Source organism: Chlorocebus sabaeus, chromosome 12 (genome assembly GCF_047675955.1).
Source record: "Chlorocebus sabaeus isolate Y175 chromosome 12, mChlSab1.0.hap1, whole genome shotgun sequence".
NCBI lineage: Eukaryota > Metazoa > Chordata > Mammalia > Primates > Cercopithecidae > Chlorocebus > Chlorocebus sabaeus.
This window is the reverse complement of record NC_132915.1, coordinates 113,933,461-114,177,253: the sequence shown is the minus strand read 5'-3', so window position 1 is coordinate 114,177,253 and position 243,793 is coordinate 113,933,461. Positions and strand designations below refer to the sequence as shown.

Sequence of the window (243,793 nt, the reverse complement as noted above, 5' to 3'; positions counted from 1 at the left end):
CAGAACAGGTGAACACTCAAGCCACAAAAATTGATTACAGTCATCTGCCAGCTACGGGCTGTCCCAGGGGAAGGGGCTGTACCGGCTGCTCCCCGGGCAGGGGCGCTCCCCCTGCAGGGCTGGTGGAGCCAGCAGAGCCTTAGGTTCAGGCTCCAGTGGCCCCTCAGTCACCTCCTGCCACGGCCTCTGGGATGAGGTGACCTGCGGCTCCTCCACGCTCCTGAGCCCAGGCTTGGCAAGAACGCAGCCCGTTCCACACAGCCCCTCCTCAGACGCAGAGGTGAAAGGCCGTAGGCGGTCTGGGTTCCTGGAGGAACGTGGCCTCCCCTGCGGCCCTGTGCAGAGGGGTCACAGATGGGCCACATCCATCCTGGGTCCACCTGCCCAGTCCTTCATGCAGTTGCGCCATGTCTGGTGACAGGCACTCGTACCTCAGGCTGGACGACCACGCACCCTGACTTGGGCCGTCTATTCACAAAGTGCAGGGCAGTTGTTATCGTGCTAGGTAAGCATCTAAAATGCCTGAGTGAATTCTGTGTATTAAACCACGGAGTGTCTGAGCGTGTTACTGAGGTTACAATACACTAAAAGCCCTCCTGTAGTGAGTGAGGCCGGTCAGCAAGGAGAACACAGCAGGCTGGAGGCTTTGGGTCTAGGGGTCCCCACAGAGGGGTGGGGGTCATGGCTGGCAGGAAGTAGGATGGGCTCTGGCTCTGCCTTCTCCAGCCTCACTGTTCACGTACAGCTTTGCCTCTGGCTGTGACACTCACCTGACGAGCCCTGTCGGCTTCCAGAACGATGCCCAGACCTGGGCACCCAGCACTAGACGCAGACATGCAGACACGCACAGACACAAAACATACCAGTGTGCCCACACTCGCACATGTATTCACACACACATGCACGATGCGTTCGCGGACACACACAGACTCATTCAACACATGCAGGAATGCACAGGCTTCCCTGACCTCTGCCTGGAATGTCCCCCCTTCGGGGACAAATCTGGGGGGAAAAGGAAGCTGTACTTCCTTGGACAGGGGACAGAGAGCTGGGCCGGGTCCAGGGGAGACCCGCAAGTTCTGCAGAGACCAGCTGAAATATGGTGTCATAATAAAAACCCCATTTAAAGTACTTCTTTTTTTTTTTTATTGATTTCATTGAAAACAGAACAAGAAATGGTCAGAGCCAAAAGACTGCTCTTAAAACTGTCAAAAACATTTTAACAGAAAAAAATAAACACGACTGCCTTATGAATGTTTAGAAGAGTTGCACAAAAAAAATCCCACTGTTACTGCACTAATTACAGTATTTAAAAAGGTATATGCCAAAAAAAAGTATATGACCTGCCAGGCCACCACACAAAAGGTGATGGCAAATTTATTCACACTACAAGACTAACATTTTTAAAAAAGTTTTTCCTGCATTTTATTCTAAAATCACTTTGTTCTCTTTATACAGTTGATAGTTTATTTCACGTGGTGAGTAGAAACCACACCAGAATCAGCACCGTTGTCTGTGTTTTGTTTTTTATTTTTTGTTTGTCCTAATGTTCAGTAATGGTAGAAAATAAATCAGTTTATTCATCATAGCATGTGGCTTAAAAAATCAACAGAAGGTGCCAGCGTCAACGGAACCGGCGGGGGCTGCACCCACCAAACCACTTCCTCGAAAAGAAACGTCAGTTAGAGGTTTGATATATAGGACTAGATATAGGATTCCTTTAAAAAGCAAACCCACATTTTCTCCAAAGTTAGTGGTGGGGTCGGTCTCCTGACTCTCGGAGACTGGCAGCAGACAGTGTCCTCCGTGCAGCCCCTGGGACCCGGCACCAGCCACGCAGGCCGCGGGCAGGGCGAACGGAGCAGCTCGCGCTAACGGTGGCCTCGGCGGCGCCACACAGAACAGTCTGGGCCGGGCAGGAGAACAAACAATCCCGTGGTGCAGCGGGGACCTCGGAGGTCAGAGGAAGAAACGAGAAACTTCGCAACGACAAATCAGCATCAGAAACTCAGAAGGTGATGCCAGTGCGGACTCCCAGCGTCTTTGGGACGCGGGCCAAAGTGTGCGCTCCAGCCTGGGCACTGGGCAGGTGGCTGGGAGGCGTCCGCACCCGCCCGCAGGGGCTGCAGCCTCACCTCCGACCCCTCCAGGAAGCCGGCGGCGCAGCCCCGCAGGAGGACCCTTCAGTCCCGTGCGGAAACTCTCCTCCTCCTCCTCTAAACGGCGACGCGGCGGACCCTGGCTCCCGAGCGCCCCGCTGGCCGGCGGCGTCTCATAGCGGGTCGGCGGCAGCCGCGGAGCTGGTGTCGGGCAGGCCGTCCTCCTGGGCCTCCTGGGCCGCGCTGGCCTGACGCTGGGCCAGGGCCGCGCTCGAGTGCCGGCACTTGGGGGAGCCGCAGCGGCAGCTGAAGAGCTTGCCTTTGATGTCCCAGAAGCGCTCTCCATAGTCAAACCTGGGGAGGGAACAGAACCAAGGCTCCCAGTCGAATCCCACCGGCACCTCCCACAAGCCAGATAAAGGAAGGCAAGGCCAGAGCTTCCTCACCCCGACGTGCCGTGCCGCATCCCAGGCCGTAGTTTTTAGAACTACAGGAAAACCCTGAGGATAAACCCGGGACAAGCCCAGGAAAGCAACGCAAGCCCCGTTCCTAAAACCGTCCCACTGGCAGCGGAGATGGCCAGGGGCTGGGACGGTGCGTACCCGAGCTGTTCGCCAGCCTCGATCAGGCGGGTGCTGAAGAAGGCGATCCGGGGGAACCGCAGGTCCTGGTGGGCCATGAACACGCGCACGGGCACCAGGTTGGGCTCGCAGTGGTGGTTGATGAACCGGCTGACGTTCCCGTAGAACCGCGCGTCGATGCAGTAAACCTCCCCGTCCTGCAGGGCGAGAGAAGCCGGCACGCGCTGCAGCGAGCAGGGCCCCGCAAGCTGGCCTCGCCGGGTACGGCAGCCCCAGAGCCTGGGGTTGGGCGCAAGCCCGCCACGCAGGAGGGGCCTTCTCCAGTGATCCCTGGCGGTGGTGCGGAACCTCCGCTGGCCTTCCCGCTGTGTGGCCGCCTGCCCCGCACCCTGCCCTCCCTCCTGGGCCGCCGTCTGCGGTGCGGTGGGGGTGGTGCAGGCCATTCCCTTGACGGCGTCCCCATGGGACGGAACACGGACAGCACCGTCCCACCCAGTACCCATGGGGCTGTCTGGCACCAATAGGGGAACGGAGGCCGGGGCTGCAAGAGCCCCGTGAGGCAGTAGCGGGGGCTGAGGGGGTCGGGTGGGATGGAGCTGGCGTCCGGGACGCACTGTCTCGGTGACGAGGAGGCGGAACAGTCCCCGGAGGGTCTGGGGAGACTCAGTGGCGAATGACACCTGGGAGGACCCTCAGGCGGAGGCTGCCCACAGAAAACGACTTCTGCTGCAGCCCTTCCGGGAGCTGGTGTGGTTGTGGAACACGAGGCCGAAGAGACTGAGGCGTCCTCCTCACCCTGGTGCCTTGGAGAGAAGCCCAAGATTGCAGGTGGCCGCATGGCCCTGGCCCCTGGCACTGGCCTGCGATGATGGATTTTGAATTGACTGGAGAGAGGGGAATGAGGTGGGTGGGCCTGACCTAACCACGCAACCCTTTTAAAAGCAGCTCTCTCTGGAGACCCAGGGCGTGGAGCTGCTGTCGCCTGCATGGAGGGACTGCGTGGGAGGAAGGTGGGTGGTCCCGGCCAGCAGCTAGCAAGGAACCTGGACGCTGCCCACGCGACCACAGGGACCTGGGCTCAGCAGCACCCCGCCTGTGCAGCCCAAGGCCCGGCACGCTCAACCCCTGCTGCGCACACTGGGCCGAGTGGGCGGGCGCTGTGGCGAGCTGCGGGTGGGTGGCGTGGTTTGTTACCCAGCGACGGGAAGAGGCAACACCACAGACGACAGCCAGGCAGACGGGGAAGGAGGTACCTGGGGCTTCCCAGGACCAAGTTCCGAGAGGGAGGAGCCTGCAGGCAGAGACACCTGGTCCACAACCCGCCCCAAAATGAGTATCAACCAGAGAATCAGAGACGCTTAGAGATCAAGAGGTTAAAACCCAAACCAGCAAGCGGGTGAAGGCGTGGACGAGGGCAGATCTCCAGTAACCTTCGCGGCGCGGGCACAAGACGGTAAACCAGGCGAGCACGGCCGCGGGACGGGACCAGCCACAGCCCCCAAAGCCAAAGGCATGGGAAGCCGCCTCCTGGTTTACCCCAAAGAAACAGAGCTCAGAGTGGCTCACGTGGCGTGGACTTTGGCCTCTGCCTCAGGGTCTGATGGACTAAGAATCTATAGGCGACCCCTCCCTGTGCAAAAAGCACCTCTGAAACTAGTAGCAGCGCACACATGAAAGTCCTGGACAGTAGCAAGATGGTAACTGAGGGGCTCCGGACTGGAGAGGCCAGGCCTGGCTCTGCCCAGGCTTTCACCAGGGGTGGCCCGTCTGGCAGAGCACACAGCGCTGCCCCGTGGCGAAGAACCTGCAGGTGCTTCGGAGGCGGGTGGGGTTTCAAAGTCTGTGTACACAAATCTCTGCCCAACCAGGTAGCAACCCCAGCAAAGACTCACGACTGGAGTAACGCAGACAGGCCATGTGGGAAGCGGGGCCTGCGGAGGGAGCCCAGCCAATCCTAGGACTGGAGGGAAGGCACAGAGGCCACGTGGAGGGGGGGACTGGGCCGGAAGAGGGAGCCCAGCCAATCCTAGGACTGGAGCGAGGTGCAGCGGCCACGTGGGAGGTGGGGCCGGAGGAGGGAGCCCAGGCAATTCTAGGACTGGAGGGAAGGCACAGAAGCCACGTGGAGGGAGGGACGGGGCCTGAGGAAGGGGCCCAGCCAATCCTAGGACTGGAGCGAGGAGCAGAGGCCACGTGGGAGGCAGGGCCTGAGGGAGCCCAGCCAATCCTAGGACTGGAGAGAGGTGCAGCGGCCACGTGGGAGGTGGGGCCTGCGGAGGGAGCCCAGCCAATCCTAGGACTGGAGAGAAGGCACAGGGACCACCAGAGAGGCGGGGCCTGCGGAAGGGGCACAGCCAATTGCACTGGGGAAACAAGACCCACACAGGAGAGAAACCAGAGTCCTCCCCACATGTTAACAGAAACAACTGAAGTGACCTGACCCTTGAAACACGGAGGAAATGAACACGTCTGAAAGAGAACACTCAACTGAGCCCAGCCTTGAGATGAACCAAATGCTGGGCCAACAGACACGTATTTTCAAGGCAGCTCCTAAGGCTATCCTCAATGAAGAACAAAAAGCAAGATTTCATGGCATGAAAATCTCAGAGAAATGAGAAGTCTCAGCAGAGAAACAGAAAAAGAATCCAACGGAAATTCTAAATCGAAATTAACTGGCTGCTGAAGCCATCACCGGGTGGATGAACAGAATCTCAGATTTGCCTGACAGGTAAAGTCAAACAATTGACTTGTACGTAACATTATCTGAGATAAATAGCAAGGGCTGAAATCAACCTGAATACCCCAAAAAAGGAGGAGAAAGATTTCCACGTACGGACAATATGATGACTCTTTCCAAATCCTGTCAGGAGAAAGGTAAGGGCTGGTGCAGTATCTACACTCTACCACTTTTTGTGTTAAGGAAAGAGAAGGAATAAGAAATTTACCTGAGTATTTTTTCTCGATTTCTGCTGATGGTTGCTGCAGGTACTATGGTTGGAATGTGTGTGTCCCCCCACCGGACTCACAGGCTGAGACCCCTAGGTTACAGTGGGGGCTTCGGGAAGGCGATTAACTCATGGGAGTGGAGGGAATTGTGCCCTCATAAAAGGGACCCCAGAGAGCTGCTGCACCCCCCCCACCACGTGAGGACACAGTGAGAAGGCCCTGGCCCTCCCCAGACACCAGATGTACCAGCACCTTCATCTTGGGACTTCCAGCCTCCAGAGCAGTGAGAAACATTCCTGTTATTTCTAAGCCTCACGGTTTACAGTGTTTTGCTATCAAAGTCCGAATGGACTGAGACAGCAAGAAACAGAATACAGAGAACATGGAGAGAAGCAAGGCTTTTCTGGGTGTGAACTTCCCAAGCACGCAAAAATTTTACACAATCAAATAACAAAAAATTAAATTGTAACATTTAAAATGAACTAAAATTAATGTAACTGCCTATCAAGTTGGTGACACAATCACACAAGCAACATTTCCAGTGCTGCGAAACACAGGACTGGGTCCAACTTCCATGGAACATGCTCTAAGGAGTGAGACGCTGCAAAGAAACGCAGATGCCATCCCGCAGTTGTACTGGTGCTTACTGTTATCAGTAATATCTGGGCTGGTAGCGGTGGCTCACACCTGTAATCCCTGCACTTTGGGAGGCCGAGGCGGGCGGATCACGAGGTCAGGAGATCGAGACCATCCTGGCTAACACAGTGAAACCCCATCTCTACTAAAAATACAAAATATTAGCCGGGCGTGGTGGCGGCGCCTGTAGTCTCAGCTACTCGGGAGGCTGAGGCAGGAGAATGGCGTGAACCCGGGAGGCAGAGCTTGCAGTGAGCTGAGATCCAGCCACTGCACTCCAGCCTGGGCGACAGAGTGAGACTCTGTCTCAAAAAAAAAAAAAAAAAATCTGTTTACTTCATAGCTCTGTCCTCTGAAGAGTGAGTTGAGAACCCATGGCACCCTGACGGCAGTGGGCACCCCAGAGTCTCGTTTCGGTTTCCAAAAATCTTTCTCTTCCAAAAGTACAAAGACATCCTGGAGAAATGGCTGATTCCAAGTGTGGGGCCAGGAACATAAGGGAGGCCTGGGTGTCACATGGTACCGAAGAGCAGTGTCACCAAAGGAAAAGGAGACGGGCTGGCCTGCAGGGGCTCCCCATGGCCAAAGATGGGGCGGTTTGACCATTAAATAAGAATGGCTATAATTGATCAAAACACACATGTAAAAAATGTGTTTTTTACATGTAAAAATGTAAAAACAAACAAAAGTAAAAATCCATAAGCCCACATTAACACTCAAAACAGAGAAAAGAAAAAAAAGACCAAAATTTACTTGCTGCCAGTAATTTTTATGCCACTTCCTCACTCTGAAACTTGGTAACTAAATGGTAAGAATAAAGCATTGATCTTACCTTTCTCTGAGGAGTAACCACAAAGCCCAGGTTTAAGGTTTATTTATTAAAACAGAAGAATGTCTGTTAATAAACAGGGAAGGCATGGATGCTCGGGGTGAGCAGTTGAGGCGGCCACAAAAGCTCCCTGCGGGACACAGCAGCCCCAGTGTGTTGCCAAACCTCAGCCCTTCCTCCCAGCTGGCCGCAAACACGGGATAAGAGAACAAGTGAGGGGACACCACGGGGGGGCACACAGAAATACGGACCACGGGATTTATCAGGCTGTCGGCCAGTCTCCTCTGCAGGCCACTGTGTGGGCTGCTGGTAGGAAGAACCTTCTGGGATGTGCCAAGTATCATACAAGAAACAGCCCCGCCTGATTCCAGAGGGGCGAACCAGGGAAAGACACCGGGGAAACTAGGAGAGTGTGTAGATGAACATCACGTGGGGCGCAATCTCGTCAGGCAGCAGTACTCACAGGCACACTCTGACACGTCACTGGGGGTAAAATGTCACATGTGTAACTAACTTTACAGTATATCAGCAAAAAAGGATGAAACAAATAAAGCAAGATACTAACAACCATCAAGTCCAGGTGGGGGAATAAGAGCCTCCACTCTCCTGATTCTCTCTGCTTTCTGGTATGTTTGAAAATTTTCACAATGTGTAGTCAAAAAGGAATTGCAAAGGCAAGAAAAATGAATCTCTGAAGGAAGTGGCAGAGAAGTAAAGTATTTTTCTTCTATTTTTTAACTAAAGAAGAGACCTGAATGTCTTTAAAATCAGGGAAGAGGCATCAGAGAACCTGTGTGGAGAAGGTGCCGCCGCAGGTGAGAAGGTTCAGGTGGCAGGCAGGTGGTGGGAGTGGGCGCAGGGCAGGAGCTCGAGTGGCAACATCTGTGAGACCAGGGCAGGGGCCTCCCCATGGTGTCTGGATGCCCCACCCTGCTGAGTGGAGACAACATCACAGTCGGCTCTGTACAGACGCCCGGGCCTGGTGCTTGGAGTGGACCTCACTACAGGCGCTCATACACTTTGCCAGAGGCAAAAGAGGCCGTCTGGGAGGGCCGGGCCCATCTGGGCTCTTCCCAGGACACCTAGCAGGCTCCACAAGCCCCACGTAGCAAGCAGGAGAGAGGCACAGAGGCGGCAGCTCTCCAAGGCCCTGAACTGGCACTGCTCAGAGCCACTAAGGACTCATTGCAGACGTGAGGCCCCACGGCTGGGGCCTCGCTGTTCCTGGTCTTCTCATGTTTGTGGTTTTTCTGTCCAGAGCCACCGGCCTCAGAGATGCTCTGGTTCAGTGCGTTAAAAATAACCCTCCTGGGCCGGGCGCGGTGGCTCACGCCTGTAATCCCAGCCCTTTGGGAGGCCGAGACGGGCAGATCACGAGGTCAAGAGATCAAGACTATCCTGGCTAACATGGTGAAACCCCGTCTCTACTAAAAATACAAAAAACTAGCCGGGTGTGGTGGCGGGCACTTGTAGTCCCAGCTACTTGGGAGGCTGAGGCAGGAGAATGGCGTGAACCTGGGAGGTGGAGCTTGCAGTGAGCCGAGATCACGCCATTGCACTCCAGCCTGGGAGACACAGCGAGACTCCGTCTCAAAAAAAAAATAAAACAAAACAAAAAAAAATAACCCTCCTCCCACCCTGAGAACCTCCAGCTCTGCACCAGGCATCGCTCGGGCCCTGAGTGTGGGACCTGTGGCTGCCCGGGAGACGTGGCACCTCCCCCACCCGCACCCGCAGGAGCACACTTTGTGGCTTCTCAGGACGAGCTCCTTTCTCAGTCTGACCCCCAGGCGCCTCCGCGTGACCCTAGAGGTCATGAGGTCTCGAGACCCTGTGCTCTGCTTGGCCTAACTGCCCAGACCGGGGGGGCCTAGAGTCAGGGTGTGGCCTTGGCAACAGTCGTGCCTGATGACCCAGCCCAGACTCCCTGAGGCCACACACACATGTGGCAGCCTGGCATGCACTGCTCCCCCCACCCCAGGGCATGTCCAGGGCTTCCCTGGGGACAGGGTGTGGGTTCCATGCACCCTGAAGAGTGCAGAGGGGCTCCTCCTGGGCACTCCCCTCTGACCCCTGCTGATGCCCCTTGTCACCTGGACTTCCCTGATGCCCACCAGCACCCCCCTGGGGCCTGTGGATGGTCACGGCACAGGCTGCAGCCCAAAGAAACAAAGGGGCTGCCCCCATGGGCCATCAACCCTGCCCATGGCCTCCCACTGTGTGCCTTTTGTCCACGTCCCTCCCACGATGGCAGCCAGGCCAACAAACCTGTTGGTTGGCACAAGGAGCCCCCTTGGTACAGGAGCACGGCCTCTCCCAGCCGTTCCTACGGTTCAGAGGTTTCAGATCCCAGAATCCTCATAGCAACACATACCGCTGAGGGCTTTACTTCCAAGGTTTCTCTGATAAGAAACCTTCCACCTAGGTTTCAGGCAAGCATACCATGGAGAGGCCTCCCTGGGGTGCCTCGCTGATGGGAGATTTCAACAAAGGCCTAAAGAAGGTAAGGACCGGGAGGGCAGATGGGCAGGATCCCAGAGGGCATGTCCAATAGGCTCCAGAACAGTGTGAGGGGGTGCGAGCAGTTGTGAGAGCAGTGGAGGGGCAGTCAGTGGGGAACAGGGTGTGCAAGGTTTGAGCCAACAGCAGAGGGCTTGGGGTCACTGTAGCCCCAGGCTGAGAACAGATGGCAACAGCAGGGCTGGGGCTGACCCAGGGGCGGGTGCCCACTGCAATGGTCCAAGAAATATTTTGAAGGCAGAATCAGAAAGTTTCCTGGTACCCAGAGATTTTGGCGCTCAGGTGGACAGGGTCTGGGGTCTGGGATCTGGGGCTGGGTCAGAGCTGCAGCAGACACCTGGGAGGCTTTGTTGTGTTCGTGCTCTCTACGTCCCTAAAATGAACAACCGTACCTGGGCCTGTGTGCCCAAGGCTGAGAAGTGAGAGGATGCCAGGAGGATTACCGCCCCTGGGCCTGTGTGTCCACGGCTGAGAAGTGAGAGGATGCCAGGAGGAGCAGGACTAGACGCTGCTGCCTCGGGTGGGTGGGGACCGAAGTCTGCCCTGGACTTAGGGACACTCATGGGAGGCGAGGCCTGGCTGCATCTGGTTGCAGACAGACTGGAAGGCAAGGAATCTGGAGGGTGTGGCAGCTCTGGGGCATGAGGGAGTGTGGAGAGTGCTGACAGGATGTCCCTGAGGAGGTGAGGGCGGGCGTGGCTCCGGACAGGAGAAGGAGGCACAGAAAGTCCATGCCAGGGAACAGGTGTGAAGGCAGAGCACAGACATGTGGTGGAGGAGGCCGGGACCCCCTGGCCACCACCACAAGCGAGTCAAGGAACCGAGAGCCTCCAGCAGCATCTGATGGAGCAGTATCGTGCCTGTTGAATATGACCACTTAAAAGCAGCCTAGGAAGTTGCAGTCCTTATTTTACAGAAGGACTGGCCCACAGTGGACTGGGAATATGGAAATGGCCCTTCCACACAGATGGCTTGGGAGGTGCGACCCTAGGGGAGCAGGAGGAACTTGGCCAGTGAAGGCCACAGCCACATCAGCAGGGAGACAGGCCTGTGTGCACAATGCTGCCATTAGGAGGTGGTTGTGGACCCCCTGCAAAGCTCTCCCATCTCTTCTGGGCTGCGGCTCCACCCACCTGTCTTGGTCTCACTGGTTCTCACACAGTGAGAAGGCACGGTCCTTCCATGAGCCAGGCGGCCGGGTCCTCCCCAGAACCAAACCGGTAGGTGCCTTGACCTTGGACTTCCGGCCTCCAGCACTGTGAGAAACCAGTGTCTGTTGGGCAGGCTGTGCAGTCTGTGGTGTTCTGTTACAGAGGCCTCAATGGACTGAGACAGGCCCCAGGAACCAGGGCCACCTGGGAGCAAAAATCAGCTGCAGTGACAGAGGCCATGGCCTGCAGCTCAGCCTGAGGCCTCTTGGTGCCTGGAAGTGGACTGGGGTGACCCAGTGCATTTTCTTCAAGCAGGTTTGAAAATACAGTGTCTGGCACCCAAACAAAACTAACCAGAAACATGAGGAGACCGGGAAAGAAGGAGGACAAGCAGCAAAACAGACACTAGGAACAGACCTACAGAGATGCCAGATGCTAGAGGGAGAGACCAGGGTAGGAGACATGGCAGCAAGGAGACGGCACAGAAACAGGAACACGCCACCCCACCCCCAGCACCCCCCCCGCAAGACCCGGACTGACCACACAACACAGCACCTGATGCCGCATGGCTAAAATACACATAAATTAAATTTCCAGTAACAACAGCATATAAATCAGCTATTCACATTAACAGAACAAGGAGAAAAATCATAGGATTATTTCAATAGATTTTTTTAAATGTTCAACAAAATTCAACATCAATTCATGAAATTCTTCGGGACAGAAAAGAAAACTTTGTTATTTTGATAAAGGCATCCCAACACCTGCACACGAGCATCACAGGAAACAGTCCTGAAAGGCTCCAGGCCTCCTCCCTGACACTGGGCGGCCTCCCTGGCGTAGACGACAAGAATGAAAAGTGAAGCCATGGGGACCGGGGGCAGCCTGTGTGGTGATGACACGGGCACACGCACAGAAAACAACGGACTCACACGTATCATTACACTTAACAGGTGGCTTTAGGCCTCAGGTTAAAGAGTTAATTTTAAAAACCTATTCTATTTCTATATGTCAAGCAACAACTGTGGAAAAATATGCCTCCTTCAAATACAAAAGGAGTTTGTTTTAGGTTTCTGAGACACTAAGGACTCCTGCTTCTGACTGTGATGGGTCAGCTGGTGCTGCACTTACCCTCCCGTCCAAGATGGATTGCCCAGCCAAATCCACGGGACACAAACAGGCCATGACTCGGCGGCACCTCTGGGCAGTTTCTCGTACAGCTGAAGGTCACTCACACATGACCCAGCCAGGAAATGACAAAGGCCACATGCTGTGTGATTCCACTTACATGATATTCTGGAAAAGGCAGGACTGCAGGAAGCAAGTCAGCGTGACCGTGGCTTGGAGTGGGGAAGGCAGGTGCCCGTGAGAAGAGGGAGTTGGCCCACACACGTGTAGAATTCTAAGGCAGCCCCAAGAGTCTCTCTTGTATCAACCCAACCCCTTGAGCGTGACTTGCTTCTGGCCACAGGATGTGAGAAGGCAGAGCCCCGACATTCTCCTGCTGGCCTTCAAGAAGAGCTGCCTCTAGGAGCTCAGAGCACCCCCGGCTGCCAGCCAGCAAGGAAGCAGGGGCCTCATCCTACAGTCAAGGAAATGAATTCTGACAACCCAGGGAGCATTTATACAAGGCCTGAAGCTAACATCAGACAGGGTAAGGACACCGCTTCCCCCAGTGCCAGGAAGAGAACAAGCATTATGCCCAGCCTTCCAGGAAACAAAGCTGCACAGGTCAGAACGCAAGAAGAAAAACTGTCTTTACTTACACATGACACGACCACACGTGCAGACAAGCCAAATAGTCCAAAGAGTTACTAGAATTTACAAATACATTTAACAAGGTCAATGTACAAGAAAATCAAGTATTTCCACATTATTTCCAGCAAACAATTGGAAAATGAAATTTAAAAACAATACTGTTTATAACATATGAAAAGTATGACGTGCTTAGGAATACATTTAACAAAACAGTGTAAGACCTACATACTAAAAGCTACAAGGCTCTGCTGAGAGAAACTCAAGATCCAACTGAAAGAGAGCTGGGCCACCTGCAGACACAGGGTCAGAAGGCTCGACGCGCTAATGGCAGCAGATTGAGTGCAGTCTCAGCAAAAATTCCAGCAGCCTTGGCCTGTACTGACGCCCGGGCTCTCAACTGTCTATGGAAATGCAAAGGACACGGAGGAGCGAAACAGTCTGAAAAGAACCGAGTATGAGGAGTATGAGGACCTAACACTGCCTGGCTCCCAGTTTTACTATCGATCAAGAGAATGTGGCATTGGTGTGAGGATCAGCAAATAGATCAAAGGAAGAAACATGGTCCAGACATAGATCTGCGTCAGCTGGGGTAGGCACAACTAGTGGTGCTGGATTAACTGTCCACGGACACAAGTGAGCCTCAATCCTTACTTCAAACCCACGTTTCTGAGAGACAGGCCAGGCTGGAGTGCAGTGGCTCGATCACGGCTCACTGCAGCTTCAAACTCCATCTCGGCCTCCCGAAGTGCTGGGATTACAGGAGCGTGCCAGTGTGTCCGGCCTTGCATTTTTATATGACTTCTAAAAAAAGGAGAAAATCTCCACAATCCTGGGGTAGACATGGAATTCTTAGGATATGGGAAGTCAGAGAATTTTAAAATTCTGCTTCCTGAAAGACACTGTTAAGAAAGTGAGGAGGCAAGGCACAGACTAAGAAAATATTCACATCACACACATATTTATATGTATATCAGACAGACTCAGAGGATGGAAAGAGCTCCTACAACTCAAGAAGGCAAGCAGCCAATTAAAAAACAGGCAAATAGTCCGGGCGCAGTGGCTCACGCCTGTAATCCCAGCACTTTGGGAGGCCAAGACGGGTGGATCACAAGGTCAGGAGATTGAGACCATTCTGGCTGACACAGTGAAACCCCGTCTCTACCAAAAATACAAAAAATTTGCCGGGCGTGGCGGCGGGCATCTGTAGTCCCAGCTACTCAGGAGTCTGAGGCAGGAGAATGGTGTGAACCCGGGAGATGGAGCTTGCAGTGAGTGGAGATCAAGCCACTGCACTCCAGCCTGGGCAACAGAGCGAGACTCCACCTCAAAAAAAAAAAAAAAAGTTAGCCAGGCATGGTGGCCATGGGAGACTATAGTCCCAGCTACTCAGGAGGCTGAGGCAGGAGACTCACTTGAACCCGGGAGGCAGAGGTTGCAGTGAGCCGAGATTGTGCCACTGCATTCCACCCTGGGCGACAAGAGTGAAATTCCATCTCAATAAATAAACAAACAAACAAACAACAAGAAAAATAGGCATTTTTTTTTTTTTTTTTTAAAGACAGAGTTTTGCTCTTGTTGCCCAGGCTAGAGGGTAATGGCATGATCTTGGCTCACTGCAACCTCCACCTCCCACGTTCAAGCGAGTCTCCTTCCTCAGCCTCCCGAGTAACTGGGATTACAGGCGTGCGCCACCATGCCCAGCTAATTTTTGTATTTTACGTAGAGACGGGGTTTCACTGTGTTAGCCAGGATGGTCTTGAACTACTGACCTCGTAATTCGTCCGCCTCCGCCTCCCAAAGTGCTGGGATTACAGGTGTGAGCCACTGCGCCTGGCCTAAACAGGCAAATTTTAAAAATTACTTCACAAAAGAAGTATAAGGATGGCAACACACATGAAAAGAGCCTCATCATCGAGCATCAGGAAAGCAAATCTAAGCCACAGTGTTTGGAGCTCGCACTCACTGTGGTGGGAACGCAAGTGCTAGAACCACTTTGGAAACTAGCGACTTCTTTCAAAGTTAAAGGTTCCCCATGTGAGCCAGTAACTCCACCCCCATTTACTCAAGAGAAATAAAAATTCACGTCCATTAAAAACAAGTCTGTGGGAGTCACAGCAGGTTTACTTTTGACAGCAGAACTGGAAAGGACGGAGGCCCACGCACAGGTGAGAAGCAGGGAGGCCGGGTGGGTCACTGTTCAACAACGGAAAGGAACAAACCACTGACACGTGTAGCCATGTGGGCAAATCACAAAACATGCAAAGCCAGAACAGGATTCCATTTATAGAAAATTCGAATGCAGGTGAAACTCACCCACCAGGATAGGCAGGGGAGAAGGAGGGGCTGAGGGCTCACAGACTTGGGGGCGGCAGAAATGCTCCATATCTTGACTGTGGCATTGATTACACTGGGATGTACATTTGTAAAAACTAAAACCATATACTTTAGTTTGTTTTACTGTATTTAAATTAATTGCAGGCTGGGCACGGTCTATAATCCCAGCCTATAATCCCAGCACTTTGGGAGGCCGAGATGGGCGGATCACGAGGTCAGGAGATCGAGACCATGCTGGCGAACATGGTGAAACCCCGTCTCTACTAAAAAATACAAAAAACTAGCCGGGCACAGTAGCGGGCGCCTGTAGTCCCAGCTACTCGGGAGGCTGAGGCAGGAGAATGGCGGGAACCCGGGAGGCGGAGCTTGCAGTGAGCTGAGATCCGGCCACTGCACTCCAGCCTGGGCGACAGAGCCAGACTCTGTCTCAAAAAAAAAAAAAAAAAAAAAATCCAACAAAACATATACAAGACCACACCACAGAAAGCCATAGAATATTACTGGGGGTAATTAAGAAAGACCTAACAAATGAAGAGATATACCATGTTCATAAGCTAGTAAACAAGGTAGTAAATACATTTTTCCCTAACCTGATTGATTGGTCTAATACAATCCCAGTCAAATCCCGACAGGAGCTTCTGTAGAACTGGTTAAGCTGACTTCAAAACTTACATGAATTGGGAGGCCAAGACAGGCGGATCACGAGGTCAGGAGATCGAGACCATCCTGGCTAACATGGTGAAACCCCGTCTCTACTGAAAAATACAAAAAAACTAGCCAGGCGAGGTGGCAGGCGCCTGTAGTCCCAGCTACTCAGGAGGCTGAGGCAGGAGAATGGTGTGAACCCGGGAGGCGGAGCTTGCAGTGAGCCGAGATCGCACCATTGCACTCCAGCCAGGGGGACGGAGCGAGACTCTATCTCAAAAAATAAAATAAAAATAAAATAAAATAAAATAAAATAAAATAAAATAAAATAATTAACCGGGCATTGCGGTGCACACTTGTAGTCCTACCTACTTGGGAGGTCAAGGCAGGAAGATCACTTGAGCCCAGGAGTTCAAGGCTGCAGCAAGCTATGATTGTGCCACTGCACTCCAGCCTGGGCAATGGAGCAAGACCTGGTCACTTAAAAAAAAAAAAAAAAAAAAAAAAAGGCCAGGTGCAGTAGCTCACGCCTGTAATCCCAGCACTTTGGGAGGCTGAGGCGGGCGGATCATGAGGTCAGAAGATCGAGACCATCCTGGCCAAGATGGTGAAACCCCATCTCTACTAAAACTACAAAAATTAGCCGGGCGTGGCTGCTCACGCCTGTAATCCCAGCACTTTGGGAGCCTGAGGCGGGAGGTTCATGAAAGTCAGGAGATCGAGACCATCTTGGCTAACACGGTGAAACCCCGTCTCTACTAAAGATACAAAAAGTTAGCGGGGCGTGGTGGCGGGCGCCTGCAGTCCCAGCTACTGGGGAGGCTGAGGCAGGAGAATGGCATGAACCTGGGAGGCGGAGCTTGCAGTGAGCCGAGATCGTGCCACTGCACTCCAGCCTGGGCGACAGAGCAAGACTCTGCCTCAAACAAAACAAAACAAAACAAAACAAAAAAAACCTCTAAGGTGAGAAGATGTAAATCACAGTAATTAAAGTAATTAAGGTAACACAGCCCAGGCCACGAACAGTCAGCAGACTGACTGATAGGACGAGGACACTGAGCTATGACAAGAGCCACTGCTGACTGGGGAAAAGACAGTCTTCTCCACAAATGGTGCTGAGTCAGTCAGGTAACAAGATGGGGAAAAAATAAACCTCGACTCTGATCCTACACCACACACAGAACGGCTGTCAACCTACACACAGAACCCACGTGAAAGCAAACAGGACCGTTTCTGGGAAATATTCAAGTTTTCAAAAAATATCACTAGGACATTACAAAAACCCAGTATTTAGAAAAAGACTGATAAATGGAACTAGAATAAAAACAAGAACTTCTGTTCACTCCAAGACATCATTAGGAAGTGAAAAAGTCACAGAGGGAAGGCGACATCAGTGGCGCACACAAGTGACAACAGAGCCTTTGTGAGAATATGTGTTACCAGCCCACAGAAGGCAAGTCATTCCACAGCAAGGCTGGAATAGGCAGTTGGCAGCAGAAAAGCCCCACAACTCTGCACACGAGCATGCACACACGGAGGCTGCCGTCCCTCGAGGGCTCGGCCCCACTGCACGGGGAGAGATGCCTGAACACTGTGACCTTCCAGAGCCCGGCTTCTCTTCCATCAAACACAAGTCATTTCACCAACGGTTACTTCTTAGAAGGTGGCTGTAGGGACAGAGTCTGGGGTTGGGGCTGGCAGTCCATAGGGGCCGGCCACTGCTATGAAGACAGCTGCCTGGTGCCCTATTCTCCAGGCGTAAGATTTATTCTGTGGTCTGGTGGCTGCTGTTTGAGATGAGAAAACCTTTATTTCCCCACTGGCCTGGAGCGACTGCAGGTTTCAAGAGGTTTTAAAATAGACAATGGATGAATTCCAGAGCAATGATGGGAACTAGGCTATAGTAAAGGGAGCATGAGGCCAGGCTGGGATGGGTCAATCACCCCTGCCCCAGCCTCAGAAACCTCCCGAAACCAGGTTCCTGGAGTGGCCCCTGCTCTCTCCCACGGGCAGTGGGGATTGGGTGGGCTGGGGACACAAGCGACGGGTCTGCTGGCATTTCTGCGCACACGACGGGAGGCTCACTGCTGCTTCACTCAGTCACTGTGAACACACGGCATCCCTCCTTAGCCTCTCTGCAGTCTCAGGGGTTGCCAAGCCCCAACCCGAGATTCTCGGTTGGGGTCTGGAGGATTGGAGTGGTGGGTCTCAGGCCCCACTCTCACAAGAAGGGGGCAGTCAGCTGCAGAGGCTCAGGGACCTCCCAAGTCAGAGGGCCCTCCATCCATGCTGGGCACAGAACCAGGGCCAGCTCCGAAGGTGGCACTCAGCAGGTCTATAGCAAGCCCACTCTCGTCAACAGTAAGAGCTCTCATCTGAATCCAGGCCCTACTGGGACAAACACATTCAGGTTTCAAGCTCTACACGGCCGCAACCCCACAAAGCACATTACCTTATTGTCGAGATCAAAGAGGTAAGAATCTTCCTCCCGAACATCGGCTTCTGAGTCCGAAATCAGCTCCCCAACATACCTGCAGAGGGAGAAGCGGTGCAGGTGAGGCCCTGGAAGGCAGCGAGCACTGCCCACAGACAAGCACAGCCTGGTCTCCGCGCCCACAGGGAAAGAGCGGGGCACACCAGAAGAACATGCGGGGAACATGTTTGGAGACGTGTGCCCGGGTTGAACTGGGGTTTCAGCTGAGGTTCCCGAGGATGATGATGATGACGACACTGAAAGCTCTGCATCTGCGGTCTGGCACCTGAGAACCCAGAATGGTCCTCCCCCAGAGAGGACTGCCCATGCTGGACCACGCCTTCCTTCCTAACTGGACCACGCCTTCCTAAATGCACTCATGAGCTGTTTAAGGGCAGCAGCGAGAGCACTGAGGACAGCACGAGCTTGGTTCTCGAGGCCAGGGTCTCCACGGCCCACCCCACGCTGCTGTAGGCCAGGGGATGTGCCTGCGTCTCTGAAATGACACGTGCCACCGGCAGGCTTGGGGTGACCCAGGGACTCACTCACTCGCAGACAAAGGTGCCTAGTGGGATGTCCTGCAGGGACCGCACGCCCCAGCCCATGTCCCTCGTCCGGTAGAGCTGCAGCCTTGCCCTGGAAAATAGAGAGTAGTGGTGGACCCAGGCCACAGCCTCAGCCTCTTGCCACAATGGTCAGCAAAAGCCAGCTGGTGCCACGTCACTGAAACGAGGAAGAAAACTAGTTCTGTATCCAAAGCGTTAGATGCTGCAGGCACCACACAGATGTAGCGTCTTGCACTCTCAGGAAGCCAAGAACCCGGGAATCAGCCAGGAATACCCCAGCCCGTGACCTCGGCAAGTCACTGGTCCTGGCCGTGGCTCAGTGTCCCCATCTGTAACATGGGGACAGAGTTGGGCCTGGGCCACTAGGCACTGTGGGCGGCAGAGGTGCTAATACTAGAGAAGCCTATAGCTGGACCAGGCAGTGGTGATACCTGCAGCCGAACCTGCTCCTGACAAGGAGCCCACAGACCCCTCAGGGCTGGGGAGGGTGGCGGGGGGAGGTGGCAGGGGGCGGTTTCTCAGGGCTAGGGGAAGGTGGTTGGGCAGGCCTGGGGGAGGGCGGCTGGGCAGGCCTGGCAAGTGGGCCTCCGTGGAGCCCTCAGAACCACGTGCCTCGCGCCTGCCTGTCTGGCATGGGTCCCGTGTGTCTGCTTCACGTCTGCCTGTCTGGTGTGGGTTCTCACCCCCAGGCCTTTCTACCACACCAAGGACAGAGACTGCCCTCCAGTATGGACCAAGTTTACTGAGATCACAAAAGAGTCAATACTACAAAAATTAGCGTTCAGCTAAATTTAAGAGTTCGTAACTTTCCCTTATGACTCAGAGGGGCTTTGAGTTTTCCAATCCCAGAAGCATTTCCTTTGAGGAAATGCTCAAGACCAGAACCCGGGGAAAGGAGAGGCTGCTGCTGGGTGGTCAGGGGACCAAGCCCAGCTGGTGAAGGGCGCTGGGCAAGCCTTACTCCACAAGCGCCCTGAGCAGGAGTCCAAGCGCCAGGAACAAGGAGTCCACGCGCCTGAGAAGTGTTAGGACATCACCTCACTGTTAGAGAAGCCCAGAGAAGAAAGAACATTTAGAAAATGACTGGAGTGTTAAAATAGAACGACAGCCCTGATCTGTTGAAGAATGTTCGCGTGAACTTGGTAACAAAGGTAATTCTTAGGCCAAGTCCGTTCCTCTGCTTTTAGCTCAACTGACCCAACCATCTGCTCCTTCTCTCAGGCCTGTGTCTGAGCTGGTGGAAGCATGACTCGTGATTTACGGCACCAGTGACATTTCCAGAGGATAAAGGGCTCAGAGGTAACCTGTCGGCTCTATCTGCAAACACAACGCGGGTGCATCCAAACACGTTAAGTTCTTGTCTGTCGGGGTAACCTCCGTGCTCATGCACACATGAGCAGAATACGAGGCTCTGGCAGGAAGCTGCCTCTCACCTGAGACCATTCTGCACAACACGATTTCGGCAGTTCCTCCAGCAGGAGCACGCGTGGTTGCATTCGAAGATTAAGGGAGGCTCCGCCATGTTGAACTCTGGCAGGAGCCGGCCGTCCTGTGGACAGACGAGCAGCAAGGGCCCAGCAGAGGTCACTCACTCTTTAACTGAGCTGACATCAACTCATTTCTACTAAGTGCCCACCCAGTGTGGCTCAAACTGGCATAAAAACAGTGGTTTCTGGCCAAACTTGAACACCCACCTAAGGAAAAACTCCATGTGTATGGTTTGGATGGGAAGCCCCCACCCAGATGCCCACACAGGTTGTGGAGACCTCCTGGAGCACTTCCCAGACCCAGCCTGGGCCAGTTTCTGTCCACCCAGGGCCTTCCCAGCCCCCAGTCTGGGCTTCTCCACATCACTGAGGCTGCCGGCTCGTGGGCTGCTCTGCCTCCTTCGGCTGGTCGGGGCCTCCTGCACCCTCCTGCACTCCTGGCCTCCTTGCCTTGCAAATCCTCAACCGTGGAGGGACCCAGCCCTCTGCTCCCCTTCCTACCCCCCAAAGCCAGGCCAGGTGCAGCAGCACTGGGCGCAGGTACTCCCCCAGGGCTGTGTGAGCTGAGATGCGGGGCCCAGGGCTACCCAGGCACACTCTGGCTTGCTGGCTTCAGGGGATGCCCTGAACAATTAGGGTGCTCCCCAGAACATTCCTTCCTGCGCCCCTTCAGCAGGACTGTCCACCCCAAAAGACACCACTTGGACATGAGCCTGGCGGCTTTCTGAGCCTGCCACCTCCATGGCCCTCACTGGCATGAATCCTTCTCCCACTGGGGCCTCTCATTCAGATGGGTAAACACTCCGGCCACCCTCCACGGCCACCCTCCTCCAAAGTCCACTTCCGGAGGGGACGCCTGCTGCCTCTCCCTGCTTGCATCTCTTCACCCAGGCCATGCTGGCTTCTGTCCCCACCGTGACCTCTGAACTCGGGAGACCAGGAACCCTCCGCCTCTGCTTAGACATCCCTCCCCTGAATTGCACCCCAGCTAGCCAGGGCCAGTCCCCACTCCCATCTCCTCCTCAGCGGCCACCATCTCGGGCCCCTCTGAGGACCAGCACCCACCAGAAACTTCCAATCCTGTGTCTCCTCAAGCCCCACACCCACACCGATGCTCCCTGTACCCAGCCCAGCAGCACCCTCCCTCTTCACACCCCTCACACTCAGCAAGCACAAGGCAGAGCTCACCAGATACACACAACACAAGCAGCACCTCCTCCTGGGGCCAAGCCAGGCTGCCTGGCTGCCCGCCTCCACTACCATCCAGGTGGCCACAAAGGATACAGACCCCAGCCCCAGGGACTCTGCAGCCATGTCCTCGGCTCACAACCCTGACTTGGGTGCCGGCGCCCACTGTGCCGTCCCTGCCTGTGACACCCAGCTCACCTCCAACTCCTTCCCAACGCTGCCACAACAGCGCTGGGGTCACGGATGCCTGCACTGTTTCTGCAGACCCGGACCAGTGGCACTTACCACCTGAGCCCATGCACACGAGGCCGCCCTCACCTTGTCGTACCAGCAGCGCATGCTGAGCTGGCCGCACATGCAGTTGCTGGAGGAACAGTCGTCGATGCACACACAGTACTGAGGAGAGAGGCGCCGGGGCTGTCAGATGGGCAGGCACAGGCCTTCTGTTTCCCTCCCAGTCACAACTACGTTTCACACGTCTCAGTTACCCCGATCCTGCTAAATGCTTCTCAAAGACACCACGAGTGTGTGGCCTCTTAGGGTGAAGGGTGTGCGGGTCGAGTGCCCGCTGGAGGGGCTCTCTGGCTGAGGACCCTGACAGAGGGACGGGGCAGGCAGGGCAGCGACGCGGCAGCGGGTGACGTGGGGTGGGTGAAGGGCTGGGCAGCGGCTGCATTTGTGGCCAGATGCTCGACGGGAAAGGCAAGAATGCAGAGCCTGGCACACCCTGAGTGGGGGGCCCTGGGCAGTGCCCGGCCTGGGAAGAGGAGGGAGCTGCCTACAGGCAGAGCCACAAAGAAAGTGCTCAAGAAGGTACAGGCGGTGAGGGCACCAGGCTCTGTGCACTCAGGCTGGGAAAACTGGCATGTGCTGGACCCATCTCTCCGGGGGCTGGGAGATGCAGGGACCAGGTCTCGCAGGGGCTCCTCTCGCCTGTGCCACCAGCACGAGGCCACACAGGGGCCCGAGTATGAGGCTAAAAACAGGCACAAAGATGCTTGCCGTTGCTTTGGGGCCAGTAAGAAGCCTCCGAAGAGCAGTGAGAGGCCCAGGGCTGGGCCTGACAGAACCTTTATCTGCCTTCCAGCTCTTTCACGGGAGGCAGCTGCAAAGAGAACGAGGTCTTCCTGGGAAGCCCCCCATGAGCCCTCCTGCCCTGAGTGGTGAGAAGAACCCAGGACCCCAGGTTCCAGAAGCTTCTGCCCGCCCCACGTCCTGGCCTGAGCCCGCCCTTCGTCCGTGTCACTCACCTGCAGGTGAGTGATGTTTCTGTCGATGTTCATGGGGGACGTCACGCAGTTCTGAGAGACGTACTTGTAGTTGCTGGGGCACGGCTCGCCATCCACGGCGTTGACGCAGGGGATGGGGATACGCTCGTAGCCTCGAGCGATGTCCCTGCCACGGAAAGGGCAGGTGTCACCTGGAGGCTGACGTACTCTGCCCAGGGGGTGGCACGGCGTGCAGTGGGTGGCTGGCAAACACCTGGCCCTGAGAGTTTGAACTCCAGCCTGGGGATGTTTCAGCTTCGGGAGCGGCTTTCACCGCAAACTCCCAAAGCCCTGCTGGCCGCCGATTTGCCGCAGAGCCGTCCCGGAACCGGGCTCACCTGCTCACTATCCTCTCCACGGGGCTGGGCCTGTCGGGGGCCGAGTCCTGCAGAGCCTTGCTCATCTGCAGAGCGCTCCACACCTGAGAGTTGAGGCTCGCACACTGCAGGGGCGTCTCCCCTTCTTTGTTCTTTAAGGTGACATCTGAATCCCGAGAAAGAAAGAGGCTAAAAGGGAAAATGTAAGGCCACAAAACATTTAAAGCTGACTTGAAAAGATGACACAGATGAGATTTATAAAATGACCATCATCACTAACAGTAAAGGGAACACACTATTTGCTGTGAGATAACTTGAAGTCTGCTCACCAATGACTCTGCAAAGACGGGCTTTAGCTCACCCAGGAACAGGGACTCTCTTACTCCTCTCCCATATTCACTGTCAAAGTCAGCAGGCTGTTTTCTTAGCAGGAAGAGTATGTAAAAAACCAGGATGGCATTTGATTTTTCTTGGATTTTTCATTTAAATGTACCCTCAAGGATAAGAAGGGAAGCAAGGAGGGAGAGAGGCCACGCTTGGGCCATGCACAGCATGAGCAGTCCTCAGTTCCACTCCTGCCCACTGCGTCCAGACCGCAGTCACCATACATGGAGCTGGGCTTCGCACAACCAGATGACCAACCTGGGTGAGCCACCGTGAGATCCAAATGTGGGAGGGCACAGCTCCACGTGTAGGGGCTGGGGAGTCACTGGAGGCTGGTGCGTGGAGCACCCACAGCTCCCTGTCCTTCCGCAGCAGCCAAACAAATACTCCATCCCAGGCCACCAACAACAACCTAAGTGTGTATGACTTAAGGGATCAAGGTCTCAAGTTTTTTTGTTTTTGGGGTTTTTTTTTTTTTTCTTAAGACAGAATCTCGCTCTGTCGCCCAGGCTGGAGTGTAGTGTCGCAATCTCCGCTCACTGCAATCTTTGCATCCCAGGTCCAAGCGATTCTCCTGCCTCAGCCTTGGGAGTAGCTGGGGTTACAGGCACGTGCCACCATGGCCGGCTAATTTTTGTATTTTTAGTAGAGATGGGGTTTCACCATATTGGCCAGGCTAGTCTCAAACTCCTGACCTCAGGTGATCCTCCTGCCTCAGCCTCCCAAAGTGCTGGGATTACAGGTGTGAGCCACCGCCACCCAGCTGAAGGTCTCAAGTTTTAAAAGGGCCCTGAGCGGTGAGCGCCACAGCCCCCAGCATTTCCAGCTCTGGCTGTGGGTGGCACTGCTCCCAGAAGGCACTCTGAGCCTCTCGGCGCCTCTGAGCTGGCAGGTCCCTGCTGGGAGCAGGGCTGTTCCCACGCTGCCCCTCAGCCATGTCAGGAAGCATCAGGTCTGAGACTCAACTCAAGGTCTGACCTAACAACTTGGGAATTTTGCATGACAATCCTCCTAACCCAGAAATAAACCACAGCTGATCTCAAACGTGGACTGGGAAAGTCACTTCTCTGTACGTGGAACACCAAGGACGGACTTCCACAGGAGGGAACAGAGGGCCTGTGTCCACTCGAGCCCAAGTATGAACACACGACCATCGAGCGGTCTCTCCGGGCGCCCAGGTCAGGTCAGCGCCAGCCCGAGCCAGGGGAAGCACCACACTCACACGACACAGTCGTAGCGGTTCTCCCGGGCAGCAATGTGCAGCGGCGAGTCTCCGTGGATGTTCACGGCATGGAGGTCGCACTTGGCAGCCAGCAAGATCTCGGCGATGTCCACGCAGCCAGAGAACGCCGCCCAGTGCAGGCAAATGTTCTCCTCCTGAACAGACACAAGCCAGAGCTCAGTGCAGGCTTCCTGCTGGCTCACAGTGCTGGGGCCCGGCCACAGCAGCTGCAGCCCGGGTGCCTGGGGAGAGGTTCTGGAGTGCGCGTGGCTGTTCTCAGCAACGGCCAGGTGGAAAGGGCGCCACAGGTCACCAGATGGGAACCTAGTGCCCATCTCAACTCTAGAAGGCACATCCTTTCGTGTTTTGTTTTTTTCATTGTAAAAATAACATAATTATAAAAGTAGCATAATCACAGTAAAGAATATTGTAAAAATAGGGAAAAGGTCATCCAGAATTATATCAACCTAATCTCAACACATTAACACTTGCAGGCACTTTTCTTTCATCTATTTTTAAAAATTATATTCATTTCCAAACAGGGGTATAGTCATAGGATAGGATAATGCTTTTGAAAGATTTGAAAAAAGACATGCAAATTTGATTAAATTAAAATTTTGAGCCGGGTGTGGTGGCTCACGCCTGTCATCCCAGCGTTTGGGGAGGCAGAGGCAGGTAGATCACTTGAAGTCAGGAGTTCGAGACCAGCCTGGCCAACATGGTAAAACCCTGTCTCTATTAAAAATACAAAAAATGAGCCGGGCGTGGTAGTGGGCGTCTGTAATCCCAGCTACTCGCAAGGCTGAGGCAGGAGAATCGCTTGAACCCAGGAAGCAGAGGTTGCAGTGAGCCGAGATCGTGCCACTGCACTCCAGCCTGGGCAACAAGAGCAAAACTCTGTCTCAAAAAAACCCAGTAAGTTTTACTTTTAAAAAGGCCTCTTTTAAATAAAACAAATAAAATGTGGAGAAATACTTGTGCCACGTGTAAAATATAGATGATTTATAATCACACAGTAAACTGGAACACTGTAATTCTGAAAAAATATGTGCAAAGGAGAAGAAAATAAAGACGGTAGGTAAGAAAAAGATGAACGGTAAACATAAGACAATGTTCAACTCTGCCAGGCAGCCACAAATATAAATCAGAACAATGAAGTATCCCTAACTCGATCGCCCCAGAGATAAAACAGCGATAGGTAGAATGAGGAACAGGCCCGTGCCCCTTTCCTACGCCTGATGCCCGTCTGTCCCTGACCCTCCGTCATCACCAGAGGCTCCCAGGTGCTGAGGCCTCCTCCAGTTGGCACCACGCGAGGAGCGCCTTCCACGCGGGGCAGCATCGGAACCGCCTCCGGACCCATCAGGAGGGTCCACGCGGGGCAGCATCGGAACCGCCTCCGGACCCATCAGGAGGGTCCACGCGGGGCGGCGTCGGAACCGCCTCCGGACCCATCACGACGGTCCACGCGGGGCGGCGTCGGAACCGCCTCCGGACCCATCACGACGGTCCACGCGGGGCGGCGTCGGAACCGCCTCCGGACCCATCACGACGGTCCACGCGGGGCGGCGTCGGAACCGCCTCCGGACCCATCACGACGGTCCACGCGGGGCGGCGTCGGAACCGCCTCCGGACCCATCACGACGGTCCACGCGGGGCGGCGTCGGAACCGCCTCCGGACCCATCACGACGGTCCACGCGGGGCGGTGTCGGAACCGCCTCCGGACCCATCACGACGGTCCATGCGGGGCGGCGTCGGAACCGCCTCCGGACCCATCGCCGACAGTCACTCAGCTTCCGGACCTTTCCTGTACTGAACACTTGGTTTGTTTCTGTGGGTATATTTCTGGAATACATTGCCAGCAAATATTCCAGTGCTTTTTATTTTCTACATTATTTCTCAAGGATGCTTCCTCAGAGGCAGGATTGTTGGATTAAAGCACGTGAGCGTTTCACGCTCCTTAAGTGGGTTCTGTTCTGCGCGTGTCTGGGAGGGCCGGCTGCACCTCCTTCCCCTCGGGAATGTCAGCGATCTTCCCAGAGCCATCAACCAAGCCCCGCCTGACTGTCCGCTTTGCTGCGGGGGCTGAGGCGGCTCCGGGCCAAGGCAGAGCCCTGCAGGGGTGCGGTCTCCTCCCCGCAGGCTCTGCTTCCATTTGAGCTCGGCCCCGCCTCCCATCCAGGGCCGCTGCCACATCCCAGGGACTGGCTCTGCAGGTCGGCAGAGTCTCACCCCCAAGAGAGAAGGACACCGGCTCTTCTGAGACACCCGGTGCTCTCCTGCAGTCCCCTCCCAACTCCACGCTGCGGCATCAACGCTTTCCAGCTCAGTGAGCGTGAAGATAAAAGCAGAACAGAAATCTAGTGGCCTTGTCTCCAGTATCTTCATCCACAAACCCGGCTAGCCCCAGGCATGGGCTTCACTGTGTCGTGACTTCTAAAAGAGACAACTAAAAGCAGACTCCGTGTGTCCGCCTCAGTGGATTTCCTGAAGAGCCTTGGCTGCTGTGGGGCTTTTCCATCCCTCCGCTCTTTGTTTCTGCTTTCCCTCCTCCACACATTTGAGGGCTCCTTGAACAAAATGCTGCTTGCTTAGGGGCCTCTTTTCTTTTTCCTTTATCGGAAGGATTTATGATTTTATAACCAGAATTATGTTTTATTTGTTTTCGAGGCGGAGTCTCACTCCATCTCCCAGGCTGGAGTGCAGCTGGCACAATCTTGGTTCACAGCAACCTCTGCCTCTGGGGTTCAAGCGATTCTCGTGCCCCAGCTTCCCCAGTAGCTGGGATAACAGGTGTGTGCTACCAGGCCCAGCTAATTATTTTGTATTTTTAGTAGAGTCGGGGTTTCACCATGTTGCCCGGGCTGCTGTCAAACTCCTGACCTCAGGTGATCCGCCACCACGCCCCACCCCAGAATTACATTTTTGAGAGCTTCCAGTTCACCTAAGATCCTTCCACCCTGGGACTGTTCAAACGCCCAGCCTTTCTGAAGTCTGCTGAGTTACGACAAGCCTGGCCTACACCTGGTGAGCAACCGCACTCCTGAAACGATGGGGTGATACAGATCAGAACAGATTTACCTTCCCACCTAAAAGAACCAGAAGAGTAAAACAAGACAGTCAAAACCCGTGACCATGGCTGTCAAGACACCAGGCACCAGGCAGGGAAGGACCGTGCCCTGAGAGGCGGAGCCTGTGAGGGAGCCTGTGGCTGCCCAGCCTCACTGCCACCAGAGCTCCAACCACGGCGCGGGAGGGAGCCAGGCAGGGCCTCCGGATGCTCAGACAGAAAACAGAGCTCCAAGAGAGGGTCCAGAGATCTGTGCATTTCCACCTGGGTCATCTGGCAGGACACCAGCAGCCACAAGCCTGTGGAGAACGTGCACTCAAAGCCAGGGCCTTTCCCCACAGCCAGACAGGCCACACTCTCTGTTCACAGGCTGTGGGCTGGAGGACAGTGGAGGGACCTGCCTCAGTGGCTCCAGACCCACCTAACAAACCTGAAAAGCAAAATCCAATATGATCTGACGGGTTTCAAGTGACTTGGCTGAGTTCCAGAACAAAGTTCAAGAACATTTACAGGAAGAAGAGTCCCTAGCACTATACAAGTTTTGTAAAACCCACCCACATCCTGGCATTGGCTACAGGTTACCAGACATGCAAAGGAGCAGGAAACATGACCCACAGTGGGGAGGAAAAACCCAGTCAATCAAAAAATCCGGCTTTTGCTCAGATGCTGGATTAGCAAACAAGGTCATTAAAGCCATTGGTGGGCCAGATGTGGTGGCTCACACCTGTAATCCCAGCATTTTGGGAGGCAGAGGCAGGTAGATCACCTGAGGTCAGAAGTTTGAGACCAGACTGGGCAACATGGTGAAACCCCGTCTCTACTAAAACTACAAAACTTAGCCAGGCGTGGTGGTGTGTGCCTGTAATCCCAGCTACTCGGGAGGCTGAGGCAGGAGAATCGCTTGAACACGGGAGGCAAAGGTTACAGTGAGCCAAGATTGCGCCACTGCACTCCAGCCTGGGAAAAAGAGACTCTGTCTTAAATAAATAAATAAGTAAGTAAGTAAGTAAATAAAGCCATTGGTATAACTGTATTCTATAGGTTCGAAAATTAAGTAGAAACATGTTAGGAAATGTTTGAAAGACTCCAACAGAACATTTAGAGCTGAAAACGACAATGCCTGGAATGTAAGCACACAAACTGGATGAGCTCAACAGCATCACGTGCAGAAGAAAAGATGAGTGAACTGGAAGACAAACCAACAAAAACCCGCTCAACTGAAACACAGCGTGAAAAAACAATAATTTTTAAAAATTGAAGAGAGCACCAGTGAGCTGTGGAACCACTCTGAGAACTCCTACATACACAGCTGGAATACTGGAAAGCACGGTGGGCAGAAAACATTATTTGAAGAAATAATGACTGAAAAATTTCCAAATTTGTCAAAAACCCTAAATCCACAAATCCAAGAAGCTCAATGAACCCTAAGTGCACACACACAAAATAACACCAAGGCACACCAGTAATCAAATTGCTTTACAGACAAACTAAGGCTTAGAGGAAAATCCAATTGCTAAAACCAAGAGATACAGAAAAAAAATTCTAAAAGCAGCCATATAAAAAAGACACGTTATACACAGAGAAATAACCATGTGCTGGCAGTGGATTTCTCACTGGGAACACTGCGGGTGAGGACCCAGGGAAACCGTCATTTAAAGCATTGGAAGAAATAACTATGCATCCAGAATTGTAAGAATGTCTTTCAAAAATGAAAGCAAAATAAGGACTTTCCAGGCATTAAAGAGCTGCAAGAGGGCTGGGCGCAGTGGCTTACACCTGTAATCCCAGCACTTTGGGAGTCCGAGGCCAGCAGATCACGAGGTCAGGAGTTTGAGACCAACCTGGCCAACATGGTGAAACCCATCTCCACTAAAAACACAAAAATTTCCCAGGCATTGTGGCCAGTGCCTGTAATCCCAGCTACTCAGGAGGCTGAGGGAGGAAAATCACTTGAAACTGGAAGAAGGTGGTTGCAGTGAGCCGAGATTGCACCACTGCACTCCAGCCTGGGCAAAAAAGTGAAACTCTGTCTCAAAAAAAAAAAAAAAAAAAAAAAGCTGCAAGAGCTCACCACAAGCAGACCAACACCACAGGAAAGGTAAAGGGATTGAGGCTGGCGGAAAGGAACCAACATCAGGAGCACAAGCCCACCAAGGTGGAGAAGCTTGGCGGGAGAGACCACTCGGCTGGACGCGCTGCCTCACATCTGCAATCCCAGCACTGTGGGAGGTCAAAGCGGGCAGATCACCTAAGGTCGGGAGGTTGAAACCAGCCTGGCCAACATGGTGAAATCTCTGTCTCTAATAAAAATATAAAAATTAGCCAGGCGTGGTGCCATGTGCCTGTAATCCCAGCTACTTGGGAGGCTGAGGCAGGAAAATCGATTGAACCAGAGAGGTGGAGGCTGCAGTGAGCTATTGCATCACTGCACTCCAGGCTGGGTGACAGGGTGAGAGGCTCTGTCTCCAAAAAAAAAAAAAAAAAAAAAAAAAAAAAAAAAAAAAAAAAGACCAGGCCAGGTGCAGTGGCTCACACCTGTAATCCCAGCACTATGGGAGGCCAAGATGAGTGGATCATGAGGTCAGGAGTTCGAGACCAGCCTGACCAACATGGTGAAACCCCATCTCTACTAAAAATACAAAAATTAGCCAGGCGTGGTGGCGGGCGCCTGTAATCCCAGCTACTCAGGAGGCCAAGGCATGAGAATTGCTCGAACCCGGGACACGGAGGTTACAGTGAGCCGAGATTGTGCCACTGTACTCCAGCCTGGGCAACAGAGTGAGACTCCATTAAAAAAAAAAAAAACAAACTAATGGCTGTTTAAACAGAATAACCATATGGCTATTATGGTGTTCAGAACATATAGATATTTTATATATATATATATATGTATGTATGTAAAATGTAGAAGAATAGCAGTATCAAGTTTGGGAGAAGAAAAATGATTTCGCAAGACCTACTGTAAAACTACATCAGTCAAGCAAGGACAGTACTTGCCTAAAGGCAAATATGCAGATCAATGCATCAAAAGAGAGGGTCCTGGAGCTGACACACACATGTGGATGACTGACTTTACACACATGTGGACCACTGACTCTGACATGTGGATGACTGGCTCACACATACAGACGACTGATACACATGCGGACGACTGACATGGATGACCAACTCACACATGTGGATGACAGACTCACACACATGCAGATGACTGACTCATACATGCAGATGACTGACCCTCACATGTAGACAAATGGCACACATGTGGACACATGTGGATGACTGACAGACACGCAGATAACTGACTCACTCGTGGATGACTGACACATGGATGACTCACACATGCAGACGACTGACACATGCAGATGATGGACTCACACATGCGGATGACAGGCTCACACACACACAGCTGACTCACACATGCAGACTGACTCTCACATGTGGATGACAGACAGACATGGGGACTGACACATGTGGACGACTGACAGACATACAGATGGCTGACTCACACATGGACAACTGACACAAGTGGACTCACACATGCAGATGACTGACTCACACATGGATGACTGACACATGCAAACGACTGACACACGTGGACTGACACATGGATGACTGACTCACACGTGCAGATGACTGGCCTTTGGCAATGGTACAGTCAATTCTATGTAGAAAGAATGGTTTTCTCAACAAATGGCACTGAACTAGGCATCCACAAGCGAAAAAAAAAAAAAAGGTTCAATCTATACCTCACACCATATACAAAAGTCAACTATAACAAAACGTAGACCTAAATGGAAACCCCCAAACCATAAAACTCGTATAAGGAAATGTGGGAGAATATCTTTGGGTTCTCAGATTAGGCAATGATTTCTTAAACAGAATGCCAAAACAGGATCCAGTTAAAAAAAAAAAAAAAGAAAAACGCTGATAAACCAAACTTTATAAAAACTTTTAAAATTCTACACTTCCAAAGACAGATCTGTAAACCATATATCTGATAAAGGACTTATATCCAGAACATAAACTCTTAAACCTCCAGAATTAAAAAAAATACCTGATAATAAGCAAGAAAAAGATTTGAACAGACCCTTCATTAAAGAAGATATATGGATCGTAAATAAGCCCATAAAAAGATGCTTAACGTCAACTGTCATTAGAGAAATGAAAATGAAATGACTGAAAACTAAAACCACAACAACAGATCACTAACACACCTACCAAAATGGATAAAATTTAAAGACTGACCATGCTACGTGTTGGGAAGGATGCGGAGGAACCAGGACTCTCTGATATGGGTTGGCCTTGTGTCCCCACCCAAATCTCGTCTTGAATTGTAATCCCCATGTGTCAAGGGAGGGACCTGACTGGATTATGGGCGTGGGTCCCCATGCTGTTCTCATGTGAGTTCTCATAACAGCTGGTTTTAAAGTGTGGTACAAGGCTCCTCAATCTCTCTCTTGCCACCACGGAAGACGTGCTTTACTTCTCCTTGCCTTCTGCCATGATTGTTAAGTTTCCCGAGACCACCCCGCGCCAGCCATGCTGAACTGTGAGTCAATTAAACCTCTTTTGTTTATAAATTCCACAGTCTTAGGTAGAACCCTGATAGCAGTGTGAGAATGGAGGAATGCACCGTCACACACTAGAGATGGTACCATCACTTGGAAAGCAGTCTGGCAGGCTTTGTTTTTTTGGAGACAGGCTAGGCAGTGGTGCGATCTCAGCTCACTGCAGCCTTGACCTCCTGGGCTCAAGCGATCCTCCCCTCTTAGCCTCCCGAGTAGCTGGACCACAGGTGTGTGTCACCATGCCCGGCTACTGGCAGTCTCTGCAAATGTTAAACATACACACCTATCCTATGATCTAACCATTCTACTCCCAGGGATTTAATCAAGAGAAATTAAGGCATGAGTATCCACAGCACCTCTCTTAGTAACAACCAAAAATCAGAAACAACCTAAATGCCCACTGACAGGTGAAGGGTAAACAGACACATTCACATAACGGGCACTTCAGGCAACGAAAATGGGGATCTTGGCTTAAAGATGCAAGGGAAAGGCGCCCATGGTGAGAGCCCTTTTCTATAAAACTGAGACACGCAGATAGCAGAAAACCCAGCAATGGGTGGCAGGGGTGGGCTGGGCACGGCTGTGAAGTGCGGAGGAATCACCTGAAGCTAGATCATCAGGGCATGAGGGAGGACCGGGCTCGCTCTTCCGACAGCAGTGATGGCTTCTGGGTGAAAATCCACCCGAGTGTGTACTTTGAGTATATGCAGCCTACCTATTATACAGCAATACAGTAGTTACATTAATGAAGTGTTTCATTCTATAAATAACAAACTTGAAATTTAATCAATGCTTCCATTCCGGGGAAACAGCCACCAGCATCAGGGAGCTAACAGCTCTGACACCTGGACAGGCTGCAAGCTGCCCAGGCACGCAGGTCAACCAGCCACACTAGGGTTGCCTTGCCTGCCACACAGTCTCTGGGGGTGGTAGGTGAGGCGGCCCCACCTGGGGGTGGCCTCTGCCTTGTCCTCTGCCTTTGCTTCCCTCCTCTCTTCCTCCAAGGTACCCGCCACAGCCTTCCGCTGGCTCAGGGCTCCTCTGCCTCTGCTTCCCTCTTCTCTTCCTTCTGCCGGCTCAGGGCTCCTCTCACCATCGTGCTGCTGTCCTAACCCCCAGCAGGAAAGAACTCCGGTGGAATGAGGTAGAAACCCCCCAGACACAGTCACGGAAGCCTGCAGCCCACGGAGGAGGCACCGCGGCTCAGGACCAGTCACTCCGGAGAGGCCTGTGTGCCTGCAGGGAGGCGGAGGGTGCTCACAGCCAGTGGACCACAGCGGGGTCTGCTCACATGCAGGGAGGGTTCCAAATGCAGACCCCCCCGTGCCAACAATGAATGGCAAGTGCCCGTGCCCACGCTGTTCTCAGGCTCTGAGAGGCAGTGTCAACCCTTCCTCCTCAGACGCCAGGCTTCAGCACACTGGAGATTTAATAGTGTGCTTTTAGAAATCTTTCTCTGTGTCAAATCTTCTTTCTTATGATCAACTTAATGAGTTTATTTGTGGCTGGACTTCCCATTTATGGCTTCTGGAGCCCGTCTGTGAAGGTGGACACAGCTCTGTGGGCTGCAGCATGTCTATGCCCGTCGTGGGAGGTGACCAGAGGACTCCCCTCGTCCCTCGCTGTCGTGCCCATTGCCATGCCCAGCCCCCTGGCAGCCCCACTGGTTCTGTGGGTCCCTGAAGACCTTCTAGTGAACAACCTTTTGAGTTAATCAGTCACCTGCTGCCACTCTCAGGCTGAAGGAGCCACCCCAGAACTGGGGAGTCCTCTTATCTCAGCTCCAAACTCTATTTTCTGAGCAAACAAAAGGGCCTTACAAAACTGTCACTGAAGCATCTTAAATCACACCCTAGAAAACCGTGGTGCGATAAACGATTCACTTCTCTTTCCTCTGTTTCAAAGAGAGAGCCAGGGGCCGGGCGCGGTGGCTCATGCCTGTAATCCTGTGGGAGGATGAGGTGGGTGGATCACCTGAGGTCAGGAGTTCAAAACCAGCCTGGCCAACATGGCTAAACCCTGTCTCTACTAAAACTACAAAAATTGGCCAGATGTGGTGGCTCACACCTGTAGTCCCAGCACTATGGGAGGCTGAGACAGGTGGATCACCTGAGGTCAGGAGTTTGAGACCAGTCTGGCCAACACAGCAAAACTCCGCCTCTACTAAAAATACAAAAATTAGCCAGGCATGGTGGTGGGCACCTATAATCCCAACTACTCCGGAGGCTGAGGCAGGAGAACTGCTTGAACCCAGGAGGCAGAGGTTGCAGTGAGCTCAGATCGCGCCACTGCACTCCAGCCTGGGTGACAGAGAGAGACTCCGTCTCAAAAACAAACAAATAAAAAATACAAAAATTAGCCAAGCACAGTGGCACACACCTGTAGTCCCAGCTACAGGGGAGGCGGAGGCATGAGAATCACTTGAACCCAGGAGGCAGAGCTTGCAGTGAGCCGAGACTGCGCCACTGCACTCTAGCCTGGGTGACAAAGCGAGACTGCATCCAAAAAAAAAAACAAAAAACAAAAAACAGAGAGAGAGCCAGAGGTGTTGTGGCACCCACACAAGGTCAGCAGCCTCAGGCCCAAGCACGGCACCATGAGGCAGCAGGAGGCACAGCAGGGCAGGCAGCGCCCTCTGAACCCGCAGGTCCCTCGAGGGTGGCCTCTGCTGGGACCTCACACCCCCTATCTGCCTCCGGCACAGGACAGCCACAGCTAAGCGCCGGGCCGATGCTGCCACAGGAAGAGGTCAAAGCCGCCACCAGGTGCCAGGGTTCTGCTTTTGAGAAAAGAACCTTCTGGAGGAGGAGGTCCCCACCCCTCCAAGACACTGCTCCCGGGGAGGGTGTGATGAACTTACGTTGTCCCGGATGTTGATGTCGGAGCCCTTGGACAGCAGCAGCTTCACGAGGTCCACGTGCTTGTACTCCGTGGCCCAGATCATGGGCGTCCAGCCTCCGTCATCCTGCCAGGGAAGAGAACAAAGCGGTCATCGATCCAGAGACCGGCAACCGCCAGAGCGATGAGAACTCCCACAGCCGAGGTCTCCGCACCTCCCAGGTACCATACCCCTTGTGCAGGCATCTCACTCAGGACCTGAATGCAACCCTGAGAGGCCTCAGTTCTTCCCCAGAGCACAGCCCTAGGTAGCTCCACCAGTGCAGGACAAAGGCAGAACCAGGATTGGGCCAGGCCCAACCACCCTGCCCGACACAGCTGTCCTGTCAGGGCACCACTCACTGGGGATGCACCAACACAGCTGTGTGCACCGTGTCTAATGGCACACACAAGGGAGCTGAAACCTCGTACGCCCAGGCCAGACCCGGAGCGCACCAGCAGCCTCGGCTGGCGGGAAGCCTGGGCTGCAGCAGGCTCTGCTCCTCCTTCAGCCTCCAATGGTGGCTGCATGCAGGAGAGCCAGGGACCCTATCAGAGCAGCAGCTGGGAACTGTGGGCAGGAGATGGATAGGCAGACGGAGGCTGACCCCCTGCTTCCTCCTGGGCAGGGAGCAGAAAGCCCACCAGGCTGACTTGCTCTCTGGCTCCCGTCACTCCTGAGTCCAGTCAGGGGGCCTGGGCAATTTTCTTTAAGCCAGAAAAAGGCAACTTTACTGAAAATGAGGGTCCTGTGGCCAATTCCCACTCTGAAGGCAGAAGACTCGGCCTCTTCCCCAGCACCCCTCAAAGGACCTGCACATCCCACTGTCACAAACACAGCAGTCTCCACGATTAAAGCTACATCTCCCCTGCAGTTGTCAGCCTGTACATCCTGCTGTCATAGACACAGCAGCCTCCAGGATTAAAGCTACATCTCCCCTGCGGTCGACGGTCAGCACCACCACAGGCACTGGGAACACAGCAGGGACGCAGAGCACAGCCTCCCGGAGCCCAGCCCCGTGCTCAATGGATGAGGGTACAACGTCAGAGAGAAGAGGTCAGGGGATGCTTCAGATGCAGTGAACAGGCAGGGGCTCTGGCCTCTGGATGCTCAGGGCAAAGGCAAGAGTAAGAGGCGCTGCTGCTTCTGGCCCATGGGGACGTTGCCATGGCCAAGAGGGCACAGAAGATGGCTGTCAACAACTGGGTGGGCAACCACTGGGCTAAAAAGACTTGGACCAAGCCTCCTGAAGAAAGGAGTGAGAGACAGTGCGAGGATGGCACTTATCCCAGAGCTGCGAGTCCATGCAGGAGGGACCCCCAGTGTGTGCTGAGCAGCCTCAAAGCCTGCCCTCCTTTGGTCTCCCCAGTCATTCACTCGTGAGGCAGGTGCCCACTGTGTGTGAGGCACTGCTGATCAGCACACATGCACGGCAAACCCTGCCCCGTGGCGCCGGCTGTGGGATAGAGATGGACAGTGAGCACGGCAAACCCTGCCCCATGGCGCTGGCTGTGGGATAGAGATGGACAGTGAGCACGGCAAACCCTGCCCCGTGGCGCTGGCTGTGGGGGAGAGACAGACAGTGAGTAGGAAGGAAGATGGGTGCCGTGGAGGAAGGCCAGTGACACCTCCCTCAAATGGTGACATCTAGACACAGCTGATGGAGAGCAAGGGAGGAGCCTCCAGCCAGACACAGTGCAGAGGCTGCCCTGGTGTGTGGGCATCTGGTGTGGCTGCCCATAGCAGGCCAGGGCAGAAGAGGACAGGGAGGGGACAAGACGTTCCAGGGCCCAAGGGCTTGAGCTAGCCCTGTGCGTGGAAAGGGACGCCGTGGAGGGTCCCAGCTGGCTGTGTGTGTGGAAGAGGAAGCTGTGAAGGGTCCGAGCTGGCCCGGTGTGTGGAAGAGGATGCTGGAAGGCCTGAGCTGGCTCTCTGCATGGGAGGGGACGCCGTGGAGAACGGGGATGGGACCAGGAGCTGCAGAACAGTGACTTTCCCTGGCCAGTCCGCACGGTGTGCTGCTAAGGGGAGGGGGTGGCTGTACCTGACAGTTGACGTCCATCTGTCCATTTGAAAGCAGGTACTGGACCACTTCGTAGTGGCCTTTCTTGGCAGCCAGGTGCAAACACGTAGAGCCCTCTGCGTCCTGCAACAGAAACGCTGCTTAGTCAGGAATCCACACCTGTGATCCTGGTGTGCCAGCCCTGAGCATGGGATCCAGGAGAACCTGGTGCCCACCATGGGGGTGGGGTCCTGTCCTGCTCAAATGACAAGGAGACCCAGGCTGAGGCCACGGGGCCATTTCCCAAGGAAACAGCCGAGGTCCGAGCGCTGTGTGCGGCCCCCTGTGGCCCCGTGAGTGGCCGGTCGCCTGGCACAGTGAAGACAGTGTGAATGATTCAGTGATAGTTGTCCATGTACCACAGAACTTAAAATAATAGATGGCAAAAAGTAGGACACAAAGAGGACCAGGCCCACCCCGTGGCCCCAGAAACGCCATAGGCTCTGCCCCTCCTCTTGCTTCCTTTACTTCTGGGCATGACTTTTTTTTTTTCTTTTTCTCCTTTTTGAGACAGGGTCTTGCTGTATTGCCCAGGCTGGAGTGCAGTGGTGCGATCACAGCTCACTGCAGCCTCTGACTCCCATGCCCAAGTGATCCTCCTGCCTCAGCCTCCCACGTAGCTGGGACTACAGGTGTGCACCGCCATGCCTGGCTAATGTATTTTTTTTCTTTTCTAGAGACAGGGTCTTGCTATACTGCCTAGGCTATTTCTGAACTCCCGGCTCCAAGCGATCCTCCCACCTTGGTCGGGGAGTCACAGGCATCATAACTGGGATTACAGGCGTGAGCCACCATGCCCAGCTTGGGAACACCTTCTCATTTCCTTTCAGCTCTGTTTCCCCGAGGAGACAAAATAGATCACACTGATCAAACCATCTCAAAGGAAAAAAAAGACATGCAAGGTTGGAGGTCAGACCCAGGAAGCTCCAGAAGAGGCGGGGGAGCCGGTGCCACCGCACCCAGCGCCATCCACGCGCCTTACACGGGCTCCTCGCACAGGCCCGCGGACGTGCCCCACCACCTTCTCCCTTAGGAGTGTGCTTTGCTTTACTCCCCTGTTCCTGTCTCCGTGTAACCACGTTCCTTCATTACCTTTCTCCCCTTATCTCGGTGGAGTCAGTGCAGCAGTCCTAGAGTTTCACAGGCACCACTGCACACACTGCTCACCCAGCTGGTGCTAAATCAGCATGCTCACCTTCCTCAAGGAAAGCCAGCACACCCGATTCCCACACGGCTGGTGTTCAAAACTGTAATTTTATCATGAATACAAAACAGTGCATGGTTGTTAAAAGGTCTGCCTTCATTTTCAAGTGTCTTTAATCGCTGGAATAGTGCAGCTGACAATCCCCTAACTGCTGGAAGACTGCCACAGCGTTCAGGACAGAAGCAGGTGCACCTGGCAGAGACCCTGGGCAAGCATTTCCGAATCAGGCAGGTAAGAGACACCAGCAAAGGGAGCTTAGTGAAGGAGGCCAGCTGTCACGAGAGCGAGACACTGGGCAGGGCTGGGAGCAGCAGAGTGGGGGTTGACAGGATTGAGAGTCAGCCAAGGGAACCCCGTGGGAACAGACATGAAGGTGGCAAGGAGCGGGGCTGCCGATAAGGAAAGGTTTCTGTTGGGTTCAGTGACAGTGGCTAGCTGTGAGGTCTGCAGGCACACAAACAGAAGCTCAAGACACTGGAACCCACCCCCACCCAAGGGACACCCCACACAGCGCCGGTCTGGTTTCTTCTCCTGCCTCCTCCCCAGAGGTCATCACTATCCTGAAATCGTTACTCATCGTGCCCATGGATCTCGATACCTTTACTATGTATATCCACAAATGATGTTTTTACACCCTTTTAAATTCTCTAGATCACAGTGTATATCATCTGCAGACACATCACAGACCCTACCGATGTGAGGCCCTGCTCACCGGGCAGCCTGCAGTCCCCGCACCTCAAAGGTAAGGACCCTGCCTGCTGCTCTATGTCCTGCCCCTGCCAGTCTTTTCTACGCGTTACGTTTGTATGGAATTCAGTGACTGTTTAAGGTGGCCCCTCAGTCCTGTGTTTTCACCTGCTTGTTGGTCATATGCATGTATTTCCTCTTCTGGGAACTGCACACTTATGTTCTTTGCCCATTTTTCTGTGTGGTTTAATTTCATTTGTAGTTCTTTATTTTTTTATTTTTATTTTTTTTTTGAGACAGAGTCTCGCTCTGTCGCCCAGGCTGGAGTGCAGTGGCATGATCTCAGCTCACTGCAAAATCTGCCTCCGGGGCTCAGGCCATTCTCCTGCCTCAGCCTCCCTAGTAGCTGGGGCTACAGGTGCCCGCCACCATGCCCAGCTAATTTTTTGCATTTCTAGTAGAGACGGGGCTTCACCATGTTAGCCAGGGTGGTCTCCATCTCCCGACCTCGTGATTCACTCACCTCAGCCTCCCAAAGTGCTGGGATTACAGGCGTGAGCCACCGCGCCTGGCCTCATTTGTAGTTCTTTATATTTTTGGATATTAATCTTTGGCCAGTGCATTGCAAAATCTTCCCCCAGTGTTTAGACTGTCTGTTCATGTCCTTTGTGGCATCTTTTTGAAGAGAAATTCTTAAATTTTAATGCACTTAACTTTGTCATTTTTGTGCTTTTTGTGTCTTAGAAGACGCTTCCCTGTGCTGGAATCACAAAGACGGCCTCTGTGGTCTTCCAGGCTTCGTAATTTGCCGCGCCTGGGAGTCACCGGCTTGCCACGCGCATGTGCACTTCTCCAGTCTCTCCAGCCTGGCTGGGGTCTTTGCGTTGGAAGCAGGAGCACTGCAGGAAGGCACGGCTGGTTCTAGCTTTCTATGTCATCAGACAAACCTCTGCCTTTTAAGACGACAGTGAGTCTGCAGCGTAACTACTGACAGGGTGAGGCTGGAGTCCATCACTCTGCTATTTGTTTTCTATTTGTCCCATACGGTTTTATTCCTGCATTTTAGTTGCACAATTTTTCAGTATTACATTTTATTTCCTCTACTAGTTTTTTTTCCTGAAAAGCTATATTTGTTTTATTTTCTTGGTACTTTCTCCGGGGATTACAATATTCGTCTTTATTGGTCTTCTTAAATTAATATTGTACCACCTCCCACAATAAAATACCTTCACAACAGTGGGATTCCACTTTCACACTGCCCTCCTTTGGGTACTTACTATCCTGTATTTCACAGCAGGTCTTCAATAGTATCGTTTCACTCAGCATTGTTTTGTTATAACATTGATGAGGTTAAAAGTAAACAAACAAACAAAAACCATTCCCAGCCGGGCCACTGTCTGTGGAGTTTGCAGCTCCTCCCCGTGTCTGTGTGGGTTTCCTCTGGCCCAGGCTGCTTCCCGCCAGGTGACCTGAGTTGCCAGGACAGGCTCTGTCCACTCACAACCCTGACCTGGAATAACTGGATAAACATTTATCTTGTCTGTATTAATCTTTCTTAAATGTCTGTACAGCTCACATGTATTTCAGTGTTTAATGTTAGAAATACCTTGGTCTTGATTTAGAAGCTTGCTAATGTTTTTGTGACCAGGAATATGGCACAAGAACTTTGCTCTTGTTTAGATCAGTCTGTGGTAAATTGGTGTCAACGCTTGAAGAAGTCACATGTTCTAAGGACCTGTCAACAGTGTTGAGTGAAGACTTACTGTGCTTCCAAACGTGTATAAACTCCACCTTATGACATTATTGGAGTTTAAATGACCTCTCACATTTAGGAAATTCAAATATGAAAAATGTCTTCATATCCACCATCCAGGGTTCCTCATTCATTCCCAAAGGGCTAAGTTTTCCTCCTGGAAGCTTCAGGATTCCAAGCAAGCTTATCTGCCTTTTGCTGTTTTTACCCGAACATGTTTGATTTCACCACCATTCTCCGAAGGACACTTTTACTGGAGGTAGGATTCTGGGGTCACATTTTTTTGGCTTTGCTTCTTTCAGCACAATAAAAACTGCCTCCATGGTTTCAGATAAGAAGTCAGCGATATTTCATGACGTTGTCTGTCTAGATGTCATGTGCTGTTTTTCTCTAGCTTTTTTTTCTTAGAGATGGGGTTTCACTCTGGCACCCAGGCTAGAGTGCAGTGGCGCTAATCCAGCTCACTGTAGCCTCAAACTCCTGGGCTCAAGCGATGCTCCTGCCTCAGCCTCCCAAGGCGCTATGACTACAGGCACATGCCACCACGCCCAGCTAATTTTTCATTTCTTATCAAGATGGGGTCTCACCTGTGTTGTCCAGGCTGATCTCAAACTCCTCACCTCAAGCCATCCTTCTGCCTCAGCCTCCCAAAGCACTAGCATTACAGAAGCAAGCCACTGAACCTGCCCAATTGTTTACCTATTTTGATCTAGCAATTCTACTGCCAGAAATCTGTCCTAAAGAAGCCAAATGTGCAAATATTTAACTACAAAAATGTTTCCTGAAGCACTGTTTATAATAAAAATTGAAAATAAGATAAATATTAAATATTCAAATTTGACTAATGATAAAATTGTATCATAAATGGATAGTCATTTAGGTAATGTTTCACAGAATAATATTTAATAACAGAAAACAAAGTTTAATGTGCTATGAGGCAGGAGTTGAACTACTATGAGGAGTGTGATCACTTTTTTGGTGGAAAAAATGTGTATTAGTATGAAAGACTAAGAATTTAAATGTGGTTATAATATATAACAAAATTTGCCATTTTAAACATTTTGTGCAGTTTTGTGGCATTAAACACATTCACAATCACCACTATTTCCAAAGCTTTTTTATTACCCCAAAACAAAGCTCTACAATCATGAGGCAAAACACCATTCCCCAGCCCCATGGAATCGCCAGTCTACTTTCTGTCTCCATGAATCCCGCTACTCTAGATGACTTCTATCTATCGGTCACGTCGTACAGGATTTGTCCTTGGGTCTGGCTTCTTTCCTGCAGCAGAATGTCCTCAAGGTCCATCTGTGCTGTTCATATGTCAGAATTTCATTCTATGACTGAGTAACATCCCATCGTGTGGATGGACCAAACGCGCTGACGCAGGCATCTGCTGAGACATCTGGGTTGTTTCTGTCCTTCAGCTACTGTGAACAATGCGGCAGGAACCATGTTGTATGAAGATCTGTCTGTGGTCCTGGTTTTCATGTCGGGGGCACGCTCTCAGGAGTGGAGTTGCTGCAGACCAGAGGGTCATCCTATGCTTAGCAACCTGAGGAACCACCACTGGCTTCCACAATGGCTGCAGCGTTTACATCCCCACCAGCAATGCGTGGGAGTCCCGACACTGCCACATCCTCTGAGGTGCGTCTCACCATAGCTCTGAGTTGGCTTCCCTGGTGGCTGGTGATGCTGGACACCTTTTCATGTGGGAACTGGCCCTTGGGGGCTTTCCTTAGAGAGACGGCTATTTAAGCCCTTTCTTTGCCCATTTCTGAACTGGTTGTTTAATTTTCTGTTGTTGAGATGTACAACCTCTTTATATATTCTGCATAAAAATCTCTTATCAGAGAATTTGCAAATACATTTCCTCATTCTGTAGGTGGTATTTTCACTCCGTTGGTAGTAATCTTTGATGTACAAAAGTTTATTTTTCTCCACTTTAAAATCTTTTATTATCTTTATAAACCCTTGTGTCGGGGGCTGACTTTCAACAGATCGCAGTGAGGGAGCTGCTCTGCCACACATGAAACCCCAACACAGACGCAGGTCACCTACAGACGGTTTAGTGCCAGGTTCCCTGCAAACGTGCGCTGCGTGATGGGCGAGGGGGTGGCTGCCTTTCCGGCTGCACATCATTTCCCAGAGCCAAATGTTTTTAATTTTAATCACGTTTATCTATTTCTTTGATTATGCTTTTGTATAGTATCCAAGAAATCGTCATCAAATCCAATGTCATAAAGCTTTCCCCTCATGTCTTTTTTCAAGAGTGTTCTGGTTTTAGCTCTTAAGTACGGGCCTTTCATCCATATCCATTTTCCATTTTCTTTTTTAAACAGAGTTTCAATCTTGTCACCCAGGTTGGAGTGCAGGGGCGTGATCTCGGCTCACTGCAACCTCCGCCTCCGCGTTCAATCGATTCTCCTACCTCAGCCTCCTAGGTAGCTGGGATTATAGGCACCCGTTACCACACCCGACTAATTTTTGTATTTTTAGTAGACGGGGTTTCACAGTGTTGGACAGACTGGTCTTGAGTTCCTGACCTCAGGTGATCCACCTGCCTCGGCCTCCCAATGTGCTGGGATTACAGGCGTGAGCCACCACGCCCAGCTGCATTTTCCATTAATTTTTGAAGAGAGTGTTAGGTGAGGATCCAAACTCACGCTTCTGGATGTGGACATCCAGCTGTCTCAGCACCATCTGTTGAAAAGAGAATCTTTTCCCCATTGAATGGTCTTTGTAACTTTGCCAAAAATCAGTGACCATATATGCAATGGTTTATTTCTGGGCTTTTTATTTTATTCCATTGGTCTCTATTTCTGCTTTTATGCCAGTCCCACACTGTTTTCACTACTGTGGCCGTATATAGTAAGTTTTGAAATCAGCAAGTGTGAGCTCTCCAACGTTTTCAAAATTGTTTGGCTTCTCTGGGTCTCTTGAGACTCTGTAGAAACTTTAGAGTTTTTTTGTATCTGTAAAAAAAAAAAGCTGTTAGCGCCGGGCACGGTGGCTCACACTCATAATCCCACCACCATGGGAGGCCGAGGCGGGCGGATCACTCAAGGTCAGGAGTTTGAGACCAGCCAGGCCAACATGGTGAAACCCCGTCTCTACTAAAAATACCAAAAATTAGCCAGGCATGGTGGCGCGTGCCTGTAATCCCAGCTACTAGCGAGGCTGAGGCAGGAGAATTGCTTGAACCTGGGAAGTGGAGGATGCAGTGGGCCGAGATCACACCACTGTACTCCAACCTGGGTGACAGAGCAAGACTGTCTCAAAAAAACAAAAAAGCTGTTAGGATTTTAGTAAGGACTCCACGGACACTACAGCCATTTTAACCACATTCAGTCTTCTCATCTGTGAACATGGGATGTCCTTCTATTTATTCAGGTCTTCTTTAATTTCTTTCAGCAACGTTTGTTAGTTTTCAACTAACAATTACGAGTCTTTTGTCTTCTTGGTTAAACTTACTCCTAAGTATTTTATTCTTTTTGATGTTACTGTAAATGAAACTTTTCTTAATTTCTTTTTTGAATACTTCATTTGAAGGATATAGAAATGCAATTGATTTTTCTTGTTAATTTTTTATCCTATTTTGCTGAATTGGTTTTATTAGCTAACAATATTTTTGTATATTCTTTAGGGCTTTCTACATATAAGAACATGTCATCTGTGAACAGAGGCAGTTTTACTTCTTCCTTTCCAATGTGAACGCCTTTGATTTCTTTTTCTTGCCTAATTGCTCTGGGCTGAAGACACAGTGAGACGATGTACTGTAAGGCAAACACCTTCCGCACAGCAAACCCCTCATTAGCACCCCTGTCTGTTATCACGCTCTATAGAGCGTGAGCGCTCACTAGTGGTTTTTAATAATAAACCGGGTAACCAAAGTGAGATGAAGGAACTATTTCTGGACAACTGGGTCAGTGTGTGAAGGCCTCAAGTCCTGGAGATGTAAGGATGTCCCTTGCTCAGCTTTCTGAGAAACGTCTACACACACACTAGGAGGGTGATTCTGACAGATGAACATACCTTGGGATCCACCAGGGCCCCGGCCTTGATGAGGTACTTCACTGCTTCCAGATGGTTGTTTTCGGCTGCTTCCATCAACGGGGTTCTCTGGTCTTCTGAGCAGGTGTCAATATTAGCGCCCGCCTAGTGAAACAACAGTTCAGGTGTATGGGAGGGCTGTGACGGTAACCACCGCCTGGGGAGAAGTGACTGACAAGCTTCTACACTCAAAAAAAGAGAGCTGTACTGTTTCGGTGACCAACAATGTCTGAGTTTTCTAAACATGTATTCAAAGACATAATTATTCTATTAGTATCAAACCTTTAAGCAGAATATTTCTGCTAGATTTCATTCCACTTCTAAGGTAATTTGATAGAAAATGTTTATAGCACAGGAGTGTGACAACACCTTTAGAAATGAGGAGGATGGTGACAACCTTCTGAAGCAGACAAAGAAGGGGAGGGAGGGGCCCCTAAGCAGAGAGGAGGCAGGAGGGAGGTGCCGGTTCACCCCGCCAGGACACACAGCACCCTCTCACTGATTTAGTACTCGCCAAAATAAATGGAAAATCCTGATTTCCAGTAGCATGCATTCCAGAACAGTTTCCATTTTTCCGAATAAACAGAGAAACGGGAAAGACCAATTAACTGGCAGGTATACATAGGGTGAAAGACCAATTAACTGGCAGGTATACATAGACTGAAAGACCAATTAATGGCAGGTATACATAGACTGAAAGACCAATTAACGGCAGGTATACACAGGTAAATTTTTCTTGGTGTGAAACTTAAGAAGCCCCCAACTTTAAAATTGGTTGTGTGCTAAAAGCAAATCAGCTGTTGGGCTGTTGAAACCTCTTCTCCATGAGGAAAACCTTCTTAGATGACAAAAACCTAGTATTTCATTTATAAAATAAACATTTATTATGAAAAAAGGTTGAAAATAGTATTATTTTTACTATTAGTAATTAAAAATCAAAAGTAGCACAATTCAATAAGGAATGTTTAAACAGCCCTAGAATGGTCTATATGGAAAATGAGGCTAATTCGTAAAGGCTAAGAGGACCAGAGGCCAGGCGCGGCGGCTCATGCCTGTCATCCCAGCACTTTGGGAGGCCAAGGCAAGTGGATCACCTGAGGTCAGGCGTTTGAGAGCAGCCTGGCCAACATGGTGAAAGCCCGTCTCTACTAAAGATACAAAAATTAGCCGGGCATGTGGCGGGCGCCTGTAATCCCAGCTACCTGACAGGCTGAGGCAGGAGAGTTGCTTGAACCCGGGAGGCAGAGGTTGCAGTGAGCCAAGATCGCACCACTGCACTCCAGCCTGAGCAACATGAGTGAACTCTGTTTTAAAAAAACACACAAAACAGAGGGGCAGTGAGAGGCCCAGGGGACTCTGACTGGAACGGGCTGGGCTTCACCGAAGAGAATACAGGGTCCACAGAGCAAGGGTCAGAGGTCAAAGGGCTGCGGCCTAGAGGCGCACAGCGGGGGCAGTGATGCAAGGCTGACCTCAAACACCAAAGCTCAAAGCCAAGGTCCGGCTGCCAGACCTGAAGGTAAAGTAGCGCCAGAAGTCTACAGCAGCTAATTTTTAACAAGCAGTAAGCTTGAAAAAACACAAAACAAGGTAGAGAGCGAGGCCTGTGCTGTGCAGAGGAGCTGTGGCTCTGCCTCCCTCAGCACACAGAGGCTGCTCCTCCAGCTCCCAAAAAATCCTGGTGAAAGAAGAAAAGGTGCGCCCTCAAGGGAGAGGCTGGCACCGAAAGCCCCTGCACCAGCACCAGGCCGGCAGCGCAGGCGGCAGCGCAGACAGACCGGAGTCTGCAAGGGCAGGAGGGGCTGACGGCTTCGGGCGGAGCGTAGGGGAGGATGGGGGTCCTTTCCCAGGAAGGAGGGCTTGGCTACGGCGGCCCATAGGATACGGGAGCCTGCCAGCTCCCCAGCGCTGAGCCTTCACAGACCCGCACCGCACCCAGGACCCGGGTAAGCAGAAGGAAATGACCCCGCCCATGAAAACACGGGACACTGAGACAAAGTCCAAGAAAGCTCTAAGAGTGGAGAGAAGCAGCGGAGAAAAGGAAGAGTCAAAGCGAGACCCCCGCGGTGGCCAACGGTGTCCAGACAGACCTGCCAGTGCCAAGAAACAGGTCCCGCCCCACATCCAGCTCCATTCTGGACCCCACACAGACGCGGAGCAGGACCTGCCTCCCACGCGCTCCCCAAACCCTCACTGCAAGCGGAGCGGCTGGCACTGACCAAGTCCCACACAGTCTGGGGCTCCAAGGCCGAAAGGGCCGCTCACCCTCCGCGAGGCTCTGACGGACGGCGCCCTTCCCAGGCTCGCGCGCACGCCCCCCCAACGGCTACCCATCGTGGTCCGCCTCCCAGGCATTGGGCCCGCAGCAACTCCCGCCTGCAGCCCAGGAGGCGCAGTGGCTCTCCCAGTCCCCGAGGGGGGAAGAGACACCTGCAGTGCGGCAATCCCCTACACCTGCAAGGCCCCCTACACTTGCAACTTCCCCACACCTGCAACCTCCCCACACCCGCAACCTCCCCACACCCGCAACCTCCCCACACCCGCAACCTCCCCACACCCGCAACCTCCCTACACCCGCAACCTCCCTACACCCGCAACCTCCCTAAACCCGCAACCTCCCTACACCTGCAACCTCCCTACACCTGCAACCTCCCTAAACCCGCAACCTCCCTACACCCGCAACCTCCCTACACCCGCAACCTCCCTACACCCGCAACCTCCCTTCACCTACAAGACCCCTACATCTGCAACCTCCCTACACCTGCATGAGCCTCATCCCGGCTGAGGCACTGGCAGAAGCGGGTGCAGGTGGAGCCTTCGCCAATGCCCTGGGCCCCCCTGCGTGTTGCATGGCCGGCTCTACCAGTCGCTCAGTCATCTGCCACCACCCAGCAATTGCTTCAGCATCCAGTCCCTGCTAGGGGACTGTGGGAAGGGGCATCCCGGCCAGGGCTGGTGCCACAGAGCAGTCCAGCTTCTGCAGGCAGGCATGGGGTTCAGTGGGGAGAAGGCAGTGCCCACCCCACCCCCGCCCTTCTCTGAGAGGCCTCTGTGGCCCCTCTGCCCCCTTCCTGGCCCGAGAGTGGAAGGGAGACTGTGCAGGGGGAGACATCGGGCCCTCGACCCTCTCCCCAGAGCCTAGGGCCTGGCCTCTCCACCTACTGCAGGGCACCTCAGTTCCTGGGGGGCTGTCCAGCGGGGGACACAGGGCCTCCCTCTGTGGGCAGCTGTCCACCTGCTACTTGCCTATCTACACTCCCAATGTGGTAATGACCCTGGCACCCCCACCCACCTCCTATCCCCAATGGCCACCGTCAACCAGCCCTGCCTACTGGGGGGTGGCCCCTGAAACCCAAGGGCCCCCAGTGCTGCTCTGGGATCTAGACGCCCTCTTCCAGGGGGTGCCACCCAACGAAAGCATCTATGATGTTTGGGTCAGTCACCCTCGGGACCTGGAGGCCCCTGGCCCAGGCTGGCTGCTCTCCTGTGAGGCTCCTAGGACAGGGGCTGCTCCTCCCTCCCGCGCCCACCCCCAGCTTGTTGACAGGGAGCCAAGGCCAGGCGGGTGTCTGCGACCCCAGCAGCCTCGAAACACCAGGCAGCAGCCTTGCTGGGAGTCCACAGTGTTTACTGGACTACCCCACGTGTGGTGTGGCTGTGGCCCAGTTGGCACAAGCCTGGTCCTGGTGAGTCACCAAGGCTGTGGGGGGCAGGGCTGAGCCTGGAATAGCCCTTCCCAGTCCCCTCTTCTCAGCCCACCACCCATCCATCCATCACCAGCTGTCACCGAGTGGTAGATGCAGCCTGGGAAGGAGGTAGCGCCTTTTCAGGAAAAGGGGTCAGGGAATCAAGACTGGACCCTACATGGTCTTGGTAGGGGCGTGGGGGAGATAACAGTAAAGGAGCTTACAACATTTTTTTTTAATGAGAGATGACGGAAGAGCAGACAGATGAAAACATGAGTGTCTGTGGTGACTTCGGGCGGGAGCATGTGGTGCCTCGCTCAGCACTCTCCAGAAACCGCACACACAGCATGAGACCCGACAGCACGAGGGACCGGGACACCAAAGGCAGCAGATGCGAGGGCAGCAGCCCCCGGAGCCGCAGCAGATGGAGGCACAGCTCCGGCCTCCACAGGCTCGAAAACATAGATCAAGTCAGTGGGGAAAAGGCCCCGGGGCGCTGGAGGCAGCTCGGACACCTAGGAGGCTCCGTGACTGACCCTCAGAGCCCCTCCCCAGTCTGGGAGCCAGAACACGGACGCCCCCAGCACGGGCAAAAGGCTGGGGTGGACTCCAGGTCGGCTGCCAGGGAAGCGCTTTCTGCACGATGGATTTCTCTTGTCTGCGCTCAAGGCAGCGGCCCCTGGCGACACGGCTACTGAGCCCTCCAAGCACAGCTCATGTGACTGAGGGTGTATCTTCACTTTTTTTTTTTTTTTTTTTGAGACAGAGTCTCGCTCCGTTGCCCAGGCTATATTGCAATGGCGCGATCTGAGCACTCTGCAAGCTGCGCCTTCTGGGTTCATGCCATTCTCCTGCCTCAGCCTCCCGAGTAGCTGGGACTACAGGCACTGCCACCGCACCCAGCTAATTTTTTGTATCTTTACTAGAGACGAGGTTTCACCGTGTTAGCCAGGATGGTCTTGATCTCCTGACCTCGTGATCCGCCCGCCTCAGCCTCCCAAAGTGCAGGGATTACAGGCATGAGCCACCGCGCCCGGCCGCATCTTCACTTTTAACACACAGCCACACATGGCCGAGTGACTGTGCTGCAGTGGGGGCAGGGAGCCCTGGGGAGACTCAAGCCAAGTGGGACCTCTGGTTCTAGGGGACCTTTTGAAGGGATGGGTGAGCATGAACCCCTCTGGTTCCAGGGGACTCTCTCGCAGGGTGAACACAAACCCCTCTCTTGTGCTGCTGCAGGAGACCTGGCTCAAAGACGTGACTGAGACCAGAGCCCAGGAGAGATGACACCATCCGGCCAAGACCAGAGCCTGAGGGAGATGACGCCACGCGGCCAAGACCGGAGCCTGAGGGAGATGACACCACATGGCCAAGACCGGAGCCTGAGGGAGATGACACCACGTGGCCAAGACCGGAGCCTGAGGGAGATGACGCCACACGGCCAAGACCGGAGCCTGAGGGAGATGACGCCACGTGGCCAAGACCGGAGCCTGAGGGAGACGACACCACGTGGCCAAGACCGGAGCCTGAGGGAGACGACACCACGTGGCCAAGACCGGAGCCTGAGGGAGAGGACGCCACGCGGCCAAGACCGGAGCCTGAGGGAGAGGACGCCACAGGCCCTCACTGGTGTGGCCAGAGCCTGCCCAAAGAGTGGGTGTGAGATGTGAGACACCCCTGCAAATGCTGAACCCCTGGGAAACAGCACCCTTGGATTCAGGGCAAACTAGAGATAAAGCCAATCGCTCTCTCCGTGGAGAATATCAGGAAAACCGCTTAGATTCTAAGGGGAAGAAAAAATAGAAATCCCTCTAAGATCAGCAACAGTAAGTTGTGCAGGGCGGGTCATCAAATTAAACATCAGGCTAGGAATTTAATCTGAAGTGGTTCCAGGCTGGTCAGACCCCGGGCACTGGATGAACAGCAGCACCAAGGGATATAACGATTCGATTTCCTCCCAATACATCATTTTATTTCACAGCACTAAACTCACAAGAAACTATAAAACAGAACGAAGAGCTCTGTGCTCCTCACGCAGCCTCCCCAAAGGTGAGTTTCAGGCAAGCACAGAGCACAGGCAGTCAGCAGGGAGCCCCGGCAGGGCTAGGCCACTCAGCCCCACGGTCATGTCCTGTTTCTACACTCCCCTGTTTTCCTGACTGACGGAAGCAGATAAAAAAGGAACTCACGCTAGACAACTCAGCATAAAGGTTAAACGCAAACAAACAGAACCCTACTGCGCGAGGCACGTGCGGGGCGGTGAGACCAAAACAGCTGCTGTTCCGGGGAGGGCACTCAGGTGTCCACCGGCTGTCCAGGGAGCCAGCAACACTGTGTCTCACGGGGGCAGGAATGCCAGGGCCATAGGAGAATGATTTGTTAACCATATGTTTACATTTTAAGGACTTTTCTGTATGCATGATGCAACCATATATATATTTTTAATTTTTTAATGTTTAAAAAAGAAAGTCAAAGAGAACACCAGTGTCTTTTAAAGGAGTGAGAAGCTAATTTCTCAAGAGGAAGACAGTGGCATCATTCCTTACATGACCTGAGGAAAACCACCAGCAACCTGGAATTCCAGGCACAGGAGGAATGTCTTCAAGAAGCCTCCACAGCCAGCGGTGGGCATGGTGAACAGGCTCAGCACGCCCCACCCTCACGGGCCCAGCACGGCCCACATTCATGGCCTCGCCCAGCTCCTGGGGCCATCGGGGCAGCGCTCATAGAGCCCTTGTTCCCGTGGGCCCGTTCCCCCACATAGCTCTGCACACTTGTCCCCATTCAGGTCCATCCGCAACAGAACAGAATCACGCCACACCCCTCACAAGGCCTCCCAGGAGAGGAGCGGGCCTCCCAGCCGAATGCCTGGCCCTCCACCGGCATCTGCTCTCGAGCCCCACACCACCAGCTCCTGCCTCTTCCAGACCATGCTCTCTTCCTCTTTCTCAGAGCCCCAACTATGAATGTCCTGGCATCACTCCTGCCCTGAACAGCCCACCCCTCGTTCCAGCTCTGCCTGTGTCCAGAAGACCACCCCCCACTCCCTGTCCCCGGCTGCCCCAGACCTCACCCCCCCCATAAGCCTGTTCCCACCAGGTCAGCCACTTCCCTCATGGTCTCACCATGAAACACGGCCCACGTGACTCGTCTCGAGGCCACCCCAGTGCCTCTGAATCCTTTCCTGCTTCTCCCTGACATACCGAGCAACCTCCGCAGCTCCTCCTGCACGGAGCTGGCCCCAGTGCCTACCTCAGCTCAGCCCATCTCACAACACACTTTCCTCTCAGCCTCCAGGAGCCCCCCACCAACCGCTGGCTTACTGGACCCCAGTTCACCTCAGCTGCTCCCTCCCTCACCCCCTGCTGAGGCTTGGCTCCCCCATCTCCATCTCATTCAGTCCTGACCTTGGTAGGTCAAGTCTGCAAGTGAGACTGAGAGGAACTACTGGGGCAAAAAGTGGAAAGTTTGTAACTTCCAGACTAACAGAGAGAAGAGAAATGGCACAATCAAAATAAAAATCAATTCAAAAGACAGCAAGAAGAACGACCAAAAAGTACTGGCTTCAAAAGGCTGGCACTCTGGTCTGAAGGCGATTTATTTATTGAGGTTGGGGGCCCCAATGAGGTTGGGAGGCCAGGCCTTTAAGAGGCGATGAGGCTGCGAAGATGGAACCACGCCTTTCTGAAAGGCAGGGTCAGCCCCCAGGAATGGACCTGCTCCCGTGTGGGCAGCCTGGTCCGCAGCAAGGCTGTGCTGGAGCGTCTCCCTCTTGGCGGGTTCCTGGCTGTGTTCAGGCACAGCTCAAGGGCCTCACCAGAAGTCACCAGAGGCAGCCCCTCGACCTTGGGCTTCCCAGCCTACAGAACTGTGAGAAATAAATTTATTTTCTTTTTTTTTTTTTTTTTTTTTTTTTTGAGACGGAGTCTTGCTCTGTATCCCGGGCTGGACTGCAGTGGCCGGATCTCAGCTCACTGCAAGCTCCGCCTCCCGGGTTTACGCCATTCTCCTGCCTCAGCCTCCCGAGTAGCTGGGACTACAGGCGCCCGCCACCTCGCCCGGCTAGTTTTTTGTATTTTTAGTAGAGACGGGGTTTCACCGTGTTAGCCAGGATGGTCTTGATCTCCTGACCTCGTGATCCGCCCGTCTCGGCCTCCCAAAGTGCTGGGATTACAGGCTTGAGCCACCGCGCCCGGCCAAATTTATTTTCTTTACAAATGACTCGGTCTCAAGTATTCTGTTACAGCAAGAGAAAATGGACTGAGACAGCTAGAAATTAAAACTACAATATAAGACATTACGTATAAAGGACTAAAAGTTCCTATTAAAATACCAACATGGTTAGACTAAATTTATAAAAATCAAGTTCTATGTTTAAAACACATATATCCAAAAACGAGGGGAAAAGGTCAGAAAAAAAGGAGGGAAAAATCATTCCAGATAAATAGTAACAAAACACCATCAGTTACGACTCCGGAAACGGGGGACAGACTGAGGCAGCTGCACAGCAGGTGGGTGTGAGCACAGCAGACGGCGCGCCCCGTCACTCTCTCCTTCCTGGCCCTAAGAAAGGCAGAGACAGGTGCGGTCTGAGGGGACAGGTCCATCCCAGACAGTGGGGCCCAGGGGCCCCAACAAAACAGCCAGGCCTGCAGATCACCCTGCAGCTGACAGCCCTCGGCAAGCAAGAGCTACCACCGGCTTTTTAGTAGTTTACTTTAAATATAAACAGGAATCACTGGGCATTTGAGGAAAACCTTTAGATAAAAAAACTAAAACAGAGCAGCATAAAACTTATAACCATAATATCAACAGAGAACTAAGGGAAGAACAAGAGCCTACTGAAAGAGGAACTATCCGAGAGCAGAAAGGAATTCTTGGGATTTGAAAATGTGACCACACACGTTAAAAATCCCCCAGGAGCTCGAAGCTAAAGGTGAGAATGCTGCCTAGAAGGCAGAACCAAAAGACAAGAAAACAGACCACGGCATAAAATTGGTCCAGAAGGTTCCACGCCTGAGTTACGAGAGCCCCAGGACAGAGCTGAGACAGGTAGAGGACCCGGGCACAGAAGTCACACAGGAAATCCTCCTGGAACTGACAGGTGTGGATTTCTGCACTGAAAGGGCACAGCACATGCACCAAATGCCCCAGTGGATCTAAAAAGACCCATGTTACAACAAGGTGCAACTTCAGACCAGTGGGGTTCAAGGAAAGTTCCTCAAGTTTCCAAATAATAGGTCACATGCAAAGGATCAGAAGTCAGACCGCACCAGACTCAAACCTGGCATCTGAGAAACAGGAGACCCAGCACGGGCATCAGGGAAGGGACGTCACAGGGGGACAAACTGAGTTGTGTGTCTGAACCCAGAGAAAGCAGGCAGTGTTCAGATGGTTCAGAATAAATTAGCAGGAGGCAGAGTCAACTCAACCAACAGAAACACAAGCCACTGATTAACGACAGACACAACATGCCTGTAGATGACACGGTTCAGCTTGAAAATGCACACATGATCTGATCTAAACAAAATGGGAGCCAGTCAACGGGGCTGAGGAAGGGCGTCTGTGCCTCTCCGAGTGCCTGGTTCCCCCAGGGGGAAGTCATGAGTGTGAAGAACCAAAACCAAAACCAAAGAAAGCAAATCAAGAAACAGCCAAACAGCAGCATGCTCTTCTCAAAGGCCGCGGTAAATGCCGGAAGAAACAGTGGGAAGCACTGATCCACCTGCAGGACTCGGGCAGAAAAGCTGATTCTGTGTCCGCTTCACAGTTCTATGGAAGAACCACAGTTCTATGGAAGAATACAGTTCTATGGAAGAACCAAAAACGTGGTATGATTTTGCTTTGATAAAAATAAAGGAGAGCAGGTGAAGAGCCCTAGGAGGGCGCCGTGCCACCGAACCTGAACCAGCATGTGGCAGATGTCCACGTGTCCAGCCTCCGCCGCAGCGTGCAATGGGGAGCGCTTATTCTGGTGCTCCATTTTGAAGTTGGGGTCAATTCCGTCCACTGTGAACAAACACAGTTTTATTAATGATTTCAGATGTAGCCACAGACTCCAGCTCAGGACTGTCACGATGGCTGGCAAGCACTCACAAACGACCAGCTTCCACACAAACAGCCACCTCGAGCCACGCCACAACCCGCCCACAGCACCATCCTCTGGACTTGAGAATTGAGTGTGCTAGTCTCCTGTGGAATCGCACAGGCAGGTCCCTCTGTCAGAACTAACTCGGCAAGGCACGCTCTTCCCTTTACCGCCCTGCTCAAACTCTGAGGTTCCTTCTATATTTCCATGCGTACTGGCCACGGCCGCCCCAGGCCCTATGAGGCAGCTGACCAGGGCAGACATACCCTAGGGGAGCAAGCAAGGCCGGGGACAGAGGCCTGAGCATCGGTCAGTTCCCAGGAGGTCTGAGGGGACAGTGAGCAATGGAGCAGTGAGGTGACCTTATTGTCATGTGAAGTCTGTGACGAAAACGATTAAAAAACTGCTGGTCAACATAAATAAACCTTTTTTTAAGAGCAAATGGTTTCGCTTCTTTTTACTTGACGTACTGTCCAGTAAAGGGCTTCTTAATCATCCTTTTCAACCCAGAGACGTTGAACGTCAGAGAAATCAAGCCTAGAGCTGTGAGCTCAGAGACCAGATGATCACTGGGAAGGCTCTATCTACTCTATCTAACAAGCACGCTTTTGGGTATTAGAAATCTAATGCAATCGGTTTGCCTGTTATAAAATACCTATAGCCGAAGCCTACTTTGTCCACACCACAGCTGCTGTGATCAGCACAGGTGAGACATCAGCTGCCGTCATCACCACACATCTCAGCAGGGCCCCAACTCCCTAGTTTTGCTTTTCCTTAATCTACGTTTCTGCTTGATTTAATAATCGCATTCCTAATTCCTTTTTAAAGATTAGAACTTCGTAAAGAATAGTTCTACCATCCTGCATAACGGAATATGAATACCATAAAAAGCCTCAACACCAGTGGGCAACCTCTTCGCACTCATCAGAGAACTCAGAGACACAGAAACAGAAAAACAAAATGAGACCAGCCTTCTGAGGAAGGGGTAACAACGGCTCTCGGCTTCTTTCAGTGCCACAAGGCTGGTCGCGTGTGCCCGGGTGGCAGGAAGGCACTTACCCAGCATGAGGAGCACCTTCTGAAGCTCCCCTTGCCTGGCGGAGAAGTACAGCTGCTTTGGGTGGAAGCGAAGCTTCTTGGGTCTGTGGGAAGCACAGGACAACAGTTGGGTCAGCATAGGGCTCCGCGTCCCACACGTGAAGCTGAAGGCTGGAAGGCCCAGGGGATGTCTACCCACCAGCCCCACAAGCTCAAGTGCAAACCCACCAGTCTTGAGATATCTCATGGTAAAAGCTGTAGAACAAGAAACTGCCTTCCCAGTCACTGCAGGAGAACGCTATACACTGTGAGGACTTTACACAACACGACAACAGAACCAGCGCAGGATGCAGGGGAACAGGGTCACGGAGGGCCCCAAGGACCTCATCTATGCTCAGCACAGCCAAGACCAGCCCCAGCCAGGATGAGCCCACACAGCGTGGTCATGAGTGAGGGCACAGCTCGCACTACAGAAGATGCCCGGGGCAGTGAGAGCTGTCAACACTGGCACTTTTGCTTTGAAACCTTAACTCGATGACTAAGCTGATAACTGATACGGTTTAGACCTGTGTCCCTCCCACACCTCATGTTGAAATGTGACCTCCAGTGTTGGAGGTGAGACCTGGAAGGAGGTGACTGGATCCTGGAGGCAGATCTCTCATTAATGGCTTCGCGTCATCCCTCCCCCTGGTGATGAGTGAGTTCCTGCTCAGTCAGTTCCCACAAGATCTGGTCACTTAAGAGTCTGGGAGCCTCCCCTTCTCTGTCTCTTGCTACTGCTCCTGCTTTGCCTTCCACCATGACTGTAGCTTCCTGAGGCCTCCCAAGGAGCAGATGCCAGCACCATGCCTCCTGTACAGTCTGGAGAACCATGAGCCAATTAAGCCTCTTTTCTTTATAAATTATCCAGCCCTGGGCATTTCTTTATATTGACACAAAAGCAGACTAACGCAATCACCAAGGGATGGGGGAGAAAGTGGGGGTTGGGAACAGTCTGGGGTCTGGTCAGTGAGCAGGGTCTGTGGGCATCGGCAGACGGCACCGTCACTTCAGGAACAGGCTCAGAGGTGAGGCTGGAGGCAGACAGAGGGGAGCTCCAGGGAGGAGGCCAACACAAGCCTCAGTGCCACAGTCTGGTCTGCCTCCCTGGGGGGGCAATGCTGAGAGAAGGATGAGGAGGGCTGGTCTGCCTCCCGGTGGGGGGGCAATGCTGAGAGAAGGATGAGGAGGGCTGGTCTGCCTCCCGGTGGGGGGGCAATGCTGAGAGAAGGATGAGGAGGGCTGGTCTGCCTCCCTGGGGGGGCAATGCTGAGATGAGGATGAGGAGGGCTGGTCTGCCTCTCAGTGGGGGGGCAATGCTGAGATGAGGATAAGGAGGGCTGGTCTGCCTCTCGGTGGGGGGGCAATGCTGAGATGAGGATGAGGAGGGCTGGTCTGCCTCCCTGGGGGGGCAATGCTGAGATGAGGATGAGGAGGGCTGGTCTGCCTCCCGGTGGGGGGGCAATGCTGAGAGAAGGATGAGGAGGGCTGGTCTGCCTCTCGGTGGGGGGGCAATGCTGAGATGAGGATGAGGAGGGCTGGTCTGCCTCTCGGTGGGGGGGCAATGCGGAGATGAGGATGAGGACGGCTGGTCTGCCTCCCTGGGGGGGCAATGCTGAGATGAGGATGAGGAGGGCTGGTCTGCTTCCCTGGGGGGGCAATGCTGAGATGAGGATGAGGAGGGCTGGTCTGCCTCCCTGGGGGGGCAATGCTGAGATGAGGATGAGGAGGGCTGGTCTGCCTCCCGGTGGGGGGGCAATGCTGAGATGAGGATGAGGAGGGCTGGTCTGCCTCTCGGTGGTGGGGCAATGCTGAGAGGAGGATGAGGAGGGCTGGTCTGTCTCTCGGTGGTGGGGCAATGCTGAGAGGAGGATGAGGAGGGCTGGTCTGCCTCCCGGTGGGGGGGCAATGCTGAGATGAGGATGAGGAGGGCTGGTCTGCCTCCCGGTGGGGGGGCAATGCTGAGAGGAGGATGAGGAGGGCTGGTCTGCCTCCCGGTGGGGGGGCAATGCTGAGAGGAGGATGAGGAGGGCTGGTCTGCCTCCCGGTGGGGGGGCAATGCTGAGAGGAGGATGAGGAGGGCTGGTCTGCCTCTCGGTGGGGGGGCAATGCTGAGAGGAGGATGAGGGGGGCTGGTCTGCCTCCCGGTGGGGGGGCAATGCTGAGAGGAGGATGAGGAGGCCTGGTCTGCCTCCCGGTGGGGGGGCAATGCTGAGAGGAGGATGAGGAGGGCTGGTCTGCCTCTCGGTGGGGGGGCAATGCTGAGATGAGGATGAGGAGGGCTGGTCTGCCTCTCGGTGGGGGGGCAATGCGGAGATGAGGATGAGGACGGCTGGTCTGCCTCCCTGGGGGGGCAATGCTGAGATGAGGATGAGGAGGGCTGGTCTGCTTCCCTGGGGGGGCAATGCTGAGATGAGGATGAGGAGGGCTGGTCTGCCTCCCTGGGGGGGCAATGCTGAGATGAGGATGAGGAGGGCTGGTCTGCCTCCCGGTGGGGGGGCAATGCTGAGATGAGGATGAGGAGGGCTGGTCTGCCTCTCGGTGGTGGGGCAATGCTGAGAGGAGGATGAGGAGGGCTGGTCTGTCTCTCGGTGGTGGGGCAATGCTGAGAGGAGGATGAGGAGGGCTGGTCTGCCTCCCGGTGGGGGGGCAATGCTGAGATGAGGATGAGGAGGGCTGGTCTGCCTCCCGGTGGGGGGGCAATGCTGAGAGGAGGATGAGGAGGGCTGGTCTGCCTCCCGGTGGGGGGGCAATGCTGAGAGGAGGATGAGGAGGGCTGGTCTGCCTCCCGGTGGGGGGGCAATGCTGAGAGGAGGATGAGGAGGGCTGGTCTGCCTCTCGGTGGGGGGGCAATGCTGAGAGGAGGATGAGGGGGGCTGGTCTGCCTCCCGGTGGGGGGGCAATGCTGAGAGGAGGATGAGGAGGCCTGGTCTGCCTCCCGGTGGGGGGGCAATGCTGAGAGGAGGATGAGGAGGGCTGGTCTGCCTCCCGGTGGGGGGGCAATGCTGAGAGGAGGATGAGGAGGGCTGGTCTGCCTCTCGGTGGGGGGGCAATGCTGAGATGAGGATGAGGAGGGGCTGGTCTGCCTCCCGGTGGGGGGGCAATGCTGAGAGGAGGATGAGGGCGGTTGGGTTTTTGCGAGCTGTCAGGAAAGCCTGGAGGGCCCCTTGGCCCGACCCTTGCATTGCACAGATGTGGTGGGGCCTGGGAGGAAAATGGTGCCAAGGCAGCAGAAGTAGTGTCTGCTCTCATGACCTAAGGGCAGTTCAGGGTCAACAGCAACCAGGAAATGTCTGTCAAAGCTCACCAAGACTACCTCCTCACTTAGGACTTCAAAGGTGTCACATGTTGCTCTTAATATAATGCAGAGAATAGTAATTTGCAATGATTTCCCAAAATAGTGTGAAAATATACAAATTATTCTAATAAACAGCATTGATCAAAAAGCTGAAAAGTGCTAAAATGACGCCATGGGGAAAAACACGGGGTGCAGATTAAAACAGGCCCCGAGACATCTCTGCAGTCACACATCAGGTCTTACTTTTCCGAGTCGAGGGCGATGAGGGCACTCTCCAAGGTTTCCTTCCCTGGTCCCTGGGAAAGGCCAGGGGTTGGCCTCCCGAGCCCAGCAGGTCCCGTTGGATCAAAGCCGTCGGGCATGTGGGAGGCTGTACCCTGCAGCTTGTCGTCCTCCGAGAGTGGTGGCCCAGCAGCACTTCAGTGGGAGGAAATCGGGGAAACGTTTATGAAAACATGAAACATGGCCTATTCCGACTCTGACCGCCCCAGTGCGCTGTTTTCTAAGTGAGAGTTGCGGATTTGCTTACTGTCCACTGAGTCCCTGGATGCAATGGTTCAGGATTCAGAACCAAATTTCCTGAGAATACTAGAGTAGCTTTTCCTAGACTTCCAGGCAGCGGGTTCAAAATCACTCTCATGAATGAGCTTCAAGCTGAATCTATCAAGTCCACTGCCCACCCCAAGAAAAGGAAATCCCACTGGAATTTTGATTCAAAGTGCATTAAATGTACAGGTTAATAGGAAGGAATCACCTTAACATGTCCACAATTTGAGTCTCTTTTAAAAATCTTCAAGGAAGTTTTCGTTTTGTTTATATTAGTGTCACATTTAAGTTCTTTTGTTCTGCTGGGTAGTAACAGATTTTGTTGCTGTTTTGAAAGGATCTCTTTCGTAATTTTATTCTCAGGTAGGAAACTTCTGGTAAGGAAGAAGGCAAGTGGCTTCTACCTCTTCTTATCAGATCCTCTTACTGACTCTTGAGCTCTAAAAACTTTTCAGCTGTTTCTACTGGACTCTTTCGGAAGCCAATTATATCTGTCTAATATGAATACTTCTAATTCTTTGATACTTTTTTTGTCTTCAGCTAAGGCCTTCAAACCTCAATGCCACAGAACTCAGTCACAGACTGCAGCGGCTACCACTCCTCTATCGCCTGTGTACCAACAGGACTGTGCCGGCAACAGAAACACCACAGGGCTACATCAATGGGGGTGCTGTGAAAACCAGTTCAAAACAGGCAAATGGATCTACATAACCAAACTGAAAGAGAGTGACGTATGTACAAATGGCAATAAATGACTTTCAGTGTCTTAATGTCAGAAATCACCATGAGCATCAGTATCAGCTCAGAGACTTCTGGAAAAAACAGCAGAAAGCAATAATGTTAAAATAACAACTGAAACCTTTTCAGGTGAACGACTGGAGAGCCCAGCCAGAGCCTGTGCCAGGTACCTGCCCGTTGTGGTGTCGGCCCTGCCCTCCAGGGCTGAGCCCTTCTCCTGCCCGGGGACTGGTGTCACGGTAGAGGTGGTGTCTGCTTTAGCTATCGTCACCTCTTTGGCCTTGGAGCTCTCCTCCCCACAGTGGGGACAATAGCTGGCGTTATTGACTCGAGAGGCACAGTCTTTGTGGAAACGGTGAGAGATGCTGCTCTCGGGCTGACACTCCATAAAATTACCCTAAAAACGGGAGGACAACAAAAATTTTTTGTTTTAATTGGGGTTAGTATTTGGAAAAATAAAGTACTACTAAACTGGCACCGCATCCCACATTGGGCGGTCTGCAGAGTGAGCCATGGGTCGGGGTGGGGTCCAGTCTTGGCCCCAGGCATCGTTAAGAAGGAGGAACGATGCTTCCCGTGGTGCTCTCGCCCCACAGAGAGGACACTGAAGCCAGACAGAGGTCACTTGGCTGCCTCCGACCCACCCAGGCCCAGGAAAGCTGAGGCTGCCCACAAAGAGAAGGCCTAAAGAAGGACCCAGAAGGCCCCTATTCTGAAGGGCAGATAGGGACAGGGCCAGACAACAGAACCTCAGGGCACAGCATCAGGCAGCTGGAGCTGCCCCCGTGCCCGGCAGTGCAGCAGATGTGGTTTGGCAACCCAGGTGAGCCTCGGGGAGGGGCACACAGCCATAAGAACAGCATTTTCTTGCAGAAAGTCAGAGATAAACAGATGTAGCAGAAGCAGAAAAACGATGTTTGAAGATGGGGACGACATGCAAGGTGTGAAGTCCAAAGAAAAGCCCTTAAAAGTGGAAGCTCTTGGCCCAGGTTCACAAAGGGGCAGCAGGGCATCTCTGGGTGCCTGAAGCTCACACCCAAACATACACACACACACAGACACACACAGACAGACGCTGACAGGCAGAGGCTCACATAGGTGTGCACACGCGCACACACACACACACTCACACCCTACATGCACAAGGATGCCCACACAAGGGAGCTCCGTAGGGAAGCAGCCCATTCTCAGGGGGCCCTGGGCCCGGCTGAGCACAGATGTTTGACAGTGAAGTCGCTGATGACCCAAGATGCCAGCAGAAACAGCCCAGGGCACAGCAGGGTGGTGCTGCCTCTGCCGGGAGCTGCGTGCTCTGTACACCCTCGTCATGGGGGGTGAACATCCTCAGTACAGCTTCCACCTGGAGTCTTCAGTGCGTCACAAGCCCCTCACCACTGCTCTCGAGCCCCAGGGCCTTAGACACCTTCACCCCCCTCCAGCCTGGAAGTCCAGGTCACACCGTCCTAGTCATCTCCAAAAGCGGCTTGCAGGCGGGAGGAGAGAAATGGGAGTTGGGGGTGAAAGTGTCTAAGGCACTGGGGCTCGAGAGCGGTGGTGAGGGCCTTATGACACACTGGAGACCTCCAGACAGGCACCAGACCTGGGCCAAGCTGCTGGACGACCCGACAGCAGATGGACACAGGACAGGAACCAGCACCAGCAAGCAGACAGCAAGCCTGTGGAGGACACAGAGGCCGCCCGACTGGGCTCTTACCGCTGTGCAGAAGTAGCCACAGCCGGGACAGCACTGGTGCTTCACCATGCGGCCCCGGTGGTCTTCACACAGCACAAGGAGCGGGGCCTTGTTGGATGGGCGCATCAGCTCATACTTGACCACGCTGTTTGTGCACCGGCCCAACTGCAATCAGACAAGACTGGTGGTCAGTGTCAGAGTCACGAGAGGCCAGCGTTCCCTCCATCAGGCGCTGGGCAGTGCAGGCACAGAGGAGCTGCTCAGCAGGTGTGAGCGGACTGAGCCAAGCGCTGCAAGGCCAGCTTGGCTTTGTGGGTACCTGCTATACGTCTGCCAGCACCGGGGACACACAGGGAGCCCAGAGACGGAGAAGCCCACCATCTGCACAACCAGCAGATCCAGGTGGCCAGGCGCGCCCACTCCCACCAGATCCAGGGGGCCGGGCGCGCCCACTCCCACCAGATCCGGGGGGCTGGGCGTGCCCACTCCCACCAGATCCGGGGGGCCGGGCGCGACTACTCCCACCAGATCCGGGGGCCAGGCATGACCACATCCACTCATATGTGCCTATCAGAGGGCCAGCTGCTCAACTCTGGCAGAAGTCAAGGAAGATTCTGAGGTGAGAGGGGCTCTGGGCTGGTATCAAGGAAACATGGACATACACCTGGCAGGAGAGTCCAGGCCATCACAGGCCAGCAGTGGGCAACGGCATAATGAATCTATGGGAGCCCCAAGGATTCCGGGGCAGCCAGAGGAACCTGCACACAGGGCAAGGGGCAGAACACAGAGTCCGGGGCCTGCCTGGGGGACATGGTCAGTGGAGGGCTCTGAGAGGACCAGGACTTGAAGGCGCCTGTGAAGGTGAAAGCACTAAGGGCACCCAGGATGACAGGCACCCTGGAGCGCACCAGACAAAGCCTTACTGGTTTGCTATGGAGAGTTCTCTGACAGCCAGTAAGAAAACAAGAAGTAGGCCCCCAAAAAATAAGCAAAGAATTGAGTGACAATTCACAAAAGAAGAACTACAAATGCCCCCAAAGGAAATTACACAAAGAAATTCAACGTAAAAAGCCTCTGACATTCTTCCCATTTGGTCATTTGGTCTGGCACACTGCAAAGCTGGTGTCTGTGGGGTCTGCAGAGACGACATACCATCACTGTGAGTTCTGTCCCAACTTCATGGCAAGCAACTCGGAGACATGAATCAAAAAGCTTGCAAATACATCATCTTTTTTTAAGACTCCACTTGAAGACATAATTAAGTGCACAAACATGTATCTAGAAGGACCTAGCTTTTGCAGCAACAGAAAAGTAGGAGCAACCAACCTGTCTACCTGCAAAAGAGTGGCTGCAGGGCACGCCCGGGTGGCATAAATCATCTACCCTGAAGCCAGCAAGAGACTTCCCAATGCCCAAATGAGGCTGTATTAGAATCATCTGGGAGATTTTTTAAAAGACAGTCTGCACACCACCCCATACCTATGGAACAGGACCTGAAAGGCGTAGAACCAGGGCACGTACGTCCTGAAAAAGTGCCCCCTCCACACCACCACCACCAAGTGCGTCTGCGTGAATCCCTGGTTCAGGACCAGCGGCTGCAGAGCACTTGTAGCTACTGACTTTGAAAAATGTTTACATTAAAGGAAAAACAAGTTATTTTCAAAAATTCAATGTGGTTATACACACAGAAGTCTGGGAGGACATACAAAAATACTAAGAATGATTCCCTCAGTTTTGGAATAACAAGTGATTTGTACTTTCTTCTTCATGCATGTATGTAGTATCTGGATTATTTTACAATCAGCATGCATTATTTATACGATCATAAAAATCGATAACGCTATATGTTTCTGGCTCTGTGCTGTGTAACAAGGAAACAGAGAAGGGAGTTGTGGGGTCGGGGGTCCAGGTAGAATGGCAGGAGAATGTAAGGAAGGAGATGTTCTGGGAAGGATATGTCAAATAAATGACAATGGGATACAGTTAGGGTTGAGAAAAAAGAGATAAAACAAATAATCCTTTAACAAGGTGGGAAAAACACAGAGGCATTAGGGGTAGTCAACCGCCATGGGTGGGAGGGGCGCCCCAGGTATGCCAGGGCAGGGCACAGATTCACCGGCTGCTGACCGGACCCTGAAGGAGGGACCAGAACAAGAAAGGAGCCCACTGAGGGGAGGAGCTGTGCTTTCAGGACAGAAAGCAGCTGAAATAGGCACTGACTTGGCAAAGCAGAGATAACCCAAACCTGCTTGCCTGCAGGTGGGTCCCCACCAGCAGAACCCTGGAAAGGCTAAAGAATCGGGGCCAGCTCCGGAGGCAGGGGCTGAGCTGCTGCAAACACAGAGCAGGCGAGGCGGAGCCTCAGACAAGGCCCACACAGCCAGCCGCCCCACCTGGCACAGGTGAGGGGTCACCCTCTGCAGAGGTGGCCACAGAGCTCACTCTCCACACAAGCCCACCGCTACAAAAGGGTTTCCTGCTTTTTCTTTTCTTTCTTTTTTTTTTTTTTTAGTGTCTCACTGTTTTATTATTCTGTTAAGAAAACTTTCAAAAATAGAGACAAAAGTGAAATGTATCCCCATGTGCCCGTGCCTTATTTCAAAAATTACCAGTATTTTCCCTTCTCGTTCAAGCCATCCCCTAAATCTTTTGTGCTTGGAGGGGTGTGCTGGAATATATAACAAAGTACCTAGGGGTAAAATGATGCCATTTTAGCCATAAATAACTCCATATGCATTGCTAACAAATCATACTCCATATAACCTTAGAACCATTATACCGCGGAACACAGGTACCACTTTCTCAGAGCCATTTAATACCCAGTGCCCACAGGCTCTGCAGGGTGGGCTTATTAGGACACAGCGGGGTGTGCAGCTGTCCTGGGCTGGCCTTTCATTGGCTGTGGGAATGCCCTCCCTTCCTTCCTCTTCCTTGGATCTGGTTTAAACCAGACATGTCAGGGTCACCTGTGACTCATCCCAGCTGTTCTGCAGTGCAGTTCGGGTCTGCAGATGGGGACCCTCCCTTCCTGCCCAGCGGCACCCTCTCTGCCCCTCGCTGCCCAAGCAAACATGAACAAAGTCCAAAGGTGGGAACAGCATTGCTGCAGCCAAAGCACCCCAGCACCCCCGTTTCCTTGGTAAGACCATGTCGTCCAGCAGGTGCTTGTGTGTGGTGAGCTAAGACAAAAACAGGGACTAAAGCCAACCAGCCAAGACCAGGACTCTGAGGAGCACCGAGATGTGCAGACAGAGAAGAGTTCTCAGGAGACACTAGCACGATTATGCTCAAAGACATGGGAGATAAACAGGTACAATGACTCACAGCTGTAAACCCGAGGTGGGAAGATCACCCGAGGTCAGGAGTTTGAGACCAGCCTGGCCAACATAGGGAAATTCCGTCTCTACTAAAATGCAAGAAAACTAGCCGGGCGTGGTGGTGAGCACCTGTAATCCCAGCTACTCAGGAGGGTGAGGCACCAGAACCACGTGAACCCGGGAGGTGGAGGCTGCAGTGAGCAGAGATTGCACCACGGCACTCCCGCCTGGGCGAAAGAATGAGTCTCCATCTCAAAAAAAAAAAAAAAAGACATGGAAGATGGAGACAGCCTGAGGGGAGAACTGGAAGGCCACAGTGTCCGTGACATGAGAGAGACCATTTCAGAATTCAAAGGCTCAAAACAGTTATCTTCTGAGCAACGTGTCTTAAGAACTAAAGGTTATGTACCACCAAGATAAGAGTAAAGCGAAGATACGTGATCCACCAATTGGTGTCTGAGGATACAAACGTGCAATTCCATCAGCTTGGGAATGGGTTTATAACAAGTACACAGAAACCAAAAAATAAATAGGGAGGCAATGATTAGCTCTAAGGAAAACAAAGAAAACAAAGTCACTCAAGAACGGAAAGGCAATCCAGGCAGCCGTGAGTGCCTCCCCCAGCAGGACACAGCCTGGAGGCTGCAGCCCCCGGGAGTGAGCCCCGCTGCTCGCTCTTCTCCTTGGTTGGCTCCTGGTGCTCACAGGAGGCAGGGAAGGTGGAGACCAGGGGAAGCCTCCTCGGTGTGAGGCCTACATGGATCCTTGTCTTGCTGAACAAGGGGGCTGGCTGGGAGGGAAAGTGCACCCTATGGCCGGGAGCACAGGTGACAGAGTTATGGCGGTCACAGATGGGGGAGGTACCTAGTGTCCAACAGAATGCTGCTCAGCACCAAACAATGAGCAGGGCAGCCCCTTCTTCGAACCCCAAAGAATTACTTGGCCCAACACATTAAAAATACTGAGGTTGAAAAGTCTTGCACTAGAGAAATCTGAATCCCCAGTCAAGAGAGAAAAACATCAACAGAAGCACACTCAGAGATGACTGAAATGTTGTACTACAGACCAGGAATTTCAAGAACGTCAGCATAAAACACCAGAAACCAACAGTACCAGAGAGAAATACCTTTGACTGGCTCATAAGTATACTCAACAAGGAAGAACTGGTGCATAATTTTAAAGGCCAAGATAAATTATCTAAAACTAAAATGGAAAGAGAAAAAAAGAGGAGGGCATTGAAGAGCTGTGGGACAACGTCAAACAATCTAACGTTGTGTACAAGGAATCCCAGAAAGAAAAAAAAAAAAAAACCAAGGCTGAAGAAATAAAGTGGGCCGGGCACAGTGACTCACACCTGTAATCCCAGCACTCTGGGAGGCCAAGACGGGCAGATCGCCTGAGCTCAGGAGTTCAACACCAGCCTGGGCAAGATGACAAAACCTTGTCTCTACTAAAAATACAAAAATTAGCCAGGTGTGGTGGCGCAAGTGTGTAGACGCAGCTATTTGTGGGGCCGAGGCAGGAGAATTGCTTGAGCCCAGGAGGTTAAGGCTGCACTGTGTCGTGTTCATGCCACTGAACTCCAGCCTGGGTGACAAAGTAAGACCCTGCCTCAAAAAAAGAAAAAAGGAAGAGAAGAGAAGAGAGAAGAGGCGAGGCGAGGCGAGGCGAGGCGAGGCGAGGCGAGGCGAGGCGAGGCGAGGAGAGGCGAGGCGAGGAGAGGAGAGGCGAGGAGAGGAGAGCTGGCTAAGAACTTCTTAAACATAAAAAGAGGTCAAACCAAAGATCCAAGAAGCTCAGCGAAACAGCGAAACCTAAACAAAATAAACACCAAAAAAGCAAAACAAAACAACAAAACCCATCACACTTAGGCACATCATTTTCAAACTGCTGAAAACCGAAGAAACTACTGGTGGCAGACACAGAAAGAGACATACTGTACGCAAAGGAGCAGAGGCAGGAAGTTCCGCCAGCATCTCATCACACACCATGCAGGCCGCACTGGAGTAGCCTCTCTAAGGGCTGGGGGTGGGGAGCTGCCAACCCAGAATTCTACATTCCTGGAAGTAAGTCTCTTTGAAAAATTAAGGCAAAAGAAGAACTTTTTCAAACAAACAAAAGCTGAGAAAATGTATTTTCAACAGCCTTGTGCCACCAAAAAAAAAGTTATTGGAAAGACTTTAGATACAATATAATAATACCACGAAGACAGAAATTTGGATACAAAGGAATAAAGATCTCTGGATATGTTTAAGATGAAGGTTAAACTATTCTTATGTTTAATCAAACTAAAAAAATACTTAAAGCAAAAATAATAGCCAATATACTGTAGGGTTTTAGCATACGTAAAATTAAAATGCAGAAACAAGATACAAGACAGGATTGGACCACACTGTTGTAAGATTCTTACACTGTATGTTAGTGTGGTATAATGAATTGTTGGAGGGAGACTGATAAATGAAAACGTGCAAATAATAAAGCCAATATTAAAATAAATTGGAATCACAAAAAATTTAAATTCAAAAGAATGCAGAAAAGGGCTGGGCGTGGCACCTCACGCCTGTAATCTCAGCACTTTGGGAGGCCAAGGTGGGCAGATCACCTGAGCTCAGGAGTTCGAGATCAGCCTGGCCAACATGGGAAAACCCTGTCTCTACTAAAAATCCAAAAAATTAGCCAGGCATGGTGGTGGGCACCTGTAATCCCAGTTACTTGGGAGGCTGAGGCAAGAGAATCACTTGAACCTGGGAGACAGAGATTGCAGTGAGCTGAGATCCCGCCACTGTACTCCAACCTGGGAAACAAGAACGAAACTCTGTCTCAAAAAAAAACAAAAAACAAAAAACAAAACAGAAAATGAAGAAAAAAGGAGCAACAGATGGTATAAGTGGAAGAACTATTAAGATGTTAGCCTGCAATCCAGCTATATTAATAATTACATTAAATGGAGATAATCGAAATATATCAACTTAACAAAGGGACTATGATGCAGTCATGTCTCACAAAACATCACAGTGTGTTGTGGGAAACATGTCACTGGGTGATTGCTGTGTTTGAACATCACGGGCTGTACATGCACGAGCCTAAATGGTGTCGCCCACTCCACACTCAGGTTACGGTACCCAACGTTGCTCCTGGCCTACAAACTTGTACAAACACAACTATACTGAATACTGCAGGCAGCTGTAGCACAACAGGAAGTATATGTACATCTAAACATATATGATCACAAAAACTGTGCACTAAAAATACAGAACAGGTTGAACATCCCAAATCCAAACATCTGAAATCCAAAATGTTCCAAAATCCAAAATTTTCTGAGGGCCAATATGACGTTCAACAGAAATGTTCATTGAGGCATTTTGGATATCAACTTTTTTTTTTTTTTTTGAGATGGAGTCTTGCTCTGTCGCCCAGGCTGGAGTGCAGTGGTGAGATCTTGGCCCACTGCAGTCTCCATCTCCCGGGTTCAAGCAATTCTCTTGTCTCAGCCTCCCAAGTAGCTGGGATTACAAGCTCCCGCCACCACACCCCGCTAATTTTTGTATTTTTGGTAGAGACGGGATTTCCCAATGCTGGCCAGGCTGGTTTTGAACTCCTGACCTCAAGCGATCCACCCACCTTAGCCTCCCAAAGTGCTGGGATCACAGGCATGAACCACCAGGCCCAGCTATCAGATTTTTGAATTTGGATGCACAACTGTTAAGTATAATGCAAATATTCCAAAATCCAAAACACTTTTGGTCCCAAGCATTTTGAGTAAGTGATACTCAACCTGTACTGTAACCTTATCAGACCACCTTCAAAGATACAGTCCATTGTTGGCTGAACACTGTTACGCAGTACATGACTATATTAGATAAAAGAGCAAAACCACCAGGCATGGTGGTATCTCCAATCCCAGCTACTCAAGAGGCTGAGGCAGGAGGATCGCTTGAGTGCAGGCATGTGAATCTGCACTGAGCTCTGGCTGCACCTGCACCACTGCACTCCAGCCTGGGCAACAGGGTGGGACACTGTCTCTAGAAAATAAAAGTAGGCTGGGCATGGTGGCTCACACTCACAATCCCAGCATTGTGGGAGGCCAAGGCAGGTGGATAGCTTGAACCCAGGCGTTTGAGACCAGCCTGTGGAACACAGTGAGACACCATCTCAACAAAATAAAAATACAAAAAATTAGCTGGGTGTGGTGTTGCATGCCTGTAGTCCCAGCCACTCGGGAGGCTCAGCTGGGAGAATCACCTGAGTCCCAAAGGTGGAGGCTGCAATGACAGTCACTGCATTCCAGCCTGGGTGTCCAAGTGAGACCCGGTCTTGAAAATTAAAGTAAAATTTTTCTTTATTAAAAGAGTAAATCCAACTACATGCTGTCTACAAGAAAACCACTTTAAATTTAAAGACAGAGACAGACTAAAAGAAAGAGGGCAGAAAATGATGTACCATGCAAACATTAATCAAAAGAAAGCTGAGTAGCGATGTTAATTGTCAGACAGCACAGCCTTTGAAACAAAACAAGTAGTTTCTGTTTTTTTTTGTTTTTGTGACAGGGTCTCCGTCTGTCGCCCAGGTTGGAGAACAGTGGCACGACTGAGGCTCAGTGCAGCTGTCGCCTCCCAGGCTCAAGCAATTCTCCTGCCTCAGCCTCCCAAGTAGCAGGGACTATAGGCGCCACTACCACAAGTGGCTAATTTTTCTATTTTCAGTAGAGATGCTGTTTCCCCATGTTGGCCACAATGGTCTCAAACTCCTGAGCTCAAGCGATTGGCCCGCTTCGGCCTCCCCAACTGCTGACATGACAGGCATAAGCCACCGTGCCTGGCCTGAGACGTGTCTCTCTATAAAACCATTCCAGTGAACAATGAATAATAAATGATAAAATCAGCACCATTTTGAAACCTCCAATGAATAAACAACAAATGCAGGTGTTAAGCATCAGCTGCTGCCAACGTCAGAGAAAGTGAGACAGCCAGGCAGCATGGCTCTTCATTTTGAGCTAAACCCACCCCACACTCCATCTTACAAAGGGGCCAAACTTGTAAGACTGTTTAATTTTTTTTAAGAGATGGGGTTTCGTCATGTTGCCCAGGCTGGTCTTGAACTCCTGGGCTCAAGCAATCCTTCTGCCTCAACCTCCCATTTTACAGACATGAGTCACTGCACCCGGCTTTGGCAGGTTTTGCAAGAAACACAGAGGAACCTGCTGAATTGCAGCCTATGTGTGGGATTCACAGAAACCAAATGATGGGAGCCTCGAAGCTTCCAACGGCCTGGGTTGTTCAACAGATAATATTGCAAGAAAAAAAAGGGGAACAATACAGAAATTGAAGGACAGATGGGCAGTGGTGCTGCAGGTGAAGCTACAAACCGAAAGGGTGAACCTGCCCCCAGAAGTGGGCGCTGTGGGAATCGGGACAGAGGCCACTGGGCGGGGCTGCCGGGGAAGAACCCTAGCAGGGGCAGGCCGGGGGAGGGGTGGAGGGGGAAGGGGTAGAGGGGGAAGGGGTAGAGGGGGGAAGGGGGAGGGGCGGAGGGGGGCGGGGGGGCCAGGGTCAGACTCCCTTCTCCACCTTGGCAGTGTTTACCAGAGCTCAGCTGAAGTAGGTTTGTTCAGCCCAATGTGTGTTTTGTATGGTCTTCAGGATCTACGCTTAATTTAATTTAATTTAATTATTTTGAGTTTTCTATCCAAAAAATAAGTCAGAGCCCAAGGGATCTGTTTAATTTTAAACCAAAAAAAAAAAGCTTACTGCACACTGAATACAGGGAAGACCATGAGTTCTTAAGAACGCTAAGGGAGAAAGGGAGGTGGAGAGGGGCAGAGAGAAGCAAAATCAAGCCCTCTGGATACCACCAGAGGCTGTGAGAGTGCCCATTCATTACTCTGCAAAGACGAGGAGCTATTGATTCTGCCAATCCTGGCTGAAGCTTGTTTCAGACATACCAACCAGCCCTAGCAGATGTGGGGAAGTTCTTCCGTACCAAAGAATTCCAGCCTGCACTTGCAGGAGGAATGACAGAACAGCAAAATCACCATTTTGCAACTTTGAATGAAACAATGGATGCAGGCAGTGGTCACCAAGGACGGTGCAGCCTTCCAGCGGACAGGCAGCCGCCTCAGACACCCAGAGCCTTCTCAGCACCACTCCCAGCACACGAACTTCCACAGCATTCTCGCCAGAATTAAGTCATAAAATAAAAATCTTAGGTGCTTGAATGTAAACCAGTTCTTTGGATCTAACTTTCAGGCTATAGGAACTAAGGCAAATGACTTAAACAATACAAGAAGGTTATGAGGTAAGTCCAGAATCTGGAATCCAGATTCTTTCAGCCGACAGCGTGGCAAATGGGAAGAAGTTGGGGAACAGAGAGAATGTTCTGGGTAAAAGAAACACAAAAGACTTAAGAGACATTGCAGCAGATTGATTTAATGAGTGGAACCAGTTTGGATCCAATTAGAAAGAGAAAAAAAAAGTAACAGGCATTTTGTCAACAGACCTTTGACCGTGGACTAGGCACTAAATAATAACAGGAAACTGTTATTTTTGTCACATGTGAAAAAGCCCTGCTGTTACGTGAGAACAATGGTCCCTTTCTGATGTCAATAAAAACATACTGCGCTATTCAGTAGTAAAATGGGGTTTGCTTTAAAATAGTAAGTAGTTCAAATCCAAGACAGGAGGGTGGAGGGGAGAACGCTGGTGACAGAGGAGGCTGACTTGAGGATTCCGAGCTAACTGCACCCTCACTTCTCACTATGGAAAGTTCTTTTAAAACAAGCGAGGGGCTCTGCGGAGGGGCCGAGTGTGGCGGGACATGCAGCGAGTGACATGAACACTCAGAGCTGGGAAAAGCTGTCGCATGGGGAGCCCGCTGGGCACACGTGCCACAGACGAGAGGTGCTGAAGCAGATGGCGCCTAGCCAGGCTGGGGTGAGACAGAAGCAACACCAGTGTCGAAGTCTGAGTAAACACACGTGCACTGGAAATGTGGAGATACAGACAGTGAAGCCACAGGGAAGCACGTGTCAAACGGGGCCTGCCTCCACTGCACCCTGCCTAACACCTATGGAGAAGAGGAGGAGGAGACCCAGTGGTTCTCAAAGTGTGGTCCCTGGACCAGAAGCATCAGGAAAAATGGGGAACGCTTTAGAAAAGCAAAATCCCAGCCAGGCCAGACCTGCTGAATCAGAAACCCCGGCTACGCAAATAGGCACCAGGGTAAGGGCCGTGAGCGAAACTGACTGGCCTGTTCCAGGGCTTGGCCCGCTCCCCCCGGGTGCTCCCTGACACAGCGGTCGGGCCTGACCTTTGGAAGGAGGCTCCCATTCCTGCCTTCCCCACAGCAGGCCGCTGAGTCTGGAGCCACCACTTGGCCTCTCTCACAGGCCGCACCTGTACCACCTGGGCGATGGCCGATGCTGCACAGGCTGCCGTAAGACCTGGAGGAGCTCCCTACGCAAAAGGCTAGGAATAATGCCCAGCATTACTATGTGAATGGTTGTCCTGTTCATAGCTCACTTATTTCTACAACGTGCAGCTACGACTCAACAGTCGAGTTGAAGATGGATCCGCTGGCCAGTAAGACCAGGAAACTCACTGAAGCGACAGCCTGACACACCCCTCAGGAAGCAGACAACACTAATGGCCACGTGCTGACTTCGGCCACAACAAATGCAAACCCGGGGCAGCTAGACACCCGAGCAGTGTCACTGCATGTGGTGCCTCTCGGCCTGGTGCCAACAAGCCTCCTGCTTGGACCCTCACCATGGCCAGCCATGGTCACGAGGCTCTAAGGGCTGAAAGAAATCTTGTTAAAAAGAACTGGAGAAATTCTCAGAAAACATTAATTCCGTCTGTGCTCTGCCCGTTCCCCCTCTCCTGTCCCACAGGTAGCAGAGATGGGGCGTGTTGAACCCTCTGAGTCTGTGATCCCCGGTGAAAGGAGAGAGGTGGCCGAGGCCCAGCCCTTGTGGGGCCTACCCTGCAGGGAACCACAGTTCTGGGCAGTTCCAGGCCCCCCTTGGTGTGACTCTCCTGCCTCAATCTACTCACTTTGTTTATAGCAAGGTAGGAGAAACCTTGTCAAAATCATGATCATAAAAGACAAACACAACAGGCCATTTTCATTCAAAGAACTTGTCTACACAATCCTCCTTTTTAAGACCTGTGTTTCATCATCTGCCGCGATTTCACTGTTGGGATCTGCTCGATTGGTTTTGTGCAGAACCCACTCAGGCTCCCTCCCTGGCCGTGCAGCACAACTCCCTCGGGGGGCTGTCGGGGGCCACTGCTGGGCCGGGCTTTCTCACTCACTTCTCGTAGCTGCTTTAAACGAAAACAAACATGCTTACTTCGTGGTCCACGCTCTCGGTAGCCATGCACTGGTTGTTGGCCAGAGTGGAGATCTCTCGGCTCCTCGGTGTTTCCATCCGGCAGCTGCAGAGAGGCACTTCCTGGAGGCCGTCTGTCTCCAGCACATCTGGACCGTTGGCCAACCCTAACGTCACACAGACACATGTCAGCTCATGCAATCCTGACCTCAAAAGAATCACCTAGAAAGTGATCGGTTATGGAGTCTCAACAGTGATCTCACACACCAGGAAATGAAAGCAATGCGGTTAATTACCGAGGCACAAACAGCCCTGCACGGGGCGGGGATGGCCACCACCTGGGCACCATGAAGGAGTGGCCTGTGCCTCCCCAGCTAACAAACCCCCTGCCAGGGTCTCAAGAGGCACCTATTAACCTGTGTTCTCAGGTTCTCAGGACCCAGGACACAAGTTCCAAAGCCAGAGGCTGGTACCTCTGGCAGTAGCTCCTAAATCTTTTGTTTTTCAAACAAAAGAGCATTCACTGCCCTTTAAGACCTTGTTTTCCTACTTGGTTTTAGAATGGCAACCACACACACACACAAAATCAGTTTGGAAGGTTTTAATAACGGTTTGTCTATCATCTAGAATTCCACTCACCTACTACAATAGTCCAAAGAGCCCATTTATTAGCCTGAAAGAGGAAAGCACCAGGGAAAACAAGGGAAGAAACTAGAGGAGAATTAGAGCTCAACATGTGGCTGACAATGACGGCATCGTCCACAGGGAAGGCTGCAGAAGAGCTGTGGTCAGGCAGGCGGCCTTGGGCCCATCCCAACACAGCCAGGGCTGGTGCCACCCACACCCTGCCCCCAGCCCAGGGTGGGAGAGACCAGCACGGCCAAGGCTGTTGAGCGGCAGGGGCAGGGGTGGAGGGCAGCCGCCAGGAAGACCCTCAAGCTTGGCAAGTAGCTACAGTGGGTGCTGCTCCCAAAGAAAGCAAGATTGCGTTTCACATTTTCTTTCTTGTTAAACAGTCAAAGCAGAAATAGAAGGTGAATCAGTGTCTCAAATACTCACTATTGCCTCTCTTAATTAAAAATAATTAACTCTTGGCTGGGTGCAGTGGCTCACACCTGTAATCCCAGCACTTTGGGAGGCCAAGGCAGGCGGATCACGAGGTCAGGAGATGGAGACCCTCCGGACAACATGGTGAAACCCCGTCTCTACTAAAAAAAAAAAAAAAAAAACTAGCTGGGCGTGGGGCACGTGCCTGTAATCCCTGCTACTTGGGAGGCTGAGGTAGGAGAATCACTTGAACCAGGGAGTCAGAGGTTGCAGTGAGCCGAGATCCTGCCACTGCACTCCAGCCTGGTGACAGAGGGAGGATCTGTCTCAAAAAATAAAAATAAAATTTAAAAAAAACTCTTGTTTTCACATCTAAAAATATAGTGTTAAAGTCAATTAAAATGGAGACCAGGACTAAAGAATCCTTGAACAGACAAAACCAGTTGAGCCAAGGAGGCCATCTTGGCCTTGCTTGATTTGAAAACAAAGGATCTTGTGGGCTACTTCTTGCAAATGCCTACAGTAAAGAAAAAGAAAACTTAAGCTCCACCATCCAGAAGCAGCCAACGAATCTCCAGAACTAGGGACTTTCCAGCAGGGACAGAACAAACGAGGAAACTGTGTCATGAACCAGTTGGGTGTTTTCCTGGCTTTACTTCCATGTTCACCTGAAAAATCCTTCCCCTTGTGTTTCCTCAGTGCAGCTCCCAACGTGCTTCTGGTTTGGAGCTGCCCGGTTCATGAATCGCTGCTCAAGGAAACCCTTTAAGAGCTGCACTGCGCCTTAGTGCATCTTTTGACAACACCCACGCTGAGTCACCCACAGTCGCTTCTGTTTGTCTCCAGCCCATTTGGAATCTGATACTGGTCATGGCCAGGAGAGAATCCAAATCTCTGCAAAGAGCCAATAAGCATGTGAACAGCCCATGCTGCCATCAAGGACTCTCTGTGCAGGAGGCACCGACTCCGGCACAGAGGTGCTTCCTAATCATGTGCTGCCCGAGATCCCAGCCTCGCCTCCGGATCACCCGTACCCCTACAGACCGGGAAAACGATGAGGTGAAACTTGAAATAGAATCACTACAAGTTTAAAGCTGGGCGGGCCTCTGAGATGATCCTGCTTAGCAACTAGGTTTTTAAAAGGAGAAAACGGACACAAACCTCACAAAGCTCTGAGATAACTGTCCTACCACAGTGCCAGCCGACAGCTGCCTAGAGGCTGCAGTGAGACAGGTGAGAACCCAGGGCCCACATGCTTGGATAACGATGCTGTGGCCCAGACAACTCCATGCAGGTGGAGTGTTTCGGTCCCTCAAGCAATCAACCTCCACCAAGCTCTGGCTCTCCTGCCCGAGGCCATGTTGCCATGGTTACCGGCTCCTGGCCTCTCCCAGGCTCAGACCCTCTGCCTCCTGTCGCTGCTGGGTGACATAGCCATTCAGCCTCAACAAGGCAGGCCCAAGAGCAAGGCAACAGGGAGAGAGACAAATGCATATGGAGAGGACTTCTGCTCTTCACATTCTCCTTGGCCCAAGGCTCAAGCCTAGACCCCCTGAACCACAACCAGAGGCATCAACTGCCCCCACTTACCCACTCAGCACACTCCACAGGCCGATCGCGCCTATCCCATCTGAGACGCACACCACCCAGGTCTCCCAGAGCCCCAGATCCTGTCCAGCACCCCTTGATCAGCGCCTCCCTCTGGGGTCCCGGGCCACACGGCCAGCATCAGCACAGTGGGCACCACTGCCTGTCTCTTCTACGCACTGATAGTCTACATCGAAAGCACGACTGAACAGGCCAATCGCTGACTAACCAATCGGTGCTGATAAAACAGGCAAATCAATTTTGGGAGGTCAGTTTATAAAACGTCACACAAGCCGAGGAGCCCCTACTTGTTGCCGTTTCTCCTCTGGCTCCGCGTTGGCTCTCGCCCTTCTGGACCTGATGCTCGGCACCATCCTTCCTTTATAGCTATCTTCCCGCGACCTTACCGGAGACAGCAGGTGTACACTGACAGCTGGAAGAGCCCTCATGTACCAGCTCCCTGTCTCCTGCCACTCAGCAGGCCCAAGGCCACCATAGCAGGAGGCGATTTGATAAAATAAAATACTATTTACTACTTAAAACCAAGTAACTTCCTGAGACCCCCGAATCTAAAAGCAAGTTTAGAGCTGGGACACTCAGCGTCACACTGTCGAGAAAGCAAGCGTGGGACGACCATGCGAAGGACTTGGTGATACTTGAGGGGGGTTTCTGCTCCATTTGGCACAAAGAAGAGGAAAAAATACCATCGTCTCCATGACGGACAAGCCTAAGATTTCTACCTTAAGCTAAAGATGGGATTTTCTAGGTGAGTTACATAGGTGACTCAAACCACCCTCAGTGTTCAAAACCCTAAAAAGCTAGTTATCTGTCATTTTTAAATGGCCCATTAAACCCCTCACAGTAGTCTGCAATGCCACACCAGCAAGATCTGTGTGGAATGTAAATAATATAAGATTTCCATTTCCTCCACATCATGCTTCAAATAAATCTTCCCAGATAATCAAATAGCTATTAGCTACTTTTCACTCATATAAGGTTTCTAAGTGGCTTAAAAAGAGAAAACAACTGATAGAAAGTGTGAGAACTGACAACTTCTGGCACAACAACTCCTAACAGAAGCCGTTGATTCACCTGTGATTTCGAGGTACAAAAATACGCTAAATACAAATATTCTATGACAGAATATGTGTCAGAGCTCTCAGCTCAACACTGACCAAGGACATATTTCAGCCAATCAGAGACACCTTATTCAACAGTACATCCTTGTGTGTCCTGAGAGGCCACCGGGGAGGAAAGGTGTCTGGCCATGGGCAATCCTCCACGGAGCACGCCTGACCTGTGGAGGGAGACGACCACCACGCTGGGCCTTGCTTGGGCTTTGCCAGTTTACTCTTAGAGGGTTTCCGTAATTTCTGGTTTTTCACTTGCACACTGGGACACAGCAGACGCACCCCGTCCTGTCTACACCTCAACTGGAAGTGATGCCGTTAACCCGATCTTCTACTAGTGTCCACCAGGGGGCATCGTGCTAATACAGAGGAAGGAGCCCCGAAGATAAAGGACCAAGATGGTGCCCGGTCTCAGTTACACCACCACATTCACCTTCTGCTTGTGAAGACAGAATTCCTTTGACGCGGAGATCCAGGGAGTCCAGAGAAACTTCCATGTACCCTGTGCTGTCTCCTGGTGCTGTCTGCTCACCGCTTCCTGAAGATGACTTATACGACTCAGCACCTAGGTATGAAAAGCACACACATCAGACACCATGCACCCAGGCGGCCGCACCCACCCACGCACAGGGCAGCAAGGCTGGGGCCCCAGGAAATGGACTACTTCTAATTAATCCATTCAAAACCACAAGCTGAAACCCACTATTGTTTAGGCCATTCCAGTTTCACTATCATTTTCTCTCTTGCATATTATTGTGTTGATTCCCCCTTTTAGACATAATATTCATGGGGGAGGAGAGAAGCTGTATAGACAAAAACAAAGGCACCAACATGTCGGTACATCTTTCTCTGTAACTATCCCAACTACATAAAAGCTATCGAATGATCAAAGAAACAGATAAAACATGGCAGTCACATGTTGTGGATTATTTTTACATAAAACAGAAACACCTAACTTGCAGATTTGAAAGATCAGAGGTAAAGTAGCTAAAGAGATGGCCCAAGGTGCCATGTTGCAGGCAAATCTGTGTCCAAGAGAAAGCACTGCCCACCCAGGTGTCCTGGCTGACGTGCAGGGAGGCCCCCGGAAAGGATCAGTGTCGACCCCAGTAGACACGGGAGGCTCATGACACCCACAGAAGGTGCCAGGGAGCAGGGTACTGTGAGAGGGACCAGTGCCCCTAGGCTGGCAGCGAGGGCAGTGGGGAGTGCAAACACTTCCGTGGGCTCCCCTGCCCTCAAGGACACACGAGTGGTGGCCAGGCCAGTCTGTCCACACTTTCCAAGAGGGCCGGAGAAAGATACACAAAATTGGGTGTTTGCAATCACAAGGGCATTTCACTGAGGAGGCCTGTGAAAGTGTATACCTATACCAGGTAATATCCAACTCCGACCAAGGGCAGATGGTCACATTTCGCGGCCAAGCTCCTAGGGAATAGTCACCAATCTTATTTCATTGACTGGAAATAAATGAACACTAGTACAGAGAGGTATGGTAACCAGTCTTTTTTTTTTTTTTTTTTTGAGACAGAGTCTCGCTCTGTTGCCCAGGCTGGAGTGCAGTGGCCGGATCTCAGCTCACTGCAAGCTCCGCCTCCCAAGTTTACGCCATTCTCCTGCCTCAGCCTCCCGAGTAGCTGGGACTACAGGCGCCCGCCACCTCGCCCGGCTAGTTTTTTGTAATTTTTAGTAGAGACGGGGTTTCACCGGGTTAGCCAGGATGGTCTCAATCTCCTGACCTTGTGATCCGCCCATCTTGGCCTCCCAAAGTGCTGGGATTACAGGCTTGAGCCACCGCGCCCGGCCGGTAACCAGTCTTTTCATTCAAGCCACATGCTCCACCTAGATCTTAGACAGACAGGAAAAGTCAACCGCCTTTGAGAAATCACCATCATCAACTTGAAGAACAGGAGGACACTTTGTATGGTTTTAAACGAAAAGAAAATTTTTTAAAAACTCATAAAGAAATAAAATTCAAACTCCTCTGTGAATATTTAAAAGCACACACTTTGCACATTACAGCCAAGATGACAAAGATGAAATCTCTAACCCAAAACAACTTTCAGCCTTGGCTCTAAAATGCTTTTGTTGGCCAACAGTAAAAGCCACATCTGGTGTTATGATCTGAATCAATAAACTGAGGTGAAGAGAAACGTAACTGAAGGACCACACGCAGCTCCCAGGGGGCTCACACGTCCTCCACCCTCAAACGCCAGGAGCCTCCACGGTGACTGCCTCATGCCCCAGGCCTCCCACAACCTTCTCCGTTTCAGGGGACGACTGCCTCCCCAACATCCAGTTAACAGACCTATTCTACGCTGGGGAATCCAGATTAGCCAAAATCACTGTGAAGAACAACAAAGTGCTGCCACTCGGTGACACTGGTATAAGGATCAACAAATAAACAAATGAAACAGACTGGAACGTCCAGGAACAGCCCACACACTGAATGTCAACAGCGGGAGAAAAGTCAACTCGAGCAGCAGTGCCTATGGCAACCGCACATCCACTGCCAAGAAGGGGCCTGCACCACAGCTCACTCAAACATTAGTGCAAAATGAACTTGTCAGATGCCGAGAAGAAAACATGGGACAAAACCTCTGTGACCTGGGTCTGTCAAAGATTTCTTAGAGCACAAAAGTATGAATCACAATGTAAAATAACTCATAATTTGGACTTCAAGAAAATCTTAACAACTTTTGCTCTTCTAAATATAGCATTAAGAAAATGAAAAGGCAGGTCACAGACTAGGTACAAATACACACAAAGCATCCACCTGATAGAAGACTTGTGTCCAGAATATTTAAAAAGCTCTTTTAACCCAATGAGAAGAAAAACAACCAGATTTTAAAAGTGAGCAAAAGATGTGAACAGACACGTTTCGAACAAAATAAATGAAGGCTAAAATGTACAATCTCATTACTCATTAGATAACAGCATTGAAACTACAGTAAAACACCAATGCACACCTATAGATCCACTGAAATTAAAAAGACTAACCCTAACAAGTGCTGGTGCAGACAGAGGGGAACTGGAATGCTTGTGTGTTATGGGGACCTAAAACAGGACGAGTGCTTGGAAAACAGCCTGGCAGCTTCCTGAAGAGCTGAACACACACCACTCTACTCAGCCATTCCACTCCCAGGTATCTAACCAAGATCTAGGAAAGCACCTGTTCAAAAAGACTTGCACACAAATGTTCACAGCTGCTCAATTTCTAGCAGCTCAAGGCTGGAAAGAGCCCAAAGCCCATGGACAGATGAATGGACAGATAGACTGTGGGGCAGCCACACAATGGGACACTTCTCAGCAATGGACAGGAACAAACTCCTGGCCATTCGACAGCCCGGCAACTCAAAACAATTATACTCAGAGAAGCCAGATGAAAAACAGCTGCACAGCACCATCTACATAAAATTCTACAAGACACTAACCAATAAGCAGAAGCAGAGCAGACCAGGGGCTGCCTGGGGGCAGGGAAGGGGCCAGGTTTTCAAGGGGCAGGAGGGACCCGGGGTGACAGAGGCGCTCATGGCACTGATCGTCTAACTGTGGTGACGGATTCAAGGTCATAAACGCATTAAAACTTGTCAAATTATGTAATTTACTTCTGTACATTTTATTGTATGCCAAGTGTACCTCGGTTAAGCTGAAAACAAAAACGGCCCTTGGCACCCTAAGCCTCCTGCATCCCTCTGGGTTTGAGGGGATTTCCTTCCCACATTCACGCTGTGATTCACAAAGTCCCTCTGGAACAGGAGACTGACGGAGGCACAGGTGCCTCACCAAGGGGCCGCTTCCTGCACACAGCGTGGGAGCTAACCGTGCAGACCACAGGCTCTAGTCACCCATGCAGGCAGCAAAGGATTCACCTCTGTTCAACATTCAACAGTGAAGTCAGGGTCGGGCGTGATGGCTCACGCCTGTAATCCCAGCACTTCGGGAGGCCAAAACGGGCAGATCGCTTGAGCTCAGGAGTTCGAGACCAGCCTGGCCAACATAGCAAAACCCCATCTCTACCAAAAAAACACAAAAAAATAAGCTAGGCATGAAGGCACATGCCTATAGTCCCGGCTTCCTGGGGAGATGAGGTAGGAGGATTGCCTGAGCCCAGAAGATGGAAGCTATAGTGAGCTGAGATCAAGCCACTGCACTCCAGCCTGGGTAACAAAACCAGATCCTGTCTCAAAAAAAAAAAAAAAAAAAAAAAAAAAAATTTAAAAACAACAGTGGGTCGGGCGCGGTGGTTGACGCCTGTAATCCCAGCACTTTAGGAGGCCGAGGTGGGCGGATCACGAGGTCAGGAGATCGAGACCATCCTGGCTAACACAGTGAAACCCCATCTCTACCAAAAATACAAAAAGTTAGCCAGGCATGGTGGCAGGCACCTGTAGTCCCAGCTACTCGGGAGCCTGAGGCAGGAGAATGGTGTGAACACGGGAGGCAGAGCTTGCAGTGAGCCGAAATCAGGCCATTGCACTCCAGGCTGGGCGACAGAGCGAGACTCTGTCTCAAAAAAAAAAAAAAAAAAAAAAACCAGTGAAGTCAACATCCACTACACTGGCCAGAAGGAAACTACTTTAGAGTTCCTCTTGAGTTTAAAAGTTTTTCTTAAAGTTTCTCTTGAAACTTTAGAGTTTCACTTGAGCTTCTCTAACAAAGTCATTGCGAACATTTTTTTAAAAAACAGTGAAGCCTTCTCTTCTAATGAAATCCTATGCACCCCAACCCCAGGTGGGCCTCCTGGCCTCATCCCCCTCCCAGGCAGTCCCCAAGATGGCCCACACCCCTACGGCATTTACCGAGGGCACCGCTGGGCTTCTTTCTACTTCTCCGCCTCCTTTTCCTGGCTGGCTTGATCCAGGGACTGTCGGTCTTTCCTTTCCTCTTGAGAAATTTCTTCTTGAGGCTGGATTCCGAACTCTGGAGAACCAAAGGGGCAGGCATATAAACCACTGAGCATAGGCAGCTACGGAAGGCAAGAGCACTACAAGTGTTTTCTTGCAAAACAGAACACTGGCTATGTCTTGATCTTCAATTAAATAGTGAACTTAACTTGTAGACATTTTCCTGGGTCACACGCTGAAAGGCACTCTGTGCTTTTTCCTAACTATCTCTCTAAGCTCAGTCCCTTTAGAAGCAAAACAAAAACAAAAATAAAAAGTGAAATTTATAAGTCTTATTTGAGTTTGGCACAAAAGAAAAGAATAAGTAAATTGGAAAGTTCTACTCAGGAACTAAATAAATAAGCTCAGGAAAAGGATCCATGGCTGCTCATCAGGGTCCATTCATCTCACTCACAGGAAAAGAACAATCAAGGCTCAGTTCGCTTCAGAATCTATACCCACATCAATCACCTACACAGAGAACAAGGACAGAGGCTGTAATTAACTTGTAATATTTCAAGATGTGTTTTAAGCATCTGCTTCTAAAATCCGGATGCAGCAAGGGCATCCGTGGCACAGGCCACACAGGGGTGCACAGCAGGCGCCCCCGCCCCTCCACAGGAGGACACGTGAAGGCCACAGTGGGCAGAGGGACATTTAAGGTAGGCACTGCGGCAGCACGCGGGCCTCGCCGACCAACTGAACGTGCCGCTGCACAAGGCCTGTTGCTGGGCAGCCTTCTGTCCTGAGTCGGGTCCCACGTGAGGACGGACCGGGAGCCCTGTCTACAGCACACACAGCCCAGCTCCCCGGTGCTCCCCGCACAGCAAAACTTTTGGGAAGAAGTTGTGCAAGCGCCGCACCCAAAGTTGCTGCTGCTAGAAATCTAGTTGCCCCTCTGCCACCCAAAGACAGACCCCTTCATCACCAAACACCACGGCCCCCGTGTCCTCCTCCCACTCGCTGGTGTGATGAGCCCACACCGTGGGCCACTTCTCCTGTTGCAGAGCATTTCCCCATTCATATGACCCAAATTTGCTGAGTTTTCTCCCCATGGCACAGAGAGCCCCTCCTCAGACGCAGGAGCCAACTTCTCCTCCCCTATGGAGCCCTCACAGGCTGGGGGCTCCCTGAGGCTCCATCCTGGGGACTCGCTGCTCTTCCCCATTTCCAACCCCCAATTCCCGCAGACCAGGGTGCACAACTCCGACCTGAACCCTCCTCCACGAATAACAGGCTTCAGTAGGGATGGAGCAGAACCCCTCTTCCCTCCTGTCCTCACCACCAGAAAGTTCTGTCCATTCTACCTGGAAACACCTCAAATCCAGCCCTTCCTTCTCGCACATCAGCCAATGCAGCGGAATCCCCAACAGCTGTCCTTGCTGCTGCTCCCACCACACCCTCTCCCTCTGAGAGCCTCCAAAGGCCCCTCAGCTCCCCCCGACCCCGCACGCAGCCGGCGCAGCCCTGTGCCAGGCCCAGTCCTGTGCTGCAGCTCTGCACGGTGTCTTTCTCATGAGGCTTTGCCAGGGACAGGACCCATCTGTGGCCATCGTCATGACCAGCTCCAAGCACATGTGTGAGTGCTCAGGCAACAAAGGTTGGGTAATGGACTGAAGGACGCTGGTGTCTCTGCATCTCCTCTACTTCAGCACAGACGCAGAAGGAGGCGCTGGGGATTACCAGGTCAGACTCGTCACCGCCTTCCTCCTCCTCCCCGGTGTCCACGGACTCCTGCTCCTCCTCAGACTCCCCGTCCATCTGATCAGCCACACAGTCGAAGCGGGAACCCAAACAGAAAACAGAAACCAATTACATCCTTTAGTGGCAGATGACGGATCCAAAACAAACCTCGAAACGTGCCCTGGCCGTACACACCGGAGATGCTCGCAGGGTGGGGGCACCGCCAGCCTGCTCCAGCCCTGGCTGGTGTGTGGGGTGACCAAGTGCTGGTCCAGGCAGGCCCAGAGGCACACTCTGAGCTTCCACTCTGCTCCCCGGTCCTGTCTCCACATCAGGACCAGAGAGTGGCCGCCCTGGTGTGGATGCAGGCAAGGCTCACCCACTGGGTGCTGTATTAGTGAGGGCTCAAGTACTCCATGGATCTTACGAATGGGAGAATTCAATAAACAGGTCACAAAACACACAGAACAATCATAAAACGATGTTCAGAGGCCACAAAACAAGACACAGTGTGAGACCTACCCCCACACACCCATGATCCCAGTCCCATCCTCAGAGCCACCACAGCTAAGCTGCCCACGCCTCCTTCCAGTGAACGTCCAGGCAGACGCGGGCCCACAGACGACAGTGCATTTCTAGTCTGCTCAGATGGAAGGACACTCGCCAGTTCTGTGAATATTGTTTTCTTCTAATTAAAAATATGTTCTGGAATTCTTTCCACACCAGAACAGACACACCCTATTTTTTCTATGGTATTTATCTTTTCTATAAGCACAGGCAATACACAAATAGACGTTCAGTGCAAAAGACACTGAAACATCCGTGAGTCTCCGTCTGCCCTGTGCCTGGTGCTCCCTGAGGCGGCGTGGGCTGCTCTGGCTGTGCTATTCCGCTATTCTCTGCATTTCCCAGTGGACAGGCACCCATGCGACTTCAAGGGTGTGTTCTATGGGCTCGACGGCTCACGCTTGTAACCCCAACACTCTGGGAGGCCGAGGTGAGTGGACTGCTTGAGGCCAGAAGTTCAAGATCAGCCCAGGCAACACAGCGAGACCCCTGTTTTTCCTATAAAGTTTTTAAAGCTCCGTTTCTGATATCTCTTATTCCATAACACTTTTGAATTTTATCTGAACAACTCAAAGGTGTCCATCTTTTCCTTCATGGCTTCTGGGTTTCTGTCTTACACTAGAAGAACTTCCTCATTTGAGACTGGAAAAAACATTTCCCAATATTTTTACCAATAGTTCAATATCTTGTGTTGACACTTTAAGTCTTCTGGAATTTGTTTTTTAAAATAAAAGCCACAGTAAGATATATTTCACCTACCCTAAGACTGACCCTGCAAAGTGTACAGTTCAGTGGTTTTTACTATGTTCTGAGCCGTGCAGCCGGCACCACGGTCTGACTCCAGAATGGAGCCCACAGTTGTTACCTACCCTGACACAAGTGAGGGCTGCCTGCTCCCAAAATATTAGTCAACGGCCCAATCATAGTTATTAAAAAGTTCATGACCCCTTGTCCACTGACTTAAAACCCCAGTCTTACCATCGACCTTTATACACATGTCACAGGCTCCCCGTCCCCTCACTAACCGCCTCAGCACTCCTCAGTAAGCATTCCCTCCGGCAGCCACGTCCCGTGCTCGGGTGTCCCCCACCGTGCACAGTCCCCCCACTACTCTAGAGGGTCTCCGCCTCCACCCTCACTTCAGAACCAGCAGTTCACACAAAAGTCCGGCTAGGGTCTCGATGGGAGCTGTTCTGAATTTAGAGGCAAACATGGAGAAAATAAAACAGTGGATCTTCTCACTCAGACAAACAAACGACGAGTCTCTCCAGGAACTTAATTTTTAACCTCTTCCATCAGTTTCCTAGTTTTCCTCCACATTAACAAGGAGCACTCGGTTCTTAAGTTTATTTCTGGGTACTCTGGTGATATTAAGAAATTATAACTAACTTTTTAGGTCTGATATTATGGTTTGTCTTTCACAGAGTCCTTATCTTTTAAAGATCCTACTGAAATATCCACTCCAAGACAGCCCACATGTGGAGAACGAGGCCAAATGCTGGAGGCTCCTCACCGTCCTCCGTGTGTTTGCGGAGCTTGAATTTTTCTACATAGAAAATCTTTTAAAATATCCCTAGACAATTATTGATTTTACTGATAATGCTGACACCACATTTTCTAATTGGTTATTGCAGCTATACAAGAAAATAACTGGTTTTTATGTCTTGATCACATGTAAGGTCAGCTTAGTAGCTGTAACAGTTTTTGAGCTGATTTTGCTGGATGTTTCAGGTGGATGAGTATATTTCCCAGCAAACTCTTCTCTCCTGTCTTTTAAAATATTAACGTTTTGGCCAGGCGCAGTGGCTCACGCCTGTAATCCCAGCACTTTGGGAGGCCGAGGCGGGCGGATCACAAGGTCAGGAGATCGAGACCATCCTGGCTAACACGGTGAAACCCTGTCTCTACTAAATATACAAAAAAAAAAATTAGCTGGGCGTGGTGGTGGGCGCCTGTAGTCCCAGCTGCTCAGGAGGCTGAGGCAGGAGAATGGCGTGAACCCAGGAGGCGGAGCTTGCAGTGAGCCCAGATCACGCCACCGCACTCCAGCCTGGGCGACAGAGCAAGACTCTGTCTCAAAAAATAAATAAATAAAATAAATAAAATATTAATGTTTCTTTCTGGTTCGTCCCTTACAGAATCAGCAGGAACGGTCAATGCTGCTGTATTCATGTCATAGGTGAAAGCAGCAGCCCCTCCTCCCTGGTTTCATGACTGACCATCGAAATGTTCAAACCCTTTTGTAAGCATTCCGACGCCTTCACTCAGGTTTCACAGGAGTTTTCATTTCATTGGATAGTTTTCTTATTTTAAAAATAAGACAGGGCAATGAAACCACCAATTAAAAGCGGACTAACAACACAGTTAACTCCACTTCCTTCCAAAACTCTGGCAAAGCGACTTTTAAGGAAGGAACAAGAGCTTCTTTATGAGAGGCTGCTTGATCGCTGTGCATACGACAGCTGTAAGGAATCAGGCGGAAGCTGAAAACCCAAGGAGAAAGGGAAGGGGTAACCGCTGACATCAGAATTTAAAAGCGGCTGGACGCCATGGCTCACACGGAGAATCCGGCACTTTGGGAAGCCACGGCAGGTTATCACGTGAGCCCAGAAGTTCAAGATTAACCTGGGCAACACAGCAAGAGGCTGTCGATTGAGAGGACCTCGTCTCTACAAAAAAATTAATTTAAAAAAATATTAGCTGGGCATGGTGGCGCACGCCTGTGGTCCCAGCAACCTTGGAGGCTGAGGTGGGAGGATCATTTGAGCCCAGGAGGTGAAGACTACAATAAACTATGATTTGCCACTGCACTCACTCCAGCCTGCACAACAGAGCAAGACCCTTCTCAAAAAAAATAAAATAAACAGAGAACTTGGACTCTGAAGCAGGTGAACTGAGAAGGCAGACACCCACGTGAAACAGGAAAAGAACAAGCCAGGGGCAGGCCAGGCTGCTTCCCGCATCTGTCCTGGGGGGGGTGGGGGGGGGGGGCAGCAGGCCAGACCAAAAGCTGCCTGTCCCCCGCCCAGCAGGACACAACTCTGGACATGAGGCTCACTTAGGGGTTCAAGCTAAGAGGGGAGAGGGTCCAGCTCTCCCTTCACCAGCACCCAGAGTGGCTGCCGCACCCAGCTGTCAGGCAACAGGTCCCTGCAAGCGGCTTCCGAGCAGAGTGGCTACACCGGGACACCAGCTGTTTCAGTCAAAAGGCAGGTCACACGCAGAAGAAGGTACCACGTCGACTACACAACAAGGGCTTGTTTCCAGGCCAAAGAACCCCCTACAAAACACGTTTCAAAAAGGACAAACCGCCCAGTAAATGGTTGGGATGTGAACAGGTACTTCACAAAAGGCATCCAAATGGCAAAATAAGTATGTGAAAAAGTATTCAGCTGTCTTGTAAATCATGAAAATGCAATTTAAAGTGAAAACGTAATGCCACTATCTGCTCGCTGGAGTGGCAGCACCGAATGTGGCCGGCACAGCAGAGGGGACACTCCGAGGTGGTGGCGAAGGCGGCAACCTCAGCAGCCACCATGGGGAGCCACACAGCAGGGTCCACGGAGGCCAGCACAAGGCATGGCGGTTCCATTTCCAGTGGGTACCCAGGGCAACACCTGTATGAGGGTGCTGGCGGCAACCTCCTCTGGAACGGCCCCACTGGAACCACCCACGGGCCATCCACAGTGGGACGGACACAGACACAGAGCAGCCATACAGAGGAACCAGTATGGTCAACCCCCTGGCCTCAGGCCCCGCACACTCTGAAATAGCACCAAGAACCATAAAGAGCATTTGTTAATACAAGTATCTATTAACATGTACTGCAGTAGAAACTTAAAATGAGACATGTTCAAACTACAAGGACAGTGTCAGCCACTGCAGCAAAGCTGCCATCACATGTAATTCCATGAATGAGAGTGAAAAAGGCACCCAACATCTAGCATTACTATGACAACAGTTTTGATCTGCAGACTCTCTGAACAGGTCTCAGAATGCCCCCACCCAGACCACTTTGAAAACTACTATTCCATAACAATGAAAATTAACTAATAATGTAAATAAATCCCACAAACACAATGTGAAGTGAAATAAGCCACACTCAAAGAAAAAAAAGAAAGAATGCATATTATATAAGGAACGAAATCAAACACGACAATCCTGTAGGGTAAGCACTCAGGAGAGGGGTTACTTTTGGGGATGGGAGGTCAGTGGGCTTCCGCAGTGCTGCCAAAATTCAAAGCTTTGATCTGGGTGGTGGCCACACAGGTGCATCATTCTTCCATCATTACTGAACTGTACCACTGTCGTACATGCAATTAGAATGTAGTCCCCCAAATTCAGAAAACAGAAAGCTGCCTGAACTTCATTTACTCTGTTAACCTGGTAAATCCTGGTCTTTAAATCATCTGTTTCTATAATGAGTCACTCTCATCATGGGGCAAGCCCCACTTCCCTACGATCATTATTTTAATACGTCATTGCATTTGATCAGTATTTTATTTAGGAGGCCGGGTGTGGTGGCTCACGCCTGTAATCCCAGCACTTTGGGAGGCCGAGGCAGGTAGATCACTTGAGGTCAGGAGTTCAAGACCAGCCTGGCCAACATGGTGAAACCCCGTCTCTACTAAAAATACAAAAATTAGCCTGGGTGTGGTGGCTCACAACTGTAATCCCAGCTACTTGGGAGGCTGAGGCAGGAGAATTGCTTGAACCTGGGAGGCAGAGGTTGCAGTGAGCCGAGATTGCACCACTGCACTCCAGCCTGGGTGACAGCGCCTGACTCCGTCTCAAAAAAAAAAAAAAAAAAAAATTTATTTGGGACTTCTGTATTTAGGATTGAGGTGAGTTGAGCCTACATTTTACCTCAGAATGGGCTAGCGTACTTTTCCTGTCCTCCTCTGTTCTCTGGAGCCACTTATGTAACAAAACGATCACGTCGATTATCAGTGCCCATCTAGTTAAGGCTGCTCCTGCCATCTTGTTCTGTTTTACACTGACCACATTTTCTTCTTGGCTTTGCTTTTGTTTCTTGATTCTTTTCTTGCCTTGACAGTCATTTAATGTTTTACTTTATAACAAATACCTAGTTATTCAGCGTCCAGTTCCTCTAGAAGATGAGAACCTCAATAGAAAGAGAGAATCTAGAAATAGACTCAAATTAATATGCCATGTGGTACATGATAAACATGGTGTTGTAAATGAGAAGGGAAGAAATGTCGGTAGTAAGTGAAGCTGAAACCTAAGCATTTTGAGGGAAGCCCTGGGACCCTTACCTCACATTTTCCTTTAGAAGATTTATTGAGATATAATTAATATGTCATAAACTTCACCCATTCTGAACAGTTCTACCTGATATTTTAATTCTATATGAATCAACTATTTATATACAAGAATGAAATAAAAGAAGTATTTGAAGATAGCATACATCAATTTATTCAAAATCACCAATGAGAAAGGTTTATCGTAATTAGAACCCAGAAACCAGAAATCATAAAGAAATTGGCTAGTACCTGGGAGTTCTGACACTATAGACAAGGTCAAAAGATAAAATCAGCTGGGTGTGGTGGCTCACGCCTGTAATCCCAACACTTTTGCAAGCTGAGGTGGAAGGTTCACTTAGGCCCAGGAGTTCAACCAGCCTGGGCAACACAGTGGGATCCTGTCTCTACAAAAAATAAAAAAACATCAGCTGGACATGGTGGCAGGTGCCTGTAGCCCCAGCTACTCAGGAAGCTGAGGCAGGAAGATCCCCTCAGCCCAGGAGTTCAAGGTGCACTGTGCTGTGATCACGCCACTGCACTCCAACCTGGGCAACACAGTCAGACCCTGTCCCCAAAAAACAAAAAATAAAACAAAAAACCCAAAATCCACCTGGGGAAAAAGCCTCAGCTCATACTGGAGCCAACAGATCAACTCTTCCTTGACAAAAAGATCATCAGACTACATTCAAAAGATGCACAACCCAGGAGAAAAATGAGCAGGGGCTACTGAGCAAGCGGCTTACAGAGGAACAAACACGGTGGCTGCTCAGCCCCAGGCCTGACTCAGCAGTGAAGAGCTGCTGGACTCCAAGCAGGCAGCCCTGCTGGGAAAGATGAGGAAACCAGCCCGCTCAGGTCTCTGCAGGCGGGAGGGCACACTCAGAGCTGGCCTGGTGACAGCAAAGTGCTACACTGTGAATGCAGACAGCACTTACCAGCCAGAAGCACACTCAGCAAAACTGCGACACTGAACACCCCTGAAGCACCGCTTGTAACTTGATAGAAAAGAGCGTCACACAGCTGAACAGACGCGCACTGGAGCGACAGACACGTGTGTGCAGAGCCCGCGGCAGCTGCTGGGGCAGGAGCTTAATGGGAGTCGCCGCTGCTCCCCCCGGTGCAGCCAGGGCTGCGCGTCCTCTGGGGAGGGCTAGGCTGTGCTGGGCACGTCTAAGGAAGTTACTGTAGTGACTGTTTCAAAGAGTGCCAGAGCCACCAGGACCATGGAGTGATGATGCTGTTTATTTTCTTCCTTATGCTTCCTCATATAAAATGAGAAAAAACTAATAATTACCTTAAAATAAAAAATGTTTAAATCCTCTTTAAATATCTAATGGTAACATTTCCCACTAATTTTTAAATAATCAAGCTAAGAGCTGGGAGCAACATTTAAAAATTTGCCCTAAAACCTGCTAAAAATGTACAACAGACTTTGAAACTGAAGCAAAAGGAAGAAAGCACATCCCCAAAACTCGGACAAATGACAGAAAATGCTTTGTATACATTCAAGGGTACACTCATAGCACACAAAGCTGACTGAAAGTGGATAAAGCTAACCACTATAATTATGCATGTTCAAATAAGTCAGTATTTGGATGAATTCACCTGGACTGCTATTCCTACTATTAGTTTTACAGTAACTTATTAGATACAAGATTGCGTCTAAATGAAGATGGCTGGACACACCTGAACAATAAAACCACTGATACGTACATCAGCTTGACTCTCAATTTCCCACTGTTCACTCTTATGAAATGCGTCACTCCTAACTGACCCCCTCAGAACTGAAAAAGCATGAATTTAACTCCGAAACTATGTCTAAGACCTTCCTCGGTTTCCCTGAGACAATGGCCCAGGTGCCCATGCCTGGCCAGGCGATGGCTGCGACGAGGTTGGGGGCTCGGCCTGTGCTGGTGCTTGTCCTTGGGTGGACACGGGATGAGGCTGTCTGTGAAGAGAGCACGCCGGGCCCGTGTGTGGCGTCCACAGTGCCAGGTGGCAGGCCACGCAGAGTCAACCACAAACGAGCACACAGCAAGCCGCCAATCAGCGCTTCAAACCGTCAGCATTATCATTCCTGTCGATCTAGAGCCCAGAACAAGTTCAAGAGGCCGGGCGCTGTGGCTCATGGCTGTATTCCCAACACTGGGAGACTGAGACGTGAGGATCACTTGAGCAAAGGAGTTCAAGACCAGCCTGGGCAGCAAAGCGAGTCCCTCTCTCCACAAAAAATTTAAAGATTAGCCAGGCATGGTGGCATGAGCCTGTCGTCCTGGCTGCTCGGGAGGCTGGGTTGGGAGGATCACTTGAGCCCAGCAGGTTGAGCGCAGTGAGCTATGATCATGCCACTGCACTGCAGCCTGGGTGAAAGCAAGACCCTATCTCAGAAAAAAAGAAAGAAAGAAAACACAGGAAAAAAAAAAAAAAAAAAGAGGTTTACTTCAATGAATGATATACACAAACACTTCTTGAATGAAAATAATCTAATACACCAAGAAAAATAAAATACAAAAATCTAAGCCAATTGCAAATAGGGGATTTTATTAGGGTCTAGAAGTGACCAGACCACTAATTCTCAGAACCACGGTCAACTTTGTGATAATCCTCCCTCATGCTGTCTCCCGAGACAGCAACACCTACCTTCTGGGCGCGGTCAGCCTCCGACATGCTCTCCTTGGAAGTCCTGCTGTCCTCCGTGGGGAATGCAGCCGCCTGCTCTGCGCCATGGCCGTCGTCCTCCTCGAGCTCCTCTGAGTCGTCCTCGTCTGAGTCCATCTCCAAGCTCTCCCCATTCACGTGCAGGCTGCTGGCGCCCAGGTCCTTCTCCCCCTAGAACACGGGCAGGTGTACACCCCAAGGCAGGAGCAGTGCGCATCATGAACAAACTCGCTTTCACTGAGGGGTCTTGGGTGACTGGGAGGTGCAAGGGCCTGTGGGGAGGCGGGGACACATGAGGAGGTGCCCCTGCCACCTGGAGAAGAGCCCGGCAGACCGGCGGGCTGTGGTGAGGAGGGCAGGGAGGACAGGGTGGAGTCCCCCACAACAATCTTGGACACGAACACTCTGCCCCTATGGCAGAGGAGCTTCATGGCACTGGCCCCTTCCCAGGGACTGAGGTCACCTAATGACTGATAACCAGGCCCCGAACACAGAAACGCATTTCCACGCACACGTGGCACTCACTCAAATGTGTCTCTTACCTTGGAACCCACAGTGGAATGAGTTATGCTCTTAAACATCTCAATCACTGTCCTCTGTTTTAATACTTTGGTCTTTTTCTTAGGAACCAGGCTATAGGTTCCCATTCTTCGTTTTTTCTTCCGAGATACTGCAGCTGCTAAAACAAAAGGCAAGCAAGCTAAAAAAAAAAAAGTCAAAAGGGGACAAGAAAGGAAAAGAAACACCATTCAAATGTTTTTCAAAGGTAGGAGACAGTTTACAAAACTTGATCACCAAAATCACCAGCAAACCCCATCACAACAGGCACATTGCCCGCCGGCCATCAGCACAGTGACAGGCATCCTTCGCTCGCGATCAATTCACAGAGAATCAGAAACACGTCCTAGATCATCTGTTCATCTGTTCCCCTCACAACAAAACACGGAGCAAACTTGACCACCCCACCTCGGAGGCAGGAAAGCCACAAACCGTCAGTAGCAGGCTCTGAAGTGACTCCTCCTCCCAGTCCCCTTGGCTTTGAACATGGAGTGACTACCCTTGAGAAGTCCTCTCACTTCGCAAAACAGACCATCGTGAACAGCATGTGCAGCAGTAGGACGCGGCGCAGAGCAGGCAGAGCCCGGCCTCCCTCCCCAGCACAGGGGCCAGGACAGGCCACTCTTCCTAGGACACAAGCTCTGCACCAGGTCCACCCCTGTGACTCTGCAGCCCAACACCCCAACACCATCCTCCTCGCGCTGCAGTCCAGTGACTGAGGGGAAAGACAGTCCCTGGAGCCACTGTCCAGCTCTCTATTAAAAGACAAGAGGGTGAGAGAGGCGAGCAAATGTCCGGGGGCTGGAGCAGTGGTTTCCAAACCAGAACGGCAGCAAGGAAGGCGCCTGGGGGCTCCCAACCCCATTCTGAACAAAGCAGTTCTAGGTTCCATTGGTTTTATATAATCAGACTCTATGACTTTTTTTAAGTTCCAGGATTTAAAGAAAAAACAGATCTAAACGCTGCTGCTTTCACATGAAAGAAACTCTCCTAAAGGGCTGGGGAAAAGCCATTCTGTTTAAAGCTGGGCACAGCAGCTCACACCTGAAGATGGAGCTACTGTGGAGGCTTGAGTGGGAGGGAGGGACAGCTTGATCCCAGGAGTTCAAGCCCAACCTGGGAAACACAGTGAGACCCCCTTTTCTTACACACACTACACACACACACACACACACATACACACACACACACAATTTGGTTCTACAAAACGCAGAAGCAACAGCTGGAGGAACGTGAAAGAGTGAGAGCCATCCAAAGCAGATGGGTCCTGTGACAGCACCACCCACAGATGCCACGGGGCCTGGGAGATCTGCTCTGGAGTGAGGAGGTGCCTGGGGCCATGGACACTGGGAAATGCTCACCCCAGGCATCTGCAGTATGTTCATGGGGGTCAGGCTCTGAGCACACAGCCAGCATGCAGACACTTGGCTCTGTCCACACTGGAACAGGCTGATGGGCCAGCACGGCTGTGCTCAAACCACAGAAATCCCTTGGCAGCCCTGGGAATCCTAGACTCACCATCATAATCATCTTCGTATTTTGAATAGATATTTTGTGGGGGGATGAGGAGGCATGGATTTAATCAGGTAATTTTTAAGTCTCTCAGCTTTAAATATATATACAGCTGACTTTTGAACATGGATTTTAATCACATAGGTCCACTTACAAGCAGATTTTTTTTCCAACCAAACAGGTTGAAAATACAATGTTTGCAAGATGCAAAACCCCTGAACACAGAGGGCCAACGTTTGATATTACACAGGTTCTGCAGGGCTGACTGCAGGATTGCAGCATGCTTGGATTTGGGTATGGGGGCGGGGTCCCGGAGCAATCTCTTCCTATACCCAAGGGTGACTACATGTACTTTCTCACTAGATTCTTTTCCTTATTTCATCTCAGTAACCCATGGTTATTAATAACACAAATTGGACACGACACCTGTTTATAAATAAAGCTTTATTGGTGCACACCCATGCCCACTGTCTACATACTGTCTGCATCTGCTTCAATGTGACACCACCATGACCAGCTGGGACAGGAACAGTGTGGCCCACAAAAGCACTGACATTTGCTACCTGTCCCCTGGAAACAGTTTGCTGACTCCTGTACTGAACTGCTGAGAGAGGACAAGGAGATAACCCTGCATTTCATGTGCTTAAGAATCACGTCAGCCGGGTGCAGTGGCCCATGCCTGTAATCCCAGAACTTTGGGAGGCTGAGGCGAGTGAATCACGAGGTCAGGAGATCGAGACCATCCTGGCTAACATGGTGAAACCCCGTCTCTACTAAAGGTACAAAAAATTACCCGGGCGTGGTGGTGGGCACCTGTAGTCCCAGCTACTCGGGAGGCTGAAGCAGGAGAATGGCGTGAACCCAGAAGGCGGAGCTCACAGTGAGCCAAGAGCACGCCACTGCACTCCAGCCTGGGTGACAGAGCAAGAAGAGCAAGACTCCGTCTAAAAAAAACAAGAATCATGTTGGGGCCAGATGCAATGGCTCACACCTGTCATCCCAGCACTTTGGGAGGCCAAGGTGGGTGATCACTTGAGGTCAGAAGCTCAATACCAGCCTGGCCAACATGGTGAAACCCCGTCTCTACTAAAAATACAAACTTAGCCAGGCATGGTGGTGGCGGGTGCCTGTAATCCCAGCTACTGAGGAGGCTGAGGCAGAAGAATCACTTAAACCTGGGAGGCGGAGGTGGCAGTGAGCCGAGATCGCACCACTGCACTCCAGCCTGGGCTACAGAGAAAGACTCCATCTCAAAAAAATAAATAAAATAAAATAAATCGTGTCAGGAAGTCTGCCTGCTGCAAACAAGTGAAGAATGGTGTCTAAGGGCCTCTTCTTACCGGGTGACAGGTTGTATGTGTGAAACAGACGTTAAATATAAAATTTGCTACACATTAAATAGTAGAGAAATGTCTATGGATGACTTTCAGAAATGTAGAACCTATTAAGGACCTGAAAGTGTTTGAGCACGTGGCTGAAGCGTGAAGAGGGGCCGCTTCAGTGCTGCACGGGGGCCTCCAGTTGTGTCCGGGGAGAGGGTCTGGCCCTGAGCCAGACGGCTGGGATTCAGTGTGATCAGGGGCCAAGAGAAAGAAAACTACAGGATGGCTGGCAATAAGGAAGGAGGATTTGCACTCCAGACCTCAAAGAAGTGGGGCCAGTTCCCTGCAGATGGGATCTGGCAGAGAAGAATCCCGGTGGAGAACATCAAGAAAGGGGGAGGGGGGCCCTTCAGGACTCCGAGTAAAGACTCACACTAACTGGCATCTCACAGGACACTCTAGGAGCCCAGGCATAGGACGGTGTGGAACAGACAGTTCCGGGAAAAACAGTGCCAGCAGTGGAAGTGGGTGTGGGGTGGGGGTGGGCACTGCCCAGCTGTCTGCAGAAAGGCTGGGCTGCTGGGTAGAAGAGGTGTGGATAAGGAAGAAAGGTGACAGGCTCCAAAGGGCAGACAAGGCGGATGGGACGGTGGAGATGCGGGGAAAAAGCAAGTGCACGGGAAACACAGCAGCCTACGTGGTCACCACCACAACTCTGTCACTCAGAAGGGTTTCTGCCCTCAGGTCACACAGAGCAGGGTCCAGCTCTATGCCCAGGCCTCATGCCTGGACAGCAGCACCCATTGAACTGTTCCCTGCCATCAGAGCCACCATCCTCCTTCCTCCCGGCCCGACAAGTCCACATAGAGACCCCAGGCCCATTCAGGCTCAGTATTTGGCACTGTTCCCACCCACCTATGCAGAAGGCACAAACACTCCAAGCTCACAAAGCAAAAGGCAGAGCCTCCACTCTGGGCATGGACTGTGGTCACCGGCAAAATACGCAAGGGAAGCACTGCAACTTCTGCAGCTTCTACCCAAGTGTGGACGATGAGCCCAGCAGGGACCTGCAGCTTCTACCAAAGTGTGGACACTCAAACTGCTTTATGACCTAAGTTTACTTTTTCTGTTGTTTTTTTTTTTACTAGTAAAATACATACACCACAAAATTTACCATCTTGATCATCCTTAAGTGCACAGTTCAGTGGCATCAAATACATTCAGAATGTTGTGCCACCATCACCACTATCCACCTCCACAACTCTTCCCATCTTGTCAAACTGAAGCTCTGTTCCCATTAAGCCCTAACTCTCCATTCCCTTCCTCCAGCCCCAGCCTCCAGCCCCTTCTACTCTTTCTGTGTCCATCAGTCTGACGACTCTAGGGACCTCGTGCAAGTGGGATCATACAATGTTTGTCCTTTTGTGGCTGACTTATTTCATTCGGCACAGTGTCCCCGAGGCTCATCCATGCTGCAGCGCAGGCCCCAGCTTCGCCACTTCTCAGGCTGAGTCACACGTCACTGCGTTTTGCACACGACCCTTTGCTGATCCATTCGCCCGACAACTGGCCCTTGGGTGGCTCCCCGTCTTGGCTGCTGCGGTTGATGCTGCTGTCAACGTGGGTGTACAAACATCAAGACCCTGCTTTCAGTGCTTCTGGGGCACATGCCCAGTAGTGGAATTGCTGGATCACACGGTAGTTCCGTACTTAATTTTTTGAGTTTTTTGCAGCAGTCGCACCATTCCACATTCCTATCAGCAGTGCACAAGGGTTCCCATTTCTCCCCATCCTCACTGATACGTGTTATTTTCTGTTTTGATAGTAGCTATCCTCAATAGGTGTACGGTGGTATCTCACTGTGGTTTTGATTTACATTTACCTTATGATTAGTGGCGCCGAATATCTTTTTATGTGCTTACTGGCCATTTGTGCATCTTTTTTTGAGACAGTCTCACTCTGTCACCCAGGCTGGAGTGCAGTGGTCCGATCTCGGCTCACTGCAACCACTACCGCCCAGGTTCAAGCGATTCTCCTGCCTCAGCCTCCTAAGTAGCTGGGACAACAGGCATGCACCACTACGCCTGGCTAACTTTTGTATTTGTAGTAGAGACAGGGTTTCACTGTATTGGCCCGGCTGGTCTGGAACTCCTGACCTCAGGTGATCCGCCTGCCTCGGCCTCCCAAAGTGCTGGGATTACAGGCGCAAGCCACTGGGCCCGGCCTCCTTTGCTGATTTTTTAATCAAGTTGTTTTTGTTGTTGAGTTGTAGGATTTTTTTGTATATTTTTAGTAGTAATTCCTCATCAGACATAGGATTTACAGATATTTTCTCCTACTCCATAGGTGCCTTTTTATTCTGTTGACAGTGTCTTTTCTTTACAACAGGCAAAGTGCAGCAGTAAGAAGCAGGGAAACAGGAAAACAAGGAGATAGAAAGCTTGGTGCATCAAAAGATACCAAGTCTCATCAAACCTAGTGTATCTCCTTTTTTTTTTTGTTACCTGCACTTTTGGTGTCACGTCTAAGAAATCACTGCCAAGTCCAATGTTATGGAGACTTTGTCTTACGTTTTCTTCTAAGAATTTTATAGTTTAGGTCTTACCTTTGGGTCCTGGACCTGTCTTAGGCTAACTTCTGCATATGGTGTGAGGTAAGGGTCCAGTATCACTCTTCTGTATGTGGATATCCCATTTTCACAGCACTATTTGTTGGAAAGCTGTCCTTTCCCCCGTTGAATGGTCTTGGCACTCTTGTCAAAAATCAACTGATCATGTAACACAAAGGTTTATTTCTGTGCTCTCTGTTCTAGTCCACTGGCCTATACATCTATCTTTATGCCAGAATAACACTGTTCTGAGTGCTATAGCTTTCTAGTAAGTTTTGAATCTCTCTTTTTCCATATATACATTTATTATTTTTTAAGACAGTGTCTCACTCTGTTGCCCAGGCTAAAGTACAGTGATACAATCATGGCTCACTGCAGCCTCGACCTTCTGGGCTCCAGCAATCCTGCCACCTCAGCCTCTGGAGTAGCTGGGACCACAGGCACTCACCACCATGCCTGGCTCATCTTTGTATTTTTGTAGAGACAGGGTTTAGTTATTTGTCCAGGCTGCTCTGAACTCCTGAGCTCAAGCAACTCACTCACCTCAGCCTCTCAAAGTGCTGGGATGATAGGCTTGAGCCACCGCACCCAGCCAAATCTCTATATAGTTTTTTTTTTTTTTTTTTTTTTTTTTTTTTTTTTTGAGACAGAGGCTCACTCTGTCGCCCAGGCTGGGGTGCAGTGGTGTGATCTTGGCTCACTGCAACCTCCACCTCCCAGGTTCAAGTGATTCTCCTGCCTCGGCCTCCCAAGTATCTGGGATTACAGGCACGTGCCACCATGCCCAGATAATTTTTGTATTTTTAGTAGAGATGGGGTTTCACCATGTTGGGTCAGGCTGGTCTCAAACTCCTGACCTCAAGTGATCCACCCGCGTCAGCCTCCCAAAGTGCTGGGATTACAAGCGTGAGGCACTGTGCCCGGCCCAGATCTCTGTATTTTAAAATCAACAATGAGACTTAATTTGTGGCCTAACATATGGTCTATCCTAGAAAGTGTCCCAGGTGCACTTGAGAAGAGTGCACATGCTGCTGTTGGGCAGAGTATTCTGTATGTCCATTAAATGTAGTTGGCTTATGCTGTTAAGTCCTCCATTTCCTTTCTTATATGCTATATGATTATTCTATCCATTATTGATAAGTGGAACCTGAGGTCTCCAACTACTACTGTAGAATTGTCTATGTCTCCCTTCAGTTCTATCGGTTTTACTTCTTGTATCTTGATGCTCTATCATTCGTTGGGTATGTAAATGTTTACACATGTAATTGTTATACCTTCTTATTGTACTGAAACTTTTATCACTATATATTGTCCTCCTTTATCTCTGGTAACCTTTTTTTATTTAAAAACCTATTTTGTCTGATACTAGAATAGCCACCATGCTCTCTTTGGTTACTGTTTGCATGGAATATCTTTTTTCATCCTTTCATTTTCAATCTATTTGTGTCTTTGGATCTAAAGTGAGTCTCTTACAGACAGCATGTAATAGGATCATGTGTTGTTTTTTCTTAATGCGTCTGCCTTCATCCATTTAGTGTTGCCATAAAAGATAAAGAGATTTGTTTCCTGAGTCTGGTGGCGGGAAAGTTCAATATTGAGCAGCTGCACCTGGTGGGGGCTTCACGCTCTGGCTCATGGTGGAAATTGGAAAGGGAGCAGCCATGTGCAAGAGATTACATGGTGAGAGAAGGAGGAAGAGACAGAGAAACCAAGGAAGCCAGATTCTTTCAAACAACCCACCTCAAGGCAGCTAATCTATCCCCGAGAGCGAGAAGTCACTCACCTGGAGGGAGGGCACTGATCTACTCATGAGGAGTCCATGCACATGACCAGTCACCCCCAGGTAGGCCCCACCTCACAACACTGTCATACTGGGGATCTAATTTCAACAGGAGCTTTGGTGCGGACAAACCACATCCAAACCACAGCACTGCCCATCTTTGTCTTTTGATTAGAAAGCGTCATCTATTTACATTTAAAGCAACTACTGCTGAGGATTTACTTCTGTCATTTTGCTCTGTTTCCTACATGCCTTACAGCTTTTTTCATCCCTCATTTTTTGCACTACTGTCTTCTTTTATATTTAGCTGATTTTTTATAGTGGAATGTTTAAATTCTTTTCTCGTTTCCTTTTGTGTATGCTCTGTAGCTATTCTCTTTGTGGTTACCATGGGGATTACATTTAACATCCTAAAGTTATAACATTCTAATTTAAATTTATACCAGCTTAACTTCAGTAACACAGAAAAACTCTGCTCCTTTACGTATCTGTTCCCACCCCTTTAATTTGCTGATGTCACAAAACGACATCTTTATTCATGCTGTGCCCCGAAACATAAACAATTCGTTTAAACGCATTAGTCTCTTAAGTTATGTAGGAAAAATGTGGAGTTACAAACCAAAGTTGCAATGATACTAGCTTGCAGACTAATTTTTTAAACGTATTCGTTTCTTACATCTTATAGAAAACAAAAACCATTGTTACAATACTAGCTTTTAAAACTGCCCATGTCGGCCGGGGGCGGTGGCTCAAGCCTGTAATCCCAGCACTTTGGGAGGCCGTGACGGGCGGATCACGAGGTCAGGAGATCGAGACCATCCTGGCTAACACGGTGAAACCCCGTTTCTACTAAAAAATAAAAAAATAAAAATTAGCCGGGCGAGGTGGCGGGCGCCTGTAGTCCCAGCTACTCCGGAGGCTGAGGCAGGAGAACGGTGTAAACCCGGGAGGCGGAGCTTGCAGCGAGCTGAGGTCCGGCTACTGCACTCCAGCCTGGGCGACAGAGCGAGACTCCGTCTCAAAAAAAAAAAAAAAAACTGCCCATGTCTTTACTTCTCATATGGCTTCAAGTTACTGTCTAGTGTCCTTTCTTTTCAGTCTGCTAGCCTCCTTTAAGTATTTCTTTGCAGGTCTAGGTCAGGTGGTAAGAAATTCCCTCAGGTTTTGTTTATCTGAGAATATCTTAATTTCTCCTGCACTCTTAAAGGACAGTTTCCGTGGCTATGGATACTTGGTTGAAAGATTTTTTTTCTTTTATCATTCCTAATATACCAACGATATACTCTGTCCCCCAAAGCTTCTGATGAGAGACCTGCCAATGATCTCACTGAGGAAATGTGTATGTGAGGAGTCTCTTTTCTCATCTGCTTTCAAGAGTCTCTTTGTCTTTCCACAGAAGTGTCTCAAGTATAACGTGTCTAGTGCGGGTCTCTTTGAGCTCATCTTACTGGACTTCACCAAGCGCCCTGGGTGTTCATATTCATAGATTTTGTCAGATATTCTCTCCAGCCTTTTCTTACTCTCTTCTCTCTGTACTGCCACAGTCCCTATTTGGTCCTCTTGATGATGCCCACAGGCCCCTCGGCTCTGCTCACTTTCCTTTGGCCTTTTTGTCTGCTTCTCAGACTTGATGATTTTCACTGTCCTATCTTCAAGTTTGCCCTCTCTTTCTCCTGTCTGTTCAGATCTGCCTTTGATTTCCTTTAGTGAATTTTTCATTTCACTTATTATACTTTTTAGTTCCAGACTTTCTTTTGGTTCCTTTTTAGGTTTTCTAACTCTTTATTGGTATTTCCATTTTGATCATACATCATTTTCTTGACTCTCTCCACAACTTCCTTTAGTTTCTGAGCATATTTAAGACGCTTATTTTAAAGTCTCTGTCTGGTAGTTCTGGCATCAGATGTTTTCTGGGACTGTTGACTTATTTTTTTCATCTGATTGGGCCATACCTTCCTGTTTCTTTGTATGCCTTGTAATTCTATGTTGAAAACTGGACATTTGAATCCAATAATGTAGAAACTCTGAAAAGCAGATTCTCCTCCTTTTCCAGCGTTTACTGTTTTGTTGCTGTTACTGGTTTGGGGGTGTTTTTGTTGTTGTCATTTTTTATAGTTGTAGGCTGTCTCTGAGGAGGGTGAGCCAGAGATTTAAACTTAAGGTTTTCTCATGTCTTTTCTTAGCCTGTGCCTTTCCCTGGGCACACGCATTCACTTTGTAATTTACTCCATATACACAGTTGCTTCTGAATGTCCTGGTCTTTAATGTCTGGCTCCCAAAAGGAGAAAACAAGGAAAATGAAGTGGGGAGACAAAAACAGCACTGGCCCTTTAGATTTCTCGGACATCTCATGGAAGAAAGGCTTGCAACCAGATGAGAGGGCCTCTCTGTATGCACCTGGGGACAAGGTCCTCTTTGCCCGCCCTGGCTCCCACAAGCTGCAGGCACACTGTTCCAGGAACACTGCACACCCTGCACCACAGGGCTGAGGAAGGGAGTGGGCAGCAGAGCTGAAACTGACGGAAATTCACGTCCCAGCCTCCCGCCTAGAAGCTGCAAACCTTCAGTGGACTCCAGAGTTCCCAACAGTTCCATCAGCTAGACTCTGCCAGGGGAACTGCTGTCTAGGTGAGGAGGTGAATTCCGGGTCTTCCTGCCCCACTATCTTTCTAGAATCCTCTGAAATCAGTTTTTGGTGCTGTGAAGGTCGTTTTTTAATCGTCAACCGCTACACGTTGGAGAGACACAGAACAAGCTGCTAACAAAGATGCCAGTCCACTCTGTAAAACGAATGAATGCTCACCTGAAACAATGCTGGGTGCCTGAGATCCCGAGTCAGCACAGCCATCCCCAGCCTGGGGCTGTCACACAAACACATGTTCCCAACCTTCTTGCACAGCACAGATCTTTCATTTCCAATACTGCAGAGTGGAGGGTGCAGAACAGGTCGAACGGAGTCCCAGCCACCCTCCATCTAAAACTAAGAATTACGGCTGCCCACGGGAAGGAGCTACACGCACGGGCTCTGCTATGGCGTCAGCAGGACAACGCACGTTGAAACCGACACGTGACTCTGCTCTTCTTTCCTGCCTGTGGTAAACTTAACGGGGCAGCAGGAGGGAGAGAGCAGAACCGTCCGTGACCATCACCACAGGAATTAAAAATTTACAGAAAGACATGACAGGAATCTCAGCCTTTCTTTGATAACCTGGCTCCAACACCCCTCCCACAGGGAGGCAACAAGGAATGGCAGGCAATGGAGTGAGAGGTGAAGAAATAAAAGTGGTAACGGCAGACGGATTCTGAGGCAGACGGATTCTGAGGCCGACGGATTCTGAGGCAGACGGATTCTGAGGCAGACGGATTCTGAGGCCGACGGATTCTGAGGCAGACGGATTCTGAGGCAGACGGGAGCAGGTCCCCGGTGAAACCCGACCTTCAAGCCAAAGGCAGCCTGAAGCCTACAAACCGGGCTGCCAATTCCCGACAGAATCCACGACCCCGAGGGAGAACGTCCTTGAGGCCTTTTAGCCAATCAGATGGTGTCTTTTCCAGGCCCAGGCCTGGGCCAATGAGCAGGCACTTCCTCCATGCCGGGCCCACACAGACCCCGGCGCGGTCACACAGCAGGACCGCCCGCCTGCCTGCCCGTAGCGGCTACTGACTGTGGGGCTCCTCTCCGCTGAGAGCGGTTCTGTTGGTCGATAAAACTCTTCTCCACCTTGCTCCCGCTCCAGGTGTCCACGGACACAGGACAAGAACTCGGGACCCACCCAACAGCGGGTGCAGAAAGGGCCGCAGCATGTTCCTGGCCGGCTCACTGGGCTGCCGGCCGTGACTCGCCCCCGTTCGCGGAACCAGGAGTGAAGAGCGGCGGTCCCTCTGGGGACCCAAACCTCGGGATTCCTCAAGCCAGAGCGGTAACACTACAGCCGTCCTGCCCTCCGCCTGTGTGATGGCAAGCAGCGGTGGAGCCGGGCCCTCCTGGGAGCTGCAGGCCAGGGCGAAAGCGGCAGAGCTGGAGGAGCTGAAAACACACCCCACCCGTACTGTGGGTGGCGAGAGCGACAGAGCCACAGAACACTCTCCCAGGCCATCCCCTTGGGGCTCCGCAGTTGCTGGTGACTCCAGGTTTTGGGGCGGCGCCGTGTTCCCCTCATCCAGACGCCAGCGCCTGCAGCGTAAACCGCTTGCGGTATGCCTTATCCAGCCAAAGCTCTGCTCGGAGCCAGAGCCTGGAGCCGCCCGCCCCGCCACAGCAGCCAAGCGAGCCTGGCTGTGCACAGTGGCCCCACGCCACACTTGCTCACCAACACACACCTCGCTGCTCCACTCCCGGCTTGCCCTCAGAAGGTGTGGCACCTGGGCCGGTAGCATGAGCCGAGTACAGCCTGCTGGGCTGAGTGGGCAGAATGAGCCCAGCAGGTGCGAGTGGAACTCAAGCAGAGGCACCGCTGGCCACAGAGGTTTACGGCTGGCAAAGTGACACTCAAGGGATCCTGTGACAACAGGACAGAACCTACCCAGATTCCTGCTCTGTATGGACACTGTTGTAAAAGGCCTTTGTCTCTCTCTGCCATCCCGATAAGTGGACTCTGCACCCCCGGCCCCCCGACACTTGACAGCGGACTCCTCCACCGGCACTCCTGTCTTCCCAGCCATGTAGAAAGGTGCACTGACGGCCACCACAAGACAAGGCAGCTGTGCGTGCCATGCTCCTCTCTAGGAAGCACGTTCTAGCACAGAAACTGTACCTTCATGCCCACTCCGGAAGCCCTGGGGTGACAACACACGGAAGCAGCTGAGGCTGAGTATCTTAACCACTGGATCAAAGCAGGCAGCTAACTGCCGAGCACTTCTCCTCCATGGCTCGAGGCCGTTTTACACACTGTCCTCGGCTAACTCGCTGATGGACCACCCACTTCCAGGTTACGGATAAGGAAGGGGTGGTGGAGGAAGACGGCTGTGGAAGGGTAAACTGGGGCCTGCTAAACACACTGGGTACTTCGTTTTTAGAAAGCTCTTTTAAAAAGATGATGATATAATAAAGCTAAAATAGGAAAAGAAAATCTCGACACTTTAACAACACTTCAGACATTACTTGTACGTCCTAATATACGTGAGCATTACTCCATAGTTTTGCAAAACAACAAGTTTAACTGTTTCAAACAAATAAAATTAAGTCAAATAGCAAAAAAGTTGACGGGGAGGGCAGCAGATAATGACTGATTTTGTTTTCTAACTTCCAATGAAAAGAACCAGGGCTCCCTGGAGAAAGCCGATTCCAGCACTGGGAAGGGACAAGGCAGGTAAGCAGACCATCCAGTGAATTGGGAAGGTCTTCATGAAGAGGTGGGCGTCGCCCCAGGACTCAGAACCAGCCTAGGGGGACCCCACTGGACAAACTTAGAACAATTTGAGCAACAAAATAAATAAGGATAGGAATGGATTATAGTTCAGAGACTCAAATAAGAGTCCATAAGTCAGTACTTAAAAATAAATAGGCCGGGGGTGATGGCTCACGCCTGTAATCCTAGCACTTTGGGAGGCCAACGCAGGAGGATTGCCTGAGCCCAAGAGTTCAAGACCAGCCTGGGCAACATAGCAAGACCCCCATCTCTATTTTTTAAAAGAGTTTTTTTTTCTTTTTTTTAAGAGTAAATGGACAGATAACTGTGTGGATGGACAAGAAAGCGAAGCACCTCCTTACAGCAGAAACTGAAATATCAGGAGGAAATGATGGAGTTGGAAAACCACCATTTGGCACCCACCGTGCAGTACGAGCTGAGCGTGGGTCACGGCAGATGCTGAAGCCCGGTGAGATGTGATGGGCGTACGGTACCTGCAACACCTTAGGGTCTCACATGCTTGCAATCTGGGGAGCAGTAACTTTAAGATGGAGGGCTCTGCAGACTCCAGCAGCAGAGCAGGACAAAAAGCCACCAAAATTCAATTCCTAAGGACACCTGTCAGTCCCCTGCATCACTCCACAACCTGCACCCACTCCCGGGAACTGCTGGGCAAACCCCCGTCAGACACATTCTATGAAACACCTGGCCTGTACTCAAAACGCCACGGCTCAGACAGACAAAGAGGCTGACAATGCTTCAGATCAAAGGAAACTAACGCGACACAACACAGATGCTCAAGGCTCCAGGACCAGATTGTATTTGTCCTCTGCCCTAAGGACACTCGGGCATGGGAAATGCGGAACGGGACACTGAGATGAGAGAGCAGCATCGCGGTACGCTTCCTCACTGGGATGTCTGTGCTGCAGTTATCTAAGAGAATGTTTCTATTTTTAGGGACGTTACAGTAATTTTTAGGAAATAACATTAGTTTTCAGGGATAAAAGGGCACAATGTTTACAACTTACATTCATGTCTCAGAAAAAAAAGTTATACATGGGGGCGGGCAGGGGGCGAGATTGTGCCATGTGGTAAAATGAGTAAAGGGTACACAGGACTTATCTGTAGAATTTTTGCAACTTTGCTGGAGGTCTGAAAATACTTAAATAAAAAAAAATTTTTTTTTTTTTTTTTTTGAGACGGAGTCTCACTCTGTCGCCCAGGCTAGAGTGCAGTGGTGCGATCTCGGCTCACTGTGAGCTCCACCTCCCGGGTTCACGCCATTCTCCTGCCTCAGCCTCCCAAGAAGCTGGAACTACAGGCGCCGCCACCACGCTCGGCTAATTTTTTGTATTTTTAGTAGAGACGGGGTTTCACCGTGTTAGCCAGGAAGGTCTCGAACTTCTGACCTCATGATCCATCCGCCTCAGCCTCCCAAAGTGCTGGGATTACAGGCATGAGCCACTGCACCCAGCCAATAAAAAGTATTTTTAAAGTCCAGAAAAAGACAGACACCTGTAGCCAGGTGACCATCCTCAAGTGAAGCCTTGCCGGCAGCAGCAGCACTCACGAGGGCCAGCAAGAAGGGCCTTGCATCTCTCCAGGACGGCGCCAAACGCACGTATTCCATCCCAGAAGCTGAGGAGGTTTGAAAGCCCAGGGAACCCTGACGCGTCGCTCACTCTGACGTCCCGGTGCCCTCCCAGCACCTCCCACAAAAGGTCCCCAGTGAGGAATCAAATGTTCATCCACTCCCAGAACTGGCCACAGAAGCAGCCAGCCCAGGAGAGTGAGGAGCACGCCCAGAGCGAGGTGGTTGGTGGCAGAGCAGCTGGAGGGGGCGGTGGTCCTCCCCCTGGGCCGGGGCTTCCCCAGCACACCCTAGCATTCCCAAAGGCACTTCACCTAAAAACCAGGAAAGCTTCCAACTCCAGGGTCTTCTCCCCACAGAGACCAAGTGAGTAAGACACTAGTAAAGAAAACAGTCTTCATCTTGAGAATGTTAACAAGCTAGGAAATCAACGCCGGCCTGAGCCAAGGCTTTAGAGCAGACGTCAGGTGTGCCTCCTCAGGCATACAGGAGAGCACGGGAGGGCCGGCTGACGTCAACAGTCATTCATCAAGAGTAGCACAGGCACTTACAGTCAAACAGAACTCTCACCTGGCAAGGGGCAGGCTCGAAACATACATTCAAAGAGCAAAGACAGTTGCTGGATCTCCCTTTTACCTGTCTGTGATTTTGTGGTGGCCATGTAGCATTGGTTCTGAGGTAGCGACTGATGAAGGGATGGGAAGGGGGGTAAAAGCTGCTGTCGTCCAAAGTCAGAAATGTTTTTGTTGATCTCCTCTTTTGGTTCCTTATGATCTCTAGCTTCTCGAACTTCTCTGGGATCTTTACTGGCTGCATGCTTCAAAACAAAGACAGTGAATAACTATAACTGCATAAGCAGATGGTCATTGAAATAACATGCAACCAAAATCACGGTTCTTCTCCCCATTAATTCCCCACAACTGAAAGATGAGATACAACGGAGAGAGGAGAAAGTCTGCAAGTGGAAACAGCACGCTGTCCTCACAAAAGCACCTGCCACTAAGACATGTGTGCCTAGTTGCCCCTCAGATGGGTTAGGTCAGCATCTACAAACCACGGCCCAAGCTAAGAACAGCACTTACAGGGCTAAAGGTCAGAAGGAGGAACCAGGAGGGAGGAGGAGCAGTGACCACATGTGGTCCAAAAAACCTGAAACATTTTCTAGCTGGTTCTCTGCCTGCAGAAAAAAATGTTCCAACCCCTGACTTACAGAATACATTTACTAAGCTAAAAAATACCCAAAATGGGCAGCATCAAAACTTCTCAAAAACTGCTTTCCCAGTTTATCATGGCTAAACATTATGTTTGCAACATCCCCAATGGTATTTATCCCACAGTAGGTAACTATGTTGTGTTAAAACGGTATTTTACTCAGTCTCACTGATCTCCTAAATCTGCCTCGTCTCAGCCTGCAGGGTAGGGCTGTAATACTGACAGCAAACTCCCAGTACTTCCTTCATTGCAGAAGGCACAGACACAACTGAACCTCCACTCTCTGTCTGCTCCCCTCGTCACCTACAGACCTGTGATACTGTAAATTTAAATTTAATTCAATTGAACCACACTTTACTGTGCACACGGTGCAATACACAGTAAAAAGTGTTAAAAGATAGGGCATTCTTCAGGAGATGGCACTGGGAGAACTGAATGTCACATGAAAAAGAACGGAGCTGGACCCTTTTCTAAACCATATATAAAAATTAACCCAAGACAGACCACAGACCTAACTGCAAAACCTAAAACCATAAAAGTCTTACAGAAAACAGGTGGAAAGCTTCACAACGTTTGGATCTGGCAATTATTTCTTAGACGTGAAACCAAAAGTACAGGCAACAAAGGAAAAAACAGACAAACTGGACTTAATCAAAGTTAAAATTTCTGGGCCAGGTGCGGTGGCTCACGCCTGTACTTCCAGCACTTTGGGAGGCCAAGGGGGAAGGATCACTTGAGGTCAGGAATTCAAGATGAGTCTGGGCAACATAGCAAGACCCTGTCTCTACAAAGAAAAATTTCTAAAACTTAAAATTTTTGTGGATCAAAGGACACAGTTAACAGTGAAAAAAGCACGCTATGGAATGGGGGAAAACATCTGCAAATCCATCAGCAATTATTATCCAGAATATATGAAAAATAAAAAACAACCAGATTAAAAAATGGGCAAAGGACGTGAATAAACATTTCTTCAAGGAAGACATACAAATGGCTGATGAACACATGAAAAGATGCTTAACCTGATTAGGGAAATGCATATCCAAACCAGGTGAGTACCATTCACACACTAGGAAAAAAGAATGCTTAACCTCATTAGGGAAATACGTATCCAGACCTCAGTAAGTACCATGGATGGCTACCAGGAAATAACAGAAAAGAATCAGTGTTGTGAGAACTGGAGAAATGGGAACCCTTGTGCACTGCTGATAGGAATGTGGAATGGTGCGACTGCTGCAAAAAACTCAAAAAATTAAGTACGGAACTACCATGTGATCCAGCAATTCCACTACTGGGCATGTGCCCCAGAAGCACTGAAAGCAGGGTCTTGATGTTTGTACACCCACGTTGACAGCAGCATCAACTGCAGCAGCCAAAACGGGGAGCCACCCAAGGGCCAGTTGTCGGGCGAATGGATCAGAAGTGTCGTGTGCAAAACGCAGTGACGTGTGACTCAGCCTGAGAAGCGGCGAAGCTGGGGCCTGCGCTGCAGCATGGATGAGCCTCGGGGACACTGTGCCGAATGAAAAAAGTCAGCCACAAAAGGACAAACGTTGTACGATCCCACTTACATGAGGTCCCTAGAGTCGTCAGACTGATGGACACAGAAAGTAGAATGGCATTGCCAGGGGCTGGGAGAGAGGGATGGGAAGTCAGTGTTGAAAGGAGACAGAGCTTCAGTTTGGAAAGATGAAGAGGTTCCAGAGATGGAGGGTGGTGATGGCTCCGCAGCAATGTGAATGTGCCGATGCACTGAGCTGTTCACTTAAAAATGGTTATGTTTGATGTGATGTGTTTTACCACACACACAAACACACACACGACAAGGCACCTGCATCAACTAGAGTCAAGGTCAGGGAGAAGTGAACAAGGTCATAAGTAATGGTAACTCGAAGTACTCGGTGGGTCCATGGCATGGGTGAACATGTGGCTGCAGAGACGGCTCTGAGGGATTCAGGAAGTGCTTGTAGAGATTACAGGTGAGGCAGGGAGGCAGAGCGAGAGTTCCAGGTAAGAGCACACGGAGCAGAACAGGGTAGCACCTGGCTTGGATGGGAGATGAGAGGGGAGTGCCAGGGCGAGCTGGAAGGCACAGAGGAGCATGTGCTTTTGGGGTTGGCTCTCATGACCTCACCGTCTCCGTCTCTCTCTGTCCCAAAGGCGCACTATGTCTGTGTCTGTTTCCCTCCCTCCTTCCCTTTCTGTCTCTCGAGTGCATCTTGCTGCCATGTGGTACTTGCAAAGCTTCTCACTGAGCCCACACTAAGCTGCCAGACACCCCACTGATGTCCAGAACAGACACAGAACCACCTGGGCTCCCTACTGGGGAACCTACCCTAGATTCATGTTCCAGTGACCACAGCTCTCTGGAGTTTTTTGTTGCTTCTCCCCACGGAGCCTTGTCCAGCTCAGCAACCCTGTTTGCCACATTCAGTGATTTCCTCTTGGAATGTACCTCCACCCCTGGGATGCCCTTCCTTCTTCCTGAGGGATGAATGCTCTCCTCCCTCCAAAGCACAGTTCAGACATGACAGCTCCTCCTGCCATGTCCACTAATGAATGCACCTCGCACATGGAACACTGTTTGAAAGCCACACGAATGCCACATGTCTGCTTTACAAAGTGTCTTGGTGTTTCTCCAGTATACCAGGTTTGACTGCAATGAAGTCACTGTTAGAACTCAGGAGTCAGTCCCCTTTTAGGTCACCTACAAACCACCGTGCAGGCTGCTTGGTTCATGTGGTCATTCCCCTCAGCTGGTGCTTACAAACACAAAATGCACTTTCAAAGTACGTATCAATGAAGGTACAAAAACAAACCCTGAAGAGGAAATAGCCATGCGAGGCTAATTCTTGCCGAGGTACACAATCTATTCTTTAATTTAAAAGGTTATTTTCAAAAATCTCAACAGTAAGACTAAGAACGGCTTAACCGAGGTGAGGATTCTAGATTTTGATTTTGCTGGGACTCTTATCTAACAAAGCACAAGGAAAGTGAAGACCTAGCCATGGAGGCAGCGCGGCCAGCAGCTGGCCCACCTTCACATGGCCTGGCTCTGGGAGGGCAGCCCTTCCCTGAGGCTCTTCCCTCCTGGGGGGCGGGGGGCCCCTTCCCTGAGGCTCTTCCCTCCTGGGGGGCGGGGGGCCCCTTCCCTGAGGCTCTTCCCTCCTGGGGGGCGGGGGGCCCCTTTGCTGACGCTCTTCCCTCCTGGGGGGCGGGGGGGCCCCTTCACTGAGGCTCTTCCCTCCTGGGAGGGGCGAGGGGTTCCCATCCCGGAGGCTCTTCCCTCCTGGGGCGGGGGGAGTGCCTTCGCTGAGGCTCTTCCCTCCCGGGGGAGCGTGGTTCTCCTCCCCAGGCTCTTCCCTCCTGGGGGGGCCCATCCCCCAGGCTCTTCCTTCCTAGGGGGCGGGGAGACCCCCTCCCTGAGGCCCCTCCCTCCTGGTGGGGGGGCGGGGAGTAGAGAGGGGCTCTGCACCAGTGTGAGTCTCACAGTGGGACACTTGGTAGCACTTCTTCACATAATTGCTAAGAACCACCTCCAGTGCAGACTGACAGGCACCACCTCTCTCCCAACACCTAGAGCCTAGAGTGGGTACCAGGAGGGGAGGTGTGGAAACACATACACAAAGAAAAACAAGGAGCCCCATGCTGCCAACCAGGCCACAGTAACAAGCATTTCCATGTAGGAAAAAATGTTCCCTTCCGGTGGCTTCCGCTTTCTTTGCCCTAACAATGGTGAACCTGCCAGTGAGCAGGCCTTGCTTTGAGGATCTTTACGATGGGGATCAACGCCGGACACAGGGTCCAAATCCCTTGGTTCTCACCACGGGATAGTGAGACTGCAGCCGTGACACCACCTTCATGTTCAAACTTTTACGAGAATATTGGATTTTATTAACAAAGACTGCAACATTCATTTTATCACTGGAATGACTTTTTAAAACACAATTTTCAATAAATTCTGGTTTTTAAAAAATGCCAAACAAGACTAAATTGGGTTTGGGGTGGCAGGAAATCCTGAAGGGTGGAGAGGCCAGGCCCAGAACCACAGACACAGAGCACACCCCAGGCACGGGGGGCACCCATCCACCCACTGTCTCTGCCACACCACCTCCGTTGGGCCCACAGACACAGTGCACACCCCAGGCACAGGGGGGCACCCACCCACCATCTCTGCCGCACCAACTCCATGGGGCCCACAGACACAGTGCACACCCCGGCTGCAGGGGGGCACCCACCCACCCACAGTCTCTGCCGCACCAACTCCATGGGGCCCACAGACACAGTGCACACCCCGGCTGCAGGGGGGCACCCACCCACCCACAGTCTCTGCCGTACCACCTCCATGGGGCCCACAGACACAGCCCTGCCCCTGGCTCAGTCCATCCCCTCCTCCTGCAGGCTCCCCTAGGAGCAGAGCAAGTTCTCCAGGGTGCGGAGAGGCCGTGGAGGATCTTCAGCAAACCAGGTTCCGAAGCCTCAAAACACTCAGGTTCTCTTTTCCTACAACTGACCCGCCTGTGAATGTGCAGCAGTTTTCAACCAAATGATGTGTCATCATCAGACTTTAATTATTGTAGCAACTTAATCCAAAACAAAGCGATCACTTAAATAAGCCTCATGGTCGGACAATTTTTTGTTTTTTAATTTCAAATTGCTTTTTTCCCCTACAGGAATGTGATAGGGTGACAATAAAAGATCCTCACGAATAAATATATATCAGAATAAAATCCTGGAAGTAGGACTGTAATAAAACTTCAGGGAGATGAAAGATGCACAGTTTCTAACGTGTTTTAAAACTGTGACTGGTGCGCCATCCACAGGCAAAAATTAATTCAACCTCAGCCCAAGCCTCAGACTTTATACAAACATTAACTCAAAATGGATCAGATTTAAAGTTCACACAAAACTAAAAAAAAAAAAAAAATTAGAGAAATTGATATCTAGGACTAGGTGAAGAGTTTTCACGCACACCACCAATAGCACAATCCACAGGAGAAAACTGATAAACTGGGCTTCATCAAAACGAAACACCTTCGCTCTGTGAAAGAAATTTGAAGAGAAAGAAGAGAAGCTTCAGACCAGCAGAAAATACTGGAAACCACATATCTGACAAACGCTCATATACGGAACTCTCAAAGCTCACAAAACAATGTAATTATAAAATGAGCAAAAGTCTGAAAGACATTTCCCCAAAAACGACACACTGACGGCAAAGCAATATATGGAAGTGGACAAGCGTGAGAGGTGTGGGGGGAAACAAGGGTGAGAGGCGTGGGGGAGGATGAGGGTGAGATGTGTAGGAGGGGGGTGACGGTGACAGGCACGGGAGAGGGTGCGAGTGAAAGGCATGGAAGGGGGTAGGGGGTGAGGGTGAGCGGCGTGGGAGGGTGAGGGTGAGCGGCGTGGGAGGGTGAGGGTGAGCGGCGTGGGAGGGTGAGGGTGAGCGGCGTGGGAGGGTGAGGGTGAGCGGCGTGGGAGGGGTGAGGGTGAGCGGCGTGGGAGGGGTCAGGGTGAGCGGCGTGGGGGAGGGGTGAGGGTGAGCGGCGTGGGAGGGTGAGGGTGAGCGGCGTGGGAGGGTGAGGGTGAGCGGCGTGGGAGGGCGAGGGTGAGCGGCGTGGGAGGGGTCAGGGGTGAGCGGCGTGGGAGGGGTGAGGGTGAGCGGCGTGGGAGGGTGAGGGTGAGCGTCCTAGGAGGGGTGAGGGTGAGCGGCGTGGGAGGGCAAGGGTGAGCGGCGTGGGAGGGTGAGGGTGAGCGGCGTGGGGGAGGGGTGAGGGTGAGCGTCCTAGGAGGGGTGAGGGTGAGCGGCGTGGGAGGGGTGAGGGTGAGCGGCGTGGGAGGGCAAGGGTGAGCGGCGTGGGAGGGGTCAGGGTGAGCGGCGTGGGGGAGGGGTGAGGGTGAGCGGCGTGGGAGGGTGAGGGTGAGCGGCGTGGGAGGGTGAGGGTGAGCGGCGTGGGAGGGCGAGGGTGAGCGGCGTGGGAGGGGTCAGGGTGAGCGGCGTGGGAGGGGTGAGGGTGAGCGGCGTGGGAGGGTGAGGGTGAGCGTCCTAGGAGGGGTGAGGGTGAGCGGCGTGGGAGGGCAAGGGTGAGCGGCGTGGGAGGGTGAGGGTGAGCGGCGTGGGAGGGTGAGGGTGAGCGGCGTGGGAGGGTGAGGGTGAGTGGCGTGGGAGGGGTGAGGGTGAGCGGCGTGGGAGGGTGAGGGTGAGCGGCGTGGGAGGGTGAGGGTGAGCATCCTAGGAGGGGTGAGGGTGAGCGGCGTGGGAGGGCGAGGGTGAGCGGCGTGGGAGGGGTCAGGGTGAGTGTCCTGGGAGGGGGTGTGTGTGACAAGTCTGGGAGAGGAAGCTCCCCATCAGCAGTCACAGGATGCGCAGCTGAAGCCTCAAGGAAACACCAGCACGTCCAACAGAAGGGCTAAATAAAAAGCGGGTAAGAGCTAACGCCGGCGTCGGGAGAGGACGCCGCTGGTGAAGACCGGAGAAAGCCGACCCCTGCAACACCGCTGGTGGGCGTGTGAAATGCAGCCACTCTGGAGTACGGTTCCGCAATTTCCTCATAAAACTAAACACCCAAAGGCCATACAACCCAGTGATTATGCTCCTGTGTATTTGACTCAGAGAGATAAATCTTATTTCCAAAATGTGTACATAAATGTTCGAGCAGCTCTAAAGTAAAAATGCCCAGTGTCCTTCAGCAGGTGAGTGCCCGCATACAAGGCTGTCCACACCCCACAGAACACCAAAGCTTCAGCAGAGAACAGGATGGGCTAATGAGCCGTAACTTGGATGGATCTTAAGAGAACTAAGCTGAATGACAAAAGCTACTCTGAAAAGGTTGCATACACTGTAATTCCATTTATATAAAATCAGAAATAGGCCGGACACGTTGGATCATGCCAACCTGAGGCTGGCACAGGTTCAGGTCTGGTTGGCGGCTACACAGGGTGACGTCAGGGACCTTGGTGTGAAGGGTGTTCCATATCTCGACTGTGCCCTGGTGTGAAGGGGGTTCTAATCTTGACACTGCCCTGGTGTGAAGGGGCTTCCGCAGCTCAGCTGTGCCCTGGTGTGGAGGGTGTTTGGCATCTCGACTGTGCCCTGGTGTGAAGGGGGTTCGGCATCTCGACTGTGGTGGTAGTTCTGCACGTCCACACACAGTAAACTGTACAGAACACCCTGCGCGTGATGCACATGCGCACAGGTGATGGTGAAACTAAGTAAGCCCCACGGACTTTACTAATGTCAGTGTCCTGGGATTGACATTGTCCTCTAGTTATCAAAGACATCACCACTGAGGAAAGCTTGGTGAAAGGTATTTTTGCAGTTTCCTGTGACAATGTAATTATTTTTAAGATTTTCTAAAGCTTTGTCATGTTGAGAATAATACTGCAAAAGGTTGAAGTCGGGTCAGGCCGGCCAGCCTAGGAGTGGAGAAGCCCCAGGGCTAGGGCAGCTGTCGGCACCACAAGATGCCTGCCCTCTCTGTTCCAGGAGAGGACGCAACACCCGGCAGCTGTGGGCCCCTGAGCCAGCAGTCCAGCCCCACAGCGTGCCCACCACCCACTGTGGTCACTGCGGGCAGGCCACAGAACACACACACAGCACTCACAGTCAGGCTGAGATATTATGACAGAAACAAAGGTGAAGACACCCTGGGGGGAGAAAAAAGCTAAACCTGAGAGGAAAAAAAAAAATCACAAACAGGTGGTGTCAAGTCCAAGCGAACCCCCACTTGAGGAATCAGAATTTACAACAGAGATTATAGAAGAATTATAATCACCATCTTTTGAAAGATAAGGCAAGACAGAATTCAGAACAGTATTTTTTAAATTAAAAGAACTAATCAGGCCGGGTGCGGTGGCGGGCAGATCACCTGAGGTCAGGAGTTCAAGATCAGCCTGGCCAACATGGTGAAGCCTCGTCTCTACTAAAAATACAAACATTAGCCAGGTGTGGTGGCGTGTGCCTGTAATCCCAGCTACTCAGGAGGCTGAGGCAGGAGAATCACTTAAACCTGGGAGGCGGGGATTATACTGGGCTGAGATTGCACCATTGCACTCCAACCTGGGTGACAGGGCGAGACTCCATCTCAAAAAACAAAACAAAACAAAACAAAAAAAACAGAGAACTAATCAGATACTGGGTGTGAAAAAAATACATGTCAAAATAAACTATATCAATATATGGGATGAACAGCAAGAAGGAGAAGGGCTGAGGAACCAATCAGGAAGCTGGAAACAGGCAGAGAGCTGCCCAGGGGGACAGAAGAGCCAGCCATTTAAGGGGAGCTCCATGGGAAGAAAACGGAAAGAAAAATACAGAGCATTCTTCTGGAGCTGAAGACACAAAACCTCCAAGACGGGGCTGTGAAGCCCTAAACAGTGGCTAAGAGGAAAGAGCAAATAATCTACAAAGGACAAGAAAGTGCCTTCAGAATGTTCACCAGCAATGTCAGAGAGAGAAAATTCCACGGGAATGTGATCACAAACCTGGAACTTACACCCAAATTCACATCAAACAGAGAGAGCACATTAAAAGCACTGTGCACACTTTGAAAACCTGTATCGTGTATGCACCATGTAAGAGATGGGGATGAGTCCAGCACAGTGTGTGAGAGGAGCAGCTGTGCTGTGTGTGTGAAAATCAGCATAGTACGTGTGAGGGGTAGGCGCAGCCTGTGTGTGAAAAGCATGGTGCGTGTGAGGGTCAGGCGTGGCCAGCACAGTGTGTGTGAGGGTCAGGCGAGCCCTGTGTGTGAAATCAGCATGATGTATGTGAGGGGCAGACGCGCCCTGTGTGTGAAAATCAGCATGATGTGTGTGAGGGGCAGGCGTGCCCTGTGTGTGAAATCAGCACGATGTATGTGAGGGGCAGGCGTGCCCTGTGTGTGAAAATCAGCATGATGTGTGTGAGGGGCAGACGCGCCCTGTGTGTGAAATCAGCATGATGTATGTGAGGGGCAGACGCGCCCTGTGTGTGAAAATCAGCATGATGTGTGTGAGGGGCAGGCGCGCCCTGTGTGTGAAATCAGCACGGTGTGTGTGAGGGGCAGACGCGCCCTGTGTGTGAAATCAGCACGATGTGTGTGAGGGGCAGACGCGCCCTGTGTGTGAAAATCAGCACAGTGTGTGTGAGGGGCAGGCATGCCGTGTGTGTGAAAATCAGCACGGTGCGTGAGTCAGGCGTGCCCTGTGTGTGAAATCAGCACGGTGTGTGTGAGGGGCAGGCATGCCCTGTGTGTGAAATCAACATGGTGTGAGAGGCAGGCATGCCCTGTGTGTGAAATCAACACGGTGTGTGTGAGGGGCAGGCGTGCCCTGTGTGTGAAATCAACACGGTGTGTGTGAGGGGCAGGCGTGCCGTGTGTGTGAAAATCAGCACGGTGAGGGGCAGACGCGCCCTGTGTGTGAAATCAGCACGGTGTGTGTGAGGGACAGGCGCGCCCTGTGTGTGAAATCAGCACGGTGTGTGAGGGGCAGACGCGCCCTGTGTGTGAAATCAGCACGGTGTGTGTGAGGAGCAGGCGCGCCGTGTGTGTGAAATCAGCACGGTGTGTGTGAGGGGCAGGCGCGCCCTGTGTGTGAAATCAGCACAGTGTGTGTGAGGGGCAGGCGTGCCCTGTGTGTGAAATCAGCACGGTGTGTGTGAGGGGCAGGCGCGCCCTGTGTGTGAAATCAGCACGGTGTGTGAGGGGCAGACGCGCCCTGTGTGTGAAATCAACATGGTGTGAGAGGCAGGCGTGCCCTGTGTGTGAAATCAACACGGTGTGTGTGAGGAGCAGGCGTGCCCTGTGTGTGAAATCAGCACGGTGTGTGTGAGGGGCAGGCGTGCCCTGTGTGTGAAATCAGCACGGTGTGTGTGAGGGGCAGGCGCGCCCTGTGTGTGAAATCAGCACGGTGTGTGAGGGGCAGACGCGCCGTGTGTGAAATCAGCACGGTGTGTGTGAGGGGCAGGCGCGCCCTGTGTGTGAAATCAGCACGGTGTGTGTGAGGGGCAGACGCGCCGTGTGTGAAATCAGCACGGTGTGTGTGAGGGGCAGGCGTGCCCTGTGTGTGAAATCAGCACGGTGTGTGTGAGGGGCAGGCGTGCCCTGTGTGTGAAATCAGCACGGTGTGTGTGAGGAGCAGGCGCGCCCTGTGTGTGAAATCAGCACGGTGTGTGTGAGGGGCAGACGCGCCCTGTGTGTGAAATCAGCACGGTGTGTGTGAGGGGCAGGCGCGCCCTGTGTGTGAAATCAGCACGGTGTGTGTGAGGGGCAGGCGTGCCCTGTGTGTGAAGCGCTCAGGATTCAAGACCTATTCTGCTCTCAAGGTAAGTCTGAGCCCAGCAGCTCAGGGTAGGGAGGAGACCTGGGCATGTCCAGGTGGCCCTTTGCCCCTCACTTCTGTCACATTCTGGCCCTAACCAAGTTCATTTCTATTCACTTCTCAATGAAACAGAGTGAGTGCTGAGTCTTCCCTAGCTGGAGTGAAAGCCCCAAAGTCCAAAGCAGAAGAGTCAGTGGCCTCCTTGAAAGTATGCGACATGTTTCCACAGACGGCAACAGAATCCTGTGAGAGCAAAGCCCAAGAAGGAAGCGAGGCATCACCTGGCATCACCAGCTCTGTCACTCACGCATGAGGCATTAGCAGCGTCTCCTTTTTGTTTTTTTGTTTGTTTGTTTGAGACAGGGTCTCACTCTGCTGCCCAAGGTGGAGTGCAGTGGGGTGATCTCGGCTCACTGCAGTCTCCACCTCCCAGGTTCAAGCAATCCTCCCACCTCACGCTCCTGAGTAGCTGGGACTACAGGTGCGCACCACTATGCCCAGTTAATTTTTGCATTTTTTACAAAATTCTGTATTTGAGTTTTGCCACACTGCCCAGGCTGGCCTCAAAGTCCTGGGCTCAAGCAGTCCACCCGCCTCAGCCTCCCAAAGTGTTAGGATGATGGCCGTGAGCCACTGCACCCAGCCCTCTCCTAGCTCCTCACAGGCCCTATCGGATAACCACTGACACTTACTGGCTTCTCCTCAATGCACCAAAGTCCATTTGCCGTTATTAAAACAAAAGAGATGGGAAAAAGGAAACAGCAAGAGAAGACACAAAATTACCAGGCCCACGACGGACTTCGGCATGGTCTTGCGTGCCCTGTGGACCTTGACATCGGCGCCAGGGGCCAGGGGCTTCCTGTCCTCTGTGTCAGCACTCCCCTCCCCAAGGGTGGCTGGTGGGGCGGCTGGCGTCTGGGGAAAAGCGCTTGGAGTCCTGCCTTTGCCAGCCCCTCCAGGAAGGGTTTTTGCAGCATGGCCAGGCAGCGAAGAGGCCAGAGTGCTGGTAGTCCTCAAGGGCTGGGCCTGCAGGGCCGGCTTATTTAAGATGTATCCGTTGCTGCCGATGACAGAAGTCTGCACAAAGTCATCGGCGGTGACGTGGTTTTGCTTCCCTGCTTCTGAGTCTCTTTCTGAAACCCCGTTTTCCGCTATCCGGGTTAGTGTGTTGGTGCCATCCTGGGGGTTGACCCTCGCGCTGTCCTGAGTGTGTTTTGCAGCATTTGCATGGCTGCTGGCATCACTGTTTTCACAAGACCCGTTGGTCTCACCGTCCGCAGCCATGTGGGCCTCTCCTGCCTGTTTCTCTGCTGAGCCTTCATCGGCAGCCATAGGTGTCTCTGCCAACAGAGGAGAAAGGAGTGTCACTGGCTGCAGGCCCCGCTCTCCACAGCACCACCACAATTTGCTCCCCTCACCATGGCACAAAACCACCACAATGTCCTCCCCTGACCACGGCACCACCACAATGTCCTCCCCCCACCACGGCACCACCACAATGTCCTCCCCCCACCACGACATCACCACAGTGTCCTCCCCCCACCACAGGACCACCACAATGTCCTCCCCCACCACAGGACCACCACAATGTCCTCCCCCCACCACGACATCACCACAATGTCCTCCCCCCCCCACAACACCAACACAATGTCCTCCCACCACCACAACATCACCACAGTGTCTTCCCCCCACCACAGGACCACCACAGTGTCCTCCTCCCACCACAGGACCACCACAGTGTCCTCCCCCCCACCACAGGACCACCACAGTGTCCTCTCCCCACCACAGGACCACCACTATGTCCTCCCCCCACCACGACATCACCACAATATCCCCCCCCCCACGACATCACCACAATGTCCTCCCCCCACCACAACATCACCACAATATCCTCCCCCACCATGATATCACCACAATGTCCTCCCCCACCACGGCACCACCACAATGTCCTCCCCCCACCACGACATCACCACAATGTCCTCCCCACACCACATCACCACTATGTCCTCCCCCACACCACGACACCACCACAATGTCCTCCCCCCACCACGACATCACCACTATGTCCTCCCCCACCACGACACCACCACAATGTCCTCCCCCCACCACGACATCACCACTATGTCCTCCCCCCACCACGACATCACCACAATATCCCCCCCCCACGACATCACCACAATGTCCTCCCCCCACCACAACATCACCACAATATCCTCCCCCACCATATCACCACAATGTCCTCCCCCACCACGGCACCACCACAATGTCCTCCCCCCACCACGACATCACCACAATGTCCTCCCCACACCACATCACCACTATGTCCTCCCCCACACCACGACACCACCACAATGTCCTCCCCCCACCACGACATCACCACTATGTCCTCCCCCACCACGACACCACCACAATGTCCTCCCCCCACCACGACATCACCACTATGTCCTCCCCCCACCACGACATCACCACAATGTCCTCCCCCCCACCACAACACCAATACAATGTCCTCCCCCACCACGGCATCACCACAATGTCCTCCCCCCACCACAGGACCACCACAGTGTCCTCCCCACACCACATCATCACCACACTGTCCACCCCAACCACGACACCACCACAATGTCCTCCCCCACCACGACACCACCACAATGTCCTCCCCCACCACGACATCACCACAGTGTCCTCCCCCCACCACGACACCACCACAATGTCCTCCCCCCACCACGACACCACCACAATGTCCTCCCCCACCACGGCACCACCACAATGTCCTCCCCCCACCACGACATCACCACAATGTCCTCCCCCCACCACGGCATCACCACTATGTCCTCCCCCACCACATCACCACAATGTCCTCCCCCCACCACGACATCACCACTATGTCCTCCCCCACCACGACACCACCACAATGTCCTCCCCCCACAACGACATCACCACAATGTCCTCCCCCCACATCACCACAATGTCCTCCCCCCACCACGACATCACCACAATGTCTTCCCCCACCACGACACCACCACAATGTCCTCCCCCCACCACACCACCACAATGTCCTCCCCCCACCACGACATCACCACAATGTCCTCCCCCACCACGGCACCACCACAATGTCCTCCCCCCACCACGACATCACCACAATGTCCTCCCCCCACCACGGCATCACCACTATGTCCTCCCCCACCACATCACCACAATGTCCTCCCCCCACCACGACATCACCACTATGTCCTCCCCCACCACGACACCACCACAATGTCCTCCCCCCACCACGACATCACCACAATGTCCTCCCCCCACCACATCACCACAATGTCCTCCCCCCACCACGACATCACCACTATGTCCTCCCCCACCACGACATCACCACAATGTCCTCCCCCCACCACATCACCACAATGTCCTCCCCCCACCACGACACCACCACTATGTCCTACCCCACCACGACATCACCACAATGTCCTCCCCCACCACGACACCACCACAATGTCCTCCCCCCACCACGACATCACCACAATGTCCTCCCCCACCACGGGACCACCACAATGTCCTCCCCCCACCACAGGACCACCACAATGTCCTCCCCCCACCACGACACCACCACTATGTCCTACCCCACCACGACATCACCACAATGTCCTCCCCCACCACGACACCACCACAATGTCCTCCCCCACCACGACAGCACCACAATGTCCTCCCCCCACCACGACATCACCACAATGTCCTCCCCCCACCACATCACCACAATGTCCTCCCCCACCATGGCACCACCACAATGTCCTCCCCCACCACGGCACCACCACAATGTCCTCCCCCCACCACGGCACCACCACAATGTCCTCCCCCACCACGGCACCACCACTATGTCCTCCCCCCACCACGACATCACCACTATGTCCTCCCCCCACCATATCACCACAATGTCCTCCCCCCACCACGACATCACCACTATGTCCTCCCCCACCACGACACCACCACAGTGTCCTCCCCCACCACGACATCACCACAATGTCCTCCCCCCACCACGACATCACCACAATGTCCTCCCCCACCACGACATCACCACAATGTCCTCCCCCACCACGGCACCACCACAATGTCCTCCCCCCACCACGGCACCACCACAATGTCCTCCCCCACCACGGCACCACCACTATGTCCTCCCCCCACCACGACATCACCACTATGTCCTCCCCCCACCATATCACCACAATGTCCTCCCCCCACCACATCACCAGTATGTCCTCCCCCACCACGACACCACCACAGTGTCCTCCCCCACCACGACATCACCACAATGTCCTCCCCCCACCACGACATCACCACAATGTCCTCCCCCACCACGGCACCACCACAATGTCCTCCCCCCACCACGGGACCACCACAATGTCCTCCCCCCACCACAGGACCACCACAGTGTCCTCCCCCACCACGACATCACCACTATGTCCACTACCAGTGTCTGACATAAACAGGCAGTGCAGGTGACACCAAAGGGAAAGAGGAATGTGAGGGGCGGATTGTTCCCACCTGCGTCGACACAATCATTTACTTAAAAACAGACTCAAGGAGCAAATAAAACACAAGAGCACAACCCAACTGCTGAATTTGAAATCATGTTACAAAATCAAAGACATTTCCTTATATCAACATTTCCTAGAACACGTAAGAAAGAAAGTATCATTCACAGAAGCAGGGAAAACTACAAAGGGTATTAGGAAATTTGCCAAGATTACTCAAAGCCAGTGTGTTGGGGGTAAAAAAAAGTTAAATAGAGGGCTTTCATGCTCCTAAATGTATGACATTACAAAGCTGTCAAGTCCCCTCAAATTGAATCTATAGGCTGGGTGCAGTGGCTCATGCCTGTAATCCCAGCACTTTGGGAGGCCAAGGAGGGACGATTGCTTGAACCCAGGAGTTCAGGACCCACCTGGGCAACATAGTGAGACTCTGTCTGTACCAAAAATAAAAAAATCAGCCGGGCATGGAGGCGCACACTTGTAGTCCCAGATACTCAGGAGGCTGTGGCAGGAGGATCGCTTGAGCACAGGAGGTGAAGGCTTCAGTGAGCTGATTGCACCACTGCACTCCAGCCCAGGTGACAGATCGCATAAAAATATATATATATACACACACACACATACATATAAGCAAACTGAATCCAGCTCCCCTCCAACACCAACAACAAAAAAAATTGGTGAGGAGGATTAAACACCATGAACAAGTGGGGATTTAACCCCAGAAATGCAAGGTTGGCTTAATAGCTTAATGAATTAATATGCCAAATATCAATAGAACAAAAGGACAAAACCACATAAGCATCTCATGAGACAGGAAAAAATGAACACCCCTTCATGGTCAAAACACTTAGCAAATAGTTTGCTAAGAAAAGAAAAATCCCTCAACCTGACACAGGGCATCTATGAAAAACCTACAGCTAATATCACACTTAAAGGTGAAACCCTGGACGCTTTCTCCCTAAGATCAGAAACCAGACAAGGATGTCCGGTCTTGCCACTTCTATTCAACCCTGTCCTGGAGATTCAAAGTAGGGCCATAAGGAAGAAATACAAATAAAAGGTATACAGATTAGAATGGAAGAAACCAAATGAGCCCTAAAGATGACACAAGCTTTTATACAGAAATTCCCAAGGAAGTATAAATTATTAGAACTAATAGGCCGGGCGCGGTGGCTCAAGCCTGTAATCCCAGCACTTTGGGAGGCCGAGACGGGCGGATCACGAGGTCAGGAGATCGAGACCATCCTGGCTAACACGGTGAAACCCCGTCTCTACTAAAAATACAAAAAACTAGCCGGGCGAGGTGGCGAGCGCCTGTAGTCCAAGCTACTGCGGAGGCTGAGACAGGAGAATGGCGTGAACCCGGGAGGCGGAGCTTGCAGTGAGCTGAGATCCGGCCACTGCACTCCAGTCCAGGCTACACAGCAAGACTCCGTCTCAAAAAAAAAAAAAAAAAAAAAAAAAAAAAAAAAAAAAGAACTAATAAACGAGTTTAGCAAGGTTACAGGATGTAAGATAAATATATAAAAATCAATTTTCTTTCTTTTTTTTTTTTTAAGATGGAGTCTCGCTCTGTTGCCCAGGCTGGAGAGCAATGGCACGATCTCTGCTCACCACAACCTCCGTCTCCCAGGTTCAAGTGATTCTCCTGCCTCAGCCTCACGAGTAGCTGGGATTACAGGCGCCCGCCACCACGTCAGGCTAATTTTCGTATGTTTAGTAGAGACGGGGTTTCACCATGTTGGTCAGGCTGCTCTTGAACTCCTGACCTCAGGTGATCCGCCTGCCTCGGTCTCCCAAAGTGCTGAGATTACAGGCAAGAGCCACTGTGCCCAATCAATTGTATTTCTATACAGTATCAACAATCAAAATGAAAAAGAATTTTTAAAACAATTCTATTTAAAATATCACTGAAAAATATACTACTTACGGGCCAGGCACAGTGGTTTACGCCTGTAATCCCAGCACTTTGGGAGGCCGAAGAGAGCAGACCACTTGAGCCCAGGAGTTCAAGACTAGCCTGGGCAACATAGGGAGACAGTGTCTCTTTAAAAAAAAAAAAAAAAACCCTGGGTGCAGTGGCTCACGCCTGTAATCCCAACACTTTGGGAGGCTAAGGCAGGCGGATCACAAGGTCAGGAGATCGGGACCATCCTGGCTAACACCGTGAAATCTCGTCTCTACTAAAAAATATACAAAATTAGCCGGGCGTGGTGGCAGGTGCCTGTAGTCCCAGCTACTCAGGAGGCTGAGGCAGGAGAATGGCGTGAACCCAGGAGGCGGAGCTTGCAGTGAGCCGAGATCACGCCACTGCACTCCAGCCTGGGCAACAGAGCGAGATTCTGTCTCAAAAAAAAAAAAAAAAAAAATTAGTGTGGTGTGGTGGGGCTCACACCTATGGTCCCAGCATACTTGGGAGGCTGAGGTGGTAGGACTGCCTGAGCCCAGGAAGATGGAGGTTAGAGTAAGCCGTGATCACACTCCAGCCTGGATTACAGAGGGAGACCCTGTCTAAAGAAAAGAAAATCCTACAATAAATCCTCACATTTAAAGCCAACTGATTTTCAACGAGGGTGCAAGAATAATTCAATGGGGAAGAAAGGTATTTTCCATAAATGTCGCTGGGACAACTGATTATCAACTTGCAAAAGAATAAAGTGGGACCCCCACTTCAAACCACATACAAAAATTAAAATTGATCGAAAACCTAGATAAAAGAGCTAAAACTCCAAGAAGAAAAAAAAAACAAATGTAAATCTTTGTGACCTTCTATTAAGTAATGATTTCTTAGGTGTTAGAACAAAAGCACCAGCAACTGAAAGGAAAAAAAAAAACAGGTAAGTTGGACTGCATCAAAATTAAAAACATTTGTACTTCAAAGGACATCATCAAGAAAGGGGAAAGACAAGCCACAGACTGGAAGAAAATATCTGCAAATCCCATGGCTGATAAGGGACTTCTGCTTATATAAAGAACTCTGAAAACTCAACAATAAAAATCAATCCAATTTGAAATCACAGGATCTGAAGAGATATTTCTCCAAAGAAGATCTAAAGGCGGTCAATAAGCACATGAAATGATGCTCTACATCACTGGCCATCAGGAAAACGCAAACCAAAACCACAAAGAGATGCCATTTCACACCTGCCAGGACAGCCACAGACACTAAGAAATGGTGGCGAGGACGTGGAGAACGTAGAGCCCTTCACAACTGCTGCAGGGAAAGCAAGATGGGGCAGCCACTGTGGGGGTCCAGCAGTTCCCCCAGGGTGCATCAGGCCGTGGCTCAGCGGCAGTGGGTAAGGAAACAGGGCACAGGCAGAGTCTAAAGGGTAATGGAATAACCTGGTGCCTGTGGCATCTGGTGTCAGGTAGGAAACAAGTTCCACTAGAAAGGCCAAAGGAGGTGTGACCAGGGAGAGAAGGAAGAGCAGAAGGGCACTGGAGCCAACAGAAGAAACAGTTCAAAGACACAGAAAGGATGGCAACAGGAAGGGGCCAAAGAACAGGAAGAAAACACCCAGTCAGGCTGCAGGAGGTGGATGGCACGGGAGGTGGGGGCAACCCTGGAGGGTCGGCTCAGGGTGGCGGCAGAGGCAGGCAGTGGTCAGTGCAGTGCACAGCCGGTGGGTGGACGAGCACCCACAGGCACAGAGAGGCCATCTACGGTGAAAGGACACGGCAGGGGCCACAGCCCACAGTCCATGAGGGGCCAGCCTTGCTCGCTGTCGGGAGAGGTGCAGGCTCCAGCTGGGAGAGCCTTAGGCAAGTCCTGTGCCGGAGCTGCTCCCACAGCCGCCAGCCTCATGGGTCCAGCCGAACACCGCTCTCCCTTCACTGTGGACAGCACAGCGCGTCTGGCGCCACGTGCCCTCATTTCCTGGGGGCGCTCTCGGTGGTGCAAGCTCTACAACAACATCCGAACCCTGAAGACGAACCCTGAAGACTCAGTGTGCACCACGCCTTACAGAGGGGTGCAGCCCCGCCAACTCCCCTCACCCCAACTCCCCTCCTCCTAACTCCCCTCACCCTGCCTCTCTGCAGACACTTGCTTCCATACTGCTCCCTCTACCTCCTGGTGACCACTGCTGTTCTCCAAGTCTCTGCCAGAAAATTGGAGTCATGCAGTTTTGGCCCTTTGGGTCTGGCCTCCTTCACTTAACAAACCGTGCATAAGCTTCATCCACGGTGCGGCGTGAGTCACGCTGTGTGCTCTTCTGGGCTGCTGACCGCTGTCCCACTGTGTGGATGCACCACAATCTGTTCATCCAGCTCCTTATCAACTGAGGACGCCGGAGTGTCTCCGGTTTTTGGTGACGTGAACAATGCTGCTATAAACATTTGTGTGGCCACTCACTTTTAATTTTCTGGGTGCACTTTAAGACAAGGATATGCAGGATTTTTGCTTTTCATACTTTGACAAATGTGTGCCTTTTCCAGCAGAGCTTGTGTGTGTGTCTGTGCAACTGTGTCTATGTAGGAATGGGCTATATTAGAAACTATAACATAAACCTAGGTAAAGCAAAGAAAGTCAGAAGATGGGGACAAATAAGAGAGGAAGAACAGCAGGTTTTCTAGTCTGGAGGGAGGCGCTGCTCCTGTCCCTCGGTGCACACCGCCCTCACCTTCTCCCAGCAGCTCGGTTTTCACACAGCAATCCTGCTGAGGCTCCCCCCTCGCCGGAACTGCCTGTTAGAGAGAAACAACAGACGTCAGCCGGGTTCAGCGGGAGGCCGCTTCTCCAAATGGACATCATTTGGAAAAAGTCAAAAAATCTTCGTTACAACATTCACTATGAGCTGCTGGACAGTCACTACTCCTGCCAGCTGCCTACAGTCGCCTCCAGAAGAACTGACATTCAGAATACAGCCCAGGGAAACTTCTCCTGTATTTCTATTTTGGGAGACAGTTTTTTAACAGTAAGAACACATTCGTGTATTGTTTACATAATTAGATATCTGAAATATTTTGGCTCTGTTACAGGAATGTTACAATTTATTTCAAAATGCATTCTGCTGCTGACAGTAACTCACGTATTTCAAATGTCCAACCTCCTACAAAAAATTATAGAAATAAATCAAGAAAATTCAGTAGAAAACTTAAATCACTAAATGTTTGAGATTAAGCATCTACTATGTAGAGTTATATATTATACAAGGCCTCTTACAATTTTTTTTTGTTGTTGAGACAGAGTTCACTCTCTTGTCCAGGCTGGAGTACAGTGGCACGATCTCGGCTCACTGCAACCTCTGCTTCCACAGTTCAAGCGATTCTCAGGCCTCAGCCACCCAAGTAGCTGGGACTACAGGCGCCCGCCACCAAGCCCGGCTAATTTTTGTGTTTTCAGTAGAGATGGGGGTTTCGCCATGTTGGCCAGGCTGGTCTCAAACTCCTGGTCTCAAGTGATCTGCCCACCTCGGCCTCCCAAAGTCCTGGGATGAGAGGTGTGACTCACTGCACTTGGGTGGTACTTGGACGTAATTTTTTTTTTAACACAAAAATCCTTGCCTCCAAGAAGCTTAGAGTCTGGTTGGAGAAGTGAACATAAACACACAAAACACTCCTGGCCAGGCCCCTCCTGATGCAGAAGCAGGGCCACGGAGTCCATGAGGAGACGGCAGGGAGTCTGCAAATGCCCCGCCCACAGCTGGGGGCTTGGGAAAAGGGCTGCTGACCGCTCTGGGCAGTCTGAGTGGCCAGACTGCAAGTGGGAACTGTCAGGCTGACACCCCAGCCTGGTGACATGATACTGGAGAAACCCCTCTGCTGAGGCCACTGGAAGCTGGAAGTGGGCAGGAAGCCTCGGGGGCAGATAAAACAGCAGCAAGTGAGCGAGGCACACCTGGGGCTCCAGGAGTCCACGACCAGACGAGGAGATGCAGAGACCTGCCCGAGGTCACCAGGAGCAGCCAGTCAGACAGCTGCAGGAGGCCAACCACGCCCTGTTTCCATCTTTGACTATCAACAAGTAAAAAGTATAAGAGGTTGCAAAAACCTGGGTGTCCAGCGTCTGGGTGAGAAAACGCGTCAACAACGGGGCCTCTCAATAGACGCCTCCTCCCCACAAAGCAGACACCAGGCCAGCCCCTACCTGTGCCCAGATGTGGCTGCTGCTTTTCAGGGCTCAGATCCCTGATCTGGGGGCCTCCGGGCTGACTTGGTAACACCTGACTTAACTGCATCACCTTCCCCAGGAGCTGGTCTTAGCAACGGTGCACAGCCCGCCCCATCACGGTAAGGCAGGGAGGCCCAGGTATCCACCTCCCACCCCCGATCTCCCACTGCCAAGCCGGGGCCAGGCAGCCCAGCTGCTCATGCCAGTCCTCGAACATGCAGGGCACGCTACCTTTCCTGGTCCATCACAGCTGTATGCCAGCCAGCTCAGCCTGCACTCTTCACACCTACCCCAACAGGAGTTCTCCGGGGACCCCTGCAATCCTTCCAGGAGTCCAGGAGGTCAAACCTATTTTCATAATAATACTAGGACCTCAATTTTCTTTTTCACTGTGTTGACATTTACGCAGACGGTACCCAAGCGGGGTTATCAGCCCCTTAGCATCGACCAGATCAGGACACCAAAGTGTACACCAGCACCTGAACTCTTGACCACTAGGCACTTGGGGGGCTCGCCTGAGAATGCCCTGGATGAGGCAGTGAGATGGTGGCCTCTGAGCACAGCTCTCCAGTGTTCTACATCAGAGGAAGGGGGCAGGCAGCAGGCCAGGCGCAATGGCTGGGTGGAACCTGAAGCTTTCCTCACTCATAGAGCATCTTCACTTAAAAGAACAACTGGCAAAATCTATGCTACTCAGACTTAGATATGCCACTCAGGCCTGGACATGCCACTCAGGCCTGGACCTGCCACTCAGGCCTGGACATGCCACTCAGGACTGGACATGCCACTCAGATCTGGACCTGCCACTCAGGCCTGGACATGGCACTCAGGCCTGGACTTGCCACTCAGGCCTGTATATGCCACTCAGATCTGGACCTGCCACTCAGGCCTGGACCTGCCACTCAGGCCTGGACCTGCCACTCAGGACTGGACATGCCACTCAGATCTGGACCTGCCACTCAGGCCTGGACCTGCCACTCAGGCCTGGACATGGCACTCAGGCCTGGACCTGCCACTCAGGCCTGGACCTGCCACTCAGGACTGGACATGCCACTCAGATCTAGACCTGCCACTCAGGCCTGGACCTGCCACTCAGGCCTGGACATGCCACTCAGATCTGGACCTGCCACTCAGGCCTGGACCTGCCACTCAGGCCTGGACATGGCACTCAGGCCTGTATATGCCACTCAGGCCTGGACCTGCCACTCAGGACTGGACATGCCACTCAGATCTGGACCTGCCACTCAGGCCTGGACATGCCACTCAGGCCTGGACATGCCACTCAGATCTGGACCTGCCACTCAGGCCTGGACATGGCACTCAGGCCTGGACTTGCCACTCAGGCCTGGATATGCCACTCAGACCTGGATATGCCACTCAGACCTGGATATGCCACTCAGACCTGGATATGCCACTCAGACCTGGATATGCCACTCAGACCTGGATATCTGGCAGACATTTCCACAAAACAGAGTGAGCCTCAAAGAAAACAACCAGTAGTATCTGTTGCCAGTGTTAAAACTCTACCTTTTGAATTTTCGAAACACAAGTAAATGTGTATCCGTCCCTACGAGCTTGAAAGTTTCCCGTAGTTATGACTTTTCTTATTACATGAAAGGTATCATTAGTGACTATGATTTTTGATACCATATAATAAAACGTGTCAACATGGGGAAGATCTTCATAACAAGGTGAGCCAATATTCCCCAAATGCCCAGTGCCTAATATTCAAAATCACGCACGGGCAAAAGATGCATCAAGATGGGCTTTAGCGCCACAGAGGAAGAAGGCCACTGGCACAGTTTCACCTTGTTGAGTCTTGGTGCCATATCAAAGTAGAACAGCTGCAATTATCTGAAAAGATATCAAAATACTTCTCCCTTGCCAACCAGTCTACATAAGGCCAGATTTTCTCCTATCAGACAGTATAGGAGAAAGGGTGCAGAAGCCGATCTTAAATCCAGCTGTCTCTTGGATTAGCCAGATGTGACAGAGATGGACCAACATGGAAAACAATGCCACCCAACTGAGTTTTTTCATTCAGAAAAAGTACTTTTCACAGAAACTGCTGTTTTCCCTAACATGTAAATAAAATGCTATATGTCTATTATTTTTTTTAAATTATGTGATTTTTAACTTTTCAGTTTTCATTTCTTTTACAGTATCTATCATTAGATACAGCCCTATTAACAAGAGCCCTCTGGGGCCCTCAATACTTTCAAAAGTAGGGCCTTGAGGCCCACCAAAGACACCTGCCTGCCACGGCACAGCTCTGCCGACAAGGTCTCCTGGCCTGAGATGAGCCCGGGTGGAGCATGGCAGGCAGACCTCGTGAAGCTGCCGGGGTCTACAGACATTTTCAGGCATGAGCTGTGGCCCTCACATGCTGTCCCCTCCTGAAGGCAACTGCCAAACCCCACTCCATCTCACAGTCCTCATCACCACCAGCAGCCACAAATCCTACCCATGAAATTAAGTTGTGTAATCTTTTGAAAAAATGTTTAAGAATGCTATGTAACACACTACCAAATAATGTCTAGAATTATCCACTATTCTGCTCTGTGTCCAATTTAACTGCACTCAGGAATCCTCTGACAAGCGCTGACCAACAAGCCAGTCCTCACACCAGTGTTAGGTCCAGAAACACAGCACAGACACCTCTGGTTGGTCTGTAGCATCCCCAGTGCTCCCTTCCATTAAGGGACAGCTGAGGATGGCCCAGGGCAGAGGTGAAAGGAAAAGGGGACACCAAGGAGGAGGGAGGCCTGGCAGAAGCAGATAGAGCAGGCTCTGCAAGGCAGCGGCTCCACCCTCTCCTCCAGAACCACGGCCTCTCCTGACTTCCAAGAGGCTTGGGAAGGTTTTCTCCTAGCAAGGGATGCTGCTTCTGTGGCCCAGGGGCTGCCCCTAAGGGCTGAAGCATCACAGGCTGGCTTCGGAGAACAGCCCTGGGAGCAGCGCTGCCAAGTCTCCTTAGGGCTGATGGATTCTAGGAGTTTATGAAACCTCCCAAGAACAAATTAGTTTACAATACAAATGTAAATGATAGGCTGGGTGCGCTGGCTCACACCTGCAATCTCAGCACTTTGGGAGGCCGAGGCAGGCGGATCACAAGGTCAGGAGTTCGAGACCAACATGGCAAAACCCCATCTCTACTAAAAATACAAAAATTAGCCGGGCGTCGTGGTGGGCGCCTGTAATCCCAGCTACTCGGGAGGCTGAGGCAGGAGAATCGCTTGAAACTGGGAGGTGGAGGTTGCAGTGAGCTGAGATCACGCGGCTTCACTCCAGCCTGGGCGAAAGAGCGAAACTCCGTCTCAAAAAAAAGAAAACAAATATAAAAAATAATGTCTCAATAAAAAGGAGAGGCTGGGCGCAGTGGCTCCCGCTTATAATCCCAGCACTTTGGGAGGCCGAGGCAGGCAGATCACTGAGGTCAGGAGTTTGAGACCAGTCTGGCCAACATGGTGAAACGCCGCCTCCACTAAAAATACAAAAATTAGCCAGATGTGGTGGTGAACATCTGTAATCCCAGCTACTCGGGAGGCTGAGGCAGGAGAATCGCTTGAAGCCGGGAGGCGGAGGTTGCAGTGAGCCAAGATCGCACTACTGCACTCTAACCTGGGTGACACAGCGAGATTCCGTGTCAAAAACAAACTAAAAAGGAGAGGAAGAGCTCCTATTCGTAACAGTGACAGAAATGCTGTCTCATCTCACTCATTCAGCCTAGCACATTATTCCTTCTCCTTGATCTAAGCAAAACTAAATGAATTAGTTAAAACAAAACTGTGTTTTATGTATCCTAAAATCGAGACCTTTCCACTGACAACATCCACCTAGCAGGAGGGAGCCAGCCGCACGGACTCAGACCCCGCGCTGCAGAAGCTCCGCCCAGTCCAGGAAGCGTGGCCAGGAAATTCCAGAAAAAATCATCCACATTTCCCTCAGGAGCCCCAACCTGCAACTCCCCCAGACGGCCCAGGATCCCACCAACGCCCAGGCCAGGCCAGCTCCATGCGCCCTGCCCTGCCATGACCCCGTGTGCCTTGACTGGCAGAGCCCAGCCCCACCCCTGATGATGCCACGCCCCTAGTGACGCCCCCCCACCCCCCCACCCACAAGGCAGAGGAGCCCAGGCAGAGGTCAGGGGTCCAAGTCCACCCCAGGAAGAATGGCCTGGACCTTCCCCACCTCACAATTCGGAAGTCCAGGAGAAGGAGGCATTGCAACTCACTTTTCAGAGGTTGACAGGAGCTCCAGAGCCATGAGGAGAAGAGGGGATCGTGGGCCTCTCTTGGTCAGTACAGGTGCCAGGGCAGGGCTGGTCCAGACCCCACAGCCCCAAGACTGCCACAGCCCTCTAGGGCCCCAAGATCCCCATGGCCCTCTAGGGCCATCCCCCAACCTCACAGCAACAAGAGACAGAGTGCAGTGCCTACTCCAAACCTACCCGGGGAGGACAGCAGACCTGGGGCTTCTTGCTCAGTCAGGAGACCCCTCCTCCCCTTCCGCGTGGGTTGCACCTGCTAACCACAGAGCCAGCCCGACCTCTGCGCCCGCCCAGCAAAACGACCAGTCCATTTCCACCTGAGCAACAGACCTTGTGTTTTTAGTGTCACAATTTGTGCACAATGTAGAGTAGACACCAGGATGGCGGGTAAGAGAACCAAAGTAGTGTGTGCAAAGCATGAACAGGAAGCATGCACACATTCCAACTCTGAAACACTGGCTTCAGTACTGGCCACTTAAAAATCACATTACGACAAGTCCAGAAAAACCCAGCTCCTTGAAGGTTCTTCTTATCCTCAGTACATTTGCCCAAACGCAAGAACTTTCAGGACATTTCATGTCCGACTTCCAAACTCAAGTTAAATGAACTCCCAGGCAGGAGCAGTGGCTCATGCCTGTAATCCCAGCATTCTGAGAGGTCAAGGCAGGAGGACTGCTTGAGCCCAGGAGTTCGAGACCAGCCTAGACAAAACAGTGAGACCCCATATCTACAAACAACTTTCAAAAATTAGCTAGGGGTGGTGGTACACACCTGTAGTCCCAGCTACTTGGGAGGCTGAGGTGGGAGGTTCCCTTGAACCCAGGAGGTCAAGGCTGCAGGGAGCCGTGGTTGGACCACTGCACTCCAGTATGGGCGACAGAGGAAGACCCTGTCAAAAGAAGAAAAGAAAATAGAAAAGGGAGGGAGGGAGGGGAAAGAAGGGAAGGAAAGGAGGAAAGAAATAAAAGGAAGGAACAAAGAAAAGAAAGGAGGGAGGGAAGGAAAGAGAGGAAGAAAGGAAGGAAAGGGAAGAAAAGAAGAAGGCAGGAAGGAAAGGAGGCAGAGAAGGAAGGAGGAAGGTAAATTCCCTCCCAGAGACTGGGATTTCTAGGAATTCTGATGCTTCTTTCAATTAAAGGGCTTTTTAAATACAAAATCCTAAATAAAAAGATAAAAGGATGAAAGTAAAGAGAGGACACCAAGCAGCAATAATGAAGATTCTTGCAAACTGAACTGAAGGACCAAGACAAATGGCCAAGGGATGTACCCAAGGATACTCCTCTCTAAATAAAAATACAGAACTCATTTTAGTCCTAAAACTCTGTTCTTCTTAAATACCATTTAAAAAAAAAAAAAAAAAAAAAAAAAACCACTATCTTAAATGTCCTTATTTCTTAAAATTAAAACCAACAGAAAATCCTCAGAATCTACGACCAGGGCAAGGCCAGAAGCCTCCAGTCTTGGTCCTGCTTGTTTATGAGAACCAAGTGGCCCAATCCTTCCCTCCAAGTCCCGAGCTCGGGGAGCTCCTCCCTCCCCCAGATTTCCCTACAGGCTGCGGAGCTGACGTCATATCATAACCTCACTGTTTACAGACACATAGTGATATGGTTTGGCTCTGTGTCCCCACCAAAATCTCATGTTGAACTGTAATCCCAAATACTGGGGGAGGGGCATGACAGGAGGTGACTGGATCACGGGGGCAGACGTCCCCCTTGCTGTTTTCGTGATAGATCTCACAAGATCTGGTTGTTGGAAAGTGTGTGGCACTTCCTCCTTTGCTCTCTCTTCACCCTGATGGTCAGGTAAGATGTGCTCGCTTCCCCTTTGCCCTCCCACCATGATTGTAAGTTTCCTGAGGCCTTCCTAGAAGCAGAAGCCTATACAGTCCAAGGAACCATGAGCCGATCAAACCCCTTTTCTTTATAAATTACCCAGTCTTAGGTATGTCTTTATAGCAGTGTGAGAACAGACTAATAAAGAAAATTGGTACTAGAGAAGTGAGGCATTGCTATAAAGATACCGAAGCAGCTTTGAACTGGGTAATGGGCAGAAGTTCGAACAGTCTGAAGGGCTCAGAAGAAGATGGGAAGTTTGGAACTTCCTACAGGCTTTTTGAATGGTTTTGACCAAAATGCTGATAGTGATATGGACAATGAAGTCCAGGCTGAGGAAGTCTCAGATGGAGATGAGGAACCTATTGGGAACTGGAGTAAAGGTCACTCTCGCTATGCTTCAGCAAAGAGACAGGCGGCGCTGTGTCCCTGCTCTAGGGACCTGTGGAACTTTGAACTTGAGAGAGATGATTTAGGGTATATGGTGGAAGAGATTCCTAAGTAGCAAAGCCGTCAAGATGTGGCCTGGCTGCTTCTAACAGTATACACTCATGTGCATGCACGAAGAGAGTATCTGAAATTGGAACTTATATTTAAAACGGAAGCACAGCATAAAAGTGTGGAAATTTTGCAGCCCGACCATGTGGTAGGAAAAAAAGCCCGTTTTTCAGGGAAGGAGTTCAAGCCAGCTACAGAAATTTCCATGAGGAGCTGAATGTTAATAGCCAAGACAATGGGGAAAATGCCTCAGAGACCTTTGCAGCAGCCCCTCCCATCACAGGCCTGGAGGTCTAAGAAGGAAGAATGGTTTTGTGGGCCAGGCCCAGGGCCCTGCTGCTCTGTGCAACCTCAGTACATGGTGTCCAGCATCACAGCCACTTCAGCTCTAGTGGTGGCTGAAAGCACCCCAGATACGTCTCAGGACACTGACCTAAAGGGTGCAAGCCGGCAGCTACCAAGGCTTCTACATGGTGTTTACCCAGCGGGTGGCGCACAGGGCAAAAGTTGAGGCTTGGGAGCCTCCACCTAGATTTCACAGGATGTATGGAAATCATCTATACATCCGTGGTGGCACATGCCTGTAATCCCAGCTACTCAGGAGGCTGAGGCAGCAGAATCACTTGAGCCTGGCGGAGGTTGCAGTGAGCTCCACTGCACTCCAGCCTAGGTGACAGAGTGAGACTCCGTCTCAAAAAAAAAAAAAATAGTGAGAAGGACGTGAGATTTGGGAGTGGTCAGGGGCAAAATTACATGGTTTGGCTCTGTGTCCCCACCCAAATCTCATGCTGAACTGTAATCCTCAGTGCTGGGGGAGGGGCCTGGTAGGAGCTGATGGGATCATGGGGGTGGACTTCCCCCTTGCTGTTCTCATGCGTGAGTTCTCATGAGACCTGGTTGCTGGAAAGTGTACAGCACTTCTCCCTTCACACTTTCTCTCTCCTGCCGGCCATGTGAAAATATGCTTCTCCCAGGCCTTCTGCCATGATTTTAAGTTTCTTGAGGCCTCCCCAGAAGCAGAAACCTATACAGCCTGCCCACAGAACCATGAGCCGATTAAACCTCTTTCCGTATAAACTACCCAGCTTCGGGTATGTCTTTATAGCAATGTGAGAACGAGCCAATACACCCAGAAACCTGCCATTTTTACAGTAAAACTAGAGCTACGACTTGTAAAGCCAGAATTGATCACAGGAACAGTTCCTTCACGGACCCACCCAGATTCTCATCAATGCCACAGCCTATAATACAATCCTAGTTAGAACAGTAAGTGTCAAGCGCTAAAATGCTATGGTAGGGAGGGTGGGGTGGCATGGTAGGGGTGCAAAACCTACCCAAACCACAATCAAAATGGGTCACCACAGCAACAAATCAAGCCTTTTGAGAAAAGCAGAACAGCGGACTAATGAGGCCCACCTCAGCACACACCTGACGTGCTCGAGCTAGACTCCACCATCCTTCTAGAAAACATTCTCTTCTTCCAAATGCCCACTTTAATATATTGTCCAAGGCACCGATGTGGTTGGAGAAAAAAGGAATATTCCCCACTTCGTGAAGTTTTTTCCTTAAATGTTAATTGGTGGGTTCAGATAGACACAAAAACTGAAGGGGAAAAGGTTCCCCAGACAGTGAAGCAGAACTCAGACCCTGTGCGGGATCCCCATGCGGGATGTGGAGGCCAAGTACGCGAGCAGCTCCTGGAGGCTGGCACTACAGGCTGTCGTGACGTGAGACACCCAGTTACGTTCACAGCTCAGACCCAAAGGGGATAGAGGGATAGGAGAAATACTCACATGCCAAGTCCATAAAATAAATATATTCTTTAGGTCAATATTGGTGTGTAGCTATGTTCATGCTAGTGACCTCACAAATTCTCTTTAGCAACACAGAAGACAGTAACCTTTTTATTCCACATGATGATATACGTTTACATAACTGAGATTTTCTTCATGATTAAAATAAAAAGCTTCAAGTTTTTACAACACTATCACTTTATTTGTATGTCTCTTCCTTTAAATGTAATCATAAAATAAGCATGCAACAATCACAACCTAACATAATCTGTAGGAAAAACAAAGGCAGCATATACATACTTGCTATTCATTCATTTGTAGAAACAGAGTCTCATTCTGTCACCTGGGCTGGAGTGCAGTGGTGCAACCACGGCTCACTGCAACCTCCAACTCCTGGGCTCAGGAGATCTTCCCACTTCAGCCTTCCAATAGGTAGGACTACAGGCATGTACCACTCTACCAGGTCAACATTTTCTCTTCTTTTTCTTTTTTTTGAGACAGTCTTGCTCTATCGCCCAGGCTGGAACGCAGGCGCGCAATCCCGCCTCCTGGGCTCAAGAGATTCTCCTGCCTCAGCCTCCCAAGTAGCTGGGATTACAAGCGCACAGCAATTACAGCCTGGCTAATTTTTGTATTTTTAGTAGAGATGGGGTTTCACCATGTTGGCCAGACGGGTCTCAAACTCCTGACCTCGAGTGATCCACCCACTTCAGTCTCCCAAAGGGCTGGGATTACCGGTGTGAGCCACCACGCCTAGCCCAACATTTTTAACTGAATGAATTTCATTCTTGCGGCTGACAGGACAATATTATTTTTCGTCTACAAGTAGACACTTCTCCATTGTCATTTAATATGAAAGGACCATGCATCCAATATAATGCCATAATACAGTTACCCTTAATTGTACTACATTTGATGTTGGATTTTTTTAAAAAAACAATTTCTATTATACATACAGGATAAATTATTAAACTTTCGTGAAGAGCTCAGCATCACGTTCCCAGAGAAGACGGTAGCGTGCCTTCGGGGTGCAACTGCCTGCTCCTGTGGGAGGCTCCTACCAGCACACGCACCACCAGCCCACCTGAGAGGTAAGGCACCGTCCCCCACAGGGAAGAATAAGGCGCACCCCGCACCCTGCAGGTGAGGGTCCCAGTGCGTGGTCTCCTGCCCATCAATTTCTACCAAACTACTGACTTCTTTTTTTTTAAATAAACAATGTCTAGTGGGGGAAAGATCCTAGAAACTGAGACACTGCCCTTTAGAAGATTCCTAACATTCAAAGACAAATAAGGACTAGACACATTTTGGACAATCTCTGTTAAAAATTATTCAAAGACAAGCCCATAAAAATATTTAAATAATTTTATAAATTTAAATTTTAAAGAGATAGGAAAAAGAACAAATGGAAAACTGTGTTGACTGCAGAACAGAGGCGACCCTGGCCACTGGTATGTCAGGAAGAAAAGACTCGGTGGCTCCACGGCTGCCGGTAAACCTAGGTCCTGCCTGACCCTGAAATGGACTGAGGGTGCACCTAAGGCTCCAGGCTGGCAGGAGGGACCCCTGCCCATCTCCATCTGGGCCCTGGGGAAAGCCAGTCACCTCCCTGCCCACTCTACCTTTGAACAACCTGGCAACCTGCTCACTAGCTTTAAAAATCCTTGCAGTGATACCTGGCATTAGGCAACTTTAATGTTCTTCCAGAGACGTTCTCACCCACTAAAGAGATGACATCTGATCCTTCATGTTTACCAGACAGTGCAAACAATGGCATTTTACAACCCACCCAGTCAATACCACCAGGAGGTGAAGGTGAATAAGATAGTTTACCATGTCTACAATAATATGTCTGTATCAGTTACCTCAGAAGTGATCACTTCTTTTCCCAAAGTTTGGAGTTTCCACGGTAATCCCTGCTTTTCCACAACATGCTGGTAAGACAAAATGCGTCCACGTTTTGCCGACAAACCAAGAAGAATCATCATCCTCAGCGCCTGTGGCAGTGGTCTCCATTCCCACACTGTGTCTCTGCACGCTACCAGGAGGCTGGAGTCACAGCCAGGGAGTGAGGCCTCCGTGAGCCACACCGCCCTCACAACACTGCCATCCTGCCTTTGGACCAGAATGTGCAATCACATTTTACGCAGAAAGTCAAACCACAGAAAAGGAGCTGTATGGATACAATCATCTGAACGGAAAACTTAACAGGGAGAAAATATTCATCTTATCTCAGGGTTCTTTTGCTCATTTTCCAGAAAGCTTTGTTCTTTGTTAGACTAGACAAATTACTGAAGACTTCTTGTAATTTGGCTTTATTTTACAAGGATGCAACCATAGAAACTACTCTGGAAATGAATATTCTATCAACATATTCACTCTGACTTACCAAATACAATATAAATGATCCAAAGGAAAAATTTCTAATCTCAACAGTAAGATTTTAACCACAAAAAGTATCCTTCTATATGAGGCTAAAAGAAAAATCTTTAAAGTTACCAGAAATTTAAAACTGCTTCAAAAAAATCTTCACACGGTATGCTGGGTAAACTGTATGACCCTGTGTGCAGTGAGCACAAGGCTGGGCCGGCCGACCCCGGTGGGCAGAGCGGGATCTCCCTCAGGGCAAATGTGCTCCAGGAGCGCCTGCCCTGGAACCAGAGACCCCCACAGAAACACCGAGGCCAAGTGCTACAACAGTCAGCCACATGGGCCTCAAACTCTGCATTAGTTTTGTCTGTTTTGAAACAGACAACCTCTGTTGTCCAGGCTGGCGTGCAGTGGCACCATCTTGGCTCACTGCAACCTCCGCCTCCCAGGTTCACACGATTCTCCTGCCTCAGTCTCCCAAGTAGCTGGGATTAACAGGTGTGTGCCACCATGCCCAGCTAATTTTTGTACTTTTAGTACAGACAGGGTTTTACCACATTGGCCAGGTTGATCTCTAACTCCTGACCTCAAGCGATCCGCATGCCTCAGCCTCCCAGAGTGCTGGGATCACAGGCGTGAGCCCCCGCACCCAGCCTCTGCACTGTTTTCTGAGCCCCGCACACACCCGGCCTCTGCACTGTTTTCACAGGGCCAACTCAGGTCTGCTCTGGAGTCCTGTGCCTCTGGGTCAGAGGCACCAGAAGGCACGACTGCAAGTGAGAACCACACAAGCTCAGAAGGCAAGGAAGGAAGACGCAGGCATTCTCCCATGGAACTGACGTGGTATTCTTCCCAGCGTGGCCTCTGCACACTTCCACCCTGCCATCTGGGTTTTGGGAGGGGTGTGTCAACTTCCACGTACTATCTAACCGAGCTTTAAAGATACCGCCATGATGGCAAGACATTAAGAAAATGGAAGGTAACGCCCTTGTGCAGCCTCTTTAAACGTATCTTCATGATCCTACAGTTGAACCTGATGTTTGCCTTTCACCACCTGGGGGGACTATAAGAAGGAAAGTCCTTTTCCCCACAAGAAAATACACTGGTGCGCTGGGCTATCCTACACGCTATCAACGTTTAAAAACGTCATTTCACAACAACCAACACAAAAGATTGCCTTCTCAATCTGCCAACACAAAAGATTGCCATCCTAACAGTGGAGATTTTTTTATTCTAAAAGTAAGAAAAATGTCACATTGCAATCTGCCATTTGCTCCTTTCTGCTTTAGGAAAGCCCAGGATCTGGAAGGGAGACTCATCTTCTCCTTGGGAACGGTAACAACAGCAAGAAAGAACTTTAAATGCCAAATGGCTTCTCCAAGATGGGAAGCAACTTCAGTCCAGGAAACTGATGAGATGAAGTGCGCTCTCTACCCGCCCCCTAATTTTAAACCATTTTCCACATACCAATTTCACCAGCTAATTATCAAAAGGGGTGGAGAGAAAAAGAATGAATCCTTTCAATATCTGAGAGATTTTCTTTTCCCTCTTTTGTCTTTTTGTTTTTTCCCTTGGCAGAAAAAGGAGAGTTGGTTCCTAAATTTGGAAAATACAATTAATATCCAAAGTAGTCCCAGAAATTACATTTAAGGGACTTTAAAATATCAGAACAGATTCCCTTTCCATCTGCTGCTTAACCCTTAATTGAGCCTCTCTGCAAAGAAAGAAAATCGAAGGTGGCTCCGTCCTTACTGTTGCCTTTGTCTAGTTCTTTCAACTATGGCATTTGTCCAAAGATGGCAAAACCAGTGCAAACACCTGCCAGTCCCTCACGTGCCTCCAGCAGTACGCCGAGACTCCTCCATCGAGAGGTGGGTCCGTATCCCCTCTCCTTTGCCTGGGTGGACCTAACTGCCTGGAACTAAAGTATGTGGTGGAAGTGGCAGCCCATGACACAGCCTGTGGCCTCAACGCAGCTCTGCCTTGCTTGCTTGCTCTGTGCGGCCCAGCCACTGCGTGTGAGGGGCCCACGCCACCTGGGAGGCCACACGTGGGTGCCCTAGCCAACAACCCACTAACTAGCACTGGCCACCAGACGTGAAAGGACGCAGCCCACACTAACAACGCCCCCATATTCGAGTCTTCCAGCTGAGACCCTAGACTCACGGACCAAAAGAAAGTCACCTCCTCTGTGCCGTCTGAATTCCTGTCCCCTGAAAGGGGTAACACATGACTACTGTTGTTTCAGCTGCCGAGTTTCAGGGTGGTGCAGTCTGTGGCGACAGACAAGGAAAGCAAAGCTCTTGGTGCTGCCCTTCTTCCCCTTGCCAGCAGGGGTCAGGGCAAACCCCAGCTCCAGGGCCCCATCCGTGCTCCCAGCACAGGCCCGACACACAGATCTAACAGCAACCCAAGCACTGGGGCTCACTTGCCACCAAGGCCTGGGCTCCATGGCTGTGGTCTGTACCCTCATGGAACTGGACCAACAGAGAAGATCAGCAGACCAGGAACGTGAGCAGTCTAATGCTCCCTACAGAAGAAACACGTACCGAGCGGAGGCACGTGGGGCCGGGTGGCCGGCAATGCAGGTGCACAGGGGTGAGCACCTGCCTGCAAAAACCCCCAACAACTCCAAATTCCCACCAGCCAAAACCTGTCTCTTTAGAGCCTTTCAGGTCCAAAACCACAAAGTAGCCATGACCAGAAAGGGTGCCTTGACGTAACTGGCGAGTGTGAGGCCAGAGGGTATCTGCTCTAAGGGCACTCAAGCTGGAGACGGCTACTTGCCTTTCTTACCGCCACTAATAGCTGATGCTCTAGTTTATCTATCGTCTCCTTTGAGACTGAGAGTACAATTGCAACAATCTGGTTTACCTGCAACACCGAGTTCCTGGGCCTGCCGAGCTGACGGCCTGCCTTCCAGGAGATTCGCCAGGACAAGAGCACCCTGGGGCCTTGTGCCTGGTCACTTGCTCGCCAGCCTCCTGTGCTAACAGCTCCCTCCTGTGTGCTGGGCGCGTCTCCACTGTGGCTGGGCTGCTGACTGGCACACGGCTCAGAGCACAGTCCTGTGGAGACTTACAGCCTCTACCTGCCCAAGTGAAACTGGAAAACATCTACTCTTTCCCTGCGTTTAATATGGAGCAAATTGAGATGAAAATTCACGGTCAGAAACCACAAGACTGCCTCACAGGCAGGAAGAAGGGCCCAGAGCCGGCCTCAGCTGTGCGCCTCTTCCAGTCCCAGGCCCCCGCCGCACTCAGCCACACCACAGGCCCCATAAAACCAGGAAGCTCAGTTCCACCCTAAAGATCTAGTTCTTCCTCCATTTCAATCAAAAGCCACATAATGTAAAACGATCCTAGAGATGGCAGAAGTGCTCAGTACGATGTCACTTCTTTTTTTTTTGAGACAGAGTCTCATTCCGTTGCCCAGGCTGCAGTGCAGTGGCGCGATCTTGGCTCACCACAACCTCTGCCTCCCAGGTTCAACCGATTCTCCTGCCTCAGCCTCCTGAGTAGCTGGGATTACAGGTGTGCCCCACCACACCCAGCTAATTTTTGTATTTTTAGTAGAGACGGGGTTTCTCCGTGTTGGCCAGGATGGCCTCGATCTCCTAACCTCAGGTGATCCGCCCGCCTCGGCCTCCCACAGTGCTGGAATTACAGGCGTGAGCCACCGCGCCCAGCTGAAGTCACTCCTTACACCTTAAAATGGGCAACGTGCCTCCACATGGCTCATAAATTTGCCCTTAAACAAATCAGTAATGGGACTGGGAATGTGGCCTCTCTACAAGACCACTGGCTGCCTGCAGGAAAGGGAAGGAACTGTTCTAGGCCTGATCTTAAACATAACCAAGTGCACAGAGCAGACTGTGTTAACACCCTGATTTGAACAAAGCCACCATAAAATGACATTTTCAAATAACTGGGCGAAAGCTGAAAGTGATGAGATGACGCCGGTAAAGTGCTGTTAATTCTGTTAGGTGTGAAAACGGCATTGTGACCTTATTTTTAATGTCTACATTTTTAAAGATACATCTTAAGGATTTACAGGTGAGAATCTCACAATACCTAGTAGATGCTTCAAGACACTTAAGCAACAACAAACAGGAAACACAGGAAGAAAAGGAAGGGAGCCAGCGCAGCACAACCTTGACAATTATCAGGCAGCGTCCTGTGCCACTATGTGGTGGGGATCGGCCAGCATCCTGTGCTACTGCCTGGTAGGTAATGACCAGCGTCCTACACCACTGCCTGGTGGGTAATGACCAGCGTCCTACACCACTGCCTGGTGGGTATCGACCAGCGTCCTACACCACTGCATGGTGGGTTTCGACCAGTGTCCTACACCACTGCGTGGTGGGTGACAGGTAACGCTTGACATCAGACTGGTTAGATTTGAATCCCAGCTCTGTCATTAATGAGATATATAACCTTGGTTTCTTAACCTCTCTGTGCCCGTTTCCTCTGCAGTAAAATGGGAACAACTAACTACAAAACCAATTCAGCAGGCTATGTGGAGGCTGCAGGACCCTTAGGACTGTGGGTGATGCCTAAGTTCTGAATTATCAGCTCCAATATTATTCAATATACTTAAATATAAAATTAAAGTGTTTAATATCTGCCATATGGAAGACATCAACCAGTGCTTGTTAGACACCCCCTAACTTGAACTGTTCAAAAACAAGGCCAGTCTCCTGATCCCGGCCTCACGGTGTGACTCCAACTCCACGCTGTGGCTCCAGCCCTCAGCCCATCTCCCCTGCGAGGGTGTAACAATTAACCTGCTCTTTCCATCCACCCACGACACTTTTCTTTTCCAAAAAGTCTTATCATTGCCATGCTGAAAACCTCTGCTGTGCCCATTCGCTAAAGGGTCCGAAGCCCCCAGGTGAGGCAGGCAGAGGCGCAGTCCAGCTGATTCCAAGGACAATCCTTCTGGTCACATCCACCCCGGACCCTCAGGCTTCCGACTGTCCCTTTTTTCCGAAAGACGCCCTACCACTGCCTGCACGTGTTCACCCCTCCTCAGCCGGCTCTGAAGCCAGCTCCCGCCCAGGCCTCTTCCTTGGCGCTGCCACAACTCGGCAGCGAGCAGGGCGGCTTCACCAGGGCTGGAGCGCGCGCCTGAGCACTGCTCACTGCCATCCAGCACACAGCACGCGACGTGCTCCTGACCAGAGCGCAGACCATCTAGTTCCTCCCACACATGGAAGACACCAACGTCTACGAGAGTTTTCTCACTTTTTAGTTTTACAGACTCCTAAGTAAAAAGAAAAAGTTGATTGAAAAACACCATCTGAGGCCAGGCGCGGTGGTTCACGCCTGTAATCCCAGAACTTTGGGAGACCGAGGCAGGTAGATCACCTGAGGTCAGGAGTTCAAGATCAGCCTGGCCAACACAGCGAAACCCCATCTCCACTAAAAACACAAACACCAGCCGGGTATGGTGGCGGGCGTCTGCAATCCCAGCTACTCAGGAGGCTGAGGCAGGCGAACTGCTTGAACCCAAGAGGCGGAGGTTGCAGTGAGCCGAGATTGCGCCACTGCACTCCAGCCTGGGTGACAGAGTAAGGCACTATCTCAAAGAGAAGAGAAGAGAGAAGAGAAAAGGAAAAGAAAAGAAAGCAAAGCAAAGCACCACCTGGTGACAACACGCCATGTGGAACACCCACAGGTGGAACATACACCGGGAGGGACAGGTGAGGTTTCTGTTTACCAAAAGGCATTGTGGAGTACAGAGACCAGGTGCACCTAAATGCTCTTCACCAGCACTGCGGGAGCCCCTTCCCCAGCGGTGTTTTGGAACCTGGCCCGATACTGGCTGGGGTTGTGTATGATTCTCATCTTATACCATTTCCAAATTCTTACACACATCACCCTTCTCATTAGTTCTGCCTGGTTTGCACTTCAACAGAATCAGGAATATCCTGTGAATTTTTAGTCAACGCACTTCATTTATATTTCAGGGAAAGAGAACAATCTCAACAGCTCCTGTATTAAAAGAGGAAGGAAATGAAAGAACCAGGGCCAGTCAATACAGGGCCCGGTCCCTGCCCAGGTGAGACAGGGCACTTGGCGTGAGGGCGGGAGCCAAGAGCCAGGCAAGTGCACCAAGCACGAGATGCCGCTCCACACCCACGAGAGACTGTCATCAAAGAGATGGACCCTTACAAGTGCTGGCAAGGACATGGAGAAGCCGCAACCCTCCCGTGTTGCTAGTGAGAATGCAAAATGGTGCGGTTGCTATGGGAAACAGTATGGCGGTTCCTTAAAACATCAAAAATAGAATTACCATATGACCTCGCAATCGAAAGCAGGGTCTCAAAGAGACATTTATACACCGTGTTCACAACAGCATTACTTGCAATACCCAAGAGGTGGAAGCAGCCAAGTGTCCATCAATGGACATCCACTAACGGGGAAACACAACACAGTCGGTTCATACAACGGACATCCACTAACGGGGAAACACAACACAGTCCGTTCATACAATGGAACATTACGGCCGGGCACGGTGGCTCACGCCTGGAATCTCAGCACTTTAGGAGGCCGAGGCGGGCAGATCACTTGAGCTCAAGAATTCGCAACCAGCCTGGGCAACACAGAGAAACCCTGTCTCTACAAAAAAAAAAAGAAAAATTTTAAAAAAAGAATATATATATACATGTATATATTATTCAGCTTTAAAAAGGAAGGAAATTCAGACACATCCTGCAATACAGATGAACCTTAAGGACATTCTGCTATAAGAAATGAGCCAGGCACAAAAAGACAAATACTGTATGGTCCACTTGTGTAAGGTCCCTAGATAGTCCAAGTCAGAGACACGAAGTAGAAAGGTGGGTGCCGAGGACTGAGGGGAGGGAGGAATGGAGACTTGACATTTAATAGAGACAGAGCTTCAGCCTGAAATGATGAAGTTCTGGAGCTGGCTGGTGGCAACAGTGGCAAAATGTGAATACACTTAACAATACCGAGCTTTATACTTGAAAATGGTTAAGATGGTGAATTTTATGTACGTATATTTTGTCACAATTTTAAAACAAGTTTATATGAGTCCTCTCTGTATGACCCAGCACCTTAACTTCATGGTGCTTATTTAGAAACATTCTTGGACATGTACACGTGGAAGAATATACGATGCTGTTTAAACCAGCAGTGCTATTTGTAACAGCAACACACACAAGTGATCATCACGATGACCACCAACATGGGAATGTTTAAAGGAGAGGGCTAGGCGCGGTGGCTCACACCTGTCATTCCAGTACTTTGGGAGGCCAAGGCAGGTAGATCACGAGGTCAAGAGTTCGAGACCAGCCTGGCCAACATGGTGAAGCCCCGTCTCTACTAAGAATACAAAAATTAGCTGAGTGTGGTGGCACACGCCTGTAATCCCAGCTACCTGGGAGGCTGAGGCAGGAGAATCGCCTGAACCCGGGAGGCAGAGGTTGCAGTGAGCCGAGATTGCGCCACTGCGCTGCAGCCTGGGTGACAGAGCGAGACTCCGTCTTGGAAAAAAATAAAACAAACAAGAAACAAGATATATTCTTCGATACCTAGTCTATCACTTTTTTTTTTTTTTTTTTGAGACAGGGTCTCACTGTCACCCAGGCAGGAGTGCCGTGAGGCAATCACAGCTCACTGCAGAGTCTTGAACTCCTGGGCTCAAGCGATCTTCCCACCTCAGCCTCTCAAAGCGCTGGGATGACAGCATGGGCCGCTGAGCTCAGCCTCCTGGTGTCTAATTATTACGCAACAGCCCACAAAGTTGATCTCTATGTACTGACATGGAAAGAGCTCTCTGAAATACTGTGAAATAGAAAAGCAAATACACAAGAGTAAGTCACCCTGCATTCCTCACTTCCAAATTCTACATGACGCCCATCGGCAAATCTAGTCTCCGCCTTCAAAATACATGAGAAATCCCATCGCCTCTCACACCAGCAGCGCTGGCCATCTGATCTTTTGCGCAGTCTTCTCCACGTCACCTTGACTCTTAACATAGTAAATCCCATTAAAATGTAAGTCAGATCACGCACCAGTCCTCTGTTCCTCTGTTTCAAACATTCTAGTGGCTTCCCACCTTGCTCAGAATAAAAGCAAGTTCTTTCCAAGAGCCTGCGTGTACACTGCTTCTGTTCACCACGACTGACCAGAGCTCCTCGGCCTCATCTCCACACGTCTGCTCCATGCCAGGCACAGCAGCCAACATGGTGGGCACCTGTCCAGGATCTGGCCCCCACAATTGCAGTCATTCCCACCTGGAGCCCCTTCCTCCCAGATATCTATGCAGCTTATCTCTCTCACCCTCCTCAGCTCTTTATTCACATATCAAACGACAATCACAGGTATGCAAAAAAATGTGTACATCTGCTATGTGTCCTTTTTTCTTTTTCTTCTGAGATGGAATCTTGCTCTGTCACCCAAACTGGAACGCAGTGGCTCAGTCTCAGCCCACTGCAACCTCTGTCTCCCAGGCTCAAGTGAATCTCCTGCCTCAGCCTCCTCAGTAGCTGGGATTACAGGCGTGCACCACTGCACCCAGCTAATTTGTGTATTTTTAGTAGAGATGGGGTTTCACCATGTTAGTCAGGCTGGTCTCGAACTCCTGACCTCATGATCCACCCGCCTCCACCTCCCAAAGTGCTGGGATTACCGGCGTGAGCCAGCACACCCGGCCGTGTCCAATTTTTTTTTTTTTTTTTTTTTTTTGAGGCAGAGTCTCTCTCTGTCGCCCAGGCTGGAGTGCAGTGACCGGATCTCAGCTCACTGTAAGCTCCGCCTCCCTGGTTCACGCCATTCTCCTGCCTCAGCCTCCCGAGTAGCTGGGACTACAGGCGCCCGCCACCTCGCCCGGCTAATTTTTTGTATTTTTTAGTAGAGACGGGGTTTCACCGTGTTAGCCAGGATGGTCTCGATCTCCTAACCTCGTGATCCGCCCGTCTCGGCCTCCCAAAGTGCTGGGATTACAGGCTTGAGCCACCGCGCCCGGCCCTTTTTTAAAAGTGCAAAAAATGTCAACCAACACATAGAGTGCAATTTCATTATGTTAAAAAGTACATACTCACAAAAACAATAGCGTACAGCTCAACACAAAAACAATAGCATACAGCTCAATTATATATGGACACGCACAAAAATACTCCCAAAGGACACATACCAAACTCACAATACAACATATTTCTGAGGAGGAGGTGGGATCCAGTGACCAAAGAAAACTGTAGCTTTATTTGTAATGTTTGATTTTTTTCCACAATAAGATTAAACAAACAGACTTCTTTTGTAATTAAAAATAAAGTCCTTTCCAATGTAAAAATGGGAATGGAGAACAAGCAGTCAGCCAGTCACTCCTGGGGAATGGAGAACAAGCAGTTACAGTCAGTCACTCCTGGGGAATGAAGAACAAGCAGTCAGTCAGTCACTCCTGGGGAATGAAGAACAAGCAGTCAGTCAGTCATTCCTGGGGAATGGAGAACAAGCAGTCAGTCAGTCACTCCTGGGGAATGGAGAACAAGCAGTCAGTCAGTCACTCCTGAGGAATAGAGAACAAGCAGTTACAGTCAGTCACTCCTGGGGAATGAAGAATAAGCAGTCAGTCAGTCACTCCTGCAGCAGCGCACCACTCCCATCAGGACACTCACTTCCTGTTGTACAAAGACATCCACAATAGCAGATCAGAGCTCAGAATAGGTCACCACGGCCATCCACGGATGTGACCAGTTCAGTCAGGATGGACTCAGTGGATGACACAGACCTTTACACACCTGCTGTCCATGCAGTGATATGACACCAACCAAGGAGAACGCAGAAGCAAATTCATAACCCATGACAAATACAAACGTGTGCATGAGAACACACAAAACACGCAGCTAAGTGAGGGTAATCAAATGGACAGCGGTTGGACAATGGGCTAAAATTATATTTTCTAAGTATTTCCATAATATTATAAAACTAACCCTTTTAAAAACCTCATTTATACAGTACAAATGCTCTACATTGATATTTCTCTTCACAATAAAGCAGGTAAGTTTATTCATCCCAAATGATCATTTCAAGAGCCTCCAGCAAGCACAGGCATCAGTGTGGCCCTCCATGTGCTCTGAGCAGGAGGACTGCAGCGCTGGCAGCCGGCCATGGCCCAGTGTGGGATAAAAGAGTCCAGCAGCGTGGCAAGGTATGATCAACATATGAAAATGAGCCGTGTTTAGAGGCAGAGCTTGCAGTGAGCTAAGATCGTGCCACTGCACTCCAGTCTGGGTGACAGAGCAAGACTCCATCTCAAAAAAAAAAAAAAAAGAAAGAAAATGAGCCATGTTTATATAAACTACCAATGAAGAATATAAAAATGAAATTTCAAGAACAGTTCCAGGCCGGGCACAACGGCTCACTCCCATAATCCCAGCACTTTGGAAGGCCAAGGCGGGCAGATCACTAGAGGTTAGGAGTTTGAGACCAGCCTGGCAAACATGGTGAAGCCCCGCCACTACTAAAAATACAAAAATTAGCCAGGTGTGGTGGCGCATGCCTGTAATCCCAGTTACTCAGGAGGCTGAGGCAGAATAATCACTTGAACCCAGGAGGTGGAGCTTGCAGTGAGCCGAGATTGTGCCACTGCACTCCAGCCTGGGCAACAGAGCGAGACTCCATCTAAATAAATAAATAAATAAAAATTCCAAACCAAAAATGATACTAAAGAAATAAATCTATCAAAAGAAGTTCAAGCTTGTACAATGAAACTACAAAAAATACTTGAAATAAATTAAAGAAGTTTCAATTAAATAGAAAGACACCCCAGGTTGAAGGATCAGAGACCACACTATGAAGACAATGACAGGATGACGTGCTCTGACGTTGTCTTTTCAGGCTACTATACCAAACTACCTTCCTGTGGGTGGCACAGACCCAACAGAAATTTATTTGTTTAAGCTCTGCAGGCTCAGAAATCCAAGACCAAGGTGCTGGCAAACTGGGTGTGTAGCCAGGCTCTCGTTTCCGGGCTCATGGCCTGCCATCTTCTTGCTGTGTCCTCGTGTGACGGGAAGGAGTCTCTCCCAAGCCTCTTTTCTAAGGCACTAATCTCATTCATGAAAACCCTGCCTCATGACAGAAGCATCTCCCAAAAGCCTCCCCTGCTAACACTAACACCTTGGTGAGGTAGCATCTTAACATACTAATTGTTATTAATTCAGGCAACAGCACTACCTAAACTGACCCAATGCAGCCCCAAGTAAAATCTCTACTTGCTTGGCTGTTGTTCTTGTTGCCGAAAATGATAAGCTGATCCTAAAATTCATAAGGAAATTCAGAGGGTTCAGATTTCCAAAACAACCTGGAAAAAGAAGGATAAAGCTGGAGGACTCACACTTCCCTATTTCAAAACTTAATAGATAGCTGCAATAATCAGAACAGTGTGTTACTGGCAAAAAGTCAGACATACACATCAATGGAACTGAATTATGAACCTAGAAATAAGTCCTTACCTTTACAGTATATTGATATTTGACAAGAACAGACCAGGAATTTGATAAAGAAGAGCTTTCAATGGTGAAAGAATGGTCTCCAACAATGTTGCTGGGGCAACTGGACTACCACATGCAAAAGAATGAAGTTGGGGCAGGGCACAGTGGCTCACGCCTGTAATCCCAGCACTTTGGGAGGCCGAGGCAGGCGGATCACGAGGTCAGGAGAACGAGACCATCCTGGCTAACACGGTGAAACCCCATCTCTACTAAAAATACAAAAAATTAGCCAGGTGTGGTGGCGGGCGCCTGTAGTCCCAGCTACTCGGGAGGCTGAGGCAGAAGAATGGTGTGGACCCGGGAGGCAGAGCTTGCAGTGAGCAGAGATTGTGCCACTGTACTCTAGCCTGGGTGACAGAGTAAGACTCCATCTCAAACAACAACAACAAAAAAAAATGAGTGGTGGACCCCAACCTCACGCCGTGTATAAAAATTGACTCAGCTGGGCATAGTGGTTCACACCTCTAATCCCAGTGCTCTTAGAGGCCAAACAGCTTGAGGCCAGGAGTTCCAGACCAGCATGGGCAACATGGCAAACCCCAGTCTCTACAAAAAATACAAAAACTAGCTGAGGATGGGGGTGCACACCTGTGGTCCCAGCTACTCAGGAGGCTGAGGTGAAAGGAAAGCCTGAGCTCCAGAGGTCAGGGCTGCAGTGAGCCATGACTGCACCACTGCACTCCAGCCTGGGTCACAGAGCTAGACCCCGTCTCAAAAAATTTAAAAATTTAAAAATTTTTTAAACTGCCTCGAAATAGATAAAAAACAAATATGAGATAAAACTATAAAACTCTTAGAAGAAAACACAGGGGTAAGTCTTCACAACCTTGAGTTAGGCAACGATTTCTTAAATTATGACACCAAAAGCACAAGCAACCAAAGAAAAAACAGACAAACTGGACGTCATCAAAACTAAAACCATCTGTGCTGCAAAGGACACCATCAAGAAACAAAAAGACAAGGAACAAGAGAAAATACTTCCAAGTCATGTATCTGGTAAGGGCCCAGTATCTGGAAAATATAAAGGACTCTTCCAAGTCTGACACAGTGGCTCACACTGTAATCCAGCTACTCAGGAGACTAAACTGGGAGTGCCACCTGAGTCTAAGGGCTGCGGACCAGCCTGGGCAACACAGTGAGATCCCATGACTGACTGACTGACTAAATAAATAAATAAATACTCTTACAACGCAATAAAAAGATAAATTTCAAAATGGGCAAAAGATCTGAATAAACATTTCTCCAAAGATATGCAAACAGCTAACAAATACATGAAAAGATGGCCGACATCATTCAATATGCATTACAGAAATGCAAGTCAAAACCACGATGACATACCACGGTGCTCCCACTAGGAGCTACAATCAACAAAATGGACAGTAAAAAGTGTTGGTGAGGAGTAGAGAAATCTGAACCCTCATGCATTGCTAATGGAAATACAAAATGATGCAGCTACCATGAAAAACTGTTTGTCAGTTTGACCTCGGGAAGTTAAACACAGAATTACCACATGATCCAGCAATTCCACTCCTAGGGGTACACCCCAAAGAACTGAAAACAGATACTTGCATATACATGTTGGAAGCAGCATTATTCACAAGAGCCAAAAGACAGGAAAAAACTCATGTGCCCATGAACAGACGAATGGATAAACAAAACACAGTATATATCCAGGAATGGGTTCTGATACCTGCTACAACATGGATGAATCTTGAAAACCTTACGCTACACGACATAAGCCAGACACAAAAGGACAAACACTGTATAATTCCACTTACATGAAATACCGGGTTTAAGCAAATTCACAGACAAAAAGTCTATCAGGGGTTCCCAGGGGTTGGGAGGAGGAAGGTAAGAGAAGTTACTGTTTAAGGGATACAGAGTTTTGGCTTGGGGTGATGAAAATGTTTTGGAAACAGACAATGATGACGGTTACTGTTATGCGACACTGTGAAGGTACTTAATGCCACTTAACAGCACACTTAGAAATGGTTAATGCCACTTAACAGCACACTCAGAAATGGTTAAAGTCATAAAATTTAAGTATATTTTATCACAATAAAAAAAACCAGCAAGGGGAAAAAAGATTTAGAGGTACACAAACCAACCTTATAGATGCAATCATAAACTTCTTTAATTTGTGGCTATGAAACCAATGCAATTATTAGAAAAGACTCCTTTAAAAGGAAAAATACAATGTACATGCAACAATTAAAATCAGAAAATAACTTTTGTGGAGTAAAAAATCAGGACATAGCAAAATACCACATATATATTTTAAGCATACATACAAATTTTCTGATGTTGACTAGTTATATCATAATTCAGTAAATGGCTTTGTACGATGGGTGTGGTGGCTCATGCCTATAATCCCAGCACTTTGGGAGGCTGAGGTAGAGATCACCTGAGCTCAGCAGTTCAAGAGCAGCCTCGGCAAAGTGGTAAAACCCTGTTTCTACCAAAAACAGAAAAAATTAGCCGGGCCTAGCGACACATACCTGTGGTCCCAGCTACTTGGGAGGCTAAGGGAGGAGGATTGCTTGAGCCTGGGAGGTGGAGGTTGTAGTGAGCCAAGATCGCACCACTGCACTCCAACACGGGTGACAGAGTGAGACCCCATCTCAAAACAAAAACAAAACAACAACAACAACAAAGAATGGCTTTGTAGGAAATACACACTAATGTGTTTAGGAACAAAGGGGCATCTAGGAGGCAACTTTCAAAGGGCTCGAGAAAAACATCTCATTTACCACACTTGCAACTTTTCTATTCAATTGAAATCATTTCAAAATAAAAACAGTTGGCTGGGCACAGTGGCTCACTGCTGTAATCTCAGCACTTTGGGAGGCCAAGGCGGGCAGACTGCTTGAGTCCAGGAGTTCAAGACCAGCCTGGGCAACATGTCAAAACCTTGTCTCTACCAAAAATACAAAAATTAGCCAGGCGCAGTGGCAGATGCTCCTGTAGTCCCAGCTACTCAAGAGGCTGAAGTGGGAGAATCACCTGAGCCCTGGAGGTCGAGGCTACAGTGAGCCGTGACTGCAACCACTGCACTCCAGCCTGGGTGACAGAGTGAGGCCCTGTCTCAAAAACAAGCAAAAACAGCAACAAAAAAAAAAACAGTTGATAGAAAAAAAATGAAATACATACAAAACAATATTATACTGCTGACGGGTTCAAGCATATCTCTAAAAAATTAACGTCAGAGATCCTGAAGGACATACATCAAACTCATCACAACACAAGCTATGGGGTGGAGAGTGAGGGTAGGTGGGACATTCTGCTTGAATGGGATTTGATTTTGAAAAGATAAACTAGTATCATTGTATGATTTCATTTTTTAATTTATGTAAAGGAAATTAATAGGGAAAAAATGAAAACCACGCAGATGGTCAGTTCCTTTAACACTCACGTATGACCTTCCAAACATGTTTCTGTGCAAATATGCTGATAAAGGTATAATTTACACATTTCATATAAATGAGATACTACCCATACTGTTAGGCAACCACTTTTCCCTTAACCAGTGTGAGCAAAAAAACCTACATCACAGCCAGTCATGGGGGCGCACCTGCAGTCTCAGCCGCTTGGGCTGGAGCCATGATGGTGCCACCACACTCCAGCCTGGGCAACATAACAAGGCCCCATCTCTATTATTAATTAATTCATATACACACACAGTCATTAAATGTTTGGAAGGTTATACATGAACGTTAAAGGAATTGGCTTATGTGTAGTTTTTACTGCCCCCGCCCCCAGCCTTATTAATTCCCTGAGGCACCAGCAGATATTCTCACTACTATTTAGCCTTATTGTAGCACCAAACAGCAGATCAGCTTTTACCTCAGGGACTTTGATCTCTTGTCTACAAAGGCCATTTTAACAAAGATTCAAATGAGTGTCATATATTCTGTCTCTGAGCTTGTATCCCATAGTAGCAGCTTTACTGATCTGATTTTAATAAAGTCTATTAAATGAGAATGCCTGTCAAACAGTGACCTAACTAATTCATGCAACAGTAAACCTATATAACAGAAACACAATTTTGGCTTTTGTGCTTATTAATGTAACGGAATCTAGTTGTGGAAAGAACTAGAAACTGAAAGAAACGTGGTGTGCGAAAGTCCTGCGAACCCAGGGTTAAGGCCGGGGCACACAGGCCTTTCCACCTGCCTCTCAGTTCCACCTGGTGCAGCGTGTGGGCGCTCACTCGCACACGCAGGGCAGCCCCTGCAGGCAGCAGACCTGTTCACAGCTGGACTGGAGTTACCCATCGTCTTAGGGGCCCAGCACTGCCTGTCCAGTAACAGAAACCACATCCTTCCCCCGCTCTCCAGCCGTGGGGCCTGCGGGTCTCAGTGGAGCACTGAGCCTAAGAGAGCAGCCGCCACCCTCAGGGGGTTCCATGTGAGGCCAGGGACAGCTCATGGACCACAGGGAAGGCGGCACACAGAAGTAAAGCCTCTCCAAGCTCCTTGTCATGTGAGGTGACAAGTGGCCTCTTTAGCAGAAGCTGATCTGAGCTGGTTTCTGCCATCTGGTGAACAGGCCCAGGGTCACACCTCTACCTCAAAGCATCCCGGCGATTAGCAAACTCAAGCACAGCCCTGCAACTCTGGCTGCCGGGGAGACGCTCACTACAGCAGCCTGAACTTAGCTAGTTCAGGCTACATTCAGGCTCGTACAGGCTAAGATTTGAGAAAGATAATAGTTCTCAATCAAAAAGTGACTTCTTAGAAATCATAAATTTTCCATCAAAAATAATAAAATCAGTATTTCCTCACATAATACATAAAGGTTGGTACTGAGGGAAAAAACAACAGTTCACTTGACATTTTTAACTTTTTGAGATTTTCAAGTACTTAATAAAACCGAAACCCAGTGGCTGCTTTATAAAGAGGACAGTTTTGGCCGGGCGTGGTGGCTCACACCTGTAATCCCAGCACTCTGGGAGGCCAAGGCAGCGCATCACGAGGTCAGGAGATCGAGACCATCCTGGCTAACACGGTGAAAACCCGTCTCTACTAAAAATAAAAATTAGCCGGGCGAGGTGGCGGCACCTGTAGTCCCAGCTACTGGGGAGGCTGAGCCAGGAGAATGGCGGGAACCCGGGAGGCGGAGGTTGCAGTGAGCTGAGATCGCGCCACTGCACTCCAGCCTGGGGGACAGAGCGAGACTCCGCCTCAAGAAAAAAAAAAAAAAAAAAAAAGGATGGTTTCAATGTGACGAGAGCTTCCCGCATCAGTGACCCGCCTCACGCTTACATACCAGACCCACTGCAAAGTTTCCAGGGAATGAATGGGCACAAGGTCTCACCACACAAACACCTGCAGGGCGCACGGACTTAGCAAAAGTCAGATCCGCTCAAAATACAGGAAGGAAAAGCAGAACGAGTGCGTGCGATCCAGAGGTGCAGGGGAGACTTGGATGCCTCGGCACCGGCTGTGCCTCATGGGAAACTGGAAACAGGAGAGAAAGTGGACGGGCATGGGAGGTTTCCTGGGGACAAAGGGGGCCTGTGAAGGTGTCAGGAAAGCAAACAGATGTGACCTGGACAAGTAGGGAAATTAGGAAATACCAAGGCAGTGAATAATTCTGAATTGCTGGAGAGAAAAAAACAATGTATTCTACTACTACAAATAACGAAGGAATTTTAGTCGAAGCAGTTTTGTACTGTTTTTATATCAATAATATATTAAGCCAAGTACCTCAGGAACTATAATTATATATTTTATAGGCCAAAAGAATTTGTGGGATGTGTAAAGCAGATACTACAAAATTTTACCAAATCCTGGGGCCTGGAGCTGAATACAATTCTTAGGGTTCCAATGTAATCCCTGCATGCTCAGGTGCTGGTTATAGATACATGGCAAAACCACTGAAAATGTGGCAGATTCCATCACCTGCCCCAGCAGGACAGTTCCCCGGGGACAGAGAACTGAACCACCCGGTTGTCCCTCCTTTCTTGCTTGTAGTTCTCAAGAAAAACTGTCCAACATGCTGGGAATGCAACACCGTGGGATAAGGAGCAGCTGAGAGTGGCCTGGGCTCTGCTCCCGTCCCTCCCACAACAGGGTGTCCTAAAACTCAGTCCAGCGGGTCAGGTGGCCCCCGAGTATAAAACCCAGAATAGAGAGCACTTTTGGGGTCTCCCAACTGCAGTACAACATGGGGCACACACAGATGTGCAGACAAGACCCCGTCCACCCTGGGCGCTTTCCTGAGCCTTGGAGGCCAGATCACCACGAGCCCCACTGTCCCCTCCTCATCTGTGAGGAACGAGCCTGCTTCACGCAACTCGCACACGAGTGTCCGGCCTCACCAGTCTCATGCAGCGGCCCTGGTGCGGTGTGTGGAGCAGCTTGGGGTGAGGGTCCGCACAGGTGGTGCCCTGCACACAGTCCACCTTCTTTGCATAGCCCCACGCTGAGGTCTCTCTGGAAGACTGCAGTATCTAATTTCCAACTACCTTCTGCCATGGCTGCTAAGAAAACACGGTGCAGGACCATCTCACAAGGGACAAATGGTACTGATGAAAAACACTGGTATCTCACACAGAACGTGAACAGTACAATCTCTACCTTTTTTCATGGACTATTCCTTCTGGTAAATCTGTACATAATTTATTTCCATGAAAATTATGACCTACTTGATAATTGTTTTTTTGAGACAGAGTCTGCCTCAGTCGCCCAGGCTGGAGTTCAGTGGCGCAATTTCAGCTCACTGCAACCTCCGTCTCCCAGGTTCAAGTGATTCTCCTGCCTCAGCCTCCCAAGTAGCTGGGATTACAGGCGTGCATCACCATGCCCGGCTAATTTTGTATTTTTAGTAGAGACAGGGTTTCTCCATGTTGGCCAGGCTGGTCTTGAACTCCTGGCCTCAAGTGATCCACCCGCCTCAGCCTCCCAAAGTGCTGGAATTATGGGCGTGAGCCAGCGTACCTGGTCCCACTTGATGCTTTCAATAGCATAAGCAACTAAAAAAAAAAAATCCACAAGACTTTAATGTAGAAACAGGAATACAATACAAGATACAGATACAAGATAAAGGGGCACTGCACATCAGCAAGAAGGGAGAATAATAAAACACTCACTGAGACACTGAGGCAGCTGGCGAAGGACTGGGAGGAGAAGGCCATCAGCATTGCAGATCAGTGAATGAAAGAATCGTAAAACAATAAATCATAAAAACAGCAGGAAAAATACCTGACAGCCCTGAAACAAGGAACTCCTGATTCTAAGCATAATACCAAGGCCAGAAATCACAGAGGAAAAGCTTTACAGATTTAAATGCCAAAATATTTCAAACATTTATACGGTAAAAATGAATGAATAAACTTTCAAACACAGAAAAAAATATCCAATGTATTTGGCTAAGTACAATAGCTTTACTTACTCTTAACTCTATAAGGAAAGAACTACAAATCAGTTTTTTTAAAAAAAGACAACATAAAAACAGGCAAATGAATTAAAGAGGCATTCCCAAATGGCCAACAGACATATAGGAAAATGCTCAGCCCCATCAGTGCTCATGAATTAGTAAGAAGAGGAAGAAATACCTCCCAGCGCCTTCTGTGAGAACAGCATTACACAGAAAACAAAGGGAACTTCCCGTCAGTCCTCTCACAGCCTCAGTAACCCCTAACAAAACATCAGCAAATGAATGCAACCACTTGGCAAGAGGATGCCACACTGAGGACCACCAAGACGTATCCCAGGTGCAAGGCTGATGGAACCTGAAGACCAATCGCAGCAGTCCCCTGATTCATGGATCTGCCACAGCTTCAGTTACCCACAGTCAACCACAATCCAAAAATATCAAATGAAAAATTCCAGAAATAAACAACTTCTCAGGTCGGGCACAGTGGCTCACGCCTGTAATACCATCACGGGTGGGCAGATCGCAAAGTCAGGAGTTCGAGACCAGCCCGGCTAACATGGTGAAACCCCGTCTCTACTAAAAGTACAAAACTTAGCCGGGTGTGGTGGCGGGCGCCTGTAATCCCAGCTACTCAGGAGGCTGAGGCAGGAGAATGGCGTGAACCCGGGAGGTGGAGGTTGCAGTGAGCCGAGATCACGCCACCGCACTCCAGCCTGGGCAACAGAGCGAGACTCTGTCTCAAAAAATAAAATAAAATAAGATAACATAACATAACATAACATAACATAACATAACATAACATAACATAAAATAACATAAAATAAAATAAAATAAAATAAAATAAAATAAAATAAAATAAAACAGCAACGTCTCAGTTTTCAGCTGCACACTGCTCTGAGTAGCATGCTAACTCTCACACTGCCCCATCAGTCCTGCCCGGGATGCGAGTCCTCTCTGTCCCCATGTCCATCCTGTATCCGCTGTCCATCATCCCCCTCATCAGATCACAAGGCGACGACCACTGAGTAGAGTGCAGTATATTTTTCCGGGGGTGGGGGGGACATTTATATAAACTTTTACTGTGCCTAATTTATAAACTAAACTTTACCATCGGTATATGTGTCTAAGAGAAAACCTGGCATATAGACAGTCTAGTACTATCTGTGATTTCAGGCACCAGCCAGGGATCTCAGAAGGCACCGTCCCAGCTGAGGGGGGGCTACCGCAACGTAGCGAGACAGGAACACCAGACAGAACACCCACGGCTGCACGCAGGGCGCTGACACGGACAGAAGGACAGAAAGCACACGATCATGACAACGGAGGGAGAAAAAGCATTTCACAAAATTATTTCACAATAAAAAGTTCAACCTGATAAAGGATATCTACGAAAATCTTGTGGTTAATAACTTACTCAGCAGCGTTATGGTGCAAGGCTTAATGCTTCCCCCCAGCGACCGGGAAAAGCCATGGAGGTGCCACTTCCACAGCCTTCAGACACTGTGTTGGGGGCACTAGCAGTGTCATCAGGAGAGAAAAAAACCAAATAACAAGAAACAAAAATGGCCCATAATCTTACCACCAACAGTGAACATCTTAGTATATCCCTTACAGACTTTTTATATTAATTGGTTATATAATATACTGGTTTTAAATCTATTTTTCCACTAAACTTGATTAAGATTTTGACAACACAAGTTTTTTTTTTTTTTTTTGAGACAGAGTCTCGCTCTGTCGCCCAGGCTGGAGTGCAGTGGCGCGATCTCGGCTCACTGCAAGCTCTGCCTCCTGGGTTCATGCCATTCTCCTGCCTCAGCCTCACGAGTAGCTGGGACTACAGGCACCCATCACCTCCCCGGCTAATTTTTTTTTTTTTTTTTTTTTTTTAGTAGAGATGGGGTTTGCCAGGATGGTCTCAATCTCCTGACCTCGTGATCCGCCTGCCTCCCAAGGTCCTGGGATTACAGGCATGAGTCACCGCGCCCAGCTGACAACACTATTTTTTTAAGATACACAACGGTGTTGTGTTATATAGTAACAGCACAATCCACCCAACCAACTCTTTTTGTCAATTAAAAACACCACTGGGGCTGACTCTGTGTACACCCTTCATTAAGAATGTCTAGTCCTGGCAAACACGATGAAACCCCATCTCTACTAAAAATACAAAAAATTAGGCAAGTGTGGTGGCGGGCGCCTGTAGTCCCAGCTACAGGGAGGCTGAGGCAGGATAATGGTGTGAACCCGGGAGGCGGAGCTTGCAGTGAGCCGAGATTGCGCCACTGCACTCCAGCCTGGGTGACAGGGCAAGACTCCGTCTCAAAAAAAAAAAAAAAAGGAATATCCAGTCCGGCAAGTCCTGGTGGCTCATGCCTATAATCCCAGCACTTTAGGAGGACGAGGTAGGCAGATCCCTGGAGTCCAAGAGTTCAAGACCAGCCTGGGCAAAATGGCGAAACCTCCGTCTCTACAAAAAAATACAAAAGTTAGCCAGGCATGGTGCCACACGCTGTAATCCCAGCTCCTTGGGAAGCTTGAGGCAGGAGAATCGTTTAAACCTGGGAGGTGGAGATTGCAGTGAGCAGGGATTGCGCCAATGTACTCCAGCCTGGGCGACAGAGTGAGACTCTGTTTCAAAAACTAAAAAAAGGCCAGGCGTGGTGGCTCATGCCTGTAATCCCAGCACTTTGGGAGGTCGAAGCGGGTGGATCACCTGAGGTCAGCAGCTCAAGACCAGCCTGGCCAACATGGTGAAACCCTGTCTCTACTAAAAGTACAAAATTAGCCAGGCGTGGTGGTGGGAGCCTGTAATCCCAGCTATTTGGGAGGCTGAGGCAGGAAAATCACTTGAACCTGGGAGGCAGGGGTTGCAGTGAGCCAAGATCGCACCACTGCACTCCCGCCTGGGTGACAGAGCAAGACTCTGTCTCAAAAATAATAAAAAATTAAAAAATTAAAATAAATTTAAAAAGTAAAAAAGAGAAAATGATCATCATTACTCATGCTCCCTCACACCAACCCCACCTATTGGTCACCAAATTCTATGCCTCCTAAATATTCCATCAAATTCCACTGCTACCTTCTTATTTTAAGCCACATTATTCCTCAAGTCAGTGGTAATAGGAATAATCTAGCAACTCATTTTCTAATTCCAGTCTCTCCCCTTTTCAGTCTAGCATCTATTCTGCAGTTAAAATTATCTTTCTAAAATTGTGACCTTACCATCATCTTCTTTAAAAATTCAGTGGCTTCCCACTGCCCATGGAATCAAGTTCACACTTCATGACAAGGCACAGAAGGAGCTGCAGCAATCTAGGCCAGGCATGCGGCCCCCGGGCCAAATCCAGCCCAGCCTGCTTTCTTACTTCCCACAAGCTAAGAATGAATTTTTTTTTTAATTTTTTAAGTTGTAAAAATAAAAAAGAATATGCATCAGAGACCTTATGTGGCCCACAACCCACATACCTGGTCCTTTACAGAAGTTTGCAGATTTCTAACCTAGCCCAACGATTTTCAGGTCAGAAATCCTACGTGCCAGTCACGCCGAGCTACTTAAAATTCCAGCAGCAGTATGGCCCAGACCATCACCCTTCCCCCTGCTTCCCGAAACTCTCCAACTATGCAGCGAGCTTTCTGGGCTCAGATGGCCCTTGCAGCTCATCATCACAGGCTGCCCTGTGGTGACCCACACAAGGCTGCCTCCCACTTACAGAAGAAGCCCTATTCACCTTTGCAACCCCGGCACCTAGCATGGGCACAAAATACGTACTCTACAACTACTGCAAGAACATACTTTAAGATGATGATTAAACACAAATGGCGGGTCTCACACACCAGGAGGTGGGCCGTACGATTGTAGGCAGACTGCAGGAGGCAGCCACAGTTACCTGGACTTGCTCTTCAAGACTGGACAGAACACAAAGAAAGAGCGCTGGAGCCAAGAGTCGGGGCATCTGGGGACACTGGCCAACAGTGAGATTCTCCGTCAGCCTGCAGAGTGTGGGAGAGCCAGAAAAGGGGACGGAATTCTGAGAGATTTACTGTGGGTTTAATTTATATCATGTTGGTGTTCTTTGATAGGTGCCAGTGAAGAGCACAATCCTGCTTAACGTCTTTCGGCCCCTGGAATTTGGTCTCAGAACAGGGCTCGATGGAGAGGTTGGCCCTCAGGAGCCCTGGCACAGGTGGGTCACACATGCAGTCCCCTTGCCCCGTCACTGCCTGGTAAACAGCAGCATGTGTTATGGTGCTGGTCTTCCAAGCTCGCTGTGCTCCAGGCCCTGTGAGGAATGACTTGGTGTTTTAGAACATCTCCCTACCCACCCCGATCTCCCCACTGCCTCTCTCCACTAACTGCATTTCAACCAGTGTGAAAAAAGCAGCTTTAGCTGGTCAGCACCTGTCTGGGCCTCCTGGGCTCTATTTTCCAAGACAACAGATTGTCCTGTCCCCGACCAAGGCCTCAGCCTGCAGGCTCCAGAGAACAGTGCAGCCTGAGGAGGGACCCACAGACCCCCAGAAACCCCTAGTATTGGCTCTGGGAGGCTAAGTAACATATCGATCCATAGAGATGCTATCTTATTGTATTCATAGGAATTTTTTCATTTTCTATCTTTTCAATTCATACATACTCTCACACAATTACCACCATGAAATGACGGGCCTTAACATTTTTCTAATGTGAGAAACAAGTTTTGAGGACACTGAAGAACACTGGCAGCCCCGGCCAGAGCCTCCCTGGGGGCAGGGCCAGTGCCAGGCAGGGCAGCAGTGCATTTTGGCCAGGAGTTGTCTGGTATAAAGCACAGGCTGGGAGTGCAGGTCTGAGGGAGGACACAGACGTGACCCCCACACACTCCCTGGTGTATTCTCCGGGCTGGAGCTTCATGCTGCCTTCAGCTCAGCCGCCAAGGACATTGCAGCTGGACACGGCTGCCCTGCCTCCCAGGACACCCATCTCCTCTTCTGAACTACACGAGACATTAAAAATAAGGCTGTGCAGAACTTACACACCACAAAAAAAAGAGAAGCCTATTTCTTTTTTTCCGATCAGAAAAGTAACTTCAGCAACAGTGCTACCAGAAATACAACAAACATAAAAGCAGCAGTCGAGAGTGGGAAGGGACCACAAACCCCTGGGGGTGTGGTGCAGGCCAGCTCTGAGCACCACCGGGCACCCAGACTGGCACACAGGTAAGGGGTGTCCAATAAACACCTGCTGGGAGGCTCCCACACTCTAGATGTCACTCTAAGATGAGACAACCTTGATGCAAAAGGAAGGTAAGGTTCTTTGCTAAGCACTTCAAAGCAGAATCATCTTAAACGGGCAAAAAAGTAACCCGTATAAAACTGTGGTTCCTTCGTTCCCAAGCTGCGTCCAGCCCGGCGTCAGCCTTTGGACTTAGAACAAAGGCACCACCTTGTGGTTAGAAGTGTAAATGCAGACTACATACAGAAAACCACGAGATACAGTAATATTAATAAATTCTCTGCAATCAGAAAAGTTCCTGGTCTATGGAAGACCACATTCCTACTCATGTCAGAGATTCCTTTTTAAATGTCTCCACCACACTGCTCTGTAATATGATTGAGACAGCATGGGAAAACACACACACATTCATAGCTGAATTTCATTCAAAATCCCCATGTTGATAAAAAGACAGTAAAACCTAAGGAGTTGACTATTTTGAAGGATGTGACACAAAAATGTGAAACTTATCCCCAATCAGAACGTCAGCTCTATGAGAGGCAGACACTGGCTGGCTGGTTGGTTCACTGCCGTACTGCGGCAGGCGCTTTGGTTTATGGTAAAACAGCAATTCCCAAACTTTTCGTTCTCAGGACCACGCCACAGTCTAAACAGAACCGAGCACCCCAAAGAGATTTTGTTCACGAGTTATCAGAATGGTACCAAGTTAGTTTGACCACGTCAAACTCCCTTTACAAATAACAATAAACTTATTACGTGTTAACATAAAATAACTTTACGAAAATGAACTATTCTCAAACAAAAAACAAAGAGACAAAAGTGATGTGGTTTTACATTTGTACACACACCTTTTCCAGTCGGCAGAGCCAGATGCTCGCATGGCCTGCCGCACGCCCTCTACGGCACCATCACACACCTCGTGCCTGACTCAGCACAGAATGAGAGTGAAAGGTAAATAATTCCTCGCATCTGTACGTAGCTGGAGCCCTGGAAGAATCCTGGGGTCTCTGCACTGTCATGTCTGCTGGACAGGAAGTGCTGGGGGAGCTTCACTGAGTGGAGGGAGAAGGGGCCACGGCCTCTGTGCAGCCACGTGTGGGGGCAAGGCCTGGGCCACAGCACACAGGGTTGGGGTCCTTATTTCATCAGGATTCCAAGTATAGGATTCAGGCCCAGGCGGAGTGGCTGATGCCTGTGACCCCAGCACTTTGGAAGGCCAAGGCTGTGGGAAGCTTGAGCGCAGGGGTTCAAGCTCACCCTGGGCAACACCGCAAAATCCCATCTCTACAAAACATACCCCAAAAATCAGCTGGGCATGGGGGACACGCCTGCAGTCCCAGCTACTTGAGAGGCTGAGGTGGGAGAATAGCTTGCGCCTGAGAGGCAGAGGTTGCAATGAGCCAAGGTCACACAACTGCACTCCAGCCTGGACGACAGAGCAAGACTCTGTCTCCAAACAAAAAAGAAGAAAAAAAGAAAAGGATTCAGCTCTTCGGGTCTCTGGGTCACTTCGTTTTCACACCTTCCAGATTCCTGCTACATATTTTTAAGTGATACGCATTAATCATATGAATTAAGTTATATATAAATGAGGGTTTCCATTAATTTTTTCTTACGGTAAAGTTAATACATGCTCTCTGTAAAATTATTATATTACAAAAGATACAAAATCACTGGCAATCCCGCAATTCAGAAATAACCAAGTTAACTTTTTATATTTGTATATTTCCTTCTGCCTTTTTCTTACACTGAATGAAAAAAATTTAACACTTTCAGCTCACTTATTAGCTATAAAAGGGCTAACAGAATAATTATACAAGGACACACTAACTATAGGCAAGACACCCTCACTAATAACCGTAAGTCAAGCACACAGGGGCCCTGAAAGGTTCAGAGTTCTGACACAGCTCACGGCCTGGGACAGCCCTGTTATGTTCAACCACGTGCACAGCGGCTTACCCTGGAACAACAGTGGATGATGACAAAGCCAAGCCAAGACCCACAGGCCACAGGGTGTGGTCACAAGAGGTAGGGCAGCAAGAAAGAGAAAAGGTAGCCTGCACTCCAACAAAGTCCTCCCAGAATGAAGATGGCGGCAAACGCAAGTGGACAGAAGATGGAAAGGCAGCTCCGGCTCCTCCTTCCCCTGGACACAGCCCCAGGACAGCACCAAACCCAGCCAGACCCCAGGGAGGATGCAAAAGGAGGACGGGCAGACAGGCCAGTAGGAACTGGAGCCAGGAGGGACAGGGCCTCAGTGAGGACTGACTGGTTCCCTGGGCTGCTGTGCTGCAGACCTGCCCCCAGAGGGACAGGTGGCCAGGGAAACCAGTCAGAAGAGGGAGGCACAGGTGGGAGACTGAGGAAGTCAGAAGGCAGAAGCACCTGCAAGAAGGGCAAAGAGGAGGGAGGCAGATGAGAAGCCATAAAGGGAGCAGGAGACGGAGCTCGCATGTGGGCGCAGGACACCGGAGTCAGAGGCTGAGCTGCACCTAGCACCGGGGGGAGGAGGGAGGACAGGAGACAGAACTCGCACGTGGGCACAGGACACCAGAGTCAGAGGCTGAGCTGCACCCAGCACTGGGGGGAGGGGGCAGGATAGCAAGGCCCAAGGACGAAGCGAGGACACTACTGGGTCAGGGCAGGAGACGGGACCAGCCAAGGGAGGAAGGCTGACAGAGACCTTAACCAGGATGGTGGTGTTGCCCTGGGGGTGGAGGTGCAAGGTCTGACTAAGGATCTAAGGGAGGATGGGGGAGGATGCACATACCATGAAAAAAACACAAATCTTTGGAGGAGTTTGGCGCAAAGAAGGGCAAAGAACTGACGTGAAGCTGGTGGGAAGCAGGATCAAGAAAAGCTTTTTTCAGCCCAGGCGCAGTGGCTCACACCTGTAATCCCAGCATTTGGGGAGGCCAAGGCAGGCAGATCACTTGAGGCCAAGAGTTCGAGACCAGCCTGGCTGACAAGGTGAAACCTCATCTCTACTAAAAATACAAAAATATTAGCTGGGCATGGTGGCACACATCTGTAAACCCAGCTACTGGGGAGGCTAAGGCAGGAGAATCACTTGAACCTGGACGGCAGAGGTTGCAGAGCTGAGATTGCGCCACTGCACTCCAGCCTGGGCGACAGAGCAAGACTCCGTCTCCAAAAAAAAAAAAAAAAAAAAAGAAAAGCTTTTTGGCCCAGGCATCATGGCTCACCTGTAATGTCAGCGCTTCCAGAGGCCCAGATGGGAGGACCACTTAAGGCCAGTAGTTCAAGAACAGCCTGGACAAACATATGGAGACCCTGTCTTTATTTTTTTTTCTTTTTTTAAAGAAGAGAGAGAAAAAAACAAAAGCAAAGCTTTTTTTACATGGGGACGAAGTTTGTAGGAGAGCGAAAAGTGAAGGTCGGGGAGGACCCAGGGAAGAGCTGCTGGAGCAGCTGGGGCCCTGGGCAGGCGGTAGGTAGAGTGGGTGAGTGCGTGTGGGGGGCATCCTTCCAGGGGTCCTCAGTCTGTTCCTGAAGCAGGAGGCCAGGACCCAGCAAGCAATGAGCACTGGGCAAGAAGGGCTCAGGGTGCGAGAGGGAAGACATGAAGGATACATCAAGAACCTACTTCTCAGCTGGGCATGGTGGCTCACACCTGTAATCTCAGCACTTTGAGAGGCCGAGGCAGGCAGATCACCTAAGGTCAGGAGTTCAAGACCAACCTAGCCAACATGGAGAAATCCTGTCTCCATTAAAATTCAAAAATTAGCTGGGCGTGGTGGTGGACGCCTGTAATGCCACCTACTGGGGAGGCTGAGGCAGAGGTTGCAGTGAGCCAAGAATGCACCACTGCACTCCAGCCGCCTGGGCAACAAGAGGGAAACTACATCTCAAAAAAGAGAAAGAACCTACTTCTCGGCTGGGCGTCAGGGCTCACGCCTGTAATCCCAGTACTTTGGGAAGCAGAGGCAGGTGGACTGCTTGAGGCCAGGAGTTCAAGACCAGCCTGGGCAACATAGCAAGACCCTGTCTCTAATTAAAAAAAAAAACAAAATACAAAGAGCCTACTTCTCATCCTGCTCCAGCCACAGCATTTACTGCTTTGGCTACTGCACAGCCTCTCAGCTGATCTCCCTGATGTCACATCCCACAGGACGGCAGCCTGCGGGAGACGTCGCGGAACCACCATCCTGCCTGGGGCTTGTTGCCCACTCAGCCCACGTCTAACAGCCCTACAGCCATCCACTCCCCTTCAGAGCCTTTGCCCTGGCTTTAATCTCGACCCAGAATTCACCCCTCACCTCCTTTAAGTCTCTAGCAAATACCACTCCACATAAGCAACAACAAACATAAATAGGACTTCCATCAAAACTAAAGACTTGTGATTCACTATCAAAAACATGAAAAGACAACTCACAAAATGGGAAAAAAATATTTGCAAATCACTACCTGATATGGGACTTGTATCCGTAATACAAAAAGAACTCTTACAACAATTTTAAAAAATTTTTATTAGGCAAAAGATCTGAATAGACATTTCTCCAAAGAACATATATATGGCCAACAAGCACAGAAGACGCTCAACATGACTAATCATCCGAGAAATGCAAATCAAAGCCACAACGAGGCAGGGGCGGTGGCTTAACGCCTGTAATCCCAACACTTTGGGAGGCCAAGGCGGGCGGATCACTTGAGGTCAGGAGTTCAAGACCAGCCTGGCCAACAGAGTGAAATCCCGTCTCTACAAAAAATATAAAAATTAAGGCCGGTATGGTGGCTCACACTTGTAATCCCAGGACTTTGGGAGGCCAAGGCAGGCGGATCACCTGAGGTCCGGAGTTAGAGACTAGCCTGACCAACACGGAAAAATCCCCTCTCTACTAAAAATACATAATTAGCCAGGCGTGGTGCCGCACGCCTGCATTCCCTGCTACTCGGGAAGCTGAGTCCTCTCGAACTCAAGAGGCAGAAGTTATAGTGAGCCAAGATCATGCCACTGCACTCCACTCTGGGTGACAGAGCGAGACTCCAACTCAAAAAAAACAAAATAAAAGCCACAATGAGACCCACTCCACAATCCACCCACTAGGATGGCCATAATCACAAAGATGGACAACAGCAGGTGTTGATGAGGATGTGGGGAAACTGGAACCCTGTGCAGTGCTGGTGGAAAATAGAATGGTACAGCTACCATTGAAAACAACTCGGCAGAGCCGGGCGCAGTGGCTCACGCCTGTAATCCCAGCACTTTGGGAGGCCGAGGCGGGCGAATCACAAGGTGAAGAGATGGAGACCATCCCGGCCAACATGGTGAAACCCCGTCTCTACTAAAAATACAAAAATTAGCCAGGCGTGGTGGCACACATGTAGTCCCGGCTACTCAGGAGGCTGAGGCAGGAGAATGGCTCAAACCTTGGAGGGAGAGGTTGCAGTGAGCCGAGATCGCACCACTGCACTCCAGCCTGGGCGACACAGCAAGACTCCACCTCAAAAAAAAAGAAAAAGAAAACAACTTGGCATTTCCTCCAACGCTTAAAACAGTCACCATATGAGCCCGTTATCCCACTCCCAGGATATCTGAAGAAATGAAAACACAGGTCCACACAAAAATTCATACATGAATGTTCATGGCAGCATTGTCCATAACAGCCAAAAAAAAAGGAAAACCCAACTGTCCATCAGTGGTACCCCCCGCCATGGAGCACCAACTGTCCATCAGTGGCACCTCCCCTTGGAGCGTCAACTGTCCATCAGTGGTACCCCCTCCGTGGAGCGTCAACTGTCCATCAGTGGCACCTCCCCCGTGGAGCGTCAACTGTCCATCAGTGGCACCTCCCCTTGGAGCGTCAACTGTCCATCAGTGGTACCCCCTCTGTGGAGCGTCAACTGTCCATCAGTGGCACCTCCCCCGTGGAGCACCAACTGTCCATCAGTGGCACCTCCCCCGTGGAGCGTCAACTGTCCATCAGTGGCACCTCCCCTTGGAGCATCAACTGTCCATCAGTGGTACCCCCTCTGTGGAGCGTCAACTGTCCATCAGTGGTACCCCCTCTGTGGAGCGTCAACTGTCCATCAGTGGCACCTCCCCCGTGGAGCACCAACTGTCCATCAGTGGCACCTCCCCCGTGGAGCGTCAACTGTCCATCAGTGGCACCTCCCCCGTGGAGCACCAACTGTCCATCAGTGGCAGCTCCCCCATGGAGCACCAACTGTCCATCAGTGGCACCTCCCCCGTGGAGCACCAACTGTCCATCAGTGGCACCTCCCCCGTGGAGCGTCAACTGTCCATCAGTGGCACCTCCCCCGTGGAGCACCAACTGTCCATCAGTGGCAGCTCCCCCATGGAGCACCAACTGTCCATCAGTGGCACCTCCCCCGTGGAGCACCAACTGTCCATCAGTGGCACCTCCCCCGTGGAGCACCAACTGTCCATCAGTGGCAGCTCCCCCGTGGAGCGTCAACTGTCCATCAGTGGCATACCCATCCAGTGGAGTGTTACTCAGCTGTAAAAAGGAATGCGCTGCTGATACATGCTACACCACGGCCACGGGTGAGTCCTGAAAACACTAAGTTAAGTGAAAGAGGCCAGGCACGAGAGACAACAGAGAGCAGGCAAATTCACAGGGAAGGAAAGCAGATGAGTGGTGGTCAGGGGCTGGGTGGGGTGCTGGGGGCACGGGAAGGAACTGCTAACGGTAAAAGGTTTCTTTTCAGGATGATACAAATGTTCTGGATTTTTGTTCACAAATATACTCAAGTTTCTGGACTAGTAGTTCTGGTATATAGTAAATCATTAATATACAATGGTCGGTGGACGAATAGATAGATGTGGACAGGTGAACGGATGAGTTGGTGGGTAAATAAATGGATGGGTGGGTGGTGAGGTGGACGGTAGACAGTAGGGTGGGTGGGTGTATGTGACAGGTGGTGGGTGGGTGAATGGTGGATGGGTGAATAGAAGGGAGAGGAAGGAGAATGGAGGAGAGGAAGAAAACAAGAGGAGAAGGAAGCAAGGATTTCTCTTCTAGCAGGATCCTGCAAGTCCCAGGTCAGTCAGACTCTCTGGGGTAGACAGCTCCATCAATGCTGACAGCCTGGCACCCAAAGCCATCAGCTCTCCTTGTCTTCTCTATCAGCGCGTCCCTTCTTCCCTTAGTCTTCCTTCACCTACTTCTGCCTCCCCGCTGGTCCTGCCTCTTCTCCAAGGCAGAAAGGAAGAAACGTGTTCTGCAAACGTCTATGAAGGAGGCGGGAGCTTCCCCTTCGCAACACTCTCACTTTTCTTCTTGTAGAAGGTGCAGTCCCTCTCAGAGGTCCTGTGCCATCTGCCACAATCCTAAAAGGTAATTTACCCTGAGGGCAAGGATAATTTGGATAGACTCTTTTCTGGATTCCATGAAAACAAATAAGCAGCATATACTCTAAGACAAATTCCTGTAAGATTTCAGATGTCAAAATGGCCAGACCCATGTGAGAAGCAGCACAACAGCACACCTTTCCTCCCCGAGTTCCCTAAAAAGACAATGCTTTCACTGCAGACATCTTTATTTCAAAAAAACACACCAAAACTTTTACTTTACTTAAATCAACTTTTTCTCTTCAGTTATTATTTTGTCCCCTATTCACAGTGCTTCAAGCAGAAGCCAGAAATCTCTAATGCTAAAATCCACCACCACCCCATCTCTAAAATTATCTTCAAATAAAAAACAAATGTCTACTTAAGCTACAGCCTCCCGGGTCCTGCTTTCCCCATGTCCCAGCCTCTGCCCGGGCCCCAGGGCTGCAGTCACACACCTGCTGCCCATCTCCTTCAAGCCACCCTATCCAAGAGCGGGAAGGAGGGGGAGGAGGAGTAGAGTAAGGCCAGAACCAGCCGATACCTGACCTCCACATGGTCTGGAGAAATGGCTCCTAGAAAAGTACAACATTTTCAACTCCAAAGAGATGAGAACAAATAATCTCTAAGGGTTGAGCTAACCCAGGTGGAGCTGCTAACATTAACCACCGTTAAAATTTACATCACAGGTGTTCAAAAACATTCCTGCATCAGCACATTTGCATACCTGGTTACACAGTTCCTCTCAGAACCACTACCCAAAACAGTGCCAATTTCCAGCGCACAGCATCCCACAGACGCCACTGCTGCTGGGGACACGTGAGCGATGGCACTGCCCGGGCTCACTGAGTGGCCTCCACCGCGATTCAAGGGCAGGCACAAAGGAACGCCCTATTGTTCCCTCGTCCTCCTCATGCTGTGCGCTGAGCTGGAGTTTCCTCAGAGCTAGGAGAGAAGCCTACCATCCCCCACCCTTTTGTTCGAAGAATACGGTTCTAGAACAGGCAGCTATGAACCAATCTGCTCTAATCCTGTTATTTACAATTAATTAATTAATTAAAACACAGCCCTCCTCACTAGGTCTCTCCCCAAGATGTGCCAAGCACTTGCTTGAGCAACGTCTTATTTCCTGTGGAATTGTTTAGAAAAGCCAAGTGGAGACTGCTGCCTCTCTACCCTCCTCACCATTCCACGGAAAATGGAGTCTCCCAATGAACACGCAGACAGGTTCATCACACAGCCCACATGTGTGGACGGGGACGACACAGGCTCTGAGGGGGGGGACTATGTTCCCGGCTCTCCTGATGAGTGGTCAATGCCACTCACATCCCGGGCGGGCAGATTTCCCTTTCTGCAGCCTGCATGGCACAGAGCCAGCTGCACAGTGGCACGGCCAGCCCTTGCCCTGCACAGCCTGGCCTCGGGTCCCAGGTCCCTGTTCACCTGGCAGTGTCGTCCCTTTCCAGCCTCACTCCCTCCACCACTGAGGCTGCCATGGGGGCAGGTAGGAGACTAAAACAGGAAAACACTGCTAGTCAGCAAAAAAAGTTCACGCACGCTCTTTATAAATGTTCAAACGAGAAACAGTCCTGGTTTATCATCAGCATAACTGAAAAAGGTCAGAGTTCCTCCTGCTACCAGCAAATGCGGAACGGGCTTCAGCTGTTCTCAGTACCCTGAGTTGGAGGGGGACTTCCCGTCCCACTCCCAAGAAAGCGCACGTGGTGGGCGACCAGAGAGCAAAACAGGGTTCTTCTGGCAGGGAAGGAGCACAGCGAACAAGGAGGTGTCCCCACCATCGCAGCAAGTGTCCCTGCTCTGCAGGCCCTGACCTGGGCCTAGAAGCACCAATGTAAAAGAAAGAGGGATTAAGCAAAGGAAAAAAAGTACCAAATACCACGTCTCTTGCTTGTACCCCATCACTTTTTTCCTCCTGTCTTAGTGCAATTGTTGACTGCGGCCAACTGCAGAGAAATCGCAGTAGCCCAGCTCGGCGGCTCCCTCTGAAGGCTCCACACACTGGGCATGCTCCAGAGCCATCTCACGAAATGGAGGCTGCCCCAGCGGCAGGATTCCAGAGCTGCACGCGGCCGGCCGCCCAGGCACCTCCAGGCCTCCTCGGAAGCAGTTTAAACCCTGGCGTTCACAACCATTTGAAAACAATCTGAGTGTTCTCAGATGGAAACCGTTTAACCAGACATTTATTGTTTCACCCTAAAATGTGAAGAGTTCTTCCCAGAAACCATCAACACAGCTCATCCCAAAAGCAATCACTGCTCGGAGGGCCTCTCGGGATTCGCTCTACTGAAAAAACACTAACCAAAACCTAGACGTGGAGTCTGGCGACCAGCCCTGTCACAGGAGCTCAACTCACAGAGACGTTTTACCTCTAGGCCAAGAGCCCACAACATGACCGTGGGCAGGAAAGCAAACGGAAAACACCAGCTCGCAATGCACACCTCCCACCGGAGCTCCTGTCCCACAGCCAAGCATACCAGGGTGGGTCTCAGGGCAATGCTTCTGCCACAGGAGTAGCTCCAGGACACACCTGCCCGGCGCAGGCTCAGCACAGCAGCCCCCGCCCCACACTCAGGCTGCTCCCAAACATCACCTCCCGTGTCCACCCCAGCTCCAAATTTCTCACAGGCAGAGACCCTCATACAGCTATGCCAGCTTTCCAATCAAGACCAAGTTGTAGCTCTTAATACAAAACAATAAATATTTGAAGTCCTTTTTCCATAAAAATAGGGAATATTTTTTAAAATACTGTATTCAGGTTCCATGCAAACTGCAAACTAAAAGCACAAATATTATTTTCTATTTTTAAGGTCACATGACAGTAAATAATACTAACCCTTCTCTATAAATGCTACTCTATAACTCCCACACTTTCTGGTACAATATCAGTGTTGACTGCCCAAGAGCTGCAAAGTGGGTGGTCCAAGGGAGCTGGGCCCGCAAGCTGTGCTTACCAGCCAGGGAGGAGACACGCCAACAAAACACCAAGTCCGAAAAGCGATGCAAGTGATTCCTCTTTAAGTACACAGGTTCCACCCAGCCAAGAGCAAACAACCCAGACATGGGACTCCAAGTTCAAATGTAGAAAACACAATGTCAACAGATCCATCTTAAGGCAACAGAGCATGGTCATTTACAAACCTATCTGCAGCCCGCACAGAAACAGAAGAGAATCCTGCCCTCCACCTCGGCTCCCTTTCCCATATGGACAAAGAACAGAGAAGGCAAACTAAAGGAAATAAATGCATATGACTAATAAAAACAAATGCAACTGAAAATACATTTAAAGCAACAAAGACACCATTTTTCCACTTATTGAATTGGCAAAAAAAAAAAAAGTAAAGTTTGTTAATAAGAGTATCTGGCCAGGCGCAATGGCTCACACCTGTAATCCCAGCACTTTGGGAGGCGGAGGGGGCAGATCGCCTGAGCTCAGGAGTTTGAGACCAGCCTGGCCAACATAGTGAAACCCAGTCTCCACTAAAAATACAAAAATTAGTCAAGCATGGTGGCGGGCGCCTGTACTCCCAGCTACTCGGGAGGCTGAGGTTGCAGTGAGCAGAGATCACACCACTGCACTCCAGCCAGGATGACAGAGCAAGACTCAGTCTCCCAAAAAAAAAAAAAAAAAAAAAAAACAGAGAGTATGGATAAACAGGCAATTCTCATTTCATAAACTCTCTCTGGGGGCAACTTGGCAATAGTTATCAAATTTTAAAGACAAACATACCATCAGGCTCAGTGGCATGCACCTGTAGTCCCAGCTACTTGGGAGACTGGGGCAGGAGGACCACCTGAGCCCAGGAGTCCAAGGCCAGCCTGGGCCACACAACGAGAACTCCATCTCTTAAAACAAAAAAAAGTGGCCGGGCGCGGTGGCTCAAGCCTGTAATCCCAGCACTTTGGGAGGCCGAGACGGGCAGATCACGAGGTCAGGAGATCGAGACCATCCTGGCTAACACGGTGAAACCCCGTCTCTACTAAAAAATACAAAAAAAACAGCCGGGCGAGGTGGCGGGCGCCTGTAGTCCCAGTTACTCGGGAGGCTGAGGCAAGAGAATGGCGTGAACCCGGGAGGCGGAGCTTGCAGTGAGCTGAGATCCGGCCACTGCACTCCAGCCTGGGCGGCACAGCGAGACTCCGTCTCAAAAAAAAAAAAAAAAAAAAAAAAAGGACATACCCCCTAGTTGAGCAGTTCTCCATTGGTAGTATAATTTTACCTATATAAAATATGTAAAATATATAATCTGTAAGATAAATTTCTGCAGAAATTATGCATATATTACATAGTGCTTGTTATAATAATAATACACAGCACATATAACACTAATAATGGTATATGTGTAGCTTACTCTACAGATATGCTAGCAAAAGTTCCCCAGATCACAGGGAACAAGGACATGCATTCAGTCTTCTCTCCAGGTGAGAGGGTCTGAGTGCCCACCCACAGGAGGCCAGTTATAGACAGTGACTCCCCTACAAGGGAATATCCAAAAGCTCTCACAGAGGGTAAGAAAAGGCCGGTGTGCTCGCATGGGAAATCACAGTGGCCACAGGGAGGGCAGAACAGGGTGTCTATGACACCAAGACTTGTGTCAGAGAACGGAAAGATGCTGGTATGTGCACAACCATCTTTTTGGAAGGAATCGTGAGAAATTATTAATAGTGTGACATGTTAATTAAGATTAAGAGCAGAAAGGGAGATGGGAAGTCTTTTACTCTGCACTATGCACCTTTTCTTACTCTTGAGTTTATGTCACTTTTTCTTTCTCCTTGTGGACCTCGAGTGTGCCGAGGATTCTGAGCAATCCACTCTAGCATGCAGGACGCGGCCACCACTGCTCCACGCTGCTCTGCACCTGGTCAGCTATTTTTCATCACGCAGTGAGCACCCATTAACCCACCACTCACAACAAAAATTAGGATCTTGTCAAGATTCGATGCCTAACCAGCATATGGCCCTCACCACCCCATCGCTGCTGCCTCTTCCCGCTCAAGCCAACCATCAGAACAAGACCCATACGCTGTAGCTTCAAAGAAGAAAGTACCCAAATTAACAGGCTAACAGCAAATCCATCTAAAGAAAGTACAAATGAACACCAAAATAAATTCAAAGAAAGGGACAGGAACGAGATAATAAAATGAATGGATATTTATACTATAAACATAGGTTAAAAATTCCAGGCTGGGGCTGGGCGCGGTGGCTCACACCTGTATTACCAACACTTTGGGAGGCCGAGGGAGGTGGATCGCCTGAGGTCAGCAGTTCGAGACCAGGCTGGCCAACATGGTGAAACCCTGTCTCTACCAAAAGTACAAAAATTAGCCGGGCGTGGTGGCGTGTACCTGTAATCCCAGCTACTAAAGAGGATGAGGCACAAGAATCACTGGAACCTGGGAGGCAGAGGCTGCAGTGAGCAGAGATCACGCCACTGCACTCCAGCCTGGGTGACAGAGAAAGACTCTGTCTCAAAAAAAAAAAAAAAAAAAAAAAAAAAATTCTAGGCCGGCCGCGGTGGCTCACACCTGTAATCCCAGCACAAGTTCAGGAGTTCAAGACCAGCCGGGCCAACATGGTGAAACCCCGTTTCTACTAAAAATACAAAAAATTCGCCCAGTGTGGTGGCAGGCACCTATCATCCCAGCTACTCGGGAGACTGAGGCAGGAGAATCACTTGAACCCGGGAGGCGGAGGTTGCAGTGAGCTGAGATCACGCCACTGCCCTCCAGCCTGGGCAACAGAGCAAGGCTCTGTCTCAAAAAGAAAAAAGAAAAGAAATTCTAGGCAGGGCGCAATGACTCACGCCTATTACATTCCCAACACTTTGAGAGGCCACGGTAGGCAGATCACCTGAGCCCAGGAGTTCAAGACCAGCCTGGGCAACATTGAGAGACCCCATCTCTACAAAAAATACAAAAATTAGCTGGGGATTATGGCATGCACCTATAGTCCCAGCTACTTAGGAAGCTGAGGTGGGAGGATCACTTAAACCCAAGAGGCAGAGGTTGCGGTGAGCTGAGATCTCAACACTGTACTCCAGCCTGGGTGACAGAGTGAAACCTGTCTGGGGAAAAAAAAAAAAAAAAAAACTAAACAAAAATATCAGCAATTTGAATTCAACAGTGTGTAAAACACACACACACACACACATATATATACTATCAGCAGATATTGTTGGGTATGTAACTCACCACATTGATTTCTTGGCCAGGCGCAGTGGCTCATGCCTGTAATCCCAGCACTTTGGGAGGAAGAGGTGGGCAGATCACCTGAAGTTAGGAGCTCGAGACCAGCCTGACCAACATGGTGAAATCCCATCTCTACTAAAAATATAAAATTAGCTGGGTGTGGTGGCACATGCATGTAATGCCAGCTACTTGGGAGCCTGAGGCAGCAGAATCACTTGAACCCAGGAGGCAGAGGCTGCACAGAGCCGAGATCGCACCACTGCACTCCAGCCTGTGCAACAAGAGGGAAGCTTCATCTCAAAAAAAGAAAAAAATATAGATTTCGGCCGGGCGTGGTGGCTCGCGCCTGTAATCCCAGCACTTTGGGAGGCCGAGGCGGGTGGATCACCTGAGGTCGGGAGTTCGAGACCAGCCTGACCAACATGGAGAAACCCCGTCTCTACTAAAAATACAAAATTAGCCGGGCGTGGTGGCACATGCCTATAATCCCAGCTACTAGGGAGGCTGAGGCAGGAGAATCGCTTGAACCTGGGAGGCAGAGGTTGCAGTGAGCTGAGATTGTGCCATTGTACTCCAGCCTGGGCAAAAAGACTGAAACTCCATCTCAAAAACAAAACAAAACAAAAAATATATATATAGAGATTTCTTTAAAGATGCAGAAAAACAACCGGGTGCGGTGGCTCACACTTGTAATTGGGAGGCAGAGGCGGGCAGATCACCTGAAGTCAGGAGTTTGAGACCAGCCTGGCCAACATGGTGAAACCCCACCTCTACTAAAAATACAAAAATTAGCCAGGTGTGGTGGCAGGCACCTGTAATCCCAGCTACTCGGGAGGCTGAGGCAGAAGAATTGCTGGAACTCAGGAGGCGGAGCTTGCAGTGAGCCCAGATTGTGCCACTGCACTCCAGCCTGGCGACAGAGTGAGACTCCGTCTCAAAAAAAAAAAAAAAAAAAAAAATGTAGAGAAACTACTTGGGGTAAAATTCACCCAAGTATGATTTTTAGAACTCAGTAAATTAGGAAAGGAAGAGCATTTCCTTACTCCAATAAAAAAGGATAGTTCTGTTGAGCAGTCTAGGAAGAAAAAGTTTTTAAGTATTTAAAAAAAAAAAACACACCATCCTAAATAGGAAAATATTGGAAACATTCCCTTTAAAATCAAGAATAATCATGAAAAGCAAAAAGAAACTAGAGAGATGGACAGACACAGAACGATAAAGCAAATGTGGTAAAATGTTCACACTTGGGGGATCTGGGTAAAAGGGCCTATGGGAATTCTATGTATTATTTTTGCAACTTTTTTTGTAAGTCTAAGATTATTTCAAACTAAAAATTTAATAAAGTAATAAAAATAAACAAAACCAAGAATAAAGACATCCACTAGGATTTTTCTTTTCAACATCGTATCGTGTCCTGACCAGTACAATTAGATAAGGAATTTGAGGCCTGGGATTAGAAAGGAAGAAATAAAACTGCTATAATATGTTCTACAAAGTATTAGAAATAATAGTAGAGCTCAGCAAGATGACGGCGGGAAAGGTTAGACACTCAGTCGCCAGCTGTGTGGTTATTCTACAACAGCAGTAAACAGGGAGCTGCTGTAATTACAGAGAAGGCATCACTTACGAAGGCACCAGAGAATCATCAGTCATCTAGGAATAAACCTGCAAAAGATGGCAAGACCTCTACAGGAAAAATTTTAAAATTTCATAGAAATATTTCTTAAAAACTAAAAGAAGACAGAAATATACAACGCTCACATACAGGAAGATATATTGTGAAGATGTAGATTCACACAAAATTGATCCATAGATTCACTGCAATTCCAATTAATATCCAACAAGATTTTTCACGAAATATTAGGATTCTAGAGTTAATATTGAAGAATAAATGGCCAAAAATATCCAGAACGCCACTGCACTCCAGCCTGGTCAAGACAGGGAGAGCCTGTCTCTAAAAAAACAGAAACAAAACAGAAACTCCCATATGTTTGAACTGTGGGATACGGTATGTCAGGCTGATGAAGAAAGGAGGACTTGTTCAATACCTAAAGCTAGGAAAAAATGATTATACATATGAAGAAAGATGGGGAAAAAATTTTTTTTGAGACAGGGTCTGGCTCTGTAACCCAGGCTAGAGGGCAGTGGTGCAATCTCAGCTCCCAGGCTCCAGTGATCCTCCCACCTCAGCCTCCCTTATTAGCTGGGACCACAGGCACGTGCCACCATGCCGGCTAATATTTGTATTTTTTGTAGAGATGGTGTCTCACTTTGTTGCCCAGGCTGGTCTCGAGCTCCTGAGCTCAAGCGATTCTCCTGCCAGCCTCCCAAGGTGCTGGGACTACAGGTGTGAGCCACCACGCCCACACATGAAGAAAGATGAAATTGAATCCCTACTTCACATGATTTACGTTAAAAAAAAGAACACTCTCAATCACAGAAGAATAAGAAATTACATGCCAAAAACAAAACCTCGGTTAAGCACTACATACCTAGGTAAATACATTTTGGACTGCAAGATAAAGAAAAGTCTCTTAAAATACAAAAGGAGGCCAAGCGCAGTGGCTCACATCTGTAATCCCCGCACTTGAGAGAACGAGGTGGGCAGATCACTTGAGCCCATGAATTTGAGACCAGCCTGGGCAACATAGAGAAACCCCGTCTCTGCAAAAAATACAAAAATTAGCCAGGCGTGGTGGTACATGCCTATGGTCCCAACTACTCGGGAAGCTGAGGTGGTAGAATCACATAGGCAGGGGAGGTCGAGGCTGCAGTGAACCATGAGTGCACCACTGCACTCCAGCCTGGGCAACAGAGACTGTCTCAAAAAAAAAGTAAAAAGGGACCCGGTGTGGTGGCACACACTTTCATTCCCAGCTACTTGAAAGGCTGAGGTGGGAGCCCAGGAGTTCAAGTCCAGCCTGGGTAGCATAGCAAGACCCTGTCTCTAAAAATAATCAATTAATTAATTAATTTTAGAAATACAAAAAGGACTGTCAAACTAGGAGAACATATTCATAATACACAGAAACAACAAAAAATTAAGAATATACAAAAAACTGCAAAATAATAAGCACAAACCATGAAAAAATGGGCAAAGGACATCTACAGACGTTTCACAGAAAGGGAAATGCATCCAGCCAAGTACCACACTGGAGATGTTCAACATTAATAAGAGAATAAGAAAAACCAAAAATAAGAAAAATACATTATGTTTTGGGAGGAAAACAATAGAATAAGATCTAGTATTTGATAGCACAACAAACAATGTATTTAGATGTTCAACATTAATAAGAAAAATAAGAAAAAAAGATGATAATGAGATGCCATTTTACACACATTCAATGGACACAAACTCCCGGAAAGAGGATGTGGGCTCGCAGGATGTCTACAATGGTTCAGCAGTTCCACTCCAGCCCAAGAGAAGAGACAACCACAGAAGCGTTCCTGGGCTGGCACAGTGGCTCATGCCTATAATCCCAGCACTTCAGGACGCTGAGGTGTGAGGATCCCCTGAGGTCAAAAGCTTGAGACCAGCCTGGGCAACACAGTGAGACCTTGTTTCTGCAAACACACACACAGACTTTTTTTTTTAATAAGCCATGCATGGTGGTGTGCACCTACAGTCCCAGCTACTCAGGAGGGTGACGTGGGAAAACCGCTGGAGCCTGGGAAGTTGAAGCTGCAGTGACCCAAGGCTGCACCCACTGCACTCCAGCCTGGGCTACAGGGCAAGACCCTGTCTCAAAACACAGAGAAATTCCTTTTTCTATGCCATTTTATAAAAAGCCATTTAAAAAAACAAAAGATAATTGCAGATGATGATAAATAAACCAAGGTAAAGGGACAGAAACATAGGAGAAGCTACTTGAGATACAAGAACCAGGGAAGGCAATTCTGAAGTCTGAAAAAGACCATTCTGGGCTGGGTGCCGTGGCTCATGCTTGTAATCCCAGCATTTTGGGAGGCTGAGGCAGGTGGATCACTTGAGCTCAGGCGTTCGACACCAGCCAGGCCACCATGGTGAAACCCCATCTCTACTAAAAATACAACTAACCAGGCGTGGGGGCATGTGCCTGTAATCCCAGCTACTCGGGAGGCTGAGGCACGAGAATTACTTGAACCCAGGAGGCGGAGGCTGCAGTGAGACAAGGTCCCACCACGGCACTCCAGCCTGGGTGACAAGCATGACTCCCATCTTGGGGACGGGGGGGGGAGGGCAACCATTCTGGATAGAAACAACTCCGATTGACAGAAGGAGAATTACAGAAGAAGGTAAAACATGGTGCACAGGCACAATGACGGAGTGTTCAGCCATGAACAGAATGAGACCCTGTCATCCGCAACAACAAGGATGGAACTGGAGGTCACTGAGTTAAGTGAAATCAGCCAGGCATGGAAAGACAAACTTCACATGCTCTCATTTATTTGTGGGAGCTAAAAATTAAAACAACTGAACCGACGGAGATGGTAGAGAGTAGAAAGATGTCGAGGGACTATCACTTGTAGAAGCGGTATAAAATAAATTAAAAAAGGAAGGTTTCCAGAGGTTGGGAAGCGTAGTGGAGTGGAGGTAGGGAGTGGGAGTAGAAACGGTTAGTAACAAAAAAATGGAACAACAAAATAGATAACAAAAAAATAGAAGAAGAACTAGTATTTGATAGCACAACAAAGTGACTAGAGTCAACAATAATTTATTGTACATCTTAAAATAACTAAAAGAGTAGAACTGCATGGTCTGTAAAATAGGATAAATGCTTGAGGCGATGGACACGCCAATTACTCTGGTGTGACTGTCATGCACCGTATGCTTGTATCAAAATATCTCATGTACCCCCCCATAAATAAATACGCCTATTAGGTACCCACAAAAATTGAAAATAAAAAATTTTTATTAAAAAAAAAAAAAGCGGCCAGGTGCACTGACTTCCACCTACAACCCCAGCACCCTGGGAAGCCGACTTCCACTCAAACCACCACCCTCTCATCCTAACGACCGCGACAGCCTCTCACCTCACCTGCTGTACCCTGCAGCCAACTCAACACTGCCACGAGAACGACCTGTGGAAACAGAAGCCACATTCTGCCACTCCTCTGCTCAGAATCGTCCAGTGGTCCCTCTAAGAGCAGCCTGTGAGACAAGCACTCTCTCCAGCTGAGCACGCTGCCCACGCCTCGCTCCCGCCGCCTCCCCGGGACCCCCCGCGCCTCGCTCCCGCTGCCTCCCCGGGACCCCCCGTGCCTCGCTCCCGCTGCCTCCTCAAGACTGCAACCACACGCTCCCCACACCACTGCCCATGTGCCCTTCCTTGTCTACACCGGCCGTGACACACAGTTCCGTCTCCTACGCCCCCCAGACCACAGCACGGAGCAGGTACCCTGCACTTCCAGGATGAACAAACAAAAGTAAAAGGGTGGCCGGGCACGGTGGCTCACACCTGTCATCCCAGCACTTTGGGAGGCTGAGGCGGGCAAATCACTTAAGGCCAAGAGTTCAAGACCAGCCTGGCAAAATGGTGAAATCCCGTCTCTACTAAAAATACAAAACTTATCTGGGCGTGGTGGCACACACCTGTAATCCCAGCTACTTGGGGGCTGAGGCAGGAGAATCGCTTGAACCTGGGAGACAGAGGTTGCAGTGAGCCAAGATGGCGCCACTGCACTCCAGCCTGGGGGACACAGCGAGACTCTGAATTAAAATTTTTTTAAAAATGAAAGGGCATCCAGCAGTGGGTGAGAAGCAGGGAGAGGCACAGCACGGCCCTTGGACACATGTCCCTGCCTCCTAGGGGTACACTTGTCCCCTGGACACATGCCCCTGCCTCCAGCCCACAGCCCGGGCCCAGCCTGGGCACAAGGCATCAAGAAAGCAAAGCTCAGCATGGGCACTCTGCCTCTAGATAGATCCGCACAGGGCCAGGAACCTGTCTTTATTAGGAAGACAATAGTTAACAGGAAACTTCGAAATCTAAGTGTCATCACTCTAACCCAGAATTTCCCGTTTCCTTCCAGTATCTCTTCACAGCTATACATTTTTGTTTTTGTCTTTGTTTTTGAGATGGAGTCTCACTCTATCGCCCAGGCTGGAGTGCAATGGTGCAAACTCAGCTCACTGCAACCTCCACCTCCCAGGTTCAAGTGACTCTCCTGCCTCAGCCTCCTGAGTAGCTGGGATTATAGGCACACGCCACCGTGCCCAGCTAATTTTTATAATTTTAGTAGAGATGAGGTCTCACCATGTTGGCCAGGCTGGTCTCCAACTCCTGACCTCAGGTGATCCGCCCACCTCAGCCTCCTAAAGTGCTGGGATTATAGGTGTGAGTCACTGCATCCAGTCATATACGTTTTATATGGTTATGAGCTATATAAATAATTTTTCCCTTGAATATTCCATCTTCATATTCTTCAGTTATCACATGAATGGCAGTGTATTTCATAGAGTAGACAGACCATAAAGTATTAAAACATTTCTAAATCACTGATAATCAGTTTATCATTACTTTAAAACAGTGGTCCCCAATCTTTTTGGCACCAGGGACTGGTTTCGTGGAAGACGATTTTTCCAAGGACAGAAGGTGGGGAGGGTAGTTCAGGAAGAAACTGTTCCACCTCAGATCTTCAGGCACCAGATTCTCGTAAGGAGCGTGCGGCCTAGATCCTTCGCATGTGCAGTTCACCCACATAGGAGGGTTCTCACTCCTAGAAGAGTCTAATCCTACTGCTCATCTGACAGGCGGGGCTCAGGCAGGGACGCTCAACTCAACGCCTGCCGCTCAGGTCCTGCTGGGTGGCCCAGTTCCTAATGGGCCACTGACCGGCACTCCGTGGCCTGGGGGTTGGGGACCCCCGCTTAAAAAACACTATGAGCATCTTCACGTAAATGATAACTACTGTGAACTCATTCATCATCTTCAACAGCACTGAGTGACACCGAATATATGCAACGTATTTTATTTTCCTCATTAAGGAAAACTCCATAGGTAAGATTCCTGGGTCCATTCACGGGTAACAATAGTTCCGGTCTGCTAGCAATAAGGAGGTCTTTTTTAAGCAGCCTCTACCAGCGAGATGCCGGTGTAGTGCTTGAAAACAGTTAACAGCCAGGCGCAGTGGTTTACGCCTGTAATCCCAGCACTTTGGGAGGCTGAGGCGGGCGGACCACCTGAGGTCAGGAGTTCATGACCAGCCTGGCCAAAATGGTCAAATGCCGTCCCTACTAAAAATACAAAAAAAAAAAAATTTAGCCAAGCGTAGTGGCGCACGCCTGTAGCCCCAGCTACCTGGGAGGCTGAGGCAGGAGACTCACTTGAACCCAGGAGGCAGGGGTTGCAGTGAGCCGAGATCATGCTATTGCACTCCAGCCTGGGTGACAAGAGCAAAACTCAAGTCTCAAAAAGAAAAAAAGAAAAGAAAGGAAAAAACGGTTAACCACCGGGTACCTTCCTGCTGCAGTCCCTGAATACCAAGGTCCTTGCCCCCACCTCTGCTGTCCATGCCGGCCTGTCTCAGCCATAAGCATCCGCGTCCCAGCTTGGCTGCACCCCACCACCTGGCCCAAACTCTGACCACCCTGTGGGCTCAGAACCGTGTGCACCGTTCACTTCCCTGTTCAGCTCTAACGTGCTTCTCCTGGTGTCTGTCCAGACAATGCCACGTTCTGGGGCATGGCAGGCCCAGCCCTTCCTCAAACCTTCAGGAATATGCTGCCTCCCCAGCCACCCTCTCCAGTCTGGCCCACCTCACTGGGCCCCAGCTGGCTTCTTTGTAGAAACTAACAGGGTGACCTAAAATTCATATGGAAACTTAAGAGACCCAGAATAGCCAAAACAATCTGGAAAAAGAACAAACCTGGAGGACTCAGACCTCTCCATTTCAAAACTTACAACAAAGGTAAAGTCATCATGACACTGGTACTGGCCTAAGGAACAACATCTGATCAATGGAACGTAATTGAGAGTTCAGAAGCAGACTCACATACTTATGGTCAATTAATTTTTCTTTCTCTTTTTTTGGGGGAGGAGCGGGCAGGGGCTGGGGGATGGGGTCCCGCTCTGTCGCCCAGGCTGGAGTGCAGTGGTGTAAACTCAGCTCAATGCAACCTCCACCTCCCACATCCAAGCAATTCTTCTGCCTCAGCCTTTTGAATAGCTGGGATTACAGGCACCCACCACCACGTCAGGCTACTTTTTGTATTTTTAGTAGAGATGGGGTTTCACCATGTTGGCCAAGCTGGTCTCGCACTCCTGACCTCAAGTGATCCACCCACCTCGGCCTCCCAAAGTGCTGGGACTACAGGCGTGAGCCACTGCGCCCGGCCTATGGTCAATTAATTTTTCAATGAAGCCATGAAGACCATTCAATAAAAGGAGAATCTTTTCAGCAAATAGTGCTAGGACAGCAGGAGAGCCATATGCGAACGTGTGAAAATGGACCCTGCTTCACACCATACGCAAAAAGCAGAGGGAGCTGCTGCTCAGCAGTGGGGACACCTTCTAAGAAACGCGTCAAGAAGGGGAAGTCCCAATACTGGCACTGTCCGACTTGCTGAAAATCACTTTGCTTGTACCAGGAAAAATTAGAAAATTGGCCGGGGGCGGCAACTCACGCCTAGAATCGCAGCACTTTGGGAGGCAGAGGAGGGCGGATCAAGGTCAGGAGTTCAAGACCAGCCTGGCCAACACGGAGAAACCCCGTCTCTACTAAAAATACAAAATCAGCTGGGCCTGGTGGCGCATGCCTGTCATCCCAGCTACTCAGGAGGCTAAGGCGGAAGAATCGCTTGAAGCCGGGAGGCAGAGGTTGCAGTGAGCCGAGATCGCACCACTGCACTCCAGCCTGGGCAACAAGAGCGAAACTCTGTCTCAAAAAAAAAAAAGAGAGAGAGAGAAAATCAAGCCCTTACTCTTCCCGTGTGCCAGGCACTGTCTCAGGTGCTTTACGCAATCATGCATCACTCAACTACGAGGATACCTTCTGGGAAATTCGACGTTAAGCAGCTTCACTGTTCTGTCAACATCACAGACTGAACTCACACAAACCTAGATGCCTGCTACACACCGAGGCTGTGGGGCAGAGCCTATTCTATTGCTCCTGGGCTACAAACCTGTGCAGCATGTTACCGTGTTGAATACTGCAGGCTACAGGAATACAATGGTAAGTATTTGCATAAATAAACATATCTAAGCATAGAAAAGGTACAATAAAAATACAGTATAAAAAATTAAAAAGTGCCCTGTATGGGGCTCTTACCATGAATGGAGCTTGCAGGACTGGAACTCGAAGTTGCTCTGGGTGACTGAGTGAGTAGTGAATGTGAAGGCCTACGACTATACTATATACTATATACTATACACTACTGCAAGCTTTATAAACACCGTACACGTAGGCTACACCATCTAAGGCCGGGCACGGTGACTCCCACCTGTAATCCCAGCACTTTGGGAGGCCGAAGCAGATGGATCACCTGAGGTCAAGAGTTCGAGACCAGCCTGGCCAACATATTGAAACGTTGTCTCTACTAAAAATATAGAAGTTAGCCGGGTGTGGTGGCAGGTGTCTGCAATCCCAGCTACTCGGGAGACTGAGGCAGGAAAGTCGCTTGAACCTGGGAGGGAGAGGCTGCAGTGAGCCGAGATCGCACCACTGCACTCCAGCCTGGGCAACAAGAGCAAAACTTCATCTCAAAAAAAAAAAAAAAAGTTTAATTTCTTAAACATTTTTGTTAAAAACTAAGATACACTAGCCAGGCGCAGTGGCTCACGCCTATAATCCCAACATTCTGGGAGGCCAAGGTGAGTGAATCACCTGAGGTCAGGAGTTCAAGACCAGCCAAGCCAACATGGCAAAACCCTGTCTCTACAAAAAATTTAAAAAAAAGTAGCTGGGCCAGGTGGTGCACACCTATAATATCCCTGCTAGGAGGCTGAGGCAGGAGAATTGCTCCAACCCAGGAGTTGCAGTGAACCAAGATGGCGCCACTGCACTCTGGCCTGGGCGACAGAGTGAGACTCTATCTCAAAAAAAAAACAACACTAAAACACACTGGCCAGGCGTTGTGGCTCACACCTGTAATCCCAGCACTTTGGGTGGCCAAGGCAGGAAGACCACTTCAGCCTGGCTTGGGCAACATAGCAAGACCTCATTTCTACAAAAAAAAAATTAACTAAAACACATACATACACATTAGCCGAGGCCCACACAGGGTCAGGATCATCCATATTACTGTCTTCCACCTCCACATCTTGTCCCCTAGAAGATCTTCAGAGGCACTAACATGCACGGAGCTGTCATCTCCTATAACAGCGTCTTCTAGATGCCTCCTGAAGGACCTGCCTGAGACTGTTTTACAGTTAACTTTTTTTTAAATAAGTAGGAGTACACTCTATAATAATGGTAAAAAGTATAGCACAGAATAGTAACTACATACACCAGTAACAGGAGTTTATCATTATCACCAAGCATTAGGTACTGTGCATAACTGTATGTGCTAGACTTTTATATAACTGAGAGCAGAGTAGGTTTGTTTACCTGAGCAGGACACGTAATGCCTATGGCTAGAGTTTTTTTTTTTTTTTTTTTTTTTTTTTTTTAGGCGGAGTCTGGCTCTCTTGCCCAGGCTGGAGTGCAGTGGCCGGATCTCAGCTCACTGCAAGCTCCGCCTCCCAGGTTCACGCCATTCTCCTGCCTCAGCCTCCCGAGTAGCTGGGACTACAGGCGCCCGCCACCTCGCCCGGCTAGTTTTTTGTATTTTTTAGTAGAGACGGGGTTTCACTGTGTTAGCCAGGATGGTCTCGATCTCCTGACCTCGTGATCCGCCCGTCTCGGCCTCCCAAAGTGCTGGGATTACAGGCTTGAGCCACCGCGCCCGGCCTGGCTAGAGTTTTAGGATGTCCTGGGCAACAGGAACTTTTCAGCTCCACTATAATCTTTTTTTTTTTTTTTTTTCCTTGAGACAGAGTCTCGCTCTGTCACTCAGGCTGGGGTGCAGTGACACAATCTAGGCTCACTGCAACTTCTACTTCCCAGGTTCAAGCAGTTCTCCTGCCTCAGCCTCCCAAGTAACTGGGATTACAAGCGTGTGCCAAACATGCCCAGCTAATTTTTTGTATTTTTATTTTTGGTAGAGTCAGGATTTCACCATGTTAGCCAGGCTGGTCTCGAACTCCTGACCTCAAGTCATCCGCCTGCCTCAGCCTCCCTCCCACAGTGCTGGGATTACAAGCATGAGCCACCACACCTGGCCAGCTCCATTATAATCTTACTGGACCATCACCTTACATGTTGTCCATCACTGACAGAGACATCATTCTGCAGCCTGTGACTATAATTCAAAATAGATCAAAGATCTAAATAAAAGAGCTAACACTGTAAAACTCATAGAAGAAAACAAGCACAAATCTTCACAACCTTGAATTTCAAAAGTGTTTCTAAAATAGGACAAAAGGTACAAGCAACAAGGAAAAAAGGGATAAACAGATTTCATCAAAATTAAAAATGTGCTTCAAAGGATACTGTCAAGAAAGTGAAAACATAACCCACAAAATGGGAAAAAATATTTACAAGTCCTATATCTGTCTGGGTGCAGAGGCTCACACCCGTAATCCCAGCATTTTGGGAGGGTTCCAGTTTTTCCTTATCATCGTCAACACTTGTTATTTTTTGTCTTGTTTTTTTGAGACAGGGTCTCACTCTGTCACCTACCCAGGCTGGAGTGCAGTAATGCAGTCACAGCTCACTGCAGCCTTGAACTCCCAGGCTCAGGTGATCCTCCCGCCTCAGCCTGCTGAGCAGCTGGAACCACGGGTGTGCACATGCTCATATTCACATAGGGGTGGGAAGATCACTTGAGCCCAGGAGTTCAACCAGCCTGATCAACACAGTGGGATCCTGTCTGCACAAAAAATTAAAAAACAAAAAATTAGCCAGGTGTGGTGACATGTGCCTGTGGCCCTGGCTACTTGGGGGCGCTGAATTGGGAGGATCACTTGGGTCCAGGAGGTCGAGGCTGCAGTGAGCTGTGATCATCCCACTGCACTCCAACCTAGGCAACAGAGTGCAACTGTCTCAAAAAAAAAAAAAAAATAGTGGGAGGTCCTATATCTGATAAAGGACTTAACTCTATAATATATAAAGAACATCTATAACTCATTAATAAAAAGACAACCCAATTTAAAATGGGCAAAAAACCTAAACAGGTATTTCTACAAAGATATACAAATGGCCAATAAGAATATGACAAGACGCTCAATATCATTAGTTATCAGCAACATGCAAATCAAAACCACAATGTGATACTACTTCACACTCCCTAGTTTGGCTATCATTTTAAAAATGAACAACAGCTGGGCATGGCACACCTGTAATTACACATCTGTAATCCCGGCCCTTTGGAAGGCCAAGATGAGCCGATCGCTTGAGCCCAGGAGTTTGAGAATAGCCTAGGCAACATGGTGAAACTCCATTCCAAAAAAGTTTTAAATTAGCTGGCATTGTGGCCCACACCTGTGAAGTTCTAACTATTAAGGAGGCTAAGGCAGGAGGATCACTTGAGCCTGGGAGTTCGAGGCTGCAGTGAGCTGTGACTGCACCACTGCACTCCAGCCTGGGTGACAGCTGTGAGACCCTGTCTCAAAAAAAAAAACAAAAAAAGATAACGTGTTGGCGACGACATGGAAAAACTGGAACCCTCATTCACTGCTGGTAGGAATGTCAGATGGCACAGCCACCATAAAAACACAGCTCCTCAAATGGCCGTCCCACAATGAGACCACGGTAGCTTGACATGCAATTGTAACAAATAACACAGAGATTCTATGTACACTTTACCCAGTGCATTAGTCTCCTGAGGTTACCTTAACAAAGTATCACAAATTGGTTAACTTAAAACAACTGAAATTTATTTTTATGTTTTCGCATCTGGAGGCCAGAAGTCTGAAATCCGGCTGTTGGCAGGGCCGTGATCCCTCTGAAGGCTGTAGGAAAGAACACGTCCTTGCCTCTTCCAGCTCCGGCGGCGGACGCGATCCTCCACGTTCCCTGGGTCGCAACACTCGGCTCCCACCTCTGCCTCCGCTGCCACGGCTGCTTCCCTGAGGCTGTGTCCTCTTCTCTTCTTTTATGGACACCAGCCACTAAATCTAGAGCCCACACTAAATCTAGGATGACTTCATCTCAAGATCCTTAATTAATTATATCTGCGAAGATCCTATGTCCAAATTAGGCCCCATTCTCAAGTCAGGGGTGGATCTGAATTTGGGAGGACATTTTTGTTTGCTCGTTTGAGTCGCAGTCTCGCTTTGTCACCCAGGCTGGAGTGCAATGACGCGATCTCGGCTCACTGCAAGCTCCACCTCCCAGGTTTACGCCATTCTCCTGCCTCAGCCTCCCAAGTAGCTGGGACTACAGGCGCCCACCACCTCGCCCGGCTAGTTTTATGTATTTTTTAGTAGAGATGGGGTTTCACCATGTTAGCCAGGATAGTCTCGATCTCCTGACCTTGTGACCCGCCCATCTCGGCCTCTCAAAGTGCTGGGATTACAGGCTTGAGCCACTGCGCCTGGCTGGGAGAACACTATTTCTGAAGTCACAGGTGGATCTGAATTTGGGAGGACACTATTTCTGAAGTCACGGGTGGATGTGAATTTGGGAAGACACTACTCAACCCAGATACCCAGCTTCCCCAGTGATGAAGCTCAAGCACGATACCACAACCAGGATCAGCCTGGCTTTTTGGGTGGAAAATGGGTAAGACAGACACTGCATAAGCAGAAAAACTAGGAAGACCAGTTAAAGGGTGACTGCTACAATCCAAGCAGGGCACTGTGGTGGCTTGGGTCCAACAGTGATGCCATTAGAGGGAGAGTAGTCAGAGAAACGGGCCTGCTCTGAGGATGAGGCTGACAGGGTCTTCTGATGAACCAGCTGAATTTGAGAGGGGGAGGCAGGACAAAGAATGATCCCCTGTTGGCATTTTTACAGACATAAAGGGTAAGTTTTTACATTAACGTGGGAGAACTAACATGTTTATGACGTCCAAGAACAACAAATGTATTTCCACAGTTCAAGTCTTCTGTTCCAAGTGCCTGAACGCCCAGGCTAGAGTGCAGTGTTGTGATCACTGCTCACTGCAGCCTCGACCTCTTGGTGACACTCGCCTCAGGCCTCCCAGGTAGCTGGGACCACAGGCATGAGGCACCACACCCACCTAATTTCTGTTTGTTTGTTTTTTGACAGAAGGAGTCTGTGTTGCCCAGGCTGGTCTCAAACTTCTGGGCCCAAGCAGTCCTCCCACCTCAACCTCCCAAAGTACTGGGATTATAGGCGTGAACCACCGCAACCCAGCTGGCTATTAATGTATCAATTTTATATCCAGTTCCTTACTGAATTTCACTGTCTGTGTTTTAACATTGACTCTCTTGGGTTTTCCAGGTATAGTTCATTTCATCTAGGTGTTCAGATTTAATTGCCGAGGATTATACAATAAGGTCTCTTACGATTTTGCTCCCAAACAGTATATTGCTTGAAGGGCTCCCACTGGCCATATTAGAATAATTTGAGTTTCAAAAGGACAAATGGGGAAAATAGCTTTTAACACATTTAATAAGTACAAATTCATTACCACAGGAGCCATTCTATAGTAAAACCAAAAAAATATGAAAGGGGAAAGAAAGCTGTACTTTGAGAAAAGTATCAACAAACAAATGGGGAAGGAAGGACAGAGTGGTTTCCCAGCATACAGTCAATGTAAAGAGTACGAATTTTCTAAAGAAAAAGAAAGCGATAGAAAGTATCCACAGATGCAGCCAGGTGAGGCGGCTCACGCCTATAATCCCAGCACTTTGGGAGGCCGAGGTGGGTGGATTGCCTGAGCTCAGGAGTTTGAAACCAGCCTGGGCAACACGGTGAAACCCCGTCTCTACTAAAAATACAAAAAAATTAGCTGGGTGTGGTGGCACATGCGTGTAATCCCAGCTACTCGGAAGGCTGAGACAGGAGAATCACTTGAACCTGGGAGGTGGAGGTCGCAGTGAGCTGAGATCGCGCCACTGCACTCCAGCCTGGGTGACAAAGCAAGACTCCATCTCAAAAAAAAAAAAAAAAAAAGGAGTGTCCACAGATGGTACTTGAGGTGGCCTCTTCCAGGTGAACAGACCTGAATGAAGAGAAGGTGTAAGCTACCGGATCACTCAGCAGAGCCTCTAGGCAGAGGAGCAGAGTGCAAGGCCACAGTCATCCGACAACAGCCAGGGGGCCACGTTACCTGGAGCACAGCAAGCCAGGAAAAAGTGACAGGAAAGAACTTCAGAGGCAGGCAAGGGCCGGGCGCCGAGCAGAGCCCAGAAGCCACAGGAAGTCTGCATGCAGAGCAGCAACTCCTGGCAAAGACTGCCGCCCCTGAGCAGAGAGCACAGGAGCCACCAAAAAGCAGGGAGAAGCAGCTGGGACCACATCACAGCCATGGAGTGCAGAAGGTGTGTCATAAAGGCAGAGCCGACAGCGTCTCCCAGGAAATGCCATTCTACAGATGGTGTCTAGCACTGCGGGGCGACAGGCAGACTGAGAGAGCTGCATTTCATGCTGGGGTGAAGGTGCCTACCAGTTTTCCATGCAGTCAACATGGAGTCAACTTGGAGCCACAGCAAAGAGGTCAGCCTGGGGCACGAGACTGGAGTCAACAAAGGACTAGATGGCTCAGGGAATAAGGACACACACAACACCAGGACCAGCCTGGGCTTTGGGGCACATCAATATTTAGAAGTCAGGCTTAAGAGGTGAGTCCTCCAAACAGGACTGGAAAGAGGTGGCACAAAATCAGAAGAGTGGGGTGTTCTAGAAGCCAAACGAAGACAACTAACCACAGTTTTTTCTTGAATTACTACAACAAATGCTGGTGAAAGGACCAGTAAGATGAAGGCTGAGAACTAACCAATGACAATGTCTAGGTCAATGGTGACCATAACCAGAAAGACATCTGAGGAGTGGTGGAGACCAAAGCCTGCTTGCAGAGGGCTCAGAGGGCAGCCACGGTGGGGACTGGAAACAGCACAGGTAGAAGGAAAGCTGAGTGACTGGGATTTAAGGTACAGAAAGGTAAGGAAAAATCTCAATATAAACAGCCATCTTTTCAAAGACAGTAGGACATAATGTTAAAGCTGAAAAGCAGTTAAGACATCCAACACTACAAGATTTGCAGCAGTGAGGGGCTCAAACCCAGCCTCCAATTCGGCCAGAGCTCATGACAACACATGTGCCTTGCGAGATGTGAAAACAACAGAACTGCAGCACACTTCCCCCACCCACTCCAGCCCACACGCACGTGGGCCTGACCACTACACTCCAGCCCGCACGCACGTGGGCCGGGGGCCCCCGCCACTCCAGCCCGCACGCACGTGGACCTCACCACTACACTCCAGCCCGCACACACGTCGGCCGCCCCCGCCACTCCAGCCCGCACGCACGTGGGCCTCACGACTACACTCCAGCCCGCACGCACGTGGGCCTGACCACTACACTCCAGCCCGCACGCACGTGGGCCGGGAGCCCCCGCCACTCCAGCCCGCACGCACGTGGGCCTCACCACTACACTCCAGCCCGCACGCACGTGGGCCGCCCCCGCCACTCCAGCCCGCACGCAGGTGGGCCTGACCACTATACTCCAGCCCGCACGCACGTGGGCCGGGGGCCCCCGCCACTCCAGCCCGCACGCAGGTGGGCCTCACCACTACACTCCAGCCCACACGCACGTGGGCCGCCCCCGCCACTCCAGCCCGCAGGTACGTGGGCCGCCCCCGCCACTCCAGCCCGCACGCAGGTGGGCCGCCCCCGCCACTCCAGCCCGCACGCAGGTGGGCCGCCCCCGCCACTCCAGCCCGCACGCAGGTGGGCCGCCCCCAGGCTCCAGGGCGGGGCAGCCTCACCAAGGCTGCTTTCCACCTGCTGACTGGCTCCTCTCTTCCACAAAACGGGCGCTCTCTTCAAGGCTCCCATTCAGTCCTCTTACTTTCCAGCACATTTTCCAGAGAATGAATCCCTCCTCCTCTCCCCTTGGTTACAGGATTCTTTCCCTAGATGGTCCACAGCACAAACTTGAACTGTTCCTCAGGCCAGGGCACCACTGTCCCATAGAAAGATAGGAAATGCCACAGACATCATTTTAAGTTTCTGGCATCTACAAAAATTAAAAATAGGCCAGGCACAGTGGTTCACACCTGTAATGCCAACACTGTGGGAGGCTGAGACAGGCGGATCACCTGAGGCCAGGAGATCAAGACCAGCCTGGCCAACATGGTGAAATCCCATCTCTATTTAAAACACAAAAAGGTAGCCAGGTGTGGTGGCGGGCACCTGTAATCCCAGCTACGAGGGAGGCTGAGGCAGGAGAATTGCTTGAACCCGGGAGACGGAGGCTGCAGTGAGCCGAGATCACGCCATTGCACTCCAGCCTGGGCAACAGAGCAAGACTCTGTTTCAAAAAAAAAAGTAAAAGTAGAAGTAACTAATTTTAATAAATTGCCTTTAACTCAGTATAGATCCAAAATATTATTAACATGTAACAAATATAAAATTAGTACCAAAGAAAAGTGTGAACTGTCTTCCTAAGTCTCTGAAATCTAGAGTGCATTTCATACAGCACATCTCAGTTCAACATGGCCACGCTTCAAGGGTCTGGGGGCCCACGTGGGGCTGCAGCCACATTTCTGGAGATTGCAGCCACCTCTCCACTCAGCGCTGCATGTGCAGAAGCCAAACCTTCTCTAAGATTCCATTTGGAATCCTGAGTGAAAAAGACACTTATGGTATCAGTCTGCAGCAGAGATGAAAACACAGACGGCCTTCCATTAACCACCTACATGAGGCCCTCTTCGCTGCTTCTATCATACCCTGTTTATCTCCTTTAATAGCAATTACCAAAGTGTGCAATTGTTTGTCTTTCTCAAAACTAGGACACAAGGGCTTCTGTAAGTACGAGACAGACGCCATGTGCACTCTCATGTGGCCCCCAGTGCAGAAGTCGGCACACGAAGGCAGTAAGTACTTGTCACAAAAATAAACAAATTAAGGAACACATGAATGGATAAATGGTTCCTGTCTACACTGAGAAGTCAGTTAATTCCAAAAATCTTCACCCTGGGCCACAAAAACGTATGTAAATAAATAAAGGCACAAGTCAATTCCGGTCCTTTCTCCTTTTGTATCAGCTTACACAACAATTTACCAAGGACCTGAAGTGTGCCAGGCCACATTCAATGGGTTGGGGAACCAAAAAGCTAAATAGGCAGGCCGTGGTGGCTCATGCCTGGAATCCCAGCACTTTGGGAGACCGAGGCGGGCAGATCACTTGAGGCCAGGAGCTCGAGAGCAGCCTGGCCAACATGGCGAAACTCCGCCTCTACTAAAAATACAAAAATTAACCGGGCATGGTGACACACACTTGTAATACCAGCTTCTTTGGAGGCTGAGGCAGGAGGATCACTTGAACCTGGGACGTGGAGATTGCAGTGAGCCAAGGTCGCACCACTGCACTCCGGCCTGGGCAACAGAGCGAGACTGTCTCTTAAAAAAAAACAAAAACAAAAAACAAAGCTCTAACCTCAAAGAGTTTACAATCTGGCAATTGAGACACACAAAAAGACCAATAATTAAAACACAAAATAAATGTTACATCAAAAGACAAGGTGCTTTGGAAACAGTGACTAGATCTCAATCAGGGGTCAGCAAACTACAGCCTGCCACCCGTTTCTGTACAAACTGAAAGCTAAGCATGATTTTTAGGCTTTTAGATACATAACTCATAAAAAGTATGTGAATGTTTTTGGCCGGGCCGGTGGCTCACACCTGTAATCCCAACACTTTGGGAGGCTGAGGCGGGTGGATCACGAGGTCAGGAGTTCGAGACCAACCTGGCCAATACAGCAAAACCCTGTCTCTATTAAAAATACAAAAATTGGCCGGGCGCGGTGGCTCACGCCTGTAATCCCAGCACTTTAGGAGGCCGAGACGGGCGGATCACGAGGTCAGGAGATCGAGACCATCCTGGCTAACACGGTGAAACCCCGTCTCTACTAAAAATACAAAAATTAGCCGGGCGAGGTGGCGGCGCCTGTAGTCCCAGCTACTCAGGAGGCTGAGGCAGGAGAATGGCGTGAACCCGGGAGGCGGAGCTTGCAGTGAGCTGAGATCCGGCCACTGCACTCCAGCCTGGGTGACAGAGCGAGACTCCGTCTCAAAAAAAAAAAAAAAAAATTAGCTGGGCATGGTCACACGCACCTATAGTCCTCCCAGCTGCTCGGGAGGCTGAGGAAGGAGAATTGCTTGAACCCGGGAGGCGGAGGTTGCAGTGAGTCGAGATTGTGCCACTGCACTCCAGCCTGGGTGACTGAGTGAGGCTCCGTCTCAAAAAAAAAAGAAAAAGAAAAAGTATGTGAATGTTTCAAGAGTCAAATGAAACTGAAATTCCAGTTTCCAAACATCTCCAGCTTTACCAGCACACAGCCACCCCCGCTTGTTTAGTATTGCCTGTGACTGCCTTCCTGCCATAAGAAAGCGGAGCTGTTTCCCAGAGACCACGTATGGGCCTCCCGGTGGGCCACAGTGCTGCTCCGCAATGCCGGGCGGGATCTGCTGCCGAGTGCCACCTGGTCACCGTACTGCTACTGCCACTTACCAAGACAGCTCACACCTATCGTGTCAAACAAGAAGGGAGGAGTGGGCCTCAAGTACTGTGCCTTTAATCCACACTGCAGCTGCAACTGTATGGTGAAGCACTGTGCTTACCATGCGAGGACACGTCAGACGGTGAGAGGACAACGCGCACGCAGATGAAGTACTCATCACAAAGTTCCCAACGCTCTGGAAGGCAGCAGTCAAGTCAAAAAATTAAGAAGCTCAACAAATCCAAATGAGAAAAACGCGAAGAGGTCCACACCTACACACACCTCCATCAGGCTGAACCACAGACAGAGACTCTTAGAAGCAGCGAGAGAGGAGTGACGTGTCGTGAACGAGGGTCCTGAGAGATGAGCAACAGTGCCTCATCAGAACCACGGAGCGGGAGGCAGCCAGACAACACCTTCAGAGTGTTAAAAAACCTTTTTACACAAAACTATCTTCATAAAGGAAAAATAAAGCATTCCAAGATAAACAAAAGTAGAGAGTTCATCACTGAAAGACCTGAGAGCCCTTCAGGATAAATGAAAGGGCACGAGACAGAACTCCAGCTCACGTGAAGAGAGAGCACCAAGGCCCGGCGTGGTGGCTCACGCCTGTAACCCCAGCACCTTGGAAGACTCAAGGAGGAGGATCTTCTGAGGCTGGGAGTTGGAGAGCAGCCTAAGCAACATGGTGAGACCCCATCTCTACAAAAAAAAAAATTAAAAATCAGCAGGGAAGGCTGGGCGCAGTGGCTCACACCTGTAATCCCAGAACTTTGGGAGGCCGATGTGCGCAGATCATGAAGTTAGGAGATCCAGACCATCCTGGCTAACACGGAGAAACCCCGTCTCTACTAAAAATACAAAAAAATTAGCCGGGCATGGTGGCGGGCACCTGTAGTCCCAGCTACTGGGGAGGCTGAGACAGGAGAATGGCGTGAACCCGGGAAGCGGAGCTTGCAGTGAGCCGAGATGGCGCCACTGCACTCCAGCCTGGGCGACAGAGAGAGACTCGGTCTCAAAACAAACAAACAAACAAACAAACAAACAAAAAATCAGCAGGGAATAGCAGCACGCACCCACAGGCCAACTACTCAGGAGGCTGAGGTGGGAGGATCTCTAGCCCTCTAGCCCAACTACTCAGGAGGTCGAGGCTGCAGTGCTATGATTGTGCCACTGCGCTCCCACCTGGGTGACAGAGTGAGACCCTGTCAAGAGGGGCGAGGAGGGGAGTGGCGAGGGGGGGAGGAGAGGGGAGGGGAGGGGAGGGGAATCAAGAGCACCAGTAAAAGCAACTACACAAGTAAATATGGAAGACAATATAAATGTATTTATTTATAATTTGTTTTTTCTTCTATATGATTTGAAAGACAATTACGTAAAGCAGTAACTATAAATCTGTGTGGATGGGCACATAGTGTAATGTAATTTGTATGACAACAGTACAAGAAGGGCAAAAGAAATTGAACTATACACAAATATTCCATATATTATTGTAATAAAGTTGGTAATACAAACTACATTATTAAAAATTAATATACTAAATTGTAATCCCCAGGACAACCAAAAAAAAACAAACAAAAAGTACAGTCAGCTGGGCGCAGTGGCTCATGCCTGTAATCTCAGCACTTTGGGAGGCCGAGGAGGTCGGATCACCTGAGGTCAGGAGTTCGAGACCAGCCTGATCAACATGGAGAAACCGTGTCTCTACTAAATATACAAAAACTTAGCCGGGCGTGGTGGCGCATGCTTGTAATCCCAGCTACTAGGGAGGCTGAGGCAGGAGAATCGCTTGAACCCAGGAGACGGAGGTTGCGGTGAGCTGAGACCACACCATTGCACTCCAGCCTGGGCAACAAGAGTGAAACTCCGTCTCAGAAAACAAAAGAAAAAAAAAAAAAAAAGTACAGTCAAATAAACAAGGGAATTAAAATGGTATACACTAGAAAATATCTAACACAGAAGAAAGTAATGAGTCAGGCATGGTGGTGCGCCTGTAGTCCCAGCTACTCAGGAGGCTGAGGCGGGAGGATCCCTTGAGCCCAGGAGTTCAAGGCCACAGTGCACTATGATCAAGGCTATGAATAGTCACTGCACTGCAGCCTGGGCAACATAGTGAAACTCTATCACCATGGGGAAAAAAAAAAAAGTAATTGAGACAGAAAGTAACAAAAAAGAAAGAAGACGCAGAAAGCAAGTACAAATAGACAAGTATAAACCCTGCCTTTCAGTAATTAAGTTAAACGGAATGGAGTATAAACCCTGCCTTTCAGTAATTACCTTAAATGAAATGGATTACATGTCCCACATAAAAACCAGAGATTGGGGGAATAGATTAAAAAATTTGGGGCCAGGCGCCGTGGCTCACGCCTGTAATCCCAGCACTTTGGGAGGCCGAGGTGGAGTTCAGGACCAGCCTGGCCAACTTGGTGAAACTCCATCTCTACTAAAAATACAAAAATTAGCCAGGCATGGCTAATTACTAATTACTCTACTAAAAATACAAAAATTAGCCAGGCATGATGGCGGGCGCCTGTAATCCCAACTACTTAGGAGGCTGAGGCAGGAGAACTGCTTGAACCGTGGAGTTGGAGGGGATGGGGCGGAGGTTGCCACGAGCCGCGGTCATGCCACTGGACTCCAGCCTGGGTGACAGAGCGAGACTCCATGTCAAAAAATATATATATATATATGACCTTAGTCCTATGAGCTTCTTCCTGATGAGCAAGGAGGCCCTTGGGTCCAGACTTTCCTCCCGGAATGACCCCCAAACACCCGTCTCTGCCCCCGCCTGAAAGGAAGACGTGGCGCCAGCCCCTGACAGAGGCCAGAGGAAGAGAGGAACAGAACAAGCGGCAACCAAGCCCACGAGGAAGCAGAGCACGAAACCAGCTTCAGAAACAGGCCTAGCAAGTGAGCGGCGAGCGGACTGGGAAAGCGAACGTAGACAAACTCAGTCAACCACGTTCTTCAGGGGAGATCAGAACTGGCTGCCAAAATCCCCAATTCTGGTGATAACATTTGCCAGCCATCCACAAGCACATGCACTGCTTGGAGGAGGATGAAGAGGCACTGCATTATCTGGCCAGCGCTGAAGTGACAGAATTTGATGATATTAAATCAGGTTACAGAATAAATTTTTATTTTGATGAAAATCCTTACTTCAAAAATAAAGCTTTCTCACAGAATTTCATCTAAGTGAGAGTCATGATCCATCTTCAAAGTCCACGGAAATCAAATGGAAATCTGGAAAGGAAACTCTTCAAGTCAAATGCGGAAGAAAGCCAGTAGTACTGAAGAGGCATCCTGAGGAACCAGACAAGTTCTGCACCTGGTTTACTGGCCATTCTGACACAGATGCAGATGAGCTACGAGAGGTCAGCAAAGACCATACTTGGCCAATCCATCACAGTGCTCCTTGGTTCCCAATATGGATGATAAAGAAGGAGAAGACGAAGATGAGGAGGAGGAGGAACTGAAAGGCACTGATAAAGAAGGGGATCAGGAGAAGATAACTAACAGAACACGCACAGACTAGAACCTTCCTTTTTTAAAGCTGTCTCCAGTTGCCGGGAGCTTGTTTTTTCCCCTTGTGCTCACCCGGTTCTTGAAGTCTCTCTTGTCTACATCGTGGATCTCAACTTATCTAGGGGGGAGATACCTTGAGGAGAATAAAATGTGAAAAGAATCTCTACCTCTTTCTGTTTCAGACTCATTTTTATCCCTTCCTGTCTCAACAAACTCGTATGGAATCAACATCACCATGTTCTGTGGAAAAGAGAACAAGCTTCTGCCCCCTTTGCGCTGCTGGAAGCTACAGGGCACCAGGCCCCGATAACGCAGAGAATTCTGGCTTTTCTTCCCTTCTCTGTATATCCGGCTCAGAGAAAACATGTATCTACTCGCTGTTGTTTAAAAAAAGAAAACTTCAGACCAGGCACAGGGGCGTACACCTGTCATCCCAGCACTTCGGGAGACCAAGATGGGAGGAGCACTTGAGGCCAGGAGTTCAAAACCATCTTGAGCAACATAGCAAGACCCCATCTTTACAAAAAATTTAAAAATTAGCTGGTTATAGTGGCAGATGCTAGTGGTCTCAGCTGATTAGGAGGCCGAGGTAGGAGGACTGCTTGAGCCCAAGGTCGAGGCTGCAGTGAGCTATGATCACACCACTGCACTCCAGTCAGGGTAACAGCAAGAACAGGCCTCTAAAAAACACAAAAATAAAACAAAACAAAAATTACAATTAAAAGCTTTAAAAAATAAGGTTACAGGCCAAGCGTGGTGGCTCACGCCTGTAATCCCAGCACTTTGGCAGGCTGAGGCAAGCGGATCACCTGAGGTCAGGAGTTCGAGACCAGCCTGGCCAACATGGTTAAACCCCATCTCTACTAAAAATACAAAAATTAGATGGGCACAGTGGCGCGTGCCTGTAATCCTAGCTACCCGGGAGGCTGAGGCAAGAGAATCACCTGAACCTGGGAGGCGTAGGTTACGGTGAGCCAAGATCACGCCATTGCACTCCAGCCTGGGTGACAAGACCTAGACTCCATCTCTAAATAAATAAATAAGGTTACAGAAGGCCAGCAAAGGGTGGGTCTCAAATGCCTGGGTGGGCTGGGTGGCCATTCTGATAACACGGCTCCTCCTCTGGCGTGATTAATGGAGATGTGCAATGGACATCCTTGCAGTCTAAGGTGACACCTTAAAAATAAAATCTCCTCTATCAGGTAAGAAAAATACATATATATGATTCAACTGCTGAATCTACAAGATCCAATCTCAGATGGAAACGACTAAAAGAGATATCCCTTCGACTGAAGACACAAGGAGATTAAAAGTAAAAGGCCAAAAAAAGATATAGCATGCAAAAATAAACCATTAAAAAACTGAAGTGGCTATACTGATATCAGACAAAATAGACTTTAAAACAAAAACATTTATAGAGACAAAGAGGGACATTTCATAACGAGAGAAGGGTCAAAACAACCAGGCAGACATAACGACTATAAACACACGCACGACAACGCAGCCTCAAAACGCAAGGCAACAACCAATAGAACTGGAGGTACAAACACGAAATTCAACAGTACTGTAGATCTCATACTCTACTCTCAATAACTAATAGAACTAGAAAGAAAATGAGAAAGAATAAGGAAGACTTAATACTATCAACCAATTCAATCTGACATATAGGGAACATTCCACCTAATAAATGCATAATGCACATTATTTTCAAGCACGGATGAAACATTCCCCAGGACAGAATATAATAAGGGATTTTTTCTAATCTAACAAATTAAACACACTGAAATTATACAAAGTATAATTCTGACCATACAGGAATTACATTAGAAATCAACAAAACAACAAAATCTGGGAAATACCGAAATATTTAGAAATTAAATGACACACTTCTGAAGTCACAAGGGAAAAGAGAAAATATTCTGAACTGAATAAAAATGAAAATACAACATATCAACATTTATAGGAAGCAGCTTGTTTTTTCCCAGGACACGTGTAACAACAGAGATGTATGGTCTCGGAGTTCTGAGGGCCAGAAGTCCATGATGAAGGTGTCAGTAGGCCGTGTGCTCTGTAATGGCTTTGGAGTGCAATCCCCTGCCTCGGCCAGGCTCTAGGGTCTGCTGGCCGTCCCTGACAGTCCTTGGCTTATGGAACCATCACCCCAGTCACGCACCACCTTCTCCCTGTGTGTCTGCATGCTGTCCTCTTTCTGTGCATGTCTGTGTTCACAAGGCATCCTTTTTTTAAGAGGACACACAAGTTGTACCGGATTAGAGGCCTACCCTACTCAACGATGATCTCATCTTAACTAATTTCCAAACAAGGTCAAATGACCTATTTCCAAATAAGGTCAAATTCTGAAGTACTGGGGTTTAGGACTTCAACATATTTTTGGGGGGAATGGAATTCATTCTATAACATAGCTAAAGCATTAAGAAACTAGTAAAAAACTAGGCCGGGCGCAGTAGCTTATGCCTGCAATCCCAGCACTTTCGGAGGCCAAGGTGGGTGGATCATTTCAAGTCCGGAGTTCAAGACCAGCTTGGCCAACGTGGTGAGACACCATCTCTACTAAAAATACAAAAATCATCCGGGCATGGTGGCGGGTGCCTGTAATCCCAGCTACTTGGGAGGCTGAGGCGGGTGGATCAACTGAGGTCAGGAGCTCAAGACCAGCACAGCCAACATGGTGAAACCCCGTCTACTAAAAATACAAAAATTGCTAACTTTTGTACTAGAAAAATACAAAAATACGCTGGGCATGGTGGCGCACTCCTGTATTCCCAAATATTCAGGAGGCCAAGGCAGGAGAATCGCTTGAACCCAGGAGGCGGAGGTTGCAGTGAGCCAAGATGGTGTCACTGCACTCCAGCCTGGGTGACAGGGCGAAACTCCATTTCAAAAAAAAAAAAAAAAAGTTGCTTCTCTGAAAATTTCAACATAATTCACAAAACTTTAGCTAGAATGACCAAGAAAAAGAGAAAAATCACCCCACTTACTAAAATCTATTAGCATCAAAGAGGAAACACAAGCCCTGACAGAAATAAAAATGGTCATAGGGAATACTATGAGTGACAGCATACCACAAACTAGATAACCTAGATGCGATTAACAAATTCTTAGGAAGACACGGAACAACAAAGATAACTCAGGAATAAACAGCAAACCCGCACACCTAGAACAAATAAGGAAATTAATAATTTTTAAAGCTTCCGATAAAGAAAAGCCAAGATCTAGATGGCTTTGCAGGTGAATTTTTTTTTTTTTTTTTTTGAGATGGAGTCTCACTGTCTCCCAGGCCGGAGTGCAGTGGCACGATGTTGGCTCACTGCAAGCTCCGCCTCCCGGGTTCCCGCCATTCTCCGGCCTCAGCCTCCAGAGTAGCTGGGACTACAGGCGCCCACCACCACGACCGGCTAATTTTTTGTATCTTTAGTAGAGACGGGGTCTCACCATGTTAGCCAGGGTGGTCTTGATCTCTCCTGACCTCATGATCCGCCCGATCCGCCCGCCTCGGCCTCCCAAAGTGCTGGGATTACAAGCGTGAGCCACCGCGCCTGGCACACAGGTGAATTTTAATCAAACATTTAAAGACGTGATAACCGGTGCTTCACAAACTCTTCCCAAAAATGGAAAAGGGAAATACACTTCTCAACTCATTCTATAAAGCCAGTATTACTTTTGCACCAAATACACAAAGATAACACACAGAAAACGACAGGCACTTGCCTGTAGTCCCAGCTACTCAGGAGACTGAGGTAGGAGGATCACTTCAGCTCAGGACTTCAAGACTGCAGTGAGCCATGATGGCACCACTGCACTCCAGCAGGGCCACAGAGCAAGACCACCTATCTAAAATAAAATTTTAAAAATGTTTTAGGCCAGGCGCAGTGGCTCACACCTGTAATCCCAGCATTCTGGGAGGCCGAGGCAGGCGGATCACCTGAGGTCAGGAGTTGAAGACCAGCCTGGCCAACATGGCAAAACTCCGTCTCTACTAAAAATACAGAATTAGCCTGGCATGGTGGAGCATGCCTGTAATCCCAGCTACTCGGGAGGCTGAGGCAGGAGAATTACTTGAACGAAGGCGGAGTTTGCGGTGAGCCGAGATCACACCATTGCACTCCAGCCTGGGCAACAAGAGTGAAACTCTGTCCAAAAAAAAATAATAGAAAAAAATTTTAAAAAACAAATACCTACAGACCAACATAATACCACTTATGAACAAAGATGCAACAATCCCCAATAAAATACTAGCAAATCAAACTCAGCAAGACTTAAAAAGGATTAGATACCATACCCAAAAGGATTCAGTGCAGAAATGCAGAGCCGGCTGAGCATATGAAAATCAATGTCAGACACTGTATCAATAACGGGGGAAAACTACAAAATCATCTCAACAGATGGAGAAAAACATTTGACAAAATCCAAAACCTCTTTATAATGAAAACACTCAACAAGCCAGAAGTAACAGGGAATTCCTCAATCTGATAAATGGCATCTATGGAAAAACCCACAGCTAATATCATATCTAATGGTAAAAAACGAAAAGCCTCCCCCTAAAAACAGGAATGAAGATGGGAATGTCAGCTTTCACCACTTCTATTCAACATTTTACTGGCCAGGGCAATTAGGGAAGGAAAAAAGTGAAGAACTACAACTCTATTCCCAAATGACATTGTCCTATATCTAGAAAATCCCAAGGAATCCACACCAAAAAAATTCAGCAAAGTTGCAGGATACAAGATTCAATATATAAAAATCAATTTTATGTCTATACAATTGCAATCTAAAAATGAAATCTGGCCGGGCATAGTGGTGTGCACCTGTAATCCCAGCTACTCAGGAGGCTGAGGCAGGAGAACTGCTTGAACCCAAGAGGCGGAGGTTGCAGTGAGCCGAGATCGCGCCACTGCACTCTAGCCTGGGTGACAGAGCAAGACTCCATCTCAAAAAAAAAAGAAATTTTTAAAAATTGTATTTATAATAGCATCAAAAAGAATGAAATACTTCTAAGAAATAACTACAAGACTTACACATGAAAATACTGCTTTTTGTTTTGTTTTGTTTTTTGAGACAGACTCTTGCCTCCCAAGTAGCTGGGACTACAGGCGCCCACCACCACGCCTGGCTAATTTTTTATATTTTTAGTACAGACAGGGTTTCACCGTGTTAGCCAGGATGGTCTCGATCTCCTGACCTCGTGATCCGCCTGCCTCAGCCTCCCAAAGTGCTGGGATCACAGGCATGAGCCACCGCACCCGGCCCTGAAAATATTGTTAAATAAAATTGAAGGTCAGGTACAGCGGCTCACACCTGTAATCCCAACACTTTGGGAGGCCAAGGAGGGCGAATCACGAGGTCAGGTGTTGGAGACCAGCCTGGCCAACATGGTGAAACTCCGTCTCTACCAAAAATACAAACAAGAAATTAGCTGGGCATGGTAGCTGAACTGGAGTGCCACCGCACTCCAGCCCAGGTGACAGTGCAAGGCTCTGTCTCAAAATAAATTAAAAAAATAAAATAAAATAAAATAAAATAAAATAAAATAAAATAAAATAAAATAAAATAAAATAAAATAGAAGACCTAAATAAATGGACAAGCATCCGGTGTTCCCCAGTTGGAAGACTTGCTACTAAGATGGCCATATCCTAAATTGATCGACATATTCAACACAATCCCTTTCAAGATCCCAAAAGGCTTTTTTGCAGATACTGACAACATGATCCTAAAACTCACATGAAAATGCAAGGGACAGCCAGGCACGGTGGCTCAAGCCTGTAATCCCAGCACTTTGGGAGGCTGAGGCGGGCAGATCACGAGGTCAGGAGATGGAGACCATCCTGGCTAACACAGTGAAACCCCATCTCTACTAAAAATACAAAAAAAAAAATTAGCCGGGCGAGGTGGTGGGTGCCTGCAGTCCCAGCTACTCAGGAGGCTGAGGCAGGAGAATGGCGTGACCCCGGGAGGCGGAGCTTGCAGTGAGCCAAGATCACGCCACTGCACTCCAGCCTGGGTGACAGAGCAAGACTCCGTCTCAAAAAAATAAGGAAAGGAAAGGGGAAAGGAAAGGGGAAAGAAAGAAAGGAAAGAAAGAAAGGAAAGAAAGGAAGAAAGAAAACGCAAGGGACCCAGTCTTGAAAAAGAAAGACAAAGTCAAAGGACTCACATTTCCTCATCACAAAACTTATTACACTGCTGCAATAACGCAGACAGGGTGGTACTCGCATAAGGACAGACGTATAGATCAATGGAATAGAACTGAGAACCCAGAAATGAACCATCACATTTATGTTCAACTGATTTTCAAAAATGATGGCCAGGCAATTCCATGGGGAAAACACAGTCTTTTCAACAAGTGCCATTGAGCCAACTGTAAGTGAAAAGAATGAAGCCTGGATCCTACCTAACATCATGTACAAAAATTAAGTCAACACGGATCAAAGACTTAAAAGTAAGAGCTAAAACTATGCAACTTTTCCAAGGAAACATAAACTCCCTGGTTTGGATTGGGCAATCAGACACGACAACAAAAGCAAAGAAACCAAGGGGAAAAACAAGAAAGTTGGATTTCATCAAAAATTAAAAACATTTGTGCTTCAAAGGAAAGCACCAAGAAAAGAAAAATTAGGCCGGGCGCAGTGGCTCACACCTGTAATCCCACCACTTTGAGAGGCCGAGGCAGGTGGACCACTTGAAGTCAGGAGTTCAAGACCAGCCTGACCAACGTGGTGAAACCCCGACTCTACTAAAAATACAAAAATAAGCCGGGCGAACACCTGTAATCCCAGCTACTCAGGAGGCTGAGGCAGGAGAATGGCTTGAACCGGAGAGGCGGAGGTTGCAGTGAGCCAAGATTTCACTTCGGCCTGGGCGACAGAGTGAGACTCTGTCTCAAAAAAAAAAAAAAAAAAATTAGAAAGTGAAAAGATAACCCACAGAATGAGAGAAAATATTTGCAAAACAGTAGAGCAGGGTGGGGGGTCAGAGAAGGATTAGGGAATGCCTGCTAACGGGTATGAGGTTTCTTTTTGGGGTGACAGAACGATCTGGAAGTAGTGGTAATGGTTGTACCATTCCAAACATACCAAAGAACCCCACTGAGGTGCACATTTTAAAATGTGAATTTTATAAGTAAATGAATTACATCTCAATAAAAATAAATCATCTGCTCCTGTACTGATACTGGAATATGGCAACAGCGATCAGTGTGAAGACATTTTCAAAGATGAAACACAGAAAACTTATCACAGATAGGCACGTAACAGATGAACAGTTCCAGTAATTTTTATGACAGGGAACATTAACTTTGAACCCCAATTAAGTAAAATGTTATCCCCCAAAAAATTCTGTTCTTCTAATCAGTAGATCTGTATTACAAAAAAAAAAAAAAAAGTAGTCAACTATATTTTGATCTTTGTCAATAAAAATTTGTGGAGTTATCCTTGATTTTGCTTCTTGGTGCACGAGTCCGAAATACTATCCAGCCTGCACAGAAAGAGTTTGCCACTCCTGGAATAAACCGCCCCAGAGCTGACCCGAGCATGCCTTCCCTGTCTGCGTGAATGGCACCGCCACCCACCCTTCTTCTGCTCAAGCAGAGAACCCAGCATTTGGCTGGCTCCGGCCTAGTCCCACAAAAGTCATCCTTGTGCCCTCCTCATCTGCCACATAACTGGTGACCACCCACTTCCTGAGGACTGCATTTGCTGCCTCCACTGCCGTCCGTCTACAATCCGTACTTCACACAGCAGCAGGAAGACCAGGAAGGAAGCCAGAGCCTAACACGCAAACCTGATGAAGTCACTCCCTGCCTTGAAACCCTCCTACTGCCCTTATTACAAGGACGAGAATCATTAGCATGGTCTCCACAGCCCCATCAGCCCACCTAGGTTAGCAACCTGCCCCATGTGATGCTATACCCAGGAGGATAACCAAAGAAACAGTCATTAAATGGTTTAAGAAGTGGTCTTGGCCGGGTACAGTGGCTCACGCCTGCAATCCCAGCATCTTGGGAGGCCAAGGCAGGCACATGGCTTGAGGCCAAGAGCTCAAACCAGCCTGGGCAACATGATGAAACCCTGTCTCTACCAAAAATACAAAAATTACCTGGTGTGGGCCGGGCGCGGTGGCTCACGCCTGTAATCCCAGCACTTTGGGAGGCCGAGGCGGGCGGATCACAAGGTCAGGAGATCGAGACCATGGTGAAACCCCGTCTCTACTAAAAAATAGAAAAAAATTAGCCGGGCGCAGTGGCGGGCGCCTGTAGTCCCAGCTACTCGGGAGGCTGAGGCAGGAGAATGGCGTGAACCCGGGAGGCGGAGCTTGCAGTGAGCCGAGATTGCGCCACTGCACTCCAGCCTGGGGCACAGAGCGAGACTCCGCCTCAAAAAAAAAAAAAAAAAAAAAATTACCTGGTGTGGTGGCACACACCTGTCATCCCAGCTACTCGGGAGGCTGAGGCGGGAGGACTGCTCGAGCCCAGGAGTTTTAAGACCAACCTGGGCAACACAGCGAGACCCCATCTCAAAAACAAAAACAAAAAAAAGAGCACAACTCAGACTACATCTTGGTGCATTCGCCTCTGCATTTTCCAGGTGAACTGAGGCGGAAAGGTTGACTTACTCCCACCCGCAACTCTCAAGTGACTTCTGCGATTCCCTCCCAACTCTCCCCCAACGCCCTTCTACCGCACCGTCCTAGTCCAGGGCAGAGCCAGCTCTAACGTGTACCGGCCACGTGGGAAAGTCATCGAAGCCCTCGACACGACAGTATCATTACTGCATCTAAGTGACAGTAAACATGCTGAAAAGGCAACAGACGTGACCCTGTGGCCCAGGTCCTTAGGAGGGTGATGTGGGAGAATCACCTGAACAAGATCGAGCCACTGCACTCCAGCCTGGATAACACAATGAGGTCCTGTCTCGAAAATAAACAAATACAAAACGTGTGTAAATTAGCCTGGTGTGGTGATGCACGCCTGTGGCCCCAGCTACTTGGGGGCTGAGATGGGAGGACGACCTGAGCCCAGGAGGTCCAGGATGCAGTGAGCTGAGACTGCGCCACTGCACTCCAACCTGGGTGACAGAGCAAGACCCAGTCTTAAAAATCAATCAATAAAGCAAAATTAAGTGATCTCAAATAAAAGAAAATGGAAACGGAACGCATGAGGGAGCAAGTCCACCTGTAACGTCTGGACAGCATTCCGTACGACGCACTGATCTGCATGATGGACACAGCTAACGGGGCCAGGAAATTGAAACAGAAATCACAAGAGACAAAACACAAACAAGGGGCTGGGGTTTTATGCTCCTTGTTGACGGCCCTAAATGTCTCCTGACCAAGCTGCGCAAAGGGAAGACCAGGAGACTCCGGCTATGGCAGGTGCCCGAGGGACAGGCTGCCTACACCACAGACGGCACAAAATGACGCCACCAGGAGTCCACGCGAGTCATGGGACCCCTGGGAGCACCACCTCCTCCTCCTGCCCCGAGTTTGCAGCTCACACAGGTAACGCCCAGGAAGCTTGAATTCAAACTCCAAAGACGCTTTACTCTTTTGCTGTTCTGGGACCCAAAGGGTACCTCAGATTACCTGGCTAAAACACAATGGAAAGACACTCACTTCCTCTTCCGTGAAATGGAGTAACTGGGTTAGTGACCCCACCTGATAAAGCTGTTGTAAGGATTAAATTTAAAACTCCATACAGGACAGCGTGGTGGCTCATGCCTATAATCCCAACACTTTGGGAGGCCAAGGTGGGCAGAGCACGAGGTCAGGAGATCGAGACCATCCTGGCTAACACAGTGAAACCCCGTCTCTAATAAAAATACAAAAAAAAATTAGCTGGGGGTGGTGGCGGGCGCCTGTAGTCCCAGCTACTCAGGAGGCTGAGGCAGGAGAATGGCATGAACCCGGGAGGCGGAGGTTGCAGTGAGCCGAGATCACTCCAGTGCACTCCAGCCTGGGTGACAGAGTGAGACTCCATCACAAAAAAAAAAAACAATAAATAAAAATAAAATAAATGAATATAAGAATGATACCAGTTGTGATACATTCTTACTGGAAAAAAAAAAAAAAAAGACAAATCTGCATCTGATGGAGCCCCTGGACCAGGGCTATCCAACTGAAAGACAATGTGAACCACAGAGGGAACCATGTACGTAATTCCTAATTTTCTAGTTGTCACTTTTTTTTTTTTTTTGAGGCGAGTCTCACTGTGTTGCCCAGGCTGGAGTGTAGCAGTGCAATCTCGGCTCACTGCAACCTCCGCCTCCCAGTTTCAAGTAATTCTCCTGCCTCAGCCTCCTGAGTAGCTGGGACCACAGGCACGTGCCATCACGCCTGGCTAATTTTTTGTATTTTTAGTAGAAGGTGGGGTTTCACCGTGTTAGCCAGGATGGTCTCGATCTCCTGACTTCATGATCCACCCACCTTGGCCTCCCAAAGTGCTGGGACTGGCATGAGCCACTGTACCCAGCCCGTCACATTTTTAAAAACCAGAAACACACCAAATAACTTTCAATATTTTATTTAACCCAATATATCCAAAGTACTATATATCCACATGCAATCAACATTTTTAAAGTATTAATGTGATCATTTACATTCTCTTTTTTACAATCTGCATTCAAAATCCCAGGTGTTTTCTGCACTCACCACACATCTCACCTCACACTAACCATGTTTCAAGTACTCCAGAGCCACGTGTGGTGAGTGGCTCTCACACTGGACATCAGCAGTTCTAGATAGTAAGTGTGTGTCAGTGACAGGCACTACAGGAAAGAGGAACATGCTAAACGCCACCATTAAGATGCAATCAGCAAAACAAGGTTATAGGAAATGCTGGGACAAATGAACCATTCTCTTCAAAACTTAATTGCAAGAAAAAATAAAGACATGAGAAAAAATAAATAACAATAAAGACATGGAGGAGAAATCAATATACTGAGATTTAAGAGATCTCTACCAAAGCTAATGAATAGACCATATTTTGTTCCTAATTTAAACTGCAACAAGAAATCTGAACACTATTTATTGACTGAAATATTTACATTAACTGAAATATTCACAGAAAAAATATGCCTGAGAACTGCTTCAATATAATTGCAGATAGGGTAGGGGTGAGGGAGGCATTACAGCTGAAACAAGACTGACCATTATGAGATAACTGTTAATGCTGGGGGACAGGTAACAGTGTTCATATATACCTACCTTTGAGGAAGTTTGAAAAAGTTCCATCATAAAAAGTCTAAAATATCTATACATGTATTTGTACGATCACGTGACACTTAATGAGGGGGATACATTCTGAGATATGCATCAGTAGGTGATTTCATCACGGTGCAAACATCAAAGAGTGCACTTCCGCAAACCAAGACGGGATAGCCTATGACACACCTAGACTGTATGGTGAAGCCTATGGCTTCTAGGCTACAAACCTGCACAGCGTGGTACTGTAGGTAAGTGTAACACAATGATACCTGTATGTCTGAACATAGAAAAGGTAGCACACTACCCTACTACAAAACAATGCCCACTACACGACTAGGCAATAAGAATTTCTAGCCTCTATTATTAATTTTTTTTTTTTTTTTTGAGACAGGGTCTTGCTCTGCTGCCCAGACTGAAGTGCAGCAGCACCAACATGGTTCACTGCAGTCTTGACCTCCTGTCAAACAACTCCCCCACCTCAGCCTCCCAGAGTAGCTGGGTCTACAGCACACACCACAATGCCCAACTAATTTTTTATTATTTTTTGTAGAGACAGGGTCTCATTATGTTGTCCAGTCTGGTCTTGACCTCCTGGGCTCAAATGATGCTCCTGCCTCAGCCTCTCCCAGTGCTGGGATGACAGGTGTGAGCCACCACGCCTGACTCCATTACAATCTTATGACCACCCACAGGTATGTGGTCTGCCATTGACCAAAATGTCCGTAAGTGACACACGGCTGCATGTTCATAAATATCATGAAATATGCACAGTAATACTGGGGACCTCCCAAGAGAAGAACTGAGTGGCTAGGGAGGTACTTTTTCAATTTTGTTTTATTTTTGTTTTCTTCCCAAGATGGAGTTTCACTCTTGTTACCCAGGCTGCAGTCCAATGGCACAATCTCAGTTCACTGCAACCTCCACCTCCCGGGTTCAAGCAATTCTCCGGCCTCAGCCTCCCGAGTAGCTGGGATTACAGGCACCCGCCACCACACCAGGCTAATTTTTTATATTTTTATTAGAGACAGCGTTTCACCATGTTGGCCAGGCTGCTCTCAAACTCCTGACGTCAGGTGATCGACCCGCCTGCCTCGGCCTCCCAAAGTGGTGGAATTACAGGCATAAGCCACTGCACACGGCCACACTTTTTCCATTTTGAACCATGTAACTGTCCTATATGCTCAAACAATTAAATCTAAACACCTATGTCATGACTGACCTAAGCCACTCAAGTCAAGCCTGCTCACGGGCCCCCTATTTCCACTACAGTCTCCCTTCATCCACTCAGCCAGGGTCATCTTTTTAAAATATCACTCCATGCCTAAAATCTTCAAGGACTGTCTACAGTGGTTATGAAACAGCCCAACTTGTTACCATGGTAACACGGCCCCAGATGACCTTGCCCTGCCTTGCCAGCTTCATCTCGTGCCACCCTCCCCTTCTGACCTTGTAACTCCACTGTGTACCAAAGGATACAGACCTCACCCAAATCACAGTCGAGGAAACTGGGACTTTTATATGTCACACACCATGCAGCTACCAAAAACACTGAAGACACGATTGCACGTCAGACAATACAGGACAGAGGAAGTACAACGGCACATAATCACTGATTACCAGCAATTAAAATAAAAACACATACACTCATGCGGATCAGGAAAAAACAGATGACAAATATTTGGCGTTCTGAGGGTTCTAGGTTTTCTAAATTTGCTAAAATGCCTAATTTTTGTTAATGTACACTTCATACACCTTCTCATGCCAATTCATGTCTTACATCCTTTAAGACCTAGACTATGCGTTGGACAAGAAGCTGTTAAAGGGAAAAAAAGACCTAGACTAACTCATCTTCCTCAACGAGCTTATCGCCACACATGTGGCCACAGCAATTATGGCCATCCAGCAGCCTCTTCTTGTTTACTTTTAACTGACTCTCATTTCCTACTCAGTAATATTTGCTCTGTTCTATTATTAAATTTTGTAAAATCAGGGACCAATCTCTAAACTTTGTATGTCCTCTTACAAATACCTGGAATAGCACCGTATAAACAGAGAGTGCTCAAACAGCATCTTCAATATGCTGTGATCAGAACCAGCCTGTCACAACTAGAATACAGAAAGAAATCCACAAGCTTTCCAGAACGAAACAGCAGCTCACAGTGACATTCCTGGGAAAGAGACCTCTTATCTAAGAGACTCCATTTCAAAGGAAATGCTACCTCTGAAGAGGTACAGCAGCCACTTTAGCTTTTATTTTTCAAAATCCAAAACCATCAAAGAGATGTTTTTTTTAATATATGAAAATATTACAAGTTAAAGAGAAGCAAAACAGTAAGAAAGGAGATGAAGTAATGCTTTCTGTATCATACCTGCCATGGGCCAAATTAACTGGGCTCTAATAACTATTCTCAGCCGGGCGCGGTGGCTCACACCTGTAATCCCAGCACTTTGGGAGGCCAAGGAGGGCCAATCACGAGGTCAGGAGATCGAGACTAGCCTGGCTAACACAGTGAAACCCCATCTCTAGTAAAAACAGAAAAAATTAGCTGGGCATGGTGGCGGGTGCCTGTAATCCCAGCTACTCGGGAGGCTGAGGCAGGAGAATGGCGAGAACCTGGGAGGCAGAGCTTGCAGTAAGCCGAGATCGCACCACTGCACTCCAGCCTGGGCGACAGAGAAAGACTCTGTCTCAAAAAAAAAAAAAGAAAAATTGGTCGGATGCAGTGGCTCACACCGGTAACCCCAACACTTTGGGAGGCCGAGGCGGGCAGATCACCTGAGGTCAGGAGTTCGAGACCAGCCTGACCAACATGGAGAGATCCCACCTCTACAAAAAATACAAAAATAGCCGGGCATGGTGGTGGGCACCTGTAATTCCAGCTACTCAGGAGGCTGAGGCAGGAGAAACGTTTGAACCTGAGAGGCGGAGTTTCCAGTGAACCAAGATTGCGCCATTGCACTCCAGCCTGGGCAACAAGAGCAAAACTCCGTCTCAAAAACAAACAAAAAAAAAACAAATACAAAAGCAAATAACTATCCCTACCTGGTCTGCTGAGTGAGCAACTTAAAATCAAACTGCCCACTTACGTGAGGAAAAGGCATCCATCAGCCATGCTAAATCCAATGAAATGATTTTTAAAAATAATAATAATAAAGGCTCCTAAAGAACCCAAAACATGATTCTTATAAGCCAAATTACTTTCCAAGAAAAACTCAATAAAATGTGGTCAAACCTACACAGCTCTTTGAGCACATGACAGAAAACCAGGGCTCTAGCCCCAGCTCTGGCTCTGGCCACATGTAAGATCTCCAGTAACTAAGGTAGCCACAGATGCTCTTTTCGACATGAGAGCTGAGGCACAAACATCACCCTTGCTGGCCCTTATTATGACTCCAGAACCTTCTGACCACAACCAAGAACTGACACAGTAAGATCCCAAGACAGGCAGCCCTTTTCATAGGACAGCTGTGCTTCTAGTTTATGGGAGAATCTGCTTCTCAAGATTTATGGAAAATGCTTCTCAGGCCAGGCACAGCAGCTCATGCCTGTGATCCCAACACTTCGAGAGGCCAAAGCGGGAGAATCGCCTGAGCCCAGCTGGAGATCAGCCTGGGCAACACAGTGAGACTCCATCTCTACAAAATGTTTTATAAATTATATTAAATGTAATTAAAAATTAAATGTTTAGGTTGGGCATGGTGGCTCACATCTGTAAGTCCAGCACTTTGGGAGGCCGAAGCGGACAGATTACGAGGTCAGGAGATCAAGACCATCCTGGCTAACATGATGAAACTCCATCTCCACTAAAAATACAAAAAATTAGCCGGGCGTGGTGGCGGGCGCCTGTAGTCCCAACTACTCGGGAGGCTGAGGCAGGAGAATGGCGTGAACCCGGGAGGCAGAGATTGCAGTGAGCCGAGATCGCGCCACTGCACTCCAGCCTGGGCGACAGAGCGAGACTCTGTCTCAAAAAAAAAAAATTAAATGTTTAAAATTAATCATTTAAAAAAAAGAAAAATTGCTTCTGATCCTCCCCCTTCTCTTAGCAAAAATCAATCAAAGACAAGAAAAGCAGGAAAGAGACACATAAACCCCAAGACATGTAAAATCCCTAAAGAAAACACAAATAGGAAGATGGAGCGGTAGAGGACAGCTAACCCATCCCACAGAGTAGAGGAAGAAGAAACTTAAATAAAGGAGTTGCAGCTGAGCAGCCGGCAGACTGACCCCAGAAAACACAGAAGGGTACGGACAACGGGGGTGATGCCTGCAGCTACAAAGGGGACCAGAAAACACAGAAGGGTACGGACAACGGGGGTGATGCCTGCAGCTACAAAGGGGAATGTGGACAAAACTCCACCTGAGAACAGCTGACCTCTCAGGTCTCCTCCTCAAGCAAGTACTGGTCTTCTTAGCCACAGGACACTAGACTTTTAGCCCCGTAAAAAGGTCCACTAAAATCGGCCGGGCACGGTGGCTCACGCCTGTAATCCCATTATTTTGGGAGACCCAGGCGGGTGGATAACTTGAGGTCCGAAGTTCAAGACCAGCCTGGCCAACATGGCGAAACCCCCTCTCTACTAAAAATACAAAAAGTAGCCACACGTGGTGGTGTACACCTGTAATCCCAGCTACTCGGGGGGTGGGAGGGCACTGAGGCAGGAGAATTGCTTGACCCTGGGAAGCGGAGGCTGCAGTGAGCTGAGACTGCACCAACGCACTCCAGCCTGGGTGACAAGAGCAAGACTCCATCTCAAAAAAAAAAAAAAAAAAAAAATTCCTGCTTATACCAGCAAGGCAAGAAATTGAGGGATCATTCAAGAAAACCAAACCATCCCTGAAAACAAACCAGCAGATAGAAACATCTGGAAGAGGGCCAGGCGCGGCAGCTCACGTCTGTAATCCCAGCATTTTGGGAGGTCAAGGTGGGCAAATCACCTGAGATCAGGAGTTTGAGAACAGCCTGGACAACATGGTGAAACCCTGTTTCTACAAAAAATACAAAAACTTATCCCGGCGTGGCGGTGGGCACCTGTAATCCCAGCTACTCGGGAGGGAGGCAGGAGAATGGTTTGAAGCCGGGAGGTGCAGGTTGCAGTTAGCTGAGACTGTGCCACTGCACTCCAGCATGGGTGACAGAGAGAGACTGCATCTTTAAAAAAAAAAATTTTAAAAAGGCTGGGCGCGGTGGCTCACGCCTGTAATCCCAGCACTTTGAGAGGCCGAGGCGGGCGGATCACAAGGTCAGGAGATAGAGACCATCCTGGCTAACACAGTGAAACCCCGTCTCTACTAAAAATACAAAAAATTAGCCAGGTGTGGTGGCGGGCGCCTGTAGTCCCAGCTACTCGGGAGGCTGAGACAGGAGAATGGCGTGAACCTGGGAGGCGGAGCTTGCAGTGAGCCGAGATTGCACCACTGCACTCCAGCCTGGGCGACAGAGCGAGACTCTGTCTCAAAAAAAAAAAAAAAAAAAAAAAGCCAGGCGTGGTGGTTCATGCCTATAATCCTGGCACTTTGGGAGGCAAGCGGGGGTGGGTCACCTGAGGTCAGGAGTTTGAGACCAGCCTGGCCAACATGGTGAAAACCTGTCTCTACCAAAAATACAAAAATTAGCCGAGTGTGGTGGCGCATGCCTGTAATCCCAGCTACTAGGGGGTGCTAAGGCAGGAGAATCGCTTGAACCTAGGAGATGGAGGTCACAGTGAGCCAAGACCAGGCCACTGCACTCCAGCCTAGGCAACAAAGCGAGACTCCGTCTCAAAACAAAACAAAACAAAAACAAAATTAACCTGGTGTGGTAGTACATGCCTGTAATCCCAGTTACTGGGGGGGCTGAGGCAGAATTGCTTGAACCTAGGATGCGGAGGTTACAGTGAGCAGAGATCACGCCATCGCACTCCAGCCTGGGCAACAAGAGCGAAACTCCGTCCCAAAAAAAAAAAATCTGCAAGAGAGCCAACAAAACAGCAACAGCCAACCTTCATCCCACAGTGAAAGCAACAAGTAAACAAGACCCCAGCACTCAGCTTTCCATGGTGAGTGCTTTATTCGCAACACGGCAAAATGACCAAAGACAATGAGACACTGAAGGAAAGGCTACATCACGGAAGAAAGACTAAGAGATAAGACAGCAAAGAGGAATGAATGCAGGGAAAACACAAAAAATGAAGGAAACCCTCTTTTTTTTTTTTTTTGGTTAGAGACAGAGTTTCTTGCTCTGTCGCCCAGGCTGGAGTGCAGTGGTGTGATCATGGCTCACTGCAGCCTCAACCTCCCAGATTCAAGCGATCCTCCTGCCTTAGCCTCCTGAGTAGCTGGGACTTCAGGCACGCACCAGCTGGTCATGGTGATGCATGCCGGAAGTCCCAGATTTTAGGGTCTTGCCATGTTGCACAGGCTGGGACATTTTTTTAAATAGTTTTTTAAATAACTTTAACTGTTACTTTAAAATTTTAATTGTAATTAAAATAAGCAAAGATACTATATACATAAAACAAGAACAGGAGATACTAAAAAAAGAATAGAAAACAGTAAAGAATATAAAAATAAAACAACTGGTCCAGGCGAGGTGGCTCACGCCTGTAATCCCAGCACTTTGGGAGGCCGAGGTGGGTGGATCACCTGAGGTCAGGAGTTCGAGACCAGCCTGAACAACATGGAGAAACCCTGTCTCCACCAAAAAAAGATACAAAATTAGCCAGGGTTGGTGGTGCATGCCTGTGTTCCCAGCTACTCGAGAGGCTGAGGCAGGAGAATCACTTGAACCCAGGAGGCAGAGGTTGAAGTGAGGCGAGATCGTGCCATTGCACTCCAGCCTAGGCAACAAGAGCGCAACTCTGTCTCAAAAAATATATATATACACATATATATATAACTGAAGCTAAAAATTTTGATTAAAAAAATTGGGAAATGGTCAAAAATGCTCCCCCAAAATAGAAAAAAAACAAGACATGACAAGAAAAAATATACTTAAAATTAGAAAACTAAATACAGGATGTCCAACATTCAACTAAAGGAAACAGAAAAGGACAACACAGAGAAGAAAGTAAAGAATAAACTGTCAGCCAGGCGCGGTGGCTCACACAGGTAATCCCAGCACTTTGGGAGGTCGAGGCTGGCAGATCACTTGAGGTCAGGAATGTGAGACCAAACTGGTCAACACGACAAAACCCCATCTCTACTAAAAATACAAAAATTAGCCAGGCGTGGTAGCGCATGCCTGTAGTCAGTCCCAGCTACTCCAGAGCCAAGGCAGGAGGACTGTTTGAGCCCAGGAGTTCAAGACCAGCGAGACCAACACAGTGAGATCGTGTCTCTCCCAAAAAAAAAAAAAAAAAAAAAAAAGAAAAACCTCCTATAATAAAAGGGTAGCAATCTTCAGATTTCACAGCTACTTGGGCATCTGCATAATACATGAAAAAGGCTAGCACTAAACACATGGTAAAGATTAGGAAAATCACAGATGCAGTGATCCTAAAGGTTTGGCAGGGGAATAGCGCTTACAAAGGGTTAAGAATGAAACTGGGCCTCACCAGCACAGTGGTGGACACCTGCAATCCCAGCACTCCGGGAGGCCGGGGCGGGTGGATCACCTGAGGTCAGGAGTTTTAGACCAGCCTGGCCAATATGGCGAAACCCCGTCTCTACTGAAAATATAAAAATTAGTGGGGCGTGCTGGCAGATGCCTGTAATCCCAGCTACTTGGGAGGCTAAGACAAGAGAATTGCTTGAACCCAGGAGGTGGAGGTTGCAGTGAATCGAAATTGCGTCACTGCACTCCCAGCCTGGGTGAAAAGAACAAAACTCCGTCTCAAAAAAAAGAAGAATGAAACTGGGCCAGGCTCGGTGGATCACACCTTTAATCCCAGAACTTTAGGAGGCCGAGTTCAAGACAAGCCTTGGCAACATGGCAAGACCCTGTTTCTACAAAAACAGAAAAGTCACTGCCAGGCACAGTGGCTCACGCCTGTAATCCTAATACTTTGGGAGGCCGAGGCGGGCGGATCGTTTGAGGTCAGGAGTTTGAGACCAGCCTGGCCAACATGGTGAAACCCCGTCCCAACTAAAAATACAAAAATCAGCTGGAGGCCGGGCACGGTGGCTCAAACCTGTAATCCCAGCACTTTGGGAGGCCGAGGAGGGTGGATCACTTACTTGAGGTCAGAAGTTCGGAACCAGCCTGGCCACTATGATGAAACCCTGTCTCTACTAAAAATACAAAAATTAGCCAGGCGTGGTGATACACACCTGTAGTCCCAGCTACTCAGGAGGCTGAGACAGGAGAATCGCTTGAACCCGGGAAGCGGAGATTGCAGTGAGTCAAGACTGTGCCATTGTATTCCAGCTTGGGCAACAGAGTGACACTCGTCTGAAAAAAAAAAAAAAAAAAGGCTAGGCATGGTGGTGCCTACCTGTAATTACAGCTACTCAGGAGGCTGAGGCAGGAGAATTGCTTGAACCAGGGAGGTTGCAGTGAGCCAAGATCATACCACTGCACACCAGCCTGGGCGACTGGGTGAAACCATGTCTCAAAAAAAAAAAGAGGCCAGTCACAGTGCCTCATGCCTGGCCTGTAATCCCAGCACTCTGACAGGCTGAGGTGGGTGGATCACAAGGTCAGGAGTTCAACACCAGCCTGGCCAAGATGGTGAAACGCTGTCTGTACTAAAAATACAAAAAAATTATCCGGGCGTGATGGCACACACCTGTTAATCCCAGCTACTTGGGAAGCTGAAGCAGGAGAATCACCTGAGCCCAGGAGGCGGAGGCTGCAGTGAGCCAAGATGGCGCCACCACACTCCAGCCTGGGCAACAGGGTGAGACTCCATCTCAAAAAAAGAAAGAAAGAAAAATCAACCGGCTATGGCGACACATGCCTGCAGTCCCAGGTACTACTCGGGGCGCTGAGGTAGGAGGATTACTTCAGCCCGGGAGGTCAAGGCTGCAGAGAACTATGATCGAACCACTATACTCCAGACTGTCTCAAAAAAAGACCAAACCAGACTTCTCAAGAGTAACAATGAAAACTGAAAGATATTGGAGCTATGACTTCAAAATGACTTTCCAACTTACCAGCTAAACTTACTAAGTGCACGGGCAGAATAAAGACATTTGTGGCCGGGCACGGGGGCGACCTCTGGTAGTCCCAGCAATTTAGGAGGCCGAAGTGGGTGGGTCACCTGAGGTTGGGAGTTCGGGACCAGCCCGGCCAAGAAGTTGAAACCCAGTCTCTACTAAAAATACAAAAATTAGCCAGGCATGGTAGCAAGCACCTGTAATTCCAGCTACTTGGGAGGCTGAGGCAGGAGAATCGCTTGAACCCAGGAGGCAGAGGCTGCAGTGCGTGGAGATCACGCCACTGCACTCCAGCCTGGGCGACAGAGCGGAACTCCATCTCAAAAAAAAAAACAAAAAGAGTAAATACATTTTCAGACATGCAAATCCCAAAAGTTTGCCGCTTACCATCCCTTCCTGGCTAGCTACTGGAGAGTGTGTTCTATCACCAAGAGGGAATAAACAGTGAGTGGCATCAGATGCAGGGAAAGGTGAGGAGACTCCTCAGAATGACGCTGTATACCAAGCCAAGAGAACATGCATTTTTTTTTTTTTGAGACGGAGTCTCACTCTGTCGCCCAGGCTGAAGCGCAATGGCACGATCTCGGCTCACTACAAGCTCCGCCTCCCAAGTTCACGCCATTCTCCTGCCTCAGTCTCCCGAGTAGCTGGGACTACAGGCAGCCACCACCATGCCTGGCTAATTTTTTTGTATTTTTAGTAGAGATGGGGTTTCACCGTGTGTTAGCCAGGATGGTCTCGATCTCCTGACCTCACAATCTGCCTGCCTCAGCCTCCCAAAATGCTGGAATTACAGGTGTGAGGCACTGCGCCCGGCCACATTTTTTTTTTCTGAGACAGGATTTTGTTCCGTCACCCAGGGTGCAGAGCAGTGGCCCGATCACAGCTCACTGCAGCCTTGGCCTCCTGGGATCAAGCGATCCTCCCACCTCAGCCCCTCAGGTAGCTGGGACTATAGGCACATCCCACTACCACGCCCAGCTAACTTTTTTACTTCTAATAGAGACAAAGTCTCACTATGTTGCCCAGGCTGGTCTCAAACTCCTGGGCTCAAGGGATCCTCCTACCTCAGCCTCCCAGGCGTGAGCTGCTGGCCCTGGCCAAGAACATGCATTCTGATTGGGGCAGGACGAACATAAGAGAACAAAAGTCTTCTCTAATCTAAATCTTACACTAATCTGCCATTAATGGAAGTCCATAGTCAACCCCTAAAATTGGTGAATAAAGACATGACAATACAAACATATAATTAGAAACATGAAGTAAATGCTCAAGAGCTGCAAGTGGCTGCTGCTTATCCGGAAAGACTGAAGATGATCGGCCAGGGGCGGTGGCTCACGCCTGTAATGCCAGCACTTTGGGAGGCCAAGGCAGGTAGATCACTTGAGGTCAGGAGTTCGAGACAAGCCTGGCCAACATGATGAAACCCCGTCTCTATTAAAAATACAAAAATTAGCCAGGCGTGGTGGCAGGCGCCTGTCATCCCAGCTACTAGGGAGGCTGAGGCACGAGAACTGCTTGACCCCAGGAGGCGCAGGTTGCAGTGAGCCGAGATCGCGCCACTGTACTCCAGCCTGAGTGATAGATCAGGACTGTCTCAAAAAAAGAAAGACAGGAGATGAGAGCAGCTTTTCTTTTAAGTGTTTTAGCACTGATTTTTTAAATTATGTGCACGTGCCTATATTATTTTAAAAAAGAAAAAATAAGGAAGAGATACATAGTAGCCACCCTGCTGGAAAATCATAGCACTTGCCTTCCTGCTGGAAGACAACGTTTTGCTGAGACAAAAGCCTTGAGTCAAAGGAACCCTGGGGTCTGATCCTCAGTGACCCTGGATGTATTTAAACCCTAACATGCCTCACATCCTAACTAATCCACAAATGGGGAATGGAAAATATATTCAACTACCTCAGTAGTTTGTTTTTTTATCCTGAGACAGTCTCTCGCTCTGTTGCCCAGGCTGCAATTATAGGCACGTACCACTAGGCCCAGATAATTTTTTTATTTTCAGTAGAGACAGGGTTTCAACCATGTTGGCCAGGCTGGTCTCGAACTCCTGACGTCAAGTGATCCGCCCGCCTCGGCCTCCTAAAGTCCTGGGATTATAGGTATGAGCCACCAAGCCTGGCCAGTTCTTTTTGGTGTGAAAATGTATTGACTATCTTTGTAGATCAAGGAAAATAACAAAACTGAAGTTAGATAAGTTTCCAGTGTCAGCTTTATTACCTTAATCATTTCGCAATTAATGAGCCCTGACCCAGGAATCATTTCCCAGGTTTAGTGACAACAGTGATCCCATGCCCACCTACTGTCCAGAAGGCCGGAGTTACTGCGCTACACACAGTGGCTCCCTCACCTTCTCATACAACTTGATGATAAACCCTCAGAATAATGAATCTAAAAACAGAGCTTTTATTAACCTAAAATGACCATCACAGATATAACACGTTTAGCAAGCACCAGCTCTATAACCAAACCACCTGCATCTTCATCTTCTTGGCCACGAGCTCTTCAATCTTGGGCCTCACTGTGCCTGGCTTCTCATTTATAAATGGGGAGATAACAGTACCTTCCTCTTAAGGTTGCTGCTAAGCTCAAATTATTGAATCCATGCAAGGCACTATAGCAGGGTTGGACACAAGTCAGGGTTCAGTAAACACAAACTGTCATTATCATTAGGTGTGTAAAGCCCTCTATTCAAGGCTGCCTATGGAACCAGAGACTTCTGGAGCCACTTGCTCGTCAGTCATTTATTAAACACCTACTACGTGCCCAACACTGTACTAGTGCTAGTCCTACAACCGACTGGCCAAGTTATCTAACCCTTCTTCCTCAGCTAAAAAGGAAACAACAGGCCGGGCACAATGGCTCATGTCTGTAATCCTAGCACTTTGGGAGGCCCGAGGCGGGCAGATCGCTTGAGTCCAAAAGTTCAAGACCAGCCTGGACAACATGGTGAAACCCCAGTCTCTACAAAAAAATTGGCCAGGTGTGGCAGCACCCGCAGATAGTCCCAAGTACTTGTGGGGCTGAGGTGGGAGACTCCCTTGAGCCTTAGGTGGTCCAGGCTGCAGTGAGCCGCGATCATGCCTCTGCATTCCAGCCTGGGCGACAAATGGAGATCCTGTCTCAAAAAATAATAATAAATTTTTTAAAAAAAGCAAATAACAGCACCTGCTGCACAGGGTGAAGAAAACTGAGTGAGGCGCCTGATCTAAAGGTCTTGCACAGTGTGTGGGTTCCAGTGGGTGCTTTATAAATGATATAATTCATCACTACACATCTTCTCTCCTACAAGCCTGGAAGTGACTTGAAGTTTTCTAATTTCCCTTTTTGTTCTCAGTGACTAATATTCATACCTTGAAAGCTGCAGGTACTCAGCAAAAACTCCTTGCATTGAATTTAAGAATTCCCCTGCACCTTCCCAGTTTACTTATTTCAACACCCCCCTAAAAATGCAGGAAAAAAATAAACAAAAAAGCCATACATTACCTGAGTTAAAATACAGTGTTAAGTCTACGCACCAGGATACTGTACGGCTTCTTACTATACCTTAACTTTCTAAGCCTGAGAAGTCTCAACTGTTATTACATAGTTAATTTCAAAGAAATACTTCCAAGCTAGCACTTTTCTCCAAACCGGTCCCTTATTTCAGCCCTAAGAACACACTATTTCTGCAGCTCCACGGACACACCACCTCCTGCTTGCCTTTCCTTCAGAGGGACGCCAGTGGACCACTCTCAAGACTTTAATCTCTATGCTGCTTCCTTTCCTAAGCAAAAAACAAACTATCCTTGAAATTGAGCACGGGGAAGGCCAAGACCATTAACAAAAGAATGTGAACTTTTTATATAGAGAGCCCTTTAAAGCTGCTGGTTTGGAAATAAACTTGAGTCCGCAAGCTTCCCACCGAGCGTGCTTTCCTGCTTCTGACAGCCAGCAGGGCTGGAGCAGCATTGTCTGGGGAGAAACACGCCGGGACTGGCCAACTTTTCGTTAAAGATGGTGCCATCCTACTCAGAACAAAGTGAAAGGTCAACGGAGCGAAGGAAGAGCTCCGAGAGGAGGGACAGCCTCGCCTCGGCCGGCGCTCCAAAGTTGGCCGGCCCCGCTACTTTTCCTTTTGTCCTCCGCACCTCCCCGGCACCCTGGCCGAGGCCCTCCCCGCAGATCCGGCTCGCGGGCGGCGGCGGCGGCGGCGGCACCGGGTCCGCGGGGGGCGCGGGCGCAGGTACGCGGCCGCCTCCCTCACCTGCGCCCCCGCCCGCACCACCAGCCACCGCCCGGCCCGCGCCGCGCACAAAGCGCGCCCGGCGGGAGCGCGGGCCGGACGCCCGGCGGCCTCGGCCCGGCCTCGGCCTGAGGCGGCGGCGGCAGGCGGCAGCGGCGGGGGGGCGCAGGGCCCCGCCCGCCCGCCGGCCGCCTGCCGCCGCCGGGCCCGGTTCTTCGCCCCCGCGCCGCCTCCGCCGCTGCCCGCCGCCCCCGCGCCGCCCCCCGCCGGCCCTGCTGCTCACCTCGGCATCGGCGGCGGCCATGGCCCGGGCCCGCAGCGTGGCCCCGCCCCTCCCGCGCGCCATCGCCCCGCCCGCGCCTCGCGGCCCAGAGTCGGGGCGGGGCCGACCGCCTGCGTCTGCGCCTGCGCCTGCGCCCACGCCTGCGCGTTGGAGCCCGACCGGTGCGGCGCCTGCGCACTGGGACCAGGCGTGCGGCGCCCCAGGCGCCGGGCCTGCGGCGGCCGGAAGCGGAATGCGCGCCCGCGGGATAGGAGACCTAGAGCCGGAGATCCCGCCCGCCGGAGTCGTGGTAGTAGATGGGGAGTAGCCTTCCCATTTTCAACACATATCTCCTTCTAAATTGACGTTCTGGTGGGCTGGCCGAAGGAGGAGAAAGACCTGCGGCTCCGACCTCTGACCTCTAACCCCGGACGCACTTTGAGTTCGCCGGCTTGCGCGGAAGGCTGACTCCCTGGGCCGCGGCCTGGCGGGGAAGCCACCTGTGGGGTGTCCCCGGCGCGGGAGGGTGCTCTGGTTCAGGCAGGTTCCCGTTGCGGCGGGGGTCCCCCGGTTGGGAGGAATGCTCCTGCCGAGGGGTGCTCCGGCTGGAGGGGGTGGCCCGAACGGCGGGGATGCCTGGACTGACGGGGGGTGTCCCACTGGGGAGGGATGCCCGGTGGGGAGGTGCCTGGCGGGGGAGCGGCTCCGGCTAAGCATGGGTGCTGTGCTAGGAGGATGTGTCTGGCTGGGGGCGGTGTCCCAACCGGGAGGGTTGCCCTGATGGGGGAGGTTCCGCAGTTGTGGAGATGCCAGCTTGGGGGGTGCTCCGGTTGGGGGTGTGTGCCCTCTGGTTACCCCGCTCTCCCTGCCACCCATATGCCTGCTGCCCAGGTATGCACAAGCCAAGGCCTTTTCTGCAGACCAAGTAGCCTTCCCTGGACAGCGCCCCCAGCACTACAGAAACTATCTTAAGCTCCGCTGTGGTCAGCCCGCCTTATCCCAGCCCCCAGACCCAAAACAAGAAGCATGGACTGAATTTGAGGTTTCTGGATGGTCGCGTGAACCGAGGGGACGGGTACTGTACTGACAAGAACTGAGTCTTGAATGTCAATCTGGGTGACACCCGAGTCTCCTGGTGAGTCGGACCCCGGAGAATTATCCCAAGTCCAGCATAGATAGTGCACTCAGAGACAGAAAAGGAAACGGACAATCCCAAGTGCCAAGAGAACCTTCCCAGGTTTCTTTAGGACAGCTCAACTGCTCTGTCAAAGCTTAAGTCCTTTTTTTTTTTTTTTTTTTTTTTGAGACGGAGTCTCGCTCTGTCGCCCAGGCTGGAGTGCAGTGGCGCAATCTCCACTCACTGCAAGCTCCGCCTCCCGGGTTCACACCATTCTCCTGCCTCAGCCTCCCGTGTGGCTGGGACTACAGGCGCCGCCACCACGCCCGACTAGTTTTTGTATTTTTAGTAGAGACGGGGTTTCACCGTGTTAGTCAGGATGGTCTCGATATCCTGACCTCGTGATCCGCCCACCTCGGCCTCCCAAAGTGCTGGGATTACAGGCGTGAGCCACCGCGCCCGGCCAGCTTAAGTCCATTTATGACAGGCCGAGCACCCTGAGCCCTCGTAGGAGACACTAGCACCCTCCTGCCCCACCCTTCCCCGCCCTGCCCCACACCCACCTCTCTGCTGCCCCTACTGCTGTCTGTCCCTTCCCTGAAACCTTTATTTCAAGTGTCTTTGTGGCTTGCTTCTTTACCATCCTGGAGTTCAACTATCAGCTCTGCAGGGAAGCCTTCCCTCTCCTCCCTAGCTGAAGTGAGACTGCCGCCCATGCCAGTCTTCCTCACTTCACTTTGCTCCATCACAGTGGGTGACATCTGACTCTCCACATCCTGATTTGGAATATTGTCTCCCCCTAGAATGTAAGTCCATGGTGCCTAGAACAATTCCTGGTGTACAGGAGATAAAAGTATTTTGTTGACTGGGCCGGGCGCGGTGGCTCAAGCCTGTAATCCCAGCACTTTGGGAGGCCGAGGCGGGCGGATCACGAGGTCAGGAGATCGAGACCGTCCTGGCTAACACGGTGAAACCCCGTCTCTACTAAAAATACAAAAAAAATTAGCCGGACATGGTGGCGGGCGCCTGTAGTCCCAGCTACTCAGGAGGCTGAGGCAGGAGAATGGTGTGAACCCAGGAGGTGGAGCTTGCAGTGAGCTGAGATTGCGCCACTGCACTCCAGCCTGGGCCACAGAGCGAGACTCTAATATCTTAAAAAAAAAAAAAAAAAAAATATTGACTGAATAAAGGGAGTTAAAATGTGAAGAAAAATCCTTTACCAAGCAAACATCCACCCTAAGTGAAGGTGTGGGAAGCAGCTTCAGGCAGCTTTTTCACTCCATTTTGCAATCAGCTGCTCCCCTTGTGTGCCCCTCAGCACTTGTCAAGGTGCTGCTCTCAGCACATGACATGCTAACCCTGCAAACTTCAAGTCGGTCCTGAGAGGCAGGCACTGCTCTTACCCACATTTTATAAGTGACTAAACTGAAGCAAGGGAGTGGTGAGAGGCAGTGATGGGATTCAAGCCCAGGAGGCCTTCCTTTCAACCACAGACTACACTGCTTCCAGCAGGTACCCACCTGTGGTACTTTCTGCTGTTCTCCAATATTCATGCTGACCGTCCCACAATTAGTAAAATTTTAGCCAAGTACAGGACTGCATGGCTAAAGACCACATTTCCAATGGGAAGGGGACAGGTCAGAGACAAAAAGTGACAATCTACTTCCCAGTCTGTCCCTCAAAAGTCCCACCATTAGGCCGGGCAGTGGTGAAAGCTGTTAACAGCCATCTGGGAGCCAGGGATGGGAGCCACTACGTAGGAACGACAGCTCTGCCAGGAGGCCAGGATCTGCCCCTCTGGACTGTTCGAGAAATAACCTGTCATGCTATGAGGGTGGGGGGCTGTCCCCTACAGTCCCAGGAGTTTTTTGTGGAGTTTTGTTTTTTTATTTTTTGAGGCAGAGTCTCGCTCTGTTGTCCAGGCTGGAGTACAGTGGTGCAATCTCAGATCACTGTAACCTCTGCCTCCCGGGTTCAAGCGATTCTCCTGCCTCAGCCTCCTGAGTAGCTGGGATTACAGGCATGTGCCACAATGCCCAGCTTTTTTTTTTTTTTTTTTTTGGGTACAGACGGAGTTTCACTATGTTGCCCAAGCTGATTTAGAACTCCTGACCTCAAGCAATCCGCCTGCCTTGGCCTCCCAACGTGCTGGGATTATAGGCGGGAGTCACCGTGCCGGCCTGGCCCTGTGCATTTCATAGATACGGTAACCGACAAACCTGGCCACAGCCACCCCTTCGTCCTATAGAACTGGAATTTGAACCCAGAGTCGTCCTTCACTACCGCCTCCGTTGTTTCTGGAAGTGCGCTCCAGGCAGGCTGGCCAGCATTATAGGGCCTCCCTGGGGGCCCCTTTGGGAACGCTGCTCCACAGAACCCTGCCTCTCAGGTCTTGGAGATGTGGGCAGGAGAGAAGCAGCGTCCCTCAGAGCCAGGCCTGGCAATGATGCCAGTAGGGGCCGAGGCAAGCCCTCCACGTGCCCGCAGGTTTCTCAGCAGGGGAAGTCCACACCACGCCGCCTGGGAATCTGGGTGCCTAACACAGCAGGAGCCGAGGCACAAATTTAACCAGATGCCAAGGTTGCGTGAGCCCCAGTTCGTGAGCCAGGCTCCAGGGACGTTTCCTTAGGTGGCTCTGGAAGGCCCAGCGCCAGCCCCCGTCCTCTGTTAAAGGGAACCAGCCTGAGCGCAACCCCAGAGTAGCAGGGGTACCTGAGGAGCGGGCTATGTCCTGGCAGGAGGAGAGCCCAGGATGGGGTCAGGGTCAGGCCCTGCTGGAGGCTGGAGGGCGCCCAAGGCGAGGCCGGTGAGGCCCAGCTCTACAAATACAGCGTTTTATTTACAGGAGTCTCTCCAGGTCCCAGCTCCCTGCCACCCCCACCCCAGCCCCAGGGAGAAGAGGGTAGATGCCAGAGGAGCTGGCAGAGGCTGGGCAGGTCCTGAGTGGGTCAGGCCAGGCCGAGAGAGAAGGCACGAGGCCCTGGGCGCCCCAGTCCCAGGGCAGAGGCCAGGCCTGCCTGGAGAAGGCAGCACAGGGTCAGCTCTCAGGGGTCAGGCTGGGGTCCACGCCGCCGCAGCTCTGCTCATAGGACGGTGGGGCCTCTGTGGGGAGAAAGCAGGGTCTGCATGGGGCTCCTGGCGTCCCCTCCCTGCCAAGCCCTGGCCCTTGACTCACCATAGGGGTAGCCCCAAGAGCTGTACTCTGGAGGAAGAATCAAGGTGCTGGTGGTAGGCACTGGCCCCCCAGAGCCCTCTGCAAAATAGGGGACAGTGGCACCTGTTGAAATGCACAAGGGAGGCCGCAGCGGGTATGAGGCAGGGCTGCCATCCTGAGGACAGGGCTCGGGGGCACCAGGCACAGAACCCAAGGTGGCCAGCAGGGGCTGCTGCTGCGAATGGCTCTTGGTGGAGAGGGAGACCGGGTCCAAGAAGTGGGGGCCGCCAGCCGCAGCCTCGGCCTCCTCCTGGGGTGGTGCAGAAGGCACCACCAGGGGTGGGGCCCAGGGAGGCAGCCCTGGACCTGGCCGGGGGCTCAGTGGGGCATGGTTCACAGCAATATTGCCAATGAAGACCGGGAGGGTCACAGTAGCTTCCGGTGCCTTCAGAGAGACCTGGACAGGATTGAGGTGGGGCGTGAGGGGCCAGGGCCAAGGCCACTAGGCCTCAGGCCACCCAGCCCCCACTAGCACCAAACCTGTAAGTAGTAGTCGATGTGGATGAGGCTGCAGCCTGGCAGGGCCGACTGGGGCAAAGCAGGCACCAGGATCTGCTCATGCCACTGTGCCCGCCGCCAGGCCTTGACGCCTGCACCCTCCACCTCCGCAATGGTCCGTACGTCGTGGATCCAGCGCTTGGCCTTATAGGACACTTTCTGGGGAAGGACCAGCCTGTGAGCCTGCGCAGGCTGCCAGCCCACCCCGGGAGGCCAGTCGGGGCAACTGCCGGGGGCTCTGACCTGCAGCAGACTGGCCACCACAGGGCTGGTGTCCTTGCCTGACTGGTTCTCAATGTCGGCGTGCAGCTGCAGCGCCTGCCCCACCACGTAGCCGCGGAGATCAGTGCTTGCTGTGAGGACCACGCTGCCTGTCTTCACCAGCTTGTAGGAGAACTTCTTGGTGGCAGAGGCCACATTGGGTTGCTTTGGGGGAGGGCCAGGGAGAGGCTTAGCAGGTGTGGGCAGGCTGGATCCCTGTGGCATCAGGACAAGCCCCTCAGCCCTGCCACGCCCTGCCCCTGGAGACCAGCAGTCAGCTCAGGGCAAAGAGGCCACTGCCTCCAGACCCTGGCCCCCCTCACCTCAGCTGGGGACAGGACACTGGGATGAAGCAGTGCCTGCCCGGATCTTCCCCAGCCCCCACGAGGGTGGGGACCCACCAAGGAGGTCACTGTGCCATCCTCACCTCAATGTCTGGGATGCTGTTCAGATTCAGGGGGCTCAAGATATAGAACACGAGGCTGCACTTGTGATCCTTGGAAAACCGTGGCGTGTGGATGGCGGCCCTCACCTGGTGCACGATCTTCCCAAAAGGACCCTCAAAGGACGTGGGTGCTGTGGCTGGGGAGAGAACAGGCACTGGCACCTGGCTGCCTTCACCCTGCAGAGCCCACCTCCCAGGACCAGTTGGTCATCACCAGGCCTGTCCAGGCTGGGCTCTTACCAGGAAGCAGGAACTGGAAGGGGAAGCTGTGCTCACCAGCGGGCAGACTCCCTGCAGAGACAGGAGGGAGGTGGGGGGCGGTGGGGACAGGCCTCCGGAGGCCTGAGGTGGCCACAGGGCCAAGATAAGAGTGGGACTGCAGCTGACCAGCTCACACGGGGTCTCCCTGTCTCAGTCGCCAGCAGCACAGGGCTGTGGCCTGGGTGAAGGACTGAGGGTAAGGGCTGGAATAGGAGAGTGGTTTGGGAGTGGGGCAAGGGTGAAACAGCTGTGCCAGGAGTCACAGCCCACCCACATCCAGCACAAGTGGAAGGTGGCCCCTTCAGCCACCCAGCCCCTATGAGAAACTCATCAGGGCCCACAACCCTGGGAGAAGATGGGCCAGTACATGATCCAAGAGGCAGGTCTAGGAAAGGGGGAGGACAGGCAGGCCCCACTCCAAGGGGTGCCCCCAGGGGTCACCACTTGGGACCAGGTCAGGAACTGGCTCCCAGACTTACCCTTGTCCGCCAGCGACAGGGAACTGTTGAAGTAGTCCTCCTCCGCTACCCACGCTGCGTCGTTAGCCTTGTTGGAGACCCCGCAGGAACCCGTGCAGGTCACCCGGATGGCTGCCAAGGGGAAGGCTGCATGAGCCCCAGCCAGCCGACAGCCCAGGAATTCGACCTGGGGCCAAGCAGCCCCACCTGGGCAGGGTCCTGGAAAGGCCAGTGAGCAAGCAGCCCCTGCCACTTCAGGGGACACCTCCTGCCCGTCTCCTGTCTTGGGGGGCTCCAAGGGAGCCGGGCTGGCGAGGGGCCTGACCAGCACAAAACAATGTCTGCCCTGCAGCCCAGAGCAGAAAGGCCCCAGCGCTCATCCAGATGGCGGCTGGGTCGTCCCCCAGACTGGTAACCTGGCTGTGAAAGCCCAGCTGCTTACGGGGATCTTGGGTGGGGGGCGCCTGGGGGTGTCAGGGGGGTGCCTGGGACACTCCAAGGGACGGATGCATCTTCTTGCTGCCCTGTAGACAAGTCAGTTAGGCAGGGAAGGACCCCTCCGCGCTCCAGGAAGCTAACTGCCAACCATCATGCTGCAGGAATGTGGCCAGACCCGCCTGAGCAGACAGTGTTCCACAGTCGGCACACCGCTGGGTAGGGCCCTACTTCCTGGGCCAGCACTGCCCAGCGGGGCTGACTTTCTGCATCAGGAGATGGCTTGGTTCTCTCTGGCCTCCCCGGGGGAGTGCCAGACCAGGAACTGCTTGAGGCAGATGTTGCCACTGTTCTGTGGCCAGGAACACAAATTCCTCAGTCCAACAGATGTGTGTCCAGAAACTACGATGGTCAGAAGATCATGGCTGGACAACCAGGTCCAGCAGAAACTGGTCACAAGGGAGGACAGACGCAGCAAAAGCACACACAGCACCAGACCCAGGTGGGCAGGGGTTGGGGGAGCCATCAGCAGGCCACCCGCAGCTCCAGCTCCTCTTCTCCCTGCAAGGCTGAGTCAGGGCCAAAGATGGCCACTTCCCTGCCTCGTCCTGGTGGGGGTCACGTGAGGGGAAGGTGACTCAGACTCTCAGACCTGCTGAAGGAGCAGCCAGGGAGGAGGAGTATCGGTGTCTGGTGCGCCCAGGGCCAGCCATACCTGCCACCCCTATGGTCTCCCCAGCAGGCCCCACCTGTGGCCCAGGCCTTCTGCCCGCCACCGAGAGCAGCAGGGCTCTTAAAATCCTTGGCCCAACCGCAGCCCCACGTGGCTCTCCATACATATCCTGCCCTTCCCCTCAGCAGCTGCCAGACCCAGTCCCCCATCCCTGAGGGCGGCCCTTGCTTCCTGCTACACGTCCTCTAGCACCTGGGCACTGCCATGGCCAGGCCTCAGCCTCCATTCCAGCCCAGCCTTGCCACCCCAGCCTCGGTCCATTTTTTGTTTTCTTTTTTTTTTTTTTTTTTTTTCCTGAGACACAGTCTCACTCCCGCCGCCCAGGCTAATGTGCAATGGCATGATCTCAGCTCACTGCAGCCTCAACCTCCTATGCTCAAGCGATCCACCCATCTCAGCCCCCTCAAGTAGTTGGGACTACAGGCACATGCCACCACACCTGGCTTTTTTTTTTTTTTTTAATACGGTTTCGCCATGCTGTCCAGGCTGGTCTCAAACTCCTGAGCTCAAGTAATCCACCTGCCTCAAACTCCCAAAGTACTGGGATTACAGGCATGAGCCACCATACCCAGCTCTGCCCTGATTTTGAATCCATGCTGTGTTAGCCAGGCCCTCCTAGGGCCAGACCCTTACTGTTTCCAGGCTGAACGTCTGGAATACTGGTGATTCTCCTGTGAGCCAGCAGACAGCCCAAGAGGAGCACACAGGCATCAGCAGGCACAGAGGAGGCGGGCGTGGTTGAAGCAAGGAGAGGAGGCCTGGGGACTGGAAATGCTGCAATGCCTTTAACACTCCTGACAGACTGCACATCCCCGCCTTGAATCCCACAAATGCTGGGACTCAGCTGCGCACGGTGGCTCACACCTGTAATCCCAGCACTTTGGGAGGCTGAGGCGGATGGATCACTTGAGGTCAGGAGTTCAAGACCAGCCTGGCCAACATGGTGAAACCCCATCTCTACTAAAAACACAAATTAGCCGGGCGTGGTGGCAGGCGCCTGTAATCCCAGCTACTCAGGAGGCTGAGGCAGGAGAATCACTTGAACCCGGGAGGCGGAGGCTCCAGTGAGCCGAGATCACACAAATGCACTTTAGCCTGCGTGACAGAGCAAGACTTCATCTCAAAAACAAAAAAGAAAAACGCTGGAACCCACAGAGGATGCTGTAAAGGGAGCAGTGGTCCCCAGACTAACTGGTATGCCAGCCAAGCACCCTCAAGTGATCCTGGCTGGTGGCACAGAACTGAATATTCACCCTGCCCCCACTGTCCATATTCCTAACCCACAACACTGAGAGATATAATAAAATCGTTGTGTTAACTGTTTAGGAATGGTGTGTGACTTGAGGTGACAGCTACTTTTATGTAGTAGTCCCAGCTACTCGGGAGACTGAGGCAGGAGAATGGCATGAACCCAGGAGGCAGAGCTTGCAGTGAGCCAAGATCGTGCCACTGCACCCCAGCCTGGGCGGCAGAGCGAGACTCTGTCTAAAAAACAAAAACAAAAAACGGCTAGGTCTGGGCTCATGCCTATAATCCCAGCACTTTGGGAGGCTGAGGCCAGCGGATCACGAGGTCAGGACATCGAGACCATCCTGGCTAACACGGTGAAACCCGGTCTGTACTAAAAATACAAAAAATTAGCCGGGCACGGTGGCGGTGCCTGTAGTCCCAGCTACTCGGGAAGCTGAGGCAGGAGAATGGCATGAACCCGGGAGGCAGAGCTTGCAGTGAGCCGAGATCACGCCACTGCACTCCAGCCTGGGCAACAGAGCTAGACTAAGTCTCAAAAAAAAAAAAAGAAAGAAATTAGGGAAAACCCAAATTATCTACCATTTCAATCTATCAGATTGACAAATATTAAATGTCTCAACACAGCTGGGCGCAGTGGCTCACACCTGTAACCCCAACACTTTGGGGGGCCAAGGCGAGCGGACTGCCTGAGGCCAGGAGTATGACAGCAGCCTAGGTAACACAGTGAAACCCCGTCTCTACCAAAACTACAAAAGATTAGCTGGGTGTGGTGGCGTGTGTCACTGGTGCCAGTCACTCAGGAGGCTGTAGTGGGAGGACTCATCGCTTGAGCCCTGGAGGCAGAAGTTGCAGTGAGCCAAGATTGCACCACCGCATCCCAGTCTGGGTGACAAAGTGAGACCTCATCTCAAATAAAATGAATGTCTTGAGGCTGGGTGTGGTGGCTCACGCCTGTAATCCCAGCACTTTAGGAGGCTGAGGTGGGCGGATCACTTGAGGTTAGGAGTTCGAGACCCACCTGACCAACATGGAGAAACCCCGTCTCTACTAAAAATACAAGATTAACTGGGCATGGTGGTGCCACATGCCAGTAGTTCCAGCTACTCGCAAGTCTGAGGCAGAAGAATCGCTTGAACCAGGGAGGCGGAGGTTGTGGTGAGCAGCTGAGATTGCGCCATTGTACTCCAGCCTGGGCAATAAGGGCAACGTAAATGAATAAATAAATGTATGTCCCACCACACGTTGGAGGGAGGTGGAAAACAAACACCCCTTACACCAGTCAAATTGCAGACAGGTATGAGGTACTGGCAAAGAGTAGGACAGATCTACTGTAAATTTACCTGTGCATACCAGGAAACCCAGAATTCTGCTCAGAGTCTCATGGTATTTAACCAGGAGCCTCACACACCACTGCTCACACTAGCAAAGCATCGCTAAAACCGTCATGGGACACCTGACTCCACAAAAACAAACAGTATCCAACTGACCCTTGGGTCATCCTAAGGGCCCAGGCTCTGTGATCTTCCCAACGCCCATGCAGACGGCCCTGTTTTGCATACACCAAGGCTCTTTCAGATGACTCTGCCAGCGTGAGCAGCCTCCAACCACTGTCCAAAGTGAAACCTGTCCTGAGCTGCCCACACTCTCCTCAGTAAGAACACGGGAGGCACAGGGCTCCCGCACAGCTGGTTCCTTTCCAGCTGGAAAGCTGCTTCCTTTCCAAAACACCTGGAGCTGCTCCTCCACCTCTCAGCAACTGCTTCAGGCCAAGCTGGCTGACTTCCCCAGGGAGCCCGTTTTCACTGGCCAGGCCAATGGCAGCGGCCATGTTTCTGCCTTTTCAAACCATCGAATCAGGCAGGACCACAGGATGCAGTTCTGCCCACAGAAGCCAGAGCAATGCATGGGGTCCATTGTGAGGGGTCTCCTTGCTGCTGGAGAGAGGCATATGACCCCACTCCCTCTTCTTTCCAGCTTGCAGACTGCTTGTAATGGCAGAACAGGCTGAAGGGAACCAAGCCTTTTGCAACAGGAAAGCTGCCAGGCAGGGCTTGGCTGCAGGACTCAGTGGCTCAGTGGCAGTCGCCTAGTCAGAGTGTGACTTCTTCCGCCTTCTGGACTTGAATGTTGCACCTCTTTGCAGGGGCCCTGCAAGCCCCGTCCCTCCTCCCCCATGCAGGTTTAAAAATGTTTCCTAGGCCGGGCATGGTGGCTTACACCTGTAATCCCATCACTTTGGGAGGCCGAGACGGGCAGATCACAAGGTCAAGAGATCGAGACCATCCTGGCTAACATGGTGAAACCCCGTCTCTATTAAAAATACAAAAAATTAGCCAGGTGTGGTGGCAGGCGCCTGTAGTCCCAGCCACTCCGGAGGCTGAGGCAGGAGAATGGTGTGAACCTGGGAGGTGGAGCTTGCAGTGAGCCGAGATCGCGCCACCGCACTCCAGCCTGGGCGACAGAGCGAGACTCCGTCTCAGAAAAATAAATAAAATAAAAATTAAAAATGTTCCCTAAGTGTGTTCAGATGCACAACCAACGACCAGCTAGCTGTTGGAGGCTGCTCTGACTCAGGAAGCTCATGATTGGGCCGTGTTCTCGAGGGACCACTGGAACTTTCTTCTTGAGCTGGGGCTCCCACCTGTTCAGGAGCCCCTCCTTTGCACCACCTACACTTGGACCAAGAAGACCCACCGACTCCTCATCCTCATCCCAAGAAGACCCACCAACTCCTCATCCTCATCCCAAAGGACTCATGCCTGCCACAGAAACTGTGACCTATAAGCCACTCCCCCAGTCCTGTTTCCAAATCTGTATCATGAGAGTAACAACCATGCCACAGGGTGCTGAGCGTTACTGAGGCTGGTCCATGGGATGTGGAGAGAATTGCATCAGGCCTACCATGAGTGCTCCGAGAACCACTGTCGATCCTGGTCGCCCATCCCAGTAACAGAACACGAGGTGGTCCTGCCTGACCCCCAGCCCTGGACTGGGCCAGCCTGGGCTCCAGAAAACTGCTCCTTCCCAGGCCTCCCTCTGCGTCAGCCCTCGAGACAGCAGGCGTCCTCATGGCTGGGTGCTGTCACCGACACTCATCGGCAGAGTAAGTGAGCAAGCCCAGGGGCCCAGGCAGGGCTGCTGTCCTCCTGCAGGCTGAGGGCCTCCCTACTGGCTCCTAGCAGGATTGACAAGCATCCTTTGAATGAGGAAACATGACATTCTGTTCCCATCCCAGGCAGGGCTGGGGGAAACCCCCCCGGGAACCCCGGTACACCCCTCCCACCTCACTTGCAGCAGCCTGAAATATGTGCTCTCCGGCCCATCAGGGCCCATCTCCTACTCCCTAGCTCATGACCCTCCTTTTTCTCCCTCACTCGGACCAGCCTCTGTGAGCCAGTGCTACCTCAGCTCTTGGGCCAGCTGCCCAAAGTGCTGGGATTACAGGCGTGAGCGTTCACCCACCCACCACGTCCACCCGGAGGCCAGGGGAGCCTGCTCACCCAGGCCAGTCACGCACCGCGAGGCCATCCCTTCCCTGTGGTCAGCAATGGCCTGCTCGCCCCAGGCCGCTCCAGGGGAGGGACGACAGGGCCCTGCACTCCTCTCAGCCCGCCTCACCTCACACCTCACCTGTATTCCAGGGATGCATGTGCTATCTCTGCCCTGCCACAGCCACACCTGCCCCCACCCAGACCCCAAACTCAAGGTGGGGAGAGAGGAAGGAAGCCTGTGGGGTCATCCCAGGAGGCCCAATGGGGCCAGGAGCCTGACAGAAGCACCTACCACCAGGCTTCTTCGAGGTCCCACAGCTCGCGGCGGTGCAGGGTCAGGGCCACAGCACCATCACCTGTCCCAGGCGGCTGAGAGGACAGAACAGAGGCTGTGGGTTCTCAGCAGGCACAAAAGCGGTGCTGTCACCCACGCGCAGGTCCAGCGGTCAAGGTCCAGCGGGAAGCCCACGGGCTGTGGCCAAGCAGCCCAGGTGGTTCCCACAGGAGGCCAAGGTAGAGAAGCCCGCGGCAGGGACGCGGCACTCAGAACCAGGGGCCGGGCAGAGGCCTGTGCGGAGGCCCCCATCCTCGGGAGGCAGCCTCACCTCGCTGGCCTGCGCTCACCTCCAGGGCGCCCTGCCAGCGGCCACTGCAGCAACCCGATCCCCAGTCCCCGAGGCCCAGGCGTCCGCCTCGGCGGGGGGCGGGAGAGGCCTGCTGGTGCGGGGCGGGGGGCGCGGTGAGCCGCAGCAGGTGCCTGCACCCCGCCGGGACCGCACGCCCGGGCCAGGAGCGGCTCTGCAGAGGGAGCGCCTGCGCCGGGAGCCCGGGTGCGGGAAGGAGCCCAGCAGGTGCGAGCGCGGACAGGGAGGGTCGCAGGCCTCCGTGTGCCCGCACTCAGGGCGTCCTCCACCGTGGACCCGCTTCAGGCCCCGGCTTCAGGCCCTGCCGGGACCACGCCGACCCTCGGCGAGAGGGCAGGAAGGGCAGACGCGGAAGGGCGGCGCCGCCCGGACCTCCCCGGCGCCGCCGAGCCCGCGCCCCAGTAGTCCCGGGCGGCGACGACAGCGACTTCGCGGGCCCAACCCGGGGCCCGGCGACGGCAGCCGCTTCCGGGAACCCTGGCCCCGCGCAGGTGCGGCCAATGGCCCTCCCCGAGGACCCGCGCCCACCTCGGAACGGCAGCGGCGCCCCCAGGCGCACGCGCACGGTCCCAGCCAGCGGCTCCCCGGGGCTGTAGACAACGCGGCCGTGGCTCAGGCTGATCTCGAAGAGCTGCACTCGCCCCATGCCGCGGCCTCACCGGCCCGCCGCACAGTGACGCCCCCGCCGGCCGCCCGCGAGCCCCGGCTCCGAGGCCCGGCCCCGCCCCCTCCCATGCCCCGCCCCCATCCGTCCCAATCCAGGCCACGCCCCCGTCCGGCCCTTCCCAGGCCCTGCCCCGCCCCACGGCCCCGCCCAGACCCCTGGCAGCCCCGTCGCCCGCGGGCTGCCGCTCGGAGGCCCAGCCCCGCCCTATTCCCCGCCCCATCCGTCCGCGTGGCCCCGCCCCCTGATTACGCCCCGCCCCTCTGACAGCCCCCCCCCTCGCCCCGCCCCCGCCCTTCGCCCCTGCCTCGCCTTCCCAGCTCCGCCTCTGCCTCGGCCGCCCCACCCCTTCCCCGCCCCCCGGCCGCGCTCATCCATCCCTGGCCCCGGCCCCCGCCCCGCTGGGTAGGTGCTGCGCTGCGTCGGGCGCCGCTTAAGGAACTTGAGGCGCCAGAGTCCACAGCATCCCCCACTGAGGGAGTCACCGCCGCGTCTCTGTCGGGGGGCGGGGCTGGGGGCGGGGCCGAGGCGAACTCTGGGACTGGGAAGGGCTCCCCGCTGCGCTCTGCATAACCCACTCCTCCGCCCCAACCCTCCGCCCGCCCCGCCCAGGGGTCTCCCTCACCCCGAGTCGCGGAAAAACGTCACTGGGCCGCGCGGGCGTCCTAGGTGGGGATGCTCCGCCGCCTAGCACCTGCCCTGCCTTAACCCCCACCCCCGGCTCCTACCCCGCACTCCCCGCCTTCCCCGCACCTACCCCGCGTCCCAGCACTTGTCCTGCCCCTCCGGAACCTGCCCGCCCTCCCGCCTTCCCGGTACCTGCCTGCCCCCGCACCTGTCCCGCCCTCCAGCACCTGCCTCGCCCAACCACCGCCCCCCCGCCGCCCCCTGCCTTCCCCACACCTGACCGGAGTCCCAGTGCCTGCCCTGCCCTCTGCTATCCCGCTCCCTGCTAGCCTGATGGGGTGCGGGCCCAACGGAGCCACACTTGGGCGGAGGCCCTGGGGCGGGGGTCCACAACAGAAGGGTCGGGGGCCAGGTAGGGCGAGGACTTGGATCACTGGGAACCGGAGAAACACACTCCTATTTATCTTTCTTAAAGATCCTTTTGTAGAGAGTGAGCTGCGGGGGGTAGGACTCAAATACCCCGGGGACCTAAGGCGGGGGGTAGGACTCAAATACCCCGGGGACCTAAGGCGGGAGAGAACCGTTGGATAGTCCTGGAGAGGGAAGGCCTCCCTCGCCTACGGACAAGCTCACCATGGAGTGGGTGAGGCGAGCCCCAGTGCTGCGAGTTTTTCTAGGACAGCCGGTGAAGAGGATGGCCTTCTCTGATGGGGAGGACGAGCCTAGACACACATGGTTTGCTGGTGGGAGACTCATCACATGCGGAGTCTGAGGTGCCACTGATCCCCAAGTGGACCAGGTACTTCTGTGCATGAGCCTGGGAGTCAAGCACTTAAACACTGCCATCCCTGGTTGGTAGAAGGTAATAAGTCAGGAAGGAGAAGTCCGGCACCCCAGCAAAAGGAGAGGGGCTCACAGGCTGGAGGGGGCCCCCGGGGCCAGGCTGGGAAAGGCCCTGAAGCCCCAGGCCCAGCTGACTCCCTTGGGATTCCAGTGTTCCAGGAGGTGGATCTAACTGGCCACGCTCCAGACACTTTCCTGCCAAGACTATGCACACACAGAATTCCCGAAGAGAGAAGGGTGCCATGGGATGGCAAGGATTGTGGACAGCCCTCCCGAATGGCAGTCGGCCATGCCAGAAGTCAGAAAGAAAGTTTCACTGGGCACGGTGGCTCGTGTCTGTAATCCCAGCACTTTGGGAGGCTGAGGTGGGCAGATCACGAGGTCAGGAGATCAAGACCATCCTGGCTAAAACGCTGAAACCCGTCTCTACTAAAAATACAAAAAAAAAAAAAAAAACTAGCCGGGTGTGGTGGCAGGCACCTGTAGTCCCAGCTACTCAGGAGGCTGAGGCAGGAGAATGGCGTGAACCCGGGAGGTGGAGCTTGCAGTGAGCCGAGATCACACCACTGCACTTCAGCCTGGGCAACAGAGCGAGACTCCGTCTCAAGAAAACACAAACAACAACAAAAAGAAAGTGTTTCAAGCAGGGAGAGACAGATTGTGTTGCAAACTACTGAGATGGAAGACAATGGACACAGAACATCAGTGGCCTTTATCCCATGTCAGCCACAATCTAAGCCCCACAGGGCTCTGCACATCCTTGTTTCTGACCCTATCTCCCACCCATCCTGTATTCCAGAAACCACCACCAGCACCAATCACCCTGTCATTAGACTCTTCTCTTCTTCCCCCAGCATACTTTTAGTGGTGCTCTAATGAAAACCTGGCTTCCCCTGGAGCTTTCGGGTGTAGAGACTTCTTTTCACAGGATCCCTCTACCTCTGGGTCTGCAGGTGGGGTGGGGGCCCTCCTGGCTCCTTCCTAACACTGCCAGGCCACTCTCCACCCTGGGAGCCACCATGTGTAAGCCTCCTGGTCTCAGAATCACCAGCACCACCTTTGCTCTGATCAGCATCCTCATTTCTAGTTGATTTTAGCTCCTAACTCACTGTCATTCTCTCCACCTCCACTTGTGGAAACAGTGCTTCTGAATCCCTGCAGGCAATCCTTCCAGCCTCCTGCCCTATATCCTAAAAGTACATGGGCTTTGTTTGAATCAGGTATGGTAAAGTGACAGACTAGGAGACAAGTGCCACAAAGGAAGAATTTAGTACTCGTGGTTCTCAGGAGGAGGGGCCCCGCCATGCCATGCAGGACCAGAAGGGGAAGTACCAGGGTCATGAGGAGCCAGGAGAGAGCATGGCCCAGAGACTTTTTGTGTTTTCCTCAGGGTGAAAATGGACAAGGCAGGGTAGGTAGTTGTAAGCAAGTTTAGGATTAGATAACTTGAATCATATCAGCAGGCTCTAGGTCACAGCAGGGGGCTCTAGCTGTCTAGTATCGGCCCCTGGGGGATGCACGGCAGGAGAAATGCTGGCTTGGGATGTGAGAGTCAGATCAGGAAGAAGTTGGGGATATGGGCTCTGGATTGGTGTTGATCAAGTTGTTTGCTAGCTCTGGGAATTAGCCAGCCCTGGGAGGGGCAGTGTCTCCCTGACTAGTAGAGCCCCCAAGATGTCAAAGCATAATAACATACAGAAAATGAAAAGTGTGGGCTGGATGCAATGGCTCCGCCTGTAATCCCAGTACATGGGGAGGCCAAGGTGGGCGGATCACCTGAGGTCAGGAGTTCAAAACCAGTCTGGTCAACATGGTGAAATCCCATCAATGCTAATAACACAAAAAAATTAGCCGGGCACGGTGGTGGTGCACGCCTGTAATCCCAGCTACTCGGGAGGCTGAGATAGGAGAATCGCTTGAACCCAGGAGGTGGAGCTTGCAGTGAGCCGAAATTGGGCCATTGCACGCCAGCCTGGGCTACAAGAGCAAAACTCCATCTCAAAAAAAAAAAAAAAAAAGAAAGAAAAAAGAAAGAAAGAAAAGTGTGGTAAACACGTGTCAGTCTTGTGGCTCCTCCTCCAAAACCCTCCTCTACCTCGGCAGTCTCCCTCCTAGGGCTTGGTGGTTCGTCCTCAGATTCCGCCAACCTTTGCATTAGTGCTGCTCTTCCCACCAGGGGGCTTCCCCAGGAACCTAGGCTGGCCCACAACTTGCTTCAACTGGAAGAATTGCAATGAAACAGGCTGGGCGCAGTGGTTCAGGCCTGTAATCCCAGCACTTTGGGAGGCCGATGTAGGCGGATCACTTGAGATCAGGAGATCGAGACCAGCCTGGCCAACATGGTGAAACCCCATCTCTACTAAAAATACAAAAATTAGCCAGGAGTGGTGGCGCATGCCTGTAATCCCAGCTACTCAGGAGGCTGTGGCAGGAGAATCGCTTGAACCTGGAAGGCGGAGGCAGCTGCAGTGAGCTGAGATTGTGCCTTGTACTCTAGCCTGGGCAACAGAGCGGGATTCCATCTCAAAAAAAAAAAAAAAAAAAAAAATTGCAATGAAACAGAGGCAGTACCGGTTCCAGGCCAAGCCTAGGAGTCCTGGCAGCTTTTGTTTTCTTGCTCTTGGAGCCCTCAGCTGTCATGTAAAAATTCTGCTTACCTGCTGGAGAGATCACTTGGAGAGTGACAGAACGGCCAGCCTTCTAGGGAAGCCACCTCCACCTGTAGCCTCCCTCATGCCAAGATGACTATAGCCATCTGAGTGGCACCAGCAGTTTCAGCTGTCTATCGCTGCATAGCAAACTACTGCCCTGATTTATTTCTCCCAAAAACTGTACTGGATTCAGTTGGGAGGTTCTTATGCTGTCTAGCATCCACTGGGGATGAAATGTTGGAGACTTCACTTACCTGTCTGCCATTCCAGCTGGGACGACTGAGACAGCAGGAGGGAACAGACATCTGTTCTCCCACGGGGCCTCTCCACATGGCTAGCTTGGGGGTCCTCACCGCATCATGCTGTGGGGATAGTGAGACCAGTTACCTTGTAGGTGGCCCCCAGGAGGGAGGAAGCTGAAGATGGCAGTCCTCAGGCTGAGCTCAGCAGTCTCAGAATTTTCTACCAAATAATTACATCAAAACCAGTCGTAGGGCCGGGTGCGGTGGCTCACAAGGTCAAGAGATCTAGACCATCCTGGCCAACGTGGTGAAACCCCGTCTCTATTAAAGTATAAAAATTAGGCCAGGCGTGGTGGCTCACACCTGTAATCCCAGCACTTTTGGAGGCCGAGGTGGGCGGATCAGGAGGTCAGGAGATCGAGCCCATCCTGGCTAACACGGTGAAACC

General features: G+C 50.7%; 2 protein-coding genes, 1 long non-coding RNA gene and 1 pseudogene across 12 annotated transcripts; 2 read left to right on the top strand and 2 right to left on the bottom strand.

Moving 5' to 3' along the window:
- Positions 1-1,129: 1,129 nt before the first annotated feature.
- Positions 1,130-225,614, bottom strand: EHMT1 (euchromatic histone lysine methyltransferase 1). Of its 9 annotated transcripts, none has more exons than XM_073022135.1 (27): positions 225,532-225,614; positions 127,653-127,716; positions 119,288-119,844; positions 107,630-107,810; positions 92,817-92,974; positions 92,257-92,445; positions 83,786-83,863; positions 82,019-82,139; positions 77,650-77,781; positions 73,474-73,619; positions 61,828-61,971; positions 60,284-60,510; positions 59,073-59,246; positions 55,514-55,596; positions 54,269-54,375; positions 44,663-44,785; positions 36,966-37,067; positions 34,904-35,008; positions 24,405-24,559; positions 22,820-22,987; positions 22,464-22,608; positions 21,532-21,609; positions 19,972-20,087; positions 18,522-18,608; positions 17,952-18,030; positions 2,702-2,877; positions 1,130-2,453 (listed from the first exon to the last, which is right to left on the bottom strand). In XM_073022135.1, exons 1-27 carry the CDS (start codon positions 225,592-225,594, stop codon positions 2,273-2,275), a joined length of 3,939 nt encoding a protein of 1,312 aa, XP_072878236.1. In that variant the 5' UTR covers positions 225,595-225,614; the 3' UTR covers positions 1,130-2,272. The 9 variants fall into 9 exon arrangements, with proteins under 9 accessions (XP_072878236.1, XP_072878237.1, XP_072878238.1 ...); XM_073022136.1 differs by having other exon boundaries at positions 92,817-92,953; XM_073022137.1 differs by having other exon boundaries at positions 92,817-92,950.
- On the top strand, positions 46,725-49,092 carry LOC140713027 (forkhead box protein H1-like; annotated as a pseudogene).
- Positions 225,615-225,763: 149 nt separating the features above from the next.
- On the top strand, positions 225,764-229,280 carry LOC103239919 (uncharacterized protein ARRDC1-AS1). The gene is made up of 2 exons (XR_005236634.2): positions 225,764-225,820; positions 228,697-229,280. It is a non-coding gene; the product is annotated as an uncharacterized protein ARRDC1-AS1 (long non-coding RNA).
- Positions 229,281-229,445: 165 nt separating this feature from the next.
- ARRDC1 (arrestin domain containing 1) lies at positions 229,446-239,042 on the bottom strand. 2 transcript variants are annotated; one of them, XM_008005434.3, is made up of 8 exons: positions 238,847-239,042; positions 231,786-231,896; positions 231,286-231,336; positions 231,028-231,182; positions 230,583-230,765; positions 230,322-230,498; positions 229,803-230,238; positions 229,446-229,729 (listed from the first exon to the last, which is right to left on the bottom strand). In XM_008005434.3, exons 1-8 carry the CDS (start codon positions 238,962-238,964, stop codon positions 229,665-229,667), a joined length of 1,296 nt encoding a protein of 431 aa, XP_008003625.2. In that variant the 5' UTR covers positions 238,965-239,042; the 3' UTR covers positions 229,446-229,664. The 2 variants fall into 2 exon arrangements, with proteins under 2 accessions (XP_008003625.2, XP_008003624.1); XM_008005433.3 differs by having other exon boundaries at positions 229,604-230,238; positions 238,847-239,030.
- Between the last annotated feature and the right edge of the window lie 4,751 nt (positions 239,043-243,793).

Coding starts and splice junctions, on each gene's coding strand:
- EHMT1 (XM_073022135.1), bottom strand. CDS start 225,594: ATGGCGCGCGGGAGGGGCGGGGCCACGCTGCGGGCCCGGGCCATGGCC. Junction 127,717..225,531: donor TGGCCGCCGCCGATGCCGAG/GTGAGCAGCAGG, acceptor TCTCTCTAACAG/GCAGTTCCGGCGAGGGGGGA. Junction 22,988..24,404: donor AACCGCTACGACTGTGTCGT/GTGAGTGTGGTG, acceptor TTTCCCTTTTAG/CCTCTTTCTTTCTCGGGATT.
- ARRDC1 (XM_008005433.3), bottom strand. CDS start 238,964: ATGGGGCGAGTGCAGCTCTTCGAGATCAGCCTGAGCCACGGCCGCGTT. Junction 231,897..238,846: donor GGCGCCGCTGCCGTTCCGAG/GTGGGCGCGGGT, acceptor TCCCCTTGGCAG/CCATCCGGGTGACCTGCACG. Junction 230,239..230,321: donor ACATCGACTACTACTTACAG/GTTTGGTGCTAG, acceptor AATCCTGTCCAG/GTCTCTCTGAAGGCACCGGA.